This window comes from Melozone crissalis, unplaced genomic scaffold (assembly GCF_028551555.1).
Source record: "Melozone crissalis strain CALT ecotype California unplaced genomic scaffold, PUWL_Pcris_2 ptg000004l_1, whole genome shotgun sequence".
Lineage (NCBI taxonomy): Eukaryota > Metazoa > Chordata > Aves > Passeriformes > Passerellidae > Melozone > Melozone crissalis.
In genome coordinates this window covers 32,031,241-32,319,598 of record NW_026535782.1, presented here as the reverse complement: position 1 = coordinate 32,319,598, position 288,358 = coordinate 32,031,241, and the positions used below count along the sequence as shown (strand labels likewise).

At 37.4% G+C, this 288,358-nt stretch overlaps 1 protein-coding gene across 1 annotated transcript; it reads right to left on the bottom strand.

Annotated features, from left to right (window-relative positions):
- Positions 1-49,194: 49,194 nt before the first annotated feature.
- On the bottom strand, positions 49,195-281,888 carry TMTC2 (transmembrane O-mannosyltransferase targeting cadherins 2). The gene is made up of 12 exons (XM_054277726.1): positions 281,747-281,888; positions 180,678-181,248; positions 142,103-142,931; positions 131,711-131,825; positions 122,495-122,580; positions 121,498-121,682; positions 119,795-119,873; positions 106,945-107,066; positions 93,322-93,403; positions 79,088-79,202; positions 72,165-72,228; positions 49,195-52,078 (listed from the first exon to the last, which is right to left on the bottom strand). Exons 1-12 carry the CDS (start codon positions 281,827-281,829, stop codon positions 51,899-51,901), a joined length of 2,511 nt encoding a protein of 836 aa, XP_054133701.1. The 5' UTR covers positions 281,830-281,888; the 3' UTR covers positions 49,195-51,898.
- Between the last annotated feature and the right edge of the window lie 6,470 nt (positions 281,889-288,358).

The window sequence follows — 288,358 nt, the reverse complement described above, 5'->3', positions numbered from 1 at the left end:
CCTTTTCTCATTGCTCTGAGGTCATGAAAATAGAGATTGATTTTAAAATCATATTTCAAATCGGAAACTTTATTTGTTTATAATTTTCTCTTTCAGAGTATCAACGCAGATTTCCTTTCAAATTGAGAAAACATCAAGTTAAAATTCTTACAGTGGATTTGCTAGCAGTCATGCACATTTTTGTATCTTGATTGGCAGGCCTATACTCAAAACAATTAACTAAAGATTGTGTTTTAAAGTGGTTATTAAACCTTCCATAAAAGTTGTCTAGTGTTCTGCAGGGTTTTTTTACATTATTAATTTTCAGAAAATTATTTCTTGCAGTTTCTGCAAAAAGTAGAATAGAATATAAATTACATACTACATTTAGTAATAAAAAGAGTATTAAGACCTGGAGTCAGACATCCATTATATATTATAGCTATAGTATTTGTGATAGTACACAATTGCAAATAAAGTATTTGGTTGGTGCACAACTGCTCCAGAAGCATTAACCTCCAATCTAGAGCAGAGAAATGGCCAGCAGCACCTTGTTTTGACAATTAAAGTGCACAGTTTCTCTGAAAGAACAAGTGGGAGACAAGTATCGAGCAGCTTTATTAGTCACTTGAAGGTAGTTGTAGAGAGTCTTAAATGAGAAATTGCAGCGGTTTTTTCTGCATATGAAGTCTTTAGTGGTCAAGCCTAAAAGGAATGTTTAGTGGTCTGAATTCTTCTGTGTGTGTGTATATATATATATATATATATATATATATATGTGTGTGTGTGTGTGTGTGTGTGTGTGTGTGTATACATACATACACATATATATATATACATATATATATATATACACACACGCATATATTTTTTTTACATATATATATATATATATATATATATATATATATATATATATATATGACAGCCATCACAGCACGTCCCGGATTGCTCTCCTTAAGGCTGCTGTTAAGCATTGAAGTAGTTTACCTTACCTTCACATAAGACATGCTAGGACATGTTAGTATACAGAAAAGATTTTAAATACTTGAAAAAGGATTTATGCCACTCAATGTCTGATGAACATACAAACTGCTGCAATCTATTGTAAAAGAGATCTCAGGAGCAATGCTAGTTCAGATGTAGATGCTTTATTATGATAAATCTGATTATAGAACTGAATTTTGTTTTCAAAATACAGTTTAACTTCACAGGTTTTCTGCCAGCTTATTTCTTCTTGAATATTTAAATGTCCAAAACCAGTTCTTCCAGAAACGTAGGGCTTCCAGATAGAGCATTAAAGTATAAGTAAATATATTTTAAATTGAAAACAAAGATGTTTAATTGAACTCGTTAAAGGTTACTGAGCCTAGAGGTAGATATAAAAAATAAGACAGAAAGTCAGCTCACCAGGCAGGTTCTTCTAATCTTGCAGGATATCAATCATGTCCCTTGCAATTAGAAAATTCTATTAGCCATTGCATTTAAAATGATGTGCAAAAACATTGAAAAGAGGCCATTTTAACAACTATATTATGTTCAAAGTTTTTAATGGAGCAATTGGATTCAATACAACATGACATAAAGCACATTTGCCATACATAAATAGGTATATAAAAGCTCTGTATTTGGGTGACTGGATATCCATTTGGACGTGTATTTGGGCAGTCAGGTTGTGTGTTTCTTTTCTTTCATGAAGTGACTGTGTCCCTCCACAACAGCTCTAATAATTGAGCAATAGTCACACAGTGAAAAGATTTTTATACACTGGAAACATCATTAGCTGTGAAAGAACCAAGATAAATAGCCAACCAGGATCATTTGTGTCTCAGCTCACCAAACTTACTGCAACTGAAACATTCCTGGATGGTATCTACACTGCTACATTTACCTTGCAGCCAAAACTGCAACCTAAATTAGAGTCCAGACACGCCATATTTTAAGTACTTCATTAAATGTTTGGATTCCATGTCCATAACAAAGCCAAACATCATTATTATTAGGCACTTTAGGCAATTGGGCTATATAATAATCTGTGTTAACCACCCAGATGATGTGAAGGTTTCAATTTCATTCAGGAGAGTGCAGGAGCTTTCTGCTCCTCACTTTACACAGGATTCAGAAGGATCCTGATTTTGGACATCATACAGCACACCAGTTTTATAGCAATTACTAACTAGTAATTTTTCCCACTGAAAAGTACTGAAAACAAAGGTGCAAGTACAGCAAGACAACACTCTCTGTACCCTTGCAACAATTTCAGACATATACATTTGATTTTAATGTCGCTGACAGCCCATTAGAGAAAGCTTTATGTGGAAATTTTATGTCTCCTTTTCCTTCTCAATACTGTACACTATTCAAATATCATAAAGTTTTTGGCAAAGTAATCTGGTAGGAAGGGATACTGTACTCCTGATGTTTTGTTTGAGTACATTACCCAGTCATTCTCTGCAATGCCGTTTCTCTTTTTTCCATAGATACAGAAACAAATTCAATGAACTGTCAGGCTCTGAATTGTGGCTCCTGCTCAAATGGTAAGAAATATTGTGTGCTTGTCTCACTGAGAATAATCTCTAAAATAAAGCAAAGCAATCTCATTCAATATATGTGTTTCAGTGACTTTCATATTTTTTACAATATACCTCTTGTATATATTGGACTTTTTATTTCTTTTTGTTTGTTTGCTTTTGCTAGGCTGTTGAGTAAGAGAGACTTTGAATGAGAAACTTACAATGAGAGTTCAAATTAAGTTTTCCAGTTATGAATTTAACCAGACAGCTATTGGACAGTACAACTGGTAAATACTAACTGATTGTTAAAAACTAATTCAGACATGATTAGCTGTGTAATATTACATACATATTGTATTGCTATAAAAGCTCTGTTTTATTGGGTTTTACTAACCAAGTGCTATTTCAAGTGCTTATAAAATCTAACTACACTATTAAATCTGGTTCTTTAGACTGAATGTGATGGATTATGTATTATTCAGTTACTATTTGTGACTGCTGTATGTTGACCTGGATGTTGGCATTGTTAGCATATGGCTGTGTTTGCTACTGGCAGAGTTGAATGGTCAGGGTCCTCCTGGCTGTGCATCAGTGAACTCATGCTGCACAAAAATCCAATAAGAGAAATACTCAGTGCACAACAGTCCTGTAAGTCCTCATCATACAGCAGAGGCAGTCTTTAATCTTCTGTAAAGAAGAAATCAATGCCTGAAGCTGACTGATAGCCCCACCTTCAAGGTGACAAATTTAAGTTTTGACTCATGAATTCAGAGGTTGGAAGGGACCTCTGAAGACTGTTCGGTTCAACCACTCAGAGAAGAGCCAGGATATAATGTCTTTTAACACCAGCTACATTAAGGAACTTAAACATGGAGGGCTGCTTCTTTGGATGAGATAACTAAAAAAACAAAAGGATACCCTTGCCATTAAAAAGTCTTGCCAAAAGAGACCATTAAAAGATGCTTTTCAGATAACCTGTTTTGTGCCCGACCCAATCTATTACATTCTGATAAAAAAGTAAAGCACTGTTGTCCTTGCATATCCTGTTTGAACTTCAAAACCCATCGATTTATTTAAGAGTCCCAAATTTCTATTTGAAAGGGCTCTTGCACATGATTGTATTATTATAGCTTTGAGATTTACTCTGCCTCAACTGAAAACAACAGGCTCAGGGAAAGAGGTTTCAGCTAACACGCTGTAGTTCAAGCTGGAGTATGTGCACAGTTAGCAACAAATACTCAGCTGATCAGTAGTATGTTCATATGCAGTTTTGGTTTATGTCTTAGCCATAACAGAGAGACAAAGGAAATCCACCACCCACTGCCATTGGAAACAGTGTCTAATGTGAATCTGTGCAGTTACTACCCCATGCAAAGTATTCCACATTGCCAAAATGAGTCCAGAGTTTCCAGGTGCATTTTTTTTCAGTAGAAAGCGTTCAATCTCAGTTTGTGGAACTAAGTCATCATGATGACTTGGGACCATTCATACAAGTGCTTTTACACAGTTAAAATTATCCCTAGGGAAAATGCCTGCATAACTACTTGCTAGATTTAAGCTTTGAGTGTGAGGAAAATGTATGAACAATAACTGAATCTCACACATTTCCATTTTTAGTCTGGAACTCCCCATCTCAGTCTATTCAGAGGGGTTTCAAATTTTATTGCCATGGTAGTAAAAACAATGACCCAATAGTAAGTCCCCATCCAGCCAGTGAAAATTCTGAAACCTAAAAGGCTGATCCAGTAAGATATTTAAACCCATGCGATTCCTTAGTAGAGAAGTAGTCCTATTGAAGCAAACTACAACTATTTCTTTACTTGAAATAACGCCTTCTCTTAGGTCCCAGTATTCTGCCAAACTGAGACCTGAGAGAAAGTGTCTCATAGAAAAGAAAACAGCTATAATTCCTATTTTCTGTTGGGGGCTATCAATTTCTTTCCCTAAGTTTTTACATCTGCACTCAGACTTGCTTGCTTAAGTAATTCAACTGGCATTAGGAACACATAGACTTTTTTTTTTTTAAGAAAGGCTAAGTTGGAGAACAAAAAACTTACAATGAAAATAAAACAGCACAGCTGAAGACCAAAAAGATTTTTTTCCCAAAAGAATTGTTTTTCCCAGAAAAACAATTCTGAGGCAATTCTCCAAATTATTTGTGTTCCAGTAATCCCCTACGTGCAACAGATCATTTCAGCAAAGTTAAGACTATTCAAAGAGCCAGTGAGCTCCAATTGCTCATAATAAATTAAATTAAAACCAAATTATTTACTGAAATTTTCTGTGAAAGCTTTCCCTGATGATACAGTGCATTCCCTGACTATACCTTCAGTATACATTTTCATTCAGAGAAGATGAGTTATTTTGCATGATCAGATGGCATCCTTGTTCAAACCTTGCTCTGTAATGCTAGATATCTTAGGCAAATGTAAACACTAACAACATAATATATTTCTAATTGTTTCTGAGCTTTTTCACCAGTAAAAAACAAGCCAGCATATAGAGATGAATACTGCTTGTAACTTCATATACGGCAGAAATTTATTTTTAATTCTTGCTAATGTGTTATGCTGTTAGGTGACATTGGACTAGACTTTGCCTTCTGCCCTGTTTGCAGCCTTCTGACAATACAAAAATGAATTATTGCTGGGTGTCTAATTAATGCCAGCTTTTGCAGAGGGAGTTTTATGACTCATCATGAGTATAAAATCATTGTTATTAGAAGTCTCACCCTATATTGTTTTGTCAGAGAATTCTTATTTACATGTAACCTACTGAAATTTAGTGAACCCAATCTGCTTCTAGTTTTAGCACAAACAGGAAAGTGCATCTTGTTTTCACATCCCACCCCTCTAATCACACTCTTCCAAGACAATAAACATCCATTACAACTTATACACAACCTGTCATAAATACAATAAAACTAAATAAGTGTGTTGATGATACCACAACATGTTTTTAACAAATAGATTTTGAAGACCTTCAATCCTGGGAAGGTAACTATATGTAATTTGATGGGGTCCACAAGTAGCTGTGATCTGATTAGAGAGCTCATATGGTTAGTGTTGACCATGAATTTGGGATACATTCTTTTTTACTCCAAGTGTTTGTTTTAGTACCGTTAGATTATACTGCTACTGTAATGTAAATGATTGCAATTTATAAACTAAATATTACTGTCACTAATATCTTAATTTTTGAAAAATTCTTGTTTTATTTATTGATTGTTTCAATTTGTTGATAACAAGAACCTGAAGGAGCCACCCATTGTATCAAATATAAGTTCTTCTTCTTGAAGTAAATCACACAACACAGTCCTCTTAAGCTTCCCCTTAAAATCATTTAGGCATTTTTGGCTCCCAGTGTTGCAAAGTAGTAGACTGGTCCAAACCTCACTCATCTAATAGTTAAAAACCTTTATACCCTAGACCTATACATGATCGCTTTGCTTACCTATGTTCACATGCCAAGTACTAGTTTTCAGCTAAAATAGTAGTTTTATTCCCTAGTGTTAAACTTTATGAGCTTTTTAGAGTGAAAAAATATTTTCCAACCTTTCATTTCCCTGCCAAAATTAAGACAATCCATTCTAGTCTCCTCTCATAAGATTAGCTCTCCAAACTGTGATCAGCCAATAGCCTTTTCCGATATTCACAAGAACCTGAACTTCTTCTAGACCATGGGGGAGCAGAACTGAACCCATGGTCCTCTGGACTGATTCCAGTGTCTTGCACTACTTTCTCCAATGGAAATGCCCCTCCTTGTGTGATCTGCTATGTCTGTTTTCAGAGCTGAATCACATTGATAGCTCACAGCAAACCCTCCATAAATTAAAATACACATATTCTTCTCATGCATAATCATGCATGGTATTATATGGAATGTTATATTGTTTAAATTATCATTAATTAGCTTACTCAGTTTTTCTTTATGGAATTGCATCTGATTATACATTTTATTTTTCTTTTATTGTCATTTTTCTACTTTTTGTGAAATGTTGAATCTAGTCAGTTCCCGAGACTCACCTTTGCAAAGATTTCCATAGCAGTACATGCATTCAGGCTGCTTATTTTTCAATGCCTTCACCCCACCCTTGTTCATCCTCTTCCATACATTTCTTCTGAAGTCCAGTTTAACTAAAAGATCTTCAAGTGAAATCATTACTGGAAAATACATGACAGTTCTGTTGCTTACAAAATGAATTACCAAAGAAGGTACTAGTTTTGTCAAATATAATCAACCTTTGTTGAACATCTTTCCATCTCCTCGAGTGTCTTGATTTGTTGTCTTAATATTATCTGAGAGTAATTTATTTAAACTAAACTACATTCATCTAGTCTTCTGAATTACTTCTTCCTTTCAACTTACAATAAACCAATGCTATTGAAGATATAAATACTGCTGTTGAGATGAAAGAAAAAGGCTGTTAATCTAATGGAACCTGTTACACACATGTTCAATTCCAACACTTCCCAAATATGTCATACTGTCTAACCTGATCTCTAAATCTCGATTTATTCCCAAAAAATAATGCAGGAAACTGCAAGCTTTATCCACAGCTACAATGCCTATGCCCTCAGCTTTATCCAAAAAGAAAAAAGTAATAAAAAGAAAATAGTATTATTTAATTTGAGGGTTTGTTAACCTAACCACTAAATTCCTTAAGAGCTGATTAACAAAAATGTTTCTTGGTGCTGGTTATGATAATTTGTATGCTGGTACAGAGCAAGCATTTATTAATACTGGGTCAGTAGGAGTGAACAAGAATCAACTGGTAGTGATTTCTCATTGTGCTTAAGCACTAAAATGGGAAAGGTTTCCTGAGCAAGTACAAATATATCAGGTAATTTTCAAATCAAATTAACCAAAAAATTTTTAAAAAAAGCAAGGTGTTTTTGAAGCCAGTCAAACTCAGTTTTTGTCAAACAATACTTTGAAGCAACTGAAAGCTGGACCCATTTAAGCCATGCTCTTAGAATTACAGTGAATTCCTACACTGAGAAAACCTCACATTGATTTTGGTATAAATTAAAAAAAAAAAAAAAAAAAGAGAGAGAAAATTAACCAGAAGCTTTGTGTATTCTTTGCCTAATACAAAAGAAGAGGAAGAAATATCAGATAAGGAAAGAAATTTTAAGGAAAGAAATGTTTCCTGAAAATTTTTGAGTCACATAATGTTATGTTTCCGGAAAATTTTTGAGTCACATAATGTTAGAAATTTTGGTGAATATGGCCAAATGACTAATATATATAATTTAAATTGGTGAAAAAATATTTCAGGCCAATATTTGGCAACTGTTATTTAACAGTTTATTTAAACTTCCTTCTTTCTTAATGATTAATTTAACCTGTAAGCTTTTTACAATGTTGTTCATGAATGATGTGAAAAACAGATTGGTTTATAGTTTGAAAAGTATGGATGGAACAGTAGCTAGTGAGCTATAGGAAATTGAATTTTTTTCAGTAAATGTAAATAGATAAAAACTAGGAAATAGAGAGCATTTAACTTTTCTATCTTATTCTATCTTTAGAATTATTTTATTATTTTTATTTGTTTAAAGAAAATAAAATATGAATGCAATTTAAATTATGTTTTAGTAACATATACCAACAAAATCTTTTAAAGTATCTGGTAAAAAAGAACATAAAAGGTATCTTATGTCAACATTTCTGTTTTGCTTAGAGCAAAAAAAAAACACCTCTGAAACTTCCCCTTTGGTAATATCACCTGTTAATTAACCACAAAAATTCCAGTGGTATGTCTGATGATGGAACATGGTTTAAATCTTTGTGACTTTCAGAGGCCTGTTAAAATTTGAGCATTTTAAAATAAACATCTCAAAGCCACATCCTAAGTTTAGGGATTGAATTTGCCTTCCAGGGACCTTGTTTCCTTCTGTTTTAACCATTTTGGGAGAGAAGGCCCATCCCTGGTCCCAGTGAGTTCTCTGGACCTGGAGTCCTGCTGGTTCTGGTCCCTGGAAGTGATTTTTGTCCCTGTCTCACTCAGCCTCTCTGCCCACCTGCCCCCCTCCCTGCCTTTCTCCTTCTCTGGCTTTTCCCTCTCCCAATATGTATTAATTCACTCTTTGTGCACCATATTCATGTGCAAACTGGATACATATTCATGGCCAGTTCTGGCTCTAAACACCCTACCACAACAAGAAATCTAATAAAATTATACTTAAATGGGTTTTTAAAAGAGAGGTATTTTATAGTAAGGCACCAGGTAGGCAATAAGATTCACCACCTTGAGACAGCAAAGCCATACTATTAAGCCAGATTCAAAGTCAAAAGTTACTTCTTTGTTCAAGGATACCTCATATATAATCTTATCTAAATTCAAAAGGTAACAAACCAGCTCAATCATCAAAACTTGAGTGAAAAGCTATGCAGTACATATCTTACTCTTGAAAGGAATCACTTTGGGGATGGGAGGGTCAGATTTTCTCTGATACTGCTTCCCAAGTCTCTTTTCCAGTGCAAAGTTTCCTTTGAAGCCTTACATAGCTCTCAAGCAACAAGCTACGAGCTTTTGGAAGATGTCAGTGGCCTGGTTGGAAAAGACAGAGTGGGAGAGGCTGAAGTCTCTGTCAATGCATTCTGTTTACAGAAATTTTGCCTCAGTGATCAATAACCATGTGGAACAGAAAGATGGTTTTATTCTCCCTTTGACAATGTGCCATCTCCATTGCCTAAGGACTTTTTTCACTGTCAGACATGTTTTGTTCAAGTATCTATATCCACTATAACAGCAACATAACGTTTTATACTCAGAGGTACCAGCTATGCTTTCACGTTTGATTTGCATTTATTCCATAAAACGTCAGTATTCTAAAATGCTGTAGCACTTGGCTTTAAATCACTGGCAGCAACATAAACCTGCTAAATAACAAGCTCAGACTAAAAGAGGAGATATCAGAATGTGGTTTCAATGCTGAGTTTCATCTTTTAGAACTCAATCTTCACAACAGAATCTCAAATACTGTGGCAAAGGTAATTATTATTCTCAAACTAATTAGTAAATACAGGTACTTGTGGAAGATTGAAGTGAAATAGGCAATACTGCTGAAAAGTACACATATCTTCCCTTCTCCACTGAGACTTAAAAAAGAAGGTGTAAATATGGATGGGGTATGGCATACAAAAAAGCCCACACGTATCTGGTTGTCACGCTGACATTCACTAACCTTTATGTCAGGAAAATCTGGTTTGGATTTAAGATTATTAAATTATTATTCTGTGTTTATTTCCCTTTTGTGAAAGCAGTTTTTCTTTCAGATTTTCATATGTTTCTGGACTCATGACTAAATGTTATCATCTCACCCTGATCAACAATTTGCACACTGACAGCTGAGCTGACACAGCTGACCTGCCCTGGCTGGGAGATAAAATCCATTAGCTCAGTGATGAGATGTGCTAAAAGTGTGATAGTGGTCAGGGAGACCTTCCACTGAAGGAATGAATGGAACTCAATTAGAGCCATTCAGTAGCTCTAGTTCAGTTCCACTTGCTATATGTCCCTACCTCTAAAATATGTCTCTGCCACAGACTGCCAGACATAGAGGTGGGGGTTTGGTAGTGTTAGGTTCCTGAAGAAAAAGCTAAGTAAGTGTGACTGTTTATGAAAAGGAATAATTCTAGAGAAACAGTAGGTTGTTTCACTGAAATGGAAATATAGATGAAATGTGAATTTCATGACTTAGATTTAACAGGAAGCCCTGGGTTGTTTTTCAGTTTTGGTTCATTAGGACAAAAGTCTTGGAACCTGATCTACTGATGTTTTTTCTAAGAAAACAGAGCTTTAAAAACTCTGTCAGAAGTGGTAATTATGTCTATACAGACAGGTCTTTAACTAAATGGGCTCAAAATTTTCCTTCATGTGGGATCACGTAACAAACAGTCCATTTATCACTGTCCAGATCCTAAAATTAAGTCCTTATTTCTTTTTATGTTTCTTTCCCTATTGCAAACTAATGGCATGTTTTTCTTAAATAAAGACTACATAGTATATATGAAAATTTTAAAGAACAAATCATTAAAAAGCAAGCATTTTGCAACACAGTTGTTTCCACTTGGAAGCCAGTAGTGTGAAACTGTGTCATTTCCAATTACTGTAACTTACTACCTGGACAAAGTGCACTTTGGAAGATAGGAACCAGAATTTCTAAGTGTTTTTACCAAGTTCATGGGCCAGCACTGGGTCAGTAGACCAGAGAGGATTATTATTTATATAAACTTCAATTTAGTCCCCAATGTTAAAGCAATGTTCTAGGGATGAACTCTAGTCAGACTGTAGCTCAACAATTAAAATAGATTAATTCCTAGTCCAGAACCAGCAGAAGACTGAACTGCTGTGAAAATGGCCATATCCTGCAACCTTTTTTGGTTCTTTTTTCAATTTCTTGATTCAGGCCTATCCACTTTTTTGGTCAAAAAGCCCAGAGGAGACACACCCCAAGTTTCAGTTTTAGTTACTTAAAAACATTTAAAATTTTGATAAGATTTTAATGTATGAATGTATGTGAAGATTTAGAGAAGTGAAAAACCATGGATGTTGCAATTTCTCAGGCTGTGAGAGATTTTTTTTCTTTTAGACAAGTACAAATCTCTTACTAATATTTTTGCAACATCATCCCTCATAGAAGGGATTCTGCTTTGGATATGACTCTGAAGAAATGTTAGAAAACAAAGTGGAATTTCTTTTGTTTGCCAGAGCTGCACAAAAATAAGGCAGTGAGGTGCATGGAAAGAAGCTGCTTTATGGCTTTGTTTTTTCCTCATGGAACACAACAGAAGGAAATGTCAGGGCATTCAGAAGGAAACAGTTGATAGGCAGGTGCTAAAATAATTCAGTGAAATTGAATTTGACTTGGGCAATTATAGTGTTGACAGTGCATGTAAGTGTGTGCATGTATGGGTTTTCATAAATTGTTTGGCACACTTAGTGATTAGAAAAAGGCATCCAAAGTTAATACAAGATTTAGTACAAAAGAAACAAAAACTGATAAAACTAGCAACAACAGAGCATATTTTTCTTTAAGAACCGTATTAGTTCACTGGTTGAATAAAATTATATTGCAGGGTGTTACACCTGGTGTATTTTCATTTTTATTCTGTTGACCAGGCAATGTTAATTTTGTGCTTAGTAAAACCAAGGACATATTTGCCAGGAAATAAAGTTTTGGTTTTTTGTTTTTATTTATTTTTTTTTTAAATTAATTGCTACAGAAAACAATCCCTGGAAACCACAGCAGCCTCATTTCTGCTTATAATTATTTAGGGCCTAAAAATGTCCTAGAGATCTTTAGGGACTTAAGAGATTCTACTCGCATTTTCTCAATATCAGTACAATTTTTGGGTTGGTTTTCTCAAGTATTGGAAAATCATCTTCATGCACTGAGAATAGACAGGATAAAATGGATCTTTTTACAGCTAGATATTTGAAGTTTCTGCAGTTTTACTTTGGTATTTTCTCTAGGGTACACAGAGAAATGTGAAAGGACCTGTGCTGAATATCCCAAATACTGGAACTTTCTGCAAAGGTGTCCTGGCAGTACCTTTAAACCATTTTGCTATTATTTTTGAAGGAACTGATTTCATAGAAGCATTCTAGCTGGAATAGGCTATCTGTTCAAAGTTTCTCATTATACAACAGAGTTACAGAGGGGATATCAAGGTCATTGAACCCATCCATCTATTTCTCCCTTACTGATATGACAGTTTTAGTCATCATGATTGCTTTTTTGCTTACCTTGGAAAATTGTTGGGGATTTTATTACAATTATAAATATGTAATATTAAATTTTGCATGAAAGTAATATTAAAATTGCGTACTGAAATAGGAAAAATATGCTAGAAATATGAAGGAAGTGAGAGTTAAAGGTCTCAACCTATACATAAAGAAATTACTTGAAAATCTTGTCCCACACCTAGACAGAAAGATGTGACCACTTTGATGAAAACAGGCCATGTGATGAGAAAATGTGCAGCACTTCCATTGGGGTGTGAATTCCTGAACACTGGAAAAAGGAAACAACCTTCCCAGTATCCAATAGCCTTAATCTTGATGGAAACCTTACCTTCCTGCCTTTTGTTGCTTTACTTCTCACTCTTCACACCAAATGTATAAAAGAACTAAAAGCAACTTCTTAAGAGAAGGAATTAAGTTTACATGCATAATTTTACTTTGGATATTTATTAACCTTTATATTTTAAAGTTTTCAGAACTGGTTGTCAACTTTTTTCATTAAACTAATTTTCTAGGTTGAGAATGGATTTTGCTTTCTTTTCTTTTTCTGCTGCACGTTACCTTGCATGACTGCTTGGAGGTAATTTGTGCAGCACAGGAATAACTCTTACCTTACTCTCTCTCTCTTTGACTGTAGAAATACTCACACAGGGGTGAAGGTGGGTGCCATTTCCTGAACAACAGAATGAGGTGGACTGGGCCCAAAAACATCCCTCAGCATTTATCAATTTGGCAAGATATGAAAATATGGAAGATGGAACATATCAGTCACTAACAGTCAATCTACACATTCATGAGACTCTACAGCTGGCGTCATTTAGATAAGCACAGTGCAATTAGCAGAGCTGGAATTTAGATAGAACAATGGAGCTATCCCTCTTTCTCTTGAAAATATCATCAGGAGATGGCAAGTAATGACAAGTAATTAACATCTTGATTAAACTCTTCCGTGAAAAGATTCAACTCCAACATCATGGACAATTATGCAGAAACATTAATTTAATTAATATTGGCAAAGAGGAAAGAATATCATCTATTAAAATATCACCATCTCTTTTTTCAGACTCTCAAAATATCCTATTTTTTCGAGGTATATTTTGTACAACTGATGTTCAAGGAGTAGATTCTGAAATGTCCTCATTTTTTTTATATGCTTGCAGATAATAGAAGCCTTTTGTTGAAAGATAATTTATGGTTTATATCCTAACACTCAGTTTTAAAGGGAGAAAAAAAAAAACATTTTAGAAGACCACATAAAATAAAAAGTATCTGATATGCAACCCTCAGTTTTCAGTAGGAACACTATCCTGTTACTTCCTTAAGCAATAAATGACCTTTTTGGTGGATTCACATCATTCAAAGCAGAATAGTTTCTAAAACAATTTATACCTTTCAAAGAAAAAAAAAAAGTCACTTTATACGTGCCCAATCACAGGAACACATCCTGGCAACTGCTCTGCAACAAGATCCAGCAGATAAATGGTGTGTGAAGAATACTAAACAGGGCTCTGTATAAACTAAGTGCGTCCTACGCTTCAGTTTCTAGAAGATTATTGTCCAAAGGTTTCACTAAAACAATAACTGCCCCTTTAAAAGTCCTTCTGCCTGGGGTAAAAGATAAGCTTGCAAGTTAACTTTCATGATGCAAGTACCAACTCTGTCGCTGCTATCAAGCAATTGCTTGATTTGTGCAACTTCAGTGATTTCACAGTGAGGTGGTTTAAGATTCTGCCCTTCTAACATTTTAGTAGGGGAGGTGATGGGTGCATGTGGGTGGTTGTGGGGAAGGAGAATCACTTCTGTGGTCAATGTTTTGGTATTTCAAACATTAAGGTAGAGCCCAATAAAAAAGTTAGAAGCAAGGGCTGCACACTTTCCTCTTGCTCATCTCATTTCTCTAAAGCATAGAACAAAGGATGCTGAGCACATTGATAGCACAGAGCACTCACTGAATTGTTGAATGCCTAATATCAAACCAGCACCAGCAAATGCAGTAAATTCCTCTGAGGCAGCACTTCAGAGCACAGATTCAGCAGCAGGAGGTCCAGTGTGTCCACTCTAAACTCTGAGCTCTCCAAGTCCCCAAGTCCGAGAAACATGAAGTCTAAGGCATACAAATTACAGGTCAAAGTAGCACTGTGAAATTTCAAGGCTTCTTGTTTAAATATTGACCTAGAGAAACAGACAGATGTTAAAGGGCGTTCAGTTCGTATTTCAACTTTTTAAGCTATAAATTAGAGTCCACAAAGGGAAAAAGGTTTCTGCAGAACAGTGTGAGGATGCTGTGTATCAGAAAGCAGAGAGAGGAATGTGAAAGGGCAAACAGTCCCAAATTCTCTGTCCACACAAACTAAATTCTGTATGAATTCCTGGTCAGGGAAGGATAAACCAGAAGACCTTCAAATCCCACAACCCTCCTGCAAGAGTTGATAAACCTGAACTTTCACCATCTCCCTAAACTTAGAATTTAATTCCAGATTTTGATCCTCTTGCTTGTTCTTTTTAGCAATACCCTAAAAAGAAGACTAGTAGGGAAGGAGAGAGGGTCTTCAGACAAGCTACTGTAAAAACATGGGGATTATCCTTTATCTTCTGTTCCAAATATTTTTCCTGTGAGCCCACTCCCAGTTCTTGCAAATGATCCAAGGCCCTGTCTCTTTTCTCCCTGTGGATGACCCCTTACCCCCTGAGTGGTTTGGAATGACATTAGAAATCTCCTTTGACATTACCACATCTTCAAAGCACTACAACACTGGATTCCTGCCATAGCAAAGATCATCATATCCTCATTCCTCCAAACATCCATTCTACCATCACTAATTACTGAGCTGAAAATACCTCACCTTGTCACAACATCCCTATTTTCTCTATCAGAAGCTCACTAAATAATCTTTGTCTCCTTTCCCATTTCTTCTTGAAGTTTCTTACATAAGTAATCTAAAAATAAGTGCCATCCTGAGCCTTCTGCTTCAAAACCATGCTCAAGCAGCCAGATGTTATTTCTTACCTGTTTGCTTAAATTTGTCTGTCACACCCCTGAACTTCTACTTACAGCTGCTGAGAATGCCAAACTCATCTGTGAACCACTGAACCTCCCATTTGGTTCAAAATGCTCTAAAGCCTCCTGAATCATCCTAAGAGAGATAAAAGTTCACTAAATCCCTATTCTGACACAGCCATTCATGTAGGATTAAATTTTCCAGCCTTATTTCTCCCAGGGAATTAAAAAATCCAGATATAAAAATCCTACAGGGTAGGAACCTATGAAAGGGAAGAGACTCTAAAGAACATACCTGGGAGGGAAAACAAAGCAAAACAAACCAAACCTCAAACTTACGTTGTTTGCTTAGTCTCTAAGGAAGAAATTGCATACTAGAATGTAAAGTGTATATGCTCAAGGTGTAGTTTTCCTTCTTTTCCAGTTTCCCTGCTCTTTCAGCAACATAAGAAACAGGCTCCAGGCAATGGCAGCTGTGAGAAGTCGTTCCCTTTGTGTCTCACCCATTAATTTGGTTTCCATCTCAGTTACCTGCTGTTCTCACCGCAGCTCACCAACTGGGCAGCTTTTCTCTCGCCAATCCCTTGCACACAGCCTGTGGACTCCAGCAGGAGAGAGGCCAGGGCACTGCCAGCCATGAGAAGCTCTGCCCCAGGTATGCCATGCACACTCAGCATGGAATCCACCTCAGACACCTGCAGCTTCTTGCCTGTGACCATGGGGAGGCCTGACCCAGGGCAGACTGTCTCCTGTGCTGGAAAAGAGGGAGGCTGGTAGGTGTCCACAAAACTGAGAGGTTTCATACCAAAAATAATACCGGCTCTCAAATAGCCCTGGACGTTTACAAGATCTGAGAACACTATCCAGCTGTTTGCCTCAGGGGAAAACACACGTACCCACCATTTTCTCCACACATTCTCTAATTGCCATGGCAGGAGACCCCACTATGGGTCAGGAATCCCACTCCAGCCCTGTTTTCCGGCAGCCCAGCCCAGGGACCACAGCCCCAGCTGCACGGCACAGAGCACTGCCTCAACACCAGGAGGTACCAGGACCATTTCTTGCTCAATTTCTCGCTGTCTGCCAAGTAGCATTGGGTAGGTATTTCCTGTGGAACTGTGTGGAACAATGTTTTATGCCAGTGAGGAGAAATAGGGAATTCAGGAGTCGAACTGATAGTGATTTCCTGCCTTGCAGGAAAGCCACCACTATAAGAAGATTGTTGGTCTTTTCTCCCTCAAGCTCCTGCATACAATTATTATGGGCTAAAACTCCATTTTCATATAAATCTCAGTAAGATTAACTGGACAAAATCATTAATTTCAAGTCTTTATGAACAATTTCTTCAGAATACTCCTTGTGCTTTAAATCCATGCCAGTCAATTCCACACCAGACAATTCCACAGTAACTTTCACATGGAGAAGGCCCCCACACCCCACTGAGGACCGTTGAAATGTTTTTCTTGCATCAACAATAAAAATCTGGAAAAAAATCTGTTTAAGGGTCCAGATATGTTGCACATGTGGTGATTTGATGCTAAATATCATTGGGTAAGACTTATTTTTAAATGGAAAGTAGATACTATTGAAAATATTTTTATACATCTACAAACTTAGCTCCCATTGATTTGATAAATAGTTTTCTGCAATGTGTTATTGGCCCAAAGGTTATGCAACTTCTTCATGCAGGCCTATGCATGGCAATACACATGCCAAGGTGGTAACACCTTGAATTAACAGAGATTTCAACAGCTCCTTTGGAAAGAGCTTTGGTTTTTTAAGTTTTATCAGAATTGTGATGCAAATAAACGCCTATAATGTCATTGACTTCATTATAGTATAACAGCTGGCAACATTTGCATTTTTCTCAAGTTTATCTCCACAGAACTGACAAGAAGTGCTTTCCCCACATCATAATGCTACTAGAAAATTAGTTTTAAATTATTAAGATTATGTCACAAGAATATTCACTAATATGGCAACATTTCTTTTAAAGTTGTCATACAGCCTCTTTCTTAGAAATTGAATGATAATACCTGCCAAATTCATCTTGTTTCAGCAGAACACCACTACTTAGGACAATATGCATGCAGACACTCTCAGGAGATCCTGTAGGCATCAGTTGGGTATTCATAAATTATTTCCTATGTGGTACTTTGAACACATAAGAATGGGACGTGTAAGAATGTTATCTCCTGCTTTGATTTTCCACACTTAGAAAAACCTTAACAAATGACCATGTTAGCCCAGCTAAAAAATTATATGCATTAAGGAAGAGTGTTTTCTAAATACAGCAGCTATTCAACTTTGAAATGCAATTCCCTTTCAACATAATTAACTTTGCAAATGGATTCTCACGTAGAATTATTCAGGAATAGCTAATTTCTGTGTTATCAAGCTCTAATGAAGCTTCATGTCTACTATAATATGCACAAAGTAGTATCACCTTTGTACAGACAACAAATTTGAAGCAAAATATCAAGTAAAAATAAAGTTGTTGACATGACTTGAATGAAGACCTCCAGATATTCTTATATACACACACTTAACTAACCCACTTCTCTCCCTTATAGATTTATAACCTATCACAGGTGTTGAAACAAGTAACAAAATTGTGTGATTAAAATGAAATATTTTCTATCTGTAGAAAATTATCATATGGCTAAATCAAAATAAATCCTACCAAATTTATTTATTGGTAATTCATAAGTAAAATGGTTTTCCATTTCAAATACTAATTTCTTTTAAGAAGAAAATTTGACAAAGCGTAAAGATTCTGATCTGGACAGGCAACCCCAGACGTACATTTCTGAGACACAAACCAATAATGCCTGCAAACATATGTTTTTACATATTCTTATTGTTTTAAAAAGTTATCATGTCAATCATGTTCCAAGGTTCGAAAAACTTCTCACTGTGTTTGTTTCTTTGAAACAATAGTTCATGTCTCCTTTTGGACAACTTATTGACATACAGTGAGTATTCATAAATGCTTAAAAAACATTTTGCTAATACTTTCCACATAGCAGGCTGCAGCAGTATTTAAATAAATAAAACTACACTTACATGTTAGAGTTTAACTTAAGTCAATGATTACAGGAATAAACTATTTACTTTAAACAATTAATGTCATTAGAATAAAACTGTATTGAATAATAATTTCTCACTAGAATTGACAAATTAATATTCATTTTCTTCTCATTACTGAAAAAATCCTTAATCAAATCCACTAAGTTACCACAAGTTGCTTAAACCTCACTGGCATTAAAATTGTTCTTCTGCTTTTAGGTACCATTAAATGTAGCTCTGTGTGTCCTCTTTCTTCAGATGACAATTATTCAGTGTATTTGATCAAGATCAACAACCTGATCACAGTGGACATTCTAGCAGTCTGATTGGCACCATGCAGAACTCCAGCTGCTAAACCTTAAATTCTTTAAAGCAGTGAATAAGAAACTCAATTTGCATAATACATTCTTTTGTGTTCATTGAGATTGCTCATATCATTATGGAATTTGATGGGTGAATAAGGAGTCAAAAATCTAGCCATGAGAAAAGAAGCCTCATTAAGGCTTATTTCTCCTTTCTGAAAAGAGAATGGATGTGAAAGTATAATGAAGTATCTCTGTAAATTGTGGAGAAGCAGCACATACACACAAACAAAGTGTAAATTGCCTATCTGTACAAACTGCAAGATACTTGCACATACTTGAGAAGGAATTCCTTGCAGTTCATTTTGCAGAGAAGATAGAAATGGTGCTCATTCTTGTCTAGAGATTGTATTATTACATAAATGGCAAACATTGCTTAAACTGTGACTGGAGTCGCTGATTATTATATCTTGTTTCTTTTGGCAACTGAAGCGTTGAAGGTACTCTTTGACACCAGCTATTTGTGGTTTAACCTTTCCACTCTGAAGACATGAATTCAAGTCATGCTAAGAGGAGGTTTTGTCCCTGTGCCCAAGGACACAATTTGGCATGCATATTTATAAAACTTGTTTAGAGCTGGACAAGGTATGCAAGCCTTGCTCTCAGGAAATCCACAACAGCCTTCCTTTTGGCTTCCACCAGTCAGGCTTTCCCCTAAGGCCAAGAATATAAAAGTGTCACAAGAGATCTGCCTAAACTTTAGCTTCCTCTTTGGCTCTTTCACTTCTTGGCAACACTTCAATTTTTCTTGGCCAGCTTTCCAAAATTCTGGCAAAGAGAATACAAAAAAAGAAACAAAGAAAAACCTCAAAACTTTGCCTTGCCTCTTGACTATTTCAGGATTCTGTTTTGCCTTTAAGTTGCATCTGATTTGATCTATTCTTTCTTGCACCAGCCAGAACAGTCCCTTTGGGCAATTCTCCTGACTCAAGAGCTCAGAAAATTTTGGACTCCTTTCCTTTCTGATCTGGCAAATCCTCTATACCAAAGGGCCAGCAGTAAGTGGCTTACATCCAGTAACACGATAGTTGTCGTATAAACAGTCATTTTTTCTTTTTAAAAATTTTCTCAAACTTCTGAAGACTTTACTTGATTTACTTATGTACGTGGGGTTTGTTGGTTTTTATTAGACCCCTCTTTTAACTGAATCTTTTATAGCATGTTTTCTGCTTGTGTCACCTGCTGTCCTATAGGTGTGTTGAACTTTATCATGGTGTTTTGTTACAGCTGTGATTTGAATGAGCTTTCTGGAGAATTACTTCAGACTAAGCAAGGATAGCTTCTGGTGCCATTTTCTGCAATTATCCATTTTAAAAAGCAACTACTTAAACTGTCAAGAAATAGTTTTCACAAGCACTGTACATTTGTATGCGCTACAAGTGAGTAGCATACAAGTAAGTCTCCTGTTAAGAGTCTTAGATTTTTGTAGGCTCTCTGATCATATTTACTGTTGAGCACCAAAATTCTTCCCCCAAACCCCTTTTTTTTACCTGGAGGCTGGTAGTAATGCCTCGTCGAGGGAGATTATTACATCTTGGTATTCTGTTCCCTCAGATTAAAATTTATAAGATAAGGGAAATAAAATGGAGGAAAAAGAAATCATTGAGGAAGGAGGTTCCAATGACTTGGATAAACTTAGCAATGTAACTAGATCTGTACTATCAGGAAGAGTAGCAGAGCATCAGGTACCAAACAGAGAGCAGTTAGAACTGACAGCACTCACTCGTGCTCACCCAGGGCTCAGGTGCTCTTTGCAGTGGGACGTAGCTGGAGAGAAGGAGACCAGAGCAGGGATTTGGCAACACAGGCTTGGAGAGAAACATTTACTCATTCTTAGACTTATTTTTATGATGTTTGTATCCTAAAATAGGTCCCACAGAAAGAAAGCGAGAACTTACACAATTATTTTTTTTTAAGAAGGTTATACCTTGTTCTGAGTGAAGAGGCAGAACACATTTTCAAAGAGACAGGACAAAAGAGGTGAGACTGCCATCAACCTATGCAAATTTAAGGGCTAATCTCAAATTAGTGATGTATAAAAACTAATTTTATGTCAGATCATGCATGAAAAATCAGACCAATCATGTAGGTCGATATTTTGCTTTGATTTGATAAAAAAAAAAACGAGCTAAAAATAATACAAATAGTTACTAACTGAAGACCCTAGCACACAAGGTGTGTAAAAAATATATAAAGAAGCTGTACTTTTGTGGGAGAAATTCTTATTTATGCATGGTTGGTGCAGGAAGAATTGTATTTAAGGCTTTGTGAAATAAACAGAATTGTAAGTGGATATGTATGAGGCTGCTGGAGTCACTGATCTACAGATGGCAGTGAATTTTCTCTTCTTGAAGTACTTAGCATGCCAAATCAACCATCCTGAAAAATGGAGTCTGTTTGTTGTTTGCTTACTTCCACAAGCATCAATTCTATTTAATTTGTTCTTAAATAGTGTCAGTGTTGTCGCTTTCTTCCTTTTTTTCATGGGAAACTAAAAAGATTCCTCTTCTCTTCCTCTCAAAAGCAGATTTATATTGACAGGCACACATCACTCTCTGGACTTGGTTTCATCCCCTGAAGGATTTGGTTCTATGGTCTACAAGAATTGCCAATGACTGATGGAAGGGGAATTCTCTGCTGCCGTAGATTCCCCGATCTCTGCACAAAGCTGATTCTGTTTCCAGCATCACTGAAAGGTGCAGTGCTGTGTGATCTCAACTTGTCTTCATCACAGTACACAGCCAGTGACAAGATAAAGATACCCTCCTGAAACAGAGCAGAGTTTCAGAGGGAAACTCCACCCTTTCAGAGCATGCGGTCAGCATGATTTGTAAGGAAGACGAGAACAGAATCCTTTGCATAAATAATTTAGATGCAGCAACTACTGTAGCAACCACACAGAATATAAATTGCTAATTTCAGAGAATAAACCCCCTGATTTCAATATCAAACCATTAAGAGGCTATATTTGTCAGACCACAGCCTGCGCTTGCATGGCACAGCTCAGAGAAACTAACAGCACTTCTGTATTCAAATGGTAATTGCAAGAAGTAGAAAACCATCCCCACCTTAAACCTTCGGTTACAAATGTTCACTTTCCTCACAAATGAATGAAACAGCAGCCTTTTCTAAAGAGCGCTTTTGAAGTGCCTGTCCAGTCAAACTGAACCATTTTGCATGCGTGCTTCAGAAAGTCCATCCGCGCTCTGCCAAATCCATTCCTTTGAGCAGACAGGTCATGGGGACTTACAAGAGTTCACTTCCCCTGGAGAGGCTATTCCTGCCTGCTCGCAGGCATTTCAGACCCTCACATGCATCTGATGAAGTAAGGAAAGCCATGATGTGAAAAAAACAACCCTACAGCAAAACCATTGAATACTGGAGGTGTAATGAAAATAAACTACACACATCTGGAAGTTCAAAGTTGTGCTAAGTAATCCTGAAAATTGCAGGTGCCACTGAAACTACCAGCCTCTTTCTTTTCTTATGTAAAATAGCTTTTGGGGTGTTTTTGAGATTAGTTCCTTTCAAAGCAAAACTTCTAAAACCAAACTGGGTCTCTCAGCTTTTTAGCCTCAGGTGAGAAATGCCATATAATGTTCAGCCAAATTCAGCAGAATAGGCTCAATTAGCTGCATTGCTCATAATCTCATTCATTCTGGTTTGTTTGAGAGTTTTTTAATAACAGTTAGGAAAACTCATAATGTTCCACAAAGACATCCTTTCAATACCAAGCCTTTTACATAACCAGATGATTGTATTTGGAAAAGATTTTTCATATGATTATTAGACCTACTTATGGTGGGCATGGCCTGTATGGAACAAAAAACATAGAAAAATTCCAGCTTTTTGCAATATTACTTCCACTTGACAACAACCCCCTTTTAAGGCTCTGGAAGAAGTGTTTTTGTCATTCATTCAGACACATGGGAATGCCAAGAAAGAAGAGATCTGGCATGATTGCATTAAATATGATTACCCAAGAAAACACCATTGATTGTGACACTCACATCTGACTGTTTTCTAAACAGAAAAGAAATATGCATTCACAAGAAATGTAGACTGAGGCATAAGCAAGTTACTTTATCATACTTTTGATAACCCTGATAAATCTAAACAAAAAGGTAGGAAGGCAAATTATATTTTCTATTTCACATAAAACACCCCAAACACCTCTGCTTAGAAAAGTATTAAAATGGAGTTGTGTAAAATGTGCAAAAAAGAGATCTTCAGTGTTTCAAACAAGTTTAACAAGTAAACAACACAAAAATTATCAAAGGAATGCTGGTTGCCAGCAAAATTCAGGGAAGCATAATTAGACAAAGTTTTCAGCATAATCTGGTCTCCAATATGGTTCAAATAACCTGAGAAGGATGGCAGCAACCAGACGCAGCAGCTGGCACAGCAAAAATATGGTTCTGTTGCCTATTTAAAGCATCTCTTTGTATTTTTCTGGACCAGGAATCAGCCCTTTCCAGCATGGAAACAGAAGGAAAGGAGCGATAAAAAATGAACATTATCTTGTTCTCTGTACAAGGGCCCCAACAGTGAAATTCTGATATCTGATATAAGAACTGAAAAGCAGAGTACTTCCCTGAAAAAGACTAGTTTCTCAATGGTCTTGGATTTGCTCACAAAGGAATTTCCTTCATTGGTCTGCTCTCCAAAATAAACTTATCTCACTTGAAGCACGTACCATATACCAAAGAGAGTAAACTGAGATCCCTGTGTGGTAAATAGAAGGCAATCATCCCACTACTTTGAGTAATGGAGAAACCTATAGCAGACTTTTAGTCTTCCAAATATCCTGTGGATAATGACTTTGTCTTACCCCCAACATTAATAGCACCAAAATCCCCCATTTTATTGATAGGAAAAATGTTTAGATGTTGATGTCCTCAGTGCAATTTTCCTTCCTGATGAGAAGCAAGCTCTATATCTCCTTATATTGCTTACCTTCAAATGAGTGTTAAAGTGCTTTTAACACTTTTCAAAAGATATTTACAGAAAGCAGTTTCTATGTGACAAATTTTGGCAGACCGCTATAATCTGCTACATTTCACATGAGTAATAGTAAAAAATCCGGATGCTGATGTAAGAACTTTCTAATTGTCAGGCTTGGTAGACCAAAGTGACAGTATATGTTTATCCCATCATTTCTTTGATTGACAGAAATGTAGATCTTTTGCAGATGAGCATACAGTGCACCTCCTGCACCTGGTTTGGTTTCAAAACCATAGGAAATAACTGATGAATATCAGAATGGCAGAATTTCACTTCTCATGAGATTTTCTAGAAATATTCATACTAATCATGCTTCAAACACTTTTTTTGGCACACAAACAAAATTTGGTCACTCAGATTCTTTCCATAATGTGGCCTCCAAATGTGAACAACAGAATTAACGTCTCCTCTTTGTAACTAAAATCTATACATTATTTTCCATAGTACCTTAGTTCAATTCAGTTAAAGGGTAAGAAAAATGTTAATAGAAAAACAGAGAGACACAAGGTATGAGTGACCAGAGTGTACGGGTCTCCTTGTGGTTTTTCTTGTTGCTTCTATCACGCAACTCTCCATGAGTTGCATGATAGAGTAATAAAATTAAGGTGATTAAGTTAAAAGTATGTAGTTGTGATGTGATCTGATGTAGAAGCCTTACATTAAAGGAAAATGAAGAGTACAAATGTCACTTCTGGAGTCACAATATTGGGTGTCTTAGCACTATTTCTTGCAATACAAATGCAGCAGGGCGTATCAAAAAAATGAAAGCAATCAGGGTTCTGAATAGAATTCATCAGGCCTGTGCACAGCGGTAAAATAACCAGCCAACAAAAAATCACCAACACACAGCATAACTTGTAGGCACAGTGTAAAAAGAGCCTATATAAGTAAAGACAAAACGTTGTCTCTAAGTGTCTCAAATGTTCTCCTTGGCCAAGACTACCAAGTCAAAGCAGGACAGTTTTTGGCTGTGTTGCCTACACAGGCTGTTTCATGCCAGGTTGATTTCCCCTGAATCAAAATGCTCTTCTTAACTGGTAAATTCTCACTAACAATGATGTTTTTCAGTGCTTTAACGTCACTCATCACAGCAAAGACTGACTGAGGAATTCCATTCAAACACCTGCCTGCTTTCTATACTGAGTGAAAAACTAAATTGGAGTTATTTACCCAGAATTTTTGTGGTAAGCTTGTAAGATCAGCCAGGAAAGATGATCAGTGTGCAGCTGAACACGTCCACTGTTGTCACCTCAGAGGCATGGAAGAATGTACTTCCTTCACTTCTCCCGGACTGCAGTACACACAGGGGTTGTTTTGACTGCTCCTGCTCTTGTTGCCTAAGAACATTTGTAGTGGCACCTTTTCTATTTACATTTAATTCTCATTTAATTCTTTTTTCACAAGCTATTTCTTACAAAAATAAACAAAAAATATTTTTCTATTATTATTTTAAACTTCACCACTACTATTCCAGGGCCATAAAGGAAGGTCTTATTTGTAGGACTTTTATAGCAACAGCTACTGTATCCAAAGTCTTCTCTCCCATGATATTCCTGGGTAATTCAGCTTCTCTCCTTCTGCTATTGTTATGTCTTCTGAGACTAACCTGAAATTGTGGTGATTACTGATATTTTTACTGTGCTTTTCAGTATTTTTCCACATATTTCAATATATTAAGCTCTTCTTGTTTCACTCTCCTTCTATCTCCCTGCCTCTCTTTAACACCCACCCCACCACCCACCACCCCTACCACTTTAGTATTTCATCAGGTAGAAGAAGGTATAATAAATGCAATACATAAATTGAATCCTTAGAGTCCCCACATGGGCATTCAAAGCACAAACAAATATTTTTTTCTACTCTGCTCAACTAAACTTCTCATAGTAGAAGTAGATAATTCATTTTCCCAGAGAAGTATTGATTTAAGCTGAAGAAAGTTACAGAAGTATTGGGAAAGAAAGGAGTACAATCTGGCTGCACTAATAGAGGTACTCTTTCACCAGCTGAAAGCTTATAAAAGTACATCTAACTCTTTGTCATCCACAATGTTTTGTGACTTATGAAGAAAAGCAATTTTGCAATAAATGACTAATGATCCTCTGTTTCCTTAAAATGTTCTTTCTGCCCTACTATATCCTATTTTTTGGATACTTTTAAAATATTTCAATCTAGCAATACTCTGAAAGCTCTGATTTAGATGTTTAGTCCAGCATAGTTCCACTCAGACCTGGACTTCAGACAGATGAAAACTAGAGTTGGATTTGCTTCTTACAAGAGCAAGATTTCAGAAATTCCTCATCTGGACTAAATCCCTACTTTTCTCCTCCTGTAAATAATAAACTGCCTTGTATGACATCCAGGCTCTGGTGATTGGTCGTAATTCAGTCACACAAATTAAGTTGTTTGAACTGTCCCACTTTCCATAAATCATTAAATCTTATTTGGACTGCAAAGAATAATACTAAAGAGAGATTTTAATCTAGGTCTCCCACATCCTGCCTAACCACAGAGCTTTTCAGGAATTTTTCCTTAAAAAGAAACTACAGACAGATTTTTTTCTTTCTTCAAACATACAAATCCAGTAAAAATATTAATTTTGACAACTTATCAATTTTTTGAGAGGAAGCAGTTGCTCCAAGATTCCTACCCAGTTTTTCTCAGGAAGGTAGCATCATTCAGCATCCAGCTGTTCTCAGTCCTGGGTGCTTCCTCCAGCTGTTCTGTGGGCACTGGCAGCAGCCCCAGCCTGAGAACACCTCACCTGTGGGGAAACCTCAGGGATTTAAACAAGCACATTGGTTTGGATTAAGCAAGAGTCTTTGTTTTACTCAAGAAGCAACTCATTTGAGTCTGGAAGTTTGCTTGCTTTTCCTTTTCACTATTAGTTTTTAAATAAATATAAGGTCATTAACTCTTGACACACTATTTTGAAGCAGCAATTGATTCTGAAGCAAACGCCAAAACAATTAATTTCTAAACTGACAAAATGAAACATTTTTCTTTATGATTTTTCAGGGGTTTTTCCTTTGTTTTTTGGTTTTTTTGTTTGTTTGGTTGGTTAGTTTTTTATGAATACTGTTCATCAGATTAAGAATAAATTCTCAAGGTTTTTCCTTTGACTGGTATCCACTTAGTCAGTCACAAATCTAGCAGAGCACCTGCATATGGGTAAATACAATAGCTGTTGTGTTTTATTGTCAAAAGTATTATGCAAGACTGTTGATAATATGAAAATAGTCTGGCTAATAGAAAGAAAATATGTGGCTACTTCTTTTTCACGTTCAAAATAAAACATCCCAAATGTGACAAGGCTATGGCTTTTAAATTTCCTTAAACTTAGCCATTTTCCACTGCTCTGTGAAGGACCTGACATTGACAATCTAGCCTTATTCCACTAAACCAACTCCCAGGAACCCTGAAACATCTTCTGTGGTGACCTCTGAGATATGCTAGGAGGTTTTTGTTTTATTTCACCTAAGCAATTTTTTGCTGAACTCTGTGTTTTTGAAGAACTCTAGTTTTACAGCACAATCCTGCAACTACAATAATTGTAAGTACCAATTAAATTTACTTATTTTCAATGCTCAGTTACACCTACAAATGCTGACATTTGCCCTAACAATGAGGTTGTGGAGACAAAACTGTAATCACAGAGCAGCACACTGGCTCTCACTCCCTTCAGCAACTGACACCACAGCATCTTTAAAAGGCCTTATTCCCAGCTAGAACCTCTCATTCTAACAAGCACAGGGAGGCAATTCACCCTCCTTTAGACTGCAAGGATTAGTACTTCCTAAGTGTTTGAATTGTTTCATCACATTGTACACTTCAAACAATAACTGAACTTATGCAACAATGTTCTTTGCCCTGCATTTGAGTTACAGATGTGGAACTAAGTAAACAGGGCCCATTTGGGATTAATCTCAACTGGCCTTGCTCCTTAAAATGCTTGTTCACTGAATGATTACTTGCTCAGTGAATATCCCTTCAGAAGCTGTAACTGCAGTTCTGCACATCTCCATTCTCCAAACACCTGAGCCACCCAATCTGACTGTGCCATTTTCAACATTCACTAATCAGTAATAAGCAACATTTCTGATAAAAGCAGAGCTGAAACTACAGGTTTATAAATATATTTATAGAGAGAGTCTTTAGTCATCCTGATACAAAGTGTATTAATTCCTCAATGTGAATCATAATTATATTAGGTACCCAGTAGAATTGAATTTAATGTGATTTAATTTAACTATTTAAAAATTTCAGGCCAGAGATTCTCTGGAAAGGGTTGTCTAATCCAGCAATTAGATTAGCTGTTTCACTCATTTTACTTTCATTAAAATGCACATTTATTATCAAAGAAATCAGAGTACAAAACTAAAAAAACATTTGACTTTTATTTGTGCTTTTATTAATTTGTGGTTTAATTGCATTTAGGACAGATAATTGTATATTTTCTAAATATGTGGTAGTTATGCTACAAGAAATAAAATGTGGCACCACCATTGTGTTCTCTTCTTCCTTTACCCAAAAACTATGAGCACCACCCAATTCCTTGAAAGACAGAGTCCAAGACCAAAATTCAGTCTGTGGTGAGGAATGAGAACAGGAGAGAATTTCCCCATGGCACCATGGAATGGACTCTAATTCACAAAGCCCCAGGTGCAGGTTGTTCTGTGCATTCCCTCCCACCACATTTCAATTATCTGGCAGCCTTCCAGGGGACATGGTGAGTGCTCTGCATGACTACATGCTGAAGAACTTGACTCCATCTATTGCTTTGATCAGTCTTTTTTTCCTTCTAGACAGTTTGGCCAGTGCTAGACCTCTGCCTACCTGCAAATACCGCAGATTGTACATGGATATGAAGAACAGGGGAAAAAAAAAATTGCCCTGGCTTTATAATGGGATCAAATAAGGCTGAGGTATAAACACATAAGTTACTGCATTACGTGCTTCAGATCTCTAAATTGGTAATATTCAGGGTAATATTAATTAATTAATTCATTTCACTGGAAATTTAATAAAAAGAAAAAGTCATCTAAGAAAGAAATGGTAACTCATTTCTGCAAAACCAAAATTCTATACAACAAAACTGTCCTAAAATAAGCAGAAAAGACATGCAAATATGAAACATTACTGAATTGTTCCATAATTAGGATACCTTCTCGGTTTCTAATATGAAAAAGAATCTTTGAAATGAGCAGACTAGAATGCAATTAAGAAGCATCAATATGAATGATGTGCCTCCAGTCTGTTTCACTGCCCGTTAAATCAAGCTTAGTATTGCAAGCTGATGGAAGAAGCAAGAGCAGCCTGAAAAGGAGTAACTGGGAACGCATGACTCATGAATGAGAAGTAGATTCCACCACAATGTTGTCAAATACAGCACTCTGTTGATAAATGGAGATGAATTCCTGGTTTCCTTTTTGTGCCTTTTCTTCAACCTTCTATTCTGTCTGTGGGGCATGGTTTGTTTTCCCTGACAGTTTGAGATTTCTGAGCTACTGCGTTATAGTGCCAGCACACACTGTGCACAGTAAGTGAACAAGAAACAATCTGGCTGTTGTTTCATGCTTTGCACATAGCAATTTTCTTCCCATGACTGTATTTTAGATCCTAGTACCAGATGCCTGCTTTTAGGAAGCTAAATGTTTCTGTCCCAATTTTAAGTGTCCAAGATTACAATTCTGATGAAAAATCAAAATTGTCATCCAATTAAAATAGCAAATTATGCAAATAATCAGAATGCGTCATAGTACTACTTCCATAAATTAGAATGAAAGCAATTGCTCTATTTATTACTGACCTTGGCTTTCTGTAGAATGGGCTTCCAATATTGAATGGGTTCATCAAGGTGAAGTTCATTCAACTAAATTTAAATCAAGGAGAAATTGAAAAGCAATTTTCATAAATTGTACTTCATTATTTTCTAGCATTAAAATAATAACACTTCAACAAATCTTTTATATTTAGCAGAGATTAGGTAACAAGAATAACAGATTTGCTTCTCCCACTTACTCTGTTTAGACATCCACCAGCTATGAATAACTGGAAGCCAAATTCCCAACAGCAGATTTCAGATCTTTTACCACATAGGAATGATATCATGTAAAGAAATGCTTAGACTGAACAGTGCTATAAATGATATGCCGTGTGCACTTAATGATACATTTCATTTCCTTTTAATAGGCTATTTACTGCATGATCTTCTTTTGTCATAAATTATCACAGCTCTATTGAAGTCAATGAAGCCTGTTTGTATCAGCTAAATCTCTTCTCCTTACTGCTGGATAATTAATATTGCTTTTTAATATTTAGTAAAAAAATATGCTGTGATATTGAGGGGCATGAAGAAAAGAACAGGCAAATAAACATTAGGACTGCTCTGGGACTTCTGCAAGAGATGTTGAATGCCAGCGTTTGTGCAGAAAAATAAAAGCAGAAATCTCATCATAATTGGTATACAAGATATTCTGGCTATTTCAGTTCAAGATCTTTAAATTAACTCCCAAGAAAAAAGGGGAGAAGGGAAAGAAATAGTAATGAAAATGAGCCTTGCATAAAAGTAGTCCTTGATCACACACGTGAGGCAAAATGACTAATTATCTAGTCTAGAGATTATGAAGATCAGCCTGATTTTGCAGTAATAACCATTCTTAAACACTGGATTACATAAATAATCCTGAATAATCCAATTTAATTACTCGTACTTTTGTCTCTTCAAGAATGTGACAATTTCATTTGTAAATACTTAATGAGGAACATCATCTGCTCACATACACCAGCATTCATTGCTCAGTGTTGTTACTGAAGTAACGTGCCTTCTCTCCTATCCTAGCAGACCATTCTGTTTAAATTGCTGAGAAAACCATAGTGACCTTTACACGATAATTAAACGCGATAATTCTGGATTATCTCTTAATTAAAACAGAGCTTTGAAACACCCTTTGTGAGTCTATCAACAACTGATTCCAGATAATCTGGGGATAAAGCAATTAATCTTTCCTTTTGATTGCTTTCCTGATCCGTTTTTTGAAAGCAGGTATTAACATTGTTTACCTTCATCATCATTTGTCTGAGCATTTGAACTTAGTTCTACCTATGGGAGTATTCTCATATTTTCCATTGATTGGGCACCTTTTCAAGCTCTTTCTGTCATTCAAGAAGGGTTTTCATACAAGCAGTAGCTCCACACTAGCCATGTGGGGTTTTTCTTGGTTAAACTCTTGGTTAGTTAGTTCCTGAGAACATTCACATTTTGATCTTGCAGTTTCAAAGGTCTGCTATATAGGCTCATTAGTCTCTGTATTCAGTGTCATAATATCTGAATAGCTACTGTCAATCATCAAAAAGTAGTGGTAGATTTTGGAAAGAACAGAACATGTTAAGGAAAATGGAGCTGAAGTGAAATTTTGTTTCACATTTTTATTTTAATTGACCTGTTTAATTAATGGAAAACCCCACAGAATGACTTTAAACCCCTGGAGATCAATATTCTCCCTTTTACATTCTATACTACCTCATTTTGGGAAACTGAAAGTCTGCCATAGAATTGGCCTTACTGGATGTAAAGGTTTTGTAACAGTATGGAAAACAGGATTTATTTAAAACCATTTCTGAAGAGGCTTACACATGTATTAGTGCTTTATTTCTCTTTCATCCCTATTAATCTCTATGAGGGTTGCTCATAAGGGCCAACATTACCCAACAAGGCCAATCTCTCCCTGTATATTCCATTCAAAAAGGTGGAGGACCCTGTAGAAGAGCTACGTCAGGTCTATCTTTCCCAATTAATTTGTAGCAAGAGTGTAGGGAGTTTTATATCACCCTCTGTGAATATCCTTCTCCAAAATTTTCCCATGTAAAAATAGCTATAACAATTTCAGGCTGTTTCCTGTAAACTATAAAATAATTACAACAGCCATTTGTCTTTCTTTTCATACATTTCATGTTATCCAGAAACATATTAACACTGAAACTGCAGTTAATTATTAACAGATATGTTGCAGGAACAGATAAAGTTTCATAATGAGCTGGAATGTACTGAGTTATAGCAAACCAAGGTCAAAACTACGAAAAAGGATTCATAGAAATTACTGTTCTATCAGCAATCATAGGTAGAAAGTATTTTGTATTACAACTTTTCATTAAAACAGGCTTGTCAAAATGGTGCATGAATTTTCTTGATGGCAAAAGGAAATGGAAATTTTGTTTACATTAATAAAGAATTTATAATACTTACACCTTGAAAGCTCCCATCTTTAAGGAATCGCTTGACTTTAACATAAATGTCTTTATTAAATCTTTTGTTAGGATGAGAGCAATATGTGGCCCAGTAAAAATCTGCTAAATAAGTCTGCATTTAGGTGCATTTCTGATGATTATCACCAGGACATAATGGAGAAATTATTATATTTCATATTGAATTTTTGCCCATGAAACACATGAAGAGTTTGTGGACTGCTAAGAATAACTGAAACACATGACAGCATTGTAGATTTTTGTGCATTAAAAGTGTTGCAGCACTACTGAAATCAGCCTATGATTTCAGTGCTATACTTACCACATTCCTGAACTCCTCTATCTTGGACATAAAAGAAGAGAAGATATTGTGCTTATCTCTCAACAGTTACATTTTCATGTGTGGCAAGAAATACTTTAAAGTTCAGTATTACATGGTCCTTCAATGAAATACTTATTACAGATCTGCAAACACTGCCAATGTTTGTTTAATAGTGATTTTGGTATGTGTATAACTAAAAACAATTTACTCCACCTACAAAAGTGAGGTTTTCCTTTTTTTTTCTCCTACTTTAGCAGGACTAGAATTTGCTATTGGTTCCAATTTTCCTTTGCAAGGAAATCCCATTGACCGTAATTTCTTCAGAATGACAAGGAGGCATTTGAACACTTCTCTCTCTTCTAATTAGTGTCTGCAAACTCCTGAGACAAGAGGTTGTATTTTCTGTGTGTGTGTGAGAAGAGTAACAAAATCTTGCTAAGGTGTGAAACAATGGCATTTCCCCTTCTGCCACTCTGCAGAACAATGGCCTTTTACTGCCCCTTCCTTGGGCTAGAGGAAGAAAGCCAATTGAATCAGGAAACTGAACCAGGGGTATCTAAAGAGTGATGAAATATGAACAATATGAAACTGTTACTCAGTTCAGATTGTCCCAAACTGATGGCTGATGGCTCCCTTCTCCTAAGAGGCCAGTACATGGGTTTGTAAGAGCACAGTCCAACACTACTGAAGTCAATGAGAACACCATAATTTACTCCGAAAGGATGGAAATTGAACTCAAAGAGAGAAAAGAGTTATCATGCTGCTTGACTGTTATTTTTCCTTCTCCCAAAGAAAATGTTTCTCCTTCAAGGATAAAGAACATGGGAGGATAGTGTAAGTCTAGTGTGTCTAGGAATTGTGAAGCCTTGAAAGAAAAGGAGACAAAATGAGCCACAGGAGATCCACAGCTCAAAGCAGATATCTGGAGATGTAATACTCTCAAAGCATTCATTCAGCAAGGCTCAGAAACTCTGCTGCATTTTCAGCTCAAAGTGTATGTACATGTATATGCTCATGATTAATGCTCTACTTGACATTTCTCATATTATAATCATACTGTGAAGTTCCTCTTGTCTCAACAGCCACAACAAAGGAAGTTGCTGAGCAGTACCCAGACTACCATTTGAAAAGAATTTGAAAAGAATGAGACAGTGAATGCAAAAAATGGCACTTGCTTTATTTTCTGACTTCAGATGGTAAGTAAAGTAGTCTGTGCCATCTGCTGAACAATTTGCCTCCACACTGTCTTGTCTGCCACTTGTTTAACATGTAATGTTATATGTCACTGTGACAGGAGTGCAACATTAACAGCCCCTAACAGGGGATGTCTCTCAATGGGATGACAGCTGACGCCGACTCTGCCTCTGAAACACCGCCAGTTTCACTTCTCTCCTCCAGACTCATTTCTCAAGATTATTAATGATAGTTTGAGACTGAATTTGCAGCACACTGAGTTTAGCTCCTGACAATTACTCCCTGTCCTTTCCAGAAGGGAGGCCTGTGGGTGTTATGACAATATCATTTTATTATTTTAGCTCACATCTTTTTTCCTTGCTGTTTTTTATCACACTCACTCTGTCATCTTCTCTGCCTTTTTATGGGATTTTTTTTTTAAACTTAACACTGCCTCCTTGTAAAAAAACCTCAAGAGTCTATGCTAAATATCTTCCTTCTCTGCCATCCCTACCTTTGACACATGGTCACACTGAGGAATCGCTGTAGCAGGGTACAGAATTTTTGGACAATAGGTGGCTGCTTCAAGTTATGCCTGCTATTTTTCCAGAGCACTAAATTTGAGGCTGAAGCTATGTCATACATACTTCAAACTGGAAGTATCCCCAGATACTTCAAACAGAAAACTATCTATGATCACTAGCTGTTTACTACAACAACTGTCATGGTTGCTAGCTTTATCTCACTTTTGTACGCTCCTGTTCAGACATGGGTCCTGTATTAAATTTTATGGGTTTTTTCACAAGTAGAGCCAGAAACAAATGAAAATTTTCAAGAAATAACTACTGATAAGTTTGCAGGTCCAGCAGCATTTGAAACATTTCATGCTTTCTCTCTTTGAAAATGTGATTTGCGGTCCTGTTAAAATAGAGTATTTTATATAGTTGGAACAAACCATGGGAGCAACTTCATTAAAAAAACAGTTATAGAGAGGTTATTGAAACAAAAGAAGTAGCCCTAGTACTGGTAAGGCTTATGAGCTCCAGCATGGCAATGCATTAACATGTCTTTATGGCTTCCAGGCCAGAGCTGGCTTCCATTCAGACAGCTCAGTGTGCAAGCAGATCAAACGCGTGACTGTCTGCACCCGTCTGCGCAGACAAAGCCTCAGCTGCTTTCTCTGGCTCATCCTGCTCAGGCTGGGTTTGATGCTCCCCAAAGAAAACACACTAAAGCCATTAAAATTATTTATGTGTGCTCTCCTAAGGCCCCAAAAGCTAAGTGCTGGTGGTCAGCAGGGCTTCCATCTCTTTTCTTGTGGAAAAGACTCTGCTAAGTAATCAGACCATAAGCTGAATGCTCATTCGATTACGTAGCACACACAAACAAGAAACTACCAGTGACTGATAAAGGCTCAATATTAGCTTTACTAAAGAATGTGCCATCTTGCTGAATTTCACTTACAAATGGAATTAGCTACACTTTTTAACTCACTGTAAGCACAGCTCAGGTTTGATCTGCAAGCAGTAGTCAGAACTGAGTGTAACACAAATCAGCTCCATGATGCTTCCTAATAGAAGCAGTGCATTTTCTTCATTTCCCAAATTGAAGGAAAAGTCAATGATCTTTATTTTATCAAGAAGGCTCATCACCACATGCTACTATCACACCATGTCTGAACAGCAACAAAATGCTCCTTTGTCCTCTTGCGGAATCACCATCCTTTATGGAAGTGTTTACTAATGCTAAACATGCTTCTCCATCTCAATCACAGAGACTGGCAAAATTTATCCTTGGCTTTCTTCAGTGGAAAGAGTCAAGTTTCAGGTCAAACTAGCCAATATTCATAAGTTTTCAGATATTTATATCTAGCATGTAAAATGTTTACAAAAACCCCTTGACAAAAATCACAATGTACAGTTTTGCTTTTCTGGCACAACAGAGCACTTCCAAGCAAGGATAAATCTTGCACAACCATTAGATAACATTTTTACATGGGCTGGTAATGCTTTCATAGATTTGAAAAGCTCTGAAATGCTTTCATAGATTTGAAAGCTCTGAAATGCTTTCATAGATTTTCATATAGTAAAGGTCCAAAGCCCTCACTGGCTTTCACACTAAGATGTTATTTTACATATTTGTGTCAAATATGCCCAGCATAAGCACAGAATATGACAGTTAATGGTAGCAAAAAAACCCCAACTATTAAAACAATAACTACAAAGCTGATTTCAATTATAAATTTAAGTAATTCACATACATTTGTACTCTCTTGCCCCCTGGGAAGAAAATAAAAATGAGCAACAGGTCAGTATTTCAGGTCAGTTTATGAAATTCCAGAACATACTCAGATACTATTGCAAAAAAAGTAATAAAAAAAGGGCACAGATAACACAGTAGTGTTGCCAATGCTTAAAGCTATATGTAATAAACATAATATTAAATTCCAATGGTCCGTGCTCCCATTGAGTTTATAATTTTGCACCTCCCAAGCAGCTGCATAAAATAAGGAGATCCCCATTTGTTATGATTCTAAATAATTTTGGATACATTAAGATGAAAGATACAAAGTCAAGATACTCTATTTCTGGGTGGCCAGTTTCTAGTTCACTGCTTTTGATGGTCTGTTCCTTGATGTCAGTTTCAAAATATGGTTTCGTTTATTGGAAGACTTTTGTTATAGTATTTTACACTGATCTCATGACCTCCCTTGATCTCCAGGAATCCCATATTGCAGCAGGAAGTGGGTAACTGAGCAAGCAACTACTGCACAGAACCTTGAACATAACACTTTAAAGCAGTAAACTTCACAGGGCTTCTCTCTTTCCAAGAAGAATTAAGACAGAGTGTCTTCTCAGCTGTGGTTTCTAAAAACTTTGTGATCTTTGGTACAAGAATAGGGGGCTAATCTCATTATCTTTCAAAATTCCTAGACACATAATTGCATCTTGCTGGCTTACATTTTTCTGGCAGATGCAATTGGATTTAGTACTGTTTCTCATTGACAAAGGCAAACGCCTTTGAGCTTCAGTTGCTCTGAAGTGTTAAATATTGCTTTGTTTTTCTTCTAAGGCATTTCTGCCATGGGAAAACTATCACTTTATGACCCTTCTGTATGTTGCAGGAGTGATGGGACATTAAAATATTCTGATAGCCTCAGGAAAAGGTTGAGGAATTGAGGAATACACCAGTATTAATAAAATAGCGAGTAGTGTTTTAAACCTTCCCGTATATCAAAGCTCCTAATGTGACATTGAAATCTATAGAATACACAGTGCATGAGGAGACTGTCAGTATTTCTTAGCTTACCATAGAAGGAATGGAAGTTTTAAAAATTCAAATACACAACAATTACACTACATGAAATTTTCCTTCACTGCTCAAAATCGGGTCCAAAATACCTTACGGCATAGACCCTAAAACCTCACATCCAGATTTCAAGTCTCAGAAGAAAAACCTGCTAGCAGAACTGAACCTCTGTACATTAGAAAAACAGGCCTGTGAAGTGCAGAACTAATGAGGCCTGGTTTCCTTTGGGTTGTGCCTCATGGAAACACCCCCTAATGTCCAAAAAGGTGCAAACTCATGTTTTGCAACACTAAAGTTCTTACTCTCCAATCTGGAATTGCTTTCAACATTTCTCTCCCCAAACAGACTGAGGGAGGAGGAGGATGGGAGAAAGCACAATAACAGATCTTTTTTTCCCCATATCCAGCTGCCTGTTTTCTGGCTACTAACAGTACAACTACATGTATGTCACTCTTTATAGAATTTGGCCAAGAAAGATCACCAGGTGATAAGAGCAGGATAGACAGACATCAGGTAAGCCTCATCTAACTAAAAGAGAAGTCAAAAGTCCATCCATATCCTTGTATTTCCAGCCAAATCTTTTCAAAGTCTTCTACTTGATGCTGGTCTTCCTTAACCACTGTTTCTGTTTGGAAAGCCATTCTCCATCTTACTGATCACAGCATCACACTCGATCCAAGAGTGTGCAAGGAAACCGCCTCCTCAAGAGGTAAACGTGTTTGCTTATGCAAAACTACTAGTGAGACAAGAAAGCTAAACTGCATGCATACCAGTTGATAAAAGGGTTTTTTTCTACCTGACTTTGGGTAAAAAACACCTTGTTAAGTTCAATTTATGGAGGGTTTTTCTGCTTTCTTTCAAACACTTCTGTATCAGGTTTTTTATTCTCCTCTCTCTTCCCCTTGCTTTACATTCCTGTCAGCATGTGATAGTCTTTGTTTAGGTAAATTCTCTTGTTCTGGGGAAATGCAATTCCTTCATTACTTTAAAAACAAGGCAGCAACAATGGAAGATGTCATCAAACTTTTAAATGTGGAAGCTCAAAAACAGGTTAATCACAAAGAAAATAAAATCTATTCTGTCAAAATAATGGTTTAGACTCTTCTGTTAGAGGCTTCTGAAGTAGAAGTACAAGTAAATTGTATTATTAAATGTTTGAAATTAATTAACGAAATCAAATGGAACAGCATAATTATTACTAATTTTGGTATTTTAAAGTAATAGAGCATAAACTTCTTAAGGAAACATATTTATTGAGCAATTTCAAATTGAGAATGTTTTCAAAACATAACAGCTTAGAAATGGATTGCCTCTCAACCAACTGAATAATTCTGTCAAAGTCAAGAGACTTGGGGAAAAATCTTTCAAGGGAGCAAGAACAGTTTAAAAATACACTAAACAGAAAGCATGACAAAATTTCTCAGTAATGTTAAAAGCTAAATGAAACATTAAAAATGAAGCATCAATATCTCATATGTGCCAAAACCCAACTAGACAACATCAGACAGCTGGAATTAGTTAAAATATAGACTATTTAACTCTTTAGAATGCAAGTCCTATCCATATTCAAGAACCCTGAGATGTTGCACTCTTTGTTATGGGGACAGGCATCTGTGAGTCATGTCAGCTCTCTTGATATTCAAAATGAACTGGCCTGGTGTCCTTGAAACAGGAGACAGAAGTGAGGCTGTTAAACATCAGTGCTAGAGTTATCACTGAGATAAAACCATGTCAGTATGAAAAAAATTCATCCTCAGCTCAGAATTAACCTTTGTAAATTACCCTCAAACCGAATTGATTATTTGGAAAGTTCTAAGCACAAAAAATTTAAAATATCATTATGAATTCTGAATTATGTGTAGTTGTGTGAAAACAGGTATCTTTAAGCCACACAACAGAAGGAGACCTGTAGGTGAAATCAGACCTGCTCTCACCATGAAACAAACCCTTTTCCTTAAGGTTAATTTTATCAGACTCACCTTTGTTGCAAAGCTACATCTTCAGAGCATATTTTTCTAGTACCAAAAATAATTAGAAGGCACTCCAGCTCTTTGAATGGCCAACTTTAGTCAGAACTATCTTGAGTCCAAGCATAAGAAAAACAGGAAACCTCTTTTGAAACCTTTAAGTGCTGCAAGGCACAGTGACAAGTAATATTAGTATCTCTAACCTATATAAAGGAAACATCTCTAACCTGTATAAAGGAAATTAAATCTAGTAATTTCCTTTCTCATCTCTTTACAGGATTAATGAAACAAGGATTAGAAAATATAGAATCAAACACAGGGCTGGTAGCTCTTCAGTTTGGCAAGTGTTTGTCATCACTGGTTCATCTGTAGTGAATAAAAGATAGTATTAAGTTTGTGTGGGTTTTTTCTTAAAGGGCTTACCTGGAAATAAATCTATGTCCTGTTTAACAACACTCATTCTTTAGCGTGCTTTCCATTTTAAGCTTACAGTAACAAAAAAAAATTTTTGCTCTTCATAATTGTTACCTGTTATAAGGAATAAATGTCATGATAAATAACAAGAAAAACCGGGGGTCTTTGGGTTCAGCTCTGTGCCTTAGTCAGTAGTGGGACCGTAAGATTTTTCTAGATATGGAAGTGTAATGTGTGGGCATTGTTATAGAATGCAACAAATGTGGGATTAATTTTTCATGTGATAGCTGGCTTTCAAAAAGCTTACACATCTAATCCTTATTACAGTACTGGATTGAAAACCAGATCTGATATAAAGGTCATTTCTGTTGTGTTTCTGAAAGACATTCTCATGTGATGTCCTCTGGCCCTGATGTATCCTTTTCCTCCTACTGTTGATGGATTGCATTAGATGCACCAGCTTTTCTTTGACCAGTTTCAAATGATCTGTGTATTTCAGTCAGTGTTCTGCTATGCTCGTGGTTTCCCAGACACACTACTCCTTGTCCTATTTCATCTCACTGGATTTCATTGAGTTCACCTAAAAGGGAGGTGATCATATTACAAGTTGGTTTTCCAAGTCCTCTTTTTTATACTTTTATGGTTTTGCTCCTAGGCATTATGTTTTTTAAAGGATTAGTGATTACCCATTCTGGAGTGAGTGCTGTGATAGATTACATTAAGGCAGGGCCTATCAATAGATCCAATCATTCTGGCTTCTCAGATGGAATAATTGTCCTCATTCATGTGCTGTAAGCATGAAAGACATCAACTGGTACAATTATAGAAGCAGCTTCAACAAAATGAACTTGTCAATTTGCTTTGTTAACAGCCTCAAATGTAATTCTAGGTCAGCCCAGGATCCAGCTGTATCACTTCCAGTCATGTTAACTTGTACTTCACCAAAAAGTAGATTTTTGTTTTCAGCATGGATAATATTACACGAGTTACTATAGATCAGCTGACATACAGTAAACATCCATGAAAAAAAAATGTTTAGACAAATCAAATGTGAGGTGACTAGCCTTAAATTCAGCTTCTTGCATGGTTTTTTAATTAAATTAAATTAGCCCATGCTTGCAGTGACTGTTGAGGGTGACTGAACCCCAGCTGGAAAATATCCTGTAATAGCCACAATAGTTTAAAGGCAAAGTTGAGAAGCTGAGGGGTAATCTACATACACAACAACAATCAACTCTTCCAACAGTTCTTTGAAAAGGTAGAGTCCATCAATACAAAATCAATATCAAAACTGAAGATTAGGTAAGATTAAAATATTGCATTTTAAATTCAAAAGAGAACCCTCTCCAATAAGCTGCATGATTAATTATTTTTAAAAAGCAAGTTTACTGCTTCAGTCAATTGGGTTTAAAATTTTTTGCCAGCCAGCTGAATGACCAGCACTGTGGCAGAAAATGAACACACCTGAACCTATTCAAGAGGTGGGAGGTGAGGCTATTAGAAAATTAAAGGAGGGAATGATGCTTTTAGAAAAATCAAGTGATCATGCAATAAAACTCAGCTGTGACAATGAAGGTAGAAAAGAACTAAACGTGAGAACCCAATCACTGGGGAAAAAAATGAAATTAGGACAGAAAAAGACATTCATTAGTGAAGTTATTTTTGGTAAATAAAGTGAGGAACACATTTTTTCACTAAAAGTTAACTCAAACTTTTCACTTTTTAACAACATAAAAGCATTTCAGAGGAAAAGCTTGTCCATGAGGTCTGTGATAAAAGAAAACTAATTATCAACATACAAGAGTTATTATAACTGCACTTTACAAAAGCAATGAGTAAGAAGGATTAAGGATAGATTTTACCCTGATCCTCATGAGATAGCATATTTAGATTCTTTGGTTTACACCAACTAGAACCTGCTGGTTTTAATATGAACTTCAGGCTGGACAAATCCACTTAACTTAAAGAGGCTCAGGATTTATTAGGGGTGATGTATTTGTGTATTTGTGATTTCTCTTTTTTGGTGTGTTAAAAACATCAGTAAAAGAACTCAGGTAACTTTCAGAAAATACAGCTTCTTGTTTCAGCTACATTTTGTGAGAGCAGAAGTATCAGTCTGTGAATCCTCCTCTTCCCCTTGATTACTTGGCTTCATCCTATCAATCATGATTATGTTCCTGGTACAATAATTACAGTTTTTAATCAATTTTCAAATATTGCTCAGTGGACTGTGAAGCGCATTTGAAGCCCATCATAAGAGAATTTATACTGAAAGCAACTAAAAACTAATGGTTTTTGCAGAATGGGAGGAGAAAGGGTTATATACAGGAATGACAGATCATCTTCTTATCAGGCTTTGCCATTAATTCAGTACAGCACTGAAATAATTACAAACGTGCACTTGACAAACTGAAAGGTAAATTAGTTCTTAGTTGATTACTCCAGTTGCATTAACAACAGAAGCTCCCCCAGCATTTGGAGGGAATATATCTTTAAATAAATTTTATTTTCCCAAACATGCAAGAAAAAGAATTTCTTTTGCAAAGCATCCTCGTTGTAATTTGGTAATGTGATCTAGCACAGTAAAACAACAACTCAGTGATTGTGTCCAGCCTTTCTCTGCTCCAGCACTGATGTTTTAAAGCAGCTTCTGTCTTGATGCTCTTAAATAACACAGCTTCACATTGCCTGAGTGAGGCAGTGGTCTCCAGCAGACAAACACAGTGTACCTAAGTGGTTTCTTGTGTAAAGATCACTTCATGTCTCTATTCCTGAACAAAGAATGTGTAAGAGTAATTTTTACCATGCTAGGAGATCAGAAAAATAAACAGCAGAATCAGCACAGAAATGTTAGCAACTCCGTATCACAAAGAGTTTTCTACAGTGAAATTTTAGCCACTTAAGTCAGTGACAAAAACATTATCATCTTCAACTGGGACAGAATTTCTTCCTTACAAGCCAAATGAAAACCAGCAGCACACTGAAAAGCAGCAGAAACAGTACAGCAACAATTTCTGTTATTTGGGAGCAGGCCCTCAAGCAGAAGGACCCTTGAGAAGTTTCCTGTTTGAAACAGCATGTTTATTTACTTTTTTCAGGTTTGTCACATATACTGGCTATGTCTTGTTCTCTTAGGATTTTGTTAGCAATCAAAACTTCTCTCCTCAAGAGATTTATTGCCCTCTCCCAGTTTCAAAGTACCACCAAGACAGAAATGTCTGGCAGGGGAAATTACTGCCAGAAAAGTGCCAACATATTAAAGCATTTATTTAAAAGATATAACTACCTGGACCTTTTCCAGCATTTCAGACACAAGATGTACTGTATCTAATATAGAAGGATTGGAGCAAACCTTTGACATTGAACTTTGCAGTGAGTGACACTCCACTGAAAACAGCCCACCCTTCAGCACTTCTAATTGGGTATCCAACCTTGTGAATCAATAGGCTCCAAGGGCTTAGGGATGTGCACAGAGTTAGCATCCCCCTGGTACTGGGTCTGCTCCACATGTTCTTAGTAATCATCAATGTTTAATTTAACAGATGGCTGGAACCTGTACAATTCCTCTTACGACGTAGAGAGTATGGTTATATCATTTCCAATGTTGAATTAAAAGTAGAAATCCAACACCAAGTGATGCTGCGTATTCAGAATAAGTTAATCTATCATTTCTACAGCTTTCTCAGTCTTTCTGATCTGAAATGTTTGAGGTAATGTTATGTTTTAGGTATTACTGTCTTTTCTTGTCATTTAAGAGGTAAAACCAGAGGTGTGTATTAAAAAACTATTAACCCTGTAATGAAGTAATTTATATAAAAAGTTAGATTTGTGTACCCTGTTATTCTTACTTATAGTCCCTTGAATGAAGCAGAAAAACTAATTACTTTTATTTATACAGTCCCACTATAGCACTTTCCAGCCAGCTGGAAGGAACAAATCGCTGCTCTCAGGACAGAACTGTCTGCAATGAATATAGCAGGGTAGGTAGGGACAGGAGCCAATGGTAGGAGTGGGGTTGTGGGAAGACCAAGGTTAAGGAAGTTTCAGAGATAATCTCTTCATCTTGCCACTTACTGAGATTCTAACCAGGGAACAGTCAAGATGAGTATGTCAGTTTGGGATTTGTCCAAAAATGTAGGCATGTAGTCCCTTTCAACCCAAATTTCTAGGAGCCCAAATATCAATTGGCATTTCTATAATAAGGACTGAAATGGAATTTCTTCCGTGCTTTTTCTTTAGATGTTAGTGAGTTGTTAGGCTACTTTACAATTTTGAAGGTAGAAAAAAAGCCAAACCAACAGACAACATGTTTTTGAACCCTCTAGCAAATGAGAACAGTAAGCTTACCATGGTGTCTGAGCTACTGTATAGCTTTGTAAGGTAATAATACTTGATTTTTTTAAAAAAATCCTTTTGCAGTTGTACACTTTGATTATAAATGCTTTCAGGAAGCTTTGGTCCAGTTTTGCTACAGTTCTGTATTTTGTATTTTGTATTACCACAGGTCTAATGAGGTTGCTGGAATTCCACCTCTACAAAGAAAAAAATTCATATAAGCTGTAGAGGTGGTCCTTTTCATATCATACTTTTTAATAAGATGGGTGAAATCATGCATGATTGCCAGCTTCTCTCTCCTGTCTCACTCCCTGGCCATTCTTTGGGGACCTACCAAGGTCCAGCCTGTTTCTCCCAGCCCAGCCTCTCCCTATGGTCAATGGACACTTGCTGACTTCTAGAGGTTATTTACAGTAGAAATTATGTACATCATTTGCAGTCCCTGTGTAATCTTCCTAAGCATACCTTGCTTAGAGAGCAACTCTTCACAAACATGCAACAAGTGATTGCTAAGGCAATCTGAGAACCCAAGAACACCCACCTGCACCGCATCTCCCTGCTTTGTGGGCCAGAAGGGTGCAACAGTGCAAAAGAAAATTTTCTGATGTAATTCTTGCCAGTAGCCATTTTTAAGACTTAGTGTATTATATTCTAGGTGTTCCAGGGATGACCACCATTTAGTTCATGCATTTCTTTCAGAAACAGACTTGATCTTGAGACTCAGATGGGCTCACCTGATTGCAGGATTAGCAAAATTATGGTACATGTAATGTCATGCACAGCTACAAGCTGTAGCCGGCATGATTGGAGAGTGAAGATCCTGCTTCATAATTTTGTGCCTCTTCCAGGGAGAAGTGAGATATGTTTCTTTATCTTCACTTGGGGTTACCTGGGCCCAGGTGCGTGCATCAGTTTTCTGTGGAATTCTGAGGGTTTTGTAGAACTAATTATTTATTTATATGGGAACAAAGCTAAGAAAGTAACTAAATGCAACCACAAGATTTCTCCTTTCTTATTCTTATTTCTAAGCTTCCCTCAGAAGATGAGAAATATTGATTTGATGACACCTTAATAAGTAATTTTTCAATAACTTTGAAAATCTTATACCTTAACTTACAAATTGTAAGTTTTAAATTATGATGAAAAAATCAAGCAAACAGAAAAGCACAACAGCACTCCAGTAAATATTATTACACTGATCAGTATAAAAAGTATTTGAGTAACAAATCTGTTCACAAGTCTTAGTAATCCTATTTGCAGGGGATTCCTTATCTTTTCAAAATCGTGGTCTTCATTGAGTTAAACAAAAATCTACTTTTTTTATGGTCCCCTTTAATTTACATTTATGTATCACTACTGAGAGTTCACAAAAATCCTAAACAGTACCCATCTCATTTCACATGGCTTTTTTTTTCTTCCTATGTCAGAGAGGAAGTTTTCATATCAATCAGAATAACCATTAGAGTAAATAACTGATTCAGAATAAATTGGATAAATATCTGCAGACCTGACAGAAGAATATCAAGCTGTGATGGTGCCAGTGGGACACACACTTGTTCACATGAATGCAAAGAGTGTCTTTAGCACAATGAAGTGCAAACCCATCAACTGGATGCCAAATTATTCTTAGACTGCTGGAGCCAATTGTAAGTAACCAAACCAAACTGAATCAAAACAAATTTTATTTCTTTTGGGCTTTGGCTAAAAGGCATAAAACTGGTGTAGAAGCTCAAGCAAAGGTCTTCTCTGCCTTTTGCTTCAGGGAAAGTTGTTCCTTTTCTGGTCTTTAAATAATTCATAAAACTAACAGAGGAGAAGGGGAAAAATTTTCTATGCAGGAATATCTAAAGACTCTTTCAATTAATGAGAACTATCAGGAGACATATTCCATTTTTTAAAAAATCAAGAAACAGAAATTTCCAGTTATATAGCTAAAAGATAATTGCCACTAAAAATTCATAGAGAAGTGGCATTTTGGAGGGAAGAACAGTAATTAAAATAATAGATTTTAATGACAGAGATACTACACTCTATCCACGAATTTGAAGGCCTAAGTGCCATTCATTGAGCTCTATTGCTATTAATAGTATGTTTAGTTTTTTTAAAAAATAATTTTAAAATTATTTCATTAAGGAAAAGGACTAAAAACTATGGGATAATGGTGACTGAAAAAAAGAAGAGTCCTACTCTACCATCTTACAGCTTCATGTTGTCATATCAAAATGTTCTCTATCACAATGCGAAAAGCAATGCTGTATTCCAGAAACTGTGGGTGTGCAGAAATGAGTCACTTTGGCAATGATTTGCCTTGCATATCAGTATAAACCAGAAGAGGGAATTGATTTAATATAAGGAACAATACACTGAATTATACACTCATGTACTGCAGAGAAACTTATGGTTGTGGTTGCAAAAAACATGACCAAATAATAAAGAAATCCATTCTATGAAAAAATAATTTCTCATTGTAATAAAGAAAAATACTGGGCATGCAGGAACATCTGTTTTCAAGAAAATTAAGGGACAAAATAAAATATTTCTCCAGAATAGGATAAAAAATGTTTTGCTGACAGGAGGAAAAAAACCTAGAGAAGAATCAACAAAGACTCTCATACAACCACTGTTTTCCAGGATTGCCTGTTGCTGCAAAACCACTGTATTACTGGGTTGAAAAATCTGTTCACCTGGGTTAAATAATTACTGAAATCAAAACTGAACTCAAGTTTAGCCATCAAAGCTCCATTTCTACCTAGCTCTAAACAGAATCTGTAACTTAAACTATTGAAACTCTTCAAGAGAGAAAACCCAAAAATATTCATATAGAAATAGAATGTCATCAGCTACAGGACCAGTGATGCAAGAAAAGACAGGCTCACACACGGCTCTATCAAATGAAGAAAACCCCATATCTTCTCACAACATGGCTTCTGCACTTGTTTTTTCAAAAGGAAATCTCAGATGTTTTTAAAACATAAATCTGTGGTTAAATGCACATAAACAGATAGAGATTTGTATGTACAAACAATTTAATCTCCAGCCTTACACATAAACACTTTTAAGCTCAATAACTTTAGCAAGTAAAACTAGACTTTTTTACTCAAACTATAAAAAAAAAATAATTTGAGCGTACAGCAAGAGTGAATGATTTAATCTATTTCATCTTAAACCTTTCTAGAAGGTGCACTGTGGTGTTCCTGCTCTTCTGAAATGCTTCCTCATACATAACCTTCAAAGCTGTCCAGCTCTAGAACTGTGGTACCACTAAAGAGAGTCCCCAACAATGGGGTAAATAAGATAAAGAATTTCTTCAAGAGAAGGGAGAAACATTGACTTGAAATGTGAATTAAAGTGCAACTTTAAATGTCTTCCAATCAAGTGGCATAACTTGAGTCACACATTCAGCCTTTCTTGGGTGTCATGGTTTAAACCCTGCTAGCAACTAAGCACCTCAGAGCTCATTCACTCTTTCCTGGTGGAATGGAGGAGAGAATTGGAACGATAAATGTAAGAAAGATCATAGGCTGATTTAGGAAAGATTTAAAAATTAAAATTCAAATAAACATAATACCTGAAAGAAAATTAACAGTAATAATAATAATAATAATAATAATAATAATAATAATAATAATGGAATATTACAAAAACATGAGAAAAAAAAAGCCCAAGAAACACATGCGATACAAGTGAAAAACAATTGCTCACCACCAGACAACCGATACCCAGATGGTTCCCAAACAACAGCTGCCCCCTACCAAACTCCACCCCAGTTTCACTGCTGAGCAGGAAACCATAGGGTCTGGAATGTCCTGGCTGTGTCCCCTCCCAGCTCCTTGTGCACCCCCAGCCCCCTGGCTGGTGGGGAAGTGTGAGGGGCACAAAAGGCCTTGATGCTGTGACAGCAATAGCTAAAACATCCCTGTGACATCTCTGTGACATTTTATAGCTCAAATCAGAAACACAGCACTATTCTAGCTACTGTGAAGAGAATTAACTCTATCTCAGCCAAAACCTGCACAATGGGGAATGTATTTTTATGTCCTGAACTTTATAATACTACTTTCCAAGGCCAGCCTTTCCTGTTGGCAATGTTTGGTTTGAATTTATTATTTTAGCAGAAGAACTTACAACTTTTTACAAGTCTGTATAGCTTTAGGGCTTTGTTTTGTGGCATTTAAAAGAAAATTTACTGATGCATACACTTTTCCATGGTTTATCCTAGAATAATTTGATCTCAGGGTTCATTCTTTGCTCTTGGAATAAAGCTCATCCCTCTAAAGGTTTACTAATTTCCCCCAAAATGTTGGGAGGCTCTGCTCCTAGCCTCCTTCATAATATCCCCTCACAACATCAGATGCATTCCATTCCTCTAAGCACATTCTTTCAATGTCACACTGCTGAATCTCAGGGAGGTTAAATGTTCAGGATCTGTGTGAAACAAGGCAGGGACTTTTCAAATTGCAGGATCAGCCTACCTAAGGGAGCCTATCTGATCATAATTCAGCTGCTGGTGCCTATTATCAGATGTGAACTGAAGCAGTGTCTCTCCCATGCTACCAGCATTCACCTCTGTCAGGCAGAACTGCTACGGGAATGCCTACAACAGAGTGCCAAGCCAGATCCAAACGAGCTAGTATGCTTACACAGAATAATTCAGTGCCTTACCTTCATCCTAGCTGAAATCCCAGAAGTGATACAGCCATCCGTACCAGCTACCGTGTGCAAATTCAGATGAGTCTGTGAAAGCAGGACTAAAAAAATCACCTGAAAGTGTGATTCTTGGAAGAACAGAAACACTGGAAGCACAGCACAAGGCAGACAGAACAGGGTCTCATGCAGAAGGGTTCATGGCTAAGGTGCCAGAGCAGGAGCTCAAGCACATGCTTAGACTCTGCTTCCACAAGAAACAAGTGACACAGTTCAGATGATTCTTTGCATCCTCTGCCTTCATCATCTGCTGTTTATTAACACCTCCTCAGGCAAGGAAAGTCTGAAGGTGAGGTGTGACCTTCAATAAAAATAAGGCATGACAGGTGGATTTGCAACTTGGTGACCAAAAGACTGCTCTGCTCATGCCCATCCATGGTTTTCAATCATAGAGCAAGTCTATCAATGCTCAGGAGCCGAATGCAACAGAACTAGGCAGATATAAGAATATTAGTGCTGCACTGAGCTAAGAAGGCTCTGTCCATAGAAGATTAAAAGACAGCCAAAAGTCAAAAGAACCATGTCAATTCATAACATCTCTGCACAGGAAGGCAGAAGATTTGAAACTCACCATATGACTTCGCAGCATGAGGAAAAGGTGACCTCATGCATGCAAAAGACCTTGTACATAGGCAGAATCTTCTCTTCAGCTTTTGTAACCAATTACATTTTAACAACATTGTTACTGACATCATGTTTGTATGGTAATATAAAAGTATTTTGTAAATATATTAATCAGATTTTATTCCTACAGAGTTTAGATACAATAATCAAATATGATAGTTATCATATCCCTTTGGCCAGATTTAGTGAATATAAATATTAAAAAATGCTTTCAGGGAACCTTTTTGAAAATATCCACTGAAGTCTAATTCCAATAGAGTTTAGAAGAAAGCCAAATGTGACATGTTGTATTTTACTTACACTATCCAGTTCTCCCATACACAAAATAATCAAGATTACTAATTAGAACAATTAAAAAACTCAAACTGCTGTTACAGTAACACAAAGGAATACACAGAAAATTAGTTATCAATGCTTTATTATTGAAAACAAAATTGAAATTCTTTTATCTGGCACATAAACAATTATTTCTACAAAAAGGAAAGCCTACAAATCTGATAATTTATACAAATAACAGTTTTTCAAAAAATAAAATTTTAATTTAGTAAACTTGTCTTGTGCTCTTTTTTTTTCTTTTTCTTTTTTTAGCACTGTCTGCAATAATCCACCACAAATCCCTGAGCAGAGAGACATATTTTAAACAATGTTTTAAATTTATCCCAAAAGAAGAAAGTTATCAAGCCCAGACCTATATTAAAAAAAATGTATTCAGGGACATTCTTGGTAAATTTATGGTAGTCCTTTTTTCTTTTTCTTTTCTTTTGTTGTTTTTTTTTAAAGAAACAAACAAAACCAGTTATCAATGCAAGCATGACACCATATCACAGGAGTGCTCCCCTCTTCCCCCTTTTTGTGCAATGAATAAAAATTAACGAACAAGAAAAAGTACAAGTTGAAGGAGACAAATAACCTGGTGAATGATTAAGACCAAGAAGCCATCAAAGTTTGATGGCTGTTGAGCAAATAAAGCTGCAGGATACCACAGTTCTATACCAAGCTCAGTTACAGTTACTATCTATTTCTATATCTTTTCCCAGAAAGTCAGTAAAGCAGGAGAATAAGTTCAAGCTACCATTGTATTCTAACACTGGTTTCAACGATCAAGTAGAAATTCAACTTTTGATCCTTCAGTTTTGCTCTTCCAGCAAGAACATTATTTGAGAAAAACTTGACACACTCCACAAAACTAAACAATCTTGCCCCTCTGGCCTTTCTGGTGGGCCAGTTGTAAACTTAGCAACTTATGGTATTTTAGTGAGCAAGAGGAAAGAAAAGGAAATACACATAACTACAGTTTTTCTACTATACTGACTTTGAAACAGCTATTCCCCAATCTATTTCAATACAGATTTAAAATCCAAGTGTAAGGGTAGAATGACCAAGAAGGTAGAGTATAACTGAAGTGTTCCCTTTCCCATTCGGTACATACAATAATCACAAAACAAATGCAAGTAAAACCAAATAAAGGAAATAGCATCATTAGAGACTGTTATGTTAATGACAGGTAACATTGCTGCAGTCAAGTAATAAATAAATAAATACAGCAAGGTGTTCTTCTCTACATTTTTGTTGGAACGGTGCTCAACAGTTAAAAAGGAATACATAAACTAAAAATCCCAAACCCCTTTTCAGTAATAAAGAGTTTTTAGCAGAAGATCCTGAAGAAGCTTCAGTTCAAGGTGCTCTACCACTTTAACATTTTATCTATCTTTATGAAAGGAATACTGAAGCAGATACCAAAGGGCCATTAAATGAAATAGTAAATTTTCTTACAAACAATAATACTTATTCCAAAGAAAGAAAGCAGTTAACAAATGGCCTGGAAAAAAGAATTACTAAAGCTTCATATACTTCAATTTAAAATAAATTATTTTTATATTTAAGATTGAAGACTAAAACAGTAATGAGGCTAAATCATTCTGAAACAGAAATAAATTGAACCTCACCAAAAGCATATTTAGATATTTGACAGCTCTGCTGCTAGCATGTGTCAGAATACAAACAGAATGCTAATATTTGGTTAGAATCTGAAAGGATTTGTTTAAAACACTAACAAATATGAAAAGTAACTGGCAATCACCATTACTGATTCCTCTCAATCTACACTATTTGAAGCATGATCGAATCGAGTCTCTTCAGTTATTTGCTATTCTCATCAATGCATAACATTCCTTTTTCTCTGAGTTGCTCATGAAGTCTCATTTTACCTACCCACTAATATTTTCAAATCCCATTTTAAGTAGTAATTGCAAAAACATAATATGCAGAGACCAATTTAAAGTTGGATTTATCTCATAGCAAAGTAAAGAGAGTCAAACACATTATTCTATAATACCAATTATTTTTTTCTAAGATGACAGCCTGACCACACTGATTTGGTATCAGGGCCAACATCCATCTTGCTTGTATTACTAAATCACACCTCTGGTCCTTTTTTTACTAGCCTGCATACTACATCAGATGTAGAATGCAGACAGCTCCTTGGTCATTCTGTCTACCTCACAGAAATTTGACTGTGTATCTCAAGAAAACTGCACTATTAGTTAACAAGCTGAAGTAACAGGCATATTCTCAGTAAACATCTTGCAGTGCCGTCATCTAATCATGTGACAGGTTTGAAAAAAATGGGCCATAAGCTGTGAAATTGGCTAGCAAGTGGTTCAAAAGTGAGATACAGCAGCATTAAGACAAACTGCAAACACACTGGATTTAGTACACATTTTAATGAGTTACAGTACCAGCAAAATACTTTGACCTACTATTACCACTTTAACACCCATATGGCTTAGTGTATACTGTGTGATTTTCCCTTCATATTTGTATGACAGTATACATTTCAAGTGCCCACCCAAAAGTAAGCAATATGGGATTTGAAATTATTTATCAAATATACTGAAACAACTTCTCTCACGTGCCATTGTTCCAAATACATTTGCTGCGTAACAAGTTCTTCATGAATCCCTCAAAGTCTCCCTTTTTCTATTTCTCTAGCAGAATAGCTTCTCCTAGCAGCAATTAGGACCTCAGATTCTTGCAGTCAAGTCCAGCAAGTTCTCTGACCTGACAACTCTGTGGAAGTTCAAGTTCTTGGGTTTAATCACTCTTAAGGTAAAGTAGTTCAGAGTTTTCATCATCATGTTTTGGATGTTTTCAAACCTTGTTTCTCCATGATATTCCACAATTTGCGAAGATTGGACTGGGTGATGACATCATCAGGTTTGAGTTGAAGAGCAAGGAGGTAGTTTTCTTCAGCCTCTTTCAGTTTGCCATTCAGATGGAGAATGGCTCCAAGATTCATTAGGGCAGCTGGATACTGGTACCAATAAAAAAAAGAAGGAGGAATATTACAAATATTTTCAATTTTTCTTTTTAGACAATCTTCTTCCACTTAAATTACTCCCTTATGTTTGCTGATTTTTCATGGAACCAATTTAGTAATTTAAGCAAATACAGATAACAAGAAAAAGTTTCTTAACAGCTGCTGTGTAGTTTGTGCTTTAAACAGGTCAAGCTCTAGTGCCTACAGACACAAGACTTCTCTCTTTAATGAGAAAACACAGAACTCATAAAGCTTTAAATGTGGTAATGTTGGCATAACACAGATTCCAAGAGAAAATTAAAGTAATCCAAGAGTGAATTAGCAACAAGAATTTAATTTTAATCAAACCCCTTGCCAATAAAGAGTTTATAATCATTGGGAATAATTAACACAATAATAATTGGAACTTATCCCTTTCTTCTCTTTGTCTTAGTTCTAACTGTTAAGAAATACAGCCTGCTCTCAGATTCTAAGGATGTCCAGGGGTTCTAGGATATCCATTTAGATTCAGGTTGTGGCAATTATTTCTTAAGGAATGATTGAATAAAATTAACAGCAGTGGAAAAATGCTATTTTAATAACAAAAATATTAAAATTTTGTAACAAATCAATTTAAAATCTTATGCTACTAGAATTTTTTTCATGTTTAGCTAAGACAAAATGCTTAGCTTGTTTTTATTTTTTTCATCTCAAGGTTATTCCATTATGAAATAACAGGTTCTTCATGATACTAGCATGCCGGTCACTGGAATTAACAAATATTACAAGGGCAGAAAAGCAGATTTATGAAGCTGAAGAGTCTAACCTATCTTTTAGCAAGCACCAAGGTATTCACATCCTAGTGAGAGCACAGTAAAGGCATTTGTCAAACCAGTGCTCTGCATTTTAAAGAAAAATGGGAAAAAAATAGCACACCAAGTTCACTATGGTTCTCACCCTCAGGTCACCCTAAGTTTCAATGAGCTTTAGGAAAACTCACTTTCAAAGTCACATAGTTTTGCATCAGAGGGTAAGTGTTTCAAGCCACCACTCATCAACGTTCTGCTCAAAATAATATTCAAAATGTGAATGGCATATCAGTTTCAGATGACTGTGAGGGTGTGTTGGTGTGCTTTAGGAGCTCTCCAGTGACAATAACTTCAGGAAAGTGGTTAGACACTGGAACAGGTTGCCCGGAGAAGCTGTGGAAGTGTTCAAGGCCAGGTTTGATGGGGCTCTGAGCAGCCTGGTCTAGATGTCCCTGCTCATGGCAGGAAGGTTGGAATTGATGATTTTCAAGGTCCCTTCCAACCCAAACCATTTGATGATTGAAATGTATGATGTATGAAAATACATTAGGCAGAAGGTCAATAAAATATGTACTACAGTTGGTCTCCCAGACTGATGTGGCAATAGGAAATCATTACGATGAGGAAGACTTACCTTTGTTCCAAGGCTCTTCACTACAAAGTAAAACTCATTACTCTTATCCTTTTTAATCAAGCTCCAACAAAATCCCTATAATTCTTATGTCCAAAACCTAAATTTTGTGGTGGAAATGTTGTTCAGATAAGTCCAATGCTGTATATTCTCATACTATATATTAATATTTTCTCAGCTTTCTTCTTGCTTCTATTAACTTAGCAATACACACATCACAAAGTCTCATAAAGAACTGTGATGCATCAAATTTTCAGAACAAATGGCTTACAGAGTTTCAAAATTAAGCAAAACAAAACTAGTTCAGCTCTCCTTATTGTAAATATCCCAATGCTAATGAAGCGGAATCTGAAGATGCAATTTTTAGATTTACTTTTTCTTGCCTTACCCTGACAGATTTTTTCCACCTTCTGTAAGTCATTCTACTGTGAATCAAACAAACAAAAATCCCAGCTGGGTTTTCTATAGTTTTATCAGTTCAATACTCTTCAAAAGAAGGGAAAGTAGGCCCCTGAAATGTAATCTATGCTACAAGCAACTCATATTGGCAGCCATATTTTCATAGCTCTATCTTTGAAATGCCAGTCTTGCAGACTGTTTTGTTATGAAATAATATACTCCTTAATTGCAGATGTTCAGGGTGCTAACTGATGTTATTAAAGTGAAGAATGCTTGGAAATCAACTCCCATGTACATTGATGACTGTCTAAATACCCCCCACATCTAATTCATTATTAGACTTCAGCTTGTTTGAGAGAATTTTCTCAAATCATGAGTAGGAATGTCCATTCTCTCTAGTCATCCTATTTCTTTCTTTAATGATAGTTCATGAATGAAAAAGCTTTCCTGAAGTTATTGACACAGAGCTGTCATCTCACTTAATTATAACTATGTGCGTGTTTGCACCGAGACAAAGCTTACAACGGATAAGGACTAAAAATATCTTAAACCTAGAAAAACTCATAGAAATGAGACACATGTTTAAATGTGCTCAGGGCTAATTCTACAGCATTCACAAAACTTACTGTGCAGGAAATAACTCATATGGCTTCCAGAATTCCTCCCCATTTCCTCCATACCCTCCTGAAAATATGGTGTGTGTATGGGACTAATCAAGAACATCATATATGTAAGACCATATGCCTAGCTAAGAAACTCTCCTACCATCATGTCTTTAATTTGATACATAATTTCACAAGAGCAAGCAACAAAACCAAATAAAATCAACAAACTGCATGCCTTTTAACTGAAATTTTCCTACTTCTACACATAATTTTTGATTTCCTGCAGGCCTAACAAATTCTAGGATTCTAGGCCATTAATGTTCTACACAAAAGTATCCACGGAAAATGTGAACTGATAAATCATTTCAGGTATGAACTGAAACATTCTAACTCCTTTATATTTCAAATAAGGAAGTGCACAGGATTTTGGAAAGACTGCTCCCTAACTTTCTAGGATAACAGTGTCCCAACATTTATGGTTTATTCTAACAGTCACAAGAGTTTTGCACATCTGCAAGATTGTTCATCAGTGGCATTGCTCTCTGGCATTTAAAAAGGATGGTCAGAGGATAAGAGAGCAAGAGACATTTGCTGTAGTTTTGCTTCACATAGATTGTCTTTTATTAAAGACAGCTGATAAAACTTTTCAGTACGTTAACAAAGGCAGCAGCTACCACTGCAATAACACGGGACTTGTAGCACTGTATAACAAATGACACCACCTACTACTTCAGAGACTTGAAAGGAGAAACAGGCCTGCCTTCATTTCCTTCTGGAGACAGATGCTTTACATCAAAAATAGCTGACTGGCATTTCTATTGAGGTTATAAATGCTGCCTTTTATGGTCTATTTGGAATTATTCCCATTATTAGCATTTTACCATGGTGTGCTTGTTTCCTTAGTGGGTTTTGGGGGCAGTGGGGGAAGGTGCTCATGGGGAGGAGGGAAAAGGCATAACAGATTAGTTAATGAATAATGAAATAACACAAGGAAAGCATTTAGTTGCCTGAGGTGGTTTTGGTTTACACTGATGACAATTTTTTCAGATTTTCCCTTAAGTACCAAAATCAAAGGAGAGCACTGGGCCATGCAAAAATCTTATCAAAAAGTCCTCTCTAAAATTAGAGAACTATAGAATCTTCAAATGACTCAAAATAATTTTGAGTAGTAATTCAGGATTACACTACTGTAACCATATACAGTACTGGACCCCCAAACAGAATAAATCTTAATGACATAGAAGATGAACTGCCTTCTCGTTCATCATCTTGGCTACACATACAGCAAATGCCATAGCAGTACAGTCCCAAACACAAAAAGACAATTTTACTCCTACACAATCAAGTTACAGAGAGAGAAACTAATACACAAACACTTACTCTAGCACAAATGTATGTTTTGCATGGCAGAGGAGTATGAAAAAAAACCAGTCCAAACACAAGCAAGGAAATCAGAAATTGTTTTCCTCAAAGCTCTGCTTACAGATGACCTTCTCTGCTCAACACTACAGAGATCAGGGCAGTAGATTCTGAGATGAAAGAGCATTTTGTTGATGCTGGGGTACTTCTAAGGAAATTATGGCAATTTTTACCCCAGTAGAATCATAAGTGCAAGATGCTTCTCAAATACCCACTTTAAAGAGTCACTGAAAAGATGTTGCCAAAGTCCATCTTGGTCTTAAGGAATTACTGATGTGTCTGATACTGTAGATGCTCCAAAACAACCCCAGGACTGTTGAATAAATACTGTAATAAATGTGGCCAACCTACCAGAAACACAGAGGTTGTGTATTGTTTTTAAAAACTGCAATCAAGGACACTTTTTCTTTTAAGAATTTCTTTTGAGTTAAAGAAGGACACAAAACATCAATCACAAATGAATATTTCATGCCAGCACTTCAAGTTTAAAAGGGGTGAAGAATTCAGATATTTCTCTTTGATAACTGAAGACACATATGACACATAGGTACAATGACTGAGTAGTCAAATAGCAGAATATTAGGTCTAGAATGGCTCACTAGGCATGAGAAAATCATGCTGGACTGCTGCATCTGATCAGTGGCCACTAAGTAATCTGCTGTCATGCCCTTTTTTATCCTTCTGCAGTGATAGCAAGAATTTTCTCTTGAACTTTTACTATTGATAGAAGGAAAAGCAAGGGAGGAACATGCTGAGAGACAACTGCTGCCAACTGCATCTTATTATCCATTGACAACACACAAAATCTTCAGTGGCTCATGGAAACAGACATTTTTATCAGAGTGATCTGGTGTTCTCAGATAAACCAAGCAGCAGTTATGGAGAGAGACTCATGTTTCTACCTGGCTCTCTACACTATAAGGCTTCTAAAGAACTGAAGTTTGCACGTGCTGTGTCTGGTATTCTGTCACAAACAGTACATGAACCACAACTAAGACACTGATCTCCCAAAAGCTGGCTAAGACAACAAAAGTCAATTGTCTAGGTACTGATAATTTGGTGCAAAAAACATTCTGGATCAAGATGACAGGATATATTGCAAAGTAGTATGGATCAACAGAATAAAAAAAGCTAAAATAGCTGAAATTCAAAGTTAAAAGGGATTTCTGGTGTCATCAAACCAGAAAGCAAAACATTCACTTCCGCTGGAAAACAAATAAACAAAAAATCAGCATCTTTGAAGGCTCTTAAAATGGAAAAATGCCCTGCAACTTTTCCTCTACAAAAGTTAAGTACATCACTTAAATTTCAAATCTGCTTATGAACAATTCTAGTAAGTATGCTTTTGTGTCAACAACAGCTTTCAGTTTAAACAGTTAAGAGGGGAAATGGAGAAGAAAACATTCACCCTGCCAGTATTAATTTGAACACAGAGCACAGTTTCCACTGTTGTATTAGTCAGAAATGGACCTAAACATCTGTGCTGCAAAGGGAATCCGTGTCCCTATTTAATTACCTTAAGAATGAGCAACATAAATAGCTATATAAATTTAAAGAACAATAGACCAAGGATCTGGAGGGGAGTGGATCTGATCCTTGGATTCAGTCATCATTTTTAAGAGTAGTATGTTCTTAACACCAAATGGAGAATAACCTAACCTATTATTTACTAACATGTCATTAAACAGAAAGAGACCTCATTCATTGTTCACCAAATTAACAAATTTTTTATTTCCAGGGAAGATGCACACCCTGCAGAAAAGAGGACCTCCAAAGAAAGAATAAATAAATAACGGCATTTTAAAAAGCAAATAGGAATTAAATAGTTTCTGTTGAATGCTATCTATATATAGTCTCAGGTGAGGATAATATAATATTCTAATAAGCTGGAAGACCAGAATGATTTAATACCTGGTCACCTTAACAGCTGATGATACTACAAAAACATTAGGTGATGCATTTTTTTATTTAGTTTTTTTTTTTTTTCTTTTAGACTTGGATACTCTCATCTGGACACCTAAAGCAGGTGACACTTTAACCCACCTGGTGAAAGGAGGACATGTTTGGAAATTGTATGCATCTAACCTTGTGTATTTTGAAACACTGGAGACTTTCCTATCTCAAATTGCAAACTACATGATATGTACATTTAAAGCCAGAAATTAAAAAGAGAAGGAAGGGTTTCTCACCCTTTTTTTCCTATTTATTGGTGACAGATGTGGGAGTCTTCATCCACAAGTACACCATGAAATTACTCAGTTTGCTGCTGGATTGAGACATCAGTATCATTAAGGAAACCCACAGCTGTAAGTCAGAGAAGAGTTCTAGACTTGGCATAGGAAGGAAGCATCAAGTAGTCTACTTTATTTCTCAAATTACCACATCAATAGGGGACATTTTACTATCAATGTTCTCCAGCCAGTGGAGATATTTTCCCTTCAACATCTTGTTCATCTCAACCCTCCAAGACGGCTCAGCATTTTATAGATATAGTTATCCAAAACCAAACAACCATATATGGATACATGCTACATCTTGATGCTGAAAAACTAGCTACCATTGGCCTTTATGTAAGTTCAGGGCAGGCCAGTTTGCAGATCAGCAAGTTAACAAAAGCATGTATTACAACTGTTAGAGGCTGTTAGGATCCTAACAACAGCTGAAAACATCCCACAAAAATGTACTTACACTTGTAATTTCTGTGTATCTAGACAGTTTTTCCCAATGGTCATGCATCAACAGCTTTGGTTTGTGCTTAAGAAGCCTCCTAGTAATCACTCAGTTTATATGGAAACTGTGATGGACATTTTTAGATAACATATTTGTATTACCACAATAAAAGCTAAAGAGGAACATACGTTATGAGCATTTCATATTGTGGTTCTATTAAAAAAAAAAAAAAAAGGTAACATTTTCCAGACCTCAAAGTGTTTCTAATTAAACTTCTTTGCTTTCCAGCTTAAATGTTGTCATCAGTATAGGATAGGATAATCTTACTCCGTTTTCCTCACACCTTAGGATTCCATTTAAAACAAAAAACCCAAATCACTTAAATTTTGTTTATAGAAATCCAACTGTCTCTTCAATTTGATGATTTTAATTTATAGTTATGATTATGTTATAAAACACTTAACAACTTATTTACCTTGTCCAGCACAAATATGTGGCATACTAAGTAGGAAGTTTGTACTTTAGGCAAATGAAAAACCCGATGAACAGAAATGTCATCTGTACTGTCATAATGACAAATAGAAATTGCTCAAAATCTTTCACTAACAGAATTCTGTCCTATTAAAACAAAGTAAGTTTATTAAAATGAAAATCAATTTGTGAGTAAATATATTTTTACCTGCACTTTCTTTCTAAACCTTGGAAAACAGAAAAGCAAAGGGCTTTGTGTTGTTGCCTAAAGACAAAGCCCACTTTTAAATTAAAAGCAATGTAAAAAGTTAAAAAATTTATAATGTACTTCACCCCAGCAGCTCACATGCAGGGCTGATTAGAATAGCTGTCCACACAAACACAATCAAAACTGGCTAATCTTCAGAGAAAAGTCTAATACACAGATCATCAGAATTTTTAATCACAATTATTCTTACACTATTAGCATTAAAACATGTTTGTTTTTCCAATCAAATAAAGTGCCATTAGAAAATAAAAATGACTGCTGAAAATGAATGCATTATCCACTTATTTTTGCCCAGATACACATCAAATACATTGGTACACAGAGAAGGTTGTAAGCTTTTCCAAGATGCTTGTGACAGGCATATTACATTAAAGTTCTATTTTCGAGCAGAATAGACAACAACTGCAGTTTCAGAAAGAAGTAATGTTAATTTCTAGCCTTGAAAATTTAACGAGGTTCTAGTTAGGGGAATCTCAATGTAATGAGGTTTCTAATATTTCGACTCAAATGTTCAGTTTAACATTAAATTTTCAACAAGCCTTTGCACCTTTGGCTGACAACTGAATTAAATGCTTGAGAATTAGACTAATATTGGTATAAGTGTATGTTTTCCCAAACTATTTATGTACTTACAGTCAAAAGGCATTGCTTTTAGGCACATTGTATAAACCATTATGCAACTTGACATACATGCTCTGAGCACAAAGAACAATAATCTTGGTAATTTTTTTAAGGCTTTCATCATGCACAATTGTTATTAAGACAGTTCACAGACAAAATGTGGTCTTAGAGTATTACAGAAAAGAAAATGCTAGGACTTTTTGAGGCATTGCATCTTTTTCTTCTCTTTGTCCTTTTTCATCTGGCTCCTATCACTTCCATGCTTTTTACCTAATGCAATAAGCTTATGCCCAAACTTGTCTTGAGTTTGATTTTTACACACAGAATTATGAGAGCAGCTGAGAAAAAAGGCACATACTAGAGGTTCTTTGCAAAATGCTGAATTACACAGTGTTCTGTGTAATTCATAAAAATTCATGCCTTACCTTTTGGCAGCCAGTAACTTGCAGGTGTCCCCTGTACAGTATTAAGCAATTAAAAGCATAGTACATATAAAAATTATTAACTTCCACAGTAAGTGCACAGATTTAATTTTTATCCTTACATCTTAAAGATTTCAGGGCTGCAGTTTCTAAAATTTGGTCTTTTGATCATTAATAGTAAGACCACTAATTGCTCACTAGGCTTTTACAAGGTTGTGACTTCTAAAAACCAAAATTACTTGCAGCTAGGGTAGCCTTGTTTACCACATCTGAATAATGACACATGTGTTTACAGTAATTAATATCAATAATAGCAGGACATGATCAGTGGTAAGTTACACATTCTACTCTGAAAGACTGCACATGATGCAGCATATGCTGTTTATCAAACAGAAGTTTTCTGTATTTGTCAAACTAAAGTTTTAAGAAATGGACACATGAAGCAACAATTTAAGTAATATTTTCTTTTTGTAAAAGCATTAAATTAATTACTTCTAAAGGCACAAGAGGACAATTAATAGTTGCAAGACTAGCACCAATTCCTGCCTCTGAAATTCAGTGTTAGAAATTATTCAGTGAAACCAGATGCTTGCTCCAAACTGGACCAGAAAAAAAACCCTCTATGGTTGGGGCAAGGTATAATCCAGAGCCAGTAGAATTGCTAAGCAATTTTGTAGTTGGTGACTCAGATTATTTTGCCTCAATTTTACTACAACTATCACTCATTCTATTGAACACCACAGGATCCCACAGAAATTAACTTAGGGTTCTACCAGTGAACTTTCTGTTCAAGCTCATTTTTCCACCCAAACCAAAAAGTTTGTCTGCTGTGCAATTTCCATAATCTCTGCTCAGAGAGCACTTTCTTCCTCTATTATGGGTAAAACATTTGACTTGTGAACTAGTCAGCAAAAAATCTCTAGCAATGTAGCTATCTGATTAGAATTTTCCAAGCAGAATTAAGGAAGTATCATGGATCTTTCAAAAAGGACAGAACATGTCTGATAATTTTAAGTGCATTTAAATGCAGTCAGAATGTGAAAAAATGAAGTAGAAAACTTAATTGCAATAAAATTCCACCAAATAACTCCACTATAAATATATTAATCATTCCCCTCCATAGAATCTAAGAGACATACATCAAATCTTCCTATGGAATTTAATACAGGGGTTTTATCGTGGATTTTATTTACTGTTGCTGCTTTATTGGAAGAAGTTTATATTTTCTTTCATGCTGTAATTGTTTGCAATGAGCTTGAGGCAGCCAGATGTTGAGGCAACTGGCACTATTACAAACCATAATGCCAGATTAAAGTTATTTATTGTTAAGGAAGACAATCCTTACTGGAACACCTGAAGAATTAGTAAAACTTCCTCAGCCTAGTAATAAAGCTGTTCATTGTAGGGGAGACATTTCAAGAGGGTAGGTACAATGGATTGCACATTTGCTCTCCAGTAAAACTAACTGTGGTAAGCAGAATCATGTGAATGCAAAATGAAGAGGTAGCCAATAAACAGTGGGGTTCAGACAGTTTCAAAAAGGGACTGCTCCTTGGGGGAAACAAGCAACGCTCCATCTCCTCCCCACTGAACTTTCTCATCTGCAGGCATCTGATCTCTGAACTAACTTTCTGAAGCAAAAATGTGTTCAAACTGATACTGAAGTTAATTTCAAAACCAAATTCAAATCAAATTGCTTCACACAGACACCTGCCACCCATCCCCTTCCTAGCAGTCTGCAAAAGTACTGTTCTTCTCAGGCAGATCTCAGACCAAAACCAGCCTCACTGCAGGGCATTTCTCCTCTTTACACAAAATTACATTCAACCCAAAGGTGTGGGAGGGTGGGGGAGAAGACCTCTTGCAGCAAAACCATCTTGTGAGAAAGAAACTTTCTCCAGAACTTGTAGGGGAAAAAAAATCTAGTAGGATGTGTCAAGACACAACTAAAAACCATTCCTAGATTGAGAAATACATCAAAAATACAGATTAGGAAGAAAATTAAGAAGTTATTTATTGCAAAACATCCTATTGAGAATGTATAGTTGTTGGTTTATTTAATGGGCATTAAACTCACATTCTTATGAGTTCTAATTGCGTGATAAATCCCTTGCATTGTTTCTAGAATCAGCACTAGAACATTCTATTAGGAAAAGCCTGGCTGGAATCCCTTTTAATTGAGTTCAAACAGATGGTTTAATTTCTGAAATGCTAATCTGCTGGTGTGAGTTCTCTATTTCATGGCACTTTATTTCTGATTGACACCAAGGGCAAATTTTCCAGGCAAAGGCAATCTTGCTCTCTCCAGGAGCTGATGTAGGCAGCTCAGTATTCCCTGCCATATTACTACCAGAGTGTAAATCAAAGTTAAGTGCATAAATCTACCCATGAAACACCAATTCTTCAATTCCACAATTTCAGCATCTTCAAAAACTACTACCCCTCATCATCTCAAAGCATAATGATTTGTTTTATTGAACTCAATAGTACAAATCTAGACTATTTAGTTTCTTATTAATTAGTTTCAAAAACCTAATTTTCAAATTATTCAGTAAATTAACATCACAGCTGAGTACAAACACAAACATTGCGCAGTTCTTCTCATTCTTGAAGTGTAAGCACAGGAAAAAAAGAATATCTCCCTCCTAAGATGTGGAAGAAAAACACAAAAATGATCGTTGAAACAAATCTGCACTCGAAGGGACAGGCCTAGCAGACTTTACATCTTTTTTTTCTTTAGGCATTTTTGATGGTGGACTGAACATATCTATACATGAGATAAAGACTACATGAGATAAAGACTGGCATAATGAAAATACATATTAAAATAATGCAAGATTTCCATTTCAAGTTAACTGAGGTACAGTCCTACAAAATTTCTGAATCAAAGTCTTGATAATGAAATAACTCAAGTATTATTTGGCATAAGAATGCCTTCACTTTGGAGAATTTATGAACTATCCAAGGGTTACATCATCTAATGGTACTGGAAGAACATGGGTAGGTGCCCAGCGAGAAACCAGAATGTATAAAATTAATACTTCCCCGATTAACTTCTTGAGAAACATACAACACCAACAATAAACATGTATGATTTTTGTGAAAATATGGTCCTTTTTTTTTTCGGAGATTTAGTCACATAACATTTTGGACCTGCGGGCAACAGACCCTACAATGGAAAGTGGTTGCATTAACCAAAGAGCCCTGGGGTACTGGTTTTTTTTTTACTTTTATTTTTGTGTGAAGAAAAGACTTTATTAGCAAGCACACAAGGGATTGCCATCAGACATACTAAAAACCTGGTATGACCTGTGTGCTAAGTAAGTAGCATATGAATTATCAGTGTTTCCTTCTCCCAGACTACATGCTTAGCACAAAATTAGCGTTTGAACCATTCTTGGTAAGAGTAATTGACTATTTATTGGAATTCTAAAGGTTAAATAAATAAGAAAGGGGGAGTTAGTATATAGATGCCTATTTCCAACTTTTGTTTCCCCTTTAGTAAAAGCATGTCTATACATTTCCCTGTTCATGAAGTCGAAAGACTTGGAAAATACATTACGTCAATAATTAGACTTAGTAGAAGGACTAATATTTATGGGAATTTTGTAAACCTTTTTATAGCTAAGTATGAAATTTAAAACACTCTGAATTACCATAACAATGAGCTTCTGGCTTACTTTGCCAAGTGTTCCTGGGTATGCAGCTTACTGCTTGGAAAACTTTAAGCTAAGGCCAGCTCATAGGTGCTTGCATGCTTCCACATGAAGTCAGAACATACAGAGTTCAATTTATCTCACATATGCAGGAGAAACAGAAGCAATTCTAAACAAGTCAGTAGTGGCATTGCAATGCAATATCGGTATAAGCAAAAGAAACTTGAATTAATGTATTTTCATTTCAGTCATTTAGGACTTGCACAGACAAAATAGCTCTGTATTGATTAGAATATCAATGTACAACAAATTATTCTAGATGGGAAATAAACAGCAACTTAAACACATTTTAATTCAATTTCAAAGCTCACAAATTACACTGAGCAAACCAATTGATCTTAGACATTTGTGTGTTTAACTGCTTGTATAACCAGGAGAGTACAAATCAACTCCCTATAACCTAGCTCTCACAAAAGTGAAAATGAGAGCTGTAATGACAGGATTTCCTGCTAGTTCCTCTGCATCTTACACAAAGATGGATCACAATATTGAGAACTAGTTTTAAGTATTCTATAATTGCCCAAAAGCACATTCAATCTTTGCTTTTACAGAGCTGCTACAATGCAGGAGAAAACCACACGTACAATTTTCTGCGGTAAGGCAATAAATATTCTCATGTATTTCCCAAAGGAAATTCAGTGTTTTCAGCTGAGTAAATCAGTTTTCAAATTATATAACTCATTCTGATATTGCATTTCAGGTACAGGTAAATATCCCCATTCCAGTAGCCTGTATTCTTTTCTTTGTCCCTTGATGGAGGTCACAGGGATGGAAAACACTACATGAGGCTTTTTCTTTCTTCTGTTTTATTTTTTTAAGGTGGGAGACACTAATCTCTGCTGAAGCAGGAATACTTTAAGATTCAGAGCAACACATAAGCCTGTCTTGAAGCTGACAATTGTGCACAACAGCCACCCCAAATGTGTAATAAAAATATTTTGGAGGGCCGTGAACAAATATAATTGCAAATACAGAAAGAAATAGTTTTGTTCAAAAGAATAAACATTGTTTTTCCCAAATAGCTGGATGTAAATAATGTATCTGCCCTGGACTTAGTTTCAGACAAGAAGGATCTGAAAGGGGTGAAGCAAAACAAAAACACAAGAAAATTGAGTTGCAGACTAATAAGATTTTACAAAGCTCAAGAGGAGCAGAGAGACTTTGTGCATGGATAAACTCTTTACTTGGGGAAATATTGCCTTTTCTGTGCAAATACTGAAGAGTCTTCATACTTGAAATGTAGGGAATCTTGCATTCAGTTAGTTTTCTTGAATTTTTCTGTTCTGCACAACCTTTAAGCTAGGTCACCCTTGCACTACACACACTGAAAAATGTCACAGATATTCTGATATCAAATCTCAGAGTCATTTTTTCATGGTGTTTCAATAGGGACAGTCCAAGCAATTTACAGTAACCAAGAAAGGGCTCTCTTAACCTTTTGAGATCAGAGAGTGATGTCCTCTTTTCAATAAGGATGTTCCACTATCTCCTCTACCAGTGAAGCTAATCCATGCCTAAGCTGAATCTGTCTGAATTCAAACTAAAAAAAACCTAAAAACATGTCATCTGGAAATACAGTTCTCATCACTCATGCCTTTTCCTCTTATTAGGAAACCATAGTACCTGTTTTAGTGCCTGAAAGTCCTATAACAATTGGTTCAGTCTTTAGCAGGAAGAGAGGAAGAACTGGATCCTAGGAAGTTTTCTTTTTCCTCACACCTTCAACAGGAGCAAAGAAAGGAGGCATTTTCAGGAAGCCAAGAGCACTGCTGGGCTGGAAGGAATCCACAGCCATTCACATTATTGAAGCAGAAAGTTTGGCACACTTGAGAGGAAGCCTTAAACAATGCCCAGCTTAGCAGCAACTGGTGCTGGTAGTAGGAAGATGTGCAGCCCTGACAAAGGGCAGGAGAAGCTGGGAGTATCTCAGAGGGCACATGGGCAGTCAACAGAAGCTCCTTCTGCTCCACTTTCAGTACAGGCAGACAACTAAACAGATGGATCAGCTGTACTTAAAAATACAGCTCTGTGGTCATCCTATAACACCAGGAGATAAAGCTAAAATATTATCATGTGTTCATTATTTTGAATGAAGAAGTAAACAGGCAGAACAACATTTTAAAACAAGGATTTGCAGCTGCAAATTGTCATGTTTTACTGACAATAATACATGGTGTTAAAACCATATATATATTGTTTCTCTAGGGAATTATGTCAGCTTTATCTGTACTATGGTCCAGAAGCCAGGAGTATGGATGGCAAGGGACCCTAGTTACATTTGAATAACAGGGACAAGGCAGACCTGCTCAAAACAGCTGCAGGAGCAACAGATACATTGCTGGTGAGGGATCTGCTGTATCCCTGGAGCAGTGTGGCTGTGATATTGGATCCAGCGTAGCCAGTTTTTCTGTCAGCTGAGGATCAGCAGCAGACAATGCAAGAATCACTGCTAAACCATCCATTACTGGCATCATCAGTAGATTTAACATAGCAGAAGCTCTTAAAAAAGTTTATGAAAATTCTCCCTGGCAACAAACGGGACATGTCCTTAACAAAGCTGGAAAAATGCATTTAAGCTTTTTCCCCTCACAATTACTCGAAATCCGGAAAAGCTACAAGAGGCAATTACTGAATGTTCATGAGAAAATCAAATAGGAAAATCTGGCACAGAAACATTGAAGGAAAAAAATATATAATAAAGTAGACCTTGATTACAGATGTTTCAAGACAAAAATGCTATATTTACTTTATTTTTTTTAAAGATGTATGTACTAGTGGAAGTATTTTCTTTTAGAAGTCCTGCCATGAATAAACCCCATGAATTATGAGCACTTTCCTTAAGAAGGCAGTGGAAGCATGTTATCTCTAAGGTGCCTATGAAATTACAGTCAATTATGTGGAAATCACTAGCATTCTTCTTTCACCAGTTAGACAGCTTGAGGTAGAGCTTATTGCAAGCCTGAAGCCTTTGGCATGAAATCTGTACTCCAGCATTGGGGAAAAAAATTAAAGAAGCACTTGTAGAAACTGCTTTTTAATATGATATTGTGTTAACTGATTACATAATCCCTTCAAGTCAAAAAATGGTTTAGTCCCCCACATCATGATTAAACCATCTAGTGGAAATTGTATTTATTTTGCTTATAGGTACATTTCTCCTTTCCCCCTCACTCTCTGTGTGTGTCTTTATGTATGTTGTTACAGTAAGACATTTAATCAAGCCCTTTTGAAGTGGTAGAGTGGAAACAGCTGTAGCTGACAATGTGCTGATGACACGGGGCTTAAAGCTGTCATGAGCTCCAGTCTGCAAGCAGCACTAATATGTGGTTGGGATGGTAGTGACTTACAGGTCACGACACCTCCTTGAGGAATGCTCCTAAGCCAATCAGCTCAAGGTGGTGGCTCAAAGTCTTAAGGCTCTGGTGAGCTCTCTTTCATTTAATACTCTTGAGGTCACACTTCAAAGTGCCCTTTCGTCTCAAAAGCCATTGGCCATATGTGGGGGTTCTAGAGCAACTTTTAATGACTGGCTTCAGTCTCAGACTTAAAAAATTAGAAACGCAGCTCTATTACACAAATGATATCTTAAAAGTTGAACAAAGGCTGAAGCTTAATTTGGTATCTCACATGCTTGTAAAGAATGGCAATTTAAAGCCAGTTTCTGGAGGCCTGAGTTTTCCACAACAAAGCAAGCTTAAAGCTCAGATTTTAGAGCCTAACAACTTGTTAAAACAATTTCCTGGTTTGTGAAGATTACAATATGTAGGGCACACAGAAATCATCTCTGAATACAGCTTTTCTTCAGCAATTCTCACTCTCAGAATAATTACTGTATAAATGTCCAAGAAATTTATGGTTTCATTTCTTCATGCAACTGAATTTACTAAAATTAGACTAACGTGATTAATGTACACTCAAGGTAACACTGCTAGAACAAACACATATGTTTCTCACTGAGAAAGCTCTAAAATGATTTTGTTTTGATCATGGTACAACACACGATGCAGTAACATGTTTTTTGGAAAGCATTCATAAAGATCAAGGGGCTAGGGAGGCTAATCTCTGTAGGTTACCTACATAGTTGAAGGAAGAAAAGACAGTCCTGTAAGAAATAACTGATTGCAAATAAAAGTATTTTTGTTTTCTGAACTGCTTCCTGGATTCCTCCCTAACTCTTGGCTGTCCAGGGGAAGTTGCCTCTCTGAAAGCTAAAATAGACATAACCTTGAGAATGCTTGCTTCTTTAGTAAAGTTAAAGACAAATTGATCCAATCTTCAAAGCAGCAGTGTGTTCTACAGAAAATATTGCTCTTCTGAAATTTGTCTGGAAATTACTTTCATGGAGGATAAATACCCACCTACTGCAAATAAAGCCAATTGTGAACATTATTAAGATAACAGCTAGGTCTATATCTTAAACACTAATACAGCCAGACTTGTTTTTAATTTGCATCCAAGCTCCTTTTCAGCTGGTGCAGCTATTGTATCAAAGTGTTTTAATTGTTTTACCATCTGCAGAGAGAATGTGTATCCAAAAGCAAGGATGGCATTCAAGATGTGGATATACATTTTAACACACCTTTGCTGTATGCAATTGTTCCTTTACTGAGTATACTTTTCTTGCAAATACTTCAGTCATTGCAATAGGGCTTGTAATGAAAAAAATAAACTGTATTCTCAGACCTCTCAGAATTAGTTCAGTGACGAATGAAGCATCCCCAGTATTGCAAAAATAAAATCTTTTTATGCTTGGTTTGTTAAAATCAAGAGCCTGCAAGTTTCAGAGAAGTTACATTTTCTGTAAGTGAATACTGTGTTTCTGGCAATGTTTTTAGCTGCCTTAGTCACAACTTTTCTAAAAATGGATTAGTTGAATGAGAATGTAACACAGACATGCAGGCATATTGGTGCTCACTGCTGGTCTCCCGTTTTGAGACACTGAAATAAAAGGGCTTGTCTAGGAGACAAATGCAAGAGTGGAGACTGCTGTCTGGAAAAAGCACTAAAATAGCCAATTAAGTATCTCTGAAAGTAGTAAATCAGATGGCCATTTAAACTGGACATGGGTGTAGAAAAGCTCAGCAGAGCAGTTTCTGGATCCAAAGGGCTTATAGATTAGGGAGCAGATGAGGAATCGTTGTGCACAGAGTATTGCTTCATTCCAAAAGCAACAAGAATGGTTGAGAAACCAAAGAAAGAGATGCAAAAGGAAGATAGAATGCTGAGAACAAAACTGTGTTCCAATACCTAAATGAGCATAAAAAATTCACTAACAATCAGTAAAAGACTTGTTTACAGTATTACTAAAATCTCTTACTGCTCTTAAGGACTGTATCCTATAGTAGCAATATTAGAGATATTATACAATATGTTATATTTGCAAAGGAACAGATGTGAGAGAGTGGAAATCTGAGTTTTGTTTCAGGCTGTGCTAGATGAAAATCAGGAGCTAGGCATTGGTCTAAAGTTATTCTAAAGAATAAGTGATAATTTAATTGTCTTGGTACAGTGAAAGAAAGAAGTTGATAACAAAGAAATGGATCTTCAACTTGGGATCTGGCCAAGTGGCTGGGGAACCAAAGGAAAAAAGTCATACTGAAAAAAGCAGAGTCCCAGTTTACTTGGGATGCTGTTCCATAATTCACTCATACCAAACAGTACTGTTTAAAGCACCAGAAGAAAGACCAGAAAGACTCTTTTAAGCAGACTCTTTGAGCACTTAATTGTTACTAGTAACAAGGCTGATTCACTGCATAGAATGAGACTTCAATGGTGTCACAGTATTCTCACTGAGAGGCTATTTGGGGACAGACCTACTAGCAGCTAAACAGATGCACACAAGTATACATATAGGTATGTGTTTACATACATGGTATGGTAGAAATCTGCATATTACATCACATTAATACATCTAGCAGTTTGAATTTTCAGTCAAGAAATGTTTCTAGACCATTAGTGATGGATTAAAAAAAAAAACCAAAACAAAACAAAGATCCTTCCAAGCACTGACTCTGTTTAAGAATATTTCATTATCATCTTGACTCAGATAATTTTGCTGATCCTTCATATTCATATGACAGGGAGAGGATACACAGGCCACATACAAAATACCAAAATCAACTGTGGGCATTTTCATGCTGTGAGTATGGTTTCCACACAGCTCTGGCCTGGATCTCTGCAGTCTCTAGGACAATACCTGGATGCACTCAAAGCTACTGGTTCAATCAGCACTAGAGAATAGTTCTAGGCACATTTAATTTATTGGCGCAGATGCAGCCATGAAGTACACAGTCCTTCAATTATTTTCATTCCATTTTCCTTTGGAAAGATTGGGAGCTTTTGTCTTACCATGTACACATTAAACTGCTTACTCCCAAGTAAGCCTCCTCAAGTGGCTTCTTTTCCTCCCAGTCTGAAACTGGTATGGCAAATCTGAGAGTTAATAACAACAAGCAAAATATGTATGACTACTTGTGGTTTTGTGCACATTTTTGAGACATATCCCTGTAAAGTCATCAGAAAGTTGATAATGGCTGTGAAAATGGATACAAGTTTCCCACTCTGCACCAATAAAATATTCTTAAAACATTATAAACCATATGCACACCATGCTTAGCTAGAACATTAAATTATCACCTAGAACATTAAAGTATAATCATCTTTGGAAGAAAGCTGAACACCAGTAGCTATTAGATTTTTACTTACACTAATCAAAGTTAGAAGAAATTTTCTACAATAAAGTGTTTTGATAATCTTATTCTTCAAAAATGATTCTTTGGTCATAACATGTAAAGCTTGTCATCAATAATCAGAAATACCTAACCTTTAGAGCACTGTTGCTATGAGCTTGCTGTCAGTCACTCCAAAGCTCTCTGAGAAACCTCAAATACATAACCATATTTATATAGGGTTATACACAATAAACTTATTTCTTAGTTTCTGAGAAGCATTTTGAGCATACAATGAAGCACAGAAAAGAAAAATTGTACCAATCTGCAGACAGCTGAGGGAATACTTTCAATTTTAAGGTATTCTCTCAGAAAAAAGGCAAAAGAGTCTTGCATTATGCAAGTGTTATGAATCACAGAGTCTTTATTATTATTTCACAAAGTATGAAGTAATGAAATAAGTAGTTTTTTGAGAGTTCTGAAGAGACAGTATGGAAATCTGTAATTTCATACAATAAGTTATTATGGGTTTTTTTTATTATATTTTGTTGTTGTTTTTGATTCTTAGCTCTGAAAACCCTTTTAAGTTTTTTTTTTCAAACTTGGGTTTTTCTTTTTTTTTTAACTGCATTTGCTGACTTGTATCCTGGAATTTGGCACTGTGGACTTCTGTGACAGAAATTTTCCTAGATTTGATTTATTGCATAAAGTGTTATGTATCTAAAATAAATTCTGCCCCATTCATATTCATGATTTTTTCCTCAAAATGGGAAGGTAATTGAAAAGAAATGTAATATTTCTTTTTAAAGTAAAAAAAAAAAGGTAAGTAAGAAGTATTTTATTTCTTTAATTCCTCATGCAATGAAAATTGGAAATGAGCTTCCCTTCTTAAAAGGCATGTCACTTCTCCTATATATATCTGCTCAAACAATAAGTATTTCTTTGCCAATATACAACTACATCAGAGATAAACATCTTTACGTTTGCCAGAAGTTCATGACAGAAGAAAATGCATAAACGTATTATTAAAAATTCCTTAAACTGTGGTTCACAGGATAGCCTTTCATTCTCTTTTACTAGTGAAGAGATGGAATTGGAAAAGCTTTCCAAACTCAACACATTTAAACACAGATAAATAAATCTAAATCTAGACGTCTTTTCCAAGTATGTTGGCCAAGACTTATGGCTAGACCACTCCATCGAGGCAACTTGAAAGTGCAGTGATTGGTTTGACAAAGGAACAGTTTCATCTGAATACCCAACAATTAACTACTAAAAGAGCATATGTAACAAAGGCTGAGAGATCAAATGCTCCAGCAAGAAGTTCTTCTCAACACAAAGGGTTCAGTACTGTAGCATGTTCATCAACTTATGTACTGGATATCATTAAGAAGGTACTTACATTAGGTCTTAATCCTGCTGCCATTTCATAATACTTCTCAGCCTCTTCATTAAGACTGGCTTGTCTATCAGGATGGAAAAGAACAACACAGTTACTCCTCATTTTTCTTGTGTTAAAATGAAACCATACCTAAAGAAGCATAGCTAAAAACTAAACACTGCCAGTTCTCCCTGCTGTTTAAGGATATTATCCTAACAAATGCACAAAATATGTAAATCTAGAAGTTTTCTTATAGTTCAGAATGTCCATTAGCACAAATCCTCTTTGATTACTTCATTTTCTTTTTAGTTCTGCAATGATATTAGTACATAATGGAAAGAAATACAGAAGGCTGAACACTCATCTCAGGCAAAAACAGAGACATACCAGTCTTCACCAGAAGAAAATGTGGCTCATTTTTTGTTATCAGACATACTTAAATTCTGGAACTGTATATTATAACACATGTAGTATCTCACTTTGTGCCCTTCCAAAACCATTATAATTCCAGTAAAAAAATGGAAAAAAGTTAGGGAACATAAAGTTTTCTAAAAACTAGGTTTCCATGATTGAGGAAATTAATTCAGAAAAGAGTTCTGATTTCAACATTTACTCACATAATCCTGAGCAGGCATTTAATGTAAATCTCACATTCCGAGAGAATGAGTTTCTGGGTACCTGAAGCAGTATTAGCTCAACATTTTTTCTTCTCCTTACTACTACAGTCAGCATCTACATGCTCCTCATAGTTTAGCTTCTTTACTTCCTCTGAGTTTTTAGTTCAAGGTCTTCAAACAAAAATGCAGTAGGTTGCCAAAGAAATCCAAACATGTTTGTGTCTCAACAGGCCCTTTTTATCACTTCTCTCAAATTCCTCTTTTCTCCTTTTATCTCCACCTTCTTAATTTCCTCTTGACTATCTATTTTGGCCACTAATCCAATGAATAACAGTTGATCATATGCATGTCAAAGGAAAGATGGCAAATCTGTAAGAACAGCCAAGCAGTACTCCCAGGTAGGCTACTTATCATCTGCTAAAGTTATTTGCTATTTTCCTATGAATCATAGTGTTAAGTCTTTTCACAGGAGATTTAGGACAGGAGATCTTCAGCATATTTGTGTTTGTTATGTGATTACAGCTACATTTCTGTGATACAAATTGAAACATTTGAAAACAAGGATAAGACTGTAGAGTGGGCCGTTTGATTTTTTTTTTTCCTTCTTTTCCTGCTTTTGCAAACAGCTACTAGTTCAAAAAGTATCAATCAACGGAGAACTTGTTTTACTTTGTTCATTACATGAGCCTTTACATGATCTGGAATCAGATTGTGTTCGAATTTTGTTTCTATCCACCCAGATTTTAAACATTAGCCACATAATATATGGATAGGGAATTAATCCCAAACATCTTTTTACAGCTATTGGTCTTGGGAGGAGAAAGGGAGAAAGGATAATCCCTTTGAAGTTTCTCATGTAATTCCTGTGCAAGCTGAAACCATTTCATGACTAACAATTTGCTAAAAAGAACCTGGTTTATACCTGTTAACTGTTTTAAATTACTTTGCACATGTATCATTGACTCAGTGGTTGCAGTGGTTAGAAATGATTGAATGTCTAAAAATATTCATTCAACCTGCTTCTGAATCAGTCCTGCTGGGCATCAGTAGCACTTGAAACGATTGCAAAAAAAAAATAATCTCATACGTAGGAATTTCAAGATTTACAGCAAAGCACTGTAAAATGAAACATGTTACAGAGCATTTTTTTTTTTCCCCTGTTTGTACAAAACTGTCAGGACACAAATCACTTCTGAAGTGGTGAAATAACATACAATAAACAAGGTGCCTTTCCCAGGAGGCAAATACAAATGCTATACTTCACCTCCAAAAAGAGTTGCTGGCATGTGAGTGTGGAACACGTTAAAATCCTGTCCCCCCTTTAGGCCAGTGGAAATACATGGCTTGCTCTCCTGCCACATGTACATGTTGGAACAGGGATCATTAATTGCCAAGTGGAATCAGTTTGAATATATAGTTCTCTGTTAAAAACAGTTTATAGAAATGAATGCACAACACAGTAACCTGGTCAGAAAAATTGCTAGGTCCATTTCTGAGGCATTCAGCAACTGTTCCTTTAGCTAAGATGCTGCAGAATTCTGGTTCCTATTTCCACTGCAAATCTAAGCTAGAAATTAATTATGTTAAGCCCTGAAACAGTTTTCCCTTGAGAAAAATTAAAGGCACAGAGGTAGGAAATTGCAGTAACCCTATGCCACTGAGCAGTAAAGAGCTTTGGATCAATGTCAAATAATGGAAGGACACTATTAAAAGTAACATAATTCACATTAGAGTAAAATATTAGATAAAATGTTGATAAAAAATCAGAGAGGAAGAAAAGGGAGCAAAGAGAGGTTCAGAAGAGAGTCTTTCTCATAGTTATGAACTATATTTTAACCTCTATCCTAAATCTTTTCATGAGAACTGCCCTTGAAAACATATCTGATTTTCCCCACTAACAACTAGCATACAGTCTGGTTTTAGGGGAAAAAATGTTTCCACTTTTTATTCTCTCATATCTTTTAACCTGAGCTTCCAGACCAAACAATTCCCCATACATAGCTCCAGCTGACTAACAGTGACACCTAAAAATGTGCTTGATGACACATCACTTCTAGACTGTCCTGACACCCAGCTATAATCAGTTAACATTCATTTTGATTTTTACACTGTTCACTGGAAAAAATACTGTCGTAAGAGAAAAACACCACCAATGATGAGTGATTTAGATACATGTGAGAGAGAAAAGGTTAGTTTTACCATGCCTGCTGCTTGGTATAAGGCTTCAGACTGTTGATTTTTAAAATCAACAGATGTCAGCACATCTACACAGAAATTTTCTTCAGCAATTCCTATTTTAAAATGCTGAATGGCTTTCTTAATGGACCTTTTTGTGTAACAACAAGATTATCAGGTTTTATAATCAGCTGCTCTGTTGCAATGAACTATTCATCTACAGTTGTTCTTTTTTGTTTTAAAAATCTATATAGCCTATATGCTTTGCCATACATATATATTTAAGCACATAGATAGTAAATATAGGATTAATATAATCTGTTCAGACAATAACATAGGGTTAAGGTGTGCCTATGATACTGTATGAGCAATTACACTCCATGTTTGGGCAGTGTATTCTGGACTGCTGAAATACTCTGAATATCACCAAAAAATAAAGACCATGTAATGTAGTACTGCTGTAATTTAGACTTCTGTTTTCAACAGCCAATAAACATCCTGTAACTTCATGTCACATGAGATTTTCCCAGAAGAAGAGATTTTCCCTGGAAAAATGAATTTTTCCTACAAAATGTGTTTTTAAGCAAAGAGGTATTTTTCCTAAATCTGTTTTCATGTGTAGGCAAGGTGAAATTCTTTTCCCGTTTCTAATTATTGTGGCGGTGCCACCACACTGCCACGCTTCATTCTAGAAATGATCATACCCTCACCCACATGGTGCCTTGCTGCCCATGAGCTGCCTTGCTCCTGGCAGCTCCCCTGGGCTAGGAGAGCAAAGTGAACCGTGGCCCTTGCTAACACAGCGTCACGCACACGCCTCGCTGCTCGGCTGCGAGACTGCAAACTCCTCTAAGCAGCAGCACTGCAAATACTACAAACATAAAACACATGACCAGATACTGCTTCAAGAACCACCCAAATGGCTGCATGACCCTTGAAGAAAGCTGTCTGGAAAACAAATTTGTTGAGAAAATGAATTTTACAGACAACTATTACACAAGTTAAAAGTTACCAGACTGTTGCAATGAAATTAATTGCATTCATTGCACATCTCAGCCCTCTCACGGATGACTTGAATCATCTTGCATTGCATTAATGGGTTGCTACAGAAGTCATTTAGGAAAAAAAATTAATAACTATAATGTAATTAGGAAAGGGGAGGTCTCTTAATAATGCACACAGAACTAAGTAATTATTTTTTTTACTTCAGATTCAGTCACAAATAGAGGAAATCAGCAACGTTGGAATATCTGATTGGAAGAGCAGACATTCTTCTTGTGACTGCTAAACTGAGAACAGGCTATCTATAAATACAGCTACTGCATTTGGATCCAGTTAACAATGCTGGTGCAAATTTAAGAAAAAGAAATTTAACTTGCAGCACTCCAGTTCTAAATTTTCAGAGGTTGTTAATTTTTATTTAGGTTGCATTTTAATTTTTTTTTCTCAGCAAGTAGGGAGATTTTAAAAAAAGAAAGATATTTAAGCACTAGATTAGAAAAATTAATTGTATTTTGAGAGAATAGTATGTTTATTTTCTATCCAAAACAGCTGTAAGCTAAGAAATGTCTTCATATTTCTCAGTCTTGTGACTCCTTAGGCTAATGGTGGAAACAGCAGTAGGAGAGGAGGGAAAGATGATTCCTTCCTAATTCAAAAATATATCACTGCGCAAAATATTTCGTCTGCAAAAGAAAATATCAGAATCTATATAAAAATCTAAGCTTCTGTTATTATCTTACAGTCATTTTGGAAACCTTGCATCATCCCCATTAATATCAATTTCTGTCTCTTATTCCACAACACGTCTTTAAAATTTATCCCGTGTCTCTCACAAGAGTCATTTCATTTTCATGCTCTGTGAACTTCTATAATGTATTTTCTATCTCACAGCTGTGCAGTTCATTCAAAATCCTTACTCACTTACCAGTCAGTTTTTATAGCTCTCTAGGGTATCTAAAGAGCAGTTGGTCACCTACTTGAAATTATGTCAGCCTTTCATTTATGACTGTCTTTAGCATTCCACTTCTAGCAGTGTCACTCTGTGCCAGTTGGAGTACTCCCTTCTTTCTGTCCTCCTTTGTGTCTTGGTATCTGTTCTCCTCTTGGAATCACCTCAGTCCTCCATTGTTCTAAAGCTCCTAAAAATCATCTGCTTCTGAAGAGCCAGACTCCAGGTGGATTTGTGGCTGCTCTGTTACAATGAATGAATATGCATTGCCCTTGTCCAACAAGTACCACAGAAGCAATTTATTTGAATTAATTGCTAAGTAAAGCAGTGAACGAGGATGGATAACAAAATCACAACCTTTAGGAAAACCCAGTCAGCTGCTAACACATGGGGTTTTGAGCAAAAACTTGTCAGCACTGAATTCAGCTTTGCCACCCTGGTTCTTTCTAAATCCTACAGACCACTTTAGACTCTCAGAGAGTATTAGGAAGACATTATGATCTTCCACAAAGAGAGCTGAGTATTAAGTGAAAAATTAGATCAACTGGGTATCCCAAAGGAGCACAAGGGATTCTAGCCAAACTAAAGCAGGCCTACTTTTTTTTAAAGTGTTTCAGTTTAGTGCATTTTCTTTGGTTTTGAAGGTTTTGGCTTTGCACTTACAGTAAAAATTGAGAATGCAGCTTAGAATCACTGAGATCATTGCTTGTCAAGGCCTCCCAAAAACAGTACACTCCCAACCAGATCAAGTAGAGTGACTGTGGCTGATGTACAGCACAGGGGCATAGCTATTACTTAGAAAGTGAAAAAATACTCATAACCAGATGTCAATATATGTGCTTCAAAGAGCTCAAATGCTACACTCAGTGCTCACAGAGAAAGTAGATTTATTAAAGCCATTTCCAGAATAGTATTGATTTACACCACCACATTTTATAATACACACAATGATGCCATGAAACCATCTTCTAAAACACACACAGTAAAATGAAGAATCTGACCCCTCCATACCTTTCTAAATTCAGCTGTCATGCCTAACTTGCTATTCTTCTGTCTGTGAAGTAGTAACAATAATCTGAATATTTCAAATTACTGAATTCTGTCTTGAGAGGTATCATTCACAAAATAATCCTGGGGAAGGGAAGGATCCTTAAAATAGCTCATACACCTCTGCCACGTCAAACTGTTGTTTACCAATGAGCCATTCGTCTTGGTTTCCTTTCTAATCTACAAGCAGTAAGTTATTTTTTAAAAATAACTTTTGATTCTACCTTCTCTTTTATAGTATTTTTTCTTTCATTTCTTATTTAAAATGCTAAAAAATAAAGAAGCCTAGTAAGATATCTTCAGAAGAGAAATTATCTAAAGAACTGCTTTGTGCTAACGAAGTATATTTTTTAAATTTCCTTTTTCATGCATTTTCTATGCTTAGATACCATCTAAATGAAATCAAGTATCCTTATAGCTGTTAAGTGGACAATAGACAATAATTATATAGTTATCCTAGAAATAAGCATGGAGGGTACCTATTACAGTAATGTGAGTTTAATGATAATGTTAAACCCACAGACAGAAGCTTAATGTTATGGAATGACCAGGCCTGACAGCTTTAAAAGCTAAAATAGAAGTCCAAAGCTTTGTTCTATTCAGACAGAAGATAATTAAATATAAGTCTACATTTTAAATCACAGATTCTGAAAATATCACTAAGTGCTCCTATGCATCTCAAAGTAATTATCAGCCTGGGAATATTTAGATTTCAAATTATCATAATGTTCTGATATTATCAGAAATTTTCAATATTCTCTATTTACATCCAGATGAGAAATATGGTCTCCTCTTCCTCTTTTCAGTTGATATGCACACTAAAATTTTAAAAGTCAGGTGAAAGGAAATGTTACAGAAGGTTCTTCACCAAAGAAACACTTGTTCTCATATGCAAGCAAAATACATTACCTGCTTGTGACAACAGAAGTTTTGAAGGTAGGAAATTATGATATAATAAACAGAATTTAAGAAATGCAAAGTGCTAAGTGCTGCAACAATTTAATTCCACTTCTTTGTATCTTATTAGCAATAATATTGAATTATTCAAAAGAGTTGCTGAGCTTTAAAAAGAATCCTGCATAAGCAAAGCCTATAAAGACTTTTTCCTCCAAAAGAAGAAGAAAATCAAGTGAGGCAGATGTACAAGCACTAACCTGAGCATATGGGCTGCATTGAAAACAACATCAAATTCCGTATTATCAAGTTCAGCTGCTTTTTTTGCCATTTCAGCTGCTTCTATCAGGCGAGATTCTTCTAGGAGGAACTGACCTGCAATGGAATGTGTGAACATTAGCCCGCAGGAAATAACTGATGTAATACACCTCAGACAGTATAGTCAGGAAAAGGATGCACAAAAAAACCCCAAACAAACAAACCCAAATCCCAAACTAATAAACCAAGCAACAAACCAATGTCTCAGATTCAATGTTTGGTTATTTGCTGATCTGTTCTGTATTTCAATCTCTTTAAAATACAATCAATGTAGAAAAATTGCAATAAACTTGAAAAGCAATAACAATATTTTTGGAATATATATTCAAGAAAATTGAGAATGATAGAGTAAAATTCAGACATCATGAAACAATACTCCCAAACGCCATTTGAGAACATGCCTTCCTGCCTACACAATTACCTTTTCTTCTTCTTTTCTTCCTCAAAACAAATTGAAATAAAATAGTATCCACAAATTAAACACATTCCTGAAGAATATCCCAAAAATTGTTTTAGAAGCATATCCCAAAATCACACAAAATTATAAATTCTGTATACATACATGATAATTTTTTCTGCTTTAGAATTCTACATTGTATTTGCTTTAAAACCATTACATATATATGTATACCTTAATGGACTGGTAATTTATAATGTATTTCACTACCACTAAAAGAATCCCAACAGGTAGCTTTTTAAAAGTTTCCTATATGATACTCTCACATTAAACAAATACAGAAGATGGCTAAAATCAAAGGATTCACATTTTAAAAATGAAGTTATCATTACTATTAAACCAAGTATAAATTGAAAAGAATGAATAATTTAGCATTAACCACCAAGCTTTAACTGAAGTACAGTAGTTTCAAAACAAAACATGTAACATACAGTAGAACTCTATAAAAATGAATTTTCCTTTGAAGAAAGTGAAGAAAAGAATTTGGAAGGTGCTCAGTCTTATTTTTCCTTGTTTTAATGCTTTTTCACACCTAATCTGTAAGATGTATCAATTTTTGCAAAAATATTTTTAAGGAATTCAACCATCTAGTCTCTGTGCATACATAACTTTATATTTGGAAAAACTCTCCTAAAGCCTAGTGATTATACATTTCAGCATCCCATCCTCCTCTTTTTGTCTTACTTTGTCAAGTAAGGCCTCTCAACCAAAACTCTGCCATGCCACCATTAACCACAGGCCTCATCAGGAACAATAAAATAATATTAATATGATAAATAAATAAACCAATAAATCAATAAAAACCTGAGCAAATGATATCCTGCCATGGTAAGAGATTTTCTCTTTTTTCTTTCCCCCTTTCCTCATTCATTACCTGCTGCTCACATACTTGCTGTGTGCTTATGTGAAAAATTCCCTTAACCAGAGCTAGCAAGGTCTGTACAAGCATTGTGAACCCAGTCATGCTTTGGCACAACAAAGACATTCACAGAAGGAATAATTTCAATACAAAAAGTGTTGAAAGACAGCTTTCTTAGCTTTTTGTTTTCTCTGTGGATACATTTCAGCTTGAGAGAGCTGGCAGATTATTTATTCAGTCTCCTATATCTTAATTATTCAGATCTGCAAAACTTGTAAAAACATTTTGGTACCTTCCTGCATTCACAGTATAAGGTTTGCTTGTTTTAGTTACATCCACACTCTAACGTGTACCACACTTTGATGCAGTACAATGCTTTGTGCTTATTGTGCCCAGAAACAGATGATTCACAAAAAAAGCCTTCCCCACACATGAAAATAAGTAAGTAAATAAATTAAAAGAGAGAAGAAAACAGAAGAAGAAAACATAGTTTGAGATCAATTTCGAAGAAATTGATTTGTCTTCAGAATTATAAATCAGTGGTTGAATTGTTAACGGAAGTCTCTTAATGGAAGTCTCTTCTAAAGGGAAAAACAACTGACATAAGCTAATAGCTTACATTTTTAAAAAATATTTTTATTTTTCTTTTGGCTACCACATCAGAGTATGCCTTATATGCAGCAGAAGAAACTCATATTTGAATCTGAAAATTCTCCAGGTAAATCTACCAAATAAAATAGTTCATATCTATTTGGGCTGAATTCCTATTTTCTTTAAAGAGTAATCTTTGAAATAAGTTTGACCAACTAGTATTCCAATTCTCCTCCAATGAATGAAGCAAAACAGTATCCCTAATCTTTAAGTCCATGTTAAAGCACACCAGCCATAAAATGTTAACAGTAAGGTTATGAAAGCCCTGGATTAGCAGAGTAGGTAGATATGCTACTGATACATTCAGGCAGGAGAATGAAGATATAAGTAAAACTTTCAGTTCTTCAAAAAAGAAAGTTCTAGGACTCTACATTACCATACAAATCTCTGCCCTGTACTGGAGGTGGCAATAACTCATGCTGAGTGGGTAAGTAGCAGATGATGCATATATGAAACCGACTGTGTTATCCTCTATATGCAAACCCTTACAGAACTCCAGTTGAGGGCCAGTTCTCTTCATAAATGACTTGGATGCAGGTCTTAAAGGCATACTAAGTAAGTTTGCCAACGATTTGAAACTCAGATGAACTGTCAGCTCCTGTGAGGGCAAGTGCTGGATTCTGCACCCTGGATGTACAAACAGACAGTGGAATAAGATGCTGGAAAACAGCAACATGGAAAGGGACCCAGGGGTCCTGGTAGATGGCAAGTTAAACATGATTCACAGTACCATGGCATTGTGAGCCAGTTGAGGGAGGTGATTTTCCCACTCTACTCTGCAGTGGTTTGATCTCACCTTGAATATTGTGTGCAGTTTTGGGCACCATAACATAAGAAGGTTATGAACCTATTAGAGAGCATCCAGAGGAGGACTGCTGATCAAAGATTTCCTTAATTGCATGGGCTACAAATAAAAGATGCTGCAACTTTTTCAGTCTAGTGAAAAAGTCAATACCTGAGATTACAGATGCATGGTGGGTTGCCCCCTGCCAGTATCCAAGCACTCACACAGGGTGAGGGGAGAAAATGGAAGAGCAAAACCAAGAAAATCTCTGCATCAAAATAAAGGCAGTTTAAAATGGGGAAGAAAAAAAACAAACCATACTAACACAGCAAACAGCAAAGTGAAGGACATTTCTCATCATTTCTCACAGGAAGAGTGATGCTTAGCCAGTTTCCAAACAAAGCCACCTCAGAAGCCAAAACCCTTCTTGTTTCTCTACCCCAGTTTTTATTGCTGAACATGATGTTATATGGACTGTTATATCTATCCCTTTGGCCAGCTCAGGTGAGCTGTCCAAGCTATGTTCCCTCCCAAAAAGAGAAAGCCTTGACACTGCTCAAATACTATTCAGCAGCAGCCAAAACATTGATGTGTGTTATCAAGGCTGCTTTAGTCACAAGGCATCATCCAGGCTACTATGAAGTTAACACTATCACAGCCAGAACCAGTACAACGTGGAAACTTTCAGCTGAAAATTGATTTGCCAAGTTCTCCTGAAAGGCAGACTAATTTTACTCACACATCTCAATTTAATTTAAAACACCTAAATAGAAAAATGCTGTTTTGAAAACATTAGCTGCCATTCCTTTTGATCTTATATACTAAATTCAAGAATGTTTGAAAACATTAGCTGTCATTCCTTTTAATCTTATATACAAGAGTGAGCTGGATTGGCAGTTTACTGCTGTGCTTTGTTCATTATAAAACAGACTTCTGAACCTTTCCTGTCAAAGCCATAAAGAGGTTTTCCCAAGAGAAGAGCACTAGCAGGGTGTAATATTGGCAAGGTGTTGAAGGTGGATCAGAAGGTATGATCTGCAAGCCCCTGCATCCAGGAACCACTTGTGTGGGTCTAAATTTATATGTGGGATTTTATTCTCTGACAAGCAGCTGGCAAACCTCATGATTTATGAGATACTGCCCAACAACACATAGAGAGCTTACTTATTGCAGGCGTCACGATTCCAGCCCTTGCCAACAACATAAATTATGGTAGCCTGACTGTTTTTTGGAATCACAACAGCTTTTGAGAAAACAGCTCCAAATACCACACTTTCCTATCTAGAGGAAAGAATATTTTTCATTACTCTTCTTCTAACCTGGAAGTGGGAAATCCATAGTCCAGGAAAAAAAGTGAGTTTCAGAAACACTGTTCTTCGCCTGGAATGCCGCAATTTAAAATAAATTTTTCCACATTTCTTGCTAGACAGCACAGGTGTGAGGGTAAATGTGTAGTCAAGAGTTGTTAAAGACCTTTGATAGTAGACAACTGATTCAATATTTCACAACCCTCTTTGTAATTTTTTCCTACACTATCTAAGAATCAGAAATAGCATTAAAGCTGCTGAAATCTGTAACTGCAGCCTTGACCAAATTTACTTTTCATTGCAAACCATCAACAGCGGTTCTGAGTCTTTATTTGACCAAAAGCTTTTGGGGCAATATATGCAATCTACTGAAAAGTGAGACATAAGTATGTATGTAATTCAAACAAGAACAAAATATTTCCAGTTCCCAGCAACTGAAAAGAATAGTTTATTTTCATCTTTTATCAATTTTTTAAAAGTATCCATCCACATAAATGAAAGCCCCTATAGCTTTCTGTCCTGAATAATTGTGTCTCTAAAACAATCCTAAACATTTGTAAAGAATTTGTTAAGATATGCACCATCAACAATTTAAAAGCTATACATCTAAACTGGTAGCTCTGCTGCTTTATTGTAACAAGAAAGGTATTAATTGGTTTGGATCTTCCTCTGTGTAAAAATCTTTTATGTTCAGAGCACAAAGGCATTAATGTGTTCCCCTAGAATGGGCTTAACTATTCCTTGCAGGCACCGTGATTCTTGATTTTACTAGATAAAAGTACAATTTGCTTAATTTACTAGATAAAAGTGCCATTTGCACCAATCTTTTAGTTGAAATGTTCCCTCTTTTACTCACTGGCAAACATACAAAGGTACTCTGTCCCAGAACACAGTAAATTTCTAAAATAGCTCATCCTGCTGGTGTTGCTTTTGAAATGCACTATCTTGAATGTTCTCAGAATGCTGCTGTTTCTGCATTGACTCAGGTTGCCATGAAAAGCTTGTGGGATGATAGCTTTAGTAATGTAATCAAAACTGAGTAAACTACCTTTTGAATAATAACGAAGAAACTTCCAATGCCATCCTAACTGGAATTTGCTTCTTTTAATACACATTTCTCACCAAGTCTTCTGCTTCTTATCCTCTTCAAAAGTTTTTTACTTCTACAACATGAAAAGTGGCTCTATCAAGATTCAACTGTAAAATCTGTTTGTAGTAAACTTCACTAGAAGCTCTTTCAGCACATTCAACATTGAGGATTGGAAGCTGAATATCTGCTGGTGCTTCCAAAGCATTTCAAGTGCCAACAGAAATCAGAAGAGTGAGTGGATTCTGGCTGACTCAATGCATTGTGTCTTGTCTGATGCAGACAATGTCTTGAGAGCAGAATTATATTTTCAGTAGCAGAACCATCACTGCAGTTACTATCAACTTCAGCTCAGCTGCAGCAATGCAGAGCTAAAGAGCTGATGCAACCAGAGATTTCAAAACGGAAAATTTAAATTGCATTCAGTGGAAGAAATGAAGAGGGATCTTGTCTCCAAGTTGATTTCCAAAGTATTTCAGGTGACAAATCAATGTCTCAAGGTGCAAAGTTGTCATTGTTGTCTTACTGTAAAACTTTAGTACCTTCTTTGTCAATTCTCATGGGTAGCTCCTCATGGCCAGCTGACTTCTCCCTCTTTGCCACAGCACCATCAGTTGACTCCAACACTCTCTCAACTAGCCAGCCCATGTTTTTATATAAAACACTCAGCCTCATTGGATATACCTATGGCCTACTAAGGGCAGGCCTGTTCCTAATCCTTGGTAATTAGTACAGCTGCAACTCTTCAGGGGTGAGATTGCCTTTAGCGCTATCTCTTACTCTTCTACAATCCATCCTCCCACAGAAAGTCAACAGACATGACCTAATGTAACTGCTTCCTTTAGGAATTTCAAAACAGATTCACTGGCTGTGAAGGAGCAGCTCCCAAAGCAAGGGTATGTTTGATTAAATATCCTGCTTTTCCAGGCCTGTTTAGACAATTTTTTGCTGAATGTGGAAGATGTGATAGGAGAAACAAAGGCAACTTATATCACAATCATGTAAATGGTAGCAGCATGTCAATTTTTGTTGCTCCTTGTATCCCATTCCATCTTAATCGAAAGGTGTACTCTTGATTTCTTGCTGAAGGACTTCTGGAGACTTTCTCCCTTTAATTAGTTCCCATAGAGAAAATTCTTCCATGCAAATAAAATATAATGAAACACTAAGCAAGTCAGCGGGTGCTGCAATGTCATTATATGCACTGGCTTGGAAAATACTTTTGTTATTAGTCCTTTCTTTGTCTGAAAAACCTATCTGTTGCAATTGTAGTAAATATACCACTGGATGTCATTCAGAGCATGATCACCGACAAGAGGGAAAAAATTAACTAGCAAACCTTTGGGACTTGATAACTGAACTGTGACCACATCTGGATCACTGGAAGCTCTCACTAAACCAAAAGACTAACGATGAAAATATATACCACACAGGATGTCATGATTTACAAATACTGAGGAAGATCCTGAACTCTGTATCATTTCACAGACACCTGATGATGTATAAGGTTTGGAAATGTAAAATTTGGCTGAAAAAGAACTATCCAGATGCACTTTCATAGCAGCTTCATGCTATCTCTACAAATATCCCCATGAGACAATACTCATAGGTCAAAACATATGACTATTAGCAAAGAAGCCCTCAGCATTGTTTGTGCCACAAAACCTCCAGCCACAAAGCCTCCAGCATTTTTGTGTCCATTTTTCAGTCCCTACACAAATGCGACATTTTGGCAATATGGAAGAAGCATACAGACACATCTCTAACCCTGTCTCTGATCTGCACTATCTATATCACATCTTTTGAGCAGTCTAGTATATTGTGCTGAGGAAGCAGAATAAACCATGTATTAGAGATGTCAGAATTATTAGATTTAAGGCTAAACCCAAGGGAAGAGCCAGGAGCATGGAAATTCCACAGCATTTCAGGTCAGTGATCTAGCTTGTTTAGAAATACTCCGCTGCATTCCACTTGAGTGATTGGTTCTAAAGGGTGTTTGGAAAAAATAGTTATTATAGTGGTCTGTAATAATCTTCTTTTAATGTTGTGTGATAACAGTAGCCTAGAGTGAAGAAAGGACCTAAATTTGGTTGATTGTCCTGAACAGCTCAGTTTTTGTCCTCAGTTTGGAAGTAAGAAATACTGTTGGTTAGTAGTAGCTACAGATTTTCTTAAAGTTTGTAGAGAGAGTTCTGGGAGCAGAAAGGTCAGCAGCTTAATGAAGTCTTTTTGGAAGACAGTTACATCTTCCTGCTACAGGTCTAGGAATCCTGTCTTCTTGGAATTATGTTCATTGATACTGCAGGAGCAGATATAAGCCACAGTCCAAAGTCAGGACAGAGACCCCCTTTCTCCAAAGAGCACATATGTTCTATGAACATGTACTATTTGAGTATCATAAACTAGTTTATAGTTTCCCTACAAAGTCACTGTATACCAATGATGGGATTTCCCAAAGATTTAAAATGGCAAAGCCTCTGTCATTGGCAGAAAGGTTCACAAGTGCATATTGGGAAGTGACTTGGTGATGGACATACTGTATCTGGTTCACTTTGACCCTGCCTGATTAAGGGATTTAATTTCTCAATACAGAATCACCATGTAGCATCTGGGGTTCCCAATGCAGCAGAACCATGCACTTTTATTTATCATTTGGTATATACTGCATTTAGCTAACCTGTTAGCCAGAAACAGGATAATCCATTCATCTGGATTTATGGCTTGTGAAGTTTTATTAATTTCATTGACAAAAGTGAACACTGACCTACCTGAGGACTAGTGTGACATTTCTACCATCCACATAAAACTCTTTTAAAGAAATTAGTAAGATTTCATTAGCAGGTCATGGTTGATGTTCCTCTTTCTTATAAATACAACATTGATAATCTATTTTTCATTAGTTCACTGCTTTCTTCATAGGAGCTTTTCCTTAAATATGTGGGGAAAATATATAAATTTTTCCTAGGCTGTTCTTCACTCAATGAAGACAAAAAGCACAAAGCTCAAGCACTGAGGAAATATTATAAATACAGCACAAAGAATAATTTAGGTTGGAAAAGACCTTAATGATCACTGAGTCCAACCTTTGACTGACCACCACCATGCTCATTGGTACTAAGTGCCATGACCTTCTTGAACATCAGCAGTGATAGTGACTTTACCAACTCCCTGGGCAGCCTGTTCCAATGCTTAACTATCCTTTCAGTGAAGAAACTCTTACCGATGTCCAACCTGAATCTACTCTGTCTCAGCTTGAGGCCTCTTCCTTTAATCCTGTCATTGGTTGCCTGGGAGATGAGACCAACTCCCATCTGTATCCAGCCTCCTTTCAGATGGGTAGAAACAGTGATAGGGGCTCCCCTGAGCCTCCTCTTCTCCAGACTGAACAACCTGAGTTTTCTCAGGCACTCCTCACAGGACTTGTGCTCCAGACCCTTCCCCAGCCTTGTTGCCCTTCTCTGGGCATTCTCCAGAACCTCAATGTCCTTCTTGCAGTGAAGGGCCCAGAACCAGAGACAGGACTCAAGGTGTGACACAATCCCTGCCCTGTCCTGCTGGCCACACCATTGCTGATCCAGGCCAGGATGCCATTGGCCTTCTCGGCCATGTGGGCACAGCTGGCTCACGTTCAGCTGCTGACAACCACCACCCCCAGTCCTTTTCCTCTGCCCAGCTTTCCAGCCACTCTGTACCCAGCTTGCAGTGCTGCAAGGGGTGGTGGTGACTGAAGTCCAAGAGCCGGGTATTCACCTTACTGAACCTCAATCTAAGCAGAAACATCTAAGAAAAAAAAAAAGTCACACCTGTAAATATATAAAAATTCTCCCACTCACTAATACATGTAAGCCTAAAACTTAAAGACTGAAAAAATGGTGCTTGAAAACTCGCTGCTATCATATTTCAGTGAAATATACTTTGATCCTTAAACCACAGCAATTCCAAACCATTTTCAGGCTGTGACACAGGAGTGGTAAAGCAGTCATCTTTGGAAGTAAGACAAATGCAAAGTGCTCATAAATTTAGGTATCAAAAAGGGCTAAGAGCCCTTTGCAGAAACAGTGATTAGAAAGATGATGATGAAATTTAAAAACAATAAAATAGGCAGTTAAGAAGTTAAACATGCTTAAAAAGAAACAGATAATGTAAGAAAATCTATAAAAACAACTCCTAAATAATCACAAATTCAAAAGTGAAAGACAATATTAAAACAAAAATGTATTTGGGAATACATTAATCTGTTCCTAGTTCAATGAGGACATAGCTAATACACTTCAGTTTTATGTAATCTGAAAGTCTCTTTTTGTTTTACACCTCTAACTGGGAATGCACTTAAAAAGGCAAATGATGAATGTGAACTGCCAAATTAATTGAATGCATAATTATTATAATGAGAATAATCCATTTTTATAATGAAAAAGGAATCTTTAAACAATTTAGGCTTATTAGAAACAATGTATTATTCAAAGGAAACTATTTTAAAAGGAGGTGTCAACAGCTATTAATAAAACAGAGTTAATTTGAAAATCCTGTTGGGTTCTAGACTTTTCTATTGCAATGAAGACATTACAAATATAAGGGAGAAGGGACCTCTACAAACATTTATCTTGAAATCTTACTCCTTCTTTTTCTCTTTGCTTTATTCCCCACTCCATTTTCATCATTTTGGAGAAAGGCCACTATATGCAAGTTAAGAGGCATATAGGCAAAACCTATTTTTAGCAGACAAGTAAAATGAAATCCACTTTAGTGGTTTTTGAGGGGTTTGTTGGTTTGGGGATTTTTTGGTGTTTTTTTTTTTTTGGTGGAGGTTTTTTGCTTGTTTTGTTGTTTTTTGCTTGGTGTGGTTTTTATGATTATTATTTTTTATTTTTGTTTTTAAACAGCAAATTATAAATGAAATCATACTCCTGGTGATAAACTCTTTATACAACAAATATCACTGTGGATTTATGGTGTTTTTCATTTAAGGAAAAGCTAGTACAGAAAGCTTCAACAATTTCAAACTCCTCAATTACACTGCATCCTACTTACTGAAGAATTTTTTTTTTTTTTTTTAGAAAAGATGAGCACATAAGTATGTCACTGTTTGAAATGCACCTCATCTCTGTGCACTGACAGATTTTATACATAATCTTTCTTCAGCTTCTCCTGAGATAGGCTCGGTGCAGACAGAAATAGAGACCTTCATCTCCTTTGTCATACATCCAAATACTATATCCAAAATTACATCATACATCCAAAATATCCAAAATTACATAAGTCTCTGAGCCTTAAGGGCACTTGTCTGACCTGACCGAACATTCCTATGTTGGGCACATCTGTTGACAAATTTGATGTACTGATTCTTTAGATGCCATTATGTTCTTAAAATATTTAGAAGACAGTTCCTTTTAACTTGTTTAGTTCATAGGTACCTCTTTGTGGTTTCTCAGACAGACACTTAGATTCATCCCTTTCATTTCATCGAGGCAAGTAGCTCAGGAAGAATCAACAGTCCATGGAGACCACTTCAATTATGTCATAAATCTGTTGATAAACAACATTACCAAGATCTTGCAGGATTCAAAATGGCCTACTTGAGTTAAATGTTCAAAATAGAGGGGGATGCATGACTGCCAATACCTTGAGTAGATGCGGGTATGTCAGTTTGAAGAAAACTTTCCCACAAAAAGAAATGGAAATTTAAAAACAAATAAATATTAAGTTTGACCTCTTTTAGTCATAAATGTTCATTCTAGGCAATCTTTAGAAAATGTGTATTAAAAATATCCAATTAAAAGCCTCAAATCTTACAGAAGCATACAAACTCAGTATCCAAAAAAATTTCTCTAGTTTTCTAGTTCAAAAATGTGTATATTGTGAAAAAAAAAGTATTGGCGCTTCATCACTCACTTTTTCTTCTTCCTGATTCATGAGAATTTTCTCTCTTCCATCTGTGAGGTGTAGCATACTGTGCACCTGAGCAGCTTGCAGCAAATCACTCATCAACCCTCATGTATTTGTAGGATGTAATGGTTTTGCACCAAGTTCAGATGTTCAGATAACTGACATATGAGAGGTAGAAAGCAAGAAGGGCAAAAGAAAGGTGGTCAGGTGAGCAGCAGCCTGCATTTCCATCTGAGAGAGGACTAAAAAGAAAGCCCTTCCCCTTATGTCCAATGAAGTGGCATCATGACAGCAGTCTACAGGGATTTATATATCTTCAGCTTTTGCACTATTTTTCCCTTCAGACATCTTCAAACATAATGAGTCTGGGAAACACTGCTTAAAACTTAAATCCCCTTAAACCCAAAGTCAGCCAAGTACCTATAGAAAACTAATTGTAATGCCAGCTTGAGCAGAGAAACATGCTGTGGTGGTATATTTCAAGGAGAAACCATGAAACTGTTCCACTCCCTCCAAATTTTCATGTGATTAAGTAAGCTGCCTCCTGCACCAAGTCACACCTAAAAATAGCTTTGGCTTACGGCTTGAATTAAAGCACATTATAATACAAAGGTAAGCCTCTTAAATGATACAGCATATTGACAGTTTTTCTCATAGCTCCAAGAAAAGTCCAGAAGGTTAGAAGTCAAAAAGAACATCTGCAGAACCTTGAAGCAAAAATTATAAGTGCATGCAATCCATGATCCAAGAAAATCTTCAGTCCATTTATTCCTGCTACTCCATCAACACCCTGTCATGTCCCAGCTGACCACTCTTTTCATTTGGCTGCTTTGTGAAGTATGTGTTTTTTTAGGACTGATGCCAACTACTTTATTCTCTCATCTCAACATCTTCTGCTGAGGAAAAAAAGTAATCTCTAAGATTTACATGCAAAATATGAATGTATTTCCCCAGGATGTAGAATGTACCTGTGACAAGGTGCTGGAACAAATTAATGAGATGGAGAGGTAAAGCTTGAAGTGTTCACTGAGATTCCAATGGATTATTTGGAATGCCCCTGGTAACACACAGTACACAGCCCTCATTATTACAGAAATAGGTGGAAAAGAGAAGAGAAATAAAGCAAGGAAGAAAAGAAAGAAAAAGCAAGGATAATTTAGTTTACATTTTATAAAGTTCTGTGCCAAAGCGACAAGGATTTGAGACCAGCTGTACTACACAGACACAAGAAACAAGCAGAAGTAGACCATACCTTCCTCATAGCTACTTTGATATAAATGTAGAATAACATCACTGAACCAGTGAGATGATCAGAAGTTATATTGTGAAAAGATTTCACACTCATTCAGAAGAGCTCGCTGGGTATAATGCTCCAAGACCTAGTGGCTGTTAAAGAGAATCTTCTTGTGTCTGCTGCCCTTCAGCATCCATTTCACTATGCTGTTATTCCAAACACTGACTGAATTTCACCCTTCTCTCCTAATCTGCTGAGTAGAACCTTGCTTATGTTGATTATCACCTCTGCACAATGACAGAACTCACTTTTTGAACCTGGTACACCATAAAGGAAAAATTTTCCCATGTTTTTAGGAAATAATCTTAATTAGGAAATAACACACCACGTTAATATTGTAATCTGGTAATGAAGAAGTCAATATGTCAGACATGAATGATGATTTGAATAACCATGCTTTTAGTTTATAGGATACTTGAAAATGGGACAGAGGGAATATTGCAGGAAAGGACAAGCAAGTTGATGAGTAATGAGTGAAAAAGAAAAAAAGTTCTAGACGTATAATAAAATACACTAAATCCTAACATCATTTGCTGAGATGGACTGTTGAGACCAGCCACTGAATTTGTATGCAAAGATTTCTTAATAATTGAGGGCAGCTTTCTTAGTAACAAAAGCTGGAAGGGGTTTGAGTAGGATTTCAAGAAACCATCAGCTGTAACTTTTACCAATTGTCTTGAGATAGACACGATACTCACATCCAATTGAAATAATAGGGTTTACATGCACAAATATCCCTATCATCTTTACTTGTACAGGCATAAAGAGAAGACAAGTCTTTGAACTGTAATGTTTCATAATGCAAAATAATGCAGCACTGAGCTACATTAATTTAAATACAATGACATGTTCTAAGTCCAAATGTTGATTCTAGGAATCTAATATACAGAATTTCATACTGCATAGGCCCAATGATACAATATATGAGCAGTTCAAAGATATCACAGAGTAAAAACATGGTTACTATGTGAGATTTATTTTCCCTCTTACCCACTCCTTTTTATTTACTTTACCAGTAAGAACAGAAGAGAAATGAAAATAATATACAAAGATATATATATATATATATATATATATATATATATATATATAGTGTGCTTTGTACTTCCCTACCTTCTTCCTAAACTAAGACAAAACTTACAAAGTGCTTTCTGTGTTCCAACTGGCACAACATAGCCTGCATTTTAAGATTTATCCATTACCAGCTTTAAAATATATTAAGAATTAGTCTATAAAGATAAATAATTTTGGTTCCCTGAGAACTAAACACATCTGGAAGTGTTTTTTGCACATCTAGCAAAAACAACCCAAAGTTACAAAGATACCTCAAATTAACTGTGTGCTGTATGCAACATGCATGGTGTAAAAGGAAAGATACAGCCAACTTGTCAAAACCTTTTGTAATACTTAGCCATTTCAAGCCAAGAAGGTGGTGGGAAGGAGGTAGATGTAAGGCCTGTAAGAGACTTCAATATACGGAACTCACACACACTAAAGTAAAATTTCTGATTGCCCACCCACTAACAATCAGTGAAGTCAGGCCAAAACTGTTAACAATAATATTCCAGGCCATGAAACTTTGACATATGGCAAGAGTCACCTTTGTTCTTTCCCAGAGAGGCAGCAATACAGAAATTCCTCTCATAGCAGGAAAGTGACGCAAAATACGAAAATCTTCACCTCCTCTTCTACAGTGATGGAAAAATGGTAATGAAGTAATATACGGTAGATTAGTTTCTTTCCTTTTAAAGAAGATGTTTTGCCAGAAGAACTTCTCAAATCTTTAATCACTTGGAGAGATTAACAGCAAGCCTGGAATACATGTTGAAATCCTATCTATCTGAAACATACCATAATGCATGTAGCAGTTTCCTTTGGTGGGATCCAGCTGAATAGCCTTCATGAAGTATTTCTCTGCCTCACTCTTGCGTCCCTAAAAAAAAAAAAACAGGGGTGAAATTATTTTAACAGTGTGTCACCCTGGACAATCCTGTCCTGCAAAAAATTTCAAAATTTCAGGCACTGCTGAAAAAAAACTACTATTATCACTAGGCTTTAAACCAAAAAAATACAAATGTTTAAGTGCTACAGTAAGTTTTGTGGTCAGCTACTTTATGGTGCAGATCTCCAGACTGAGGAAGAAATGTATCCAACCTCATCAATGTCCAAGAAGTAAGGAACTGGTAGAAACATATTGCAAAAAGTATTGCAAAGGGCTTTGGAGTGCATATCAGTTCCATGCTACTTTTCTGGACAAGCATCACACTTACCCAAGCTAAAGTCAGAGAGAAACTCGGAGAGAGCTTTAGTCATGCTTTTAAAAAAAAGTCAGTGCAGGGTGGGGGAGGGAAGGCATGTTATGGTTCTATGAAATTAAAGAATCCTAGAAGTTCTCATGTTGGAAAGGACCCATAAATATCATTCACTCCCACTCCCTGCTCCTCTCAGGACTACCTAAAACCACATGACCAAGTGTTTTCCAGATACTTCTTGAGCTCTGACAGGCTGGGTGCTGTAACCACTTCCCAGTGACCTTAGCAGTGAAAAACCTTTGCCTAATATCCATTCTAAATGTCCCCTGATGCAGCTCCATTTCTTTGCCTTGTATCCTAAATAACAGTATATACACAGCCAAAGGTAAAGTTACCACAAAGGAAAGTAAATAAATAGAAAGTAATTTAGGGTTTAATGTTGAAAGTTTAAAAAAAGTATTTCTGATTTTAATATGGGAAGTCGGATTTTATCAGAAATCAATTCTGAAAACCATAAAACAGCTGTAATAGAAACGGAAATTTTTAAAGACAATGGTTAAAGGTACGACAATTGGTCAGGGAAAAAAAAACCCAACACCAACCAAACTAAGCCTAACAGAACTGATAAAAAGAATAAACTGATAAAAAGAATAGACATCTTATGAGACAGAGATAATTCCTTATCACTAGAATCACCAATTCACTATACTCCCATTATGGTATAGAAGAGCCAGAGCAGATCCATTAGTGGCCATTATTCTTGAAAAAACAGTGATATTGGATTAGTCTAGTCTGATACTCAAACACAAATCACTTTCACATATTCAGTAAGACACCTGTGACCTGTTTATCCCTATCCCCACAAAATTAGCTGCTGTGGTTTGTGCTATAAAATAGGCAGCCTGCAGAATCAAGAACAGTTAAGCTTAACCCCTGTGCAAGAAAGGCATTGTGGTCTGCACCTCTCAAGTTGCCTTGAGTGTGATTTCACAGATACAACCATATAGGCCTTCTCAAGTTTTGTGGTCTGGAAACAGACATGGCACACATCCTGCACTATCCCACAAGTTAACATAGGAATAATAATGAGGTCTGTTCATGATTACAGCTGCCTTAGATTCTCAGTATTTCCCTCAGGGGTCTTAGAGACAATAAAATAGAGTGAAGGAAGTTGTACAGCACACCAAAAACCATATGAAGACCAGGTTCCACCAAAACCAACACAGAGGTCACATTTCAAGAGAGCATCGTGGCAGAGATACGAGCAGGCTTACCATTTACAGGACTCTAGTTTCACAGAATGAATGTTCATTGGGGTAAGAATTCAGCCTTATTTTTTAGTGACCTTTCTTTGGTAAACCCACATTCCTTAAAGCCAAATCCATATGGCACAAAGTTCCTATCAACCAAATGGTGCAATTACATGTTAGAGTACACTATCTTATACTGCAGTGGCCCATCCTGCTTTATAAAAATACCCAAACTACAAGCAACAAAACAAACCCATAAAGAAAAATCCCAAAGCAAAAACCCATATGACACATAACCCAGACTGATTTTTCCTCTTTTACTAGTGCAGTAGTGACATTTATTTTATATATATATATATATATATATATTACAGTTTTTTAAAATAGCATGTAACTATAGTTAAGAACAAAAAATGATGAAAAAAAATTATCAATTTAAGCAACTGGCAGGGTGTGGTGATAATCGAACACTCAATTTTTCACATTTAAGTCTAAGGCTGGCAATTTCTGGTCTGGTAAAAGTTACAATGGCTTATCTAAGTCTAGCTTTGAGGCTTCAAAATGAGAGGCACTAAGCATATGTATCATTAATACTGACAGAATGAACATCTACAGATTTTGCATAATTGCCTTTTTTAACAGACCAACATTAATTAGTTTTAGCCGGTTGCACTTTGTGGCTATTTCTAGAATATCAAAGCACAGTTCATTAAATACAGTCACAAAATTGTAGCTTCTACCTACAGAATTAGAAGGCCACAAACATTTGTCAAACATGATTAATTTTTATTTACTATAATCACCAAAAATACATGACTGCTCTACACTTTTTGGCACTTTCCAAATGGCATACTGCACTCAAGTTCAGGCTAGTCAGGAGACCTACAATACACAGTGATGACAGGTGCCAGCATACATAACATCAAAAGAACTGTGCTATTTACAGGCTCAAGTGGTCATTTCACAGATAAAGGAGAGAAAAAGCTTAAATTACATCCATCAAGACATAAAGTTATCTGATTAAAAACATCAACAACTCTGTTTGTTCATGCTGACCATCACTTTCATTTATCCACATTTGACAAAAATTATTTTAAAAAACGAATAAAAGTGTTTTCTTGCAGACTGGCATTGTGAGGAACCTTGCATCACACCAGCAATAATGTCCTCTTTAATGCAGTCCACTGCTAAAATGTCAATACCTCAGCATAGATTTAATACACATTACTTTTTGTGACAAAATATGTAAAATACAACCACTTGACAGAATCAGGCTATTTCACAATAAAAACTTAGTATTTATCAATTTGTTTCAATTATCCAATATACATCTTAACTACTCAACAGAATGCAGACACTGTGTAGTTTACTTGACAGTAATCCTGTCACTGTTCCTTTCCCACTGTATGTTCTCAGTGTTAAATAAAACAGATGGTGTAAGGGAATAAAATTATAACTTTTTAAGAAAATCCAAATAATTGTTTAAACAGCTGAAAGCTGAAAACTACTGATTTGGGACAGAAAGGCATTTGGTGTGCATGCTCACTGTTACATGTATTGACCCATACAAAGGCAAGAATTGAGAGCCACTGGTAACCTCCCAATTTCTAGCAGCAGGGTTTGTAGTCATATATGCATAATTACATGCTCTGGCAATTTTACAAAGCAAAAAACTAAGTTTACAACAGCATGATAGCAGACTTATTTGAAGGATAAAGAAGTTATTAATAAATTGTAATGAAAAAACTTGACAGCCCTGAGGATTAATAATGGGATAGAAAATACCTTTCTCCTCTTTGTCACTATTTACATTGAGTCCAGGTCAGGAGCTAATGAAAAGGTGCTCTATGACAGCTACTGGTCTGCTCTGGAGAAATGAGTGGGTGGTCCCAGCCCAAGCCCTAATGGAGATCCTCTGCACAGAGGTACTGGCATATTTATGGCTTTCCAGAGACTAACAGTGCAGAGACTAACAAGACAGAATCATAAAACAATCAATGCCAATCTCCTTGCTGAAGAAAAGAACTTGAACATGATGAAGACACTTTAATAATTGATTTGGAACACTGGCTGATATTTGCCTTACTGCATCTGGACCTAAAGCATATAATGAGGACAAGCTTCCTGGAGTTTTCCATTAATAAAGAAAACACCAGTCCCCCTCCCCCCTGTCTCATGCCCAAATATAGATGAATTGCCCCTGCTTACCATCTTCCAGCAATATCAAGAAATTAAAAATGAAAAAAAAAATTAAAATTGCAGGTTAGTAATACAGGGCTCTTATAACCTAACACATAAGTTGTCCTGGCTTTCAGAAATACCTCACTCTCCACAGATCACACAGACTCTAAATCAGAATGGCTGGGTGCTTGCAGTTTTGGAAAACAAACTGTTAATTGTTTAAATATCATTTCAGGAACATGATTTTTAAGACCAGTTCTTTGCAGTTGACTGCAAGAGATTTTTTATTTTATTGGTTGCTTCTTCCCTAGAGACCAAAACAATATATCTGTACTTGCTAATATGGTCAGACATTCAGCTTTCTTACAAATGAAATGTAAATTTTTGTTATGATTACCAAAACAAGTGAAAGAAAGCCAGCTAAGGGCAGTTCATTCATTAGTAGAAGACTGTATTTATTCCTAAAATATTAAAAAGCTGAGGACAAAACTAGCATTTTGATATCCACCCCAATTTTTTTTTTTCCTCACTTTTCTCATTAACTCTGCCAAATTCATGTTGAGGCAGCTGTTGTACTTCAGGCTGCTGGAGGCCCAGGGACCCTGCAATGGTAGTAAAACTGGGAAAGACTAATACAGCTGAGCAGCTCTGAATAACCCTCCTGTGGAAACTATGATGACACAGTGGCAACCAGTAAGGTGGTGCAACAAATTAGGTGGTCTCTGCAATTTGAACCAACTTTATATGACATAAATATTCATCATTCTTCAAAACTTAGGAGGGTTTCGCCAGTAGGACACAGACTTCATTCTTCAATATAGTTTTACCAACTTTAACTGGTAATAAGGTGATTGCATAAAGAACTTAATTTATGCTACAAATGCAGTTGACTGTCACCCTCCACATCTGTTTTGTTTGGGTTTTTTTGGCTAGCATTCACATTTTTAATAAAACAGATTGAATTATGAAAAGATTTATTAATGGAAGTTTGATTAAAATGTGCACATTGATAGAGAAAAACAAGTATTATGTTACATGCTTTTTTTCTTCCTCTCTAGGACATTTTAAAGTCACAGACTATTCAGTGATAGTAAAAAAGTTGGAACTGAACCGGTAACTTCCTTTCCATGTTTCTTTAAGTTATTGCAGACCTGCATATCCTCTTTCATAACCAGTTCCTTTTGCCTCACAAAAGTTGGGAGGCAAAACTCAAATGGTGTGATGCTGAGTAAATTAGTAATACATTCTTCAAATGTTTTTACTTAGCTGGACTAATGAAACAGGAACTATAGCATTGCACCTTACAATGATGTCATTGACATAGGCAAGCTTGCCACCCCAGGTTTAAATATCAGTAGTTCAAAAACAACTTTAATATTTAGCATTTAGTAGCTAAAGGGATCCTTTTTTTTCCCCTTCATTTTGCTGTTATTTCTAACTCTTCCCTCTTCACTCTGAATTACAACACAAATATCTTGTACCATAATTTGTATGTGAAATGCTAGACCAACTGAAATATACAGGACTTGGATTATTAACATCAAAAGTCTAAAATTTATCTCAGTTTCTATCCTTCCTGTGCAGTCAGGAGACAAATCCTGCCTTTTCATCTCATCTTTATTAAAATAAAATAGTAACAATCAAACATGGGAGAGAAGCCATCTCAGTGTATGGGAGCATGAACTGGACTGCTCTGGAGGAAATTACACTATAAATCTTTATCTACCAATTCAAAATAATTCACCGTTTATTAAATTTTATAATAAATGTGGAGCAACTTTCTTGTTGTTGTCCAGTGTGACACATAACGGTCATGACTAACCTTCTCCTCCCCAGTCTTTTCACTGGACCAGGGCCCTCACATGCACAATCCCGTACATTGTATACTGCATGCACAACCCAGTATATAACCTCGTTGCTTTTGGAAATAAGCCTTGGTAGAATCAAGACCATCCAACCTCTTGTAGTTTCATCTTCTATTTGCACCTTATGAGGTTCAATTACATCTTAATATATAACATTAGCCCTCCTTCAAACACATGCAGAATTTTTTTGAGTAAAAATCCATCTACTAGCTTCACTGAGATACTACCGAAGTCAGTATGATTCTTCTGTGAGCCAAGGTTAATTGAGAGAATAGTAACAAACTGTGTTCTTGAGTATACATCTGCAGTGATAATTAAGGGCATGAAAACCAGAGGGTTGAGATTGAAGCAGTGCCCATTGACTTTGGTGGGAATTTACTGGACCTTAAGCATTTTGGAATGTGACACGCCTGCATGGGAACTGACACACAGATCTAGAAATTAAAGCACAGCTCAAAACTTCACTGGCTTGGGACATGACTGAGACACACTATTAAGGTGGTATTTTTTCAAGTATTATGTATCAAATTAATCAATAATATATATTAAAGCTATTTCACATCCATTTTCTTGGTTTACGTGTCTCCTATCACCAAAATAATTCTTGTTCTATTAAAGTATTCAAACCAATACAGAAAAGAAATGTAGGCGTAAATTTTTTCCCCTTGGAGGATTTTTTATTTGGTTGTTCTGTTGTGGTGGGTTTTTTGTTTGGTGGTATTTTTAAATAGTGCATCTATTTTTAGTGTTTTCTTTTGGGGTAACTTTAGGTCTAGAAGGAATTTACTTCATTACATCACTGTTGGAACCAAGAAATATTCTGTAAAGTCTTAAGTAAACTTTTAATGAATGGATTTCATTCTATACCTCGTGATTTATTTACTGCCTAGACCCATATTGAAATACTCACTTCAGTCATTAAGCTTTGACCATTTTGCATTAAAAATATGTAATTAAATGTGAAATAAATTTCCAGGTTATCTGTTCAGTCTTAAACCACATTTTATATTTTCTGATAAAGAAATGTATTAATATCTACTCACATTTCACTGGCCAGTGAGTAGAATATAAATTCAGTATTTTCACATGCTGTCTTCACTGAGTCCTGTGAATTTCTCTAAGCTAAATTTGGCCTATTTTTTCACAATTCCTGACAAAATTACTACGCATAGCATAACTACAGCAGCTTTATTCAACCATGTAATAAAACAAAAAAGACCTCTCTTTTGGTGCATTAGAACTAGATGATTTTTAAGGTTGCTTCCAAACCCAAAGCAGGCTGTGATTCTTTCATGAAAGCAGTTCATTCTGTGTCAGTGATGTTCTCTGTAACAAGCTTTAAATTTATGTTGAGTAAAGTGAGAAGTTTAGGGCTCCCTCTTTCCTGTCTACAGGAAGTTAGAAACACGATACCAAAGATGAGATCCCTGAAGGAGGTTACTGAGGGGTTACATGCCTAAATACCTGTTCCAGAGTCATTTATGAACTAGACAGATATGGTATATTTAAATGAAAATATTCTGTTTTACAATTAATTCTATTACAGCTGGCATGCAGCCTAACACATGTCCTAAGGGGACTGGAAAGTATATCTATGGATGCAATACTTCTGGCACACCGCCAGCCTCTGAAGAAATACAAGCTCAATAGATGTCAGCTATTGAAATTTCTGTAGTTCGGAAATCCTGTCATTCAGACTGGATGTGTTAAAGCTCCAGATACACCAGATAACCAAACCTTTTTAAAAAGGGCCCACACTTCTGAAGTCAGTAAACCTGATTTTTCCCGCTGAAGAGGAAAACCCCTTCCTTCTAGCCGCTACAAGTGAATTGCTTGTAAGCTGGAAACAAAAATTAAAACAACTCACATTTTGCAAACTCAGAACTAAATACAAACTGTGCACATATCAATTTTAACCCCCAAGGGATTTCAAGTGTCCAGAAAGCTCATAGTGTCTATGCTAGGCTCCAAAGACAAACTGAACACAAGACAGAAAAACAGTAATGGCTATTGGTTGGCTTAACTTGATTTCTCAGGCAAGGCATTCTCATGGATTCAATGTCATTTTTATATTGTCATGCTGTGACTTTACCTGAAATATCCAATTTTCATTTAAAAAAAAAATCTTCCTAGAAGCAGTACTAATGGCCAAGGGATATGGTTTTCCAAAATGAAATACCAAGGAGTTTTCCTGATCTAATTAAATTGACCTGTTCAGAAAATGCCTTTTCACTAATTAAAGATTTCTCTATGTGTAGGCATTTATTGGCCCCCTAAGTATTACTGAAAATATTTTTGTTTGCTTTAAAGGAGTTGATTACTGAAAGAAGAAACTGTTCTGGAAGATCATGACTAGATTTAACAGAGCATTTCAATTTGCTATTTCTTACAGACAGTCATGATTCTTTTGACATCATAACTGTTCTCCCTCATTCCTGCATCCTTCCCATTTGTGTAAAGCTAGAGAGACAGAAAAAAAGTAGCAATGAACCAGTGACATTAAAGATGACAATATGACACATTTTTCCAACAGAAATGCAAATTTCCTTCCTGTGCTGAAACATCAGCAGCGAGTAATTACAGGAAATGTAAATGTTGAATCAATCTATTCATCTACACCATTCTTCTTTTCCCCTACTGTCCCATGCTTTTCTGTTTTTCCTATCTTCTATATATTTCCATGTTTTCATTTGTTTATATTTATTTTGAGATGACAGTCAAGCACTACACCAATTACTGAATACTGTAGGGTATTTGATAGCAGCACTATGAGTAATTTCACAACTAACCAAAAATGTCAGGATACCTCACTGGACTTCTGTTTGTCAGAAGCATAAGCAACAATCAACTGCAGGAAAAATATGGTCACTCACTGAGAAACAATTATTTCAAAACTTAAGAAAAGTACTAAACTTCAACATTGATACTTGAATGTCATAATCTGTTACTTTTATATTAATCCAAAACACTGCCTGTCTCTATCATGTCTATGACTGCCTTTTTCTAATCCCCTTTTGAAGAAAATATTTTAAAATAAAATATTTTATATTACAGGGAATCTTCTAGGATGATTATTGCTGAATTTAATACTTGGAGTTCTGTCAGCAAAATTTTACAAGGCAAAGTAAATTTTTCTTACAGCATTTTGGGTGGTTTTCCAATCCAGTAAAAAATAGGAGATTAACAGCACTGTGTGGAGCCATGTAAAATGCAAAAAAACACTGTGCAATTTCTTCCAGAGATATATAGCAAAGCCTGTAATTCCTAGAGGTGACACACTAAATGTTACAAGATGATGCTGACCCTAAGAATTTTAGCAATTAGAGCCACTACTGCAAACTATGCAGGGTCATTTGTGGGCTCAACTTCACTCAAAACAGACAGAACAAAACTTGAAAACATTTATTTGTAATTGAAATAAAGCATCTCAGACTAGCATGCTACTGTAATAATCAACCACTGACTGATGGCAGAGGCCAGACATTATGAGGGAGGGTTTCTCAGTCTTCTCTTTAGGACTACTAAAGTGAGAAGAAGAAAAAAAAATTAAAAGCCTTACTTGCAAATTATTTTTTTAGCAAGACAGCCAATGCCTTCTCTTCTAGAAGGTCTGCTCATATAATGGAAAACAAATTACAATACATGCTCAAGGCATCACCTAGCACTGTCATTTTTGACAGACTCATTTTTATCCTAAAGCTGAGAGCCATGCAATTTTAAAGTCTTTCAAAAAATTATGCTTTTCTTTGTAATATAGAAATAAAATACCTAAGCAAGGGATGAGGCTCAGATGCTGTGGTACGAAGCTACCAGAAGATTGGCTATGTTAACTAACATGTCACATTGAAAAATAAATTCCTCACTATTTAAGCATCTTAACAAGCTACAGGCATGAAAAGCACATAATGCTAAAGCACTACAGTTCTAAACACCTACATGTCGTTTCAAAAATATAAAAGAAGGACAAACCTAAGCCCCAGACAACTGGCTATTTTCCAATTATTCTAGTAACTGAGCTACTAATCATGATTTTCAACCACTATATTATGCTGTCCTAGCATATTTTCGAGAAAATTGTAGCTTAGTGAGCTGTAATTCTTAGATATAAACATATAACATGAACTAATATAGGAGCTAGGAAATTCTTGTAACTTATGATATTAGGTACCAAGACTGTAAATTCATTAGCTATTCCTCTGGAGCTCTTAAGCTGATCTGTTTTTCCTGCATATACAGCAGCATGCCCAAGTCCATTTGGGCATTACTTGTATCTTTTCCAGCCTAAATGATTCTCTGATTCCGTGTGATGCTGCTTTCAGTAAGATTAATACTGGCAACAGACTTGAGAAGGCAGAAAAGCTGAGGTTAAAATTAAGCCACTTCATTGGAATCAAAGTAAGGAAATAAAACATAGCTGAATTTGTGAACTTTACAGGTCTGACTTTACTAGGGGGTTTTATATTAGAATTGCCTTAGGCTGGAATTTAGGAACTTGTCTGGAAATTACCTCCTCTCCTCCCTTACACCCCCAATTTCACTGACAGAGAAATCTCCTATCTATATTAGCACCTACATCCACCTTTCACTACATCAGCAGTCTCACATTTCTCTCCTAGAAACGAGACACAGAGAAGTGTTATTAACAGTTTTGTCTCAGTACCTATATTCAGAAATGGGTTTGTAAAAAGTTCAAAAGTTTGATTCCAACAGAAGACAGCAAAGAAGCCTCTAACACATCTCTAACATCCAAAAACTACCTGAAGTAGGCTTTTCTCTTTCCTAAATTTACAGGCTGTGAGAAAATTATCATTAATCCAGGCAGGAAAATAGAAGAATAAATCACAGAGGTAGCTCATGTTGGGATTGGGCTGAAATAACTATACCAAAGGGAGCAGCTCTAATCTGAATCCCAAGGAAGTTTGTGAAGAATTCCAGGAAGCATGTCAGTTACAGCAATTATGAATTTGCGATGGGAACTAATACTAGGACAGTTCAGTATGCCAGAAACTGGACAAAATTCATTTTGTGAATTACTGAGCAGACAGTAACCTGCACAACTGATTAAGTGACCAAAATGGAGAGAAAAATCACATATTTTACTGCCAAATCTCTCCATCCATTTTTGTGTTGAATATTTTTTCAGAGCTGTAGTTTAAAGAACTTATTTGAATTAATGCAAATTTTCAGTAAATCAAAGATAAGGGAACTTTATTTTGCATTAATGAAGTAACCATCAGAAAAATATTGTGCCATCTGTAAATACTTTGTTATCTTAATGTTCCTTGCTATATGTTTATGAAATCCTGAAAGTCAATAGGACATCAGCACCAACTTTTCAGCTTACACTGCGGTCAATGGAAGGGACATCAGACCTATCTGTACATATTGCCATGAATATGAGAAGCAACAGTAATAAAGACAAAAGTGTCAAGAAATAATAACAAAGAAATGTGAGGAGAATGGACTACAATTATGGCACAGAGCAAGTATAGGAAAGCAAGTGTGTGTAGACAAAGGAAAGGTATTTCATTTCCTATCATAGTGCAGTATTCAGGGTTCAAAGCTGTATACAGTTCTTCTCCTTGCTCAGGCATGTTCTTCCACAGCTCAGATGCTCAAGGCACAATCCACACCACACATATCTTCCATTTATATCCCCAGAGAAATGCAAACAGTTCAATTCTACTATTAGGACTCATGCAGATTTTTCATTAATTCCTTCTAAAAGTTGGGATACTAACACCAAATTTTAATCCTATACCCACACTTTCACCATGAGGGAACAGAATTAAGAAAAAATAAAGTAGTGGCTCACAATGTTTGTACACTTCTGGGATTTGGGGATTTAGTTATTTTGAAGAAAACTGTGAGACCTTGTTTCCCAGAATCACTGCAAGACTTTCCCTAACAGAGCTCATATTTTACATACACAGCAGTCAAAAAAATTAACCAGAGAACTACTGGGGTAGGGGGGTGTGTGTACATAACAAAAAAACCAAACAAACAAAAAGAAATTTGGATTTTATTAAGAAAACTCTTTCCTTCCTCTCCTGGACAGGACAGGGTTAATTTTTGCAGTAGCCAGGAGGGGACATGGCCAGGACCCAGAGGTTATTCTAATAAACACCTCCCCATCCAGGAAAGGGGGAAAGGGGTCACTTCTGGATCGAGGAGCATGGGGGCACGGTCGGGTTTTGCCGCGGGTTGCTGAGTTGTGAGCATTCCCATGTGAATCGCTCGCCTCCCTCATACACTTTGTTATTAATATTGTTGCTCTTACTATTCGTTTTATTATTTTATTACTGTTTGCAATAAATTGTTCTTGTTTCAGCTCATGATCTTTATCTTTTGTGCCTCCAATTCTGCTCTCCACCCTGTGGCAGCAGGAGGGAGAGTGTGTGGTGAGAGAACAGTGTGTGGTTTGGAGCGTTACAGTGGGAACACTAAATTGAGAAATACTATTCCTAAACCACAACACCTCCCCACAGCAATTCCAATAAATTAGCACTTTTGTGTCAAAGATCTCCTAAGGAGAAGCCAATAACACTGACTTTCTGCTATTATTCTTAGGTCCAATATACAAAGATATCTGCTAGAAAAGCAAGATAAATAAGGAAATCTTCCTGTACAACCTATTTGTAGTTCTATTCTAGAAGAAGGCAAACAATGGGTGCATATATTTGTCAATATCCCAGCAATTTTAACTGGAAATTGCTCAAAAAACCAGCCTTTCCAGGACATGGAACTGACAGGCATAAACACTATCACCCTGACTTCCATTTTACGTTAAACCCTCCTTTCACATAGCTTTTAATAAAACTCTGCATTTAATATTACATAGTAACACAGACCAATTTTCAAGTCTTTCAAACCATGTTGTCACCTGTTACTCATACAGAAAATTTATCTCGTCATTCCTTCCCCTTTTCCAAATTCAGATACTTTTAAAACAGTAATGGATCTCCTGAAATTAATCATCTTGTGTTCCACAATAAGACATTTTTTGCTTGAAGACTGGACAGCACAAACAAGACCATAGAAAAAAGTTTATCACCAGGTGAATGGAAGGGACCTGTTAAGGAACTTTCAATGGAGGAACTTTCAATGGAGGAATATTCAGACTGAGGCACAGGGATTCAATAACCATGAAGAGGTGTATCAATAGAGCACAGGAAGCAAATATGAACCCACTAAGGTAAACAAGGAAACCAAACATAGAACAGATAAAAATGAAAGAAAAATGGGAATGAGAAACGAAAACCAAACGAAAGACAGTTTAAAAACAGAACTATTTGAATTAATAAAATAGAAATCCATTTCATCTTCAAAATGTGTGATCATCAAAGAGGGACTGGCACTTTACTGTAACTATCAAAGGGGCTTAGTTTAGCTGGAGCCGCAAGCACACTTGCAGCCAAAAGTTAAGTAAATTTTACAGAAATAAAGAAGTCCAACTCTTCTGATTTTTTAGAACTAGCTCTTCATAGTTGAGTACTTCCTTTCACATGCTCAAAGAGATACTCCTAAAGAAGTGCAAATTCGAAGTACAAGATGTTATTCAAAAAGTATAGGTGACACCCAGCCACAGGCTGCTCCAACAGCCCTGAGTCAAACACTGAATATCTCACAGAATAATTCCATTACTTGTCATCCAAAGAACTTACAAAGACTTTATCAAGAGAACTCCTTACTGTGCTTTACAAAGTTCCTGTGCCACTACAACGTTTTTTTTCCCAGCACAGAGTTGGTACTACCTCAAGAATCGAGGCTATGTCTCACAAAAAAACCCAAAAAACAATGCTGTCAAAGTCCTTAATTAAAAGGAGTAACTGAAACAGTGTGACAAACAGGCAACAAGCAATTTTCAGTACAAAGCTCTCCCATTCCTTTACCTAACCTACTGAAAGGAGGTGCTGATAAACTCACCGTCAGAGCCAGCAGTTTTCCATAAGTGAGGTGGGCTGGGATGTGGTCGCTCTTGGATCGCAGTGACTCCACGTACCAGTGCTCTGCTTCAGGCAGCCGGCTCATTCTCATATAGGCTTCTCCTGCAGGGTCGAGCAAATGCTAGTGAGAATGCCACAAATTTCTCAAGATTTCCATAATTTGTTTATCACATAATTTTCTATGTTTTAATTGTGCAGAGATCTAGAAAAAGGCAAAGTGATTTGAACACTTGCAACCACACCCACACACAAAAAACCTTGGAGAAACTTGAGCGAGGAGATTAAGTTAAGGCCTTATTAGGGCTGAAATAGCATAGCTGAGATGAAAACTATTGTTGGAAAAGAATTGCCAGAGAGAGCACCACTTGCTAAGCTTTAGTCAAAAGTCTCAAAGTAACGGAAATCTTACCTCATCTACTTTAGAAAAGCTACTTCTTTTCCATCGCTCTACATTGCAAAGCATGGAATAGCAGGGAGAGCATGGAAATGTTTGCATTTAATCATAATAACTCAAGAACCAAAAACTAGGGTAGTAGAAGACAATAGTCCTGAAAGTATATTGATGGGAGGGGCAGGTCATTAAAAAAACTAATCTCTGAATGCAGCTATATTTGGTCATCTACCACAACTTCTTTAAATTAAAGCATAGCATCTATTAGTTTAAAATTGCTAATCTTACGAAGTCACATACAAAATGACTGAAACTGGACATTTTTCAAGGTGAAATCCTTTACAATGAGAGGCTGAGGTGGGGAATGTTAAAAAGCAATATTTGAATGGGATGCTATATATTTTTATATATATTATATATTAGTGTTAGATAACTGTAGTCATGAAGTTTCTGAGAAAGAGTTTAGCATACACAGCAAGAAAGTCTCTTTCTTCAAGAAGCAAACAAATTCCTCAAAGGTAAGAAACAATCAATATGAAGCAAGTATGTAGTGGTGAGGAATAACAGCTTTCAGATTAACTCTGCACTTACACAGCTCTTTCATGAGAACGCTGGATATAAATGTGCCCCTTCCTGGGCCAATAACACCCTGAAAATGCCACTTGAAGATTCAGGACTTCATCATCCCAGCAGTTGGTCCATTTCTAATAAATTAATAAGTATCTTCCAAAAATTATGAAGTCAAGTTATCAAATGCTACTCCTGGAGGATCAAGAGACTACACCTGACCCAAGTAAAGATCAGCTTTGTCTCCAGGTGAGTTACAGCCTCCAGTTCTGCATTGCATGGAAATTAATAACTGTGACGGTACCAGGGAGACAAAGGAACCAAAGTTCTTTAATCAAGATTGAAGGCAATTACCACACCCCCAAAACTTGGAGAAAAAGATTCTCAAAGAGGAAAAATAACTCATAGCATGAGAGCTACTTTTATCTATTTATCTTGAATATTTACAGAGGCAATGGAAGATTTTCTTCATAAAAGAAAACGGGACAAGGCCAAGTCAGATTTATTTTTTTTAAGTCTTTGTCACCAGAGGAGAAGGATACCAGGCAAAACGTGGAACATCAGTTTCGGGTTTCAGGAGTTAGGGCATGGTGCATGCAAAATGACCAGACTTCAGACCACAGATAAATGAGCATGATGTAGAGACAGAAGTCATGCTAAGCCAAGGCTAAGGAAACCGACATGATTGTTAAGAATAAACAGACTTTTTTCAAACAAGCCTGCTGTATTTAGAGGCTTGCATCCCTGTCTGGGAATGCAGTCTACTTGTTCTCAATCAAAGTTCTACATAGCATTTTGTACTCATGCACCGGTCTGGATATCCAAAATCCAGAAGCACTTTGGTAATTCTGCTGCTGCTTAGGGCCAAAAAGACAGAACAATTCCCTGCAAAAAATCCCAGGCTAAATTAAAAAAAAAAAGTCCAAACAGGTAAGAAATCCCAAAAGAACATGAACATCACATCCAGTGACAGTAACATCATGTGATCTTTTCACTATGTCAGCAGTCATAAGTAAGTGACAAAACAATATATTTTATCTTCACAAAACAAAGTCATTAAGTGTAGAAAGGATGGAAGAAGCCAGAAGTCAAGCTTTATGCTTCCCTCAACTCCTCTCCCAAGCTGCATGCTTTAATGTAATATGTTTAATTGCCTGATTGCATACTATTTCTCCCAGAGGCCCCTGCTTCATTAGCATACAGGAAATGAGGAATCCATATTGTCCTTTTCTTAAAGTGGAAAATTCACCCCAACCTGTTACAGCTTGGCAGAGTTTCAAGTAATTAACAACAAGATGCTTTAAGAGTAATGTAAGCAGCCATAAGTGATGGAGCCATTATCTGTGGGTAGTAAAGGCTGAATGCACTGCCAAATACCAAATGGATCCAAGGTTCTTATCTATCTTTCATGATGGATTCTGATATAAGAAGAGATTTAAAACCTTGGAGTACTTGGAAATTCAATTCAAGAGCTCAATAAGTTCACAAACTAAACTCCTAAAACTGAGGATATTTCGGTGGGGGGGGGGGGGGGGGGGGAGGAAACCTAGAAACAAAGCTACAATATGTCAATCTTCAATCTAAACATCAAAGAAAGAAACTGTTCAGAACTGAAAAGAAAGAAACTGTATTTCCCTGAACCTCACAGATGAAAACTGGGAGGAGTTGTTGACGTCCCTGAAGGCAGGGAGGTTCTGCAGAGAGACCTCAACAAACCAGATAGGAGATCACCAACCATACAAAGCTGATAAAAGCCAAGCACCAGATTCTTCACCTGGGATGAGGCAGCCCTGGACATGCGGACAGATCGGGGAATGAAAGGCTGGAATACAGTGCTGCATAAAGGGTCCTGGCTGATGACAAGTTGAACATGATTCAGCAGTGCCCTGGCAGCCAGGAGGGCCAACCCTGTCCTGGGGACATCAGGCACAGCATCACAGCTGGGAAAGGGAGGGATTGTCCCACTCTGCTCTGCACTGGGGCAGCCTCACCTTGAGTGCTGGGGCAGGTTTCTGTGCCATGATATAAGAAGGATCTTTAGCTAATAGAGAGTGCCCAACAGAGGACAATCAGGATGGTGAAGGGCCTTGAGGGGAAGCTGTATGAGGAGCAGCTAAGGTCATCTGGACTGTTCAGACAGGACAAGACTGAGGGGAAACCTCATGGCAATCATGACTTCATTTGGAGGGCAAAAGGAGGGGCAGGCACTGATCTCTTCTCTGTGGTACCCAGTGACAGGACCTGAGGGAATGGCTTGAAGCTGTGTCAGGGGTGGTTTAGGTTGGATATTAGGAAAAGGTTCTTCAACCAGGAGGTGGCTGGGCACTGAAGCAGGCTCCCAGGGAAGTGGTCATAGCACCAACCCTGACAGAGTTCCAGAAGAGTCTGAACAATACTCTCAGGCACATGGTGTGACTTTTGGGGATAGTGCTGTGCAGCGCCAGGACTTAATGATCCTTGTGAGTGTCTTCCAACTCGGCTGATTGTGTGATTCTGTCACTCTTTGCAGGTAATTCTCTATAGCTGAACATTTTTTTCTGAAGAACCTGTATCAAGAATTCCTATATTATAAGTAACTAGAACATAGATTGCTACAGAAGGAAGCACTGTTAGGGGATCTGTTATAAATGCCATCTTGCAAATGAAGAAAAGAAAAAGTTGAAAATTGATAACAGCTCCTACAAGTAGCACAGAACAGAACAGAATAGAATAGAACAGAATAGAATAGAATAGAATTCTACGGTCTACCATAGAATAGAATTCTATGGTCTGGAATGATCTTATAGATCATTCTATTCTCTACCAAAATAGAATCAAGCAACAGGTAACTGAACAATTAATTCAATGAAGTGAATTTATGCATTAGGTTGATGCAATTTAGTAATACCTATGCCATCTTGAGATAATTTTCCATCAAAATGTCAGAGAAAACATGTATGGATTGATTGCTGTAATTCAGGATGCATTTGCCTGTCTGAGATTAAAATAAGAAAAATAATATTTGCCATTTACAATCATGCATTCTTATAAACTTGCAACACAAATGATTTAGGCATTAGAAAGATAACAAGAGTGTCCATTGGCGGAAAATATACAAACAAATGTGCAAGCAGATTTCTGTGTTTACTTTAGCAATTACTTCTTTTACTTTAGCAAAATCTTTCAAATCTCATGCTAAAAGTCTGAAAGATCACACACAGACACATTATTAATAAACCTTGTCAGATCTGTAAAGTTCAACAGAGGTAACAATGACAGAGAAAGAAATTCATGGCAGTGAAAACCTTAAGCTATAAATGGTCAGTTATTTCCAGTCCCTAATCTGTACAACACACAGACGTGCAGCATTGCCTGCACAATGAGTGGTGGCAATAAATTCAATAGATGACTGGAGTAAAATGAGACCAATCAGTATTTCAAAACTGTTTCCAGCTTCACAGAAGTTAGTTCAGTTAATATTTTCTGAGTTTTATGAACCCATTTCTTGTCTTATTCTACTAGAAAGCTCATAGATTATTAAACTGGAATTCTCATTTACTAATGTAGTGCAAGAAAAACATTAATATGCAACTGAAACATCATTTAAAGAAGTGCATACTAAGTTCATGGACATTTCTATTAATACTTTCAAAGAAATCAGAAATGGGATACCTTTTAGCTAGACTTTCACTACCAAAATTAAATCCCTATACTCAAATTGATTTTATTTGCCACAAAGATAGACTACTTGCCAAACTACCATTCACCAATAGTATTTTCCCATATTTCCTCAGAATCTTTGGAATCTAAAAATAATATTCTAAAATAAAATTAAATCCCACAAAAATCCCACAAAAATAATAAACTAGCAAAAAACTCACCACTAAAATCATGCCAGGATATTCATTGTAATTAAATATGTTTGATTAACATAGCCTTAACAATAATTAACATATAATTAAAAACAACTTAAACCCCGTAAAAATCATAATAAAAATTAAATATTTATATTAAATAATAATGCTAATAAAAGATTAGCTTGCTAGCAGCCATTTTCCCTAAAGACTTAGATTTTACTTGATAATTAAATGGAATTTGTAAGAAAAATAAATTTTAAAAAAGGACATAAGATTTTCTGACACATACCACATATTGTTAAAAAGCAAAATTAGGTAGCATTTCTATGAATGTATGTTACATGGTTCTAGCTAAACATCTCATCTGTTGATTTCATGATTTTTCTATTTCAGATGCAATTAGTCATGCCAAGGCTATATCCTGGTAGGGAGCATGCCAGATTTACTACTCAGAAAGTTCAACAGAACTGTGGATGTAAAAGCACTATACTTTCACAGGTGTAAGGTAACCATTCTTTCAGATTAAGATATGCCCCTCCAGTGCTCCTCCTTTTAGGACCCCAAAAGAGACTGCTGAAAAGACAACTGAAAAATTATCTCCATAAAGGAGACAATGTAGGGTAAATCTGCCTTGCATCATCCTTATTTAAGCTAGTTGTTGGCCCCTCCAATTTTGGGGTAGTAAAACTGTAATGTATGAAACATAAAATTTGACATGGACAAGACACTATGTATCAAAACAAAGGAAGATGGAGATGCCCTTTGAAAATAAAAATCTCTAACATCTACATTCCATCAGGATTTAAATTTAATTTTTCCATTATTTCTTTTAATTGGGAATATAAAAGAATTGGACAATGATGGGGAGGTCTGCATCCCTGTGTGTTACAATACCACAAGGAGTTTGTGCCTTTGATAATGTAACCGTGCAGCTTTCTTGTGCAAATTAAGGCTGCAGATATGCTTACCATAAAAATGCATCTCTCTAGATATATGACTTCCCTCTTTCTTCCCTCTGGTACCAGTGCATAAAATAACATAATAAATCTGGAAGCACAGTTTGATGTTATACTATATTGATGTATAAAATCTACTGCAACAGATTAACAGTTTTGGCTACAAATATGCAGCACATGCACATCTTCCCTGAAACAGCTGAACCATGTGAACATAGTGAACATCAAGTTTGGCATAGACCAAGCATATTGTGGCTCAAATTATTTTCCTTTTACAGAATAATCTCCTTTAAGATTTCAAGGAATGTATTGTATTTTATCAGGGTTTTATGATGGATGGGAGTCAATCCACATTTACTTTGCCTGAACAAATTCTTACAGGCCTTAATTAGCTGAAGCAAAGCCTTATCTTATTTAATTAGACCACTAAGCTACTTTTGAAGGAAAATACCTATAGTAGAAAACAGATATAAATAAAGGACATCAAAATAACATCAGTTGCAGCATGGAACAGCATGGACATTGCCCAGTTGTTTCCTTCTGTACAAAGGCTTCCAGTGAAAGAAGACAAAAATAGAGGCATGGAGCTCACACAAGATAGGTAATTTCATTTCATGCCACTTATAGGTTTCTTTAAAACTTTATTCATAGAAGCACTTTCCATTAGAATCATACCTAACTGGGATCCCTGTAGTGCATTTTCCATATTGGACTATATTTTTGGTCTGCAAATGTTATGTTTACACTTATTTTCATATTAAGCCCTGCCCGTTTAAAATTAAAAAGCACTTCATCCTTAGAATCACCTTTTTCAGATTCCTACCTGAGAAAACTCAAGCATTTCACATTAAAATATATATCAATAGTTCAAAGAGCTAAAACTAAGAAAATCTTGGAACCTGGGGAAAAAAAAACTCTCAAACATTGAATTAATTACCATCTCCAGCAATCCACTGCTGTAACCTTCCTACCCAGCTTGATTCTCTCAAAGTAAAGTCAAAAAACCAGGAGACACTGCAATCAGATTTAAGATTCATACTCAGAATCATAGAATCACAGAATCATTTAGGTTGAGAAAGACATCAATCATCAAAAGTCCAATCTTTGACTGAACATTCATCAACTAGATCATTGCACCAAGTATCACATCCAGTCACTTCCTGAACACTGCCATGGATGGTGACTCCACAACTTCCCTGGGTAGCCCATTCCAATTCTTGACAACCTTTTCAGTGAATAAATTCTTCCTGATGTCCAGCCTCCCCTGGAACAGCTCGTTCTTGTTTCCTCTTGTACTGCTGGTTGCTGGGCAGAAGAGACACGCCCCCAGCTGGCTACAACAGGCAGCTGAAGAGAGCAATAAAGGCTCTCCTGACTCTTCTCCAGGCTAAATATGCCCAGCTCTCTCAGCTGTTTCTTGTAGGACTTGGGCTCCAGACCGTTCATCAGCTCCACTGCCCTTCTCTGGACATTCTCCAGCGCCTCAATACCTTCCTTCTAGTGCTGGGCCCAGAACTGGACAGAGGATTCAAGGTGTGGCCTCACCAGTGCAGAGAACAGAGAGTCAATAACCTCCCTGGTCTGGCTGGCCACACTATTTCTGATATAAGCCAGTATGCTTGGGCACACACTGGCTCTTGCACAGCTGTTGGTGACCAACACTCCTAGGTCCCTTTCCTTGGGGCTCTTCCCCCCTGCCTGTAGTTGTTGTGACCCAAGTACAGGACCCAGCAATTCACCTTACTGAATCTCCTACAATTGGCCTTGAGCTATTACCAATCCAGCCTGTTCAGGTCCCTCTGCAAAGCCTTACTGCTCTGCAGCAGATCCATACCCCCAGCCCAACTTCATGTCATCTGTGAACCTACTGAGGGTGCACTCAATCCCCTCATCCGGATCATCAGTAAGGATATTAAACAGGACTGGCCCTAATACTGAGCCCTGTGGAACATCACCGGGGCCTGGCTGCCAGCTGGATGCAGCACTTAGCTACTTAGCTTTGGACACCAGATATAAACTACCACAGTCTGCAAAGTCTCAGAGGGGGAAGGGCTAAAGTATCAGAATGAGGGTGGGAAGGGGGAGAGAAGGAAGCCCAGCATTTTATTCCCATCACCATTGGAGAGGACACCATTCTTCTTTCCATGGACTATGTAATAAAATGTACATATGGAAGAAAAAAAATCCTTTTTCCATCCAAGCTAGTTTTAAAAGAAAAAAAAAAAAAACACTTGTAATGTACACTTAGTAAGAAATGACTAGTAAAACTTCATAAACTTCATGAGATGCATAAGAAGCACACTGATTACTAATGCTTAGATAAGTGCAGGAACCATACTCTGCATAAGTTATGATGTGGAGTATGTATTTTACAGCTTAATCATCTTTGGATCTTATAAATTAAGTGTTACACAGTAAAACTATACCAAAGGGTTTCCTGGAGTTCTAAATGCTATTTCAAAGTAATTCAATAAGAAAGCATCTAATGGGAGCAAGGGGCAAATGGGACAGGAGCCTTAACAATATTAACAGGTTTGTAGAAACAGCCACATCCACCCAAAAGCATAATCAAGTAAAGTGATAGCTATGTTATAATCATCAACACAGAAAGTCTCTCTGCATGCTAAGACTTTGTACTTATGATACAAAACTCTGCACCAGATGTAAAATCTGGCTCCCCTTTTCTGGACTGTACATTTGTGCATGATTTGTTTTCTGTCCATGTGCAATCCAGCAGATTCACAAGGAGAAATTTAAACTTGGTGCATCATTAACTGTGTTCACTCCTGCAATGTTATCTTTTTTGTGACTTGCATTTCTCAAAAAAAAAAAATTTTAAGGCTTTACCGGAAGTGCATTTCAAAATAGACACTGAGATGTTAGTTAGCAAGGGCAGATAAAGTACCACCAAGATATTTGTCTTTATGACAGTATCTTGCCAATCTAAACCTGAACAATGCCACCCCACCATCTTTCTTGTTACTGTTTGGTATTCAAATAAAGCCTCCATGGTCCACTTCACACCACTTAACTGTCAGGAGTATGAATTACTGTAGCAGGTGGGCTAGTGTGGTTTTAAAAGCAATGTAATACAATCAACTGTACAATATCAAATTTCAAGAAACGCAAAAGACATCTAGAGCAGAGGCTGATCCTTAAGCAATCCTAATATTGGCATTAAAGTGTTCAAGATCCCACAGGGACTTTGACCTCAGGCTTTAATTGAAACTTTAAACAAAATATATTACCTATTTAATACAGCTGAGCTGGACTCTGGCCTTTGTAGTGCAAGTTGCCATGCCAAGCAAATTAATCTGTGTAACCTGAGCATGTACTTTTTAATTTACATCAAAGCAATATGGTATACAGAAAATAAATACCAAGCCAACCTTATACAGCTAGTTGAATAATTATTTTGATTCTAGTTTTAAAGTTTCAATTTTTAGTTGTTTTGGGTTCTCCTAAGGAAAAAAAAATGCAAAGGTTTTGTTTTTTGGTATGAAGCCAGAGAAACATATGGTTTCTTTAGCTGAGTTGTTGCACACCTGGCAAAATAAATCACAGCAACAGGAGACCAAAATCTTCCCTGCAACTTTTTCATATGCACAAACTTAGAACATCTGATGCTAGTATTACAGTCCTGTCTTTTGTACCATGAAAAAAAAGCAAAGTCAAATGGATGCCTGCTTCTTGAGCCCCAATACTTCTTTTTCCCATTAAGAGGCAAGTTACAGAGTGTTTTAAAGGATGAGAGTCTGTCAAGAAGACTGACACACCACAGGAATGAGTCACTGGGCCTGTCAGAGTAAAAGGCCAATAGAAGCAAGCACAGGAAAAGAAGTGTAACACAAACAGGGAAAGCAGGTGGTGTAAAGGCTTAGCACTGCTGGAGTGTTAATGCTACTGCAGCCAGAGTGCTGGAGTTCAAACCTGATTCAGTTTGGACAGTTCATCTCCTGTTTATTCTCTTTCAAGTAGGTCATGTACATCACACAGGAGAAAAAAACCTTCCAAAAAATGTTCAATTGCACAAATGAGTACTTATTAAAAATCAGAGGAAGCACTGTTTCCTTACATGACATGCCAATATGTAGCAATATGTGTGGCACTCAACCAAGCAAAGAGATTGCCAGAGACTGGGAATACAGTCATCACAGTAACAACCATAGCAGGTAATCCTCAAACTGTGACTATGTTTTGATTTCATGATAAGCTGTGAAGACTTTTTCCACATTTAAGGACATGAGGAAGAAAACTTCCTTCTGCTACTTCCCAAGCAGATGGGGAGTGCTCCCCAGTTTCTCCCTTTTCCTCTCCAGCAATGAGAACACAAGGAGTGGGGACAGCTCAGTCAGGTTCATGCAGTTGCAAGCGCATAAAACAGGACTGGCCTATTTCAGTTCCTCTAGTCTCCCTTTTAAAGGCAAGAAGTGGGCAGACAAGTTTATGTAATGTTGTTTATCAAAGAAAGTGTTATAGGGAATGTGTTTATAATTTTGTCTTGAACATGGAAACAGAAATAAACACTCCAGGCAGCCCTCTGATACTCAGTGACACCATATGAGCTGCAAAGCGGATGCACTCCTGATAATGGATGCAGTTGCCTTGTTCTCCTGTCACACACAAAGCAAAGAGATGACTGAAAAGGTATTTAGGATTTATCTCACCCAAATCAAGCTACTAAGTCTAACTCAGTCATCTCAGCTCTTTTTAAAGGAGAAGTATGGTTGCAGGGATTATGTGTATGATCTTAAATAGATGTCTGAATCAGAAGGGGCTTCATTACTCCCCAGAGGTACAGTTTTCCTTCCACACTATAAAGAAGCATAGCTACCTAGCTCTGTCTTGTCATCTCAGGTAGGAGAGGCTAAATGCATCCATGTAGGCTTATGTAGACACATCCAGGACAGCTCTGAACAAGTCTGAGTCCTGTTAATACAGCTGCATTGCATTCTATTCAAGTCACTACCCAACTTTGTGTAGCCTTTGCTACACACTTGAATTGCCTTTGCAGCATAACCTACAAGCAACACTTCAGCAACCACTGTGAGGCAAGTTCTATCTTCCCTGCAAAAGCTGCCATCACAACAGCAACCAAAACACAAATATGAGCTATGTTAATGCTAATTTGAAATTCTCAGAGCTCCACAAGGAGCTAAGGTATACTCAGTTGACCATGTCTTGTTATCCCACCAGGACATCCATGAAGTGCTGGCAGCAGCCTAAAGGAAGCAGAAGCCAGAGTATGGGCTTGGGAGAGAAGGGAGGAAGTTTAGCAGGAGCCAGCCTGGGCAAAGGACTGAGCTAGTCTTTGTGGTTTTGTGAGTTAAAAAATGCAAACCTGAGGAACAGAGCGAACTTGGACATCACAGACTGTGCTTACAAAGGAAATTGAGAAAAGCCTCCTGAACCTAAAAAAACAACCAAAAAAAGAGGAAAAATCTGGAGAAACTTATAGTTCATAGTGGTTTTAAGGGTAGCTTCTATTCACTGGAAAAGAAAAAGGGCAGCACAAGCCTGCTTTGCAATAGGACAAGCATTACATGCTAGAAACAGCACTGATTTATGTGTTCCAATTTTGTATTCTGAGGAACACTTTTATCAGAATTATGAAAAACATATCTACACTAAAGAGGGCAGTCAAACTTCAGAGAATTTGCTGAAGCACTGTAGTATTTCAGCAGTCACTACAGGACACCAATAGTAAGCAGAGGTTTGATTCACACAGAGGTGACTGTTGATACCACCACCAAATTGATCAGCAAATGCTGATAAATAAAACTGATAAAACAATTCCACTAAGACTGACAAAGAACAAAAGTATATGTAATAATCAATTAGTGTAATTTATGGATTTTAGCCATTGGTACCAATCTGGTAAAGCTTAGTGTTCAGGGAGAAGTAACTCTCCATTGAACTGTATGAACTGCTAAGAAAGTGTTTAGACTGACATTAGATACTTTGTCACTATGGCAAGAGAACTACTTAATCTAGCATTTACATTTTTCAAACATACAGCATCAGTTACAACTACAATTTTACTTTTATCTGTGCCTCAGTAATTGTAAGGTATTAATCAAAGATGCCTTTCCTGAATAAGTAGTCAACAACTGTGTAAAAGCAATTGGTCTCAAGCAATACATTCCCTTGTATACGAGGCATTGATGGGGGGAACCACACCAAACCCCATATGCTTCCTGTTGATCCTAATTGTTTCCACAGATATTTTTAATTGCTCCACTTTCAACTACTTCAAAGTAAAGATTCTTACATTGTTTTCTATCCCAAACAAGAGAGTACTGGGCCAAACACTGAGGGTGCTTAGCAGAAACACATGAGCTTTGAGAGAGAATTCCACTTACAAGCATCTTGGGAACAATAAGAACCAGCCCTCTTGTTTTCAGATCTGAGTACTAGAAGTAATAATTCATATTATCTTCTTTCTTTTATCTGTTTAATGTATCCCACATAAAAATGCAATGAAGAATATGAGAAACTGAGGTTAAACAAGAAACACCTCACAGATAAATTGACAGTTTTTTGCAGTACTCAAAGGACTTCTAAAATTTTGAAGGACAGATAGTGATTCTGTAAGAAAAATAAGAAGAATTCTCTCATTGATGTAGGCATCTAAACTATAGTATATCAGCTGGAAATAACTTTTTGGCACAACCTAAAAGAAAACTACAACTATTTCTGTGGGTCTGTTTGAAGGCCTTGTTGGTTTACAAGTCATTTCAATATCTAAGACCCATACACAGGTGGGCACATGGGGCCTCCAAAGTAGTGTATGAGAGATTCTGGAGACCAAGAAAAATACTAAGCCAGGCATTCTAAATGTAGGACTGCTACACTGACACTCCTAAGGGCATCCAGTGTCTAACAGTCTCATCATTTACTGTACCTTATCCAGCACTGCAGTTGCTGGCATTTAAGCTCTGAACCTAGTTTGGCTTGTACTGAAGGTAATTATTTTTGGGTTTTATTAGCTCATTAATTTGAGCACCATTTACCTGGAAAAGGTATTTTGTTTCACCCTAACTCCTCAAATATCATTCTGAAGCACTAACAATCACTTACCCATCATGTTATATAGGCTCTGTGGTGCAAACTGCCTTGGCATTTTCTGTATTGCTTCTTTGTAAACTGTAAGGGCCTCCTGAAAAGAAACACACAGTGGGAAAACACCAACTTAAAAAGCATCCTTTCATATATAAAGTAAAACCAAACTATCTTCGCTCCCCAAATAAAAGATGCAGGGAAAACACATCAGCATCAAAAATGCCACAGAAAGTACAAAATTTCTCCTTTTTTTACCTGAATTTTACCAAATTCTGTGAGGCTTATAGACGAGAGATCAAGCTAGTTCCAATATTGCAACTTTTTTACAGGCAAAACTAAGAAGGACTTTTTTTTATACCTCTTAGTGACTGATGAGTTTATAAACATAAAAGTGACTGATGAGTTTATAAACATAAAATTCAATAGGCTGTGGAAGAATATGGGGTATTATTGATCTGCAGACAAAGGACATTCTGATGATTAACTACGCTAAGTGACCTAAAAATAATGAAATCATTGTCTACTGCCAAATAATAACAAAGCATAACCCTTACAACTGAAGCCTGCTCCGCAGAACGAATGAGATGCACTATGAAGTCAAGAAATCCAAAACTGGAATCCCTTTTCAAATATGCTGTTCCTTGAATTACCATTCCTTCCCCACTTTGGCTGGTCAGTCTGTTTGCTCTGCATCAAACAGTCACAGCTTACGAAGGCTGCAAGAAAGCAGCCAAGAAGAAATCTGAAGTTTTATATTCCTGAAAGCTCTTGTATCTTGCAGGTATTGAACTTCAACTCTACACTCTGTAAGCTGTGTAGACAACATGCTGCTGGTCTCTTCTCTGTATAGATGCATTAGCTGTCTGTATTTTAACCAATTAGTAACTCCATCTGACAGAGCTGGATGCAGCAGACAGACGACAGGGAATCTGTCCAGCTTCTGCATGCCTGATCTTACACAGCTGACATAACTGTCATGGTCAAGAACGCTTTACATGGATCAAAACCACTCACAACTCCTGTTCTGAAGTATGCCTGACAATGCCAAGAGAGAATTAACTTCTTTCAAATACTGCTAAAGGTCAAACCTCAAGTGAATGTCTAGTTTCAGTTAAGTTCATGAGGGAAAATGGAGAGGAATCACAACAGTCACAGTTGCATGTGTAAATGAGATGGTATGGCTTGGGTGCAGTTTATTGTTACATTAAAAATATCCAACCCACTTTAGCACTGAGGTCAAGTTATCTGAAAATAACACACAGTGGGATGTTTTTAATCACTGCTAAATTATTTCAACTGGGTCTTATTTTTAGAGACTTAAATGCAAGCATAATTGCACTTTGCCAGCTAAAGATGGACTTGCTGTGTTTTGAATTATAATGCCTCTACACTTTAGGTCAACTGGCCTTTAATCAGGTTTAATCAGGCTTTATCCTTGCATACCAGCTACGAGTACAAAGCCAAAACCAATGAACTAACACATATCAGATGTGACCACTGCTAACGTTGACTCTGATGTGAGAACATCACACTGCTAATTAATAGCATTACACCAGTGGCTGTAGAGAACAAATATTCTCTGTAGACCATGCTAATCTTGATCTGGTGAAATTCAACCAGTACATGTATGTGATATATTTTGAAAGACTGGGTGGAAGCAGTATGTATTATTTGTATATCAAAGTTTTATGAATATATTATATACAAATCTGGAGTCTTACCTCATAGTGTCCTTGTTCATGAAAAAGTTTTCCTAAGTTATAAAGACAGCTGGTAACAGAGCTTTTGTGAGCATGAGGATCTTTCAGATTTTCATCAGGGATCTCTGAACACTTCACAAAAGTCCTCCTGGCTTCCTCTGTCTTCCCTTGGTTCATCAGGATGATACCAGTATTTAGATAAGCAGCTGTGAAGAGGGAAAAATGCTTTATTTGAATGGAGTTCTATTATGCTTTATCTACTGTTTCAATTCTAAGTAGTATGTGGTAGAGATCCCATGGTTATCTAATTTGGTCTTTGAATAACACAGATGACTCATTGGTGTGAGTGTGAACATGTAACATATGTGAATATATAAAAAGTAGAAGCTCAGAGACAAGGAAAGAAGGAGGTGACTATAAAGTAAGGGGGGAAGGAATCACTGATTAGGCAGAGTGTTCCATTTAGTTCCTCTTTTTAGGACTGTATAAAGCATATAGCACCACTGTTTGAAGTGCTACCAAAAATATACATAAAAACATGTATATTTTGTACCTTAATACTGAAGGTACAAAATTCTCAGCCATCTCAAATAGCACCAGTTTAATTTGAAACATGTTACTGGCAACACTTGAATGATTATTTGCCATTTTTCCCAGGCAAGAAAGAAAAAAATATTTATATTATTCACTCATACCAATATCAGGGACTGGCTGTAAGAAACAGAAAACAGGAGCCTGAAAACTTGGGCAGTAGTATCTCTGACTCAACACTCCAGATCAGAAACATTTTAAGTTCTAGTAGGGCTGCTGAGTGTTAATATATCATCTGCTTCTTACTTGTACCACATTAAATATAGTTGTTTACTAATAAACACTTGCTATCAAGGGCACAATTTCACCTTTGGCTTTCTGACTTAAAAGCTTCTGAAAAAAAAAGAAAGCGTTATTAAAGAGGAGGAAAATTTTCTATGAAAGCTATAGGCAATATTATACAAGCTTGTAGAGTCAAAATACTTACAAGCTAGTGTGGGTCTGCTACCAATTGCCAGTTTATAGTAATGCAATGCCTCTGAAAACCTGCTGTTTTCCTGAAGTAGTAATCCTCTGTATAAGGGGAAAAAAAAGGAAAAAAAAAAAAAAGAAAAAGAAAAGAGAGAGTGAGGTGTGAGGTTACTACAAAGAGTAACTTGAAAACAAATACTGAAAACAAAACTTGGGTAACAAAGAAAAATATGCTTACTGAGATACAAGCACTCACTAACAGTTCCATGTGAGAGTTATTCCATATATAAAGATGAATTCATAGACACCAGATGCATCCATACGGCTTTAACAAAGCAGATGTTAAACAGAATAATTTTGGCTTTCTTGGAAGTCAGGAGACTCATTTACTCAGTTGAGAAAACGTTAGCCTGAAAGACTTTTTAAAGTGGGTAGAATATGGTGATGGTCTTTGTAAGTCATTAATGATTAGTCAGGCATCTTGTCTTGACCTGAAATAAGCAATTCTTTTCTAAATGCATGACAAAGTTAAGCACCTAGCCCTTCATTGCTATGTTAAGGACTCCCCTTGTTGAGCAATTTCACTAGATTATTCACTATACAGCTCAGCACCTGCAACAGTTCTGTTTTTTCCTGTCTTCTTTATACTCTGAACAAATTTACTAACTGAAGAAGTATTAAAAGTATTAAAAATTATACAGAATATTTCCAGTTTCATAATAGATAGGCTTTAATTTAACTTTTAAGATAAACATCCTTGTGAATTATGATTTATACCAGCTACCCACACATTTCTGAGAAGTTGTCTGGACATCAATGACAGCAATGTACACTGTATGCTTAAATGAAGGCCCAAAGCATTACAGTTTTCCAAAGTTTCAGAAGAATGAAAAAGACCATATACAAATATATTAAAACCAGAATTATTTAAAAAGTCCTTAAAAATCAGTCATTTCAGAATGGAGACTCAGACCTCAGTATCCAGGAGTAAACATCTCTTGTCATATAACTCAAAATATCCAGGAAAACACAGCTTAACACAGTTCTTCCTCTAAGGTGGAAGTGGCACCATATTTATTTGTAGTTTCCCTAACCTACATCAATTTTCTTTTCTTCCTCTATGCTTTTATCTGCTGATAGCTCTTTGAACTGCAAAGAGCTTGGAATTATTTTATCTCCAGTCTCAAATCAGAGATTTTATTTCCCTTTAACAGCTCAGGAAAACTTTTTTAATTAAACCAGTGAACTTCAAGGGATGAAAAGAGAAGGGAGCTTAAGTAGCCACCATCTGTTTTGTTTCCTTCTTGTCACTGGGTTAGGATTTAACAGAATTGAGAAATATATTCTCTTTTTCTTCTATACTTCCTTTTCTTCTCAACTGTCCTATCAGTATCACATGACCTCACTTTGAAACTGTTTCCCAATTAACTCCAGATTAGGTAGCAAATAATTTTTAATATTAACAGAAGTTACATGTAGTAGGTACTTGCAGTAAAGTAAGAAATGAAGGAATTCATTCAGGATATTTTTTTGAATGGTACCAATGTTTGTAACTACTGTTACAAACAGTAGTTTGCAAATGGCAAGAGGTATAATCATCAGGACAGAAAAAACATTTTCCGAATTTTCTAGAAGCTGAATTTTGTTTACTGTAAACATTTTTACACACTTACTTCAAGGAAGACTGATTATGGTATTTTCATCCTGTTTGCTACTGATAGCAGAAGAATTAACAGAAAAAAATGAGATGCATTGTCTGACATTTTAGCTGCTTCTTAATTTTTTAAAAAGCAAAAACATTCTCACATACAATTCTGAAACAATTTACCTAAGAAATTCCATTCTTATTTTAATTCTGGAATAAATAATGTAACATATTGAGAGAAGTAACACAGCAATTGGTTAACTTCACCAAAACAAATTACTTCGGTAAGTGTACAACACTTGTGGTTTTGTGATTAAAAGAACTTTTATTTGCAATTATTACAAATTAATCTTTTGAATTCACTACATGCTCTGATATTGACACTTTTGATTTGTGACTTGAAACTTTGAGGTGCATTTTTTTCTTAAGCTTCTCTTCCAGAAGATGTTTTTCTTTTAAAAGCTGGTCCATAAACTGTCAGTCTGTCAGCATGTGTCTCTCTCTCCTTCTCTCTCTCATATATATAACCCAAGCAGCTCAGATGAAGAACTGAGTGCTGAATTCCACCTAATTACTAAAAATTAGTGTTTTATTTGTATTTCTTAGGAGTTTGGGAGAAGAAAGAGAAGAATATAATCTTACCAAGGCGTGAAACTGCCTCTTCTCCTTGTGAAATTGGTCCTGACTGATCAATAGTTTTCATGTACCTTCTGGCTGTACAATCATTATTAGATTTATGGGTGTCCAGTTCTAGTTTGAGGTTAAACTAAGTCAGGAAAAAGCTGACTTCTCTAGATGCAGTGGAAGAACATCCCTGAGCTGCAGTTCACACCTTGCAGGCACTGCAGATTCCAGGGCACTTGGCTGTATAAGCAAGCGTCCACTCCAGCCAGGAGCAGATCTGTTCCTGACATGCCTTTTGCTTCTTTGCTTGAATGTCAAATGATAACTCCTCCTCAGAGATTTTTGGCAAAGGGGAGAAGGAGCAGAAAGACAACAAAGACATTAATACAGTGACAAGCATTGGACATAAGCCAGAGGTGGAGCAGAGCAACTAAGACACGTTGAGCATGTACCTAACTTTTGCGGTTACAAAGACAGAAAGCCTTCCTTTTTCCTTACTCAAGGATGAACAAAGAAAAGGACATCCTTGAAGTAAGCATGCTTGATTCAAAAGAATAAGTTCCAATGATAAACTTGGATGAAGGACCTTAAAGCCTTTCTGGCCCCTTTAACTTACTACAGTTACTAAAAGTGCCAAATTAACTGAATAAAAAAACCTAACCACCAAAATGCCCCCACAAAAAAAAAAAAAAAACAAAATGCAGGAACAGGGAACAGCTGCTTCAAGTTGATACTTCCAAAACTTTTTATTCTCTTCAGCTCACCTTCCCAGTTGTAAGGCAGACAAATGAAGATGTTAAATGAAATATGCAACTTCTGTGCAAAGACAGTTCACTGACAGAACTGGAAAAATGTGGCCTCTATAGCTCAGTAAGACAAGTACTGTGAAAGAATAAGTGAACATGAGGAAGGTGATCTTCACTGTGCAGGTGACCACACACTGCAACAGATTGTTCACAGAGGTTGTGGAGTCTCCCTCACTGGAGATATTAAGAAATTGTATATACACAATCCTGTGCCATATGCTCTGGGATGACCCTGCTTGAGCAGGGAGGTTGGACCAGACGACCCACTGTGGACCCTTCCAACATTACACACTCTTTGATTCTGCGAAATATATAAAAATAAAATTATTTGGAAAAGAAAAAGCTACTTAAAAAGTAGGACACACAGTGGACAGTTTTAAACTGTTCATGAATTAATTTAGAATTAATTAGGAAACAAGTTCTAACTATAATAAATAGCAAGATTCTGGAGCTTTACAACAGGTTTTTTTTTGCTTGCATTACTTCCAGATACTTTTACATGGAGTGTTAATCATTTATAAAATGGAGGATATGTGCTGACTGCTTGTAGGAGTAGCAAACTTCTCCAACTGACTTAGGAAGTGGCTCAGAATCCTGTTTTTTAAATAGGAGGAAAAATAAAAGAAAAAAAACTGAGGAGCACATTCTGACTATCTGGAAATGATGCACGTCATTTCTGCAGACAGAATTGCTCATTTAGTTCATGCAGGAAAACACCTCCCCCCAAATGAGTTGTTTGCAACCTTCCTGAATTCTTTAGCTGCCAACTTTTACCTATCTTGCTTCACCAACAGTGAAAAATCTTCCTGTCTTCCTACTCTGCTTTGGCTTTGACCAAAAGTCACTAAATATTAATGGCCCAAAAATGTTTTCAGAGACCAGAAGGCAGTCACAGAATATAAATAAGCAGTAGATGGCCTATGTTCTTTTACAAGTTTCATAAGAATTTCTTCCTGTTGGTAGTCCTACTCTAGTCAGCTGGTCTGCTTACAAAGCAAACTCCTCAGTGACTAAAACTGGCATAAATTGGCCAAGTACAATCCACAGAAACTGCAACTATAAAAGTAAACGTGTTAGTGAAATATTGATAACATTTTCAACTCAGGTACAACATTGAAACAGTTTAATCAATTTTGTTTACTGGTTTATAACAACTAATACAGGGCCTGTGTTAGCTATTACTTTGCCATGACTGCAGCTCTTCCGTGCCTCAAGCTACATTCATCCCATTGATTTCAGGTGGGATTATCTACAGAAGACTATATCTACCTAAATGCTGCACTGGCAAACAAAGAAAGGAATGAAAGAAAATCCTCTGTTATTCCCTACATAGATGTGTCTCCCGTCACACAGCAAGAGTGGATCTGCTTTGCCTAAGGCAACTCTTTCACTGTCATTTGCAAGACTAGTGGGTAGAAAGGTAGGTATGGATGCTACCACAAAACATAATTTTTAATCAATAAGAGCCCAAACATACAGAGAATAATCATTTCCTTTGCAGAACTCACTAAGTAATCTATCACTCCCCTAGTAAAAAAGCCCCCCCAAAGAAAACACTAAACAATCACCCCCAAAACAACTTCTAATCTTTCAGACAGCACAATAAAAGTGTTATGTTCTCCCAGGTCTGGGAAAGAGCTTCCCAATTGCAATGCAAATTGGTCAGCAAATATTGTCCCATTTTTTTTCTGTTACTGGTACAGTTTGGTTGGGAATACTACCCTTTCAGGACAACATCAACTTGCACAACCCCTACTACCTTGACAGAGAAAGGGCCACCATGATGATGAGGAATAGCACGGCTCCTGCCTTTCTCACTCCTCTGGATAATGGGCCATGCTGTGCTCTGTCTGCAGTCCTCAAACCAGATGCCCATTCCCTTTCATGTGCCCCAGCAGTCAATATAGACAGAGAGCTGGACAGAACTTCCTACAAGAGGGGTCTTTTTTGAAACTGAATGGCAGACACAAACCATTATTTTCCTAATTTTATGAAATGGTGGAATTTTATGTAAGGACTGTAAATGCCCACAATTTCAAATATTGAGACATGTAATTGAATAGCTAGGTCACTGAATGCCTTTCACCTCTCAATATAACTTTGAAAACTATCTGTGCTCCACATAGGCCCTACATTGCAGAGCAGGAAACCACCAGTCACCTAAGTGACCTTTGGGGGCTACCTCAAGAGCCAGTCTGATAAAACAGCAAGATTTTATCAAGACATCTTTGGTTACAGCAAGATGCAAATTTTAGCTGCTGTCTTTGACAGAGGAAGAAGTAGCTGGCAAAGCAGAAATTAATTCCAAACAGGTTTGCAACCAGTTTGCATTCATATCTGAGAAAAACAATAATCAAGTACTCAGATACCCGATGACACATCCTCTTTGCTTTTTAACTCAACATCCTGAATGATAAAAACTTCTGGTCTATCAAGGAAGAGGAACCATAACCTTGACCTGTTTCCTACTAGGTGGTTGCTGCAGGAACTTTGTCTTGGAAAGGTTCAACCACAGTTCAGCACAGGTTTGTATGTCAGCCTGCTTTTAGAGTTTTTTGCCTCTGATAAGGAGTTTTTTATGCCAGCACCCTTAAAAGTAAGGGAACACATTTTCCAACATATAAGGCCTAACACAACAGACAAGGAAGAATTTTGCTTATATTGATTTTTACCAAAGGATACAGAGTTAAACTTTTCCCGTAAAACACTGCAATCCTAGAATTTCTAGGATAGGTAGTCTGCAATAGCGGCTGAAATTTCTAAATGAGACATTAAAAAATTCAACATTTATTGATACAATACCCTAAGTTTTCTAATGGTAAGGTTATGGAAATTATTATTTCTAATTAAAAAGAAAATAAATTATTTGAATAATGAACGTATACACACAGTCCTCTATCAGTACAGGCAAAATGAGATACTTCAGGAGAGAAGCAAGAGGATAGCTGGTTGCTAGAAATTATTCTTGTATACTCCAAAAGCACTGTATACTCCAAAATTACAACATTTCAAGTAATCAGTATAATTTTAAAGGAATATCCAATATCTATGTCAGATTGAGAACATCCTTATAATCACATGAGAAACTCAAGGTAACATGGATGACAAAAGAATACTCAAAACAGAGCCAAGCCTAAAACCAAGTGAAATAATAAATACAAAATTGTCTTTTAATTGATAAAGAATTTTACTTTAGACACTAACTGTAAGCAATTTGAAACAATACAAAATATCCCACAAGCTTTAGCTAACAATCATAAAGTAACAAAGACTGAAAAACCAAAGCAAACTAAAACAGTTTGTTTTTAATCTACTGAACATTGCCTTGTTTGAAAGAATAAACTATAATTTCTCTACAGCTCTGTCCTTGATACTTCACAGTATTAAAATATATGGTTTTCTCAGTAAAGCAAAAAACAAACAAAGGTCATTTTTTGCTGATTTACTACCCTATGAAATTTAGTTGAAATCACCAGAACTACATAGCACTGAGAACACAAACATAAGATGCTCATACTCAGGCAAACCTTCAAATGTGGATTATGTAGTTATGTATTAATGCATTTTAAATTTTTTTAAATGGCAAAAGCAGCTGTAACTCAGAGCCATAAGGTATAAGCAAAAAACCAAAAATACAGCACTGAATTCAGCCATTCATCTAGTTTGTTAAATTCTTTGGATGGTAATGTACCAGTAGTCAACTTCTAAACTAACCTCACATTTCAATATGTTGAAAATAAGGAAAGAGATCAAGAGCTTCTGCTTATGCAGCTTCTCTTTTTGATTGTTATCCATTAAAATTGTGAGTTAAACCTTAATAATTTGTTCTTCAGCACAGAGCACTTGGATTGGTTACTGCTATGAGTGAACACTGAGATGCACATGCCAATTAATTTGCATCAAATACCAAGGCACAGGTGCTTAGAAACAATAATGAACATGTGAAACACATACAGTGCTTCTAAATAACTATAAAGATACTTTTTTCCTGAAGTTCTATGGAGTGATTATTTTAGTTTCAAAGGCACATACTGAAAACCAGAAACAGCAAAACTGACTGGCCTCTTGTAAGCACATATAAGACACATTTCCATTAGAGAGGACTTTTGTAAAAGGCTCCCACAGAACTACATGCCAAGGATGGGTTTGACTTCCAAAGGGGCTCTTGAGAGTTTGTGCTTAAAAGAATTGATTCATTTGTGTACTATCAAAGGACACTTCATTTACCATCTATTTTTCAGGTTGGATATTGAAGCATCCAACACTGACAAGGCCTACAAAAAGAAAAACATGATGCAAGCTTTTTTAACTACTGTTAAATAATTGAAGGTTTTGTAAAGCTTGTTTTAAGAATAAAGGATTCTATTATATTCAATGTAGTAGTAGAAAGGCTAAGAATTAAACTTCACTTCTTATGCCCTATATATTCCAACCAGCATTTTTGTTAAAATCCTTCCACAAAAATTCAGTAGAATTTCAAAAACTCCTCTGTTCAAAAACAGAGATGAAAGTTTATAGACATAAATTTTGTGGATCAATGGAAAACTGGAAGACTAGCAGCTTATTCTGAGAATAGTGAAAAGACTGAAGTCTGATTTCTTTTATGTGCCTGTCTTTATCATCCAGCCCCCTTTCCTCTTCTTACCCTGGTATTAACTTCAGCTTCTCTCTACAACACAGTAAGAGACAAAAGTACTGTACAGGCATACAAAAAATTTAATAGTTATAATTTTCACCATCAAAACAAATAGCATATAGGAAATATGCATGTATCAATCTTGTAACTTTCTTTCCTACAATCTTCCGCTGTGTTCAGAAGTTATTTTTAAATATGTGCAGAAGTTTTCTCTTAAAAATATGTTTATCATACTCCTCATTGCCTAACAGAGAGGGAAATGCTGCACGTACATGTATTTGTGTAACTAAATGATTAGTAAAAACACACATATTATAAAATACGGATTTCATTCTGGAAAATAAATTCTATCATTAAATTATTTTGAGTTTCATCAATTCATTTGCTGATCTGCAAGGCAAATTAATGAAATGGTCAACTTCTTCCTTTTTAAACATGGAAAAATTAGTCAAAAATACTATTATGATAAATTTCATTTTCACATATTGTAAGCACTCATTTTAAACTGTACTTACAGGGAGAACATTATTTTTTAATTGATTGATTTATCTGAAGAGACTTACTATTTGAAGGCAGCTTTTGCACATTTTGTGTATCCTACAGACACACTTTTCTGCTGCACGCAGGGTATTATCTTCCAACAGCTACCTGTGCAAGGCAGTCACTGGATTCTGTCCTCCACACACATCACGAAACAAGAGCGTATGGCTGGTGGAGGTGACCAGCCTGTGGTGCAGCAGAGCTCTGCTCCAGGGCTTGCGCTGGCTGGGTGATGGCAGGAGGGGCAGGAAGGACAAGCAGTGCTGAGCAGGATGCCCAGCTGGGACAGCCAGGAATCAGTCCCTCCCCATGGAACACACGGCACCATCCCACCTGAGCGCGAAGCTTGGCACGGTGCTCACTTCCATCTTCGTGATTTGGTACATTAATGAGATGGGAAATCTTTTTCCCTGATGAATAATTATTTTGATGCTCATGTTATTTATCCTCTTACTCACCTACAACAGGGTTCAAGTAATTAAACTTTATGTAACCTATGCTGCTCTGAAGTCAGTCACAGGAGAAAAGTAATTTGCTGTTTTAACATTTCAGACCTCTGGAGCTAACGGAAGGGTATTTGTCTATGCTTAGAAATGCTTACACCCACTCTGCTTACCAAGTGTTATTCAGACTTAAAGAAGAAGTCTAAATAACACCTCACTATTTAATTGAGTCTCAAACAGATGGAGGGCTACAGCTCACATCTCATCTATTGGTACTTGTTTAGTGTAGGGGGTTTTTTTCTTCTTTTAGAGCAAACAGATTTGTAAGTTTACCTTGCCCATACCCATTACATGAACACACGACAATGTCGACCAAGAAAAAATCTTGTCCACCCCACAGTTTAAGGAGCACAATTAATGAAATGACTACTAGAAAGCAACAAAAACCATCATCTCCATTTCCAGCAAGTAAATCAGTAGGTCTCTTCACAACAGGTTTCAAAGACAATTCAACCCCAGGAAAGCCACGCATACTTACAAATTATAAAGCATATCAGCCATGTTGCTGCGGTAGTACAAGGCATTTCTATAGGCGCTTTCAGCTTCAGAAATCTTGCTCTGGCTCTTGAGAACATTTCCAAGGTTACCCCATGCTGTCAAGAGGAGAAAACAGTATTCATAAAGAGCTACAATCCAATTACACATGACAGAGTATGCAAGTATCAGGAAGTTTCTTAGGGAGACAAACCCCACAAAGGAACTATTTTTATGGAACAGGAGGTGAGGTTGGTTATTTTTTTCCCCCAGCCCTCTGGTTCTCTGCATCTTACTGTGAGGCTCACATTTCATAGAGGTGATTTACATGCACTCTGAATACATACAGCTTTCAGTTGGGAAAAGGAAGTTTTTTACAAAAATATGTCTCTAGAAATTACTGTAACCAAGGGAAAGGACCATTTTATTTCATACCACCTATAAATAAATAAAAATCTTCAGGGTCAAATGTGGAACTGAGGCATCTTTCTAGTTTTAACTTTTTTTTTTAAACCTGCTGACTCTAAACAGCAAAAAAGTTTTGCAGAGTAGACATGGTCTTCACTTAAGTACTAAAATTTGACATATGACACAGGAATTGAAAGAACAGTTTGGTAAGTAACTAGGATTAAAAATATGTCATATGGATATAAACATACTACACAGATCACTAAAATCCATTTTATTTCTACTAGAAAAACATTTGGTCCCTTTCCATACCATTTATTATGTTACACAATGTACTTTTATAGCCCATCTATAAAGGACTTTAGGTAAAAAAAAATATTTAAAGCTCCACATGTGTTCCCTTTGCAGTTTTGTTGAGTGGCACAAAAGCTACTTAAAAAAAAGAACTGGAACTAACATTTTATGAAAAGACAACCTCTGCTACTCAGAATTTAGGAAGCTAATTTAACTGGCACTACAATTACAGTGTGTGTGAACATGAAAAAAAAAACACATTATGCTTATAAATGCAAAGCTGTTTCATAAAAAAAGTTTTACTTTCACCCCTTTTAAAATGAAAGAAACCAATGGAAAGATGATGTGTGTCCTTTCCACCAAACACAATATATCAGAATATTCTCCCCTCCAGATGCACTTAAACATCAGCTTAAGTAGCAACAAACTCTAATACATCAGTCGAGCCCTTTTCTTTTTTCAAGAATTTGCATCACGTCTGACTAATGCAAAACTTCAAGGTAGTGTTAATGTAACACTGCTATGTAGGTTGTTAATTGACATAGGCATTTTTTCCTTAGAAATTGCAGCACTTTCAAGCTGCTGTGGTTTGTTGCAGAATCATCCTAACACAGGGATGGAAACAGCAGCAAATACAGAATTTCCTCTGAGCAGAATAAACTAGTCATTGCTGAGAAAAAAAATTAATAAATCTATTTAGAATTCATAAAAAACATGTCATTCAACATTCTCTAAATCAAAGAAAATATGCAATATTTCCATAAGAAATGTGCAATATTTCCATAAGAAAATAAGCTATCACTTCTGTGAGTCAATTCTTTTTAGCCTAGTATTTAATGAGAAATAATTTATCAATATTTATTTATTAATAAATCAACAAAAGTCACAAAATGTTCCATCATTTTGAAATATAGCTGCTAAAACTACTCTCAGGTTCACTCAACTTTTACGCTTGGCTAGCAAATGTGCAGAATTCTGAAATTTTCTTGTTTCTCAGTTCTGAAACGCCGATGCAAATGAATGTGGGCTTATGGCCTGTTCTACTGCTGATACACCCCTTCATCCTCTATGTTACAGAAATTAACTCTTCCTCCTCAAAGGATGGCAGAGTGATTCTGACAGCTCAGTGAACCTGATAGATGAGACCAAGCAGCTGCTACTGTTCTTTGGCTTCACCATTACCTACCACCCTACAGCCAATCAAGTTTGTCACAGCCTCCCTCAGGCTAAACTGATTTTTGTGAAGAGTAGGGTACAAAGCAGACAACTAAACTGATCCAAGTTAGGGAGAACAATGAGAAAAGGATGACCACAGTACCTTTAACATCTGATCTAATCACTGCTCTGTTCACAGCGGAGCCCAATCTTGCCTTTGCACAGCTTTGTTAGCTAAGTGTGCATTGCAAGTGTTGAACATCATAAGACATTACTGCCACAAAGCTCCCATTCCATTTAACTTCACAATGTTTAAGAACAGAGCTGTGAACAGTGTTGATCTGAAACTCTCATTATATGAGGAACTGTATTTAATTGAGGCAATGGATATAAATCATGCAAGAAAATGAAAGGAGCAGAAAAACACAAGTGGAACAAGAGGACATGTCTGTGCAGCCCAGTCATCTCAGGATGAACCCTGAGGAGCTCTTCAAAGCTTCAGAGTGACTCAGGCAAAGAGGGGATCATGTACTAAATTTGTCAAATTATGTAACCTCCTTAACAGTAGGCTTTAAAAAAATTATCTATGATACATTCAAAATTATCACTTATGTCCCAAGTGATCAACTGCACCCCAGCTTCTTGCAGCAATGGCAGGATGCACTGAAATGTCAGTCCTGGTCCTCCAAGCTATGAGTAGATGCATCATTGTTGGCTTCCTTCCAGAAAAGGGAAACAGTGAGCACAGTGTCCTGGGAACATCCCAGAGGAGCCATGGCAAAAAGAAAATCAGCATTTGGGTTTGTCAAACCAAGAGAATCTTCACATGTGCTCAAATGACATATGTCAGACTTGGGAAATGCAAATTACTTCATATCCAGGTAGCAGGCTTTTTGTAACACTTCAAGTTGTCTGATTTTGTTTGTTTTGCTTTAAATCACTTAGAAAAGCAAGACAAGAACCTGTGAGGCTTTGCCAGCCAATAAATATCCCCATTGGTATGGCAATATTGGTGGCAAGAAGGAAGGTAGGTCATAAAATTACCTCCTTCATTTATCAGTGAAACTAATTAAAGACACTTACAACTATTGACTAGCATCTTTATTGGTCCATATTCAAAATACCTTCTGTATTTTAAGACCTCAAAGAAAAGTTCCATGAGCTAGAGCATTTAAGGATAGAGAAGAAAATGGCATTGAGAATTCAGTAATTCTATTTCATGATCTTTGCAATTTAAAACAAAACTATATGCAAGCCTCTTGTGCACACTGTAATGGCATCAGCCATCATTTACTTTTTGGATGCATGAGGATTGGCAATAATGATAGTTCTGGCTTAAGTAATAAAACCTCCAATTACAAAGGAGGGGTATTTGAAATCTTAAAATACTTGTATTTATCTATCTACACTAGGACTTTACCCTACCACACGTGGTATAAAAAGGCATATATGTAGATTACTGCACTGTCCATATTAAACTAATGTAAGTGAACCTAAATATGTACTGATACAAAATCCATGACAGGTAGGAAAATGATGACATGTAACTCACTACAAAACTTTTAAATAAGGAGGAATTTCTCCAAGTTGTCAAATTTTGAAAAGAATATAAAATAATGAAACAATTGGATTATTATCTAATGCACTTAAATAAACATGCTCTGCTTGAGAACCAATCCAGATAATCTCATTTTCCTCTAATTAGAAGTAACTCTTTCTCTGAAAAAAAACTAAGGCTAATTCTGCAGAATGCACAAATATGGACCAAAGGTCTCTCTTTTAATCAAACTGGAAAATAAAATCTATTATTTTCTGACCAAAAAAAAAATAAATATGCCATATTGCTTGATATGCTACAAAAATTCATCTTGCCTAAAGCTGATTCCTCCTTGACTGAGCCTGTTTGGGTTTTTTTCCCCCCACACTGTAGTTTTTAGCCCAGATGAGACTTTGCAGAGCATCTTGGGGAAGAAAGGGTGTCACCCTACTTTTTAAAGATTTTTCTAAGCCCCCTGATGTTGATATTCTTGTAGTGAACTTTCTCACACACTTTCTGTAAATAACTCATTGTTTTGCATTCTTTTATGGAGGAGGAGAGAGTTGATAGACTGTTAGTTTGACCAGTGTCATTGGATAGGTGTCACTGCCACCCTCCAATCCACTGTCACTTTTGGAAAACTATAAATGCTGGAGTCAGAAAATAAACTTCCCTTTTTCCTCACCTTGAGAACAGTGGTGTGTGTTTGTGTTCTTTCGTGTCCTACAGTGACAACAGGGGAAGATGTAACAGTCGGACTGGCCCATGCCTCAATGTCTCATGTTTGTTTCTTTAAAAAAGCCTAGCAATTAGTTAATAATACTTTTTTTCCTATCCCCCTACACTTTAAGATTCCCAGATCAGAGATGCTGTTGCAGTACACTCCAAGTAGAAAACAATAAATCCTTGTTTCCAGACCTCTACACACATATATATAAAGAAAGACTATCAGGCTTTCTCATATCCTGCTGAAGGAGAAGCACATCCCACACTGACTTGGGTTTCAGAGGAAATTACAGCACTACTAAAGAACTGGAAGAGAGAATACTGTCGCTGCAGAGTAAATTCAGAGTTTGAATTGAACTATAAACCACTTTCCTTCAGCTCTCCACCATATTTGGCATAACCAGACTGTTTTGCTGGGGGAGGGCTGCCTGTGGCATGCTCAAATGCCCTAAGTAGCTATGACTGTTTCCCAAACAACTTACAAATGCCCATTCCTTCTACACTATTTAATCATCCAGAGCAGCACAATCATCCATTTAGAGAGCCCCAAACTGTTTCCAGGGAGTAGGCTTTTTATTTAACTTTCAAACAATTCTATGTGGCTCATTTGAGCTAACTCTTTTAAAGATGTGTCCTAGTTCTGACCAGAACAGAGTTAATTTTTTTTTCAGGAGCCAGGCAAGGTGGTGCCTGTAGTCCCAGCTACCCTGACAGGCATAGCCAGACCCTAAGGTTATTCTCCCATCACCTGCAAGATGGAGAAAGCATTTGGGAGAGCCTGGGTGGGGACACTGATTTGGGGAGCAGTATTCCTAAACCAAAACAAGCTTTTAAGAGTTGCAGATAAAAACGTATCTCCATTTTATTTTAAGAACTTTGAAAAATCCTGTAGGACATTTATCCTTCAAATTCTGATGTTTGTGTTACGAACGGAGACCCCAGATTTATCACAGTATATCCTGCATAATTCCTGTATAACAGACTTATATAGCCATATAACATTATATATCATAAATTATACTTTTAATGGCAATTCTAACCTATGATTTTGTTACCTAAATAGGATCATTGTATATGCCATACAGTAGCTGTTACAAAGGTTCTTACTGGTGGCTGGGAACATTTTACACTATTGAAAAATTATATACCTTAAAGTAATTTCTTCTTTAAAAAGTCATTAAAGCTGAAAATTATTATAGAAGTAAAAGAAAATATCCATGCAAGACTTAGTCAAAAAAGACTTAAGGATCAGAAAGTTCTGGCAAAGATATTGGGAAAATGGATGATTACTTGTTATTATGTTTCTCTGTAAATTTCTAAAAACATTAACTAAAAATAATATCAAGAATCACCATGATGACTATACATTCTAATATATATTGGCTTAGGAGGGATACTATACTGCTATAAATGCAGAGAGGTTTTAAAACAACCATGAACCATCAAAAAAAAAAATTCTAGTCTTATGGTAATAGGTAATATGAGCTCCATTCCAGAGAGAAAAATTGAGATTAAAGTGGTTAGTTCAAAGACTAAAGAAGATTTAATTAGCAAAACTAATTCATGAATACCTAACTCCAGATGGTATGCTCATATCACTGGTATTTCTTAACAGTGATAATACACAAAACTTTTAAGTGTACTTATCAGCAGGTCTTATATGTTTAAAGTCTGATGTTTTATATGGCAATCTGTGCACTGAAATCACCTTCTCTCTCAAGCCTTTTTTCCCCAAACCCACATTTTCTATTCAGTGCAATGTTATATTAATCACACTGCTTATTTTATTATTGACATTAAATGAGCCTAAGGAAAAAGAAATAACTACTGTACAGAGCAATATTTTGGGCTATTGGGCTAAAAACTGGTTGGAGTTTTACTGACAAGCTGCATATAAAAAATTTGAATATACACACCAAAACACTGAAAGGCAAATTCCAAATGCTCAAACTGTTTTTAAATGCCCACTGTGATATTTATTAGGACACACACTGCTATACTTAGGAAGTACAAATATGTGTAGTGAACAACAAGCTGTATGTCACAGCAATAGCTATTGAAAGCTCTAAAGGTATTAGAGGTGATACTGTCAGCATAATGTAAGCTCTTAATAATAAGCATATCTGAAGAATGCTGTACCTTAAAATATTTCAATTCTTTTGGTTTCCAGTCACCAGTAGTGATTCAAAAACAATAATAATAATAATGGAAAATAATGTTTTATTGCATCTTTTTTGTCTGTGGGAAATACAGTTTCTCTACCCAGCTTAGTACAAAATATAGTAACTGTTTTTCCTCACTGAACTGCGGTGAAGTTTTAGTTAAGCATCCACTCTGTACAGCAGGTCAACTATTTCCTGGAAGGATCCTCAAAGCCTACTTGCAAATGTAATGGCACCAGGAGACTAAAATTTCATCAGTAAATATGACCAAGCAACTGATACCTCTGTGGCAGTCTAGCAGTTTAAGCTTCTCTATTTTCCACTTTAATCAATGTCTCTCCCAGGTATAGGAAATATATCATAATGATCTTCCATGTTCAGATGTGGACTGCAAGACCCAGAGAAAGATTATGCTTTTTGAAGCTTATTTTTGGTACCACAGGGAAAACTAGAGTTAATGAGACATAATAAGCACAATTATTTTGTGTGCCATTGCAATTTTATATTAAACACAAGGTAATCATCACCACAGAATGACCCTCAGTCTAACTGAAAAAGACGTGACAGCTACCACCCACTTTTAAATTTTTTATTTGTTTTTACACTTTGGGAGGCTTCCTTTGCTATAAAAGAACTTTCAGATAATGAGAATTGCTTCATGTCACTTGGGCTGCTCATTAAGTTGAAGGCAGAACAGAGAAACACTTGTGTCTTTCCCTCCCTACGGTCAAAATATGCATATACCCACTTCAGAATCCATAAACTAAATTAGTCAGTCCTGCATATTTCTCCCTCAAGTGCTGACAAACTGTAACAAGGTACTGCTTGGATCACTTTAAAGTTATTTGAAATACTAGTCATAACCAGAATAGTAGAATAAGACCAGTAAAGATGCAGCTAAGACATCCCAAGTCCTCACAAGGACTCCCTCAGCCAAGGGATGGCAGCTGCCTGCCACACAGTGAGGCAGCCAGCAAAGCTGGCACACACAGGGTAATTTGGAGACAGCTTCACCACCTTCTTCTCACTTGACTCTCCCACGGTGCATTTTCAGATTTTTTTAAGAGATAATCCATGCTCACGCTTTTGAGCATTTTTCCCACATTGTCAGTGATTGACAAAAACAGCCTGGAGAAATGTAAACTGCAGAAAGGCTGTGGCTGCCTGCAGGAGTAGAGGCTTTCTCACCTGCGGCAGAACACAACTCTGCCTGCACTGCCTGCAAGGTACCCCTGAAGGGACCAGAGGAAAGTACCAGTGAGGTGATTATCACCCATTTCTTCCCTGAGGATTGAAGATGGAGAAGCTGCTGAATATGTTTGCCTCCAAGTCCCACAGTAGCAGATAAGATGATAATCTTACACATATCACAACACAGAGGACCTGGCAATAAACCACCACCACAAGAGACAACTCCATTTCCAAAGCAGTTCAGCCACATTAGTACACAAATGCACCCACGCTAAAAGCCTGCCTCAACAAATGCCCTTACGACTACAGCACATCGTCTCAGTGTTGCACAGCAGTCAGCCATCAGTGGCATTCAGCCTGCTAGACAGAATACAGATGGATCTGGAACAAAACACTCATCTTTTTGCTTTAGTAAAGCTGGTCTTCACAGATTCCTATTTCTTTATCAGTTTCCACACTGCGAGTTTTTCGAGGGATGCCTCCATTGCTTTTTAGATTACGAAAGAAGCAGCTCTTGTTGAGAAGAAGCTCTTTGCAGGAGATGAGAGAAAAAGCAGAACTATCAGGGAAAATTATCCTGCTACTCCACAATTTTCAGAAGTAAGAAAATACTATTGAGGAGAAACTTGCTACAAGCTGAGGAAAGCAGAGAAATGAGGAGTGACAGCTTCTTCTTAGTAGCCTAAAAATAAGGAAAATACTTCTCCACTCTACTGTTTGACTGAGCAGACCATTGTCCCACTCTCTGAATAGCCTATTTATCACTAGAATTCATAAAACTAGAAAAAAGAGGCAAACAAAAAATAAATTGTTTTTCCTATGTCAACCTCATTTAATTAGTGAAGAGTAGTTTGAATTGTTGATCTCCCAATGCTTTGGCAGGATTGGCAGCCAGTCTACTCCAGTCAGGCTTGCCTGACTATATAAGAAATAGAAAATAAAATTAGCATAGTCAAAGCCAAGGATAATTTTAGAAATATTTACAAAAATGAACAGAGTTGGGTGACAGGTCGCATTAGCTAGGGGCGTCGTATACCCAGCCTTGTTGCAATGTATGTGGGCTATTAAATATTCAAAAGTTTAACAGGATATTTTAAGCAGATTTATTTAAGTCAACTCAGTCACGTCTGTATCACTGCTTGACATATTGTCTTTGCTTTTACACATCTTACAAGACACTTAATGTCAGCTTATATGGCAAGAAACCAGACGATCATGTACACACGAGCCTGTGCATACTGAGATGTGTAGATGAAAACAGCTCATCTTGTCTCCTGGGAGCATAATACCCAGTAGTCGAATTTCCAGACAATGCTGCAGCCAATACTACTACTGGGCAAAAAGAAGCATGTTGGGGTTGTTTTTCATCACAAAATCTGCTTCATTGCATGCAGAGAACTAATAATGTCTGGGCATCTCCAACGAGGACAAAAATTGAACATGCACTAACTAACCAAGTGCATACACACTTTCTTTCCAAGGAATTCCAGTGTTTTAATACAAGTTTTTACTGTCACTAAACTTGCACCTCTCAGAGCTTTATATAATCACTCTGGTGTGCTGGCCCACTGTTCAGTTACTTCATTTCTTGCTCTCCTGTGCTAGTTTTGAAAAAAAAAGCAAAACAAATGGGATGTGCTTGTTCACAATTTAAAAAACTCACTTACTGCAGCAACAAGTTCAGTAATTTTCCCAGGGTGAGAAAGTATATGAAGAAGAGTTACAAAATCAGACTGACAAACTACTAAAATGCTGCTTTGCTGGGCGTTTTATCTGCCAAATCTACTTTTTCACACTCTATCAGCTCACAGTAACCACCTGCATTTGCCTCTTACTATCACAGCTTTTAGACTATGGCATGATACAGCTGTCTAATCAAAATGCACAACTCTATCAGCAGATGACTTCACATCACATAAGGGGTTTCTGAGCAGAGCACTGAAAAAACTCAAGTACTCAAGCGCTGTCAAATTTTTCTTTCACAGACAGGCAAAGCAATCAACTAATCCCTTCTCACTTCTGATGAACTGTGAATAAGGAAGGCTTAGTCAATGTGTACATTGCACTCACAGGTGATATTTTGACCATTCTCATATAAACTTGCATTTGTGCCAAGAGCAGTACAGCCAGGCAGCATGGAGTTCAGGATCCAAGCTGGATCTGCCATACATGCTTGAAACCACAGAGCTGCAGCTAAACATTGTTACTGATACCTAAACTGGCAGGTTTACTGCCTGTTTGGATATGTTTACACTAGCTGTGGTCACATCTCATTACAGCATAGATATAACCTTTGAGACGTGGCTGGGCAATGTTACAAATAGCTGATATTTACACATGAGCAGGAAGGCATAAGTATTTGACAATAACTCTTTACAGTACTCGTAGGCAAGGGGAACTACAGTAATTTCCTAGGCTGAATTATACCTGACTTCATTTCCTCATTTTTATTATGTAGTATTGATATTATTTGCATCAGATGAAATAAAGGAACAGCACTTCCCTGACACTGTCCTTTACTACTTCTTATATTTTCTAATCAGAGAAAACAGAACATTTGGTAAACTCACAAAAAATGCTCATTAACTTGCTATATACCAAATTCCAAATGGAAAAACACCAGAGTGCGCTCTATAATACTAATAGCGCATCTTTAATTTCAAAACACAGAACTAATACCACTGAAAAAGAAAGTATCCCCTTACCTTAGGGTCTCCTTTTCTCCATGTCAATGCCAAACCTGTAACACCTAATCAAAACACATTCCTGCTTTTCCCCATCTTTTACTAACATACACACCACTGCAACTTGAAATGACATTTCCTAAAATATTCTCTTTAGATGTCGCTAGTAAAATCAGACAATTCAAAGGCAAAGAAAGACAGGAATAAGTAAAACATTCACCATAAAGAGCAAAAATTACCTTTAGCAGGGTTTACTTTTATCCCTGACCTATACAGCATCTCCTCATTCTGCCAGTCCCCGTTCCTGACAACAGTCTTGAGTCCATAGAAAACAATTAATGCAGCAGTGGAACAAAAAACCAAGTTCTTCAGAAAGCGCTTTTGGGCTTTGACATAAAGGGCCCTGACACCTACTGTAACCAGCAGGCAGAAGCCCATACTAGGAACATACAGCACACGCTCTGCTATTACAAAGCCAACATAGAAAAACAGGTTTGTGGCAGGAACGAAGGGCACTATTAACAAAGAGAGAGACAGAATGACAATGTTCTCGGTTGAAGGAAGCTGCAGTTTCTGAATTTCATGCTTTTTTAGGCCATTCTCTTCTTTTGATGCAAAGCTTGACTTCACCTCCAGTGTCTTGTACTCCATCTCTGGGTGACAGCTATGCCCATTAGCATTTTGCTTGCCATTCAGTACAGTTTTCCCATTGAATTCTCTCTCATTGCTGGAGCCCTTCAAGCTAAAGTAGGCAAGGAGGAGGAGTCCTGCATAGAAGGCCACAGTGTGTAGATTCCTCCAGTCGCTGACTGCTTTTAGAAGAGGCACAGCATCCATAGACCAGTCAAAGCTGAGAGTATCTGGGCACAGCAACAGCCAGAGGTTCTTGGTTGGCAAGTAAAAGAAGGTCAGGGTACGTGTGAGAAAACTGTCTGAGTCAGCTGCTGGATTGTCAGAGTTAGAAAAACTTGGGGGCCTGTTGCCCATCCAGTACAAGCGAACACCCAGCAGTGCAGTTCCCCAGGAGGTCAATAAGCCAATGCTGAAGAACAGGGTCAAATTCTTTCTCTGAAAGAAAAAGAAAAAGCATAAATCAACACTAGGTATTTATTTGTGTAAATTATACACAACAAAGAATCAAGAAAATATCTGATAGAACTCTTTTTCAGTAATGGAAACAAACACAATAGATCTCCATCTCTGACATTTGCATCGTGCCATGTTGGGGTACATTGTTGACTACAGACTAAAGGAAATTACTCTTTCATTTAAGCTCTATCAAGAATGCATCACAGTCAAGCCTTCATATTTTAGGGCTGTCAGTCGTTGCTCAATAGTTAGTTGTATAATGCTTTTGAAACTCTTATTTTAGAGGAGTTTATGGAATCTTACATTAGTTCCTACATAATCTTCTGGCTGTGACCAAAACACGAGTTTGCCTTAGCTAGATTTAAAGTCTGAAGGATGTTCCAGATCCATTTTCTTCAATCCAAGTCTCTCCCCGAGGCATTTCACTAGAGAACCAATTAAAATTGCCAAGAAAGCGAGAGAGGAAAACAGGTGCAGATTCCATATTTAGGTCTGCTAGCTCCTACCTATTAACTTGGAGCCTTCAGCTCTACCTACTCCGAAGTCCCACTTCATTTTCTATAAGACACAAAAAATTTCACCTCCATATGAGGAAGGGCTTCTTTACATTGAGAGTGGCAGAGCACTGGAACAGGCTGCCCAGGGATGTTGTGGATTCTTGTTCTCTGGAGACATTCAAAACCCACCTGGATTTGTTCCTGGACAGCCTGCTCTAGGTGACCCTGCCTTGGCAGGGGGATTTGAGCTGGACAATCTCCAGAGGTCCTTTCCAACCCTAACGATTCTGTGATCTCAGAGCCAAACAACACACTGGGGTTTTTTCCTCAAGCACACCATAATAAACAGTCCAAAACTTTTCACATCTTTATATGTATCTAAATAAAATTATGGGAAGCAAACAGCTCCCATAATTTTGTCATCATGCTAGCAACTTGAAGGATCTGCACTTATTTATGGAACAGCAGAACATTTTCCAGCAGAAGCTGCTTCTTGGGTAAGCTCTGCTCTCAATTACATGGGCACCCTAAATGAAAGCTGGTTTACATTACTCTCTCTCTATGTAAAAGCTAAAATATATGGGGTTTTTATATTTCAGTTTCTTAGATACCTTTTGTAAGGAAAGAAAAAAAACTATTTGCCAAATAGTTACAGATACAGATTAAGTGCTTTGATTATCTTTTCCCCATTATTAGAAAGAATTATTTGTCAATAATTTTTCATTTAATTAGGTTTGATTTTTCCATCTCACACTACTCATTTGTGGGACGATTATTCAATGTTTGCTTAGTTATTCAGAAGCAGAACCTAACAGTAGAATGCTTTATCTTATTTCTACAAAATAACTAATTTTTCTTCTTTGTGGGTGGGATCAATCCTTGATATCATAAATTACAGATGATTGCGTTGCTCCATTTTAGGTCAATTACTAACAGTTTTCTACAGTTTACTGATATTTTCCTAAGAAGACACATCCCAGTAATGATAATTTATAGTTTATCTTATAATGTATCAGGAAGAAATTTATACATTTTCGCATTTCTACAGAGTTCCTCCTTGTGAAGTTTAAAATATTAAACATCAGTTAGATTCATTAATTCAGTTATGCTACATTACGGAATTTAATGGAGGCATTAGTAGGGAACAAACAAATTTATAATGGGAACATTCATGCACTTGTATTGTGCTCATGTAAAAAATGCTGGCACTTTTTATACACAAAGTAAAGCCTGGGTCCAGATTTAATTTGCCATATTAATACCAGTTTGATTTACTAGCTTTTTTACATTCTGGATAATCCACAATGTTTTGGTAATATATCAGTCAAAGCCCTCATCTACACATCATGATAACTACATTCCCTGGAAAGCCTATTAGAACAACTTACTTTTATTTTTAAGCTGGGTAATACCTTACAACTCACTTCACATACAGTTTCATCCATGCCTGCCAAAACTACTGAAACGCTTATAATGTTATAAAGCTGTGTAATATAAAGCTGTTATCACTGTTATCACTGAAACTCTCAACTAAATTTACATTTGGAATAAAAAGATTATTCAGATTTCATGGATTTGCATGTATGTCCTCACAGTAAAATCTCGTATCCCAGGTTTAACTTGTCCTTTCATTCTCATCATAGTTTTCTACATGACATTTTTTTCTGTCCACCCTTGTGGCTCAATAATTTTCAAACTCATTTCCTTCAAACATACACATAAAACAACTCTCAAATGTTAAGCATGACCTATTTGCTCTCTCATACATCCTTCTTATGAATCTCTTATGAGGAGGCTGCTAAGACAGAAAGAAACTGGAAAGTGAAAGATAGTATTTTTTGTTCTTTGACTTAGAAATAGTCTTTTCTGCAAGGCTATGTACCACTTGAAAGACTAAGATATCGCAAATATTAAGGAAGTGAAACTTGATTAACAGATGAAAAGTGAGCTTCCATAGACTGATTAGGTCGCTTTGTTATTTTGTTAATACTTACTTAAAAAACTGGAAGGAAATCTCACTTTTCTGAAGTCCTAACCATTGAACTTTTCAATTAAATGCCAAGAAAGTTCACATTACAAAGTTCTCTGACAAAACCATGTGAGTGCAAATATGCTATTTCTCATGGATAACAGTGAAACCTACTAAAATTTTCAGGTCTTACTCATATGTTAACCAAATACTAACAATTAGAAGTTTGCCTCTTGCTTCTATCCCAAAAATGTTAACAATCTGTAGGCTCAGAGCTAATCAATCTTCACTACTGCAGTAACTATTTGCAGCCTCTCTTTTAAGCTTTACACTTAAGGTCTATAATATCTGGATCCTCACGCTTGTAGGTTTTACAAAGAACACAGATTATCCACATACAGGAATGTGTGTCATGCTGTAGCAAAACTTTTTTTTACTAATTTTTAACCATTTTACATGATTTTCAAATGAAATATCTAAGCACTCGCTCATAGAGCTCAGAGATATCTGAGTAGGTTTAGCACCCCAACATAATCATCATTATTCATCATGCTGTAAGGCACTAGCCAAGTGGAGACTGAGCTCTGGTAGATTCTCAAACTCAGTTAACTGACATCAGGAGTGAAGTGCAAATTTCCTGTTGCTGCCTCAGACAAAAATGGTTTGCATTCTTCCCCAGATTTCACAGATGGATCTTTTCAATAGTCAGTAGCTTTACAACCTTTTAAAATTACCTACAAGTTAAGTACAGTTAGCAATAACCTATGTAACACTGACACACCATTGTGAATTTTCAGATTTCAGAGGAGGCTTATTCTAGAGGCAAGAAAAATCTGTCCCTAACACTTAAACATCTGTCACAACAATTAAAAGTATGATGCCTTTTTCCTTTCTCTGTTATTTTTTTTAGTTTTCAGTTTTCCAATCTCACAGACAGCACTGGCCTAGAAGGGAAAGACAAATTCATTCCCCTTTTTTTTCTCTCTCAACATTCATGATTTTTGCATAGCTTTTATCCCTCTGTGCTAATATAGTCACAGATAATGAGAAAGGTTTAGCACATATTTTTGCTTTACTTTCTTTAAGGCTTTGGAAGAAAATCATTCCAGCAATTTATTAAAATTAAATAATACCCCAGTAGATTTTTGCCTGCAAAGGAAATGCTTTCAAAATGAACTCTGCCCAGACAAGCACTTTCACTAGTAACTCTTCTGAGCCTCCTGACAGCCTGTGCTACTCTGATCTGATTGTGTACATTCAGTGCAGTCCAGGAGCAGAAGAGATCCTCTGTAATGCTTGGCAGAAAGGATTTGGATTACTGTACTCATGAGTCCTAATCCAGCCCATCTGCCATATGTTTTGACACCCCCATAAATCCTCTAACCTTTCATAAGTAGCCATTTTCATCTGAGGAACAAAAGGAGCACTGATTTAGATCAGATTTAACATATCTCCTGCCTGCTAACAGGCAAGTACCACCACTGCAATTTTAGTCTGACTGTAGAAACCTTATTCATCACCCTACCAAAATCCATCTGCATGACCCACCCACATTGCACATTTCCCTTGCATTAAATCCTAATTCCTCACTTCATTATATTGCCCTTAAATAAGGCACTGCAGCAGATTTCTTAATTGGGCAGCCACTGCCAAAACTCAGTCATCACCTAAGTGGTATCCAAAGCATTTTCAAAAGACACTGTTCTTTTAATCTCACACTGTCCATTTCACAAACAGCATTAAATATGGCACATGATTGAGACAGTCCAGAAATCAAAATCATCACACAGAAAATGTTATTCTTAGAACTCAGGAGATACAGGGATGAAAGAAGATGTGTCATCAGGGATTACTCACAGGAATTTCTTTTCCAAATTAGAGTTCCTTAAATATATGTTGGCTTGAAAACTGGGACTTCCAAAAGTATACTAAAATGCTGCCAGATCACTAGACTTACAGCATCTTCTTCCCACCATAGGTAGAGGTTCCTGGATAACAGATCTGCCAAGCTGGAGCCAAACTACAATTCAAAAACCTCTCCCCACCAGGAATGAAGCTATTTGCTACAACTCCTGCTGGGTCACAGTACTGAGGTGGAAGTGGCCTTTAACGCTGCCTGACCACCTGCCCTGTTAATTCCTGCTTGCATGACCCACTAAATGAGGTTTACTCATATTCACTGGTGATGCAACAACTGACCTGAAGGTGAGTTTTACCTCAGAGTTGGAACTCTGTCAACAGCTTTTCCAATATTGGGATCAACTGTGCATATTTAATGACATTTAATTCTAGTGTTAAGACCCTACACAATTTTTCTCCAACGAGGAAGTGCATTCACAAAATAGCTAAAGATTATCTGTACATAGATTTATTGTAATTAGCCTGTAGCACAAGTTAAACAGTCATTATTACTACTGACTTGCCTTACATTAATTAGAGTTATAAATACTGGCATTTAAAATTGCCAAAGTCTCACTCTAAAATCCTTCATTCTTTATTATGAATTTTTAAGTACCAAAACAAAAATCCAAACCCACAATGACTCTAACCTCTCCATTGAGAAATGGTTATAAGGGCTACAGGGGAAAAGATAGGCTGTATTAAGATCAGAATCTGCATGAATGACTGGAGACAGTACAAGAGCAGGACTTGATACAGACAGGAGAACACAACAACAAAGGCTTGGAGAAGGAGATAAAAGATGTAACTTAGGCAAACAGAAGTCATGCAAAACCTAAGCAGGACACCAGCTCAACTCTGCAAGGCTGACAAAGCAAAACAATGATATCACACTTAAAAGTGGGGCTCAAGGAAAAGCCACCTGAATAGGACACCGGGCACTGAAGACCACTAAAGACCCCAAAGAACCATAAAAGGACTTCTGATAAGGGCTGTGACTTAATAAATAGTGTAATACATATGTATCAAGTAAGTGGAGACAGCTAATGATTAGTGTGTATGATAAGAATTCTGTTTACCCAATTATCAGGAAATGTTGATTAGTGGAAGGATCCTCCAAATTCCCAGCACTGCAATAAAGTATGCCTGCTTTGTAATACTCAAACTCATTTTAGAAAGTTTATATTTGGCCAATTACAGTATGAATATACAGCAGTTTGATAAATCAGTTTTCATGATCAGTGTGAGGAAAGGCTTTCTATAAGTCCACATAACTAAATGCTGTGTAACAATGGTGATGCTATGGACGTCTACTCAGAGTTATTCCATCTATCAGCAGCAGCAAGAACTTTATACAGGAAATTAGAAAGCCATTGGGACCAAAAGACATTCCTGGACTGCCAGATTGCTCAGGGATGCTGTCCAGCACCACTGATACCACTGCACAGGTAGGCAGCTGGTCATCACACCTGCATTTCCTTTAACAAGTACTGTCTCACTCAGAGGTTTTACAGCGAGGGAAGAGTGCTGCACTTTCCAGACTAGACAAAACACTGAGAGCTCACTGAACACACAAGTATGTTCAAAATTATTTTGAAATAACAGAGAAATGTTAAGAAAAATAAACTTGTATAAATGGCAGGGGCAACACTGTTTGCTTAAAGGTAAACAAGTAAGAGAAGTGGAGCAAGTAACTGGCTCATCTTCAGAGAAGCATAAGGGATCACCACAGATCACAAACAACTCTATTAAACCACTGCTAGAAAGGTAAACACTGTACTTGTACTGAGGCTACAAATGCACAAAAGCACATCCTCCAAGACACATGAAGTAAACCGACCACTTTTCTCAATACTAATAAATCCTAAAAGGATCTGGTTCCAACACAGATCTTTCAGAAATAAAAGGAGGAACTGGATAGAGCAACACAACAGAGTAATTTGTTTAAGTTCAAAGGGAACCAAAGGAAGATTCCAGTTGTGTAAAATGGAATCAGTTTCCTTCTACCACTGCCACACAGACTACAAGGAAGCAGGTCAATCTCACAGGTGAGTGGAACAGCTGAGGTGGGGAGCACAGTTCAACACGACACCTGAGCAAATGGATCAGGAGGCCTGCAGAGCCCCAAGGAGAAAGGAAGCCTTGCCCCAGTCTCACTGGAAACGCAAAAGCTGGCCCATCCTCTTGAGTAGCAAATACACATGAAAATGAGTAGCAACAGCTAAGGCTCATGATGTAATTTATATCTCCTAACACAAAAAATTGTAATGGCACATTTCATGTTTTCTAAATTAATGAGAGGGCAATAAAGGAAAATCAAAGCCTGTGAAGTGGTTTTAATATGTAGTGGGAGGAAAACACACACTGTTAGAATGTAAATAGACACATATTGACCAATGGATTTTATGACCAAGATGTCATTAAATTCCAGATTAAGCCTCTAGCAATGACTAAGCAACTTTACCACCAACTCGAAGAATGTCATCAATAACCAACTTCTGCACATGGGATAAATAACAAGTTTAGGTTTGACAGAACAACCTCTCTAGGTGTAACAGCTATCAGCTGGAAGCCCATCAAGTTTACAGCAGTCAGTTGCTACAGTGGATAAAAGGATTTTAGAGTGGATCATGGATAACAACCAGCATCTTATGTGCGGGTTTTTCCATTTTTCTGTTTGCCTACTGAAAAAAAAAATCAAGGTGTTTTGTTTTACTTGTACTTTTAAAATACGTCAAAAGAGCCAGCAGCAAAGTAGTCTTGAAACTATACTCCTAACAAAGAAAAACATTACAATTTTATTGTAATTCTTCTAGTAAAACTTTAAAACCTACACCATTTCAAAGAGAAACACAAGTAGTATTGAAAGTTCCACGCAAAACACAGAGCCTGCTTATTAACTCAAAAGGCATACTATTAAGGAAGATTAATTTAAGATCAAGTAGACTCTGATTTCCTTAAAAAATATTTAAAGTTGATTGTTGTGCAGTTATTTTATTTTCAGATCTAGCAGTTTAACAAGATAAGGAAAAATGGTTAAGTGACTCGGAACCTATCTGTGGGACAAACTGAGGCTAGGTTGTAACTAAAATGTTGTTTTAAAAAAAACTCACCTTCCTTCTACACTCACAAAATACATTTATTTATGAAAAGGCACCATAGGATGGCCAAAAGACACTCTAAAGTAGTTAAGTATTATGTTGGAACACAGTACCCTTTAGGAGTAGGAATAAACTTCACAGTATAAGCCACTTACTGGGCATTTATTTCAGATGCAGTGCGTATTATAAATAGCAGCCTGAAGGACATCTCCTGCAGTCTGGGTGCAATCTGTTTAACTAGTCCTTTTTCTATGCTCCACTAGGATCACAGTTTAAATACTGGGTAGCACCAAGACCTGGAGAAGCTAAAGGCAACACAGCAATGACTAACAGTCTTGGAAAGCCTTAACAAAAGTGAGAACGACACATCTCTGAGATTCAAAGTACCACCAACAGCACATGCAAGGTAATTCACAAATAATGGTGACAAATAGTAGGTCAGCACCATTGATGAAAAGCTTTGTTCCCAGGGGTATTGACAACAGCTTCTCCCAAACTCCTAGTCAAAACAAGCAGTCTGAAGCACACCTACATGCCTCCTTTCTCACCTAACCAAGTCTTGCCTCCATGTAGCTAACCAAGTAGTTATGAAGCACTAGCGGTTAAATTCTGGATATATGTGCTTGAAAGTTTGAAGAGTAATACACTGGAATAAAAAAACAAAAAACAACCCCAACCACTAAAAAAACCCCAAACCAAAGACGCAAACAAACAGCACCTCAAAAAAGAACTGCAATGAACAACCTTTGTAAGACCTGACCAGTAAGTACTGCAATCTTGAGGAGCAAGACTGAGAAAACTACCATTTTAATAAGAACTTAATTTGTTCCCCTTTTTCATTAGATTGCAGGCTTTTTAACAGAATTGGTTATGGTCAAAGACTAATTTAAAGAAGAGAGAGATTCATGTTTTCTATGTTAATTACTGTGGAAGCTTTTTGTATTCATTCCCTATGGAACACACTAAACAGAAATGGCAATGAAAACCGATCTGAAAATGAATAGAGAAAACAAATTAAACTTTTTGCAGCAAACACTCTTGGCTAACTACATAAGTAATTACTGCTCAATGATAGCGAAGAGTGTTGCAAAGATATCACAGGAGTAAAAATGCTCAAATATAACAACATTTAGCCAATAATTAAAACTACAAACACTTCAACGGAAAATTTTCTCAAAACTATTTTTGATAAAAGCACCAGAACACCTTCAATAGGATGCCCTCTACTTTAGTTCCCTATACATGAAATATGAAGAAAACAATATAAAAAACATTGGTGTTAATTTCTTTCTCCCCTTATTCTAGGGATCCTTTTATGGTGTATTTAAAAGGAAATTTAAGCATAGCCTTTTAAAAATACAAAGTGCATTACTACAGTTTGAATCAGAGACAGAGTAAAAGGTAAAGCATTTACTGACCTCCATATTACAAAACCAAATCTTCAATAATTCAAATAAAGAGAGATTAAAGATGGTGAAGCAGAATATGGATGAAAAAACTTACTTCATGATGTGGAATGTCATTACTCTCCATTAAGCTAATGTGAAGAAATGAAGCAGTTAGTAGTAACCTCCTGTGAACCAATACAAAGATACTTCTCAACTCTTAGGGGGTGAAGTACTTAAAATAGGTCAGTTACTGGTACTGTAAGAGGTGTGCTGAAACCCTTAACCAATTACACTAAACTTACTTGAAAGCCTGCACAGTTATCTTGTTTAGCTTAAAAAAAATAAATCTTTAATAATTCCAGTGAGGTAATGATCTGTGATCAAATAAGCCTAACTGTAAAACAATCCAGCTTCTCTGAAGCAAATGAAAACTTACATACTCTTTTAGAACAAAGGAAGAAAATTATTTTTTCTTAAATACATTCAGTACCATTCTCAAACCTTTGTTTTAAATATATTTCTCATTTTTTTAATAGACAAAATAGAAGAAGAGAAAGAAGTGGAAACAGAAATCACGTTGCCTGCATGCACTCATCCACATTTACACACACAAACACACAGAGCTACCCTTGGTAATTCCTGGTTTGTTCAGGTCCAGGGCATTACAAACATTTTTTGGGCATCAAGGACATAAAGGCAACAGTCTTTCCTTAGCACGGCTCTGGTGCAAACAGCCAGCTATTATTAAATTCATTCCAGTCTCACTAATGAGTGGAGTTTGGAAGTGCAGTATTTTTGAGCCATAAAAAGATGATTTATAATCAGAAGTCACTCAGTAGGAAGGCTAAAGTACAGCAGTCCTCTCTGCAAGTTATCATAACAGAAAGCTATTTAATGAGTATGGGTTTCTTCAAGAATTCAAAAAAGGAAAGATTTGGAATAGGATGTGTTACATTATGCAGACACACATCACTGAACATTGCTGCTACAGTAAAACCACCATGAAAGAAAAATCCTCAAAGTTGTTCCTATCTTGAGGTTTTGGCTCATTTTTTAATAAGTTCTTTCAAATGTAAAACATGGATCTGTAGGGATTAGCAGACAGACACAATCAAGTATAAAAAGATTTAGTAAAGTTTAATTAACTAAACTAAGTTGCCTAAGGTCAGCCACTCCATAGAGCAAACAAGGAAAAAATGTGACCTGAAGCAAGACATTGTTTGGCAAAGACACAATGAAAGAGCAGAGAGGTACCCTACCTCAGCAAGCTCAGGAGAGGCCTGAGTTACCCGCAGTTCCCTGCAGGGGAGCACTAAGGGTGCTGATGACTCAAATTCAGTAACACAAACCTGAAGCCTCCCCTTAATCCACCTCCAGATCAAAGCTACATACAGCCTCTAATAATGACTTAAAAATAAATACATTTTCCATAAACTATATGCCATAACCTTTATGTATGTGATGGGGACAAAACAGCTTTGCATGCTAGAAAACATGCACCTTGGCTTTCAGATTGAACTATTGAGTTTGCTAAGGAGGGTTGCCAGCAAGAAAGTGGGAAGAAGACAGTGGAGCACAGTATGCCAGAATTCTTAAGATCAAAATGAAGGCATAGCTGACTCAGGCTACATTTTTCTAATGAGTAAATTTAGATTGTGGCTTCTTGACAATAGAAGAATTTAAACAGTAATTGTGCCTTGGGAACTTTCTTGTTTCTTTTTTCCTGGTTTTCAGAGTGATCTGCTCCTTGTGCGAGTGACATTGTGTCAGCCCAGTGGAGGGAGCAGCATATAAAATAGGGAAGCTGAAGAAAGTTGTTAACTTTGTTAATCCATGACTGCTACCAAAGAGGCTGCTATCAAAATGTGACTTCCAAGAATATCACTAGGACAACTGCAATCTTCCATGCATGGTAAAAAAAACCACACCCATCCCTGCTTCTTCAGCAAACTGAGACTTATAACAGAAATATCTGAGAACAGTTATAACTGCTACACCTCAAGAAGTAATATTTCATTTTTCTAAGTCTTGAAAAATAGACAAGTCCTACTGAACAGAAGATATACAGTCTACGTTAAAACAAGAAGTCTTTGAGCTATCATGCACAAAGAAGGATTACATGGGTACAAAATTCCCTCCCACCTGACAGTCTTAAATATTCATCCTACACCAGCTGCTTGTTTTCAGGGTCACTACACAGGTTACCTAGATGTCAATGACATTAAAGGCCCAAATTTCTGAATCTTTCAGAAAGCTGTGACATATTTCCTCGTTCCTTGGAAGTATGCACATCTTCAGCTTCATGATAATCCTCAGACAGCAGGATGAACTTCACCGCTGTGTTTGTCAGCACTTCAAACCATCTGCCCAACCCACAGAACCTTCGTCAGCTCATCACTCTCCTGTCAAAAGCACCTTAAGTCTTCCTATGAAACCTCTTCATCTCTACCTCATAGATGGTAGTTGCACTCAAATCACTCCAGAAAATGAAAATTCTTCAAAGTTTTGCTGTAAGTACCATGACAAAATGCACCTGATAACAGATCAAGATGATGCTTCTGTCACCAGCTCTGACACAGATATGCTGAGTGATACTAAGCAGATTGCTTAGCCACCTTCTGTCTCCTTTTGCTCTAATCCTCCCATACTGCCTCTAAATTCAGATACTGTATTCCTAACAGTAATAGGAATTTGTAACTATGCTTTCTATGGAATTTAAGAAGGTTCTGCCCCTAAATAAGTATCTATTATATTTATTATATCTATATTATATCTATTATACAAATAATTAAGCACTACAGACAGCAGTGAACTCTTTTACTGTATGATCTGGAAATTATCATCCAGCATGCTTCTGTTGCATATTTATCCAGCCTATGTAGCAGCTGCCAATGACTTTATTTTCATCTTTCTTTGCCCCTCTCTCCTTTCTCTGTTCCCCTCTCTGCTTCTGCCAAACATTACCCTGAAATGCAACAGTGCTTTTCAAAATGGTGCTGCCCACCATTTTATACTCAGTGTGCTGTAAAATCTAACAGGATTGAACACGGCATTCTAGGAAGCCCATGTAAATATTCACAAACTCACAGAATAGTTTGAGTTGGAAGGAACCTTTAAAGACAATCTAATTCAACACTCCTGCAATAAGTAGGACCATCATCAACTAGATCAGGTTGCTTACAGCAGCAAAAAACTCAGAAGTTGTTAGTCATTCATATTCTTCTCAACTTTGCCAATCAATGAACAAAATACATTTCTTGACATTGCTTAGAGAAAAAAAAATGAGAATAACCTTAAAAGATTAGGGATAATCACAATTATGGTTTTACCTGGCTAGCAATATTCATTTTAGTGATGAAAAATCTGACTGAAAAGACTAATATTTTAAATTATGTACCTACAATTTTACATTAAAATTTCTTCTTGCCTACAAGAGTACATAAAAATCATTAACCAAAATACATTCCAGCACAGGAATGACAATTGCTAATTTTTTCAGGAGTCTCTATGAAGGGACCTTGAAGTTTTTCCAGTTATTAAAAACTACATCTTCCACAATTCATATATCTAAACAGAAACTAAACTCTAAAGAAAATCTTGTAGTAGAATTTGTAGTTCTTTGAACTAAATATTGTTGGGTTGTTTGTATGAGGTGATTTCTGAGATTAATGTTTTTAATACTAAAATGATGAAAACTATGAAAATTATATAAACATCACAATGATGAAAATCCATTTTTAATCACCTACCAGCTTAAAAGTATCAACATTTCAAACATTTGAAACTGAAATGCCTCTAAAGTAAAGAGGCTCCACAGAAACCACCACTTTGTCAAGGCTAGTCTCCAAGTTCCTAAGAAACCGTACTTGTCTTAATTTCACCAACAGAAGAAGTAACAAGACAATGTGTTTTCCTTCCTTTTGTTCAGTAATTTTCCAGAATTATGGAAAAACCCTCCTTTTTAAGAAGAAAACCAGAATATCCACCTTTCAGTCTCTATGCATTATCTGTGACAGATTCCAGACTATACAGACATTCTCTTCCACAGACTGCCACAAATGCACTTGATTTGAGTCCTTTGTTTTGGAGGAGACCTGAGCTATGCCATCTCACTGAATAAGTATTTTAGTATCTATTTGGGCATATTCTCATCACTCAAAGCTCACCATGCAGTAGAGCAGCCCTGGTGTGCTAGAGTACAAGAGGAATAAAACATCCTGATGACAAAGAAGGAAAGATGCATGGTTGGACAGGCTTTACAAACACTCTGCTCAGAAACTGGTTATTGTATACCTAAAAGGAGGTAAGGATGTTATGCAGGGATCCAGTTTAGCTGCACACAACAGATGAACAAGACCTTAAGACAACTTTTCAACTGGGTAATGCGACAGCATAGAATCAACTGTGTCCCTACTTCCTCCTTTGCATCCTGGCCAAGGTTTACATACTTTCCACATACTACACGTATAAACAAAGAGGAGTTTAAATCAAGAGTTAAATTATGAAGAACACCTCCCACTGCCTGCAACAGGCCTCCCTTGGACTAGAGCATGAACAGCTGGGGCTGACCTCACTCCAGTCAAACCCACAGTCAGCCTTTGAATCTTATCACAGAAATAAGTATAAGGCTAGAAAACCCACTTCATTTTAATTTTTGTTACTTGCTTTCTGAAATCCCAGATTAAAGAGGTTTACATTCCTAAGCACTGGCCAAAACCATGATGACTACATATATCAGTTTGGTTTGGGGTTTTTCCTGTGAAAGCTGAGATTCTCACTGGGACAGATGTTACGAGTGTGTAGCTCACCGCTCACAGTCCACCGTACGTGTATGTTTTGTTAAAGGGCTGTGGCTTGTCAAAAGAGCTCTGGGCTCCTTGTCTTACTGGCTGCTTGTCTTACCAGGCAATTATGCACTGGTTCAACAGGATGTTGGGAAGGAGGAGGGAGCTTGCTTTCAGAGAGCACCAAATGGGAAACACTGCTGCAGTGCAGGGCTCAACAGGGAAAGCTGGGGGAAGCAATGAGCCATGAGGATGGAAATAGGAGGCTTGAGAAAAGGAGGGAACTACATCTCAGAGACAACTGAAGACTTTTCTAGAGACCTACAGGAGACCACAAAAATCCAACAAGGGAAAAATAAGAGGCTTTTCCCTTTCAAGGATGACAGTAGACAAGGATTAAACCTGCTTTCAAACACAATTATTTGAATATATGCCACCCAGCAAATCTGCTGTATCTTTCATGAGTTTCTGCCTTATTTTAGTATTTATATTTAAAAAAATACAAGCACTAAAAAAGTTTTAAAGATTCTTGGTGCATTCTCCTTGATGGAAATATCCAGACAGGACATTGCTCAGAGCTCTGAGATGGCATTACCGGCCTAAGATCTAAAAGAGAAAATGCTAAGAAAACTGATACACAATTTGGAACTGTATGAAGTTCTTTCTCAAGATGCAAAGAGGTGCTTTCTTTTGTACTGTCAATAAATTATTCTTTCTACAGGGAGGTTCCCCTTTGTTCTAAAAATGACACTGACCCTGACAGAAAGAAACCTCATTAAATAAAAGGCCAACTTGTCTTTCTGAGGGACTTGATTTTTCAAGTAGAAAAGATCAATCAGCATACAGCATTTTGAAACTAACAGCAAAACCCTTCACTTTCTCTAAGGTCACAAGCAAAATCAACGCAGGAGGAAATTTAGCTCCACAGAGAGCAGAAATTAAAAAGCATGCCCAGAAAGCTGGACTGCAGTGCCTGGGATCTAAGCTAGGATACAGTCCTGGAAGGGTTTCCACCAGCCCAGGACAGCAGTGTCAGTGTGCAGATGCTGAGTATGCTTGTTCATGACCGGCCACTTCCCCACCAGATTAAATTATTGCTTTTCAATCAGTTTCTTAAAGGACAAGAACTTAATAACAAATTTTGACTATTTAAGAGTCCAACTTTACAGAAAAAAACAAAACCCCAAACAAACAAGCAAACAAAAACCCAAAAAAAAAAAAACCACAAAAAAACAAATAACAAAAAATGAAAGAAATGTAACCATAAAAGTCTTTCATCAAATGCCTGTTTGTTTACAAGTGGTTCAGGACATCAGCAGATTAGTTCTACAAACACAAGAGTGACAACAGGGGCAGCTTTATGAGGGGGAGGGTGCTGAGACAGCAGAAATGTGCATTCAGATTCTTTAAGTTACTGTGGATGTGTACAGAATAATGTAGGATGTCTAAAGATTTTGCAGGAATGAAGTTCTTTACTAGAAAGGAGCACAGATGAGTTGAAAGTGCTTGAGCTTTGTTTTTTGAATGCCCTAATTTGTTCATTTTTACCCTGAAGCTACCCGAAAGCTGCATTTTAGGCCAGTCTGTCTCTTGAATATTTCCCAATTACTTACAAAGCCAGACAGCAATGGATTCACAGAAGGGTAGTATCTAACCTTTTCTGATGATGCAGCTACTATTGCTAGAACAGTTGCTAACTTCTTAGAAGATAAATTTTCTTTTATCCCACAACTGCAATTCATGTAGAACTTACATTTTAAAATGTTATTAACGCTAAGCATGCTGTCCCTCCCATAGTTACAGCCTAGAAAAGTGATACAGAAAAGGTTTTCCTCTCTATGCTAAAATACAGACTTCCAAATTCTGAAAAGAAATAAAAATCAAAAAATGCAATAAGGCTAGTAAAAATTTCAGCATTGTTTGTCTTATGTTGTCTTTCTGTGACAACATACATAGTGAATAGGAAAAGGCTTGTGAAATTGAGAGCACACTTTAACAAAAAACACGTTCAGATGAAGACTTACGGATATATAAGTATGGTTAGAAAAGGAAAATGAGCAGCTAAGAGACACTTTATTCTTGAAATTTCATTTAACAAAGACTGTGTTCCAGGCAAGCCCCTTTGACACCTCTGCACGAGCATGTTTCAGTGCCATCTAGCTAATGCTTAAGTTATCCTTGTGCAGTGGTGCAAGTTCTTTGTTTTCCTGCAAATATCCTTCCTTCAATCAAAAAAAGAAAAAAAATTGAGCACTGGTATATTGGTTTTTCTTCAGATCCATCAGTGTGTTGAAGCATAAAGAATTTGGGTTGTTTTTGAAATACTTGAGCTTTGATGTATTTACGTGCGGAATGTTAAAAATGTAACCCCTAAAACCCTTTATGCTGTGACTGAGTTCTTGATCTAGACAGATCCACATGACTGAGTACTTTAAATACTGCTCTTTCAAGTATAAACATATTAGGTGTCATTATGCAACCCCTCTGTTCAACTGTTTTGTGCCAGACATTAATGGAAGAGTTGAGACAAAAAAAAAAAAAAAAAAGAAAGAAAAAAAGGAAGACCATTTCAGCTTGTTTCAATAAATACATAGAGTATTGATTTTTAAAACCAAGTGAGGAACATATTTTGAAGAATGGTATGCTTTAAATCCTCTGAAACTTCATTTTGCCCCTGCCACAGTAAAGGTTTCCACATAAGAAAAGACATTTGCAGTCCTGAACCTGTCATTGTGGCTGTGTTTACATCAACTAAAAATGTGCAAGCTCTTTCGAAATTTTAATCAAAATTCTTTAGATTAAAATAATTTGACAGGCTGACAATTCTCCCTCCATCCTAAAACAGATGGGAGGAAGAATTGTTTCCTTTGAGTCAGCAATGTGACTTTATATACTCTAAAAATCATAGTTAAATCATAAAGACCCAGTTTAAAATCCTTCTGGCTTGAAGGTGTATTTTTCAAATGTCTTTAGAACTACCAGACTAGCCAAGATATATCTGCTAAAATATCTGTTAAACCACTGAAAATCTCGGAAAATAATAAATCTATAACCAAAATATGCTTGTTTTTCTCTGCACAGTAACTGCATTTTGGATTGCAGACTGTGAGAGCATGCAAAATGAATATTCTCAGAAAAAAAAAATCAGCAATTCCAAAACTCTGCTAGTGAAGTGGAAAACAAACAAACAAAAAACCCACCAAGAAGTTGCAAAAGTATAGGTTTGTGGATCATTGTACCAAGATTAAATGCATGTACTAGATAATTCTGCAATAAAGTAACTCTTTTAAACCAATGTTCTTTTTTTTTTTTTATAACATTTAATTAATTTATCGTCACATACCTAGTAAAAATTTACCAGTAGCTTAACAGGTTTCTCAAAGGGCACTGCAAAACTTTTCAGGAAGGATATCCTGAAAAATACGAAACGTCACTGAACAAAACATGGGTGGGATTAGGACAAAGTACAGGAACTTGCTCCTGAGACCTGTTGTGTTTCCTCCAGTTGAGCAAAAGCAGGATCTAAAAGCTTGCTCCAGCAAACTGCTCTTTCCCCTCTCCCTGTCAGTCCCAGCTCTTCCCCTCATGCCCACCTTGACTGTCAGTGCAATTCAGACCCCTCTTTCTCTCCTCACCCTTCCCACCAGCTGTCCCAGCTCAAACTCCATCTTTAGCACCCAGCTGGGACAGCTCTTCTGTCTGAAGATTGGTAAGAAGTACAGGAAGAGCAGGACAGGGCAGCAGTAAACATGACAAGGCAGAAGGAACTTTGCAAGGCACGCGTGTGATAGTGAAACAACTCCCCCTGAAAAAATGGGCTGCTAAGTGGACTAAAGATGAGGTGTTCAGCACAGTGACATTTTTGGTAGATCACACTGTTTTAGACTGAAGAACAATTTCAGATACTGAAGGCGGAGAGAGCACAGATACAGTGAATTGGCAGGAATTTGGCTGGATGAGCTACTAGAATAACTGCTTAAGAGCTCTCCCATTCTGCTAGGCATACAATCTCACCAACATCTAAAGAGACTACTTTTTTTTTTTTTTTTCATTGATTTGGAGGTTTTTGGTGGTTTTGTTTGGCTTTTTTACTACTGCAATAGTAAATTTATCTGGTTGAATAAAGCAACTGTTCTTTAGCTGATCATGATAATTTCCAACTGACAAAAACTATCAGCTTACACAAACAGATCTCCTTTTGTAAATTAAAAACCTTCATTGTTTCATTAACATTACCTGCTTAGGGATAAGACTGAAAGCTTCCAGCAGGGTCCAAAGAGGGTTAAAACAGCTTTGAGAAATCCAAGCTTAGCTTTTGGGGTGGATAAACAAATGAAGAATGAAGGAAGCTACTTGGAGATATTTTTGGTTGGCTAATCGTCTTTATGTTATCCGAAGTCAAAAGTTTCCCCTAAGCCTTCACTGGTCTGTATATTTGAATTGTAAAGAGACTGAAATAAAAAGTATTACTGGATATGTCTAATTGATATTTACACAGTCATAACCATGCCTTTTCAGCAGTACTGCCCATAAAAAAAGAAGATATTACAAGGATGTGAGCAACTGAAAAATCAGAACAGTCCCAATCATTAACCCAACATAATTGATCTCAACGTTAACCCACATTCCTCCACTGCATCTAGAAAATAAAACACATGGTCAAGAACATGAGGTGAGAACATTTTGCACAGTTAACCTATGCTTGATATGAAAACACAAAGTTACTGAATGTCCACAAGAGTTGTACTTTGCAAAGTAGCATCTCTGCTGAGAGACTGACCAGCCAAGCCATCTGGGACAGTGCTGAGCCCACCTTTTTACCTAGACAGAGTTGTGCACATGGTCCTTGGCCAGAGAGCACTGTTCATAGATACTATGATAGACAATTCATACAATACTTTACCCTGGAAACAAAGCTAAAATAGGAATGTGAGCCTGGAAAATGTAACATATATATCTGGGAATGTATAGTTTATTTTAGGAATTAGCTTAGTTCTTTTTATCTTCTCATGTCCATTTTGGATCCTGCTTTGTACAGCCACGGGGCAACTAGAAAGAGCTTGTACAAAATATTGCTGTCTTCCAAAATTTTATTATAAGACCCTACTATCAAGGAAATACTTTCATGAATAATTTAAAGCAAAGGTAGACATGCTTTTTTCTACATCATATAACAAGAACTTTGTACACATTAAACATAGTCTTGCAAGAAAAACTAAAGAAGATTAACAAATTTCAGAAATTATTTAGAAAGTATCATCTGACCTCACAAAATTTTTCCACAACACCTGAAAACCATGAGTATGTGTTAGTTCCATTGCCAACACTGACATTCTTACAGACACCTTCTTCTCTGTTGACCTATGAGATTAGACAACTTGTCCAGTGGATTAAAGTAATTGTACTAATTCCTAGATAAATATGTCTAATGGGAATTCTGCCTGGTTTGGCCATCATGGCAGAGCCAAGGCACTTCCATCAAGTTGTCAATCATTTCCTGATAGGCTTTCAGGATTCATGACCCTGCTGGCAAATGCTGGGTGGTGCTTTATCAGGTGCAGCACTCATACAGAGAGCAGAAGGAGGGAAGCAGCAGGGGAGGCACTGGGCAAATTTGTGGAATCTGACCTTTTGCTTTGGGCACCTCCTTGGATTTTTGCCTTGTCCCAGGTGGCCAGCAGCCATGCTATTTCACAGAAATCTTTTGTTAAGTATGCGTGAAATGTGGCAGTGCAAATTCCTAATGGATTGCACATCTGGCATAACAGGCAAACATGGCCCACTGAGGCCCCAGAGCAGCAAGGACCTGTGCAGGTGGGAAACAACCACCACTTCAAGAGAAAACCTCCACAGTGCCCAACTAACACAGCTCCAGCAAAGACTGAACTGCTGATGAGTAACTGCAAGACCTCTTGACAGAAGTACGGAGATAGAACAGGTTTTCATAATACTAGAGTGGCCAGTGCAACAGATAAAACGTGAATGAAGAAACTTACCACTGAATAGCACAGAATTATAAATTTTTTATATATATATATATATATATATATATATATATATATATATATGCAAATCACTTTACTCTAAGGCACTAAGGTATTTCCAGTCTTTCTTCGTAGTTATAGTAAATTATACAATTTGACAAAACTGACTGGAGTCTGATACAGTTAACCTGCATAAAAGAAGGTCAAGATCTACCACTTAGTTTAACTGGCATTCCCCTTGGAGGAATGAAGGCTTAATGCAATCTCAAAGAGAGGCAAAAGAGAAAACTTACTAAACAACTCTTATAATGGAGTTTAATTTAGAGTGCAAAATTACAAATTGAAAAGTTTCAATTTTACCACTAGACAAAATTATCATATTCTGAAATTCTTCCAATACCAGGCCTTTTCTTAACACAAATTAGTCTTCAAAATTGTAAGACTGAATATTCCATATATCTTTTATTCTGATTAAGTCCTATTTGGAAAATTTCTCAGTAAGGGAATCTCATGGACAAAAGAGATATTTTCTAAAATTGCTGGTCTCTTATCAACTTTATAAAAGTTGAAACCTAAAACCAAATAGAGCACATCTTTCAAGAAAGAAGAATCTACACCATAAATGCCATTTACTTCCAAAAACATATAAATAAACGTATAGCAAACCAGCTTATAGAAATTAAGCTTTTTAGAGGATAGCTACTTGTGGAAATCATGGAAACATTCTACTATTATCATTCCTAATCCACAGAAAAATAATCTAGCCATAATAATGAATTTTTCCAGGGTAATAATGGGTCAATGGTAGAAGCTGACAGAACCTGACATTCTTAAAAATTCTTCTCATCTTGTCAAAGCAGTTTAATGCATGTTGGCACATGGTAAGTATTTTAACAGATACTAGAGCAGAGAGAGGGGAAAGGCAAATATTGTCAGATTCCTCAGGGGAAAATCTACACTGTGTAGCACTGCCCTGTGAGATAAACATTCATTTTTCTAGTAAATTTCTGTTATAACCAGCTACAAGAAGAGTAGTCACATTATTTTGCCCTTTCCTCATCATATTTTTAGAATTTAGACAAAAGCTTCTATAACTATTAAGAAAACAAAGCAAAATTAAATACATTATTCTAAAATATGAAAGCATTTAAAAACCTGCTTACCATTTTCAAGAAGCATTTCCTGCAACTACTGCCAATTATTTTATTTTCAAAGCAAAAAGAAACACATTTTACTTGAAAGCTCTGAAGTAGTTTTAGAAAACTTATAAAAAGGTTTGAGAACTTTGATCAAGTAGCCACAGAGAATATTCTGTCTTAAACATTACAAAGAAAAAAAGAGGGGGAAAAACAATTGCTAATTCTCATCTTGGTAACATTTTTAAGCAGACTTGCAAAACCAAAGGATTAAGTGATTCTGTGTCAAACAAAAGATTAAGTATCACTCCTTTATATAGTGATTCATAAATACTAGAAAACCTAAAGAACATTTTTAATAGCTCCTGTAAGTATTTAAAACTTTGGTCACAAACTGGAGAATCTTTCAGCTAAGTGATAGGTTTATCTCTTTGTAATGTATAAAATGAAATTTCATATACATGCATACGATTCAAACTTTCCCCAAAACTGTACACTGACTATTGTTTTGGAATTCCCATGCAAAAGCAAGAGAAAGGAAAATTATAAGAGAATATAATGTGACTTGGGTCATAGTGAGCACAGGTCCATATAGAGAGGACTAGTCAGTTTTGAGCATTGCCTTAAAAAAAACAAAACCAACAAAACCTAAAACAGTAAAACAAACAACAAAAACACACACAAAAAAACCAGACTGAAAACATACCTTCTGACAAATTTCTGACAAATCCTATTCAGTTATTTGTTTCTGAAAATTTTGAATGAGGAAGGCTTTCATTATCAGTGATGTGGACTGAAAGAAAAATTTGTTCTCAACTTAGACGTTTCAACAGAATACCTCTCTACTTTTGCCCTTGAGGAGTAGGACTGTGCATCAGCATAAAGCTTAGGTATTTCTGGAGGAGTGCAAAACAAACAAACTTGTAAGACACCTACACACAATTAGTTTGCAAACATTAGCATTAATGAAGCCTGCTTTGCCCTGAATGCACATACTGTGGCAAGAGGCTTCCTGCCTGATACAGAACTTAGAATGTGTTGCTGCTACTTGGACTTCCAGTATCTAAATAGGTGCTCCTGAATTATTTTTCTCTCAGGGAAGCTTGTCTCTTCTCTATTGCTATTACAATTTTAATGAACCTTTTAAGTGCTTCACCTTTGAGAACATTGTTCCCCTGTCAAATTGGCTTCTCCTTGACTGATGGACACTTAAGTAAGTAAGTAGAAAGGTGGACAGAAATTCCAAGCATATTAATGCAATCTTTATTCTTTTGAAATAAGTTTACACTAAAACTAATTCCTGAGACAACACCACCCAGAGATTGTTAACTTGCTAAAGATCTTCTGTGAGATAGAAAACTTGCAAATTTTATTTATAGCTCAGGAATTTCAAACCTATTTTCTGTCACTTTATGATCTGTGTTAAATTTTGGCCTAAACAACATTTACAGCTAGGCTATAAATTCTAGAAGTAAGTTTGGAACTAACATCCATTTGTCGAGGCCACTTTAGGAGAATACTGGGAAGAAAATACTAAAAATATTATTTTGTCAAATAGGTAGGGAGAAGTTAACACTGAGATGTCTAAAATTTCCAAGTTCAAAGTTTCATCAGGAAGAGTTTTGAAATTAAATTCCTTCTAGATACAAACCAGAAGAATTAAAAATGGAAGATACCCAGAAGGAAACACAATTATGCTAATCACCTGTAATTACCAGACATGGGGTTTCATATATTTCTGCTTCTCTGACTCATAGCAAATTACCTGCTTCCAGTACTTGGCATCCTAAATGTATTAGAAGAAAGCTCCTAAACGTTGCCCCCTGGCCCCTCCACACAAGGAATTCTGCTGCTGAACCATTCCCTTGATTCCTGGAGCCCCCAGTGACTGTGACAGACATGCTGGTACCCCTTACAGTGCTGGGCTGACAGGATGGCACTTTCCTGGTTCATGCCTGAAATGTGCTACCTGCAGTCATGTGTGCACTTACAGATTAGACACTACAACTGTCAGCTTATCTTTTCCCACTGAGTTTTTCTTAAGCTATGTCAGTGATGTAGATCTCAACAAGCTTTATACTTGCTTGCTAATTGAGAAGTGCCCTGGGGTCTCAAGACTGCATTACAAATATAGTGACAGATCGACTTTCATTAATGATGTTACCTTCAGACTCACAAGTTTGGGTTTGAAGCGGCATCATACAAAATTTAGTTCATAAAACAGAATGCAGGGGACTTCAGCCTTCTGTAAAAATATATCATAACATTTACTAATTTTGAAGGATGATATTTTCCCTTTTAGGATTGACAGGTGGAGGAAGTGACAATCTCCTGGTGCTTCATACATGTTTTTATGGTGATTTACTTGACAGTAGTACACAACAGCATAACTTTCTGAGAGGTTTGTTATATCCAGAGATAAACAATAAAATATTAAAATACATTGTAAGTTCTTCAGCTTATCCCCTGAACCCAAAAAAATCTGCTGTCATTCAATTGTCTAGGCATTCTAATCAGTTGTTAACATTTCCCTAAATAATAGTTCACAGTGTAAAGATTGGTCAAATACATATTTTTAAACTCTTCTTTCTAATAAGACACTCTAGTAGACCTAGAGAGCAATATACACACTGTTCAGTCTTACTGACAAAGTAACTCTTCACATGGTTCAGAGATATGTGGGCAATTAGCAGGTCTTTCAGGTTCAGCGATTTTTTCCTACTTCATTTCCTTGCTGGAATTCTAAAGATGATATATTTCGACAAGACTTTCAACTTTTTTGCTTTAGATTATCATTGACCACTCTAAAGAATAAAGAGTTGGGTCCTTGGGACAGTACAGAGCTAACATGAGAGTAATTGAGTTTTGTCTTTCCTAAAAGAAAGCCTTCTATGGGAAATTTACAGTCTTGGCACACATAATTTAATAATGTTTAGGTTTAGCCTGTATTGTTCTTCTAAAGCAAAGGGCTGTTTTGCAGAAACTAGTTAAATAAAAGTCTTGATCACATCTTGGCCTGATCTGTTGTGTGCTTATGACAGAGTCTGAACTGACATTTCTTCTAATAAGCTTCTACAGATGATGTGTATTTACACTTCTCTTTCCTTAAGATTTACATTTTCATAGGACATGTTCCTTCTAACAAAGCATGAAGGTAAAGACAAGATTTTAGGATATCAGACTATGAATTAGGAAAACATTCCACTTCCACAGTTTATCTACTTTTTTCCCTCCTGATGAAGAACCTTTCCAATCTGGCTCTGTTCACACCTTATAAAGGGCTTCCATCTTAATTTGAAGGAATATTCTGACAACCTGGTGTAAGAGGTTCATTCCTTGCTAGAGAACATGAAAGAAAGTCCCTTCAAGAATTATGTTTATGTTATTCAATTCTTTATAAATTAACGGTGAACTGTCATCATTATGCTAAACTTGAATTTTTTTTTCTGATTTCTCTTATTAAAAAAAATATAAAAGCATCTAGCCCACAATTTTATGCTGGTTTTGTCTGGTTTCTAACCTTTTTTACCCATACTTATCTCATGTGGAGAAAATTTTGAAAAAAGATTTGGTTTTTAAATATTAAAATGTTATATACCAAAAATAACTTCACTCTTGCATTATGGCAAAATGACACAGCTCACAAATCTATTTCAACGACAGTTTCTCTCCTGCCACAGCAAACAGATATATATTCAGGTTGAATTCACTGACCTTTATCTTCAGGAAGATATGGCAGGACATGCTTTTACAACGGGCATCTTCAAATTATTCCTCTGCTAACACCTGGCTTTTATTTTGGAACACCACCACCCAAACTTTCTTTACACAGTTGTCCTTTTTTCAAAAATATCCCCTGCATTACGTAGCACTTTCTTCAAACAATTTTTCATATCCATATTTCTAATAAATTTTTGGTAGTATTTCCTAAATGGTTGCATATATCCTCATAAAACACAGGACTATAAACCCACTTTAATGCAATCCCAAGGGCAGTCTTCTGAAGTAACAGCTAATAGCATAAGTTAGCAATACTTTGAAACATTAAGTGGAAGATAGGAATGGCAAAGCTGTATCCTGACTTTAGGTATGGTAATTATTTCTTATACCTGAGTGAACATCTGTGATCATTAGTTTTAGATTGCAATTTCTCAGAAGCAAAGCACTCTGATTTCTTAAAGCCACTTTGAAATTGCACATCATTAAAATTAGGTCCCCCTTCCAGTTCCAAATGTGTATTTGAGCTCAACAGAGCACCTGTTAAAGAAACATTTGGCATCATAAAAATTGCAGCAGATGGGCAAGGAGCAAGGAGGCACAGGGGTTGAATATAGCACATCAAACGCAAAAAAAAAAAAGCCCTACCCTTCTCAGATCCTCTGTTCTAGTAAAAGGACAACATACAGAACCACAGAATATGCTGTGGGGACCCACATATGAGAAGAGACCCATGAGCATCAATATCACCTCTTAGCCCTGCACAGAAACATCCTCAAGAGTCACACCGTGTGCCTGTTGTCCAAATGCTTCTTGAACTCTGTCAGGGTTGGTGCTGTCACCACTTCCCCAGGGAGCCTGCTCCAGTGCCCAGCCACCCTCTGGCTGAAGAACCTTCTCCTGATATCCAACCTAAACCACGCTTGTCATCAGGCCATTCCCTCGGGTCCTGTCACTGGGCAGCACAGAGAAGAGATCAGTGCCTGCCCCTCCTCTTCCTCTCATGAGGATGAGGAAGTTGTAACTGCAGTGAGGTCTCTCTTCAGTCTCCTCCAGGCTGAGCAGACCAAGTGACCTCTGCTGCTCCTCCTATGGTGTCACTCAAGGCTCTTCATCATCTCTGATGCTATCCTTTGGATGCTCTCTAATAGTTAAAAATCTTTCTTATACCATGGAATTCAAAACTGCTCCCAGCACTTGAGGTGAGGCCACCCCAGTGCAGAGCAGAGTGGGACAATCCCCTCCCTTTCCCAGCTGTGATGCTGTGCCTGATGTCCCCAGGACAGGGTTGGCCCTCCTGGCTGCCAGGGCACTTACACCTAAGGAGGCTTTCACAAGGAGTTTGCATTTCTGAAACTAAGAATTGGCTGTAGCAGCCAGCTACTGGCAGAATATATCATCTTACCAAAAAACTACATATAGAAAACATGACAGACTTAAATTTTCACAGCTACTGACAGTATCAACGGGGGGGGGGGGGGGGGGGGGGCGGGGGGGGGGGGAATGAGGAAAAATTACTTACTTCCTTTAATGCACGGAAAAATTAGTTTCCTTAAAAAAGACTTCAAGTATTTCTAACCAGAAAATTTTTGAGCCATTTTGCTGTATCTCTTCATGTTGACAGGCTCAGATGATGTCTGTTGATGTGAAGCAGTATGGCTTTGGGACTCACAAAAAGGTTAAGCCTGCATTTTCAGACACATACATTTGGGGTTCTTTAAAATACCTTTTTCCAGAAGAAATACTAGCATTTTAAATTATTTGTGTATCACAGTAATATAACATACAATCAAAATACTGTAACCATGCTGAGAGAATGAAACAGCAAAGGAGTGCACCTGACAGATTTATAAAGCTCTCCCTCAGGGTTTGAAGCTGTCTGCTGCACTACAAGCAAAACAAGTAACTGTATTAAAACATGAATTTATTACCCCATGGAGGCAGTACGTTGGTTGCTAACCACCAATGCCATGGAATGGAAGGTCACATATCAAAAAAGATCTTCTAAAATTTCACTTTTCATTACTCTGCCAAAATGTACAAGAAAAAGTACAAACACTGCATACAATAAGGACAAAGGAAAGGAGCTATATCATCTGATTGATAAGAGCAATTCTTCTGATTAATACAGATATTTGACCTGTACAGGTTCCCAAATTTTCATACACTCAACTTCCCAATCAATGCGGGTTTTTTCCACCTTTACTTTCTCCCTTTTTTCCTTATAATTTCAGCAAATAGTCCAAAGACTCAGACTTAATTCTTTCATTCTAAATATCACAGAGAGAAAACCAAACATTTTAATTAAGATTGGTATAGACCTGAAGCTAAAAACACTGAGCAATAAGGACTAAGTCAAAGAGTGCTGTCTTTATTAATAAATCTACTAATAAATTTCTGCTGCTTCAGAGTAAGGTTTTAGTCTCAGACTGAATTAATTTCCACTAGAAAACCAGGCTATAACTGAAGGAGATATCTATGCCAGGTAGCTCCTACAAAGACATACCACCTCCTTACCGGATGCAGATCTGCAGTCACAAATATGAGTCAGGCAGATTAACAGTGAAGAAGCTACACTGACACCCGTACCTTCAGAATTTCACCTAATGATGCCAGGGGTAATTATCAGAGCACAGAGGAGCCATCTGGGTATTTCAGAGCCTTGGAGACCAACCCGAGAGCACAAGGACACATCAACCCTTTTCGTTTCAGTGTGACCACAGACTGCACTGCACAGACCACACTGACAACGTGCCACACCATGAGCAGGGCAGTGCCAAGGCAGAAATGGTTATTTAATAGCATCTACAGCTAAGATAGTTCCAGATGTATCGTGGTCTATGCTGGAGTGCAAACAGTTTCCTAGTCTGAAAATTTTAAAAACCCACCTTTTTTAAATCCATCCAAGTTGTATTTAGAAACCACATCTTCAAAATACATCAACACAGACCTATCAAACCAATAGTTAAAATAGAAATAGATATTAATTGTCCTTCGTCTTCTTTTCTTGTTTTGTTTTTCTTTTTCAAAAAAAATTTGGGCTACATATAGTACCTAAAGTGTAACTGCAAGTAAGAAGTAGGATTATAGATATCAAGTAATCTGCCACAACTGCAGCCAGGACATAGTCTTATCTGAAAGTATCCTAACATCAAGTAAGAAGCACAGTTTTGAGCAAGTAAGGAATTTTTCTTTCCTTTTTTCAAACTTCTTTATTAGAGATGAACTCCTGATAAGATTTATTCTACATATTTGCAAAACACAAAGCAAATTAAAACTTTCCAAAGTTTACCTCTAGATTATTAACACTTCTTATTTTGAAAGGCCTGAGATGACAATAGTGGTAACTTATTTTGACTACAAGGTGTCCTGACAAAGAGAGGGTTCATAAAAACTTAGGTCAAATTGTAAAACTAGCAGATGTACCATCTGGCTAGCCTCAAATTTTGTGATACTATGTCTACAGTCTACTATGATGCAGCCAAGGACCCTACTCACTAACTTTGCCTTTAAATCCATTTTTGCAGTCTGTACCAAGGTCCCTAAAGTTGGCCAGCTTTTACAGAAGCTGACTAAAAAAATTAATTGTACTCTTCCAAGCGAAAATGTCACTACCAGAACAAAGATATATGGAGGGGATGTGGTTGGGGGTTTTTTGTTTGTTTTGAGGTAATTTTTAAATTTTGTTGTTTGGGGAGATTTTTTTTTCTTTTCTAGCTTGGTGTGGAGATGGTTGGTTTGGTACGGTATTGTATGTGTATGAATCAGTAGGAGATCAGAGGACATGCAAAGAGAGCAAGGTAAAAATATATATATAATGCAGGTACCTTCTAGCTGAAAGATGTTTTGAACTGGAATAAAGATACATAGTTAGATAATTTTTGTTCTGGAAGAAATCATCCTTGGGATTTTCTTTAAAACTAAACAGGATTGCATATTCACGGAACCTGGTATCTTTCAATCCATATTCTCAACCAGAATTACCCACGAACTGTCAGGTTCTTGGCTAACAGCTCAGATCAGAAGAGGTAAAAATTTAGTTGCTTAAACAAAGAAACAAAGAAAAATCACTCCTCAAGATCACTAATGCTGACTTTCCACAGATTTCAAATTACAAACAGCCAAGAATGCTATACATGAAATAGTCTAAAGAAGCAAGAATTAAAGTTATAAAATAGGCATTTCTTCTGCTTTAAAACTTGTGAGAGCTATTTTGTGATGTTTTGCTACTTTTAATAATGTTTTAAAGAGAAAAGTTTCCAAGTATAGAGATAGAGGTATAATAAACATATATTTTAAGAATAAACCAAAATCCCAAAATCCCTACTAAATGAACATTGCTATTGCTGCAATCTCCATTGTACTCTACAGCAATACAAGCTGCCCAGGATACTTTTAAAACATGCAGAATAAAACATGCAAAAAAATTTTTCCATAAGCCCCAAAGTCGTGTTTTCTGGGAGAGGAAGAATTTAGAGACTCAGTACAATTCTACCCTCTCTTTTCCCTTGCTCCCTTATTGCCTTTATTAATTCAGTATGTCACTACATTCACTTTAAAGACTTTGTTGCTATGGGAATTTATTTCCATATTTTATTGTCAATGAGAAAAACAAGATTTTGGTGATTAAATGTCACAGAAGCTCTGACTTTTCTACAACCTAATCAAATCTACAGCCTTAAAAAAAAAAATCTGTGTATGTGTTTGAAAGTCTTACAGTTCTGATCATAAAAAGGTACATATGTTCTACCTGGCATTTAAATGCCAAGTACAAAAATTCTCTCTCCCTTCCCCCAAAACCTTCTGGATAATTTTTAACATAATTTCCACATGCACACTTTCAATTAGTTTCCTAGAAACTCAAGAATAAAACATATTTTGTTTTCCCTTTCTCCCAATGAGGACTACACATAGTATCAAGAGATTCTTCCCTTTTCTAAGTGACATTCAAGGTTAGGGAGGCTGGAAATTCACCTTGCAGTAACTGACCCATAAAGACAGCTACAAAATTGCAAGCAAGGGTTCCTTCCCTCCCCATACTTAATCTATACTGCAGGTGGGAAGAAATACATGCAATAGGTACAAAATATTGTTCACTTCCTCCAGTAAATATGCCAAAAAGTGTTTGCTGTCTTCCATCACTGGCTATTTCCACTGTAAATCTCATACACTTGTACTTCCCCTCTTTTTAATATTGTAACTGTCTACATAAGTTAATGTTTGGAGCCACTCACTAAGAAAAAGCATGTATGTAATCATTAAATCATTACAATTTAAATAAAACTGAGCATAAGCCAGAAAGTTCAAAATTAAACCTAACATCAGAAAAATTCTCCCTTTGTGTATGGTTCTGTCCCTTCAAAAGAAGTTCTCTCAGGTTTGGAAGCAGAGCTCATGTTGATATACCAGGAATGGCTTTCTCTTGGGCAGGACTCTAGGAAGACAACTGAAAATGCAGCTCTGCAGAATAAAGTTGGGCAATGCAGTCAGAGGACTACAGTGCTGAAACTTAGATGACCACAGTTAAGATGCTCAAAGAGTCAGCAGCCTGACCTTCACACTCTCAGCAGCCTTATCCTTCCCCAGGGTGCTGTAACAAACTGGAAGTCAGAACTCAGAGCATCCAGAAGCTGCACCTACTCCCTAATCTATCTGATTCTGATTGAGGATATACTTCCAGGTTTTTCCTCTTTTGACACTATGACTGTATGCCCTGACTTCTGGGAGTAAGAGGTTTCACTTGCTATTTACTTGCGATTGACCAAGTGCAATGGGTTCATTAGGTAAAGTTCACCAGGAGCTACAAGCATTACACACTTCATCAAACCAGGATATTTAGGTGTCTAAACATGACATTAAGAGGCCAATCTAAAGTACTTTGTGATTGAACACACAGGTATGGGTATAAACTTTGTGTGTGGCATTTAACAAATACAGTCCATACCTGAAGAACACAACCATGAATGCATGCATTTTAACCATGGCACTAAACCAGGTTTAAGCAGAAAGGCAGAATTCCTGAGGCAAATCTGCACAAAAGGAATTACACCAGGAAATGTTTAACTCATTAAAACACCACTGAGCTTTAGCACTGTATGGTGTTTTTTCCATTCTGCGGCCAGTACCTGGTCAACTGACCCATGGGAGAAGTAGAGCCAGAGGGGAAAGGAACACAGCTTTCTAGCTAGTGAACAAATGGAAAACTGAAGATTGGCCAAAGCTACATATATTTCTTATCCCTCAAAGTTTGCAGAAACCCAAGTCCCCTTATCAGAGCATAAAATACATTTAAGTATTAAGCACTGACTAACCACAACAAAAAGCATGAAATTTAACTGTTCTTTAATGCTGCTGACTTAAACAGGAATGTTTTCAGCTTCTGGGGAAACAGCTTTACAGAGTTTCTTTAATTAAGGAGCTAACTAGTCACTAAGATGAAGAAAAACCTACATGTATAATAATGCCTGATATTCTGAAACTCAGTTGTTAGACAATATGATAAGCTTGGTGCTTTCAATTGATCGTTAAATATCATGAAAACATTAAAAGTTAGGAGAGTAACATTTTCCGATTTGTATTATTTGCAAAGATTTTGTAGAGTCGAAAGTAGTGAGCCCCCCAATACCCTGTAATTAAAAACCACCATGAAAAAGTCATGCTGTTGATGTCAGTAATTGGCATGTACCCTCAGAATGAAAAATAAGTGCTAACAAAAACTATGCAAAGCCTGTGGAAACTTTCTTACCTTGTCCCTCTTAATGAGATCCCTTTTAAGCCAGGGAGAATGTGCTGGTTTTGTCTGGGATAGAGTTAATTTTCTTCATAGTAGTTACAATGGGCCTTATTTTGGATTTGTGCTGGAAACAGTGTTGATGTCACAGGGATGTTTTAGCTATTGCTGAGCGGTGCTCACACAGCATCAAGGCTCTTTCTACCCCTCACACTGCCCCACCAGTGAGGAGCTGTGAGGGGGCACAGCCAGGACAGCTGACCACTGGGATGTTTCAGACATAAGGCATCATGCTCAGCATTTAAAGCTATGGGAAGAAGCAGGAAGGGGCAGATATTCTGAGTGATAGTGTCTGTCTTCCCAAGGGCAGTGCATGATAGAGCCCTGCCCTCCTGGATGTGGCTGACCACCTCCCTGTCCATGGGAACCAGTGAATGAATTCCTTGCTTTGTTTGCACACACAGCTTTGGTTTACCTGTCAAACTACCTTTATCTCAGTCTCTGAGTTTTCCCTTTCTCCAGCCTAAGGGGAGGGAGTGAGCAAGCAGCTGTGTGGGGCTGAGGTTAAACCACAACAGGGAAGAATGGAGCACCACAGCATACTTTGTATGCTACCATGCAGTATAATCTCATGCAGCACTGAAGATAGTAAAAAACTTTCTCTGGCAAACTAACCTCTCTGGTAAATTGAAGGTTCTCCACAGTTCCTGTAAATATAAAAGCCATCTCTCATTTTTTATTTACTTATTTATTAAAGAAGACTTTGCTTCTTTCATTCTTCTAGAGAAGCATTTTCAAATACAGGCTCCTAAATATTACTGTAGACTTCAAGTGGATAGATAAAAGTAATGGGGATTCCAATGAAGATCTTAAAGATTTAATATTAAAATATAATCTGTATTATGCCAGTGTCAGAGACTTCAGCAAGACATCTTATGATTTTTCATTTTTCACAAGATACAACTCTGATGAATTTGCCCTAAGATGCTGTATTTCTGTCATATGTGATCTGTTCCAGTGGTTTAAATCACCCCATGAAAATATTTTCAGGAAACAACAGCTATTTATACATATTGATGTCCAATTCAGTACCACTCCACTGACATCACAGGGACCTGCAGGAGATCAATATCTCTGAAAAGACAGTGGAGACCAATCTTGCTTTTCTTATTTCAGGATCAAATAGAAAAGCAGCAAGGAGCTGTGGGAACTACAGGAAACAGCAGTATTAGCTACTTGAAATTATCAAGGGAGAAGTAAACTGGAAAAAGCTTATTTTTTCTAGGAAATATCTGGTGGGGGAAGTGATGTTCAAGACCACACAGGCCTCATGCTGTTGCCATCCAGCAGAGTGAAGAGAAAAGCATCAGGCTGGCTCATCCCCAAATATGAGCAATGTATGCACAGGCACATTCGTCTCACCGTTTTCAGCATTTTGTACAGCCCTAAAGCTGACAGGAAAATTAACCCCCAGCTGACTACTACAGAATGAGAGATGCTAGGGATAAACAGGGCCCCAGCTGGTAATGGAGCCTCCAATCTCTTCAGAGTTCTTGAAATGCTAAGGGTTACCCAGCCCACAAATGCAATATGTGACAGCTCAGTGCACTTGAATATGTGACTCTTGTTAGGCAAAATGAACCCTGTGAAAGGTCAAGTCATGTTTTGAAGCTGTAAGCTATTTATTATTTTTAACTGGAATAAAAGCAGTCTCTATGAAAAGCATATTTACTAAATATCTCAGTCCAAGGATGAAGTCTGTCCTGCAAGGGAGTAGCTACTGCCCTAACAGTCTAAAAACTGTAAATACTATACTTCAAAGACATGGAGACAAGACTGGACTATGCCCACCCAAAAGAGAAATAACTTACAAAATAATAGGTTTCCAATCAGTTGTGCCAAAATATCAAGACCTCTGGGTAAGTTCAGCATAATAAATTCCTTAGATGTTGGAAAATGAGCGGAAAATAAACCACTGAGTCGGATTTTAAATAACAATGAAACATTACTGCAAAACAGCATAACTTGCAAATGGAGAAGAGATGAGCAATAAGCAACACTGACTACTACATTACGGAGGCTTCAGAGCTCCTCAGAAGAAAAGAATAAAACTGCAAATTTAAATCAAGAGCAGCATTTTGTTTTGACATTGCTTTTCAAAGCACAATAGTTCTAAAAGTAGCAACTTCAAAGACTAAAGAATGCAGAAAGTGGCCTGCTTGAAGTTTAGAGTGCTCTCAAAAATCAGTAGCTTTATCTAATGCCCAGCAGCATATCACCCACAACTAAGACCATTCCAAGACCATAAAAGAAAGCAGAGTTTTATAAAATATGGTTTGGTGGTTGACCACGTCATCCATGGAGGCCCCAGGTTTACATCATTACCTTAAATAAAATATAGACCTCCAATAAAATTGCCTTTTACAAAACCAATACTGTTATAATAGCATAGGAGGCTAGATAATGCATCCTTCAATCCAATTTGTGGTTCATGTTAAGCTACAGACACCAATAACTAATTCCACATGTGAGACAGACCTCTTGGAGGGAGATTTTAATCAAACATGTGATGGGAAAAGATACATTTCCTTATTTTGGTATAACAAATTCCCTGTACTAACAATATGTCGATCTGGTAAAGCATACATCAGCCACAGAGCAATAAATACTTTATCATTACCATTATATTAAAAATGAGCTTTTAATGCATTTGCCCATCTTTTTAACTGCTAATGTTATTCGGATCCACTCACGCTTTAAAAAAAACAACAAAACAACCAAGCAAACAAAAGAAAACCTAAAAATCCCACAAGATGAAAAAAGAGCAGCACAACAGGGTTTGTATTAGCTTTGTACTATTAATGGCACAGAAGACTGTTGATTAATGCTTCTGCACTCAAGCTGAATATTATAAGTACAAAACAATTAAGCCTCTGTATTTGCACATTTTCTGTAATAACAAACTTGATCACAGTTCTCTCCCATATTTAAGCTCCCCCTCCCAGTCCTGTGGTTTAACTTGCATAACTCCAGCTGCTGACAGGTACAATCTCTGATACCTATCACATCTGACAACTCAATCAATCTGCATACCTGCTGTGCAACTTACACTGGAAATTACTCAAGGTCTAGAATCCTGAAAAATGAAACAGAAGTTTAACTTACTTCCACAATGAATGCTTCACCCCAGTAGAACAACTCTCAATTACTCTTAATTTCAGACAACTCATTTATGATTACAATAAATACAATTCCATCAAAATCTTCTGACTCCAAGACAGTGAATACATTCTTGTCAGTCAATCAGAATAAAATAGAGCTAACCAAATGAAATGCAGTCCAGACTGACAACTTTTCCAGCCAGAGTGAGAGCATCACAGGCAGACAGGAATACAAGACCTGGCAGCAGAAAAAAAATCAGCAGCCAAGTACTACTGAAATAACCAATAAACAGATGACAGAGAAAAGAGCTGGATCGTTTAATAAGTGTCTACAATATAAATTTTTAAGGTGCCTCAAGAATAGCTTCTAAATAAGGGTTAGCATTAATCTGCTCAGCTGGTCCAGCTTTGCAGCTACCTTGTTTAGAAGCCTGCCAGTCTACTCAAATCACACTGGGATGTTTTCATGTTCTCAATATGATAAATCAGGATGCACATGATAACTGGCTTGTGTAGTAGCCATCATTTTTTACCATTGGATATCTGGCCCAAAGACAAGAACACAATGGAAAAAAATAGGCTGGTCACACAATACACCATATCCTACCATCTGCTGGGGCATTCTTCAAGTTGCTTGTACCAGTTCATACTTTACTGAGCATCATGAAGATGGTCAGTAGTTTCACTATTCCTTAAACATAAATAATTGTGTCTCAGTTTCCCCAGTGGTATATTCTAGAAAATGTCATAATTTTCAAAGTTGAAAGCCTAGTCTGGCATCACACAGTCCCAGGTCCTTAACCAGCCACTCCTCCAAATCTGTCTCTCTCCATCCCTTGTTTCTGTGCCCATGCTGCATCTGTCCTCTCACTGCTAGTCAGTACAGCTATTTGTAGGGCAATGACAAGGACTGAATATAACTGAACTGATCCAGCTTTAAAGTAACTCCTAAAAGAAGTATCTGGGATATTTGGGGTGAGGGGTATGGTGCTTAAAGGTTGTTTTTTTTTACCTGCATTCCTGCATTTCCTCTCAGTTCAGTTTGCAGCACAGCCTAGGAAACAGCTGCATCAGCTCAACTGGACAGGGCTGAGCTAAAGGTTAGGAACACTGAAAGGGACAGGAACCTTTCTACTGCTTCATTACAAAGCATTCAGTTACTGATCACTTAGGTAGTACAGGCTTGAGCTAACCAACTATTAAATTATTTTCTTTTCTTCCTTGGCTCCATTCTACACTTTTGCCCTCCATCACACTGGAAAAGACTACAACTTTTTCCTTGATTGACTTTTTTTTTCCCTTTCTACTGAAGTTGCCCTCTCCCAATATTACACTAGGGAAACATGAAGAACAAATTCCAGAACAGGCACGTGGACACAATTCTTTCTAATTTTTTCAGGCTGAGCAGCACTCAGCCTGAACATGTGTGCAAGAAACATGCAGCCTAGTAATAATTGAAATATTCATATTTTCATTCAATTTAGTCTCTCCCCTTAAAACTGTCTCCAGCAAAAATCCAATCTATGTAAAGGCTGTAATCTACAAAATTCAGAATTACTATTTCTAGCATTACAGATGAAAAAATAAATTCTTAAAGATAACAGCTTTCTGTCCAAGGCAACTCTGATACTGGGTGCAAAAAAGCCCCAAAAGCCAGGGGTCCAAATTTAGGGTTCCACACCTAGGAAGAGAGACCTTGTGTTCAAAAAGTTAGGATGTGGAAGCTTGGATTTCCCCTGCATCATTCAGAGTTAGGATGTGGAAGCTTCACCTGCATCATTCAGGTCTCTTCTGGACCAATTTTACTCTGGCCTTGGTATGGAAAAGGAGGAAAAACGTGAGAACAAGCTTTTCTCAATTAAAAGTCCATCAGAAACATCTGCAAAGATTTTGGATTTGAGCTATGAGTGTTTAACAATAAAAACTTTACAGATGTTCAGAATTTTCTGTCATATGAATGTTTTTATGACTGTTTAATTCCATAGGACAGGGTAACACTTGAGTTATTAACTGAACTCCTTGAAGCACTTGAAAAAGTCTCATCTTTGTGCTTTTCAGTATAAAGCCTGCTGCTGCAGATGTACTTTAAGGAAAAAATAAATGGAACAACTTAATCAGTTTCCTCTTAGTTTCTGCTCAGTGTTAGATGCACAATGTACCATACAGTATTTGGCTACTGACATTCAGAGGTCTTACATATGTCATTATACATGAGTAAAAAATCCCAAATTTGTGTGTATATATACATATATACAAAATTGTTCTTTTCCATTTTTTCAGAAAATAGCACAATAACTAAGTTAACACCTTAGAGCAGTTTAAGAGGAAACTACAATTGACTAAGTGTTTTACTACTTTCCTTTTATATTACAGCTATGTAGTCTGTACAAACAGAAATTATCACTGCTTTATCAAAAACTACAATTTCTTTTCAATTCACTTGGAAAAGAAAACAAAATTTTCAAATCAAGGTGTTTGAGATAAGCAAAGCAATGAAACAAAATACATTTTTGTAATCTACATCTCACTGAAAAATTTGACAACGCATGTCCAAATGGAATGCTGTTGTCCTTTTGTTAAGACAGTACTTTTCTGAAAGATGGTAATTTCACTGAAAAGAAAATTATGTATACTCAGCTTATTCATTTGTACAGCAAATGCTGTAAAGGACTCTTGATTTTAACTGGGATTTCTAGGTACCACTAAAATACACACAGTTTTTTGAGTGGGAAGCTAGGGGATTTGGTGAGTTTTTTTGTTTGCTTATTTGTTTGCAGAACTTGTTTGTTCTGGGGAAGAAGTTAAAAAATTGGAAATACCTATTTTATTAAGGCAATAATACTAGGTGAAGAAAAAAATACGTGTCAAAGGCATGCACCAAGTCCTATGCATCTCTGTTAAACTAGAACAATAAGAGTTTTATCTTTGCCTCAGGGAGCAAAGCTGATAATATCGGCTGCCGAACTTGCACGCCTGACCAAACTAAGCTGAGTTTGCAAGATACAAGAGGATAAGAGCACGAATGAATTCTTTGCAAAAGGCAGTCAGATATCCAGTGCTTGACTCAGATATCCAGTGCTTGACAGCAAACAGAATGAGGGAGCTGCTGGAAGTAAGGAAAGTAATTGAAAACACCCATCCTCAGCATCGAGTAATAGCAATGGCTAATAACATTGTTTAAACAAAATGTAAAAAGACCACACTAAAGCTCTTGAAATGTTCTTTCAGCATTAAACATCTGAGCTTATTTCTGGGAGTCGACTAAACTACTAAGAATTACTGCGTACTCAAAAAGACATTTAGCATCTGTTTAACAGTGAATGGTGCCTCACAAATAGCTTACTGCAAAGGAGACTCACCTTGTATAAAGCAGAAATGATCTGATGCATTTTCAGTCGATGAAATACAAAGATATCGTACACGGCTGAAATGGCCAGAACAGTCACTCCTTGCTCCTTCCACAGCATGCTGCATCCTGCACACAGCCCTGCTCCCAGGATCCAGCCCCAAGTACTTGGTGAGGAACCTCTGGTAGAGCAGTGCTTCACGTAACACATGAGGGAAAGCAGAAAGAAGAGGCAGGCTCCAATATCTGCCCTCCCTACAATCCCTGCTACGGCTTCCGTGTGGATGGGATGAGATGCAAACAGCAGGCCCGCTATCAAGGTCCAGTACCCATCGCCAAAGAGAATCCTGGAGAAGTTTGTGAAAAGGCCAGTGACTGCAGCATGTAAGAGGACATTTACAAGGTGGTAGCCCCATGGGTCCATTCCCCCAAGAGCATGGTTAATGCGGAAGGAAAGTGTGCAGAGAGGTCTGTAGGACTTGTGGCTCCCACTGTGAGTAAGCAGGGTCCCCCAAAAGTCATTGTAGAAGATATGGATCCACGGCGTCTCGGGTAAAAGGTCCTGGTTTGTCTTGATAGCTCGACTACAAAAGACAAACAAAAACTTCATTTTAACACTAGAAAATGGCTACAAATGAAAAGGCTGTGAAAATGCAATCACACTGCTACATGAAAAAAAATGACATTGCTTTGGTGCTGCTTCAATTCAAGTTTTGAATTTTAACAGGAGGTGTTAAAAACTACGTATCTATTGACTTCCTTCTAGAGCAAAATTTCCATATAAATTGGCTTTTAAAACATTAGAAACAGACATTACACTGTTTCTGTTAAATTAAAACACCCTTCAGTGACATTCTTCTGAGTCTAACCCAGGAGTAATCAGTTGAGATTTGATGAGTTATAATTAAAATGTAAAAGAAATATGAAAATCTTGCAAATGTTATTGTTGAGACAATGGATCTTCCAGTATATCAGAAAAAAATAACCCAACTGTCACTTTATACTGAAATTTTAATTTAGATTTTGGAATGGATTTTGCTAACATAGGTAAACAATAAATATAGAGTTGTTAAGAGTGAGCAATTTTCTGCATCTGGACGGGCCTTGTATAATTGTCTTGTGCATATTTTGACTTACAACATTTCCTGCAACACCTTGCTGAAGACAGCAGAATATTTCACATACAAAAATACACTTTCTTTTTAAATTTCCTGTATTTCCAATTGAGGGAGAAAACATTTTTACATTGTATTAGCTTATGAACTCAAGTCTGTCAGTTTGATTTAAAAAAACAATCGAACACTGCAGCTTTCAGCATTTATGCTTACAACCACACTGGCAAGAACTCATGCCAGCCATTAGCAGTCTCCAAGTCTAATTCGTTACTGTAAAAATCTGTCTCCCGTAGTGTTCGTACAAATCCAAAGATTTGCATTTAAATTTATGCAGTGGGAGAAGGTGTGAGACCTGCTTAGTGCAAAGAGATGACTAGAATTTAATTAGTTACTTGTATTTAAGCAATTATTTAAAGATGCATTGTTGTTACTACCGAGCTTACCATATTTAACATTTATTTTATTATGGCAATTAAGAATCCAGCCAACTCAAGACTCTTCTATTCAAAAAACCAAACAAGAGATATGATTTTTATCTCGTTCTCTTTTCAAAACCCCTATCTGCCTTACCAATAAATACCCTTCTATAATTAATAACTTTTCAATTCAGACGAGGAAGGGAAAAAAGGTGTGAAACTCAAGCCCACATTTAAAATGCATGACTAATTCATATTCCAATACTCCTGCCACATTCTCCATTTCCTTAGAACCTGTGAGCAAATCCCCCCGCCCCCCCCCCCTCCCCCTTTTTTTTTTTGTGGTATTCATTTCAGGAATGTTGTCTTGTTCTGGGATGAAAAATGCTCAAAACTGATATACTGCACCACAGAACCTCCATGCAAATACTCCAAATACCACACAGCTCAGCATTTCCATTGTCCAGAGCATCCTGCTGTAATGCTTTCAGACACGCTTCCTCTCAGCATGTCCTTTTGTCTCTGAGCCCATAGAGGTCATAGAGAGGTCAGCTTAAATCCTTTAAAGATATGATGATGCTTTTTAGAATATTTTAAAATTTTCATTTTGATTTCTGCTTATGCAGTGTATCAGGTTGCCTGTATTTGTTTTCCCAACCCCACACACATTTTTCTCATTTTAGGAGAGTCACAAAAGAACACTGGAGTAAAACAAGATTGTTGTTCCCACATTATTTATCTTGTCCTTCTGTGTTGTCCTTTCTTGAAACCTAATTCCTCTGTTTGTGATTTCCATTTGTAGTATAACTCTCAGAACCACTATCAGAAAACTAGGAATTTGGCAAAAATAAAGCAGGTGTCAGGCAAGACAGAGTCCTTTCTTTGAGGAAAACATAATATATTAGACAACAGGCTCCCAAAGGCTAAGAATGGCTATCAGATGTCAGGATTTAGAGTTCAAACCCTGAACTGTAAAAGTGATTTTTCTTGGGGAAACAATAAAAAAAGTAAGTGGCAACAACATTGCCAGCACAACCAACCTCCGCCGAGGCAAAGCATTTTTCTACAAAGAGCCCAGACAGTCCCCAGGTTGTTCCCAGGAAATGGTAGCTTTTAGTATTTATTCGCCTTCTCTCTAAGGTGACAGTTTTCATGCAGCAGACACTCATATCGAACTCATCTCCACCAAAAGTAAACTGTTTGTATCATAAAGAAACCTAGTGTACATTCCAAAAGGATTAATTCAGTCAAATCTTATTCACAGCTTTAGCAACAAATTTCATGCATCCTTGATCCTTTCCCGTCTAGACCTGTCCATATTAAAAATTAAAACAAAGAAACATATAATGAAAGAAGTCCTGCGCACAACAAAAAGTCAAAAGGCAGCCCTGAAGATACAGTATTGATCAAACTGTATTTGGGTACAGATTTCAGCAAGCAGTTCTAGAATACTCCTAGTTTCTTGCACATGTAAATGCAACAGATTCTAGTACCTGCCCATCTGCATGAAGAATACAGAAGCCGATAGTTCCACCTTACTGAGTGTTTAGTCACATCAAATGCTGTATTTTCTATAGACCAAAATTTTAAATAAAGTTAGAATTTGTTTCTGTATGGTTTCCTTATGGTTCCAAGGGCATTAATGAGCCTTGACAGCCTGACCCCCTTCCCAAGGTTCCCACACCCTGCCCGCATTCCCAGGACCTCATGTCAGGTCTCCAAAGCCTTCCCCAATGCTGCCCGGGACCCCATGTGAGTCTCCCAAGGCCATCAGCCCCTGCCCCAGGGACACCTCAGCAGGGTCAGTCTCCAGCTCCTCAGGCCCTATCCTGACATGGGTCTGTCTTGCTGAGCTGAACCTGTATCCCAGCCTGTCCTTGTCCCCAGGGAAGTGCCCAATGCCCAGGGCTTGGGCTGCTCTGGCTCCTGGCTGTGGCAAGGCTCTGTTTTTTCTCTAGTTACTGAACCACCAAGCCGTTTACCCTGCTTGGTCTCCAGTTCCAGCAGAAATTCTGAAACCAACACCTCCTCACACTCTGGTAGCAGTGCCAGCTTGTCTCCAGTAAAGCCTCCTGTGCTAGCAGCCACCCTCACTCTCTGCAGATAGAAAATTAAATTAAGTGCTGGCTCTGGAAGAGACTCTGGGATAAAGGAAATTACAAAATGCTGTATTAGCCTTGCTTCCAGCTTCACTTACAGTTTACCTTGAGGTTATGTCCTACAAATTAGTCCAATTTCGCTAATGGGCATAAGCGAAGCAACTCATCATTCTTCCCCAGAGCTGCAAACTCTGGTCTCGCTAAAAGGCCGCAGGTCACCTCAGAAAGTCTTTTCTCAAAATTCCAACACAAGTGGCATTTTACTTCCAAGCAGCCTCTGAACAGGGTTGCACACTCAGGCAGGGAACTTGCTTTCTTCAATTTGCAATGCCTGCCCATTTCACACATCCCAGGAGAACGGGCTATCTTACTCAGTACACAACAAATGGACATGCTGGGGGCAGGGGAAAGGTAAGAATTAGATTCAGTTATCAGTTCTTCAGAAACAGCTGAAGAAAGAAAAAAATTGTCAAGACAAAATCATCATTTCTAATCCCTGAAGCAATGCTTCTGCCTCCTGCCATAAATCACATATTTGCCACAGGTCAGTACACACCTTGAGCACGACTCACTAAGCTTTTATTCATCAAACCTAAAAATGCCAGAGATACATTCACACGTGCACATATACATGCATTCACACACAAAAAAGTTCCAGATGTTTTCAAAATTATATATGTCCTAAACCTCTGTGCTGGTGTTAAACTGATCCAGGTGTTAACACTAGGGTAAAAAAACAGATGTGACATTCTAAAGTGATTTAACGAGTTAAGCCTTATATTCAGCTTCAATATTGCTAATGGTCCCCATATGCTGAAAATTACCATCAGCATTTGAAGTAGACAACATATTTTAAAGGAAAACGAAAATTCCCAACTGTGCATGCAGGAAGCCATTGACCAGACATCTCTCACATAAAATAGATAGTCAGTGATGGACTGGCAACATTGAACATGGAGGTTCATCATTGTTTTTCCTCAGTCATTTTTAAACAGTATTAATTTAGTGCTTTTTTCTTGAATAGCAATAGGAAAATACCCTAGGGTATTTTTACAGTGGATATTAATGAGACACCCTGAGGATGCTTTCAAGACTATATGTTACTTATATAGACAACAAGACTGAAAACACAGCCAAGAGCCTACTTGCTTGAGTACAAACAACTTCACATCCCCAAAACATTCAGCAGCCAAGTAAATCCTGCAGATTACTTACAGGCTGTTACGCAGGTGGTGGTCAGAAAGCAGGGAAGTAGAGCTTGTCATACTTTCCTGGAGACTACTATATATACATATACACACACATACATTGTCTGTATTGACAGGATAAAGTAAAAGTCAGAAAATATCACTTAACAGCAGAGACGTCTTAAGAAAGTAATAACCTTAAGTACATGAAAACACATTCATCTAAATGTTTAATTACAGACTCTAGGGAACTATTTGCCATTCTGGTAGAATTCTGGTGACAATTATATCTGACATGTTTTATATTAAAGTTCATCTTTCTCAGTTGTTAAAGTGGAATTTACCTTCAAATACAGCAGGTAGTAAAGTTTTACCCATGCCACCTCACAAAAAAATTAAAAAAAAAAGACCCACCACAAATGACAACAAAATAACACTACCCACTAAAAAAAGAACACCCAAAAACAAAACCCCAAACCACAAAACTTTATAGTGTATATCAACAAGGGACATCTGCAGGAGACCAAAATCTGTGCATCCTCTGAGTTTCAAGTTGCAGCTTTTGGTTTGTCTTAAGAAAAATTGTTCTTAGGTGAATCTGTAAGGAAAATGTAATAATTCAGGTGTTTTCAGAAAGCAACAACTAGCTAAGTGACATATAGGATCCTGAGGTGCTAGCTGGCTCGGAGCATGGGTCTGTACATAGAGATTGATGGAAACACCTAGGATCAAGTAGTATTTTAAACAAGTTAAAGGAAAACATAACATCACAAAGGGGAAATTAGCTTACTAGAACATTGTATCTAGTTTATTTCTGCCAATAATAATTTTCTAATTGTATAGAAAGAGCTCAACTCAGAGTTCAAACACTGAAGACAACGTATAGTTTTAAAATAATTTTCTTATCTTAGGTAATTACTAGTGAAAGCTATTAACTCTATACAGAGTTAGTGCAGGATCCCTGGAAAATATGTTAACATATGATTATATTAATTCTATATTTTGGACTGTAAAAGTAATTCTACAGCCAACTACAGTTTAGTACCAGAACAAACAGGAGCTACAAGTAACAGGTCTGTAAATAGTGTTTTATTTGTAAAACTTTATTGGATGAGACTTTCCTGAATTAGATATAAACAGAGTGGAAAGATGGATGAGTGAGACAACTGTAACTATACCCTTAGATGATTGCAGTCACTGCCAAAAAAAGACACAAAAATACTAAAGAAAACAAAACAGTAAAATCACAAGGAAAACCAGTAAGAACACAAAGGTTATAGTCTTATACCACAGTATAAAGACACACAAACTTTTAAAGATTTTTCTGTACTGCACTATGTCTTTTAAAAAAAATTGATCTTTTAAAATAAGCAATAACTTGTCCCTTGTTTATTTCCACCAATGACTTTATCTGCTGTGGTTTGACTTTGTCTGCCAGTGACTGGCTATGATCTAGCAGCCCCCCAGCTGCATACTTTTAAATTTCATAATTCTGCAACTAACGACGCAGAATGTTATTTAAAAGTAGGAAGTGGTGGCAATGCTTACATATAATACTGAATGCTATTAGGAATTGCTTTAACTACACTGAAGCATGCTGCATCTATTGATTTTCTCATTGACTAAGAGAGCTTTGAAATCTTAATGTAACTAGAAGTTCAAAAAATTTTGGTTACAAGAAGGTCGAGATGGCCTTAAAATTTTTGGCCTATAAATATTTTAAAAGCTAACTGTAAAGGTTTTGATCTCCTTCTCCATTGTATAAGACTTTCCATTTCTATGTATATCCTCCTATGGGAAAAGAATATGGCCTTAATATTAACCCTAAATGCACCTCACTCCCCTCAGTTTAAGATTTAGCTGACATAACAAACACTAAAAGATGGACTATGTGAAATTTGAAACCCTAATTAATTCTAACTGCCTGGTATTGTATTATTTGATTATTCATGCACAGATTAAAAAAAAAACACAATGGAGGGAAATGAAAGAAGTAATTAATACCTTCATATGCTGAACAATTGGACACCATCAGTGTCCTCTTCAGAGGAAGCTGATAAAAACATAAGGAGAAGAACAGCTCCTGTCTTTGCCTCTGCCCTCTGAGTTTCTTCACCACAGGATGTACCATAGGTCTGGGAAAAGATACTTTCATTCCCACATTGGAAATGCTTCCTGCTATTCTCACAGCTATTTTATAAGCTAGCTTCACTCCCAACTACACCCTACAACACAAAATTTCTAATTGTGTGCTTCTGAAACTTCAAGATACTTTGCTTTTACCTCATAAATATTCTTTCAAATATACATCTGAAGTTGTTCTGTAGAACATTCTTCTGTGCGAAACAACTGCCTAGCAATAATTCACAATTTGTTTATTTTATACATGTATGTAATGTCAGCTTCTGAAGCATGGTTAGAATTCATAGCTGGAACCCCTACTGCCCTTTTCAAATCTATTTTAGATTATAAAAGTGGGTCCAGCAGGCCTTATTGGATTTACTGTTCTGCAGTACAATATGGCACCACATTATTTCTCTTCCCCACTTCCCACTGAAAAAATTAAACATAAATAATTTTTGCCACTCACGACAGTAAAAGGATAGATATTTAAAGGCTTGAGATTTTAGCAATTAGAGTAAAAATGTTGATTTTCTTATCCTAATTAAGAGTATGGATATCAAAGTACTTTTTTGACAGGTCACCTTCTGAATATACATAAAGCCCTTCCAAGACACACACATTTTAAGCCATTATCTGAAAACAGAGACACACATACTGTAGTAGTATAAAAAAGAGTTCATCAGTCATAGAACAGCCCATGACTATTCACTTTTCTGGGTTTTTTTCAGTATGTGGCACACTGTGGAGAAAATTAAGTTAAATTGCTTAACTTCAGCAAAACTATTTTTTTCTGTATTTAATCTATTTTTGTTAGTGCATTTTCAGGAAGTTTGAGGAGATTGTACAGAATTGTGCCTAAGCCCATGACTCTTACGTACTCTAAATTTAAAGCCTGAAAAAATTTTTAGGTTCTAATTTTGATTTTTATTTTTAGGTAAGCAGCATTGAAGAGAATAACCAGGAAAATGTTCCCATCCAAATAAAGAAATAATAAGTTGAGGGAAAAACCACTGAACCACAACACAACATAGAGACACTCTCCTTTTCTTATTTTTTTTAAGGGATGAAGGATAAAAAAATGCAACAGGGTTTTAGTGCGTAAGTTTCATTCTTCAAGTCTTTTATTTTAGCAGTAAAACAACCCTTCATTAACAAGGGTTGATCTAAACTTAGTTTTACTGGTTTAACTGAAAAATATTATTCAAAATCTAATCAGTGAAAACAATTTGGTACATGCATATCCACAGAGGTCAATTTAACCTTCACGCTGTCTTTAGAACTCGTATTGAAAAAATATCCATATTGGTGGAGAGGGGAAAAAACCCAATCACAAAAAAAACCCAGCTATCCCTTGCCATGTTCATGTTATTCACTGCAAGAATCAAGTGATTCAGAGAACAGTCAGACCCACCTTGACTTAAATTATCCGCAGAATTGCAAGTTTGGACTGTGCCACACTAAAACTATCAGACATGTGCTCGTTCAAAATTATCACATCACCAAGAAGCATCCTCTTCCTTCCCTCCAGCCCCACTATAGGATACATAAAGGCATAAAACTAAAGTTCTGACACACATCAATTGTACACCCTGTATCACCTTTCCTACCCAAAGGGTATCATGTTAGCAAATTTGTGGCATGGATTGTTTGGGTTTGGGGTTTATTTTAATAATACTGTACAGAATAAGCATTTTCCATTTAGGTTATTCTGTTTTGGTATCTTGCAAATATTGATGCTGAAGCTTTAAAAGGCTATTTTGTATGGCAAGGAACTAGAACTCTTGCATATTTTTTCTTGCAGTACTGTCCATTTTTAGTATAACTGCCTTCACAAGCTACCCAATTATGTACATAAAAGATTGCCCACAAATATATTAGCACACTATAAAAGGCACCGATTTTAGACAGCAACTTCTGCTTAGAATCTTTTTTTCCTGAAATCAGTCTGATCTAAGAAACCAGACACCACTTGTCTTTCAAGTCACTACTATCTTCCGAGTCTAGTTTATCAACTTGCCTGATATGCAAGCAATGATGATTGTAGTCACAGTCCCATTTCAAAGGCAGATATTAAATAATAATAGGGGCAAGGGAATCCTCCCTGAGGATTACCAAAATTTATTCTGTGTCAGCTACAAAGTCCAGCTACACTATCATGAACCATGAGATGTACTGCCATTTCAGTGAAATAGTCTCAAGGAAACATAAAAAGCAAAGCAAGTTTAGCTTGATGGGAAAAGCAGCAAGAAATGTTAACATATAGCTGAGGCTTACATTTCTTTGTGATGATAGTTTACTCACCAGTGAATCAACCAAAATATTTCAAGTACCTTCTTAGAGGATTCCAAATTTAAAAAAAAAAGTACTTTTCCTTCCTATTCACGAAAATTCCTACATAATATATAGAGGGCCAGAAAGCATTTGTGATGGAGTTAGATTTTATCTTCAGCCTTTGCCACAGACACGTCAGACAAATTCCCATAAACATTTTTTTAATTTTATATTTTTAGCAGGGAAAAAAAGAACTTGCTAGAGACTTATGTCAAAATCAATTTCTATGAAAACCAAATTCTCACAGAAAAGTAAAACAACCCAGATAATTAAAACCAATATTTGTTCATGGGAAGATGTGTAATGACTTCTAGTGAATAGAGAGACTGTTCAGCATAGTCCTGACACAGGCTCCCCAGGAAAGTGGTGAAGTCACCATCCTTGGAAGTACTAAATAAATAAGTAGACGTGGTGGCAGTCTGTGAAAAGGTTTAGTAGGCATGGTGATATTTCACCAAAAGTTGAACTTGATGATCTTGGAGATCTTTTTAAACCTTAATGATTCTATGAATGAACTACATTTTTTTTTACTCTTCAGCATCTTTACAGAGGGCACTGTGGGATGGCCTTCAAAAATGTACTTTAACAGAGCAGTTGGCACCCACTCATTTGGAAAGTGTGAATCCTACTGAAAAAGGCTGAAATTACTTTTACTGACTTGTTTCACCTTTGTGCCTCAATAGTTTATAGAGATGCAGGGATTCACAAGAGTAAAACAAGTTTTGTGGCATGCCATAGAAACTGTGAAACACTAGAAATTGAAACCATAGCAATATTTAAAATAAATTCTATTTTCTCAGAATTGCTTGGTTAGAGCACCCAGATAGCAAGCAACAGTTTGGGAGTGACATCGAGATAACTAATCACAGTTATTTTGGAATAAAAATGTGCTTTACAGTTACCATTATATGCAAGCGTACTCTCGAGTATGCAGTCAAAGACTGAGGTAAAAAAGCAGAAAATGACAAATTAGTTGAAATATGTTATCAGAACACACAGGATTTCTGCTCTATTAGTTCACATTGGTATTGGAATAACCTGCACTTTATGTCACTGAAACCAGCAGGTTTTACAATCAACTGCAATTGGCATAAGCTTTTATAGCCTTTCTCTACATTTTTTTAACTTACAAGCATAAAAACAAAACAACCAAACCCCATTCCTTTCTATGTTTTAGAACAGCTATCAGGAGGCAGGCAGTTAGCAAGAAGGATCTCAGACAGCAATTCAGGTAAACTGAAGTCATTACCTGAATCACAAAACTGATCAACCTTTCTTGACAATAAAACTAGAGCTAAGTCAAGCTGAACCACAAAAGCAGGAAGCTTTTAACTGAAACATCCCAGATTTTCAAGTCTCTCTAGTTCTACACTAGCCAAGCACTTGCACTCCTCTCCACTAGTGATTTCTGTGCTTTACGGTTTGTTTTTTCCTCCAAGCAGCTTTATGTCACCAGCCATTCTATAAATGAAGGTCTGAAGATCTTCTGGAAGATCAAAACAATATTTAACTGCTAGGCTTAACTGCCCACTCTAACATTAAAGTACAACCACCCCTGACAGCAGCACAACAGAGGATTGCATTTTTTCCTGGCAGATGAGAGAAACCCAAGTGCCACAAAACATGATGGTATTTCATAACACTGGCCTGTAGACAATGACAGCTCTAAGTTCTGCCTAGAGAGACCCACAGAGGAAAGCTGATCACACACAAAGGTTTATGAAAGTTTTAAAAAGTAAGTGGTTTGTTTCTTTCAGTAGAATTTATTTAAAAAAAAATGGTCCATGAGACTAAAATTCATGCAGCATTTTATCACAAGAGAAATTGTATGTTATTCTTCAAAATCCCAGCACTGCCAAAGAACAGTAATAATTCTGCTCCTCTTGCCAAAGCAGGAAGATGCTTGAGACCACAATAAAAAGAAATTCCAAACATGGGGGGAAAACCCCAGGTAGATTAAGAGAAAAACATGCAACTCTGTGCAATGAAGTTGACCCAAATGAATCAAAGAACAGGCTGCCTTGGAAAGGTCAGCAGGCACTTTCAGGTTTCAAAAAGAAAAAAAGCCTAAAACGTCTTGCATTTGTTGACAAGGCAAATATATTCTCTTCAAGTATCTTCTATCCATATGTGAGAAGACAAGAAATGCAGAATTTCACCTTGGAGAGAAGTAGCTTCAAATTCACATGTCTGAGCTTGAAGTGAGATTCTTTTCTGTTAGGGCATGAAGACATATGATATGATATATAATGCTGTATGATATTATATGATATATGATGATATATAAAACACATGCTTTATGTACCATTTTAGAAAGAGCAATGGTCCATTTGAATCTTTACATAAACTAAGCAAGTACTATTTCCTACAAAGCTAGGGGAAGATTACCTCTTCAGAGTTCAGGAGCCCTATATACTGTCTTCCCTAGCACGGTAAGCCACTGAAAATTTCATGAAGAAAATTATAGTTTGCCAGGCCATATAAAACATCAGCATGTATTATTTCTGTATAATAAAATCAACCTCGAATAGTATAAGGAATAAGCAGTTTCTACTCTACCAGACATGCTTCTCTTTCTGGGGCTCTGCATTGATCTTGCTGCAAAATAATCAGGAATTTGTGATTTATTTCTTACCACAGGAAATTAGTTGTTTGGAATAATACAGTGCTGTGTATGCATCATAAATTTCCCAAGTTCCTCACATGCTGTGGTACACAAAGAAACTGAGAAATTAATTATGACATAGCCAATAAATAATTACAGCTATGCAACCCATTTGTACCATCCACTAAGACAAAGTGGCAGCAAAGGCCTATGAAGGTTTCAGTGTAGGCCGCCACTTTCTTTCAAGGAAATCTGAAGAAATACTGAGAGAGTAAGATATTGCTATCCAACTATTTTAGAAAAAATTACCTAGATGATGAACATAATCAGCCATAAACACCTTATTCAAATCAACTTCATTGCCCCTTATAGTTCCTTCTTCATCTCAGTGTTTTAGGACAAAAGCACGCAGAAATTGTTGTGGAACACAAGTAGCTTCTGGCTCCTAAGAGGCACTGGGAGTCCATAGGAAACCTGAAAGTTTCACCATCACGTTTTCCAACTCACTGGAAGATGGAAGTCCCACCCCTGCAGCAATCTAACTTGGAACTGCAGCAGCGCTGAATATGAGCCTTATTTCACTTATTTCAATTAAGACATTCAACTTAAATCCCAACCTTACAGTGAATGCTTAACATCAACTTTTAAGAAAGATAAAACAGTCTTTCTAGAGACACAAGCAGCTGTTAATTTAATATTACAGGGCAACAAAACAGGTGAAAGTTTTTAATTAAAACAGCCCTTCTGTAGGCTGATATTCTGGAATTTTATTTATAAATCAAGCCAGGTGACTTTTTTCGAGTAAGTCTGAAAATAATAAAATTGGTTTCAATGACCTCAGAGATACACATGCTTATTTGTGGTTATGGCCCCAGGCAACCCTGAAATCAGTCATTCCATTAAGTCAGAAGCATGGCACAAAGCCAAGCTCCTGTAAGAGTTAAAGGTCTTGTACATACTTTCTTTGTATGTTTATTTGAATAGAATGGTGACTTTGGGTTTTGGGCCACCCATCATTTATAGACCTCCCATAACATTTAAAGGAGCTGAATCAACTGGATCTTAGCATATACCAGTTATCCTTGGGACACTAGCTCTTTAACCATGATGCAAAATAATTGAAAGTTGAAGCAACAGGGAAAAACATGACAACAGAGTTTATCTGGAGATATTTTAATGTGTATATTCCTCTACAGATGAGTCAGGTAACATTTTGGGGATAGCTTAATTACAATAGTAGAATAAAGAACCTAAATGCCCTTACACAGCCAAAAGAAATACACAAATACAATAAAACAAGAAATAACAGTGATAATGATCACAAAACAAAGGAAGTATTCAGGTCACCATACTGGGTTTTTTTGGGGTCTTTTGGGTTAGTTCTTTTGTTGTTTGGGTTTTGGGGTTTTTTAATAAATAAAATAAACTCTTTTTTTCCCTTTCTTCTCTCAATTCATGAAAAGAAGCTGCAAGAGCTAACTCATATTATCAGGACCACCACAACGATGTGGGAAAATCAAAAACAAATTAACATTTGAACATTCACAAATAACAGTAGTCTTAAGGGCACCCTGCTAACTGAAGAAACATGCAATCATTTTCTCATTCTGGGCTCCAGAGCCCCCAAGGTAATCATGAATTACTTTTTCATTCAAACATTTTGGTAATTTTTAATTAAGGGAGTTTTCATAGTACAAGACAACATCAGAATATCTTATTTTACCCTTTACAGATGAGGTCTCTCAAGTAAGAGAAACTCACAAGGGAAAAAAGCTACGTCAAATGATGAGCAGGAAGAAAGATGCCTCACACCTGTAATCACACATAACAAAAGCTATACTTACTGCTCTGTTTTCTTGATGGTGATACTGCTATCTACCATAAAAAGTACCTATCAAAGACAACAAGTGTCACATTGACCCAAATAAAGAGAATGAAGTTTTTATTACTTCCTAACAGCAGTCATCCTTATCCATTCTAAAATACATGCCCCATGTCTATATTTCAGACTGTAAAGAAAAGTCATCTAACAAAAGAAAGCAGCAGGAAAAATGTAGTAAAATAGGACAAAATTGTGAGGATTTTTTTCTTTGAACAGGCAACATAATAAAGGTTGGCAGGTACCAATTCCAGCAGTACCAGTTCCAGCCAGGTCAACTACTACTTTGAACAGTGTGCAATAAATTATACAAGTGTGACATAAACAGCAGTTCCTCAATTACAGTGTCAGATAGTTCAGTGCCTGCATCTGAAGTTTCAATTTGACTTCTGCATGACTTCTCACTAAATGCAAGGAAGGGATTCAGTGCAACTTTCACTAATAATAAATATCAATTATTAAAACCAAATTATTATTATTATTATTATTATTATTACAATTATTAGAGTAACTTTTTTTAAGTGCTCCTTTCTTTATGGCCTTAAATAAAGAGAGGGAAGTACTGCCAAGAACAGCAGACACTCTGAGTTCCTGAAACTCCACCTTTCTTGGAATCCAAAAGACTCCTATAAAAAGATAATGGTTGTTCCAAACTGAATTCCACACAGTTCTAACATCAAATGGATTAACTCAGAAAGGAAAGTTGTTAATTCAATACAAGCTAAAGACAGTGCACCTAACCAGTTAGCATTTTTAATCAGAAAGACTGCATCTGACTTAATGCTGAAAACCAAAACAGGATAGAAACATAGATAAACATTTAGGTTGCATAGATAAGTAAATGTTTCAATAGCCAGCTCAGCTTAACTGTTCAAAAGGGAAGGAAAAAAAAAATCAAACCTGCAGTAGGGTATTCACCACATAAGGCATAGTTGTTAAGTACTGATTCTTGTAGCACACCTGCAGTGCATTATTCTCTTCATCAAAACAGCACAAAAAGTAGTTTGCAGATACTTCACTCTGATAAGACACCCCACTGGGCTTCCTTCCCACCAGGTATGTTTTGCCTTTGTGGAATTAACTTAAAGCCAGGAACAACAATCCACCTTTCCTCTCAGCATTTATTACATGGCCTCTTACTCTGTGAAGGACACTGATGTCTCTTAGAAATGTTTTTCTAATTTTTCAGAACTTAAATAGATGCTGTGTAATTGCTTTTAAAGGGAAGTTTCGTGCTCAACTGATTAAACTTGTTTAATAGATCTTGAAGAAAATATATTATTCACCTTAATAAGAATTTATGCAAATCACTGCCACCAGCTTTTACAGAAAACCTTTTCAATTAATTATAATTAGGCTTTTTAGTTGTAGATTTATGGGGTTTTTGCTACTAGAAAATTATCAGCATGGATTGTTGGAGGCTTTTTCAATTCTAGGAAATAAAACTTCATTGTTGTGATGTAAAAACTCCTATAAAAATCAACCTGTAAGTGCAGAGCCCTTTTTATCTCTGCCATTCAGATCAGGTCTAAATGCATACGCCCAGGTATCTGTGACTGGAAAGAAGACAAAGCAAATTTGTCTGTGATGTTGATATACACAAATTACTCCTTGGCTTCAGGAGAGTTATTTTATAAGAAAAATAAATAGAATTATTCAAATAAATAAGGCATTCAAATATTGTCATGTCTCCCCATCACTTCTGAAACCCTTACAAATACACAAAGATATCTCTCTAAATATAATATTATAAAAGTATTTTTGGGTACATATTTCAAGGCCATTTCAGTGCCTTAGCACTAATATAAAAAAAACCCTTGCTTAAGTGGATAACTGTTTTTTGAATGTAGCCAGAAATCCTCCAGTAGAGAAGGTGCAACAACTCAGAAACAACACACTAACCAGCAATAACATTTGAACCTTTTTCACAGGTACTCATGAGCCAGCCGTGCCACAGGGCTTTTGCCCACCGAGGGTGCGCGGGTGAGGGCAAACACCAGCCACGATCCCAGCTGAGGTGCATGCCCGCGACACTGATTTCCAGTGAGGAAGATGCAAACCCTCATATTGTAAAATTGTAGAGTTCATTATGATTAATTAAGAAGCTCCTCATAAAAAAGTGAAATCTTTATTGCATTGCAACTGATTTCCTAAACCCAGGTGCTTGTAGCTCTTCTGAATGGAGAGCTACTGAGCACCACTTTAGTTCTCATTTTATCAGCTCAGGAAAGGGAGGGAAACTGGGAGAAGATCTGTGTTACAATCTTTCCAGTGGAGCATCTTATTTTTAGAGAACAGCACACATGCAATGAGTCTTGAGAGTGTTCTCATGAGGCTGGAGTAGGGCAAAATCTTGCCACTGCTTCATTCCACCCTCTTTCTTGAGCAGTGAAATAACATCCCTGACAACAGAAATAATCACTCAAACTTCATCCACTCTCTTTATCAAACTCATGATTAATCTGAGAGAAGGAAAGACAATATGGGAAGCAACTGCAAGGCTTTTAGCTAGAACTAGATTTCAGAGAAGCCAGGTTCTGTCTGCTCCTATTTCTCTCTTGAAGTCATTGGCTTTCAGTCCTAAAACACCAGTATCAAAAGCAGTCTAACTCTGCTCTCTGTTCTTTTAATTCTTCAGGTTTTCCCATGCTGGAGAACAGGAGGGACAGAAATTAGGCAAAAAACAAATTACTGCCTTAAGCAATCCATGTCCTACAAACTCACAGCTACTCATCGATGACAATTCCCACCATTCCCCTTTTTCCAGTCTTCAGGCATGGCATGTTTTCTGCTACAAAATGGAATTTCTAATCCACACTGATGCCTGCAATCATAGCTCCCATTCATAAAACAGAAGAACTGCACATAGACACATTCCCTCATCTGTCACAATTCTTTAATTCTATGTCATTTAACCAGAAATGAAAGAGTACTTGCTCTTGAAAAAGCCACTGTGAAAATGACTGACTGGTTCTATGTTTATAGCCTTCCAATCCAGATCAATGTGCTCACAAAAAGAAGTTACTTATTGCCAGCTGGTAGCTGTACAAAATGAAGCAGCAAATCAAACTGTTCCCCTTTGAAGCCTATATGGCCTTTGATTTAGGACTCAAAGTTTGGTGGACTAATTACAACTGCAGTGACATTTATATAATGCAGTGTTAAACATCACAGATCACAACAAGACAAGCATAGGAGTACATCTACTGTGCTCAAAACAGTAACACTGAAAATTAACGTACAGGACAATCAGTTCGAGTTGAACATAAAAACAAGAGTAAAGCTTTGGAGGAACAAACAGACTCATTAGAAATTTAAAGGCAAAGCAGAACATTAAATGGCCACATAAACAAGGTGAAACTGTTCTATGCTTCTAATTTGCAGGCAGAATTTGGCAGGTGAAACTTCATTAGCAATTCTCTAGGTGATGTATGAACCAGCTCAGCCTCCCATGGCAGTACCTGTTCTGCAGGGCCAGTAGTAGTAAAACTGACATAATAGGTAGAATCATAAAGACAGAGAGCACCACTTTTCAACACCCTCAATAAAGCTGATGTGGTTTATTTTTAAGCAGCCACTTGGCCCTTTTGAAAGCATGGTTATGGTCAGATGACAGAAACCACTTTTTGAACTTCAAAATTCACTGCCAAAGGGATATTATGATGCAAAATTACATCTCCTTGTTTTGCCATTAACACTGTCTAAGCTTCCAACTTCTTTCTAAGATAAATCTGATCTTGTTTTACAGAAAAGTAACTTGCCAGGGATTATTTCTTTTTTAATCCAAACAGCTAAAATATTCACCAGTTTTCTAGATCCAATTTCCATGCAGATAGCATTTAGGGATATGATTTAGTGGTGATCTTGGACTCCATGATGTTAGAGATCTTTATCAACCTAAAAGATTCTGTAATTTCATGACTTCTAGGAAAAGGTAAAATAAATTAACAGCCCCTAGAAAATAGTGTTCAGGAGACAAGTCCAAATGATTAGGTATCTGTAAGCTCTTTAGCTCCTGGGGTAAAGCAGTTAGTATTAAAAAAAATTCAGGTGTTCCAAGGCAAATATTCCTATGAAGAATTATTTCTACATGACTGATGCATTATTGACTAATTTTCCTTGTGTAAGACTCATCTAGCCAAACAAAGGTAATCTAAAGGAAGAAATTACAGCAGCAGCAGGAACCAAATGTTCAGTAAGTTTTCTTCTTGTAAGTATGCCTTCATGCACAAAAACATTCAATACTATAATAGCAAACTGGCTTTACACACTATAATTTCAAGAACTATGGTTTCTGAGCATCAAGTATATTTTTGCCCTAAGACTTCTGACTTACTCTGCTCTGGCCAAATCTTTTAACATTTCTTCAGTTCCACATAAGATTAGAAGACATTTCCCTCCTCTCCAGCTTTTTTTCCCCCTTGTCATCTACATTCAACCATTTCCATTTAAGAATGTAGGATTACTAAACCACACGGGGGGAGTGGGGGGGGGGGGAATTGCTACATAATAAATAATATAATTACTCCCCCATGCTAAGGAAATGAAATTTCAATACTAACTCATTAAATTGTCCAAATATATGAGGGTCCTTGTCAGAAACAAAAACTCCATCCAATAAATGTTTGGGAGGTTTTTTTTTCCCCCCTAAATCACTTCCTTTTAAATGCCACAATATCTTAAAATTAATCAATTTACAGGAAATATTTTTTTTCTTTGTTGATAGTTGGACTGAGTGCTAGAGGCTCTTCCCTCTCTGACCAAGTGTTAATTTAAAATGCAGCAATCAGTCTTATGAACTGAAACACTCTATTAAGCAAGTGATCAAAATTTCAAACAATCTGCCTTTTTGGATTATGCCACTTCTTAATAGCCTGGCTAGAAATGTCTTCATAGCAAGTTCTAAAAATCTTGCTCCTAAAAGCAGTCAGAAAACATTTACATCTGGCTGTGAGCTGTTGTGAATACACACCCTCTCATTTTCCCCAATTACATCAACAGATTTATCATCAAGCACATTGTTGTTTTATGGTTTTTTAATGTATGTATAAACTTCTCACCTTAGAATGTCCCTCTCCAGGCACCACAAACACAATAAATATACTTACACAGAAACCAGTCAGCATAATTTAGAGGGGAGAAAGCAAAGAAACATGAGATTGTTTCTTGCATATTACTGTCCCATTATACTCAGGAGAGCCAAGAGTCTTAAAAGCAAGCACAGTCATCTACTGTTCTTTATGAACAAAAGTGAGAGTAAGCAAATTACATTAAACTAAATAAATCAGGTTTCTAATTGATAACATCTTTGTTTATAATTTTTTATAGCCTTGTGGGGACATTCTCAATTCTGCTGATGGGTATTTAGACACCAAGCTTTTCACCTAGAGTACAGTACAGACATGTTTTGAAAACTAATTAATGTTAGTATAGCACTTCAAAAGTGTAAAATGCTACATAAATACTACAGGCATCCAGTTAATAAGAACAGTTCAGTTAAATCCCATTCACCATACTGGATATAAGCATTTTATTGTTTTAAAGTTCACATACTGTCTATAAAAAGCCTGACAAATACATTAATAGGCACTGACAAGCAAACTAAAAGCATGGACAGCCTCAACTTGTTTCTGTAATCAATTTTGAATGAAGTCAACTCAGAGCAGTCACTTCATGGTAATAGGAAGCCCCCACCCCACAAAATCACAGATCCCAAATGAAAGGGTAAGGAATTAGTGCCTTTTTGGCCGCTGTAACCCAAAAAGTCATAGAGGACAATGAGACTGCTCTAGCTACTGTGAACTTTGAATCATGTTGTAGAGGTCAACACTTATTAGCTGAGTAACAAGAAGAAGCTAAGTATCTTCATTACCTGAAAAATTCATTGCAGTAGAAAAATAAGTTTCCTTAACAGCTCCATGGTACCTTCTCCTTCCTCCACACCAGCAGTTTCTGACATTAATATGATGTTGATTAGTCTGCACCTGTGCTGTAAAAATGTCCAGGTTTTAAAGCATCAAGGGCTACCTGAAATGAACACACATGTTATAGCATCTACCTGTTGTATAAAGCCTACATAACCATTTGGTAATGGTTATATAGGCTGTATACAACAGGTAGATGCTATAGTATGTGTGTTCATTTCACATAGAAATAAATTCCTTTATCTATCCAAGGAATCAAATCAAGAAGAATATTTATCAACCTTGCATTAAACTGTACAGTTGGAGAAAAACATCCCTTTTGGGCAGCACTGCCAATTCCTCAATAGAAAAAATGATTCTGCAAGAAAGGACCAACATTTTTATACACTGTGTCCCATCTTCTTGTTGGTCATCATCCACCTGGCTATGCTTCCCAACAGAGAGGTTAAACACTCCATTACGCCTTATTTACAAAAAACATTTTAACCCTCTAACAGCAGAATTTATTCTATTCCAATATTAAACAGTCTCTGATTGTTATGGTTTAACTATAACTGGCAATTCAATTAAAATTTGCATGGACTACTAAAACCAGGTGAACTTAAGTAAGGATAGATATACAAATGTAACTACTTCAAATTATAGAATATTCTGAGTTGGAAGAGACTCACAGAGTCCAGCTCCTGGCCCTGCACAACACAACCCCAAATACTACACCATGTTCCTGAGAGCATTGTCCACGTGTTTCTTGAAATCTGTCAGGCTTGGTGCTGTGCCTACCTCTCTGGAGAGTGCCCTTCAGTGCTTGACTAAGCCCTTGGGGAAAGAAACTTTTCGCAACATCAGGACTAAAGCTCTCTTGACAAAACTTTGTGTCATTCCCTCGGGTCCTGTAATGGTCACCACTGAGAAGGGAATCTGTAGACCACAATAAGCTCTCCTCCACAGGCTCCTCTTCTCCAGGCTGAATAAACCAAGTGACCTTAGCTGCTCCTCACACAACTTCCCTGCCAGATCTTTCACCATTCCCGTGTCCCGCCTTTGGATGCCCTCTAATAACTTTATATCCATCTTATACTGTAGTGCCCAAAACTGCACACAGAACCAGAGGTGAGCACCTGCAACTGAAACAAGAAATGAAAGATTTCTATTAACACTTGTGGAAACAAAAAGGACTGAAAACATGAAAATTGTTCTCTATAGGCATATAGAGGTATTACTGATCTTTTCCATCATGCCTCCAGCAAAGAAATCAGTAAATGCACTGAAAGTCTGTGCAGAAACATACCTAAATTTAAACTTTTCATAGCTGTATAACAAAGAGCTTCACTTAACAAGCTGATCTGAAGCTACACCAAAGAGTTCACATTTTCAAATTCACATTAAAAATAAAAATACCATACTTTGAATATGCACTCACAAAATCATTAGGAATTCAGCTCAATTCTCTTTGCTACTACTTCCAGATAACCCAAATAGGGCCTTCTATATTCTGCAGAAGTAAATACATTTCAGAGTTCAAATGTCTAGTCCTTCTACAGCAGTGACGAAGTTTGATGCAACATGAACAAGAAATGGGTTCCTGGCATTCACATTTCACTTAAAGCTCTAGTTCCAGATGCTTGGCTTCAATACTAACATTAAAGAGTCATGACTTCATTTCAGAACATCATTTCTGTTCTTAAGACTTTAGTAGCAACTTTCACCACCAGTGAGTTTTACATTCATAGAAGGCAATAGCAGTCAGTCAGATGTTTGTTTAGGGGCCCCTACCTGAAAAGACACCTAAACACATGCTGGCTCCTGCCATCACCACTCAGACAAGCCACGCACACCACTTCCTACTACTGTGCTATTTACGCACCCGATTTCTACAGCCTAAATCTGTCCACCACATCTGACAGCACCCATTTTATTGGCACCTTTGAGCCTCCAGGGTCTTCTCACATTCAGGTACAAATCATAGTCTGGCAGAAAGAACACTATTAACTACAGCCAGAATAGAGGGCCAAAATTGGGAAATAACAGCACTGAATATAACCCGTTGCATTTTCAGAGTAAGATTTCCCTTTAGGAAAAGATTAATAGATTGCTAATCTAAGCAACTGGAGAATAAAGAGTGATTATCATAGTCTAATGGCAATTAGACTACTCCTGGAATACTATAGCTAAAATACTACCCCCAATACTACATTACACTACTTTTCACAGTCATTCCACATGAAAATAAAGTATTTGAAAAACTGAATATATAAAAACCCCAAAAGCTAGTTGTTCTCTCATAGAGTTTTTCTGTTACTACGCTAAAAATAAATTCACTCCACAATGTTGACTTTAAAATAAAAATGTATTTTAAAATCTCAATGGAATCCCTGCCTTTTCATGCACTTTTTTTTTTTTAATTGAAGTTGATTGAATAATGCTACTATCCTGATAGTAGCAATGGTTTAGTACACTTGTCCCAGGCTTTTTGCAAGATCTGCCCCAAAGAGCCAAGTCAAAAATATTCAGACCCATTCATTGAAGCATCCCTCATTCAATTTTTACTTCACTCTCAGTTTCCTTTTAAAAATAAGGCATAGAATAAACCAGCAAGTAACCACAGGGGATAAATAGAAGCCCTGAGTTACAAACGGAAAAAAATGCAAGCAACACTTTATCACACAACAGTATAGTAATGCTTCCTTTCTCTAAGTTTTCAGATCTTCAGGATTCTTGAATGCAAGAATGAAAACCGAAGTCCAAAAATATAATAATTACAATAACAACATACGGGGGGAAAAAATATGATTCTTTAAACATCTAATTAGGATTCTGCCTAGGGGCAAAATTGCTCACTTGGAATCAGATTTTATTAATTCAGGTTCTGTCACAAACAGTAAAACTATTTAGTTTGCTGGCTGTCCACTCCTTAAATGATATGTGCTGTACATTTTGTTAGGGAGATGGGTAATAATGTTGTCCCTTAACATCAGCTGATTGCTGCAGCTTTAGGTCAGAGTGAGCCATCTAGAAGAGGAGGAAATTACATCTCCGTGTCCCAAAGACCAACATAAACCTCCCAGCCTGGAGCAGCTTTTGTAGCCGGCTTTGCCAAACATTTTACCTCTGTGGTCTAATGAAACACTCCTTAGAGGCCAAGTACCCATCATTACCATTTGCCACGCTCACATCAAGCAAAGGGGATGCAGTTCTAGGCTTGGTAGTGAACATAACTCGTATTGCCAGAATTTTAATGCCCAATGAAGTCATTGAAATACATAGAGAAACTCTTTAAGATGTAACTTTAAAAAATTTCTTGACCCATAATCACTTCTCTGTAGAAAAGCAATTAAAAAAAATATTTACTGTGCTCCAATGAAGAGCGCTAAAAAGACCGTGAGGAGCTCAAATGCTACAATGATGCAGGATGGAGAGCTCAATTTCAAATGCACAAAGTGAAGACAGAACAAGCACTAACTTGCTTGACAAATGAAAATAATTACAAATAGTCCTTCTTTTTCCTTCATGAATTTTTGTTGGAAGACATTAGTTTGATGGAATGCAGAGGGATTACATCAATAACGGGAAGAGTACAAGTAATAAGACATTACACGTTTTTCTGCTAAGACATTACACGTTTTTCTCCTGCTGAAAAGAAAAATAGTTTCTCAGTGTTTGAGCTTCCACTCATCCCTGTAGAGGATTTCATTTGGGAATTTTCTTTATTCTGTTGTGGATGGAGAGGAATGAAATGATTATGTAAGCAAACACAATAGCCCTGGAAGAAAAATATCAAGCGCTAATATTTCCGCTGAGCATTTCAGGGCAGACAAATTGAAAAGACACGTAAAAGACTTAAGATAACATGGAAGTGCATATCTGGATCTTACTTCACTGATGACAGTGGGATTTTGTCAATGAATTAGTTTCAGAAAGATCTGGATTTCTCTGAATAGCCTAGCATTATGAAAAATGGAAGTTCAGCATGAATGAATCAGCTGGATTTGCAAACAATCACGTTTCATACCAAATACTCCTTTCAAAGACTTCTTGTGTTCTAGTAGCAAATAAAGAAATGTATAGGCTTTAAAAATGCTATATATAGGGCAAGAGTTGCTGCTCTATGCTTATGCCTATGACCAGTACAATAACAAAATATCAGTCATGTTAGCCATGAATTTCTTTAAAATCTGGTACACTTGATAGAAGTTTGGAAGTGGTTGCTACTGAGCATATATACCCAGGGTCTGTCCTGTATGTACAGAATTCTTTATTCACATATATTTCATATAGTCACACTTTATTTTTAAATAATGGATTGTACATTACTTATAATACCAAAATATGACTTTTATTTTTAGGACAAAAAACCTTATTTGATCCTTTCCCTAACTACTATGTGAATTGCTCATGTTTCACCATGCACTTGAAATAACTTGAAGTCTGCAATTACCAAACCAGTAGCATTTTTATGGCATCCCAAGAGAGATGGCACATAAAAATCTTTTCAAGCACAAAAACAAGAGGCATGCATTTCTCATGACATTCAAAGACTGTCTGGAAAAAGCAGCAGGTGAGAGAAGGCAAAGGCTATCCAGTTAATAAAATTGCAAGTATAGAAAGCAATACAGAGTATTGCTCTCTGCTTACACAGATAACAGCATAATTTAACAATCCACAATTGTAAGCAAAAGCTATCAGTACTAGCACCGTTAATTTCACATCATTTTTTGGAATAATCATCTTGAACTATGCCTGTTACACTCCTGAAAATTCCTGCTTTGTTTTCTTAAACTTTCTATGAAGTTTATTCCCTACCTCTCTATTCAGACCACGGAAAAAGTGGCAGCTCAGTAATTTCTGAATAAGCAGCAAAGACATCTTTGTTCAATGTCTCACCAGATTAGCTCAAAAGGACTTTTACTCAAATGACTTTACACAAAAGCAAATGTCCCCAGTTCTTAGAAGTCTCATGCAAAAGTCTAACACATCATTCCATGGAAGCAGCATCCAGGGAAAAAGGCATCTATTCACACAAAAAGCACACACTTATGCATGGGCTCCCAACACAGCCCGTGCAGAGTTGTGAGGCTGCTGTGCCAAAGGCAAATTAGACCCTTTGAAAGGGAATGCCTACTTGATGAAGCTGGTACTGAAAGTGTGTTTCTTTTAGCACATTTTCCAAAGCGTAACAGAACCCCTCTGTCCCTCCCACATTTCTGGACTATACACCAGTAGATGAGTGAAAGGTCACAGATCTGTGCATCAGCTGTGTGTGACACGGGGCAGAAGCAAGGCTGGGCAGCCAGTGTCTGAAACACTTGGACCACAGCAGGAGAGCATGCAGCAAGGGCCAAAAGAGTAAGCTTATGCTGAGCACATAAGACATAACAGGTCTGTAAAGTAATGACTTCCAGCCTTCAAGAAATACTCTGCGGCATTCCAAATCAATATAGCAGCCAGCTCTTTGCCCGCCCTGACCTCTAAGATGTCATCCTCTAACAAATGACCAAGATGACTATTATGCTTTTTTTTTTTCATTATGAAAATACAGAATTACTTTTTGGCCAGAAAGGATGATTCAGGTGTGAATGAGCATATACTATTTGAGAGCTTCCAGCAGAAACAAAAAGAAACTAATTTTACAGCAACAGCAAGTGAGCAGCAAACAAGCACTGTACAGAAAACACGCCCATCCTGGAAGCTTTTAACAGCTGAACAAATGAAAGAAGCACTGTGCCACCCCCAGCACACACCTCTCCAATTCACATATGTCACCACTTGCTTGGAGCCACATATACCTAATTATCTTCCTTCAACAAGGACTGTCCAGACAATCACAAACACCTGCATGGCCACCTTTCCCAGCCACTACCAAACTATAAAAGCTGAGGGAGGAAAAAACCCAGCAACCATCAATCAAGCCTTAAATAAAGGAAAAAGGTGAGAGAAGCTGGTTTGTTTGTAATTCTGCTGACAAAAAACCAAGAATTAAAATCACTTCCACATCTCAAGCAGTGAGGGTGTGCGAATCCAGAATGACCTGGCAGCCCAGACTGATCATTCTCATGCTCAGCGTCTGCACGCCCACACAGTTTCTCAACTCTGCTTCTGGGCTCCAACCACAATGGGAAAGAAACAACTTGCACAACCCTTCTCTAGCTTTACACCCTGGGTCTTCTGAAGGAGCATTTGAAAGCACCAACACTTAACATCTTCATCTTCTATGCACACGTAGCTACCCGAACAACCACCCCTCAAGCATCAGCTCGCCCCTCAGGCAACCCCCATTCTTGACTGCACTCACAGGATGAAGATGGCAGTCTGTCACCTCTGAGTGCTGAAGAGCATAACATGCCAGGAAAAAGTAAGGCTTTTGGTTAGCACTAATCTGTCTCTATTTGAATGAATCTCTTCAACATAAGGTCTTTCTTTTCGGTGTGATCACATTAGATGTCATACAACAAAGTCTGTTCTTAACTGGAACCCCTCACAACTCCAGAGCAAGTACAAGTGACAGCAGACCTCTTTATTTTGCTCACAGTTATTGAGAAGGCTGGGTGCTTTCAGCTGGAATGTGGTACCTCAGCTGGGAGGAGGCAAAGGAGGATGACAAGGAACAACTTCAAGCTTTAACATATTTAAGACATGAATGTCCCTGTAAAAGAACAGCTATGTATCTCTGACCATCTCACTGCAAACAGCATATCAAGACAAAAAGCAGCAGCACACATTATCAATCAAAGCAATCTGCTATGAATTACTCTGTTACCTCAAACACTCTAAATAAATGGTATTACCTAAGTATTTCCCAAAGGAACAGACTCTACAAAGAATGAAGCAAATGAAGCTAAAGGACAAAGTCTACCCAGCAGCCTTCTGACATTAAAATTTATTACCAGGTTATAAATAGAACTAAACCCCTTCCACCCCTCAAAACTATTTTTCCCCATACTCTTCAGGGAGGAATCCATCATAACATTTAGTATAAAATCATTATTCTTCTGCTTTTAAAGTACTTTCCAAAAAAAAAAAAAAAAGCTTTAATTGATCCATGCCTTCATGCCTTTATATCCCCACATATACACATATATACACATGTAAATAATGCCACAATATATTTAAACAATGAAACACAAGGATACACCCATGTACAGCAGCACTTGATCTTCCAATTGAAGTTACCATCATCCATTCATCCATGTGATGTTTTCTCTTAAGTCAAAAATTTTATCATCTCAGTAACATCAGATGAGAAATCAAGTATGCAACACATCCACCATGCTTTAAAATGCCAATGGTCTACCCCAAAATAATCAAAATCTCTAAATCTTAAACTAGTAAGGGGTTTGCATATGGCAACATTTAGTTTACAGATGCATACAAATCCTGTGGTAGCAAAGCTCTTGTTCATGAACCACCGATATGGAAGTTGACATAACATTAGAACAGACTGAATACAGAATTTTGATGGTTCTGAAGAACCATGGTTCTGCCCCAACTGTTTTAAAGCAAGATAAACCCAGCTTTGCTTTCCTACACAGCAGCTATAGAACTTACTATGTCTATCCTTGCTGCTAAAGAGAAAAGTTTTTCTTTCCATAAACTGCAACTCAGCTAAAACAAGCAAACAGCTTACTTAGCTCTCACATTTGCGAGAATCAGGAGGAAGTGAGAAATGGGGCAATGAACTCAAAATAAAAAATAGCAACTATGTTAACAGCTGAAAGGAGTGAAAAGCTGAGACAATAAATTCAAAGCCAAATGGATAATATCATATAAGAGAAATACTACATGAAAGGAACACCACAATAACACCAAATTAATAAAATAAACTATTTTACAGTTTGTAATGTGCTAGATTAAATAAAGCATATAGGAAGACAGAGGCTTCTTTATTCCGGAAGTTTAAAATCCTGTAAGTTACTTTCAGGGTGCAATTTTCAGTAACAAAATGTATATACTTTACAAAACAGGATAACTGAAAAAAAAGCCTAAATCTATGTAGATGTAATTTCACTTTCTTTGCTAGTGGGCATCAGAATGAGAGGACACCAGTACTACAATGTCACTGGAAAATATCTAGCTGCATCATTCATTACCACACACCTGAACCCTCTTTCATTGAAGGGTAAGCTGTAGCACACTTAAAAGTGAAAAATATCTGGATGTTGAGGACTGTGAGGTTGAATCTACACGGAGAGATAAAGCATTTTGATGAGCATTACAGGGATGAAAGGAAGTACAGCCCTTATAAATGAAATATGGCCTCCCTCCACAGTTAGAACTCTTAAGGAGAGTTAAGAAAACAGTGGGCAAGGAAGCAGCCCTGGATGTAGGTTACATGTCCTACATCAGAGGCTGTTTAAAAAACAAACAAAACAAAACACAACCTTGGTAACCACAGAGTGAGTAGTAAAGTCCTGTCATGGCCTGAAAGCCAGCCAACAGGTAGGAAGCAAAGGAGAATTAATAAATGGCAGACTGTCAGCACAGAAAGAAGTTCACAGCAGTGTGCCCTGGGGAGCTGTACTGAGACTTACACTGTTCCATGTATTTATTAACGACCTAGAGGAGATGGAAAAAATGCTGATGGCAGGAAATTATGTAGGTTAGTCAAGATGAAACAGCACTGCACAAAGTTCCAAAGCAGCCTAGCAAAACCAAGCTGGAGGTAAATCTTCCTACATATTTAAATAAAGCCAGTGTACCTTCATGAAAGACAAACTGCATATACACTTCTAGGTTTACAGTTTATGTCTCAAAAATCTGTTCACTACCATGGCTAGTGCAAGTAAGATGGTGAGTCTTATTTTAATTTGCATAAAGTGGTAGTAACCATTTATGTTGATTAAAATTCTGATAAACTTCAACAACAGGAGAACCAGATATAATACTCTCAAATATACCTAAATGCAATAGAAGAAAGATTAAAATTAAAAATGCATGTATCATAATACTAATAAGTAAACTAAAGGCTTGGTATCCCCCTAACAAATTCACTTTTGGCGATTTCTTCCAAAAAGTCAGGGAATTTCCAGAACCACACACTGCTTTTGATAAAAAAAGTTCATGAGCAAAATGCTGACATGTAAGGATGTAATTAAAAGAAAATGCTTTTAAAACAAGACAGCTAGGAAAAAAGACAAACTTTATGACAACCTCAAAATATTTTTAACACTGATTGGAATGTCTTTAGAAATCCAAAAAGCCCCTCTGCTGTTCTCATTTTATTAAATTATTGAATAACAGGTATAAGAGCAAAAAGAAGTAACAGTGAAAATAAAAAAAGTTTGCTGGGTTAAATCCAATAGTAAGGATTATTGCCAGCTCTGAAGCATTGCAGAAAGCCCTCACAATATTTTGCAGGCAATTCATTACATGAAAATTATTAAATTAGTAAATCCTAGCATATTATATAGATGTACATTTAGTCAAGCAGAACATATCTGGAGTATACCTATTTAGAAAGTAATGGACTTGGACCTAGCTATTGCCCATGAAAAAATAAAAAAAATCTCAGGAGTTATTAGATATTCATAAGCTTGAGTTTAAATGCTGATTAATTACAAACTTCAAGTAGAATATAAGGATATTTAAAAAAAATAAAATGTCATGCTATACACTTGTGCACGCACCAAAATATTTATTTATTTTATTTAGAGTGCCCATGCTCTCTTTGTTTTTTCTCTTAGAAAGAAAACAAGAAATCATACAGATAGAAAAAAAGATAAACGTATTTCATACAAGGAGCAGCTCAAAAGACTGAGAACTTTCAAATTGGAAAAAAATACCACAAAAATGTAATGGAACAGCTACATGTAAACTTTTGGTGGTATGCAAGAAGTGAACTACAAAGAGAGGTTTTTGCTTTATTCTTTCTAACACTCACTAATAGTATAGGTATTCAGTGCAGATCCAAAACACAGATTCTTGGTATTAAGGTTCCAAGAAAGTATTACTGTGTTTCCCTCTGCTCTCATTCACATCTTTACTCACCTGCTGTTCACTCCTACGAGCATAATAACAAGATGGATAAGCAATTTGATCCAGTATGACCACTCATACATTCTTATTAGGGAGAAAACAGCTTATGGTCAAAGAATGCTGGGAAAATTATTAAAGAAATGACAACTTGGAGGTTAAAATTTGTACAAGATAGCACTAAAAAACAATAACTTGCCTCATACAATAGCCTTTCTGTGTTTTAAGTCCTGTAATGCAAAAGTCAAATGCTGCTGATAATTAGCATTACAGAACTTACTCTCCTTAACTTAAAAGGTTTACTAATAATTTTAAACATAGTCATACAGAAGGCATCACAACTGACAACTTGAAGGCACCAGCACTTCAGCAAAAGTTTCAGATTTAGAAATTTGGTATTAAAGAAAGGTTATGTTAGACATCAAATTTGACTCTTCTTTGCCTTGCATCATACAGTCATGTTTACCAACAGCAGTAGTGTTGGTAGAAAAGCCAAGAGAGAAAGTCTAAAATGCTGCCAAATTAGAGCACAGTGACTTATACCTACTCTGTAATAGTCTGAATAGCTGCAAAGTAATTGAGCATTAAGACCTGATTTACTGTGAGAAAAAGGGGCTAGAAAATGCCCAATTATTTACTGACCTTTTTTAACTCCACTCCACTGGAAAAAAATATATAAATAAATAAAACATTCAGGATGCAATAGGAATAATGAAACAATGCTCTTACACAAAACTAGTGCGGAAAGAGAGCTCTCTAATTTAGACGAAAATTAAAAAGAACAGATTTCACTGCAGAAACAAGTGAAGTACGTGGAATTTACTCTTTGAAGATATTGACTCCAACAGTTTGGTACGAGTAGCAACAGAGATAAATTAGAACAACATCCATAACTGTAGCAAAATAAAGTAGAATTACAAAGGGTATCAATACTCAAGTTCCAGGATTTTTTTAAACAACCCCTAGGCAATCTATACTTAGCTATAAAAATAGATTTTTACACCAGTCTTTATATAACTTTACTCGCTTTTAGAGAAGAAATATTCCAGTACATTTCCCACTTAAGTTTTAAGCAAACTTTTAAAGTAGCCCTTACATCAAATGGTAACAGCATATCCCTTTTGAGATCAACATTAAGAACTATCTTATGTTTTATCAAAATGCTCAGGTAATATTTCAAAGAGTCACAGATTCTAAGCAGAGAAGACTGCAAACGCTTTTTTCTTTAATAAAGTAAAAATGAAGCTGTTTGGAAGCGAAGTAACATTCAGGAAGGCATCTGCAAACCAGAGTGTGATGAACGGGTAAAAATCTTGATGCTGCTTTAGTAAGAGAAAAGCAGTCCTGTGATTAAAAACACCTGAAGAGGTCTTAAGTGTCATGACATTTTTCTTTATTACAATTCTTCCTCTTGTTCACTTAATAATAAGGTATCTTATAACTGTAGTAATAGACAAGGTGCATGCCAAATACATCAGCCAAAGCACTCTTTTTTAAAAATGACTGGACAAGATTTCCTGCTAAAGAGCAATTTGGGGCTGTGATAGAATCACAGAAAGCTCAGCAGTAATCACTCACAGCAAAAATACAGGAAATAAAACGCACATACATGAAATCCACATTCCTACATTACAAACCACAGATACTTGTGTTAAGAAGCTTTCACTCCTGCAATTTTTCTTCTGTGGAGTAATTTTTCAGTCTGATGAACAACCAAGATGACTCACAGCCATCCACTATTATAGAACTTCTCTAAATATTCAAGCACACCAACAAACACTGAACACAATAATGATGTTCACACACAAAACAGAGTAATAAATAGTTCTGGTAAAATCATGGAGAAGATTGTCCCAGAAGGTATTGAAAAAAAAACCTGAAGGACAACATAGTCATCTGTCACAGCCAGCACAGTTTCATGAGGGCCAAGCCCTACTTGTCAAAATTACTTCCTTGTACAACAAGGTGACGTATTCAGCTGCAGGAGGAAAGCAAGTCAACGTAATCTTTTTGGATTTCAGTAAAGCTTTCAATACTGTCCCTATTAGGATCCTGCTGAATAATATGTCCAACCCACAGCTGGATAAACACATCATATGATGAGTGAGCAACTGGATCATGGGTTAGGCACAAAGGGTTACAGTGAATGGGGTGACATCAAAGTGGTGTCCTGTCACTAGTGGGGTTCCACAGGGCTCCATCCTTGGCCCTGTGCTCAACATTTTCTTAAAGGACTTGGACATAGGACAGGAAGGGACACCAGGTTTGCAGAAGACACTAAATTGGGAAGAGCTGTTGACTCCCACGAAGGCAGGGAGGCCCTGCAGAAAAGACCATGACAAATTATGATGGTTAATGACCAACCATATGGAGTTCAACAAGGGCAAGTGCAGAATTCTGCACCTGGGATGGTGCAGATGTAGGGACAGACTGGAGAATGGGAGAATGAGATGCTGCAAAGAGGAGCTGTGGAAAGAGAGCTGGGGGTTATGGTCAATGGCAAGTTGAACATGAGTCAGCAGTGCCCTGACAGCCAGGAGGGCCAACCCTGTCCTGGGGGACATCAGGCACAGCATCACCAGCTGGGCAAGGGAGTGGGTCTCACTCTGCTCTGCACTGGGGCGGCCTCACCTTGAGTGCTGGGCAAGTTTTGGGTGTCACAATAAAAAAAAGATACAAAGCTACTAGCATTCAGAGAAGGGCTATCAAGATAGGGATGGGTCTGGGTCTGGAGAGGAAGCCTTATGAGGAGCAGCTAAGTTCACCTGGTCTGCTCAGCCTGAAGAAGAGGAAACTGGGGGAAGACCTCATCATGGCCTACAGATTCCTCAAAAGGGGAAGCACAGGGACAGACACTGATCTCTCCTCACTGGTGACCAGTGACAGGACCCAAGGGAATGGCCTGAAGCTGTGTCAGAAGATGCTTAGGTTGCATATTAGGAAAAGTTTGTTCACCCAGAATGTAGCCATACACTGGAATAGGCTCCCCAGGGAAGTGATTACAGAACCAAGCCAGACAGATTTCAAGCATGTGAACAATGTTGTTGGGTACACACACTGATTCTTGAGAGTCTTCTGTAGGGCCACAAGTTGGACTTCAATGATCCTTGTGGGTCCCTTCCAAATCCAGTTATTCTACAACACTATGAATAATCATCACCCTTAGCATACTGCACTCTATGTTTGAATTTGCAATTTTTAAACATAGTCAGCAGGAAAGTAAGTCTTCCATCTTAGCTGACTGAGTCTTTCAGCATTATCTAATCACTTCTAACTAACAAGGCCCACAGCTTCTAATTAAACAAGGATTGTGCACAGTCTTTTTTGCTCACAAACTTTACTCAAGAAAGCAATCAGATCTCACTAAGAAAATTTCTGAAACCAAAACTTGTCACATTTTTCAAGTCTTTGCAGACTGTCTACTTCCTTGACTAAGCAGGCTTTATCCACCTGTAAATATGCATTTGAAACTGTTTCAGCTTGCTTTGAGTAGGAATATTATATACACAAAATATTATATAATTTGATAAACACAAAGAAATCGAACAGAAATTAATTTTTGTGCCTTTGTTAATTCAAAATAGCTTGGATTTTGAAAATGGCTCTCAATTTATAATGGACTCATAAGCAAACTTATCATACCATACATAACACTACTCAAAAGAGAAAAAATCCAAAGCATCAGCAGTTTCTGAACCCCATCATCAACTTTTCTCAAAATGTGAAATCATGATGCAAAGAAAAAGACAGAAAATTATAAACAGAAATTTTAGTTTATATGCTTTCCAAGACATCCTAGCTATCCAAGGATATACCTGTGAAACTGATACTATCCTTACTGAAATGGACTTAAGCAACTCTGTATTCTATCAAAATACTTTATGATATATTTACAGGATATTCTAGTTGACTGGTGCAATATAACAACACTGTACTAATTATTCAAAAAACAAAAATTCTACAGGAGAGATTCATAGTTTTCACCAAGTCCTGCACAATAAAGGAATAACAGAAACAGATCATTCGAGGGTAATTTATATATAGTTTTTGGTTTTATTCGGGCAGCTGCTTCAGAACAGTCAGGTTATTTTTTGAAGCCCTGACACCAAATGCCTATTAGTTCCTCTGTGCTACTTTTACAAGGGCTGCAAAGGCAGCCCGGCATACAAAACATCTTGCACTATTTGAATCTTCAACATAATAGTCTTTTATATGGCACTCTCTGTGTTCTGAATCAACAGCTACATTTTAAAAAATTAAACCAGAATGTGAGCACAGACAGGCAGGACACCAGCATGCCCCTTGCCCAATGTGTTACCCAGCTAGTCAGAGAGCCAGCCAATGCTACAGTGTTTGAGCACTTGATACCTTAACCTCATTTCTTAATAACTACAGAATGCACCTCCTATGGTAACTGCTCACAGTGCAGGCAGGGAGGGCAACTGGGAAAATGCGTTGCATCAGTCGGTTTGGGACCACCAATGTGGTCTTTAGACAACATCCTGCTTTCAGGAGAACACGGCTGAAAACAGCTCTCTAATTAGCATCAGACAGGCACAAGCTTGAGCAGAAAGACAAGGGTCAAACAGACTGAAGAGCAGGTCAAGCCACCAAAACTCCACGGGACAATACAGAAGCTACAGGGCAGCAAAGCTTCTCATCTGTGTAGACAATAAGCTATGCTAAAACCTCTATAAAGTCTCCTCCTCCCTCTCACTGCCTTACCCTTCCTAAAGAGGAAAACAAAATTAAATGCCTCTGTTGTTAGTGTGACATGATCACTAATTTGCAGTCACAATTTCCTGAAAAAAATATAAATAAACAGAGGACAAGTCCACATCACTTCCAGCCAAAAATGTTTATGTTATATTTAAGGGCCCAATTAGCTGATCATTAAGAAAGTATTCCCTCAAAAATTTCACATTTCGCATCATACAGAGGATAGAAAACACAAAGAAACATTTCTGTAACGAATCAATCATACCTATTCAATGACACTGATTTATTTAATTAGAAGGACTGATGCTTTAATGATTTTTTTTTTAAGATAGCAATTTAAGTTCAGAAGGTTGTTTCTCAAAAGCAAAATTACTGCTGATTGTTGCTCCTAAGTAAACACTGCTCACCCTGAAGAGATTCTCCAGTGCGATAACAAACTTCAAACTTTAGATGTCTACCTTAGAGAAATCAGCACTCACCCAACTATTTTGAACAACAGCTTTAAACAAGTCATGCCCAGATTACCTATTTTTTCTGATGACTTTGAAGGGAGTCCAGAATCCTAGCTAAGATGATAACATATACACTGAAGCTCTGTTGCTGGTGGACTTCTTTTTCCTTTTCAAATTTCCTGGAAACTTGAGGTAAACACACCATTGTCTAGTTTTGCTAAACTGTCACAATTAGGACATTTCATAAACTTCACATCTTCCTTAGACTTTGATTAAATGCTTGTCCCTTTTCAAAATTTCCTGTGGAAAAAAATTAAAAGGGGAGGGAAAAAAGTGTTGCTCTCATCAGAGAACTAAATTTACCTGCAGCTGCTTTGCTCAGGAACAAGCTGTCATCAGCCAGCAAGACCATCACTTCCCATTGCTTCCCTGGCATCAAGTCAAACTTCTCTAAGCCCAAAGGGCCCAACCTCAATATAATGCACCGCAAAGGCAGGAAATGGCAATGGGAAATGAGTGTATGCTGGGGAGATGTGGAGGGCAAAAACCTCACACACAGGCGAGGAGAAGGGAGCTAAGGCAGTAGGAGAGCAAGAGCAGTGAAAGGCTCAGGAATGCAGGGCATCAAAAAAAACGTGAATGGGAAATGAAATGACATACCAAAGATGTTATGAGTCCTGTTGTATTTGGTTTTGTAGTGATTATTATAAAGTGTAGAATAAAAATTATCCATGTGTCAACTGGAGGGGGTAAAAAAAATCCAAAATAAAAAAAAAAAACCAAACAAAACAAACAAACAAACAAACAAAGCACTTCCACAAAGGACTCCAGTCTTCTCCTAATCAGTTAAGGAACTCTGATGAAATGTAGTGAATGAAAGGCAAGACATCATGAAATTATTTAATTTAAGAAGGTATACAATCCTGTAAGCCATATATCTATAAACAAATAGGAAAACATTCTTTTAGGTTAAAAGGAAATAAAAGAATGTGTTTTGCAAAATGCTTCCACATTTTGGGACACTTCAGTAATTATCACTACATTTTTAAAAATAATTAAGTGACCAAATGAGGAGATCACTAAAAATATGAGAGTTAGAGTGAACAGGTGGTCAGTGTTGCAAAGACAGTAGAAGGATACACATGAACGGAGCCAGAGCTCAATGACCAAGAGGAATTGACCAAAACACTAAGATTGTTCTAAAACTCAAAATTCAAAGAGGGAGGTGGGAAATGAAGCCTAGGGAAGATTAAAGGAAGGTTTGTTTTCAAGAGTCAAATCTGACATCATCACTCAAATAAAATTAACATTGAAGCCATAATTCAGAGAAAGTCAATACATGACCTGACTAAATATTGCAGGCCTCAGACTACTTCAAAACCTAAAAATTTAGGGCAACAGATGTTCCAGAATAATATAGGTCAGGAACAGCAGCTCAGCATGTTAAAATAAATCACTGCTTTCACATTTGAGTGTTGTTTACAGACAGATGAATTGGAAAGGGAATAACCTTCCTAAATAGAACAATGCAATGGGGCCACTTCTAAAATAACACCTGTATATTAACTGTTTACTACCTGGCATATTTTCTACATTATGCATTTTAACTACAGGAATGCTCTGGAGGTAACATTTAAATGCAGATCTATATTCCTATTGGTTTGAGCTGTGAATTTAAGAAACACCTCCTGCTAAGTTTTAGGAGTGATAACTAACATGGTGCCTGACCTTCAGGAAATTTTCTTCCATGGAGAAAAAAACCCAAATTATGTTTGTAGTACTAGATATGCCTAATACATGCCATATATATAATGTGATAAAGATGCATTCAGTTCTCATTTCAGTCATAGGAATTTTTTAAAAAGTCACTAACAGTTCAGATTTTAGAGTACCTTTTTGTCTCGAAAAACAAAGTTGTTTTTTTAAAAGCAAAATGTTTTTAATAGCTTTTCCTTAAAGAGCAGTTTTGAATGTAATGGGGCAAAAAATATTTTTTTTCTCCTTGCTTATATGTGCAGTGTCACACTATGCTGCTTCAAAGAATAGAGGAGAATTTAAACCTCAGGGAAAGCCCATCTAACCTCCCTTTTCAAGGAGTATTATTAAAGTGAAAAGACTAATTATTTTGAAGCTTCAGAAGACTTATTTTCATGAATCTTTAAACCAACAAGTTAAGCAAAGTTGAGGTGGAAGAAAAGACAGAGAATGGAGGTGGTAATTAACCACAGCATTATCTAAGATAAGCAAGTAGCAAGTTGCGTTAAATATTTCAATCAAAGAAATTAAAAAACAAATGTTGTAACAGCAGAATACCCTCTCTGGTTTAAGCAATTCATCAGCATTTAAAAACAGCAGTTTGGGTTAGGGCTGAAAAGGAAGACCACAGATTTTAAAATTAACTTCAGAAATTGTACTTTAATGACTGTAGCCCAGTAAGGAGGGATGGGATCCACCTGCCTAAAAAGGACAGAGTGGTGAGAGGAGCTTTAAACTGAAAGACTTGGAGGTTGGGGCTGACCTACTAGAGAATAGCTGCATAAAAAAGAACCTGGGAGTCCTGGTGGATGACAAGCTGGCCATGAGCCCACAGTGCCCTTGGTACCTGTCCTGGTACCATGGTACCTTTCATGGTACCTGTCCTGGAGGGCCCTGGTACCCTGGGGTGCATCAGAAGAGTGACACAAACAGGTCAAGGGAGGTAATCTTCCCCCTCTGCTCAGACCTAATCTGGAATATTGGAATATCTGGAAAATTGTGATCAATAATTCTGGTCTCCAAAATTCTGGTCTCTAGCAGTTCAAGGAGCTGCTAGAAAGGGTCCAACAGAGGCCACAAAGATGATTAGGGGTCTGTAGCATCTCTCCTGTCAGGAGAGACTGAGGGAGCTGGGTGTGTATAGCCCAGAGAACACTGAGACAGGATCTCATCAGTGCATTGAATTATTTCAAAGGCTGCCCAGAGGGTGGTGATGGACTCTTTGCAGTGGTGGGCAGCAACGGGACAATGGCCATTAACTAAAACATAGGAAGTCCCACCTCAACCTGAGGAAGACCTTCTTCACCCTGAGGGTGGCAGAGCACTGAACAGACCGCCCAGGCAGGTTGTGGAGTCTCCCTCTCTGAATACAAATCAACCCACCTGGATGAGTTTCTGTTTAACCTGCTCTAGGTGACCCTGTCTTGGCAGGGGGGTTAAACTAAATGATCTCCAGAGGTCCCTTTCAACCCTACCTATTCTGTGATTCTGTGAAATAGGCCTATCAAAAAAAAGGGAAACAAATTTTCTTCATTGTCTTTATAATTCCTTTTCCTATTTTCTACTCCTTGACACAAGAAGTGACCATATATTCTTAAGTGTAATTTGGAAATCTAAAAACTTGCTCTAATTTTGCTGGTGAATTCACTCACACTTCAACTAAAAATCATTACACTACAGTCACACTCTGATCTGCAGCTCCAGACATATTAGTTTTATGCTTTTGGAGGAATTAAAGCAAATGCATTATTTTATGCTGAGCTGAGGTTTTAGTACACAGGACTTCCATTTAACGTATGTAATAACCCCAAAATTCAATATTCTTTTTCTTAAAAAGCATTTATTGAAGAACAACTTTTGAAACAACATGCTCAAAACCTTAATGTAATTCAATTAGTTGAGAGGGATTCATTTAGGACAGGCCTTTTACTAAAGGATTGCTCATCTAATCACACAAAACAAAATGCAATCTTTCTGCTTTTTAAGTTACGTACAAAATCTTATTTGCAATATTATTCCACAGCTGGCAAAAGCACAGCTTGGACAAGAGTTCAGAATTTTGCTAATCCAGAATTGAATATTTTGGGTTTCATACAGAGAAAGCATAGGTAGCAACATACCCCAACTTCTCCAACAACAGCTTGATCCCGTAAGGCCATTCCTCACTGACTTCAGTACAGAAAAGCTCTGAGTACTAAGGAATAAGTGGCGAAAATTATTCCACACCTGTAGAGCTACAGGAATCCTGACTTAAGGAATTGCAGAATATGTATTTATTCATCTCCTTTTCCTTCCCCCTTTCCAAGAGAGACAGTTCAATATTACCTGGCACATCACAACTAGCTGGAATTTGATGCTATTCCCAGCACTGATCAATCAAGACCTTGACATTAGATGGATGCATTTAGGCCCAGAACATTTTAAAGTGTAGGCTTCAGCTCATATGGTGCTGGCAAAGGTTTCACTTCCCCCCTATTGTTCACCAATCCATAGAGAATCCTTACAGATGCTGAAAGTTATACTGCAGCGAAACAAAACCTTTAAAAGAGCAAAACCAGAATGGGAATGAATGAAGCTGCAAACCAGAGTGAAGACAGCCTTTAGCAAGATTCTCTAAAAAGGAAAAACAGGCTTAGTATTTTGCAATGACATAAAAAAACCCACCACAAACTTGAGACTTTTCTTCCAAAAGTCTTCACGAATCTGGACAGAAGCCTGCTTTGCACAAGCAGGCTGAATACCAGAATACTGATTGTAGCACTTCTTCACTCCTCACCTGCCAGTTTGCCGACTATCAGCGTAATTTCTTCTGAAACATAGCTCTGCTTGCAAAATACCATTCAAATGACTTCAAGGGTATTCTGTCTTTCAGAGAGGCCACAATATACTGTAATAAGAATCTCTTCTGTCCTCTACAAAACCATTTTATTAGCATGTTCGCTTATTAAGGTAAGGGGGAAATGGATGCCATTCATAAACTTAGTGAGAATATTTGTTGGACTGTGCTTTTTAAGTTCTCCTTACAGTGTCTTCATTAGGGCACTCAAATTGCACGTTGGCTGCTTAGAAATTAAACTCTGGAAGCCACTAGTGGAGTTTTGCAGCACCCTGAAAGAATGGCCTGATTCTTTCCTCCCTCATGTGAGGCAGACTGTTAATTTGGTTCCTGCACTGTTGTTATGACTAAGGGCCTGGGACACATCAAGACACAGTAAAGGTGTGCAGGTGCTGTGCAAGCATGAAAAAGCTTTGCCAGTGTGGCTCAGCCCCTACCTACAACTACCCATCGGTTCCAGCCCCGAGTCTCTGCAGAAGACAGGTTGCCAATGCTCTCACAGTGTGTGCTATTTCTCTGATGCAGACAAACGTCCCCAGAGCAAAGAGGATTAATCCCATAAACTCTACCTCACTTGGGAGTGATGCCAGAATATACATGTAAGAATAAATAAATAATAATAATTCAAAGAGCAGCTGTTCAATGTTAAAAACTATAATAACAAGAATTTTTCTTTCCTTTCTCTTCTGCATCACTCCAGGAACCACAGAGAAGTCAAACTGGAAAGAGCAGAAAGAACTTCCCTTTTCTCACCCTTTTTAAACTACACAAACAGCTCTAGCTGGCAAACCTACAAGAACCTAAACCACACATAACCTAAAGTAAAAATAAAAATATACCACAAAAAGTAAAAATAAAAAAAAATTTACATTTCTAAGAGAAGACAAGCTATTATTATAAAATAATAATAATAAAGCCCCCGTACTTCAGAGACAAGATTAGAGTTATATATGATTATGGATATTAAAAATTGTTTCTCATTGTATCATTAGGGGAACAAGCAGGCACTCCATCACATGTCAGCATTTCATATTTATTCCTCTAATAAAGAGATTGGCATTTGACAGAAAATTCTGCATCTCACCATTTTCAAAAGCTGGGGGAGATATACATTATTCCCTTCCTTTTCATTCCTGATCCCACAAGCCTTTCTACTTTAAGCTACTGAGCAGTTCCAACACAAGTACTGTCTTTAGGCACTTCAGTTGCTCAAAAACATCAGTTGGGTTTAAAGAGAAAATAAATACATAAGGTAAAACTCTTGTTAAGACTCTAGAGAATACGAAATTTTGTTTCGTTCTGACGAGGAATCATCAAAAATACAAGAATTTGACTTTAAATCTCAGATGCCATGGTATACCAGGGAGACTGATGCTCATCATCCTCATGACCAGATAAAAGATTTCCCTTCCTTCCTGCTCTACTTCTTGTGTCTCTCCAGGTGTGTCAGTTTGGGCTCTCAGTTTAACAAAATAAACAGAAACAATCTTCACCATCATGATTCTTCCAGGTTGTTATCCTAATGCCATCTGCTCTGGCCTGGTTAAGAACAGCTTCCAAAAGTAAAAGACAGTGAATGACACTCATCCATGCTCAAACATCAGCATTTCCTCAAACAAGTAGAACAGGGTTGGTGCTGGCTATTGCAATGGCAGATCAGTGGAAAATGTTGACACCAGCAGGGGACATTTTAGTGAATATATTACAAGGGGAAGTGAGATTTTCAGCTTTCATAGAGATCCATGCCTCAAAACTGGAAACAGGGATCCAGAGCTGTAATACTCAAAACTGCAGGGGCATTCCAATAAGCTTTTCTACTCCTGAGAAGTTCCTTCCTTCCCAGCCCCTCTTAGTGGGCTGACATGCACAACCACTACCTGAACCATTACACAGGTAGTTCCAGGAAGAACACTCTCCTATTTCACTCAAACTCTATCTTACTGCACAGACAGAACTGGTCATTTCCAATTTTTCCTTCTCTACATGATGGCATAGCTTCAGTAAACTTCAGCAAATATTGTTCTTCGCCTTGTTCTCATAAGCAAGTGGCACACAATACCAATGGCAGTGCAAAATGTAGCTATATGCTGGTTTTTATGCTTAGAACCACCATTTCTATGGATCCAATGAGGTAGAAAAAGCAGGAAGCATTCCAAAATTAAAACAGTCTCTACATAGTTTGGTAGCATCAATGATCCTTAGCTCACACTCCCCAAATACCTCTTCTGAACAAAAAGGACTGCAACATTGGTTGGTCATGACATCACCAAGCAACTATGATGTGGCAACTATCAAAACAGAATGATAAACGTCTTCAGGAGTTTGTCTGTCCATCACAGGACAGACACGTAATAAGAGTACAGTTGCTTTATTCCTGCAATATGGATTTCTTTATAAACTTTGGAGTTTGGATCATATTTTCCAAGCAAATTATTACATTGTTTATCACCTGAGCTAGGGAAAGTAAGCAAGCAGGCAGAAGACAGCAAGGAACATGTCCTGTGATACTGTGAAAGCTGGCAATATGGTAGGTAACTTAATACAGCTAAGAGACTATTGACCACACAGAACTAATATGCATGTGAAGTCCAGCCAAAACACAGTCAAAATTGCAAGTACTGAAGTGCCAGTGCTGGAAGAAAAAGCAAGAACAAGCTATCATTTAATTAAAAGTTAAAGTCATCGCTATATAAAACTACTCTGGAGCAAACACAAAGGCTCAGCTCTTGAGAACAGCTTGAAAAGCACTCCTAGGCTAAAGAAAATAACAATTAGACTTTGGAAACAATACCTCTCTATGGTTATCTGCAACTGGCAGATAGCAAGAAGGCATGTCAACCAAGGTAAGAAAGAAAGGTATTTAATTTGTATTAACATTTTTCTCTTAGTTAACTTAAATTTTCCCTAGAGGTCTACACAGGAAAAATATCACACAACATTGAGTCAATGAAGAGCACTCTAACTTATGAGAGGCAAACAAGCTTGAAGTGAACCACATTTTGAGTGCTTTTCTTGAAAATGTTTCCTCTAATTTTAACTAAGTAGTTAGTTCTCACCTTTCTTCTGTTCAGCAAGCACAAAGAACAAAAATGTGTCTACAGCAACAGCAGTGATGAACAAGAAAACAACATTATTAACTTTGAAGCTGCAGAGCTGCCTGGATCTGTTCTTGATGTCTGTCACAGTAACAGCGCTGGCATAAAGGTGCCAGGATTCATCCTCTGGGGTTATTGGTTGGAGTCAGGCTCTGGTTTAAGTTGAAGTGAATCTGCTGACCACTGCTTAGACTATAAAACAACACGTTTCACACCACAAAAGTACCAAACACTTCTGCAAAAGCCAGCAGCATAAGATACCAGTTCAGATTGCATGGACAACAAATGTTAAGCCACTGGAAGTAAATCAGTACAGCAAATAGCTGTAAATCAGACAGCTCTGCTGCTGGTACATGCACACAAACCTTACATGCAAGATTCCAGAGCACAACACACTGCAAACACATCTTGCAACACACTGAAGCCCCTTCAATAGTTTCTTAAATATGAAACAGTTCGTTCACTGTTAAAGGGAACAAGGCATTCCTGAATTTACTATTTGTTTCTATAGATATCACTACAATAAATATACACAATCAGATCCATCGCACATGGGGAAAAGAACCAGCAAATTCACTTCAAATGAAAAAAGGATTTTTGCATATGTCACCAGAAATACAATTTTACATGGTTTGAGAAGTTTAAACATTTCACTGCTTCCTAGACCTCAAGCTACAGCTAGACTTTTAGAGGGCAATTTTATTAACTGGTCAATTAACATGATATTGTAAAATTGCTTTCTATGTTTGAATTATTTTGTATATATTAACAAAATAATTTATATACTGATAGCTACAGATAGCAACTATTAGGCAATGCAATGTCTATCTCAGCCCTAAATTGCCCTTCATTAGGCATGATTATGCATTCACGCCAATCTGACAAGATTACTGCCTGGGATCTCAGATCATCATACTGCAGGAGGTATTTCCAGAGGTTCCGTCATGTCTCGCCTTTCCACAGTACAATTACCACATTAGTTCCACTCTGCTACGTAAGAGAAGATATACAATTTTTTTTTCCAGAGTCCAGGGCTAAGAGTTGTGATGGACAACTCATTGAATGGTGAGGGATTTCCCTCAGAGACAACACGACTCTGCTCTACTTCCACCTTACCTGCAAGCAAATCGTCCCCTCAACTTCTTTAAATGACAAGTGATTTTGCTTGTGGTTAGTACAGCTTTCTCAACACATTCCTTTCTTGAAGTGGTTTAAAAAAGAATGTCCATAAACAGAATTTAATAAACTTATTTAACAAATTTGACCTTGTGACTGCTCAAACCCTGCCCCCTTTTCACTGAACTTGTATTTTGCATATTATAGCCCAGAGACAGACGGAACAGAGGCCAGTGTTTCATTCACATTTTTTTTCTGGACAACAAAGAATCCAGTTTTGAAATCACAGCACTTCCTTAAAATGATAAGGCCTGATTTTGATTAAGCAAAATCAACCTCACTGAATGAGAGGTCTCTAGGGAGAAAGTAAATAGTTCCAATTTTTTGTCCTAGATTCAATTCAGACTAGGTGAATGTGATCACAAGGAAGTCTGAAGGACTGCAACCCTAAGAAGAAAAATTAATTGGCAAGTTTCTTATGCATGGAAGCAGACTAGGTCTATAATAAAGCTGTGAGATGAGAAATGTTTGTATGGCTGGATTACAGATTATATCCAGCATTCCCAAGACATCGTGAAAAACAGATTGCAGGAAGGTAAGGTAAGGTAAGATAAAATGAGGTTTAGGTCTGTTTGGGGTATTTTTGCAGGGGGAGAAGGGGTAAAGATTTTTTTTTTTTCCACTTTTTTGCAAGTAGGCAAGTAAAAATTTTATTCTATTTCCCTAACAACATTAATCTATTTGCAGCTGCTTGTATTTAATTACATGATCCTCAAAGAGGAAAAGCCCTGTTTATAACAGTATGTTCTGCATTATATCTTTTGATTTGCAGCTCCTTGGCACACAAGAAGTTTTGATTCTTATTGTTTCTGCAAGCCAGCTCCTCTGAATTTAGGCTGAGGACATAAAGATGCTAATTACTTTTATGTTGATTCCTCCTTATTAATTTAGTTATAGCAAGGAGTGTCACTTGCATTCAAAGTCTCAGATACTCTGTATATAGATCAAAAGACATCACTGTAACATGCAATATGCTTTGAAATTTAAATATCAGCATAAATTGGATTTATTTATCTAAATGAGAGAAGCTGTGACAACTTGCAGTGAATTCTACATCATCAACATAAGGCTTCAAAACTTTGATTTCCTCTACCATCACAATCATTGCTATAACTCTTACCCTTATCTCCTTTTCAAATTCTGACATTTCTTTTAACCTTGTGATCTCTAACAAGGTTGATCTGAGGAATTTACAAATCAGTGAAGTAACCTGGTGAATACATCCAGGTCACAATTCCTAATGGCACCTTTCTGTTTTCCTTTTTTTAACCAACAAAACAAAGAAAAGAGGATACCTCTCAGTCTAGAAATACTGACAGGACACTGAAACTCCCTCTCTCTGCTTTGCTTAAGCCATGAGGAGGTAACAATGTATATGAGAGTCTTTCAGGCAGCAAGGCTCAGACTGGCAACACCCACCTCTCACAAAGTCTGTTCAGTGCTCTCTGCAAACTGCACATGATGACTTAAATCTCTGGGGCTTGAACCCAAGATCAGATGAGATCCTCCAAAACAATATGATCCTGCTCTTCATTGCATCCTATTGTACAGACATAATTGTTCAGATTTAAAACCAGCTGAGAAGCAGCTGAGAAGCATTCCAGGTCATTACTGCAACAAGCCTAAACCTGGAGTAAGTGACCTCCACTGGTGCAATCTTTCGCCGGAATTCACTTGCTCCCACTGTTTACAATACTTGAACATCAGCTCTGAACCCAGCAAGACTGTTTCCCCTGAAGCAAGTTTAAGTTTAAGCCATTTTGTCTGAAATTTAGTATTACCCATTAAGTAAATAGGCATTTAACCTGTGTTTTGGACTTACATGAGACTTTCTGTTGAAATAAAGTACAAAATTGGTTAGTATTTCAGAAAAAAACAAACAACAAAGAAATGAAAACTTTTTCTCTGAGATTAAAAAACAGAAAAGTTAAAATACTTGAAGAAACTGTACCATTCTCTGAGGGAAACCACAGTCTTAACAGACTGGACACTCACTGCAAATATTATCTGTCCCATCATACCTTTTTTCTATTACAGTTCATTATGTATTCTTTTAAAACCTGCTGTACACAAGCACATCATTATAACATGTAAATTCTTTAGTTGCCTACTTCATTAATGTGGGTGAGCTGCACTAAATAATGCTGTTTTCCTTATTTGCTAAATGAAGAGCATTGAAATAATCCACAGAGAGAGAAAGAAGCAGGAATTGAAAACTAGACAGCTTAAGTCTCCTTTTGAATACATATATTTAGCATTAATAAGTGAGGAGGTAAGGCAGATATGTATATCTGGACATAATAACATTAAAATTGGTCCAAATACAACATCGGTTTTAATTGTCAATAGCCTTTCTCAAAAGCACACAAGGGAACAGTGAATGCATTGGCACTCACACATGTGCCCACGCATTTTAATGATTCTGTCCTAATTTGCACACACATAGTTTGGAGGGGGGAAAAAAGAACATAAAAGCTTTTTAAGGTTTGGAAAGATTGTACTTGAACCACACGTGTAAGAACTCAGAGAATGCCTGCTCCAGTGGAGTCCGCAGGAAGAATGAATTATTTCCTAGCCTCTTACTCCAGGATCCTAACATCCTCTTGGAGAGCCTGTTCCCACAATGCACACCAGAAGCTGACAAGTTTAAGACTCAAAAGTTCAAACCATGCATCTTGGCTATTTGCATAATAAATGTTCATATTGTTTTGACAGAACTATTTTTTCCACATCCTAAATATAAAGCTAAAGTTGCTACATGATTAAATGCAGACAGCTGATGGGAACAAGATTTGTACATTCAACATCAATTTTCAAGCTTAAATATATATTGAAATATGTACAGAAGATCATATTTTCATATTTTTCATTTGACATATCTTGCTTTCATTCTCAGATATGGCTAATATCATGGGAGAGGGGTTTTGTAGAGGGTCACAAGCATGCCTGAAGATCTTTCTTTAAAACAACAAGGAACAGTTTAATTTGTGGACTCTTGGCATTTGGAAGCCAACAGCTGTAGAAAGCTCATTTCATTTGAAACCCTACAGGCAAATGCTCTTGCAGTCTCCAAAACCTACATCAAATCATACAAAGTGTTAGCAAGATGTTGTAGTCAAAAAACTTGCTTATACTTAAAAAAGCTCAACACATGTAATTCAACTCTTGTGTCAAAGTGAAACAATCCAATACTCCATCCAATATTTTCAGGAAGAATTACTACACACAAAATTTTCAAGTAATTACTTAGCAAAGATGTTTGTGCAAATCATGCAAAATGGAGAGGAACTGTAGCAAGCTCACACCTCTGCTTACCTGTAAAGATTAGAATATATTGCACGATAGCAAACCAGAAATTTCTAAGATGTTACATACTGTAGTAATAAATTATTTGCTTCTATTTTCTGCATTATAAAACCAAAACTAGTGCACCTATATCACTGCAAGAAGTTGCTTTAAAATGTCACAGCAAAGCCTACTAGCTTCATCTGGAAGAAAAGTAGTTTTCAGTCCGTCAGGAGACACATCACGTTTACCTACATTTTAGAAGATGATTAAACAAATTCTGTGGCCTCTATAAACCAGAGATCAAGCATTTCATTTTTTAAACTTTAAGATTAGCTGTTAATCTGCTTACTTGAGTATATAAAAATGAAAAGTCGAACTGAACTAGGAAGAAATTCCTGTGAAGTTTTTACACCATAAGTTAGTTATTTGGGTACTAAATTACCTCAATGTGTAACCAAATCACCATCATCTTGCTGAAAAACATAACTGACATTTTATGGGAATGAGAGTGACAATTCTTTTAAACACTCTATGTCCCCAGAGGGGACATACAACAATATCCTTTAGTATTCTGAGACAAATAAAAAGAGGTATGTTCCCAAATTTCAGAAAACAAAGCCAAATAGAGGGCAGTATCTGTAAAACAGGAACAGATTGTCACAGAAGCAATGACAGCCTTGCTGCTTTGACAGACTGATACTTTCCATACTTATCCTCCTATAAGAATTTTATTTAGACATTTTTAACTGCAAAATGTCTAAATAAAATACACCTCTTACCAAACTAAACAGCAAATGATATTTTACCAACAAGTGCAGCTGATTAGTAAAGCTGCATTCATTGCCTCCCAAATGCTAGAAATCAAATTTAAAAACAGTGACTGCTTCTAGACAAGCTACAAATTTAGTGCTTGTGAGCTATGGGGGTACCTGGTTACACATACTAGCTACAATACTCTCAGATGTGATTTTAGTTCTTGAAATGTTTAAATTAAGCACCCACTAAATGAAATTTGGGGAGTCCAAGTATTTTATTGTTGTAATAATAAAATGTTTTCAGTTACTGTCTCAACCTTTCCTTTTAAGAACTATTTCCACATTAATTTGTTTTTAAAACTTCCAGCCCAAGGGAATACCACTGACTAGTATTCTCAAGGGCTACTGCTTTTCACTGTCAGCTTTTGGTCAAATACTTATTTTATTGCTCACCTACAGAATATCGTGAGCCAGCAGTGTTAGCTTGCTTCAAATATTGGATGGCAGCAATAAATACCTCTAATATTTGCCTTCTGCAGCCATTCCACTCAGAGTCATTTACAAACCTTGATGTTACAAGACCTTGACGATACTGACACAGCCTGATAATCACAATGGCATGTAAAATTACATTTTACATAGAAGCTGGAAGTCAGAAAGCAGGAATAGGTATTCCCACACAAACACAAAGATTATTCAGTCTTGGATCTGGATAACTAATAGTGTATACTGTGAGTATTCAATAAAGGGGGGAAAAAAAGAGAAAGAAGATAAATATTCTGGGTTTATACAGTAACAGGAAAAGCCTGATGGTCTACAAGAATTCTAACTATTCCAACTGGTCTTGTCCATTTCATTTTATCAACTTACGTATGGCAGTAAGCCTCTCCACTATAATGTTTAAAAACAACAAAAAAGGCCTCTAATCACTCTTCCTTCTGTCCATGCTGAGATCTGCAAAATTATAATATGCCCAAAAAAGTCTGGGCTAGGAACAGTAAGGTGCAACACTTGTGTAATTCAGGAATAGCTATTTCATCTACTACAAGGCAGACTATGGTGCTACGAAAACAAACTTTTCACTTCTCTTATCACTGGTCAATGCTTCAATTTCACCGTTTGCTTGTCTGACAGCTGACCTTGAGGTACAATTCTGTCTGCAAATTCTTTTTTTAAATCTCAAAATATGTAGATATTCTATCAGTTATCCAAGCATCTTTTTTCAGATTCTTGTGCACAATGCAGCACGTACCATGTACAGAAGTAAATTACCATAATAAAGAAATTGGTGCCAATTTAAGAACAGAACAATACTGTATATCCAAACATTACCTCTGAGCTAGATATCACATTCAAAAATATTTAAATAGGTATAGTCACATTTATTTTTACTTCTTCTATGCAGGCCAAGCTTCTCCACTGATCACCATGAAGACCATGGAACACAGGAGGAAAAATTCAGAGCATTTCCTCTAAAAGGCATCTCTTCTATACAGAGCCCTTCATGCTTCTCCTAAGTCATACAGGAAAGAAAAGTTCAACTTATCTGTCCTGAACTTATTAGTGGGTTTAGTAATGGGAACAGAGGAGGATTTTCAGTTATGCACTGCAATATGAGGGGCAAACCAGAATTTTTACCCAAGACATTAAAGGAAGATGACAACATGCAATGTTTCACTATTCCTCTTATTAACAAGCCAGAAAGATTAATTAATTTAGACTAATGAGGAGGGGAATGATTTCACCTTCTTCCAAAGCATGAGCAATCTATCACAACTATAGAGTGGATGTTTTATTGTTTCTAGTTACATTAAACTGACGTTCTTTGCTCAAGTTCTTAGTATCTTATCAAATCTCCACAGCTGAGTCATGATAAAACTCTTCCTCAGGTCAGATTGGCAGAGTGCCACTGAGATTTATAGGTACATATTTCTCCACATCCTTATTTACATAGTATATATGCTTACTAAGCAAAAGGCCCTGGTGAAACAGACCATTGCAGAGATATTTCCCCCACCTCAGACTCAATTTTTTGAGGCTAATGGCTTCTTCCCAACTCCTAAGAGCCATAAGAGATGTACTCAATAGCTAAGAACATATGGTTTGTGGTTACATACTGGCATACGAGGCAGATGAATCCCTCCAGACCAGCCATGTACCACACGCTCTCATAGCAGACATGATTCTAGCCAAATTTTTCCAACAAAAACACCCAGTCACAAATTGTGGAGGTCATTTCAGTTCAACTGCTAAGTGCACAGCTCAGCTTTTAAGACTCAGCTGGCTCTGGACTCTTTAGGTTTTACTCAGCTCTGCTTTTTCATCTTTTGGAGAACTCATTGTCCAGTTTGTATTGAATCAAATTCATGCCACATGAGACCCCCACAGCATAAACCAGCTTTGGGCCAAAAGTCACTGTCAAAACAAAAAATCCATTACTTAAGCATGGAAGTTGCTGTAGCCAGAAGATCCATATTGATCCATCTAACCAAGTTATACGGCAAAAAGAAAATCTGACAGCAGCTATTTACTTATTGTTATGGGGATGGAAAAACTAAATCACAGGATGAATTTGAGCACATTTTCTTAATTACAAATTTAAAACAAAAGTTATTTTAGAACTTCTTTTATTAGAGTGCTATTCAGAAACCTCACACTGTTTTCATTATAGTCTTCCAGTGTTCCTGGTGTCCAAAGACTGAGAAATTATGTGCTAGACTTTTTAGGACAGCAAAATTCTCAAAAAGCCTTCAGTTACACTGCTGATATTGAAAATTGTGCTTGACATTTGAACGACATCTTACCCAGCTGTCAGCAAAACGCACACTAAGCGGTAATCTATTCATCATTATGACTTAGAACAGTCTTTTGATTGTATTTGCATTACTTTGCACACCTCCCAAATGAAGTAAACTACAGAGAATTACGTTTTACTAAGATGCAGTTTGTTAGGAGTGTGAAATGTTCCCTATGCTTGTTTTCATTTCAGTCATTAAAGAACATTTCTGTACCCTGATAATAGTATCATGTTTAAGAGCAAAGAATCATGACCCCCAGGCTTTACATTGTCATTCTCTAAGGGCTACTCTCCAGAGGGCCACAGCTCCAAAGGCAAAAAACATCTACATCACACTTTAAAGAAAGCTCCTAAGCTAGCTCTGAGCAGACCTTCTCCACAATGACAAACATCAACCACACCAGCTGAAGATCACTGAAGGGTCAGCTCTAGAAAGATAAAAAGATCACACATGAAGGTAACCAGGAATTTCTGCCTAGCCTTGAAGTGACCACATACTTAAATATAATCTCTGAATACTACAAATATCTACAGTTTACATCCCACTTCTTCAGTTTTATGAAAGTAGATATTTGTAATACTCTGACCACTCTCTGAAACCGCTTGATTGATTCAGTCTCATCCACATCAAACACCTTCATGCCCTCCAGAGCAGCAGCACAATACCAATTTTTTATGGTCCCTGCAGTCACAGAATCCATGTCAGGGTTACAAGGGTACACAGAAAAGAAACTTGAAACCAGTAAGTCCCAGGAAGGAAACTCAGCAAGCACCATGAGTGCTTCAGGCAGGGCTGTTCTAAAATGAATCACTAAGGAACAGAAAAGCTCTCTGGCAGCTAAACTTCCTCTAAACACACCGGCTGGAGTCATCTGCTGCAATGAGCTGTATTTGCTGTTTCTTTTTTTCCCCATCTGTTTAAACAGTAGAATCTTGGAAAGGATATGATCAAATTGTGATTCCATGCTCATTTGAAAGAGGAAAGGCTTTCAGTGCTAGAGAATGAACTGAAAAAAAGGAGTACATTAAAGAGCTTATTCACTCTATTTTTTTTCTGTAAAATGACTACACACCAAAAGTTTTGTTCTGCTCGTATCATGTGAAATGCTGCAGAGGTACAAACCTGATGAACTAGGAGGCACCAAAGACATTCTTCATGAGATTGGATGGTCTCACAAGAAACCCATTTTTAAGTCTGTGCTTTTTCTTTTCTGTTTACAGAAATCTTTTTAGAGATCGATTACTATTAGCTATCTTGAATTCCTTTCTTGCTATATCTTGAATTCCTTTCTTGCTATATGCATTTTAATGAAATAATTTTTGTAATTTTCATTCAATTCTGTACTAAACTCAGACACATTGAGCAGCTGTAGGCTCCTTGACCAGCCAAAAGAGATGAAGAACTGGCTCTAAACAACTAACAATTAATCACTTCAACCATTTGCACCATTTCAATTAGTACCAGTGGAAATATACTTTAAATGTAGACAGTCTTCACTGTATTTTCATATCTTCTTCCCAGTGATCCAGCTTGGAGATGAAGAACACCATTTATATTTGCAAGCAGTGTGAGTAGCTTCTACTTCAAACGGGTACACTGGACTCCATGGAAAGGAACTTCATAACATGGTTTGAGATTAATTCTATGAAAGGCTAAATTTTAAACAATTCTCATGTCTTTACCATTCAGTTGTCTGAAGTAAACAAAAAAAATTCATTAAAAATTCTGATCTCACACCCTAGATATGTGGGTTGCAGTTTGGCTACTGAGAGCTTCCACTTCAGCAATGAATCAGAAGCATTTTCCTCCACAATGAATAGTGATGAAAAGGTATTGCTCTGAGGTAACTGGAGCTCTGATGCCAAGTAAAAAAAAAAAAAAATCTTAAATATTTTATTTATTTAAAATCCATTGTTACTGTAGGTGCTTTCATTCAGTGTCAGATACAGCCAATACTTGAGTGCATGTATGTGAGTTTTGCTATTTGGGTTTAAACTAAGAATAGATTTTCAAGATAAGAAATGCCAAAGCTAAAGATTTGTACTTGCTAAAATGCCAGAGCAAAAATAGCAGTCCGTCCTCACTTCTCCCACAAGAAGCTTTGCAAAAGCACTTTCAAACTGGATTCCTGAACTGTTATCCTGTCTACCTCTGAAAACATTAGTTACAAAAATTCTAGGTTGAACAATTGAATTTCCCTATGTCAGTCTTTCCCCTCCTCTATATCCTGAAGGATACTTCTTTCATATAAAAGCTATTCTCATCTCTTTCTAGTCTAAAGGCCTACCCTGTAGGAAAATTTCTTCTCACACCCTTTTTTTTCCAAATAGATGCAAAGACTCTGATAAGATATTTAGTAATGGTAGGTAGGCAGAGGGGAGCAGAATCCCTTTGGTACACTCTGAGATTAAAGGAAAGAAAATGCTGATTCAGACTAGATGAGCTGTCAAACAACTTTATGCACAGAAGTTTAACATTTGTAACATCATCTCACTACAATCATTACACTTTCTCTTATATGAGAAAGAATGTAGCTGTTGCTTTCAGTTATAATAATGGGAAATATAAATCCTTAATTCTCTTGGCCGATAATAAATTGGTATTTCCTCTGCAGTTCATCAAGCCCACCCTGTGAATGAGACAACTGAGCTCTGTAAGTATCACTCACAACATGGTATAGCTGAAATACATGCTTTTGCACAGATTTCTTAAAAGCCATCAATTAAATGTGAAGACCACCATAGATTTGTTGCACTCAATAATATTGGCCAACGTGTGACTGATGCAAACCGTCAAAAGGAGAAGCATTTCACTGCAGGGCACTTCAGCACCCTGCACCAATTCTTGGGCTATCACTCAATGCAGGTCTCACTTCTCCCTGTGCCAGGAGGAGGAGGAAAGAGCTGCAAATAGAGGACAGAAGATGCAGCCTGGCATCAAAGCCAGCCTCTACCTTTACTATTTCTACACACAGTACTTCCAAAAACTCCAACCTGAAGCACCTTGGAACTTCTACATAAAATGAGACTGGCTTGTCTTCCCCTGTACATAGTATTTAAAATAATTAATTGCATCTCAAATGTTTCTGCACAATGCCTACACATTTCTGTTCTGCAAGACTACAGCATTGTTTTTAACCTTTCAAGAGAGAAGTAATTTTATTTAAAGATTCCTTCTCACACTGGTTATTTTTCTTCCTGATAGAAACGAATATCAATTTTATTAACAAGGAGGAGAGAAGCACTATGCATGGTTAAAAATTGTCATCTTTTAACTTTTTTGCCAGTTTCGCACCATCTCCAAACCACAAAAACATTACTCCCATTTTACAGATGGGGCTGGAATGAAGCCAGATTTGCCATCCATTTCTGTTACAATATACAATGAAACCTACTTACCCTTCAGGGCTACACAACAGCAACACACATTGAAAAGTAATATATTATCACTATTTCAATTTCAGATGGAAGAGAAAACACTTCACCACCTTCACCCAAGAAGAATTTTGAACACCACACTATCAAAAGCAAGTGAATTAAAAGCAGCTTCTCAAAAATGTAGAATGGGATCCAAGTTGTACCAATCCTCAGTAACTTCTAACTAGTATTTCCAGTGTCAGCATGTAGGAAAAGAGAACACATGAGCTCTACTCTTACACAATTAACATGATTTCACGTATGTTCAAGGCTTCCCTAAGCATTTTAAGATAAACCAGCATGGCAGACTGTTTCAGTTTTATCCTTCTTTGCAAAAGGAAGTAATAGTATCCTTGGCTACAAACCTTCACTCCTGTATACTACGCAGATTTTCTACAACAGATATTATCTAACCTTGTTTTGATGTAGCCAGAAGAAATATGTCATCAGATGATGCACAGCATTTCTTATTTCTACTAATCCAAGGTTACGCAGTACACAGCTTAAGGGATCAAAGAGATGAAAAGGTCACATGTTAAAACAAAGGAAGAAAATGCTAAGTTTCTAAGACTGCTATCTATAGCCCTTCCTAGTGATTATATGTTACTGCATCCATCCTATTGTCCAGACTTAAACACCAAAATGAAAAATGAAGATTTTTTTTTTAAGTTTCCTCTCCCCTTGTACAAACAGTCATAAAGAACAGGGTAATTATGATGTGTGTGTTAATATGCAAATTCAAAATAATGATAATGAAAGGTATTGACAATCCTTCTATCTTATCATCAGCTTAGGACAAAAAAGCTCAGCAGTACTTATTAGGTAGGAAAATAGGACACCAGCAAAGATGATCAATACAAATCATCTCAAAACCACTACTCTGCATCTGGTGCCATCATTTTAGTCATTATGGGATAAAAATGCTTTTCAAATAAGCTAACAATTCCAGCAGATTGCATCTTTCTCAGTTGACCTTCAGCTACAACATCATCCCCACCCCCTCACCACTGCAGGAAGTTTACAGCAGAGCTGGAGACAAATCTCACAGCACCAAAGCTGTGCCTGCCACCACCGCTGAGCCCTAAAGCCAGGAGGAAGATCAATCAATCTAACATGATGCACAACCTAGAGACACCTGCAAAGGACAATAATACACACCTTGTTTCAGTCTAATGCCTTTTTTGCTACAGGATAGCATCTGCTTGGTTTCACTTGCAAAAAACATAAATTGGAGCCTCTGAAATATGTAATTGTGGTTGTGATGATTCCTATTTTGCCATGAAGCTATCAGATAGAACAATACTATTTGTAACACACTATATCAGTTATATTCTTTATAACCCAACTTTATTGTTTCTAAGTTTGTGGTCTGATCTGGCCCTGGAAATGCAGTTTTATTTTTCTGCACAAGAAAAAAAAAATGATACCATGAATATATTTCAGAAGCAGATAAAACAGAACTCCATTCCTAATTACTTTAAGAGGAAACAGAAAGGACAGTTTGTCTGAGACAAAAGAACACTGGGTACCATTTTGCTAAAGCAATGCTGGGTGAGATCACTGGTCTGTTTTCCCCTTAACATGTTTCATCCCCAGTTAAGCTTTACCTTTTAATAGTAAAGAACATCTACAACCAAGAGCATTGAGCAAATCATTGAACATGACCAGAGGGCAAAACGTGCTGCAGAAACACACATGCATGGCTGGCAGGTGTGACCTCACATCAATATATAGCCAAACTCCTCTTGCTATACACTCTTCTCCCCAGACTGAGCCCTCAGGACACTCACAATGCCACTACAAAGAAGTTTGGTGTCAGGCTTTCTGTCTGCAGTTTCTAGAGGGTTTGGTGGGATTGCTTTGTTTGTTTGCTTGAGGTTTTGTTTGGGTTTTTTTCCCTCTGAATCAAGCAGGATAGCTGAAGTGTGTATATATGGCAATAGCCTGAACATGAAAAAAATGAGATGAGGCTTTATGGTATTTCCCGGTGTTCTCAGCCCATGTTAAGATAGAAAGCAGGATTCTATCATTATTACACTTCTAGGTACACACCAGTGCTTTTAAAGACATCTCATAGTCCATGAGCAGAGGAAGCAGTGCTGTTTTCACCAGCACCTCCACACCCCCTGGAGGTGTCTATCCCTGAAACACGCATGGTGCAAACTGAATAAGGAAGAAACAGAAACCAATGAATACTCATTTCTATGGAACTATTTCTCCACCACACAATCTCCTAATTTAACCACCCACAGAAACTGCATGTAATGGAGAAAGGATATTTGAGCTATAATGTATAGTTTAAACTACACATATAGTCACACAATGACAGTGATTGAGGCCCAGGAGAAGGAGGAAGAACTTGGAAGATGGAAATGAAGGAACACAACCCCTGGTTTAGGTTAAAAGAACATAACCCCTGGTTTAGGTCAGTCAGAGAGACCGACAGGATTGACAGCTAAGACACAAAATAGGAAAAAAATGGGGAATGGAAAAGATACTAAAATAATTCATGAGCATTTTTCCCCCAATCCTATCACTTGCTCTACTCCACATAGACTCAAGAAAGTCCTTAACATTCTACAGTCCAGCCAGATAGTTGCTTTGAAAGGTAAGATCTGGGACACATGAAAACAATCCAAATCACAATTAATTTGAGCCCTATTGAAGGGGATGTACTGATGAACAGTGCTGTCCAATGAAGTTTCTTTCCCTACATTTAGTTCCCAGTCAACTGAAAAACAAAATTACTGTGTTGCTGAGGCACAACTTTGCTCACGCAAGTTTGGTCGCAGCACCAATTGAAAATTTTCCCTCTGTCTCAGCAAATAGTCAATTCAAGAGCAACGAGCAGCACAGAGGGAAAATGTAACAATAAAGTCCAGTAAAAGCCTAAGTTTAAAGGCTACACTATACCAGCTGCTATAAGTTTTCAAAACAAAATTCCTGTCTTTTTAAGATCCCTTTCCTCTAAAAGATCCTGTTCATATACATATTCTTTACACTTCTATTCCACATACATAATGCACCTGGTCTGCTTGGCAAAGAGAGATGACCAAGACAGATGAATTTTTATGCATGCAAAAATGTACTAAGACTTTCAAGAACAGTCTGACTGCATGACAACACAAGAATGAAAACTTTATGGTGAGCTTCTATTAAAAAACTCCACATAACATGTTTGTCTAAGCATGTGTAGTTTTTTAAAGAGAGAAACCAGCTTTGACAGCTATAGCATGTTTTATGAATACAGCAAGGCTCTACATTTTTTTCTTTTTATCTTGGCTCATACAAATAGCTCCATTCAGTTACCAGTTTATTCAAAACTGATTAACCTCCAGGGAGTTGCAAAAACAGGAGAGCTTATTTTCCAATCCATCAGTAAAATGAAAGTGTGATCTCTTAGTTCCACAAACAAATCTGGAGGGACAATGGTAAGCAAAATTAATTAGGTCTAGTCTCTTAAAAACAAATACCTCCCTTGGTAAGTAGACATTAAAGGGAGGGCTGCTATAATTTCTCTTAGTTATTCAGTGTATATAAGGCAACAAGAACTTAAAAAGAACCCACCATTCACAGGAATATTCACTGAATCAGCATATACTCTAGGTTGGGAGAGACCTTTGGAGGCCATCTTGTCGAAGCTGTCGCACCAGACAGGGCTAATTTGGAGAAAGATCAGTTTGCTCAGGTTGCAAAGATCAGTTTGATCAGTTTGCCATTACCTTGATCAGTCTCGGCTGCTTAAGGGCTCCAAGAGCAAAGGAACCTGAGACACCTCTTCCAGTGCTTAGCTACATACACTGTGGACACTTATTTGCCTTTTAGCTAATCAGAGTTTTCCTTCAACAACACGTGACTGCTGTCTGCCATTTCCACTAAATGTGTCCTATATTTATCGCCTCTAAATGCTCTCCTTTAGAGAGCTGAAGTCAGCAGTCAGATCCCCCTTAGTCCTCTCATCTTCAACTTGAGCCAATCCAATTTCCTCAGCCTCCCCTCCTACACTTACACCTTGACCCCCAAACCACCTCAAAATTCCTCTGTTGGACTTGCTCTTCTTCATAAACTTTTCTCTTGCACTGGGAAGCCCCATACTGGATGCAATTCCCTAGATGCAAGCTCCCAGGCACTGGCTAAAGGGGAGTCACTGCTTACCTTTACCTTCCTGCTGCACTTTTCCTCATATGGAACACTACCTGGTTGGCCTTAACTGTCTCAAGAATGCAACACAATAATATCCAAAATATTGCAACAAAATTTAATTTAAAGTAGCCTGATAAAAGCTTAAAAAAATACCCTAGGAAAAAAATGTAATTCAAAGTGTTTTATAATGAAAGAAAAATTATCACTGAACATATACACTGCAGAAAAAAATAAGTAATGAAAAAGCTAATTTTCATACTAAATAATAATACACATAGCTATCTAATATGCCATGATAGTTAGAGGTCAAAAAGAATTAAATACTCTTTAAACTTAATATTTCTTGATTTTTAAAAAAAATAATTATTTGGACAATCAAAATAGCATGTTAGAATCATTCTCTTTGGATTTATCTATTGTGTAGGAAAAACAAAAGAAAATGTCTTTTTTGTGCTATTTTTCTTCAGTTCCTATTAGCTGCACTAGATACATGCAGACCCTGCAAACAGACAGAGGATTAAGCTTTTGAAGAGCCTGCCTGAGCAGCCTAAGCAACGGCACGCACGGAACCAGCGTCCTGGCGGCCAAACAGGCTTTGCTCTGAAAGGCATCTGGCAACAGAATTGTGGTCTCCATTTATGAGTCCGAGGATCAGCAATGAAACCCTACTGATGAACTGCACAAAAAAAGCAGAATACGCTCTTACAAACCCTTAAATCACAGCTAACTTAAATATCATGAAACACAAAGTATTTATGGCAAGGCATTTCCTTATAGACTCTTAGAGAAGACTAAGCCATCTGCTTACTCAAAAATCAATCCTGATGAAATTAAATGAAACAGGATAGTATTGCATGAGATCACAAGACTAGTACTTAGGTGTTGCAGAGAAGTGATTTGCAAATGGTTGAGCTTAGGATAATGGGATTCAGTATGAAAATTACAAATTTATCACCATCAACAAGGACCTAAAATCATCAATTATGGTACCGGCCCAGGAAAAAATAAGATAAAAAGGAGAACTGGAAAAATCCTTTAAAAATGCTTTTTAGCAGGTGTCAGATAGCAATTCTGCCAGCTTTACAGAACACAACAATCTGGCAAGATAATAAAGCAGTCAGTTTACTTATGTGGAAATCACATGTGTACTTACCACTGGACTAACTTGGGATTTCATAGAGACAGTGCACTGCATCAGGGATTTTCTAGAATCTCAACACATCACAACAAACATGATTATTCACACTAGAAGTTAGATTTGCTCATAATGCTTAGAATATTAGCTTTGCAATATTGAAGTGTTCTGCTGCAGCAAAATTTATTCAGTAATCAGACAAAAAGGACTTACCATTTCTTTCTGAAACAAATGTTTCTAGCCATTTTTTGGTTCTGTTCACTGTACAAAAACAACATTTGTATCCCTTAGATGTAAATGATTTTGGACATTTGGGAGGATAAGATGTTGGACTATATGACAGTCATAAATGCTATTTCCACATTTTGAAAGATCTGTATTCTCTCATTCAATATTTTTTTCATGAAACATGAAGTATCAAGCACTGATTCTGCTCAGAGGCTGCTTCTGGCTGAAAGCCCTGCTAAAACAGATATTCTGATTCTCACCTAATATTGTAAGTGATTTTAACAGACTTGTTTCAGACTAGAGAGATGAGAGGCAGTATCAGCTGAGCATCTTTAACAACCTGCATTGTAAAGAGCTAAAAACCTACATTGTAATAAAAACCTTTACACATTTTATTATACTGTAAAACATTACAGGAGGCTATTTCATACACACCATGTTTTCAACAGTAGTTCTTTAGCTTTTCCTGATAGTGGAACCCTGGAAAAAGTTAAAGATAGAATCTAAAATGTTAGGCTTTGTGCTTTCCCAGATCAACTGCACCTGCGTAAGCAGTATGATAAATTATATAATTGTTAGATGTGATGATTGTTTAGTAATTAAATGTAATTATTATATAACCATAAGAAGAATAGTGAGAAACTATGTTGGAAATTCAGAGAGGGGCTAAATTTATGTATACAATAGAACAATATAAGTTTAATAATTAATATGAAAGTTATGTAACGATAGAGTATAAAACATGATCATTTCGGATGTATGGTTGGAGTCAGATTTGGGTTGAATATACCCCAATTCCCAGAGCTCTTAATAAAAAGCACCACATATAATCGCTCCGTGATTATGTGTTTTTGAACGCTAACATTCCCTTCCTAAGTTTTCTTTTGTATTCCAGTTTTTGACGTGCCTTTATTCATGTACAATTAAAAGTGAAAGCTAGTCAGCAACCAGAGAAATGTAGTTTACTCAAAAAAACAAGCAAAAAGCCCCTCAGAGCAGTGAGGGTGCTGCAGTGCCCACTTATGCAGCAATGCTGAATCTCATCACTAAGAGATTCTCTTTATTTTTTAAAGAAAGGCATACTGATCTTAAAAAACAGTTAAAAAAAAAAAAAGAAAAAATAAGATAGCAAATGGTTCAACTGATAACACAAGGCTTTGATTTGCTCCAATAGTCGGTGTATATCCACTGTTCCAGATCTTCAAACTCTTATTCCCAAGAATCATCCCAGTGAGGATGCTGACCAGAGGTCTCCTGACCAGCCTCACCCACATGCCCTGCCCCAGCCAGGGCACATCCTGAAGATTCCCAGAGTGTCCAGGGTGGGAGAGGATGCCCCCATCACACCGTCACTGCTCTGCCTCCAGCAGCAAAAGCTCACAAGGGCCCATGCAGGACAACCATGTAAGTGACTTGCTGGAGCCCACCTGGAAGCAACCCTCAGAGGAGCACTGATATTGGCCACTAAGCTATTGATATTGGCCACTAAGCTTCCCACTCTACTGCTGTAAGTTAACAGGAAAAAAAAAAAAAAAAAAAAAAAAGTAGTAAGTGAATAAAATACTACGTTTTTCCTTTTCAGGATTCAATAGGATTATTGCATTGTGCATCATCACAGAAATCTCGAAACAGTTTGAACTAAAAATAAATTTAAAAAATCAAAACATGCAGAAGCAACAACACTACACACATTAAGTGGAAGGGTTGCTTTTACAGCCTTAAACTTTTCTATAGAAAACAGATTTTATGGATTTATGTTTTGGCCATAAACAAACTGCAAATATCAGGCTTTTTAATAACCTGATGATGTGTGTGACTAGTTTGATATCTGATGTACTAGAGAGAGTCAGATTGTAAAATTTTGCCCTCTGATTGCATTGTTTGGCTTCATTTATTATTGTTATTTACTTGTGCTACAGATGCAGCAACTCAAATGTCAACTAAATAGAAACTCACTGTACTTATTAGGCAGTCTGATTCCCCTGCTCCCTCTCCCCTCAGAAAGCTGATGAAGTGAACACTGAGGAGCACTTCAAGAGAAGTGGAGGAAAGACAATTTGTCTTTTTTTCAACTTTTCTGATGGCACAAGATGGTCCTTTTCTCTAGACCAAAATTTCACCTTCCTCTGGATGAGAGAATGGCAGGAAGAGCCCTTATAAGAACAACTCACCTCTTAGACTCACTTCAAGCTCTTTTAAGACACCTCCTCCAAACTCCAATGTTTTTTAGTGAAGATGCAGAACTTGTGCAAAACCCAGAGACTATAGATTTTAACAGACAAATGTTCAAGAAACCAACTCACCTCTTTCTCACACTACACAAAGAAAGACAAAAAGGGAAGTGAATGGGAATGATCGCAACTGCAGAAATTATGCATTAGGCACGGAAGCAAATGTATCTGTCTTCAGCTGTCTAGGAGCCACAGATGCACAGACTGCAGGTCTTCATTAAAAAATACTGAAAAAATAACAAAGCACTTGAGCAGAAGTGTTGTATAGCCCTAGACTACATTTTTGTCCAGTAATTCAACACTTTTACAAAAGGAATAAATGATTGAAAGATAAAAGAATCTAGTATAATTGAGAGCACAGGATGTCATAACATTTCTTTGGTGCCTTACATTGTGAATTTATGTGAAAATATATTTTTTTAATGATTTTACTCAAAGTCCTTTTGGGCTTTGACAGTGCTTCAGCTTGATATTTTCTAGCAGAGCCTTCAGGTAACAGCATACTGGCCTCTTCTTTTTTTTTTTTTTTTTTTTTTTTACACTAAGTATACATAACATTTTTTGACATACAACCTTTTGCAGCAGATAGTCCAAGAACGACTGTCTTTCATCTGTATATTACCTTATTCCAGAAAATAGCATCTGGCAATTCAGAGAACAGAAGTTTTTCCCCCTGTGGGCTAGATTTTGGCATTAAAAAGCAAATACTGAGCCAGAAGTTTCCCTCACTAACAAAAGTGCTAATTCAACCCTGCCACACCTCAAAACACACCAGCAGAGCTCAAGGTCACAATCAGACCCTCTATCACTAACTAGCAACCCATTGTTTAAATGTACTCAGCATCCCTACACACTCAAATGCAGAAAGGTGACTCTTTCCATCTCAAAAATACAAATTTGTGGCCACTCCCACACTCCCATTTTCATGCGGCTCTGAACTGACAGCATGGTGAAAGCATAACCAGCCTTATACTCTCCTTTATTTGACTTGCACTGCTACAGAAGCATCTGCCTCTTACTCTCTGTGTAGGTTAGGAGGAGATTTTCGGTTTAATTTTAAGGAAATAATAGCATAGATACTTTTGTAGAGTGTGTGTATAGCTGCTACTTCAAAGTCATATAACTAAACATTCTTTCTCAGCATAGTTGACTTAATTGAGTGTGGGTTCAAATCAATTTCAAATCAGTGTTTCAAGAAAGACTTTAATTATTACTATTATTCTCATAAAAGTGTCACCTATCTGTAACAATGTACTTTAAGTGTCATGCCTACTGGAGCTATTGTGTTACCTGTGCAGGATTCCCTGCATACATAAATCAATGAGACCTCACTTATTGAGAGCTAGCACAGAAGAAACAGGAGACCCCACACATGCAAACAAACAAGATTATACTAAAACCAGGGTGGTAGTGGAATCACCTCAGGCACACCCTAAACGGACACGAACATTTTCTCAGTAAGAAGTCTTTGTTAGTAATTTTATTACAAAATATTTACCTAAGCTCTTTCCTCTTTTCATTCTGTGCAAGGGACTTCAAAAGAACTCAAGGATGAGACAGAGGCCCTATCATACATCAACCACAGAGCCATACTGAAAATTAAAAATAGGTTATTTTAGGTCAGTATAAACTATTGCTCCTCACTTTTAATAAATGTTAATTGGGGGCTAAATAAAATACTGTGTCTCACTCCTTTGGTTCATGCAAGAAGTACTCCTTTCAGAGAGTCAGCATCCTTCCAGTGGCTGCCTAGCATAAGTGATTTTAACAGACTAGAGAGATGAGAGGCATAAGTATGCTGAGAACATGAGGAAGGACACTGCACTGCACAGCTACCAGCACTCTCTTCCCAGATCCTAGCCAGACTCAAACTCTGCCCCCTCCCTTTTTTTTTTTTTAACCTCAAAATATGATCTCTTACTTTTCAGCAAAATATTGTAACTTCCAGCTTCGAAGGCTTTCCAGGGGTCAGCAGGGAACAGACCCTTTCCTTTTGGACCTATTGTCCAAACATACTAAACAAGTAGTCTGAGGAGAGATAAAAAAGGTGGGAAGAGAGCTGGAAGGGCAGACTGGGAGAAGCAGGATGCTCACTAACAGAATAGCAATCTTGACTCCAGCCTGATGCTTACTGAGCATATAAATAATTTTGCTAACCATTTTAGGCACTTTTATTTCCAAGTAGTACTGCAGGACTAAAATCTTTCCAGAGCTGCAAATCCCATTACTAAAATCATGGCACATTACAACAAACATTAAAAAGGCTAACTTCTGAAAATAAGTCACAGTAAATAAATTCCATTTCAAAAGTTCAAAGGATTATATAAGAAACATGCAGAGCCAAGACACAATCAACAGCATACATACATATCTTACTACCAGACTTTCCCACAGACCCAGAGAGTCACATCTGCACACAAAGGAAACAACATAAATGTCAACAGGCCACTTCAGGAAAGAAATAAGCAGCAGCACTGGATCCTAAATTCTTGCTACCTGAGTTACAAAGTACCATTATTTTTGCTCAATTTCACAGTGGATCAGATGCCTGGGGATGCTGAAGCCTATCCGACAGGCTCCAGCTTTCTCTGGTGTCTCCCAGGGCCAGTTATTCTCACATCCTTCACACTCCTTTGCCTAAAGCCTGGAGGCATTATTCCCTGTAAACAGTCATGCTGTTACCCGGCTTAGTAACCATTCCAAAGACAACAAAGTAATTCTGTCCTCCAAAACGCACTCTGGTTTCCTATCAGGTGTAAAGCCCTCCAAGATAATGCTCAGAGCCCTATTTCTGCCTGTTAGTACTAGAGTCCAGGGAAAAAAAAAAAAAAACCATCAAAGCCTTGTTTCATATTTCTTGTTCTTCTGCATGTTTGCTTTTAAGGGCACATCAAATTCTTTGATACTCTACTGTGAACGATTAAAAAAAAAAAAAAAAAAAAAGAATGATGCTGCTTCTACTTCCTGTACTGATGAGGAAAACAATCCCCAACCAAATGTTTAAGACCACTTTATCACTTCAGAGGACTTTACAAGAAATAGTATATTTCCAGAGAGTGACTTCCATCTCAGCACCATTGATTTCACACACAGCAGAAAGGTGGACATGAAGTAATTTTAGTCCCAAAATAGGGGGATGATTTTCAAAAAACACTCATCTGCTAAAAGCTGCCCTCAAAAAGAACAAACCAAACATGTCTGTAATGAACAACCGCAGGACTATTAAATATTTTCTAATAAACATCACATTAGAAGTTCAGAACCATAAATGCTGACCAAAAATGCTCAGAAACTTGCTTTCAAAGACACATTATTAAGTACATGAATTAACCTTTTTGTTGTTGTTGTTGTTACAATAGCAAGCTGAAAATGGTGAACTGTGTGAAATCATGAAAAAGCAGGGATAGGTTGGTTTTTCTTAGCTGAATAGGCTGCCAGGCCAATACCAAAGGCTTCTAGATGAGTAGAGCACCAGTAGACCAGCCACAATGTGATCACAGAAAAAAATGTATATTTCACTTATGTAGTCCTGTGTCACATGAATGATCTTCATAATGTTTACATGGGCATTGCTTACTTACTCAAGCAAGGCCACCACTTCAAAGCCCCCAAAATGTATACAGAAATAGCCTTTGATCTTCACCATAGCAAAACCAGGCAGATGTGCAGGTTCACATCACCCACAGCAAATCCTATAATCCCTCCCTCCACCTTCCAGGCACAGGCTGCAGATGACATTTCGCATAATCCCTCTGAACTCCTCAGTAAACCTTGCCTTCCCTTGTCAAAAACCCAACTGTTCTAATAAATACCACAGGACACTGTAATGTCTGCACCTAGCACTGACCCCAGAAGGAAGAACAGAGCTAGGTACAATGACTTAAAACAGAATCTGACAGGCCAGCTACTGATCACTGGGAATAAGGAGCTATTAGGGTGGAAGCACTGCATTTTAGGAGATTGGCCAGCTGACAGTTGCATATTAGCAATTTCTACTGGGGAAACATGTCTCCTCTTCTATGGTCTCTATTTCCTTCCTGCTGTAGTCACAGGTTCAAACAGGAAAAACATCCTCCCTAGGAGGAAAGGACCTTTTACAAGCATCCCTCCCCTCTTCCTCCTCCAGCTATAAAAACAATATAACAACAAAAACGTCACAGTTCCTGCTCAGCTGTCATCTCCGGTGTAGATGTGCTCTCCATAACCTTAAATGCCAGACAACTCCGGGAATAAAGGGCTCCTCTTCCAGAGCTCTTCTCGTTCTGCCTTCCTTAACCCACAGAAAGCCAACATCACCAGAGCTGGCCACAAGCTGCCATCTCTTACATATCAGAACAAAACCAGACTCACCTTTCGGTGATCACCAACCTCTCTCTTCTAGGACTGTCATAAGGCTGTGCTAGCTATTCATTGTGTTGGTTTTAAACAGTGACTATGATACTAATCCCTTCTTTAGGGCTGGGAAGGACCTCTTGGTTCTCAAGACATGGAATTTGCTCCCACCTTCCCTGAAGAAGTTTGAGGGCTGCTAGAGAAGTCTCAGGTTATACTGTACTAAAAATGTCAAGTGCTGAGTGCAAATAGCATTTCAAAGACAGTTTCCTGAATAGGGTGTGCCAGCCACCAAAAACAAATGCCCATAAGAGAATGTCTGGTATAGCAAAGATGTAAATGTCTCCCTCATCTTTTTTTGATCAGATTTGAATGGAAGCCAAATGGGACTCTGGACAAAATCTGGAGCCAGCACTTCAAAGAGACAGATACCAGGGAGGGGAGGGATAACAGAGTAACTGGCAAACATCTTCCTAGCTTGAGTTGCATCTCTATCTCCATCTGTCCCTTGATCCATCCATCCCCACCTGCAGCTGAGAAAGCTGCTTCTTTAGGAGCAGACCTTGGCTACACTAGGATAACCTTTGCTGTTAAGGAATCTGAGCTGCATAACCAGGAGGGAAGAACATGTCATGACTTTTTTTTTTTTGTTGTTTCATCATTATGAAAAGCTAAAAATCTAATTCAAATGCTTTCAGCTGTGCATTTCTCCTCTCTAGTCTCCTGACTCTCACCACTTCCTAATTCAACCATGGTTGTAGGCAGACCTTTATCATTGCTAGCTTCAAAGGAAATCACTTAACTCAGCCCAAAAAAACTGAAAGCACCACTGAATTAAAAAGTATTTGGGAAATCATATAAGGGGGAAAAGATAAAGTCTTTGTAAATTTTTTAGACACATTTTTACCAAACTTTTAGTCAGGTATGTTCTAGTTCCTTCTTTATTTACCGTGCTAATAAGATGCAAAGTAGAATTCCCAGATGTATACACAAAAAAAATAACAATTATCCTATTTTTAATTCAATGTTTTAAGTATAAATTTTGAATAGAAAGCTCTTTAAACCAAACCAAGCATTTTATTTTATTAGCTACATGGTAGCTACATACATAGCTAGTTTTAACTTACTCCTTCATGGAGTAAGACATTCTCATAAAAAAAAAAAAAGAGAGGAGATGAGTAAAATTTACTATGCATATTTTCTCACAAATTGTATTGTTTACTATACCTTTCAAACAAAATCAGCAAATGTCAGCACTCATATGTTTATGAAGAAATAAAATATTATACTCTCCTATTCCAGCTCTGAAAACATTTTATTAGCCCCAGACTTTTATTCCCAGTAGGAGAGAAGAAAAATGCAGCAAATGCTAATCAGATTGTAAGCACCTCCATATTACCAAAATATCAGCACAGTCAGAGATGTCTCTTAACTAAGTTTGCAATAGTTCAGAGGGAGTATTACGCTTGGATCAGTTCTCATTTTGTTTGTTTCACTGAAACGGAATCAAATGAAGGCACAAGAGTTAACAGTTGTGTCTTTATACAACCCACAGCCTCTAATGCTTAGATCTTAAAATCTGAGGCAGAAGGAAAGCACAGGAAGAATACTACTCCTTTTGATTAATTTTTAATATCAATTGAAAGTTTAAAGGTCTACATTCTTTCTGCTTCAATGTAATTCTCCTTCTATTATCATCAAAACCAGATTCAGTCAGTAGAAAAATTTTGCCCCCCTAGTAGTTTTCAGACATTACCCCAGGTAGCATAATGTACAGGGATTTATATTTATACATAGCCAAAAGCTCTCTTTTTCAGGGTTTCCTGAAAAAGGTTACCAGCTAAATAAATTATCTTCCATAAGGTGTGCTCCTTGCCAGAAAACCAGAGAATACACTGACTATGGATGAGAACAGAGTTTAAGGAGAGTAAAGTCAACATAACCTTCTCTTCCTAAAGTCTGGAAAAACAGAATGACTTCACAGCCCACTTTAGAGCTAATCCTAGCTTGGACTTTTTCACACCAGTCAGAGGTAAAAAGAAACTAAGTAAATTCCAAAGTGAAGAAAACCACAGAACCAAACAGCCCAGTCCCCTCCCAAGCAGCCTGAGTTTTGGTGCCTCTCCTGAAGACTGCTGCCTATTACATTCAATTCCTGTTACATTCAATCTAACAGGCAGCAGAAGATACCTGCTTCTGAGAGCCTATTTGGAGAATCTCTTGCAGACTTTGCAGACAAGTACAAGCTATATTTCTGCACTCATACACAGTGGTAGAGGCCACCTAGCAATGGCGAGGAATACCATTAACAAATAGCACACTCTCTTCTTGAAGCAACTTCATTCTTTCAAGAAATTTAAGGAATGATTTAGAACAGTAGTGCAGTAACACAGAAATCAAGACCAAGATCTAGATCTCGATTAAACTTCATGACCAAAACATTTATGTGCAGGTGAAAGGCCACCAGTCAAAACTCAAGGTGGTATCTCCCTAGTGTGAAGCAAAGGAGATGAAAATACATAACTCAACATAGCTACTTCTTTTCACTGTTCTCAATGTGTCATGGAAAACCAGGTAACCATCCATCAATACTGATAATATGCTTTCTTTTATTCCCAAACTCTACCAGAGAAGTTTCCTTTGTTCCAAGTATACACCAAACAAGTTGGTAAGATCCTTACTTATCCAGTACGAAATCAGAAGGAAAAAAAAAATTTTAAAAGGGCAGAGAGCAGAGAACAGAAAACAAAAGACACAGTACTGTACTACATTCTTCCTAATTACTTGTATGCACTCATCATTAACAGAGAAAACTTTACATTATTCTCATATAGTAACTTCAAATTCAGACAAAAATAAAATGTTATAAATAAACCAATATGATTTGAAGTTTGCAGATTCATGATGGGACCTATGCAAACCAAAGGGGTAGCTACATAACCACACAGGCAAAGTATGTTGTTATCCTTTGCAGATTAGCCACCAAGGAGTGCAGCATACTTCACTTCTGCTTTACATTCTGCTTATCCATATGATTTATACATATGATAGCTATTCATTCTTTTAATGCCTCTGATAAAAGCCTAACCTAAGAATGTTAAACCCTACATGAACCATGATGCAGTTATTCATTATGTACTTTAATGCAGTGCGTACCAGAGCAGTCAGATAAATGAGTCTACAATCGTTTTTGTACATTTTAAATACAGCCTTATCTCCTCATTTGCTGGCTTGATAGGAACATCTAACTATGACTAACACGTAGAGTACACAGTATCTTAAGTACCATATCCATGAGAGGTGAGAGCTTACATTCACCAGTTGAGAGTCAACAGCAACATCATTACTTTACAAAATGGGACAAAACATTTAACAATTTTTGAAAAGCCAGTGTTTCTCTTCCTTCTTGGAAGAAAAGAAAAATAAATATTCGGACCTTTACAGTCTTAAATGGAAACATTCCCAAATTTCTTGCCAAGAATTTGCTTCCCCCTACAATTAGTGTATGGTATGCTATACAGTTTTCTTTAGTTTTTTCCTGATAGCATGTTATTTCTCCTTACCAAGAACATTATAGTACTTAGCAAGCATAATCTCCAGCGGAGGGCAGAGACACTAATACCATACCAAACAATTCCTAGCAAAGCAGTTTCCAGTCCTCCCACACTGAACAATGGCAATGTGATACACCGCCAAGGATTTGACTTGGCTATCAAAGCAAAATGCTGCAAGGACTTATCCCCAAACATCAGAATTCAGCAATGTCAAGATTAAGCACATAAATCTTTGATGTACCTTCCTTAACTAAAACTTACCATTTCATTTACAAGCTACCTTTGAAGCAAATGTGAAACTGTCCATTTACTGAGCTGATTCTTGTGCTTGCAGCTCAGAACAATCCACGGAAGCCTAGCTTGATGAAGACTGTGATATAAATCTCTGCTCAAGAGCTATGCAAGGCTTCCAGTATCAAGGAGGTTAACACATTTGTTTCTAAATAAATCTCATAATTATTAAGTGGTGTTCATACAGCTCTGAAAGAAATTTTAAAGATAATTAACACTTTAGGATATCAGGCCTTCTTTTGGAAAAGGTTATATTTTCCCTGAGTTCAGAACACAAATGGATTAGTTCATGTGTAAATTGGATGCACTACTTACTGGCATAGTGGAGATTAAATTTCAAATCAATCTTACATTACTGGTGGTGACAACACTGTCAAAATAACAGAACTCTATAAAAACATAATATGCAACAGATATATGCCTATTTCACAAATCACAAATACATCAGTTAACAATCTTGCAAAACAAAACTGGAAGAAAATGCTGCTATCATGTATGAAGGACACCAAGTCCTAAGTGATACAGAAGAAATTATCTTCAGGTAACTAAGCTGGGAACATAGTCCCTCCAAAAATGTTCCCTCTGTGTTTGGCCTTTTAAGCACTCTTCCATACTGACGAGATTAAAAGCATACCTGGAAGTGACCTGGAAGCACAAATTAGTATTTACAGACAGGATATTCAATTAAGGAATATTCTTACTGACAAAGGAATGATGCTTTAATAGTAGAAATTGCTTTCACTGAGAAATCGGTTCTAATGTCAGGTAAAATAAAGGTTTTACTGCTAAAGTGCTAAGAGTACCCATGAGAGCATAGAAAATTGGGGATTTATGTAGAACAAGAAACACAGATGGAAATCACTTTTAACTTGTTTATCCATGAATCCAACTCAATTACACGCTCTAAAAAAATTCTTTCACTATCAAATATTAAACAAAATTTCATAGAATATTTAAAGCCAGCCTCTCTCACTGTGACTCAAGAAATACATTTCATTTACAAATGTTAATGTAATTATGCAAATGTCAAAACCTTCATCATGTCCTGCAAATAGTACCATCCTTTTGGGAGTTTCATCAAATCAGTTTATTTTAATAAATGTGCTTTTTCATCTCTTAATTGATTTTCTTCTGTCCCGCCTCACCTCCAGGAGGCAGCAAGTAGGAATTGGGCTGATAGCTTCCCTGCTAGCCAAGCTCACTTCTGACAGCAGAATGCAGCTGTAATAAAGGATGCTATCAGTCAGACCAAAAAAAAAAAAAAAAATTAAGAAAAAACCAAACAGAAAAAAAAAAAAAAAAAGGCAGGAGGAGAAGCCAGAAAGCCAGGCTGGCCTCCTAATCACTTGTTCAGATTCCTGATGCTCTGATGAAGATGCAGAGAGCAGAGTCACCAACATTTCTGACAACCTGGGCATCTACCCAACACACGTAACACAGATGCTAAAGACAAGATGAAGCCCTGCCACAAAGTTTGAGACAGACTGTATTTCTAAGAGCATTCTTCATGCTGTCACTCATTATCAGTGCTCAACAATAAATCAAGAATACAAGTCATAATTACATTCTCCGCTATGTAATGAAGCAGCCACATGCAGCTTCCTTCCGTTCCCACCAACTGTGAAATTTAAAGGTTCAAGAGAAAGATGCTTGCAAGGCTAAAAAGGTCATTTTTTGTCTTATTCTGCAACAACATGAGCATCATTAAGCTCAAGTGCACTCTTCATGCTACATGCTTCCTTCACTACAGAACACAAGCACTTAAGTGATTTTGCCCATCTCCATTTCTTCTGCACTGCATATCCTCATTGTCTTTCCACAGAGAAAAAGTGGAGGCCCCACCACAAAACCCATTCCCTCATTATATCTTTGCTCTGCAGAAGAGAATGGTGCTTTTGCCTAGTAAGAGATACAAGGCCACTACCTTCCCAAGAAACTGTTTTCATAAAAAAAAAAAAACACAAAGAACATATGGCCATGGGGTACCCTGTAAGAATTCTGTTATAGGTAACCATTTCATAGCACACTCAGAGAATGCTGGAGCAATTGTACATTCACCTTAGCTACTAAAACCACCCTGTTTCCATTTCACTGTCAACAATGACTTATGGTAAGACTTTTTATCTGAACAAATAATCAAATTGCTTTAGGAGCCTCAGTTTTACATTATCATACGCCATTATATAAGCACAATGGTGAAACAGATGACATCTAACTGGTAGAAGGATTCCCAAATCCTTTGAAGGGACATTGTCTGTTAAAAATTAAGTAGGCCGTGCAATTGCAGAGAAATGAAGTGAAAACAAAAAGAACACATTTATATAGGAGATTGGTCAAATTACTAACCAAGAATATTAGACATGGAGGCATGGCTTTAAAAACATTAGTGGAAGAAACAGCGTCACAATGCAGAAATGCATGCACATGGCATGGCAACACTTGAGAAGATCCCTGTGCTGCCAGCAGGATTCAGTTCATGGAGGGATCAGACCAGGCTACTGAAATTCAGGAAACCAATATACTGTAGGTAAAGTGTTATGACAGCTTAAAGTGAAACAGTGCTCAGATGTATTTATTCAAAGCATTTATGTTTCCTTTTTCTTTTAGCTTAGCCAACACACATTTTATATAACAATGATGATATCTTTAAAATTATTAAATTGTCTCTGAATTGTTAAAAAATTGCCACTAGGAGAACGTTAGTTAACACTACAGGCACACCAACAAAGTTAATCCCAGCTTTGATACCAAGCATCAAACCAAGTGATTACAAAAGCAACTGCAGACTAAGAACAGCATTAAACTTCTGAAGTCAATTTTCTATATGCGTGAACGCATGTGCAACAGCATACTGGAACTGCATCTGCACAGAACAGACCAGCCAGTTCAGTAACATCATTCTTCAAAATGGTCTGTGCCTTTTTAATTGTTTTTTCCTCAGGCCATCTATCTATGGTGCAGAATAAATTTTAAAAAAGCACACCCAAAAGGCAGTAAGTGCAAGCCACGCTGCATTTTAGATGGGTGTTAACTTGGATTTTATTTCTCTTTTGAATAGTAATTCAGTGACAATTCTTTCTTTCCCATGCAGCATTACTGAGACTTGTAGCTGTTGTGATAACATATGCTCAAGAAACAGCTGTATCTCAGGCAAAGAGACTTCCTAACATCTCACTTCACAATGTCTGATTGTTCTAATGCAATTCGATTTCTGCTGCTGTGGTGGAAGAGATATGCCAGGCTTATTAAACCGTTTAAAGAACACCAAGACAGAGGAGATCTAAGCATACAACTAAAAACTCTCAAGATGGGAACCTTGTCAATTAAGAACAAACTGTTACAGGCAATAAGCAGCTGCTAAGCACTTCCATCGGCTGGGAACAAGAATTACATTGTCTCACAGAGCTCCACACGCACTTTCCACCCTACCCCATCACCTTCAAAAATATCTGTGATGCTGTTTCAGATTTAATTTTTTTTTTTCCTGTCAGTCTTGAACTCTGTCATTAACAAATACTTGACTTTAAATGATACTGTGAGGCACAAATTCCTTTTTCATTGTAACTCAAGACGCAGCTTCCTACTCCACTACTTGAAATAAAGAGCAAAGCAAGACAACTTTAAAGCTTATTTGGCACTTCTTACTCTCTAATTTCCCTACCCTCTTTTTTTTCTCATCTGGCAAGCATTTCAAAATTTAGCATGCAAGTTACACGAGTTCAATTCAATTCCTAGATTAGACTGTTAACCCTGGATATTTAAAGAACTTTCAATCCAGGCTCCAGTATGAGGGGTGTGAGCAACTCACAAGATTTTTGTCCCTAAACCTTGCAGATTTCAAGAAATGCAGGGTCAAATCTCAAAAACCAGAATCTTATCCTTCTGGCAAAAGGCCAACATCCCTCCTCCATCCAACCCACTATCCTTGATGTATGTACCTTCTCTGGGTCAGTGCCAGTTTGTCTCAAAATGCCCCCAGGGCAGCTGAGAAAGGGACTGAAAAGGCCAGAAATGGTGAAAAAAAGCTTTGTAAGAAGCATACCCACTACCTCCAGCTGATTATATAGTGGTATCACTGAATAATTGCAGCAAAAGGTTTTCTGGGTCTGCTACAATCATGCAAATTCGCCTCAAAATGATTCACAAAGGAGTTACTAAATGAGCACTGACAGCCTTGTTTGCTAAATTTCATCCAAGCATCTTTCTCCCAATCTTAGAAGTATGATAATTGCTGAAGCCTCTGGTACTTCCCCATGAAAAACAAATTAGGCTTTAATGAAATATGCAATCTCATTCCAACATACTGAGGCAGATTCAACCCTGCTTAATATTCCACAGCTAGTACCAAGCAGCTTCTGGAATGCAGGGTAGCTCTGGCAGATGAAGCGTCCCCAGCAGTCCGTAGGCGTTTGCCTGCCTCCCGCTCCGTGCCAGGGATGCCAGGCGCGTGCGGAATGCGCGTGTTCCATCGCAGCACAGCCACCTGTGCAACACCAGCAGTGGGCTGCCAGCAGCCAATGGGACTGCACTTCCTATTGGATCCACAGTCCTGAGTCTCATTGCTGAGATTTTTTTAATTGCTGCATTCTCATTTTGAATTTTTGATTCCCAAGTCCATCAACAAACACAGCAAACTATTAATTAGGATACAGTACCATCATTTGAGAACAATTAAATAAGACTAAAATTACAACAGGTGTACACAAGCAGGCTGCAGTAAATCCTACACACTTACCTTGGAAATCCACATTTCAGTTGATTTCTGATGAAAGCTTATTCCATTTCACTTTTATGTGTCCCAGACTTTGAAGGCAGAAATCAGGCACACTTTTAAAGAGGCATAGATTACAAAAGGAGGGACTTTCCCATTCTAGCCTTCAGCTACTAAAACTGGACTGAATTTCTAAGCTGCATTAGATGTGATAAGTTGACTTCCACAGAGTGAGGGCTTGCATTAGAAGTCATTATGATTTTTTTCAAGATTGGTGGTGATTTCACTTCACATGCATGCCTGCTCCTTCTACTTCTTTTAGTGTTAGGCAAGGCTTCTTCTCCTTCCTAGCAGCTATATCTAGAGCATAATAAAGGACTCTCTATTTAATTTGTCTTCTAGTAAGGCACTGCATTCCCACACACCTTCTGGATACATTTTTTCAGAACAAAGAAGTCACAGCGCTTTAACAGGTAATGTAACGCTTCACATTTTTATATGGGACTTTAAAAGCATACCATGGTGATTGCAGTAGCAGCAACACAAAAATAAAAACACAAAAACACAGTCTCCCAAGTGAGACCACAGTGGGAAAGCATGTATCTCTGAAGGAGAATGCTGTTCTATCACATTTCCAAACAGCTTTGTAAAACAAAGCCAGGCAGAATTACCTATTATCCAAACACTGCTTACTTGCAGAGCACAGTGTATTTCTCATTCCGAGTGCTGCTCCAAGGGGCAGAGAGGTCCCTGGTCTGACAATAGCCTGCTACCAGGTGGAAACAATTAAGGAAGGAAGCTCTCCTCCACTCAGCAAATTATTTCCTAGCAATCCCTACTAAAGCTTGTGCCACGACCTAATTTAACCACTTCACTTGCATCATGTCTCTGTCTTCCTGCATGCCTAGGAAAAGACAACTCCGTGAACTCTCCTTGTTTCTACAGAGTATTTTGATTTCTTTCCTTTGTTGTAATTGTAGCTGGTTTTAAAAATCAGTCTGCCTTCTTCTTGCATCAGAAAGCTGAAATAAGGAATATCTTTTTTGTGGTGTATCAGCCTAATTCTGTTTACCATCTATGTATTAACTTACAGCAGCTCAGATATAACAGCAGAGTATTTTCTTGGATTTTTAAAATTTTTTTTAGACATAAAGAACAGGAGAAGGAAATGAGGATAAAAGATGATGCCACTGATTTTGTGATGATATTTTTCTAGTAATCCTGCTTAAAAAAGACCGATATTTGTTTGCACAGTAGATCAACAATAATGCTAGTCTCTCTCTACCTTATCCTCTTTTTATGTGATAGTGTTCTCATCCAGTATTACTGGCAAAGAAAGATTTTTAAAACAAAGGTTAATGTGATATATTCTGCATATTTTAGCAACACTATTTGGTCATCTCCAATATCTTTGTCCTCTAAAGCAAGAAACCAGTATCCACTCCTTATCAACCAAGATGATTATTTCTAAAGGTTATTAGTAAACAACCATACTCAAAAGAGAATCCTCTCATGCATGTAAGAGAAGTAAATGTTTGAAAACATTTGATTGAAATACTAAACTATTATGAATGGAGACAGGGAAGAAGTCTCTCTGGTAATGAAAATCATTGAGCCTGCACAAGCTGCACACTTTTGTCCCCTCTGAGCAATATTCTTACCCCCATAACAAATTTAAAATATACCTAAATATTTTAAGATGATGAATTTAGGCAAAATAAATCTTGCTTATACTGCTACAATGACATCAGGCTCAAGTTTTCAAATCAGAAATTCAGGGTTACACAGCAAGAGTATCCTATCAGTGTCAGCACTGCAAACCACTTACCCACACACACACAAGAACAGGCACAGCAGGAAAAAGTAGAATTCAAATTACTTCCAGTTATGTTTCCTCTTTATTCATTAAAAAAGGCATCACCATGTTTGCCAACATCAAAAGTAAGGAAGAATATCACTTCCTGTCTCTTTCTCAGCAACAGCTAAGGGAAGAGGATGAGGATGTAGCATCATGGTCTCACCTGCAGATTTGTCACTCCTGAGTCTTTCACTGATATCCTAAACTTGAAGAGGAAGGAAAAGTCATCAGTACCTGAGTTAACATCACTTTACCATGAGCACAGATACCCAGTGCATGTAGTAGAATTCTTAAGTCCAATGCCCTTAAACACACAAAGGTAACAGCAACAGAGAGAGCAACCACAGTCTCTGGATCTTATTTCCTAAGTGTGCAGACCAAAGGAAAAAAGAAAGGGATGAAAAAAACACCACCTCACTTTGAAGAGATGAAGTAGGAACAAGGCAGTTATGAATGGGACATGGGTAACAGCTCTTCCCCAGCAATGACTTAAAATACCAAAGGAGCTGTAAAAAGCAGCAGCAGGAAACACAGCAGGGAGAACTCCAACACACTTAATCCTCGGTGAAGGGAGCCCAGCTTAGAAAGTCTGTGGAGCTTTTTCCACCACCAGAGGGGCAGAGAGCACCTAGTTACTTGCTATAATTACCAAAATTCATTAAAAAGGGAGTCCATTCCTCTGTCACCTTGAGAAAAGAGTTTTGGAGGGTTTTTTTAGGGAGGGAGGAGGTGTCAAAATATATTTTAGTCCCATCAAAAAGATTAGTAAGAGTCCTTGAATTTTACATCATCCTCAACAACTGAACAGCCTTGTTCTGAAAATATGAAACATTAGCAAAACTGTCAGCCCCATAACATGATCATTGCTTTACTTCCTTGGCAACAAAGGAAACTTTTAATGGAAAGAGATTTAAAGTACAGCGTGCATATTCCTCTCCAGACTGCAACCTTTTCCAACAGACTCTAGTTACAATACATCTGCTGACTATCTCTTCTAGAAGGGATTTGTAAGGCCAAACAGGTCACACACAATTTAAAAGCTTACAACCCCACTCGATTAAAAGTACATTACTCTGAAAACAGGACTTCACCTCCTGGTTCTTCTTCATACATGTTCAGGAAAGAAACTCCAAAGAGGTCAAGAAAAAGTCCTTAAACAGAAGCAGAATTTGATGCAATCAAATTCTAAGCAAAAATTAAGCAAATATATCTACGACTTCTGCTTACACACATCTGTGCTGGGGAAAATCCTACCCTGAAGCAAAGGCACAAAGATTGGTGTTCTCCATCTGTGCATTGGACTGATGCTGGTTTAAAGCTGACAGTGTGCTTAGCCTGTTGTCTTCAATAAATAAATAAATGGAAGTGTTCTGAAAAAGGCTGCTCTTGCAAATATATCATCAGCTATTAACAGAAGTACTGCAATAACTAAGCATTACTGGCCTTGCACTGTCAGTAATACTGCTCAGCAATCCAAAATTAAAACCAGTACAAAGAAAAACTGGGTAAATATCAAAACAATAAAATACCTGTAAAAGAGGGAAAAAAATAAACATTTGCCTTGAAGCACCTGCCAGTAGGTCTGCCTCCATTACAGCCAGCAGTATCCAGCTATGTCAATGCAAAGACACAGGTAAAGCTGCCTCACCAAAAGCACTTTCGTGTCATTTTTTCCAAGCTCATTTTCAAAACTGTCATAAAATCCAGGGAATTAACAGCTAGTTCTTCCACAGTAAAGAAGAAAAAAATCTGAGGAAGGTTGAAATGCAGCACAATTGAAAAACCTAGAAAACTCAATACACACATCAGAACAAAAATACAAAACAAATACAAAAAACTAACAAAGACCCAAACAAAACAAAACAAACAAAAACAAAGAACCCTCAAAATCTGTGAAATAGACTGGAACCAGAAAATAAGGCTGTTGAGAAACTGCACTTTACAGAGGCTAAAAATACTCTCCCCCCTTGTACATTATCTCCTCAAACAGGAGGAACAGATGTGAATTTAGAAGTTTCAATATTTGGGCAATTCTTCAGGTAGCAAGAATGCCACAAACTGGAATTCCTGAAAATTGCCCTGGATAAAAGACTGTAAATCTGCAAGACCCAGAGATATTCACTGGACAGCCAAGTAAAGCTGCACTAGACTCAGTAAAGAATGGCTAAAGGAGGATTTGATTTAAGTCCCCTCCCAGCGTTCACAGAAGGACTGTGTGGCAAACTAGGAGTTAAAACAGCGCTTTTCAAAGCACAAACTACAGTCAATACATGAGAAAAGCCCTCTTCAAAATCAGGGTAAAGTTAATTCAAATATTGCATTTGTATTCCTTTCTTTCCTGCCACTTTTTTCAGTTGAAAAAGGAAAGGGATAAAAGATAGTCTCCCCTTTCCACTACATAAATGCTTATTTCTTGCTTTGAAAGAAAAAACAGAAGAGACACATTAGGTGTTGGTTTTTTTTAATTAGAAAGCCATGAGGCACACATAGGAACAATCAATCACAAAGGGCTCTGTTTCACTCTGGGTTTTTTAATGCTGACAGGATGGTATTCATAACACTTTGTGCAAAACGCACTCAGGTACTAATTCTTCCAAGATGCAGCAGCAGTTCAGGTACTGCTAAGCAGGTTCCTATGCTCATGCCTGGCTTTTAGCGCTCGGCAGCCAGAAGCAAGTGTGGCTCCTGAGGTCCCCAGACACACTGTGAGTGGGGACCTCAGGCTGCTGCTTCCAGCTTTTCAGATCAATACTGCCAGCAGCAGGACAAAGAGAAATGCTTCAAGACTAGCTGACTTTGGAGCTGAAAACATTTTCAGACAGGAATTTCTGATACCTCCCTGAAGGGTCAAAGCCAAGCCAACATCAGCTACCTAATATCAAAGCCACAACCTAGAAAAAAAAACTAAAGGGAGGAAGACATGTTTAATCTCATGACATCACAAGACTTTGCAAAAATACATTTCAATCTTGTACATGTACCATTCAACAGTGACACAGGGATTCATGCTGCACAGAGGGGCTGAAGGTACAAGGGTTATTAATCCCAGTTCCTCAAAGAAGAGTGTTTGTCGGTTGAAACAATAAGGCATAATCTTTGTATCATCCCTGTATTATTTCTAGATATTGAAAAAAGTTGCTATTAAACAAAGTGACATGGAAACTGTAGAAAAGGCAGTCTACAATGCCTACAACACTTGAAAAGGTCCCGGGTACCAGTGAAACTATTGAATTTGCCTAGCAGAGTGAAACATTATGTCAAAATGAAAAGAGAAAGTAGACTGCACTAATAGAAGTTAAACCTAGATTAATTTAAAATTAGAAGATTAACTTTTTGCCTGTAGGAAAACAAATTATTTAACAGAAAATTATGTACACAAAGTGGAGGCAGTTAATCTGAGCAGTATATGTTCAAAATGTCTCTCAGTATTCATGGGATGATTTAATCACCTATCCTTCTCACTGCCAGCCTCCTCACACTGCAGATTATACCCTAAACCATTTCCAAAACATTTCAGTGGGGATGCTTTGTAGGACAAGAACTGAATCCACAGCAGAGCACCCTTCCTGAGTACAGTTAGTTCACAAATGCATGCTGAAGCTGAAAATAATAGGAGCAAAACTTTTAAGAGAGATGTTTCCAGGGACAGTTAGGCATCATCTAAAATAAGGGATGTGCATTCCACTGTGCCTCACAAACAATACCAAATACAACAGGACCAACTCAGCAGCTCTGTACTTTCAATCTCTTGCTGCCTAGCACCCAGCTCCTCACCAGATATCCACTGACAACACTTTCTGCATTGGATCACAACAACAGACAGCAGGTCTCAATCAAATTTGAGTACAACCTCATCTACAAATACCCACTTTTTCCCTCTAGCTGTCACAAGCAGGGATGCCATCACAGGGAACTGCTGACACCACATCACTACTCCACACCCCACCCACAGGGGTACTGGGGACAGGGCACATGCAGCTGGCATCCCTGGGGGACTGGTGATGGGGGAGGACTGCCTGCCACTCATCCTTGGAAATCAAATCTGGGATTTGATTTTGATGATTCCCTTAGCTGAAATAGGGCAATGGTACATAGGTTCAATGAGGATGATGTTGCTCTTATCTCCACCAGCTCAGCAGGGGTCAGGGCCAGGTTTCCAGTGTCCCTGCAGCTTTGCTGAAGCCACAGGAATCAAAGGGGAACTCCGACAGCTGCTGTAGGATTATCCCAGCAAAGCAGGCAGGGCAGGACAAGCCGAAGGCTTTCAGCAAGGCTGGCACAGGAGTTGTGCAGCACACACCCTTGGAAAGCAGCACATCCTCTCAGGACTGCAAATGCTCCAGATCTAAAAGGGCTCCTGACCCTCAACAATAGGAAGACTCCCATAGATCTGCCTGGCTGGCAAAGGTGTCCTCGAGTATACTGCAGCTCATGAGCAAAACTGATGAGTAGAACACATTTTACATAAACACAATGGTTTCCTACTATTTTTCTATTTTATCATCTCATAGTGTTCAATAATTTCATGTAATATAGAAGGGACATCGTTACCTGTATTCACCAACACCAACCCTGACACTCATTCTGACCAAATACTTACAAAAGTGAGGGCAGCAGATTTCATAAATTATAAGAATCAATAAAAGCATCAGGTTTCGAGATGAGAGTAATGACAGTTAAAGAATCCAACCCATCACTGAAGATGTTTTCCTGTAAGACAAGACAAGTACAAGCTCCAAGCAGGTTTGTCCTTGGCCCATAGAAGGTGTGATGCAAGAGTGAGGTAGGAAAGAATAAGTGAACACAGACAAAACAAATGACAACAATAAAAAATATATATTAAAAAACAAGCACAGCATCACAAAAACTAGGAGACAGAAAAAAAATTAATATTGACTTGTGAGAAGATTAGTTGAGCTTGTATCACTTTCACAGTTCATGGTCTATGATGATATGAAATTGCTTTTCTTCCCAACATTTTTTCTGGTAGTGTTTGGGTTTTGTTTGATATTGAAAAAAAGCTATCCCTACATATAAGAAAAAAGGGAAAAAAAGACCAAAAAACCAACACACAGAAGAAAATACTGTTAAAACAATTAAAAGAGAAAAAGTTTGCAAACTATGACTGAAAAGCATGCATAGAATTATTTACCAAGAGAAAGCTATAGGCTTTGTGTTATATAGCTAGTGTTTGTTTAAGATGCAAATTTTATTCAGTTAATCAACGGATGAGTGCAACTTCAAATATAACACTCTGAAGGCTCACATCACCACCTCAGGCAAATTCACAGATTAGCTGGTGGCACCACTGATGATTCCAAGCTTAAAACCAAAGTAAATATTTATTAACATGAACCACTGCATTTTGATTCAGTGATTTAAGAAACATAACTACCTTCAGGAAATACTGAATCCCTTTTCTCCCTGAAAGAGGAAAACCGAATTTTCCAAAAGCTTTCTGAAACATGAAGGGAAAGTTACGAGCATGTGATTTATACACATTACCAAAAAAAAAAACCAAAAAAGCACAGCAATCTTTTATTAAGCACAATTAATTTTAATTGTAATAGTCAATCCTTTAATGATGGTTGATGAGAAACATTGCACACAATTTGCTTTCCCCACAACAATGCTGCAGATACAGATTTTCATTATTTCATCAATACCCATAGCATGAAGTAATCAGAAATAAATCATGAGCAAAATCTCTGAGATTTTTTTATGTCCTTGAAAAAATAAGACGGTCAACAATCTTTAGGCTTATACAAGCAATCCTACTAAATAAAACAAAAAATGGGTAGGGGCAGATATGGAGTATGTTGGTTTTGGGTGGGGGCTTTTGTTCCAGAATAGGGGCGTGAACAACAAGGTTTTAGGGCTGGGATAGCTTCAATTTCTATAGTCTCTCAAGGATGCAACTCTAGAAGGATCAGACTGCTTCAGAAGTCATGTTATGATAATAAATTAGAAATTATAGAGTTTATGCTTTTGAACCACCCATACTGCAGATAAGCCATTTTTGGACTAAGTCTGGTGCTGATGTCCCTCTCAGTTTTCTGGCTACATCTGCCCTGAAGACAGAGCAAAACCTCTAGCACATGCCAGAAATATAACTCAGATTAACATGGAAGCACAAAAACAATGCTCATTTAGCTCAGACTCTGAGTATATTTAAATCTTGGAGGAATTAAAGAGTACACACTGTCCATATGTCACCCTGGATGATTTCCTGCTTTCACTCCTTTCTTAGGTCAGACAGAGATTGCAGTTGTTCCTCATATTTACAGTCTCCAAAACTCCAACTTAATCACCTTTAAAATAGAACATTATTGCCACATGAATGTAAGACAGTTAACCAAAACAAGCAATACAATCATTATAAAATGAACTAGCATTCCTGAATGCTCACTAGAATTATTTTTTTTTATTTTACTTTTACATATAATAGGTCTTGTTATTGCCTTCTGAATTTTGCCATTATCTACCTACCACTTGAATTGTTTTCATAGCGTTACCTTGAGCTTTGGTGGGAGCAGCACTTCCAAGGTACAAGAAAACCTTCTCTGCAATTGCTACTGGCTCACCTGTGTCCCATATCACATGCAGACCAGTTCTGCCACTAAGTACAAGGCCAATCTCACCACGCACAGAGCACAGATGCATTAGAAGAAATGCTGTATCAGCTAAAGGTGAACACAGGCCATAGCCATTAACACTTCTAAAGCATTCCTCTTACCTAAGAAAATGGCATATTAAAAAAAATAGCAACAACACAAAAATCTCAGTATTTTCTTCCTGGTTTAAGATGAGAGAAGGAGATATACAAACAAGCTAATGGGGATGGGGAATACTATCGCCATTCAATTTTTCATGGTAAATTGATAGGTCTAATTATATAATGCATTTCTAGCAAAATCATGCCAACATTAAACATCAGGCAGTACACAGGGAACTACAAGAAAACTCATAAAGCTTCACTTACTGCTCTTGAGACCATTCACCAAACATTTCAGTAAAACTCCACACTAAGCTGGTCTCTGAATACATTAGTTGTGGCTACATTTCCAGTTTCAGACCACAAGTCTTGGAAGCCTGGGAGTATAATGTATCTTCACAAATAATTTCTTCTTTAATGTAAAAATTAGGTTTTCTTTTGTCCTTGAAGCTAAGACATGACAGGAAAGAAGAGTAAGTCCAAAAAGAGAGAGAAAAGCCTATCTACCTGGAATTAAAGATGTGTGTCTACTCTAACAATAACCTCAGCAAACAGGGAGAACTTGTTTAATTCATAAGTTTTAATCTTATAACAGGGTAATAAATGAATGCCACATGCTGTGCAGTGCCACATTTGACACTCAAAGTCATTTCTCATGTTGAGAGGGATTTGAAAACATCTTCAGTATGAAGTATACAAAGCGCAAGGCACAGGGCCACTTTTCGAGAGTTTTCCACAGCTTTATATCAACTATTTCTTCATACACATAGCCCTAAAAATAGCCTTGTCTCTGATGATAGCTCAGCTTGGACTTCCATCCAAACCCCTATTGCCAAGACGAGGTTAAAGCCTCACGCTTCATTAGCCACACAGCAGCCTTGGCAAGGGCCAGCTCAAAGCAGCAGTGCTCTGCATCATCACCGTCTGTCCCAAACTAGGAATTAGTGTGAGGAACAGCCAAAAAAGGCTGTCACAAAACTGTAGCTTCTGTAGCAATCAAGCTTTTGCACAGCATCAGTTAAGTCTCTGTCTTCAGTCACATGGTTTTATCCATTTTCCTTTCCCAAACAATTTATCCCTTTTTTAGGCCATATTGTGTCTTTCTTCTTGAATGGGCCTAAATCTATGAAGCAAGTCATTGCTCATTTCTCCTACTTTGGTTCCAGCATCTGTTTTCTGTATATATCTTAATAACTTTCTATTGTAGCAAACGAGAGGAGAAAACCACCCAGGGAGACAGAGAGAACAGGTTTGAAGAGCAAGATGAAAACACATGAAAGGCAGGAGTGAAATCCCCAGAGACCTCTCTGGCTTCCCTGGTACCCTCTGACCAGATTATCAGCACTGATTGCTTACCCTCACCCTACTAACAGTCATCCCTTCAGACCTGCTGACCATGCTGATGGCATGATCGATCTTAGCTTGTTTCCATCAAGCAAACAGGCTTAAGCAGTTTGACCCAGCCTGGCTTCCGACAACAGGAACAGCTGAGATTGTCAAAGCCTAGGGATAATGTCTCTCAGCAAAGGCAGCAGCACTCATACTCTGAGAGCAATTCTTCTCACAGCTTGTGTACTGGGTTTGGATCTTTTGCATCTCACACATCTAAGAGCCAACAAGGTCTGTATCTCCTTTCACCTTTTCTCTTGTCTTCTGTCTTACCTTTTCCTTTTGCCAGACCTGCCCTATTTGACACCATAATGTTTAGATGACTCTTGCACACTACTTGGTCTCTAGGACACAGGACCACTGCCCTTTTCCATGCATTACTCTTCTCTTACTTTTCAGTCCAAAACTCCTTGGGGCAGAAAATCTCTTCTCAAGAGCTTCTGAAAGTACCCTAAGGTATTGCTCCCTACACAGTTGGATAAAGCAACTGAAGTGAATGAAATTGCATCGGTATTTTATCAGACTGAAACAAAAATGCTTTAAACCTTAACAAAAAAAAAGAAAAAAAAAAAAAGCAAAAACAAAGACTGAGTAAGAGGTACAGAAATATTTGCCACAGTCAACTTCCATGCACACGACAGCCAAAGACTTTGGTACCAGCGCCATACGTTCTGCTGCCTTGCTGCTTTACCTCTTTGCCTTCTTGCCCACTACACCAAGTCTCCCCTCTCTATTCCCCAACAACAGCTGGACTGCACAATCAGCAGGACAGTCCTTCTCCATTCTCCAAACACATAGACACTATTAATATCCAACTTGGGGAAGAGACAAGGTTCTACACCTACCTGTGAGGAGAGAGAGAGCAAAGACAGAAGGAAACTTTGCAGCCTGGGTCTGACCTCGCCTTGGAGGTCATGTTCCTCCCATCACTGCATTCAATGCCATGCACATAGAGAAAAACAGCCTGAGCATGCCAAAATGAGGTCACTCACAACAATGAATGGTAATTATTCTTTTCTTAAGACCTCAACATTTCTCTCTTTATGCAAGTCCATTGTACAATAGAGCAGGTTGAGCTTAAATGAGAATTGGGCTGCAGCTCTTTAGTATGCCCCAGGTAAAAGAAGTGAGCATGCACAGAGGGCACCTGATAATATTATCTGCACGTGCACTATTGTGTAACCGTTTCCATAGGCACAAAGGACTGTCAAGCTGCCATAAGACTTCATGTTAATTGCTTTGTGAGTGTGATGAAATGTAAATTAGGACTCCCTCAAAAACCTGGAAAATTGCACTTACCTAAATCTCACAGGATTATAAGAGGGCAGTCATTCGATAATATTTCTCACCAAGAAATGTAAAATTAGGCTCTGCAAAGATGTTCTGCACAAAGAGACAGACCTGGTAGTGTATATAGCAGTTGCTTTGCTGCACATGCAGCTCCAAATCAAATTTGCAAACTGGTGAAACATCTGGAGGGGAGAGCCTCAGATGGTGAGAACGATCACAATTATGGTAATACCCACAGCATTTCTTTACCAAGTGTGATGTAAAATTAAGTAGTTAATACACATGATGATTAAAACACTTGACACAATTATCAAATGTTGCATGACTCTGACCACTGAAAGGACAATGAGGGATGGGGGGGGGGTCTGCCCTGTAATTTCTATTTTACCTTCCTTCTTCCAAAAGAAAGTCTCCAGCTACTAAGTTTTTCTGAATAATGAAGCATAATAATGATACTTATATGTATTTGTGCCAAAAAATATAAAATAAAAACATATTACAAGCACATCCCATAAACATTTTCACTGCTTCATTATTTAGGCCCAACCAAGCATTTTATGCAATGTAGTTATTTATGATGTTTTATATACTGCATTTGTTTATGCACAAAATAGTTCCCTACTTCCTCACTGTGGCTCTTCATTGTTCAGCAGCAAGACAGGTCAGACTTTAAACTGTGTCGCAAGGGTCTTACTCTCCTATCCTTGCAGGCCCTCTATCCTGCAAACACTCAGCCATGTGTTCAACTTTATGTATGCATGTAGTCTCACTGAACTCATTCACGAAATTCTAGCCTCATTTAAATTGCCACAGGTTTTACCATTGATTCCATTTAGACCCAGATTTCATCTAATGGGACTATTTACATCTGAAAAGCTGAACACATGTCCAAGTGTTTGTAAAACTGAAGTCACAACAGCAAAGAGAAGGCTTGCTCTGCCATTTTACCTCTTACTAGCATCTCAGACCTACAGAATTATTTGCTTTATTTTTGATTTTAATTAAGTTAGGACAAAATAAACACATCTTCACTAAAGCAGATTATTAAGTTATATTTATCCTTCTTTTTGACTATTACTAAGCTAGTTATCCTCTCCAATCCACAGGAAATAGATAATGCATAATTAACTATTTCCTGCAGAAAAGCATAATTAACTTATTTAAATTAAATAATTATTTTCCAATGCATAATTAACTATTTCTATGCAAAAACACTGACTTTGCTTAGCAGAAGAGTTCACTTGTTCATTTGTACTTCAAAAAAGAATAAATTTTGGCAGCTACATGAATAACAGCTAATAAGGTGTAGTTTTCTTTCTTTAATTAGAACAGTAGCAATATTCAAACAATCTAAATTGAATGCAATTACATCAAAGTTTAAGTTTCTGAAGCAAGACCTGAACTACAATCTCTGCATTTGCTTCCTCATTTAGTTTTATTTTAAAACATGGATAGTGTTAGCTGACCCAAGGTTTTTAGTTTTTCTGAACAGAAAATAAGGAAATCCGAATATTGCAAAGTCAGAAGCGATCCTTCACTACAGAAAGTAAAAATTTAGGAGTTCCTGATGCAATTCAGAACAATGACTAAAGAAATAAGAACTCTTTAAAAACAAAACAAGCATCTTGCTTTTTCTGATTACTTACTATATGTAGAAGTATGGTAAGTAATCAGAAAAAGCTTTTTCATACTACTTACTATATTTATAAGCTCAGAAACTCCCAAGGGCATAACTGGATAATAATTTAATCACTCTGTTGGAAAAGTCACTGATTGCAGGGCCCATCCCTTTACTTTATCCAAGACCAGTGCTTCTGGTGCTGACGTAAGATAGCATGCGAGTACAGATGGGATGAAAAATTATGTCTTTTTTTTTTGTGTGCGTGTGTCTGTGTGTGTATATATATACAGCTAGATGTACAATTAAGTATGCATATTAAATGCAACCATCCTGTTACGAAAAGGGTTCTTTTGCATTTTACAACACAAAATACACCACAACAAGAAGTATTCCTTGAGTACTTATTCTACAAGTGTGCTCACTTAGTCTTGGCAAAGCACTAACTGGTACAACTTCAGATTCATTCTTAGAATTATCACAGTATCTGTATTTCTTAACAGGATCAGTCTCTGCTACTGCACAGACTTTATACAGGATTTCAGTCCAAGAAAAACGCGGAGAGAAAACAAACACTCTCCACTAATACAGCATACAGGCGTATATAAAGCACAACACTGTACATTTCCATACTCTACATGCAGATGTTTCCCCATGATTTCTTATCTTGAAAGAAGTATGCAAACTAAAGTGCTCTCAGTGCCCTGTTCAAGCAAAAACCTTCAGCCATCACTCCCACTGTGCCACACAAAGAACAGCTGTCCTTAAATCTTTGACCACACTAAGATCCAGTGCAATCTGTATTTTGAAGCAGAATTGTTTCAGTTCCACTAGACAAGCAGGAAAAAAAATTGATAAATTATTTTAATCACTCTCATCACTGAAAATTCTCACCTGCATCACTTAGATTTTTTCCTTACAGAAATACTTACAGATAGACTGAGGCACAATTAATAAAACAGCTCTTTATTCTGGAACCTTGTAATCTTCCCCAAACTTTACATTTACCTGTGTCTTAGTTCTTTATTTTTATGCTTTAGAGTCATTTTACTTATTCAGAAAATAATAGCCTAAGATTAGGATTCAGTAGTAGGAAACTGAGGTTTAAATCGTTTTGCTGTAAAATAAACTCCTGTGCTTTTTCACATCATTAACATTTAGCGAGCATAGCGTCAACACAAACTGAAACCCTCTGCCTATAGTAAGCTACAACACAGAGAACAACAAAATCTACAAATTTCAGTCTGCAAGATGTTCAGAACAAGCCAACCAGAGAACTAAATTGATAGATTGAAATACCACCAACTGTGCCTAACAGGGTGGCACCTTGCTCCAAGCTACTGCATCCAAGCCTTTCAAGACACGTGTGCTACTTATCACCATGGTACCTGCAGATCTGTACTATTCCAAATTTCCTGCTTTGAGAAGCCTTCTTCTCCAACACTGTTGTCAAGTAGCACCAAGATCCAGAGCTGCAAAGACGAGCAAACCTTTTTTCCTGCAAAACTAGTTTATTTCTGTACACATCAAGCCAACAGCTCAGAATTACAATAGGGTTAACACTTATCTTAGCGATATATGGACAAAACACTAAAGAAGTATTCAGATACAGTTTGTATTTTCATCATTTTTCAAGAGTAAAATACCAAATATCGCTCATTATTAGTATGGCAAGCTAGCAGACTAGATAAATGCCACACAAATAGGTGAAAGTCAATATTCCTTAAGGCCCTTCTTCTTTATGGGGTTCTTTCCTCACCTCACACTTGCCCAGACCCTAGATGAAGTGGCCCTCAATGTTCTCGGACAGGATTGCTCATACTGATTGAAAACAGAACATTTAGGGAAAAAAATGGAAGAGCTGACTATCCCCTAGAGGAGAAGAGTTTGCTGAAAATTCTTACAGGTTTACTGATGTTAACATATAAACATCACCTTTTTCATTAATAAGCTATTTTCTTTTGTCATGTGCTACATGCAGGCTCTAAATTCCAGAGAACCAAGTAGCTTCCTTGCTCACTGGACATCCAATCCTTCCTTTTGCTTTAACCCTGTATTAGTCAGGCATGAAACTCCAGTTACTCAACTCCATCAGGGTAATCCCAGGTTCCACTCAGAACACATACAAACGTACCCATTCAACATTAAACAAAACTGCTTTAGTGAGACTTTCACAGAATTGCAACTTTTAGGAGGGACCTCTGGAGGTCATCTAGTCCAAGACCCACAACAATCCATTCAAATTAAGCAGGTTCACCTGGAGCAGGTTGCACAGGATTGTGTCCAGGTGGTTTTAAATACCTCTAGAGGAGGAGACTCCTCTTGTCTTTTAATTAAAACAAGTACAGTGCTACAGCAAAGCACACTCCAGAGAAACCAAAACTGCTCTGGCTAAACAGCATCTAGACATCTCATAGTTCTTGGTGAAAGGAAAATCATATAAAACAAGTTATTTTCTTAAAGCCCAAGCCATCATTTCAAAATAGCCAGACCCCTTATGAAGGCTTGAACCATCCAGCACAACAGACAGTCAAAGATGCGGCTTCAGCTGCCACAGGTTTGCCATGATACTGAGCAGGAACAGGGAGGGAAGGAGCCAAGCAGTGACGGACTAGTGACTTGCAGCATCACTCAGGGCCCATCCTGACACATAGCCCCAGGCTCACTCGGGTGCAGCAGGCACTCCTCTGAGGCTTCACCTGCCAGCCATACTCCATCAGCCACATCACCACAACCATCTCCACAGCAGGAGCTGCTTTCAACAGCCAGGCAGAGCAGGAATGTGCCTGGCAGCAAACAGCAGCACAGGCAGAACTCCAGGTGATCCAGCTTGGCTTTGTCTTTTTTACCATGAGTGCAACAACGTGAGGAACCATTTTCTTTGTGGCCTTTCCCCACTGTTAAGTCTTTCATCTTCTGGATAAAAGTATATTTTGAGAACTCTCCAGAAGCGTGATGTTTACTAAAGAGAAATACTAACATTTTTAACAAGCCAAGTGATTTACATGCAAGAGATGAGTAATGTACTGTGAAATGGAATAGAACATATAACTACCTCTTTTCACAAAAATAGAAAATTTATTCAAGTACACTGGTGTTACAAAGAAGCTACAAAGAACTGTGCTACAAAATAAGAGCTGCTAGACACAAAAATGTCATTTGATTAAATTTTTTCATTATGCTTAGTACATTTTCTTTCAGCAGGCTTTATTTATACAGCCATGCAGCATTTAAATTATTTTTTTGGCACTGGAACCTTAATTCAGATCAAAGTGATTTTAAAAGCCTAAGTTTTCTTCTCCTTTAATTGTAAAAATGTAAGACATCAGAAATTTAATTATAAATAATTGGTTAAAAACAGGAAACCTTTCTTCTGCGACTAATGTTAATTTTGCCAGAGCAACATTCTTTTCTTTCTTAAAAAAAAAAAAAACTCAAAACAAAACAGCCCCCACAGACAAAATGACCTTTAAAAGTTTCCTCAAGTACAATTGAAACTGTTTGAAGAAAATGAAACACATACACTGAAAATTCATGAAATTTATTACAAAGAAATTCTTGTTATAATTCAAGATTTTGCACTAAGGAAATACATAGACAGAAGCATACCATAGCAAGAAGTATCTTCCCAGGAGGTGTACAGTGCTTCTTTTTGGCATGAGAGCTGGAAGGAGGCCTGGAAAGCCAAAGAGAGGATAGCAGAATGGGAGCAACCTTGCTAGAGACGCAGAAACTAAACTTCCAAACCAGAAATTATTTCAGAGAGTTGCCCAGGATGAGTCACCAACTAAATACTGGCACCAAAAAGGTCAGATAGAGGGCCAATACAGAGAGGCTTAATCCAGGATATAAATATTCTTATCACTTTAGTGAGGCCTAGAGTGCTGATATAAAACACATAAAATAAGGCTTGTTAAGATCCTGCCTCATATGTGAGTCTAATTTCTTCATTTTCTTATTAAAATATTAGAACTATCAACATTGTTGCTACTACTAAGTAGTAATATCAAATAAATACAGTATCAAATACAAGAGAAGGTATGACAGCACCTTCAGTGTCACATAACTGTTGGAAATGAAAGGATAAAACAAGTCACAGTGTTCCTTCGATTTTTCTTTATTGAAAAGAAAAAAACCTAAAAAGCATATGAAGCATGATAAAAAGAGTATAGCACAGAAGGTTCATAACCTACAGAACAACAGCTGCAAGTTCCACCCACAGAGTCACACCCGACACAATATGGGCTCCTACTTCAGTAAGAGAAATCCACAGTGATATTTGGAGACAGGAAGCTTAGCAAAGTTACTATGATGGCCAGAATTGACTGCAGGCATCTCATCTGAATTTCCAACTGGATCTAATCCTCTTCTCAAAGTAGCCCAGTACAAGTCCCCTCCAACAAAGGAGCCAGCCAAGCATAACTGATTCTGACCCAGGAAAGCTAACAGGCTGTGAAATGAAACCAAGAAGATTCCAATGTTTCCAAAGTGCTACAATATCACAAAGACTAAAAATACCAACAGGATCAGTCTGCAGAGGAGAAACTACTAAACAAACTATAAAGGCACAGGCATTGTGTGCTTCAAAAGGAAGATTTTTTAAGTGTACTATTTAATGTGCTCCTTTGCACATTGGGCAGCAAGAACCTCCGATGTCTTTTCAAAGGCCCACCACTGAAAACAATATTAAATTATATACGCGTACAAAAGACTTGGAGAAACCAAAGTCATAGAAGTGGCAGACTTTTGAAATTATTCCCACTTCAAGATTTCATGTGACAGACTGAAACAAATCAATCATTTACAAAAAAACAAAAAAATTTTAAAAAATCAAATTATCCTGGATCCCAGATTAAGAATTCCAGTTCTTCCCAGTTTGCCTCCAAGATGTTGGTTATAATTTAATTAATAGCACGTTTCAATGCAAAGTGTCTACTAAAACCCTATTACATGTACAGGTATTAATAAAGAACTTCAACTCAACCACTCACAACCTCACTTAGAGCAGGCTGAACCTTAAGCACGCTACCTCTGGGAAACATCCTGGGGTAAAATGCAGGCACAGGAATTACCACAACGTCCATGGCTCCAAAACCAGCCATACACTGAATATTTACAATTGAAATGACACTGGGACAGACCTCCTCTGCCTGCCTTCTAGAGGTAATTTCAGCACACAGCAATCTTTTCTACACACAAGCTGGTTTCCTCTTGAAGTCTTTCATCTCCTATTGGAATCTGGATGAAGACATATCAAGGGGCTCTTTGAGCATAATAAATGCATACAGTTTTGTGCTGGTTGGCTGGATTTCAGGGCTTGGTTTTAACTGTGATGTTCCACAATAAAGGGCTTGGCTGACCCCTATCTACAGACAGGTTTTTATTGTCCTTAATTCTTAAAGATCTTTATAATGGACAACATCCAGTGACTCAGAGGTTTTTCCTCTTCCCCTCACTAAGTAATTACGTCACCTTAAAACTGCTTCAAACATCAAATTTAGGAAACTATTTTCAGTGGAAGAGTATTTCTGAATACTTTACTCATACACTGGAACTCCATGCTGGCTTTTTTAGTATCAAAGTAAACAGCCATCTCCAACTTCAATAGCTGCTGAGAAAACATAAAAGCTATTTTAAAAAGCATCAATTGAGAAATATTCCTGCATAGAAATTGGAGGCTGGATGCTCCTGATACATCATGACACTGGAAGCCCACATACTTAGCCGAACACACCACCTCCTAAATAAAAATACCTGATTCACAGAGAGCCATACCACTTGGAGATACATTCCCTTGTATCAGAGGGAGAGAAACATCTTAGACAAGCAGTTAACTCAAGTTACACTTCATGCAGGCAGCCAAGCAATTGGAAACACAGTGTACAGAAACGAAACGCTATCTCTAAGTTAGGGCTGCAGATAAAGACTTGTGGAATATCTTTTAGTTAGGTATTTGAGAGTGTTCAGAGACTGATTTCCCACTTAAGCACTGAGTGCAGGTGATTCAACAGCAATGATGTGGAAGTGGCACACTGGAGTCTGGTTCCTGGGCCCAGCTTCCAATTATTAACTGCTATATGTAAAAAGCCATAGAGGTGAGAAGACTGCACAGAAACCTAGGAAGGGCATTGGCTGCTGTTGAGTGGGTTTGTTTCCATGACAATTTTGGTCACTGAATAGTGACCCTGTTTCAAGAGTTCAAGTCTTTTTTAGGATTTAAGTATGCAAATTACCAAGCTGCATGAAAATAGCACACAGGCACTGGCAGGGACTTCACAGCAATAGTTCTGCTACCAATTACTGCGCTGTTCCCCTGAATGAGAATTGGCCTAGCCAATTGAAGCATGTAGGAGCTAAAAATCATACAATCCTCTCATTAGCAAAATAGCCTAGGGTAACAGTAAATTCAGGAACACCCATCCTGGACACAGGATGCTAAATTCAGAAAAACGTGTCCTCCCTTGAAACCCAGGTCAGAGGTCAGGGCAGGGCTTCTGGGGTCTACTGACAAGTTGGTGAATAATAAAAGATTCCACAGATCAGTCCAGTCATCTAGAAGCAATGGTTTGTACAATCATATAGAAAATCCTCATTCAATCATCTGTCAGTCTCTGGCTTGCTGGGCCAGCTGGGACAGGGAATGCTGCTGAGGCCAATGTGCTTAAATCCTGGACAGAAGGAAATGATCTGAGGCAGTCAACAGTGACCCCCGTGAATATATTAAGGAGCCTTTGTGGCAGACTAATAGCAAACCTGTCTAGCTCTGTTGGAAGAAAGATGCCATAAAAGGCAGGGTCTCAAATTTTAACAGAATTCTGCTATTTAATATAATGATAGTATATATACCCAAGGTGTTTTTACAGATTACATTGACTCTTAACAGTTTTTTAAGCATTAATATGGGCCACTTGAAGAAACTACTGGACAAAAAAAATCAGAATAAGATATAAAAGACAAAAAATCTTATGCTGAAAGCACAATATTTCCAATAAAACAAAAAGCAATTTAAAAGATGAAGAGATAAAGGAAATAAGGGACATGAAGACAGTAAACGAGTACTATTTACCTCCAACTGAAACCTGCCACTATTCTTGAAAAATTTCCTCACGAAGCCACTAGGACAATGAAGGCTAACAGAGTAATTCAGAGTGTCCTAGGAAATACAAGGATTAGTATTCAAGGAAGCCACTTTTACTTTTTCTCCCTCTGAAGCTTAACGAGGCAAGCTTAACGAGGCCAGGAATGGTCAGTGAAGCACCATCGAGGAACCTTCCCCAGTTACAGAGGCTGAGTGACAAAATTTTACTGGCTTTAAACAGTTTGATTTACCAATTTGCTTCTTCCTTGAAGTAAAACAGAGATTGAGAGATTACTTGATCCTTGGCTGCTGCCCCAGTGATCCAGCTTGTTTCTTTGTTTCACAATCAGCTGTCATACACAAACAGCAGCAACCCTGTGCTAGCCTGAAGCATCCTCTGAAGACAGAGCCAAGTGCATGTTGCTGCCTTTGGAGATGTCTGTCATAAGCCATTCACAGGTTCACAAAATATTTCAATTGTCCTAAAGTAACAAAGTCAGCAGCAGTGTTGACATGTTAAGTGATATTTAGGATGCCATTCCAAAGAAACACTTTCCTCTGACTCTTCAAGTTTCATTCACCAACAGGCTAGCCTTTGGGAAAAATGGTTTAGCATGGAGCTCTGCAGAGAGTGAATCTGGGAAAGAAATTGCAAAATTGACACCCTCCCACTAGGGAGGGACTGCCTGTACAAAAAGATAACACATCTTAACTCTGGATGACCATCCCGAGACAGGATAAGCACCTGATCTAGCAGATGTGAAATGAAATCCTACTGCCATCCTGACTTAACCTGCCCACAGAACAAGCTCCCACTCAAAAGGATCATAAGGAGAGTTTATACCATGAGTCACCCCAAGGAGAAAACCAGAAGGAGTCAAAGTTTGCCAAGGCATAAGGCAAACAATAGGCTTCCACAATCAGGAGAAATTTCAAAATTTATCTTAAAACTTTTAGCATAAGGTTCAGGTCTCCAAATAAAATGCTTCCACCTTTCAAACAATAATTTCAGACAAAAACTAGGGTCAAAAGAACAGAGAAGGAAATGGGCATTTACAAAAAGCTTCTTTTCCAAAAAGCAGACAGTTATCCCAAAATCTGAGTAAAAAGTATAAAATATCCAGAAACATATATATTTTTTTTAATCAAACATAAAACACTGGCCCAAAGAAGAGATTCACTTCTACATAAGTAACAATAACACTAAGCATCTCTGCCTTCAGATTTAGTCTGTTTCTCCAGCTTTTTTTTTTTGGAGCAACTCTCACCACAGGTTGCCAGCAGTCTTGCATCGGTTTCAGCATCAAATATTTCAGCTGAAGAAAGAAACTACATAAACAAACAGCAAAGTCTGATTCAGTCAACTTCACAGAAAAAATGAATAAAAGAAAGAAACGAACCTAGCAGCAAACAACAAGGGAAGGGCAAACTTCCAGATGAGGGAAGCAAAGGAGCTCTAATTCATCACTCTTGCAGCTATCAGATGGTTAACAAATTGAGATGAGATACTTCTGAGCCTTTCAGCAACTTTCGCTCTGGCAAACTTAAAGGATTCAGAAGTGCAGCTGGAATACATATGGGAGATGTTGGAGAAAGTTGAACACTTGAATTTGTAACTCCATTGTGTGCTGGAAGAACTTCCTGCAGATGAGGCGCATCCCGTCAGCGACTCAGGGAGACTCTCCGTCTGCTAACAGGCATGAGTTTATCCTCTGAACTAGCTACCAGAAGTGACATGCTTTATGTTAGTGCTACATATGCAACAAGAATCTTAAAATAAAGCCAGTGGGGACATAATTTCCTTTTTGCTTTCTGTAATCTCTATACTACAGCAACTCAAATGGAAAAAAACAAAAACCAAAACAAACCACCCACTGATATTTTGGATGAAACTAAGATTTCACATTTGGATCAAAGTGTTTCATTCAACACAATTTTTTATGCAGAAATCATTTTTAAATCAAAAGCCAAATACATATTTAGGTTATGCTCAACATTTAAAAAGAATTGGTATTAATAGAATATTATTGTGCCGGGTTCATCCCATTAGACAATCAGTTATCAGTTCACTTGCTTAATACTCAGCTACAACACAAACTCAACTACAAACCTTTACTACACTAAGTTACTCAAGCATCTTCTCCAAGTTATCTTTACTACTCTATGAATATGTTAAAGCTCCTGTTTCATATAAAAATTATCTTTATGGTGGTTTGAAATTAGCATGCAGAAGATGGAACAGAGGGGACAAAGGGAAAACACTACAGAAAAAGCACACGAGCCCCTGTCTCCCCATCACCCACCTCACTCCTGGAATTCAGAAGATTGCAGCTACCTGTAAACTGGAGCTACTAAAAGCTACTGGAGAGGTGCACTCAGAGCTGAGAAATTGAGAAGACAGCAAAAAAGGGCCATAAAAATCACAAATGTAAATTAATAATCAAATATACACACACAACAAGGAGACAGATGGCAAGTAATTTTCCCCAGTGCACTTACACTTGTTCTTCTAGTGCACGTATTTGGGTCACTTGCTAGATTAAATCTCATGTGGCAGACCCAACAGAGGTACTGTCAAATGTGTATGGGCTCAGCCTGTTTTAAAATGATGCAAGTCTGACACTACAGGGTGAAAACATTTAACAGGATTTTTGCAACACAGTCTGGAATATAGCCCAGTAACTTTGAAACAGGGCTGATGGATATTTTCTACGACCAGCAAGGCTGCCCCATTCAGGCCTGCTAAATAAAATGCAGTGTAAGCTAGAGAAAGTTGGTCTGTGCTACCAAATTTCATGGAAGAGCCCTACACAGACAGAGACAAATCTGTACTCATTTTCCAGAACACTGATTTTGACAATATGTCACTGAGACAATACATCACTCAAGGTTAAAGCTTCCTACCATACTCGCCCTAAAATATGCCTTTCTTCTGAGATTTAAAAGAAAGGACCTCCTCAACAGATGAGCTGCTTCTGCCACGTTTACTGTAACAATGCATGACCTCGGATACACAGAGCACTAAATCTTCCCCTCCCCAGCCATGCACTGGCAGTGACCTGTCAGCACAGGCCACGTGAAGGATGACAGCCTCTGTGTAAGGCACCCGCAGGTCAAACTGCCAGGTGGGCTGGTGGGGCTTGAATGGCAGGCAAAAATGGTCATGCCTATGTGCAAGCCTAATTGTAGCAATGGGCCTCCCTCCTGTAAGAGGGAGACACTGACATGAAACACAAACTGTGTGTGAAGAGATTAGCCCCCCCCAGCCTTTAATCTGGCAAGAAACTGGATTTAACATGGTGCAAGAAGCAATATCTTCCACACATCTGCAGGAATGGAAATTGCATTCCTCTCTACCCTGTTACCAGTTTCAAGATGATTTTGCTTAACAATAAATAAACCTTTATTAACAAGCAATGTGAGCTACAGTACCATCAAGTATTTCCCCCCCCCCCTCTTCTTCATTCATATCTTGTTTTGGGTTACTACATACCACATTCAGCTTAAAATAAATAAATAAAAAGAGAGGGAAAATATATCTATTTGCTTCAAGCTCTAGCTGAACAAGTAGATTTTGAGTTGGGGAGGTGAAACTCTAATAATCCACACACGTAACTAGGAAATATCATAGCTGTCGGTAAGAATTACAGTGGCAGGGACAAGGGTGGCAAAAGCTTGTGGTTTTTTTCTAGGTCTACATCTAGAGAACAAAAAAAAAACCCAAAACCAAAACATCCAACAACACTGGCCTTTGTGTTTAGAAACTGACTAGAAACTGACAAGTGACACTTTCATTCAAGGCAATCAATAAGTCAACTGCTCAAAAATACTGGGATTGCACTGACTATGTGCAATATATCTGCACAGCCCGAAAGAAATGAGTTAAGCAGATTAATGACAAAAAGTAAGAACGTGTACATTTGCTCACTCAACTTCCTCAGGCTGAAAATTCATGCTATTTCAGTTTAAGTGGATAAAGGGTGAGAAACAAAACATTGAGTCCTTTGGTACAGAGTCAAAGCCCAGACTACAAGCAAGTTTGTTATATCACTGTCCATAGAGTCTTTAGTTTGGTGCCATGCTGCTGCTAAAATATTACATCTTGCCATTGGAAAATTGATTTTGCTATAAGAAGTTTTATGATGCCACTTAATCTTGCCCAACCTACATAAAAAAATACAGAAAGCAATTACAGACACCCTTTATGTAGTAAGTTTGATCACTATATTAAAAAGAGAACAGTTGATGTAATTTCAATATAATAGCAAAGGAAGTAGAATAAAAACCATGGCAATATGCTGCCCTCCTGAAACAAGACATTGCTGGTTCCTAGCTTAAATGCACAATCTTGGTTCAGTTCAAGTTAGTAGCATGATCCATCTCCTGCATGTGTCTTGCAGCTCCAGCATCGACCTCCTTTTCTACTGTTACATTTCAAGCCAGCTCCTGCGGGGCAGCAAGATTCTGTGATTATGCTTAAAAGAATACTCTGGGTCTGAGCGTGCCTCTTTGAATAGATAACCCTTTCTAGTTCAACAATTACTAGCACGAAACAGCCCTTTCTACCTTGTCCCTTCCTGTGCTGCAATTGAAAAACATCCTAATTAGGTGACCTCACATACAGATATGCCATTAACTGGCTCTCACAGCACTCTATTCAATGCCTAAATCTTAGCTACAATGATGAGAAGTACTTTATTTAGTTAGGAGGTAAACACATTAACACAGCAATCTTTTAGAATACCTTTCAAACAGTGTGAGATTAGTACTAGCAAAATCTGTGTGTGATTATCTTTTCCACACTTTCAGAGATGACACTCAAATACCACTTTTTTCTAACTGTATTAAAGCACACTCAGGCAAGATCAAGAGTAACCTTGACCTCCACATCAACAGCCCCAGAAAGTACTTCATATTGTTTTCCATGCCTAGTCCATTTGAACTGGCCTGCAGGACAGGCTTTTAGGCTTGTGCTTAAACAATCCAGGTTTTGCCCAAACACTGCAATATATGCTCCGTAGGGTTATGTAAATATTCCACAACTCCTGCAGTTCTTAACTATAATAAGCAGGTTTAAAATAGCATCGCTTTATCGAAATATTCACTACTTCCTATTGATCCAACTCAGACCTCACATTTCAGGGAAACAGCAGACTTTTCTCTTTTATTGTTTATGAATGAAGCGTCAAAACTTTCAAACAAGTTTAAGAAAAATCACTTAGAAAATTGGAAGACTCACAGAAACCTAAAACCACTTAATTGCTCACACGGCTTCAAGTACACGTAAATGACCTGGAGGGCTGAAGCCTGAATTGCCACATTCTGCAGCCAACTCTGTTCCCAGCCAGAGACCTATACCAGGACTAACACTTGGCATTTGCTTCCAGTATAATGGGTTTAATAGTAGCAAGCCATGAAAACAGGGGGGAGTATTCTGGAAGCGGTGACAGATCTTAAACGCGGCAGGTGCACTGTAATACCGCTTAAGGGAGGAAAATTCCAAGTTTAGTAACTAATTAGTGCAGGACAGGCAGGTTATTTTCCAAGGCAAATGCCTAATCAAAGACGCATCTGACCCTTTCGCATCCCATCAGCGCACCGGGAAGTTCAACTCATCATCCTGATCAGGCACATCCCTCATCCCACCTCGCCGTGCTTCCTCCCGTTTCCTCCTCTCGCACCACAGGCTCCAAGGCACCAATCCTGCCTGACAGCGGCTCAGGGAGTTCGCTGGCGCCGTGAACCTGAGCGGTGCCGTAAGACCCTCCGCTCACACACCCAGCAGGGCACCCCTCGCTCGCTCCCGCACGGGCAGCCCCGCACGCGTGGCCAGCCGCCGGCTCCCGCAGGATTCCAGCCGCGCCGCCGCCATGGGACGAGGCCGGCAGAGCCGCGCCGGGCCGAGCCCCCCACCCATCCACCCACCCGGCCCCGGGGCAGACGGGCTCCGGCCTCAGAGGAGAGAGGCTGATGAAACGCTGTCAAAGTCAATCCCGGCTCACTTTTTGGATGGTTTAATTCCAATGGAGCATGAATCACCCCAGGACGGTTAATAAGTTTAGCCAGGCGTGCTGTTCTCCCTAACAATACATTATAATTATGCATCTGTTTTAAATGCGATCGGATTAAGTCACCGGAAAAGGCACAAATCGGAATTTCCCCCGACTAACAACAGCGCCTTTCCGCAGCTCCGGCGGGCAGGTATGGCCAGGAGAGGAGCAGGTGGGCAGCCCCAGCCAGCCCGGCGGCGCTCCGCTCCCCGCGGCCGCCCAGCGCAGCCCGGCAGCGAACGGCAACTTCCCGCGGGCGCTCGGTGCCGGCGGAGCGGGGAAACGGGACGGGAGGCGGCCGGGTACCCCGCTGACACCGAGCGTGAGGGACCAGCCCAGGACATGCCAACTTGCATCGCCGGGTCTCCTCCCGCTGCGTGGGGCCGGAGAGGACCGAGTCAAAGCCATCAAAGCTCCGGGACCCTCCGGCGCCGCCCCGGGCACCAGGAGCGGAGCGGCCGAAGCTCTGCTCCCGACAGGTGAGCAACCCCCGCCCGCCCAGCCCCGCCGCTCCCCGCCCTACCTGTCATCGTAGCAGAAGTCGGCGCTCAGGGTGTTGAGGTACAGGGCGAGCCCCAGGGCGCTGCTCAACAACTCCGCGATCATCTCTCCGCCTGCCTCCGCCGCCGCCTCTCTTACCGGGGCAGCCGCCTGCCCTGCCCGGCCTCCCGCTCCAGCCCCGCCGCGCCTGCCCCTCGCGCCCCCCGGCACCGCGGGGCGCCGCTCCGCGCTCCGCCGGCGGCCACAGCCTGACGGCGTCCCCCGCTCCGCCGCCCCTACCCCATGGCAGCGGGGCGATCGGCGGCGACAGCGCAGCTGGGCTCAGCGGAGCGGGGCTCAGCGGAACGGGACTGAGCTGAGCGGAGCGGGGCGCGGCTCCGGCTCCCGCCTTCCTCCCACGGCGCCCCGGCGCTGCCGCAGCTCCGTTCCCCGCCCGCGCCCCCCTCGCTACCGAGCCGGGCGCCACCGCCGAGGCTCTGGGAGCGCCCGCGTGGGGCGCCCCGGGCTCCCACCGCGCCTGCGTGCGGGCCCGCCCCGCGCCCCGCCCCGCCCCGCCCCGCGCGCCGGCGGCGGAGCCCGGCCCGCCCCCGCTCCCGCCCCGGGGCTCGGGCTGGGCCTGGGCCGGGCCGTGTCCCGCTGCCCGCTGGGCACAGCCAGGGCTTATTGCCTTTCCCCTTTGCTCCTTGTTCCATTTTCCGGTTCCAGTCTCTTTTCTCTTTGACTTTTTTCTCTTTCTTTTCCCTTTTTCTCTGTTCCCCTTTTCTTCCTTTTCCCGTCTTTATTTTCCTTGTGTTTCCCTTTCCCCCCTTTTTTTCTTTTTACTCACCCGTGCTGAATAGGTCAGATTAGTAGCAAAGAGAAGGGCTCTACCTCTATTGGGGATGGATTCCAGAGCAGGGGGCTCCGCACTTGCCCACAGCGTGCTGTTTATCAGTGTGAACATCCATAGGGAGCACTTAGCTTAGCTTATAGTTAAGCAAAATCACTGAAACTTGGCAGAGGGTTGGAAACAAACACACCCCAAGGCAAGGAGTGCTGCAAGCTGGTGTTCCCTTGCTCCCTCAGGACATCCCCACAACTGCAGCCCTCGAGAGGAGGGGTGGGTATAGCCAGAGATGCACACTTTAGACTGGAAAGGAAAGCCAGCTCTGGAAAATAATGCACTGAAGCAATCTTCCAGAATTCATGGGATATAGAGGCATGAAGTTATGGAAAGGATTTGGGTCCATCAAGCTGATTTTTTTTTTTATAGAAAGTTTTTAAAACATTGCCTCCTTTTGCTGCTAGCCAGCCCTTTTACGTAACTGTTTCCTCATGATTTCCATCAAGTGGCACATCATGCTGTCCCAGAAGAATGGGAGTCTGTTCATCAAGCTGTGTCTAATAAATTGGGGAACTTTTAACAAGTTTTCTTTCTCCCCTATGTGATTATTTAATGCTGTTCTTTGCAACCTCAAAATATACGAAATGCATTAAGACCTCTTTTCAAGCAATGCTCAAAGTGCTCCTGGGAAGTCTGCCCCAAGTGTCACAAACATCTCAGCTGCTTCTACTTAGATTCAGGGAGTGTGTTATCACCATCAGTGGCAGTAATTGCAGACATGGGGGGAGGGTGCATTTTTTTCAGAACATTAAAGCTTTGAGGGGCCTTATTGAACCCATTAGCAGATCACATTGATCTGGCATTAAACTTTTCAGCCTGAAGCACTGAATATAGTAACCTAGATTTTAAAGAGTTGGTAGTCTTTGTCAGAAGACCTGTGATCCTTTCTTTCAGACACCAATTCTCAATATGCTTCTGGAGCTACTGCCAAGATCTCAGTCATCACGACTTAGTCCTCCTTGCTGCAGTGGAATTGCTGAATTCACACACTTGTTTTGTACAGCTCCTTCTGTAGAACATCCTAATAAGTTCTGCATAAAAAGCAGTATAATTGCTGCTGAGTCATAGTGGCAGAGGCCTCTTGTTATCCATCAAAAGCATATGTATTTTTCCTTCAAAGAGGTAGGACTACAGACTGGGGTGGATGGGGTCTGGCAGAAAAGCTTTAGAAACAAAATAAATCCTCCAGGGAAAAAAGTTTAACAAAGGCAGGCACTGTCTAATAAAAGCAAGTGTCAAGAAAGGGTGGGATGAAATGTGTAACCATGTAGAGTGCTTGTTCCCCAGGACAGCCCAAGTGCTCCAGGGTGACTGGAACCAGCCTGTCCAAGGAGGTTTATCTACACTACAAGAATCCACGAAGTCTGTATCTTGCAGACACATTTCTTGTTTCTTGCAGAAAGAAAGGGCAGGCTTCCTCCCAATGGCAAGAGCTGTCTCCAGTGGAGATAACCTGCTTTGTAGAAAGATACAGATGGCAACATGTGCATGCAGCACCCCCCTGTCAGCTCTGGGACTCCACAAGCCAGGGACACGCCAGGGGCAGCAGCCAGAAAGAGCCAGCGCAGAAACCTGGAGACAAATTGAACATAAAAATTATTGATGCTGTTAAACAACACCACAAAAGAAAACAAGAGAGTAGAAATCAAATAATGATAAAAGAATCCCTTCTCTTCTTATTTAAAAGTATTAAGTGCATGTAGTTATGAACAACATGATATTTTACTTTATCATTGAGAGATACCAGACAACATTCTGACTCATAGCAGATTTACAATGTGATGTACAGGAACCACAAGGTGTCAGAAGAGCTAATTTAGAAGTTCAGATCTGTCACTAAGCAAATATTTTGAAAGCAGTCTTCACCTCCAGAAAGTCACAGGCTGTGGTGCCAGGGAAGAGGGAAGAGGTGCAGGATTGTAATAACACAAAATAATAACAGTAATTGTAAAGATAACTAGAGTTACTTGGTCTAACAGCTGATCTACTGTGTAGAGCCTAGTAGAAAAAATCACTTTGTTTTGCTTTATTGCAAATATGACAATCAAAGTTATCTGTTTTAATACCAGTTGGGAAATTTCTTCATTAAAGACATTATGGACTCTGAGTCACCGTGCTACAAGATATTCCACCTAAACGGTGCCTGAAAGATTAAGTTGTGGCGCAGCATGTAGAAATACATGTCTGTCACAGTGACAGATTTGGTTAACCGGTCACTGAGTATGAGACCTTAAATGTCAGGGTAATGCATGTGGTACAGATCCCTCAACAGATTAGATTAGACACCTCAATTTCTATACACTGGGTTCATTTGCTGGAGCTTGTAAAAAATATTTGTCCCAACTTCCTAAAAGCATCTGAGAAGAAAAAGGCTAACCCCTTGAAAACTGCTGGAGTTTTTGATTAGAATGAGGCAACTGGATATTAAATGTTACTATCGGAATAATTGGATAATAAGTGGATTTTTTTTTTGCCAGTTCTTACGCTCAGATACTATCAAAGAAATGTCACAACATACTGTGCCTAATCTTGAACAATCCAAATGACACCCAAAGATGTGGCTTAATGAACCTCAGAAATGTAAACTTTGGTCCATTTTGAAACACCCATGCAGACAAGAATAAACTGGTGTTATCTAAGGAAGGAAAAAATGTTTTATTTGATCAAAAATGCAGAAAAAGGAGTAGAGGAGAATGCTTTAGCCAAGTGCTGCTTTCACAATTAGTCACTAATCCATAGAGGTAATGTTGTTGGATTCTGTGGACTAGGATCCAAGCTGTTGTTTTCCTTTCATGCTAACAAGATCATGTTAATCTTCAAAGACACCAGTGTTTCTGCTTTCTCTAAGAAATTCCTCTTTGGTTTTTTTTTTTTTTGTTGTTTGTTTGTTTGTTTTTGGTTTGGTTTGGTTTGGTTTGGTTTGGTTTTTTTTTGCTAGTGTTATGGTAATAATAATATCAGCAATGACAGCCGAAGTAAAAATAAGTTGCAATTCCAGAACTGTAAAATTTCATGGAAATCTGTATGAAATATTGTAGATATGACAGTAAAAGTTAAATAGATGCAGGAAAAGCAAGCACACACAGGACTTTCATCAGTACTTGGAAGAGATTTTAACTGAACACATTTCTTAAGGATATACATTTCTGGGAGGCACCAGTTCCTACTTTAGATCAGTCAGTGGAGCTAGAGTATTGCTGCAGAGCTGGAGAGAGAGAGGGGAAGAGAAAGGGAGAGAGGAAAGTGATGCATTTTTAACTTGACCTAATCTAATTATGCAGACTCTCTCTACAGAGAAAAAAAGATACTTCAAGGGAAGTTTCTTGTATGCACAAAACATGCAGGAGCATTTGTATGACTCATAGGTGAGCATATCACAGTGGCAGAAAAAAGGTAATTTTTAGTCTTTTTTGAATTTTCAAGGATTATTTTCTTAATATTACTCCATTCTAGACTAATCCTAATCTGCTTTGCATATTTATCTCCCATGTCCTTTGAGATAGCTCAGAGAGAGATCAAAAAGTGTTTTTAATCCTTCTTGTTCAGAGTAAGTTGACAGTATAAACTTACTAAATGCAGATATGTCTATTTATCATCTCCCAGAACATGATGCTCTTACTGTTTTTCTCATGCTTTATAAAAATAGCAATATGCCAGTTTTGGTATTTGGAATTTGTTCGGTTTGATTTCGTTTTGGTTTTGTTAGGTTGGGCTTTTTTGTAGTTCTTCTTATCAAAATAGCTCAAAGAAATACAGATTCTTAAAAGATGGCTCTGGAAGTAAATTAGAATTAGACTCATTTTATACAGGTGGAAATCAGGGCAACTGGCATTTGTGTCAGTTTATCCAAATCATATGAGAACTCTACAGCAGAAGAGCAATCTATCCAAGATCCCAGCCATGATTCCAAGTCATTCATTTGCTTTCATCATGAGATCATCCTTCCATTCACAGTAATTGATATTTCCTTAGACAAAACACAATGGAATTATCTCAGGGATTAATTTGGCCTAGGACACTAATTCTGAGAAAAGTTCTACTTGACAGATGGATGCCTGCAACATAACCAAGAGATCTGTGGTGTGCAGCCTGGATTTTGTGCAGGTGGAGGATAGGGAATATGAGTTGTGTATCATATCCTGCCTCTCATCATTTCTTGGCAGCTGTATTGCTCAGTAGATGGAAAAGTTTCATCAGCAGCTGAAAATCTGTTCCTTGTCATCTTCCTTCCCATAGAAAGAAGCGAATCATTGTGCTGTCTGTAAGTCCTCTACTTCTCAGGCTATTGACACTTCCCTTGTGATGCAGATGTTGAAAGACAGTTTTTATTCCAGATCTGTCTACTTCTACTTTATTTGTCCTTCAAATGTACAAGCTGGGATATTGGCTGTGAAAATTGGACAAAAAATGATACATCTCTATGGCAGCAAGATCAGATCTTCATCCCACAGCAGAGCAAAATCAGCCAAAGATGCAAGTCTAATTTCCACCTCAATCCCTGCAGATTTTCTATGGAATAACCTAATTTACTTCTTTACCTCAGTACAATCCTGGCTTCCTGCTGTATAAGCATGAAGTAAAGCCAGGAAAACCATGATTACTCTTATTTCAGAGGGAATATGTCAACATTACCAAAACATATCTAACACCGGCACAAGCACAACTCTCGAGAGTTAAATAAACAAGCGGAAATTATTATAGGGAGTAAACCTTTGAACCCCTCTAAACAGAGTCAGTTTGATTTTTCATAATAGTATTGGAACTAAATGACATTTTTTACTACAATGTAGACAAGCCCAGAGAGGATAATTCAAGTAGTTCTAGGTTCTTAATTAACAATATAGCAGAAACAGCAACTAAATTAGCAGGAATTAATGTTTCTTCTCATGTGCTTGCTCAATTTGAGGAAACCTTCTCTGTATACATGAAATCCTGAATTAAAATCTCGGATGGCCTCTGTATCCATACTTCAAAATATAATTAACACATGCTAGCAATAAAGTCACATTAAATTTAATTTTTAATGAAATAAACACACTGCATTTTTAGTGGTTTCAGGACATTTCTATGTTAATTTGGAGATAAGGCAATTTCTTCTTTTATTTTCAAATACGGTAAAATACAAAATATGAAACCTGAGGGTTTTTTATACACAAGATTTGTAGCAGAAGTTTAATCAATCCTGTGGAGCATTTTCAGCTTTTAAGTGATGCAGTGACTCAGGAAATGCAGGTGACCCAGATTTCTCCCCTGCTGTGTCACACAAACAGATAAATACAGAATTGTATACTTTCTGTGAACAATGGGTTGATGGCTTGACTACTGGCTATTGCATATACATTCTGGATTCCATTTACAATGATGTGTGCCATAGGATGCAATGAAATGAAGGTTATAATCTCCAGTGTGTACACCAGAAATAAAATTCTTTGGAGACTCTATTCCAGTACTTTTCCCTCCCATGTACATTGGCAGACATTCCCTCCCTGTCTTTTGCAAAGTAGCAGCTTTCTAATTTATTTAATATCTTCTTATTTTTTTATTCTAGTAATGTTTGCTTACTTTGTTTGCTTGGGAAAGTACACCTTGGAAAATATACCTAGTGCTATCTCCCATGAAATTTACCATCACCAAACTGGCCTGTCTATACCACGGTGTTTCCACACTGGCAATAGCAAACTTGGACTTTGATCAGTCTCTAGCAACCTTGAGGAAAATTTACCATCAGATTATTTTTGTTATAATTTTTAG

Coding starts and splice junctions, on each gene's coding strand:
- TMTC2 (XM_054277726.1), bottom strand. CDS start 281,829: ATGATCGCGGAGTTGTTGAGCAGCGCCCTGGGGCTCGCCCTGTACCTC. Junction 142,932..180,677: donor TCATTTCTGCTTTATACAAG/GTGAGTCTCCTT, acceptor TTTTTCTTTCAG/AGAAAGAATTTGACCCTGTT. Junction 52,079..72,164: donor CAGCAGGATTAAGACCTAAT/GTAAGTACCTTC, acceptor TATTGGTACCAG/TATCCAGCTGCCCTAATGAA.